Source organism: Schistocerca gregaria, chromosome 1 (assembly GCF_023897955.1).
Source record: "Schistocerca gregaria isolate iqSchGreg1 chromosome 1, iqSchGreg1.2, whole genome shotgun sequence".
NCBI lineage: Eukaryota > Metazoa > Arthropoda > Insecta > Orthoptera > Acrididae > Schistocerca > Schistocerca gregaria.
In genome coordinates this window covers 828,639,948-828,886,439 of record NC_064920.1, presented here as the reverse complement: position 1 = coordinate 828,886,439, position 246,492 = coordinate 828,639,948, and the positions used below count along the sequence as shown (strand labels likewise).

Here is a 246,492-nt window from a genome sequence, read left to right as displayed (position 1 = left end):
TTTGTTTGATTTATGCACAGTTGGTTAGCCTGACACCAGTAATTAGCCATTTGCATCATTTCTCTATTTTTGTCCAGTACACTCTGTAAGTTTTCTCCTGTACTTATTAATGTCATATCGTCAGCATATAATATGTTCTTACACGGTATGTATTTCGAGAAGTCATTGACATCGACAATGAACAGAAAAGGTCCAAGAACAGAGCCTTGGGGTATTCCTCTTTCTATAGGGAGTATTTCTGACCTCTGCCTATTTGCATATACAAGTTGTAACCTATTGCTTGGATAAGATCTGAATAGTCGGAGTGTGTCATCTTCAATGCCATAGTATTTTAATTTTTTGATGAGTATGTCATGTGACACCGAGTCAAAAGCTTTACTTAAGTCAATAAGTGTTCCAGACATTGATACCCTTTTTTCATACCCTTCATAAACATTGCTTACCAAAGCTTCTACTGCTTTTACAATTGATAGGTGTGACCTGAAGCCAAACTGTTGTTCATTTAAAATATTTTTGGTTTCAAAATACCTGTATATCTGCTTATGCACACAATTTTCTACTAACTTTGATATGATTGGTACTATTGAAATGGGTCTGTAGTTATTTGGGAGGTTTCTTTCACCTTTTTTATACACAGGCAATGTAACTGTGAGCTTAAGATAGTTGGGGAATATTCCTTCATCAAGTACTCTGTTTGACAGTGAGAGAAGTGGCATTTCAATTTCTTTTGCTAGACATTTAATGATGAGATTACTGAGTCCATAATAATCTTCTGTTTTGGAATTACTTAATTTGTTTATTGACATGAATATCATTTAATGTGATTCGGGTCCAAGTGAACTTCTCACTTCTTGTCTGTTTTACACAAGTGAGCAATGCTTCTGCATCAGAGGCAGAATTGATGGGTGGGGTGGTGATGCTATTTACAAAATATTCATTGAGAATATTACAGTCAATAGGGATACTCTTTTCTTTATTGGTATTATTCATTTCCCTTTTAATGACAGTACAGGCAGCTTTACATTTATTTTTAGAGTTTAAAATATATTCGTCATTTGCACAGCACTTAGCATTTTTTATTTCTAATCTGTAAAGGTTTCTCATTTTAGTGTAATTTTCCTTGTCCCTATAACTGTTATGAGATTTGTCTTTCATAATCATCAGTAGTATTTTGAGTTTGTTAAGTTGTGGGGCGTACCATTTGTTGGTATTTTGTTGCTTATGAGTAATATTACTCTGGTACCTTTTGGTTACCAAGGGGCATATCATTTCTACTATATGCTTGATCTCTGTCAGGAAAATGGAAAAACATTTATTAATCGTTTTCTTGTTATCCATTACATGAGTCCAATCCATTTCTTTTAACTGGTTTATCATTTTGTTTACATTGGACTCACCTAGAATTCTATATGTCACTTCTCTCTCTGTAGAACTGAAGGCTATCTTTTCTAATTGAAGCCATAGCCCTGCATGATCTGATATTCCTAATTCCATTACATCACATTGTATGGAGTCTCTTTGCACATTGCTAATTATGTTATCAAGGCATGCGTTCAGTCTAGTGGGTTTTTCATTGAGACAGTAATAGTTTAATGACTTCAGAGTGTTAATCATATGAATTACATTTTTTCTCTTTGCCCTTATATTTATGTTAAAATCACCTACAATTACAATTCTAGGTTATGAGTTCAGAGTGTTAATCATATGAATTACATTTTTTCTCTTTGCCCTTATATCTATGTTAATATCACCTACAATTACAATTCTATGCTGTTTGTATTTTGACAACAACAATATTAAAGTATAGTTTTTTCTATAAATACTATCTCATCAGAGCCAGGAATTCGATAGATTGAGACAATTACAGTTTTCTGTTCATGCATTACCACACCAGCTACTTCTATTGTAACTTCAAGGCATATTCTACTAAGGTCTATAACTGAGTAATGCAATTCAGGGTCCCTTTTGACATATATTGTGACCCCACCATGTGTAATACTTTTTCTGCAGTAGCTTGTAACTAACGAATATCCAAGAGGAACACACAAGTCTATTTCAGTGTCTTTCATCCAGTGTTCATTGATGCATAGAACACTGCAGTTGATTTTATCGAGCCAGTATTGTAATTCATTGATTTTACACCTAAGAGATTGTACATTTATATGAAGGAGGAGGAAACTGTCACTGCTACACAATGGTATTCTACTTTCACAGAACATTCTGTATTCATTTATTTTCGCTACATGATCTAGGATTTTCACAATTATCCGAAGGAATTAGATTCCTGCAGTTTCCACTTAATGTGGTTTCTAACTTTCCTTCGTCTGTAAAGTCGTTTAAAAAAAAAAAAAAAAAAAAAAAAAAGAGAGAGAGAGAGAGAGAGAGAGAGAGAGAGAGAGAGAGAGAGAGAGAGAGAGAGGAGGTGTACAGTCATTCTCTGTGGGAGTGGGACTGTCTTTTAAGACAAGTCTGCTGCGTACCCGTATTTCATTTACAACTTTGTTTATCTCCTGACACAAAAATGTTTCCCACAGTAATTTAGATGCTCACCATGTTCAGTGTGCAAATGTCTTTCAAGTCTACTAATATCCACTACATTACATTTAGCATAAATGGAACATAGTTCTTTGATTTTAATATTTGTTTTACGAATCTTTTTGTTAACACCTGAATTATATATCAAGTCATGTCTATGAGGTATCATCACAACAATAGTGTTTTCCACCTTACTTACATCTAAAAAAATTTCAAACCTATTATACACTTTTTGGCTTCATTATGTGCTACATCATTTGCACCAGTCACACAAACAACAAAGTCACTGTCCCTTGTTGTCTTCTTGTGTTCTGAGATGCCTTCAACAATATTTTCTGTCTTCGTGCCAGGTTTTACGATGCCAGTTGCACGAAGATCCGTATTCTCATCCTGTATAATATTTGCTAGCTTTCTTCCGTGGCTTTCCGCTAGAAAAAGCACATTATGTTTCTTTGTTCGCTGTTTCTGGCTGTTGGCGATGTTTTTGCAGCTCCTTGCAATGTTTTTTATCTTCACGCTGGGTGGCTTGTTCACTTTCAATGTTTATGGGGTTGCTGCTGCTTTCTGATAACACACTGAACTTGTTTGTGCACTCGAGATGAGGTTTATTCCATGTATTTTGTTGTGAGCAAGGCACTTTTTTAGTCACTTTGTTTGTCATTACACGAGTAATAGTTTTTGACTTGTTTACACACTTTAGGCCACTATTTTCACTTTGAAGGGCATTTGAGTTAGGCCTATTTACGCACTTTTGACCGTTACTTTCACTGGCATTTGAGTTCGGCCTCTTTACGCAATTTTGACCATTACTTTCACTGGAATGAGTGTTTAAGTTGTTTATGCTCTTTTGGCGTTTACTGCTCACAACCAATGTTTTTAACTCGCGGTTTTCGTTCTCAAGTTTAGTGATATCTCGTCTCAGTATATCAGCAAGTAGCTGAAGACTTTTTAATCGTTCATTTAACTTTTCGATTTCTCCTTTACCGTTACTACAAACAATATTTTTTACAACGTGGCTGTAGCTTTTTGTCTCGTTAATATTACTCACTTTTGCACTTGACGCGCTTTCCCTTAGATGTTGTACAGCTTCCCAATCTGTTGTAGTTCCTACCTCTTTCGTCAGCTGAACATGCAAGGCAGACTCGCATGCTTCACAACAAAACTTAATTCGCTCTTTCGAATTTCTCATGAGACGTATTTCACTGTTGCTTAGACCAACACAATCACTGTGAAACTGTTTTCTACACCATAATCCACAGATCACGAATATTTCCGTGGTTTTTATTAATTTATTGCACTTAAGACACAACTTACTCTTGTCACTAGCCGCCATCTTGGCAGACAGAAGTTTCATTATGCTGTTATTGATGGTTGGATAGTGGGGTGTATTTTTCCTTCTTTTCCTGCTGTTGTTTGTTTTGTAAGATTTGTGGTGTGTCTTGTACCAGCACTAGCGGGAAGTTGTGTCCCTGGCCGATATAACAGGGCAATATTTTGCTGACCCCAATATACTGCCAGATGAAAGTAGTATTACCTTTATTCTCTCTTCTCAGAGTAGTTTTTTGGTGATGCTTTCGCACCAATGGCCCTAGCAGTCTGGTCCCTTCAATCCCCACAATGCTTCCACAAGTTCTCTCTATTGTGCTGCTAAATAAATAGCCACACTTATCACAAACAGCATTTTGCCCAGCATTTTCACTATTACTTTTCACAACACAACTAACAATTGCTATAGTAATATCACTCTCTTGAATACATTCAAACATCTGTACATGCATACTGTAGGACCTGAGAGGGAAAAAAAAAACAAAAAAAAAAAAAAAAAAAAAAAAAACTACTACCACTCTTCAGTTATTCATCACAACCTTGTTGGTGTATCATTTATTCCATAGCTCTTGGATTCAGGCACTAGCTACTCCATGGCACAAATGACTCCTGACGACCAGTGATTGTAATACTAATTTAACTGGTCCCCTACTCGCTGACTCCACCACTGCTCCACAGTCACTGCATACAAGAAAGGAAAACACAGTTTCCCTTTTGGTGAGGTGAATGCGTGATTGTAGAAGTGACCATTGAACGTGGAATGACACTCACATCGGCACCAGTGTCCACTAAAAACCATTTCTGAGAAGCTATATCCTGGATATACAAACGTCCAAGGGAATAATTCGGAAGTACTAGCCTGTGATCTGTTAGGCGACTTGACATCACAGTGCGGACCGTTGCACCTATAGCAGCCCGCTGTGCGTGTTTGGGCGCATTGCACAGGGTGAGCAGCAATTCCTGGATGTATTACTGTAAACGGAGTGATACCAGCAGAGAGAATAAACTTGCTGATCCTGTGTTGTTACCAGGTGAAGGACGTCACTTGAAGCTGTGGTATGGGATGGTGAAGGACAGTGTGGAATCTGGTGCTCAGCCAGTGTGCTCTGTCTGTTGTTTTGGAAAGATCAGCCTCTGCCACGCGGGGGAGGCATAATATCAAGGGGGGCACATGTAGATAACTTTCTTCTGTTGATTATCTTATATGCGGTGTCGGCCAGCAATAATTTCACATGTAGAGGTTCCTGATCGTGTGATAGGAGCTGCAGTTGGATAGCTTGTGGCAGCTTTGCAACCCAGAAAGAAAGTAAAGCCTAATCCGGCATAGTTTTGCTATCTAAGACTGCTCTGATATGTTGCCACAGTTGTGAAGGAGTCGAGTCTTTGAGATGTACATCTTGCAGTATGTATACAACAGACTCCTGCGTAGTCTTAGCTAGACGTTCACAGATCTGTTGTTTTGCCAGTGTGTAACGATTTGCAGGGGCCACCAACAGCACTAAGTCCTGTACCCACTCAGCGTGGTCCTCTAGGTCATTAATAAGCACAATAAATTTAGCACTGTCTGAATCAATGTTTAGGGCAGTGAATATAGTCTCTGCCAAAATAAACCACGTATGCAGATTGTCCATTGTGAACCTTGGTAATTCAGGAATTTTCTCACTTTTGTGTTGTGGATGTAACAGATTTGATAGCACAGTGGACGGGAGTGGTGGAGTGTTTATGAAGCTGTCACTTGTGGTGTTCGCGGCAGCTGGTTTAAACACGGCTGGTGCAGGAGGCGCTGCAGGCGCAACTGGGACTGCGGAAACAATCGGGGCGGAACGACTGTGCAACAAGTAATTGTTGTCACTGAAATTTGTACCCATCTGTTTTTGTAGTGAGTCTTGTAGTGGGTGGGAAGAGAACTGATTTATCAGCAATATATGGGGAGCTCCAAGTGATCTGTGGGCTCGAAAAGTCTGCGAGGTTCATAGTGTTGGGGCACTGTTGCATACTACATGTCACAGGAGGTTGTGCATGTGACACACTGTGAGTCACAAATTTAGGCACAGCACTCATGATTGGTTTGCTATAGATGAACGTAGAAAAAGATTTCATAGTAGGTGACATGACTGATGATGTTGAAAGAGTCCACAACAGCATTGTTGATGACAGAGAAAACTCCACGGCGTTGTACGTATCTTCCAACTTTATTCCAGTTTTTGGTAGCATTGTGCATAGGAAACCGTGAAAAGGCAGTGTAGAGGCACCATTAGTATCATGTTGTAGTCCAAAAGAAGTGGAAGGTGAGCGATGTGGAGATGTTGAAATAAACTGGCACGCTGTCAAATCGGACGTATGTTGTGCGTCGGAGGTCACCAGTATGGTGAGTGTTATACTTATAATACGGAAAATACCATTTACTTTCACTGTGTAATATTTTTATTGGCACACGATGAATCAAAACACAAAGAAATAGTTTTCGACAATCACGGTAACAGTCATGACGAATGTCTCACACCAACTAATCAACAACCAAAGTAAGTAAAACGAAGTACAAAAAAGCAAAGATATTAATATTTCCTGGCAGTTCTGCCACAACATTACTCTTATCAAGAGGGAACCTACTTGTATAATTTAAAGATACTGAATCATGATCAGAATATGGAAATACTGTCACACAACATGATTCTTCTGTTGTTTTAAAATTTACAAAAATATTGTCAAGACATGAATGTTCTCTTGTTATTGACTGAATGTAAGTTGCATTGTCTTAGTAGGTTTTGGAGCTCAGTGACAGTTCATTTTTGTGTTGTAACATCGAAATCAGCATTCAAATCTCCACCTATCACAATATCATAATGTATCCATCTAGTATCTGTAAGTACATGTAACAGCTGGTCCAGTTTTTCTAAAAATGCATTGGTTATGCCCTTAGGTGACCTTTACAAGGAAATTACAACTAACTTAAAACTGTCTATTACTATATCAGCAGCTTCAAAGTTTTGTTCATCACACAGAAAGTCTAGATCTAATCTACTGACTGTGCCGCTAAGTGACTTGTTAACATAGAGTGCCACACCACCTCTTAAATGCAATTTTCTGCGGTAGCTACTGGCTAGATTATAATTATCAAATTTAATAAATGTAAGTTCACTCTCACTAGCCCAGTGTTCACTTAAACAAAAGATATAAAACTTATTTTCTAATCCAAAGTCATTGACAATAAATTATTTATCCCTTACTCCTTCAATGTTAAGATAACAGATTATAAAATCAAACCTGTCTTTCTTTACAGATGCACTATTTTGCTGAGAGGCTATTAAATCTCTGGCACTATTTATCTCATGGGCTTCTTCCCCTTGCTGCCTTCTACTAAAAAATCATTTAGATGTAATGGAGGTACAGTTTTCCATTTGCCCGCTACACTTGATACTGCTTCTACTCTTGGAGGTCTCTTCTCTTCTTCTTGTTCATGACATGATCTAAGTGGCTGGGTTCCCACTGTATGTAGTTCAAATGTTGCTGCAGAATGGACAGCTGGATCACCTGTTGGTACCCTTGTTGCTGAATATGCTGCCACCTTTGTCGTTTCTATTATCTTAGTTCCTGAATGGGTGTTCTGCCTGTTGTAACTGTAGTTACAGCTTCTTCTCTCCCCACACATTCTTTTGTAATCAGTGTTACCTGATGTTGTGTTACTGCTGCAACTGGAGTACATGGTAGGGAAGATGCTTTGCAGGTGTCCTTTACCAGTGGTAGTGGAATAGGATCACTTTTCTTACATCTGGGAGAAACACTATCCACTAACATTTTGATCTTTTGACTGAGCAACGATTTGCCCCATTTATTTAAATGCATTCCATGTGTTGTGAAGTCATACTCTGTCCCTCTGAACATTAATTAACCCCTGGTATAGATGTGTTAAGTATTACATGATTTAAGTTAGCATCTCACTTTTGTAGAGCAGAAATGGAGAAAGGAGGAGTTGCAACATTCACCAATAATTGTTATAAATTTAAGAAGATAGGGTAGTCAGCAAACCAAACAATGATTATTTTAGGACATTCATCAAAGACATGAAATGGAGTGATGTATATAATGCTCAAAGAATAAATGAAAAATACAACACTTCTATAAATAATGTCCTTATGTTATTTGAATACTGTTTTCCTGCGAAAAAGTAATACAGGTTAGACCAATCCTTTTCATAATATTTCTGATGCTCCAACTTGGACTTCCCACTGCCAGATTATGCCAAAGTTTAGAAAGAAGCCATAGGTTACTCAAGAAATACAGGTATTGTGTCAGACAAAAAGGAAACTATATCTGTCAGTCAAAAATGGATCTGATGATGATCATGCTGTAGCTCATTAAATGGCTTGCTGCAAAATATTAAAAATAGTAATACAGACATGCAAGCAAATGCATTACAAGGCATAGATAATCATATCACAAAACAAAATAAAGACAATATAGGATATAGCGAAGGAGGAGATTGGTAGATCCAGACACAAAGATGTGCAGTAGCATTAAGAGTAAATGATACATCAGTTACAGATTTTTGGTGTTTTGAAAAACTTTTTAACAAGCATTTCATAGCTGTTACTGAGAAGATGCGGTTGTCAAGTTCATTAGATGCTGCTATGGAATATCTCAGACCAGTCATTACAAATAATTTCATCAAAATATGAACCTCACTACATCAGTAGAAATAATGTCCACTTTAAAATCTTTAATATAAAATGCTGGACCTAAGCCTTTGTTTAAGAATGGATATAAAGAAATTCTGACAAATTTCCATACAATTTCACTATTGCCAGCATTCTAGAAAATGTAGTATACAAATAATAAAGGAAAGAAAACCACTCACCTACAGCTGACTAGTGCATAGCAAATAGAAACATGCAACAGAACACTATTTAGTCTAGCTTTCAAGCTCATGCTCTGTTATGTGGCCACATAGACACCCAAATGGACATGGCCACTGCAGGACTGACTGTTGGTTATTGATAGCAATTACAAGGGTAGAGGGAGTTGGAGGGGGCATGGAGAAGGATGCACAAAGCAAGAAAGGAGTAGTGGGATAGTGTCAGGCAGGTTTTTCCACAGATGCTTCAGTAGCTGTATGGCAAGGAAAAAAGTTCAGAGGGTGGATCATATAAGATGCAGGAGAGGGAGAGTGGAGAAGGGAGAAGAGGAAAGAAGAGGATGATGAAGATGATAAGGGTGGGGAGAGAGAAAGGGAGAGGGGTGGAAAAGAGAGCAGTGGGAGAGAGAGAAATGAGGATGAGGGAGAGAGAATGCTTGCATGGGAGTGTAGGGAGGAAGAGTGATGAGAGAAGGCATTACATGATCTGGATGCGGAAGGAGTAATGTGGACAGAAGAATAAGATAAGGTGAGGCAATGGGAAACAGGTTAGCAGAAGTTTAGGGCAGGGGGATTATTAGATCACTAGATATGTTGGAGAGACAATTCCCACATATGTAGTTCAGAGAAGCTAATGCCCTAGGGAGAATCCAAATAGTTTTCATTGTGAAGCAGCTGATGACGTCATTTGTGATGTGGTGATCAGCATTTTTGGCATGTGGGTGTCAAGGTTTAGTTTGCCACAATTGGGCAGTGGCCATTCATGCAAGTAGACAGTTGGTTACTTGTCAAGCCCACAAGGAATGCTGTACAATAATTGCAGCATAGCTGATATATAACATAGCTGCTTTCACATGTGGTGTTGCCATTTGCAGGGTGGGAAATGCCTGTGACTGGACTGCAATATGAGGTGGTGCGAGGCTGTATGTAACATATTTTGCATCTGGGCTGATCACAAGAGACTGACCCATGGGTTGCAGGAATGGGAACAGAATTGAGAAGGCAGCAGAACACGCCTTTGGGTGCTGTGGGTAGGCTTTCGAGTATGATATCCTACATTTAAGGCTACGATTAGAGGTAGTCGTAGCACTGCTGAAAGGATGTGGTTGACCTATCCAAGAAGAGAGCAAACCAGAAAGAGCTCAAAACATATTATAAACAGTTTTCTGTTGTGTGTTTATATGCTCTGCACTTCAGTCAGTTATAGGTGAGTGGTCTCTTTCCTTTATTTTAAGTATTATTTCACCAGGAATTTCCATTTTTGCTGTACACAGCGAATTTGGGTCTGTTCTGTATCATTACCTTTTACCTTTGTTATTGTCATTCTTTACTTATCTACAGCTACTTTATCCATTCCGTTCTGCTTAATATGTCTATAGTTTCCTCTTCTGTAGAACACCTCCTTCAAAACAGACTGCCCATTCTCTGTTGCACAATTTGAACACCCACTGTGGTAATGACCTACTAGGCTAATATGTGCTGTACTATAACTCCCTGCTTTTGTGGCGATGGCCCCTTTTAGAATGTTTCATCCCAGTGCTATTTTTAACACATTTCCCACCAGTGACTCATGCTTCCCAACTTGACTGTTAGCTGATTGCACATATTTATTTACTACCGCATTGCACCATTGAGCATAATTTTTTGTCACATATTTCAATCTGATATTGAATGTATTTATTTATTTACTTACACATCTAGTTCTGTAGGACCAAATTGACAAGCAAATCACCAAAGTCATGGAATGTGTCAGTACATGAAATTACTAGATAAAAGTAATAACAGATAAAATAAAATGTTTATGAACCCAAAAAAGTCAAGCCATAAGTTTATGTAAATGCAATCAACAAAATAACGTACAAATCAGTGTAACTTTTCAAGGAACTCCTCGACAGAATAGGAGTGACCTATGAGGAAACTCTTCAGTTTCAATTTGAAAGCGTGAGGATTACTGCTAAGATTTTTGAATTCTTGTGGTAACTTATTGAAAATGGATGCAGCAGTATAAAGCACACCTTTCTGCACAAGAGTTAAGGAAGTGTGATCCAATTGCAGATTTGCATTTCTGCCTCATATTAACTGAGTGAAAGCTGCTAATTCTAGGAAATAAGCTGATATTGTTAACAAGAAATGACAGTAAAGAATATATACACTGAGAGGCCAATGTCAGAATACCAGACTAGTGAACAGGGTTCAACAAGAGGTTCATGAACTTACACCACTTTTTGCCCGAACTGCCCATTTCTGAGCCAAAAATATCCTGTGACAATCAGAAGAGTTACCCTAAAATAAAATATCGTGTGACATAATCGAATAAAAATATCAAAGTAGACTAACTTTTGTGCTGCATGATCACTTACTCCAGATACCGCTCAAATAGTAAAAATGGCAGCATTAAGTATTTGAAAAAGATCCTGAATGTGGGATTTTCACGACAGTTTACTGTCTATCTAAACGCCTAGTAATTTGATCTGTTCAGTTTCACTAATAACATGCCCATTAGGGTGAAGCTAAAACATCAGGTTTTGTTGAATTGTGCATTAGAAACCTTAAAAACTGAGACTTACTGTGATTTAGTGTTACTTTATTTTCTACTAAACATGAACTTATGTCATCAACTGCCCTATTTGAAACATAGCCAGTGTTGCACACTATATCATTTACTACCAAGCTAATGTCATCAGCGGACAGAAGTATGTAATACTAGAGGGCATATCATTTATATAAATAAGGAATAAGATGGGTCCCAACACTGCCCCCCCCCCCCCTCCCCGTCCCCCATTTTACTGTACTTCACATCACAGCCATTCTCAACATTGTGAATAATGACCTTTTGCTATCTGTTGTTAAAGTAAGAGGTGAACCAATTGTGAGCTGCTCCCCATTTTTCATAATGGTCCAACATCTGGGGCAATATTTTGTGATCACCACAATCAAATGCCCTATTTAAATCAAAAAATATTCCTAGAATTTGAAACCTTTTGTTTAATCCATAAAAATCTCACAGAGAAAACAGAATGTAGCATTTTCATTTGTTAAACCACTTCGAGAGCCGAACTGTTCATTTGACAGCAAATTATGTGATATAAAATGATTAATTATCCTTATATAACAGCCTTTTCAATAACCTTAGCAAACACTGATGTCATAGAAATACTTCTAAAAATGTCTACATTACCTTTTCTCCTCTTTTATAAATCAGCTTTACTACTGAGTACTTTAATTGTTTAGGAAACTGGCCATTGTTAAAGAAAAAAATTACTAATATGACTAAGTACAGGGCTAACATTTGCACCACAGTACTTTCATATTCTGCTTGGTACTCCATCATATCCATGAGAGTCATTAGTCTTCAATGATTTAATAATTGACTCAATCTCCCCTTTGTCAGTATCACAGAATAGTATTTCAGACATCAATCTTGAGAAGGCATTTTCCAAGAGAGTTATATGATCCCTGTAGAAACAAAGTTTTCATTTAATTCACCAGCAGTGCTCAGAAAATGATTGTTAAATACTGTAAATATATCTGACTTATCAGTAACAGAAAACAAACTGACTTGATATCATCAACCTTATGCTTCCTTCACAACTAATTTTATCCTGTGAACTAGCTATTCTGTTTGCATACCACATGATCTTTGCCTTCCTAATAACATTTTTAAGCACCTTACAGTACTGTGTGTAATGGGCTACAGTAGCTTGGTTGTGACTACTTTTAACATTTTGATATATTCCCACTTTGTTCTACATGACATCCTTATCCCATTAGTCAGCCAGCCAGGCTGCCCTTTTACTGCTAGTACCCTGTTTATAATGTTCTAATGGAAAGCACTTCTCAAAGAGCACAAGCAATGTGTTAAGGAAAGCATTATATTTGTCATCTATCTTATCAGCGCTATAAACATCCTGCCACCCTTGTTCCTTAACAATGTTTAGATTAGCTTCCCTACATAGTTTGCAATTATATGTAACATCTGTTTGAGTACAAAAGCCTTTTAGTGTTAAAATTTGTGCATCATGCCCATTAACCCTTTTACTAACAGGACGCCCATCTTGTAATGAAGAATGAATAAAAATATTGTCTATGGCAATGCTACTCTTCCCCTGCTCCCTAGTCAGAAAAAAACATGGTCTGCACCAGATCATATGAATTTAGGAGATCTACCAACATCCTAATTCTTGCACAAGCATATACAAAATTAATATTGAAGTCACCACATAGAACTTATTTTTGGTACTTCCTATAAAGTGAACCAAAAACACTCTCTAGCTTGAGCAGAAATGCTCTTAAGTCAGAGTTAGGGGACCTATAAACAACAACAATCAGAAGTTCAGTTTCACTAAATTCAGCTGCCACTACAAAACATTCAAATATCTGTTCAGTGCAGCCGCTGTGATACATCTACGGACTCAAATGGAATACTGTTATTTAAGTAAATGGCCATTCCCCCATTCTGCAAGGAACTCCTTGAAAAACAAGCCAGCTAATCTGTATCCTGGTAAAGGAAGCCTCCGAATTGTACCTGACCTCCTCTGAAGGTGATTCATTTGTTAGAGGAACTTCCCTATTAGCTCACTTAAATCTACAAAAGTTGAAGCCCTAACATCAACTACTACAGGAATTTTTCCATTAGTGATCCCACCACCACCCACTACACTGCCACCTATAAGCATTTCCAGCTTCCCGTTCCCAAACCTATTGAGGTGCAGGCCATACCTAGTAAAACCCAATCTATTGATAAACCCAGCTGGCACTACTGCAGTGTGGGCCATGCCCTCTGCCATCAGAGCCTTCTCCACCTCATGTTAACACACCTAACAGCAGCATTAAGATGATGCCAATCATGATGCCGAAACAGTTGCACCAAGTGCACATTAGTGCCACCAGTTTGAGCAGCTATCTTTACCAGGTCATCACCTACATCATATTACCTGTCCCTCTCAATAATATTCCCTGCTTCACCCACAATCACTACCTGATCCTCTTTTGTAAAATTCCTACATAACTCCCCTATTCTGTCAGTCACCCGAGCCAACCCTGAGGTAGGCTTCACAATACTGGTGACCTGGTACTCACTCCCCAACACTTCCTGCAACTGCTGTCACACACCTCTACTGTGCGAATTACCTATCAGCAGAACCTTCTTCATTCTGTTAGGATTTGCGACTGACTTAGGCTTCCTAACTGCTGAGGACTGCTGCATGTTTCCTACAACTACAGCTACAAGAGGCTCCTCTCCACTCAACTCTAACAGTTGGTCAAATGTATTGCATATACACAATGTACAACTGTCTGAATACCTCCTCCTCCTAGCTGTCTTCTTACCAACTACCAGTTCCCATTCCCCAGCACCCTTCACCCTCCTCAACCTGCCTTGTTCCTCCTTTACATCTTTTAACTGTACCTGAAAAGGGTACAGATCTTACACTCCTGCTCCTCTATCAACTTACTTCTGCTACAGATTCTGCATTCCCAGGAGTGGAGCTCGCTATAATGCCCACTGGGTTCCCCACTGCATCCTCCCCCCCCCCCTCCCCCCCCCCCTCCCCGTGTTCAGTTACAGCAGCAGAATTATTTCAAGAACTAACAATAATGGTCTCAAAATTCTCTCTCTGTTAAGAAAGCAACAACTTTTACTAATACTACTAAACCACAATTAATACCAGTACCACCAAAACTCCACAAAATTTCTCAGCTAAAACCAAAAATTTGAGCATCCACTGGAACACTCAAAGAAGTTGAAACATTGAATGAAAATTTTACTGAAATATTTCACTAGAAACAATAAGAAATATCAGCTGCAAACTACTGCACCAAATTTACTAAATGACTTCAACACACAGACAACTTTGAAAAACACAGTAAGTGAACATTTCCAAAAGTTTATTAAACCATTATTTCACCACAAACAGCACAAGATACCATTGAAAACTACTAAATTTAATAATTGTATAACAGTGCACAAACAACTTTGTGAGATGTGAACTTAAGAACAGCTACAGCTGCAAATGCACACTGCAAAATGTTAACACTCTGCTAATATTTGGATGAACGATTGATTTGTATCTATTTACAAATGTGCCTATTACTTTCTGCTTCATTAAAATGTTTTCTGACCTCCTTGCTAACTTCCCACAAAGTTCTCTGTATAATAACTACCATTTATTTCAGTTATAACACCTCAAACATTTATTTTTATTTCCTTATTTTCAATCATTTTTAATTGTTTTCTCAGTCACTCCTTTTCTTACCCATCATCAAACCATGAATCCCAGTTCATTCTACCTCTGCTAGTTCTGAAATCTCTACTTTTTCCCAGCAAAATCCCAATCACACATCCTCTTTCTTGTCTCACACAGCATATCCCACCTAATGGGCATACCATTAAAACTGTCTTCTTGCGCTGTCACTCATCGTATAGCAAGAACCTTCACCTTCTCCAATTCCATCAGTCCCTAACACTCAAAACTCTGCTCCTGCATGTGGAAAATATTTCTTCAAAACTGCAAGAATAATGGAGAAACATAAGTGAATGTGATCTTCCTCCCACAGGCAAAAGAGTAGCTCTTTTTGGGATCTATGAAAAAAATATGCTTTTAGGAAATTCCTTGTGAGTATGATAAAAGGCACATGGTCAAACAATTCACAGTGTACAGGAATGTTGCATTGAACACCAGTGATATACATCTTCTACAGCCCAATAATGGATTATGGCCTTACTGGCCACAGTTTCATCCTACTGGGATTCAATAGTCAAGGAAGCTGTGGCAATGTAATTATGGGACAACCTGCTCAACAGAGATGAGGGTTTCCAGATCGACAAATCATTGCAATCGTTGATTTCCTGTCTGTGTTCTCCAAGCAAATATTGTTACAAGTCTTCACTGCCTGACATTCAAACATATACCATCTGTAACAATCAACCGCATAATTTGTAAGCACTGTAGATTTTCTGACTCTGCACTTCCTTTGTTTTGCTGTTAGATGCACTAAATTTTATCTATGACTGACCTTCTTGTTCCAACAATATTATCTCTGATGCAGATACATTTACTAAACAGTATCATGTAAAGTGACTTAAAAAGTCTTGCAAGTGACTCACTTTGAGAAGGTCTGTAAGGCTGACAGCTGAAATATCAGAACAAGAATTAATAATATCTCGGATGAACATGCAAAAAACGATGGAATATTTGATTTACCAGGAAAACTTAAAGAAACATAGAATTATTTCATTTGTCTTCTTTGTCGAACTGAAGATGTATTTCAGTCCTAACTTGTATTAAAACTTAGGTTCCTCCTGTCCTCCCTACTCTAAAGAAGGTGTTGCTGTAATACCCGTAACCACTCATATTTTATCACTCACGAAGGTTGCCTCCCCCCCCCCCAACCCTAAAATTTTCTGCTATTATTCCAGCTTGTTTATCCTTCTATTTACTGCTGAGGTGAAAGGCATGACTAGCATAATCCAATCTACTGTCAGAATCAACAGGAAACATGCCAATATGTAACCCTGCATCTGACATAGCAGGTGTTCCAACTCCAAATTAACTCTCCTGACACAAGATTTCAAATAAAGTCAGTCATGGCATGTCAGAACAGATTCAAACTCAATACTGGTGTGTATCAGTTATGATGCAGTCTTTATGGGGCCACACTCTCTATAACTATAACTATAATGCCTTCCTTGATGAAGTCTTTGCTAAGTAATCCTAAATCCCTTGCCTGAATTCCTGCTAGTTACACTTTTGTGCTCTGGTTCTGGACTAACCAGCTCACTTCTATTTTCATAATTACACATACTAGGTGACTGTTTCATATTTGTGAGATCTATCAGTGGAGCTTGAACTTCAAGAGTTAAAAACTATCTCACTACATGCGTAGGCACTTATCTGATCTGAGATGGTTCTCTCTGCCACGGTGATGCCATCAGTTGTAATGGAAGTCAACATTGAAGACTGCCCTGGAGTACTTGGACATGCTGCCATCGTACTGCTGTTGTATCTGCATCAGCCACTGGAGAAGTTGGCTGTTGTAAATGTTTCTGTTGCCGATTACCGTTTGTTCCAACCGTCTCTGATGCCGCTGTCTGTGAAAAGCACTAACCACTACTGTTCCCTGCACTCAATTTATTTTGACTCTAAGCCCCCACACAAATTGCCTTTAATGTGATAGATTATGACCTCTATTGATAGCATGTGTTAGTTGTGAAAATTACTGCATAATTTCACTATTTCCAGAAACCTATTTGTGGAAAGAAACGATCTCACACTGTGTTTTGTGAGAGGTTCACTCTACAGAAATCTCTACTGGTTTTGCAAAGGTTTTTACACTTTGCGTAGTATGCTGAATAACAGAGAGCAAATTAATTACCACTTTGGAGGGCAGAAATCCCAGACGAGCCCCCAATTGCGGGCTTTCAAACAAAAATGAGGGTGGTGTGATGTTAAAATATAAAAACTTTTGGCTGGTTTCATTGTCTAGGGCTGGGATATGTATTTGCCACACTACAGGCCAAATATTCCTGAGTCTACAGTATACAATATGAATATACACATGAATCAAATGGTCGAAGGTTCCTGCCACTCGGCAATTGCGAATTTTATAAATGAAATATTGCAGGTACTATATTAACGACTTTAAATGATGAATACAATAGTAGAAGTACTTTTGAGAATGCGGTATATTTTTGCAAAACATTTATTGGTGTGGATGGTCCATCAATTAAATAAAATTCATGTTCAATAACCAGGAAACAATAGATTTCTACTGCCAGTAATTAGTTATGAATGACAACATAGCTTGCAAGACATTCAGTTCTAAATGCATACTATGTCTTCACTGTAGAAATCTCAGAAGTCTCACAAGTTCACAAGTCGGCACTCTGAAGTATTTCTATTTCTCGCAACCACGCGCAAACCACTACACACTTACCAAGTCTCTCTCACGACTATGTGTCCATAGCCATACCATCCAGGACTCCATCCTGTGTTGTACTGTTCCCCCCTTCCACACAGTCTCTCCATTCTTCGGTAGACACCTTCTGTAGTAACAAGCGCTGCGACTGGCTAGAGCGCTCCCTCCTTGTCTCCAAGCCAACGCATAATCACAAACATATAAAAACACATACAAATGCTGGATTTACACTTAAACAACTTGAAATTAAATAAATATTCCGGCCTGACGTGATTAATAGTAATCGGCCACTTTGACCTCCAATAACTCATGTACTATTCAAGTTGCATACCTATAATTTATACCAATTTAGGTTTACACTAATAGCTTTCTAAAGACGTGTCAATTGACAAAATCAGATGAACCATTTAGATTTTGGAAATTCGTTGCTGGGTGTTACTTGTATAATTTATCATCAGATACTAAATTTTACACTAATGAAGATATTGAAAATCTGATTACACCATCAGAATTGTTGTGCAAATAATGGTAATGTAGATGTATCTTTCTTTGGGGTGTCTTGATTCATCTGGCTACTATTAATTTCTATATGAACTGTGAAATGTCTGCCATTAAGGTTGCACAAAGTCCGTCATCTTTGGCACTCCCTGCCTGTCTCCTTCTTCGACACAATGTCACCATGGAATTCCCAGCCACGGGGCTGCTGGACCCCGTTCGGCACCACATGTCCACCGATAAGCCAAGGCCTGCCACAACTCACCCGTTACCTTACACATCTCCACTTATTAACATTCTGGTTTACCAGAATGTTCAGAAGTAGCACCCTTCAGTTCATACAAGCACATATTAAACAAGTTTCAAAGAACAGAATTTAATGATTAAAATCCCTGGCGAATTGAGTCTACAAATTTTTTGTAGTAGTGCGGGAGCAGCATCACTTTTGAAATAAACTTAAACTAACACAAATTATGAATGAAAGAGCATATTAAATAAATGCATGCATTTCAGTCATGCATAAACAATTTTTTGGACAAGAAATAAAATTTTTAAATGTAGTTTTACTCATGTGCAATTTTGTAAGCACTTTTTGTGTCACCCACTAAGTGCTAAGGCTCCTTCATGCACTAATTTTTTCTGTTGCACTACATATACTCAGATGGATTTTAGCACTAAGTATTCATCAACTCACATCAGTTTTTTGACCAAGCGCCCTACAGAAATCGTATCTGCCTCTGAATTCCGAGCCCTCATTTATCATGACAAATCTGTCTACAACAAAAAACAAAAGCAGAAAACCGTTTCACAAAACCAACTAGGATTCTCACTAAAGATTCCCTCTAACGAAAAGTGATACTTTAGGAACAAAGTCACAAGGCAAATGACTGAATCACAGTAAGCTCAAATTCCCGTAAGTTCTATTTAATTGACTTTAATAAATCCTTCCTACCTCCCTACACACCAAAAAATGCATGCACATACAATTACAATTTAATTACCCTTCAAATTTACTGCTAAATTCTTTGCCATACTCTTATACAAAGCATGAATCAAAACATAGTTTACTTAAATCCACGAGATCACTGACCTCGATGCACCCTCAAGTGCCTAAACTTCCCCCTCTTGCACACATACAGAGCCACAATAAACTAACAAATTACCAATGAATCCCCAATTAAAACATTTAAAATGATCCCACCAAAATTACTACCACTAATTACAAATTAGAACTGCCCCTTCTCTATACACCCTTAGCAATTTTAAACGTCTCTTGTTTCCACATATACGGCCACAACAACTGTAATGTTCTACCATATCAACGCCAATCAGTCTTCCTATACTCACACTCCTCATCCATATACCAATTTGTACGAACTTCATTACACAAACTATCCCCATCCACACTATTTACTTCAGCCCTTTCTAAATTTTCTGTTAGATCTTCCACACATTTCACCAATTCACTACCCACAAGTGCACAACTTTACTGTTTTTCTCCTCCAAAATATCAACACTTGCAGCTTCAACAAAATCACACATCAATCCACTATTAAACCTATTATCTTCCGAAAATAATATATTGATGCCTAAGCCATCATCACCACAAATATTCATCTCAACAACCTTATCTGCTGATACTCCATTTAAATCTCTGCATAAATTCACATCAGAAACCTTACTTTCCTCCATCGATAAATTAACTTTACATGAATCGCACACAAGTTTATCCTCCATCGCTACATTGCCCAAATTGCTGCTACCTTGTCATACAATTTTGGGTCTTCCAGCCTTGCTACATTCTGCTGTGATCAGACAAAAATCAGCACACACTGCCGTTTCTACACCATTTTCATCCAGATTAACCCCCGATCTCACTTTACATACATTCTCACATTCATACTCTGACAAACATTTTAGATCCACATATTGGTAAATAAGTTTTGTTTCACCTTCATTTGTGACTAGAAACACATGAATTCCTTCTTCTGAAGTATCAATACCAGTAGCTTTTGCATCATTACATAAATTACCATTACTCTATTCCTTTAAACAGAAATCATCTACTTCCGCTGACACATTTTTAACTTCAACTGCTGGCAAGACCAATGCTAAGCCTCCCTTAGTAATATCGACACTTTCTGCTGAAGCACAATCACCCTCACTTGCAGCTGGCGAGACCAAAGCTACGTTGCCTTCACCAACATCAATGCTTTTCACTGACTCACAAACACTTGCTACTACAACAGCTTCCTTACTGCAATTGCTACTGTTTGCTAATACCTCTTCAGAACTCTCCACACAATTTGCTTTCACAAAATTGATCTCCTCTTTAACTTCTTTTTGAACCACTGAATCTTGCGATTTGTCACCATTCACACACTTATTCATTACACATTCGTAACTTACATCATTCCCAGCAAATTTATTCCCATTATTTTCACTTAAATCTCTCACAGATCTATGCTTCTGCCATTTGCGCCTGCATTTATTGAAAGAGCCACCTATATAGCCTTCCTCTTTAACATACTCCATATTACATATTTGTTGCCTTTCTCCAAACCTATCAACATTTCTACCATTACCATTATCTCCAGTCCCTTTCATCACCTGTTCAGATCGCCATCCCCAGACCTGAGATGTGGTGAATATCAGTTTCCCGACTGGTTGTTACGCAATTGCACTTCGCGAATTTCCCTCATCAAATCTGCATCCATTAGTTGGCTCCCGTTCACGGAACTTATAATTCCCATTCATTCTCTGACCATTCTGCTCATTCCAGCTACTATCTTTTTGAGAATTACTTTGATTTCTCTCACAATTATTACTTTGTTGATGATTATTTGGATTCCCATATTGATAACTACCACCCAGTTTGCTCTGAGATTTGAACATCAAAGCCCTCTCTAATTTTTCTACAAATTCGTCCGTGGAATCACATGGACCATGGACAATATCCCACTGCAAATTTTCAGGTAATCACCTTCTTAACATGGTGATTTCCATTAAAACCGAAACGGATGTTTCACATGCTTAAGCTTTCCAAGTTCCCGCTTGCAAAAATCTCCCATTGTCCCATTACCATACCTGTAACTCGCCTCGTTTAAAAATTCATTTTGGATCTGCGTCTGCTTTGCCTTGCTCCAAAATTTATTCAAAAAACACTTTTCAAACTCTTTGTATGACTTGCATGAACTACATTTAACATTTGCCCAAGAATGTGGGTCTTCCTCCAAATTCCATTTAACGTATTTTATTTTTCGCTTCGTCTGACATGCCATGAACAAAAGTGTCCCTACATGTAGCCAAGAAATTTACTTGGTGATATCTTCTGTCATCTGCGTAACATTTCATGGATCCGATATTTGCCCAAGGGATATTTGTAACCTGTGTGGCTTGTTGGGAGGCTAACGAATTTAAATCACTTTTTATCTGTTGCATTTGTTTTTTAAATTCATTTTCACTAGTAATATTGGACTCTATTTTATCTTTAATTTTGCCCACTTCTTTCTCTCCCTCATGTATACGATTGGCAATGTCACTAATAGCTTTTATACAGTCACTTAACTTGCCCCCAAACTCCATCTGTATCTTATCCATTTTTTCCTCAAGATCTTTTTCCACTGATTCGATTTTAGATTTTACTATTACAACTTCATCTGTAATTTTCCCCATATCCACTCAGACACATTTTAATTCATCATCAACTGCTTTTTCAAGGTTACCCATAAATTTTTCAACTTCCTCTTTTACAGTGGAACCTATTTCAGTTCGCATTGTAGCCATAACTGTTCGAATTGTACTGATATTATTTGGCATTCCCTGGCTAATTTGCACTAGCTGAGACATCATATCTCCCCCACATTCATTCCCCTTGCCTGAATTCCTACTAGTTACACTTTCACACTCTGATTCCGGACTAACCGGCTCACTTCTGTTTTCATAATTACACATACCAGGTGACTGTTTCATATTCATGAGATCTATAAGTGGAGCTTGAACTTCAGAGTTAAACACTGTCTCACTATTTGCACAGGCACTTATCTGATCTGAAATTGTTCCCTCTGTCATGGTGGTGCCATCAGTTGTAGTGGAAGTCAACACTGAAGACTGCCCTGGAGCACCCCAGCTACCATTAGACACCACGTGGCCGCCAACAAGCCGTGGCCCACTGAGAGGCCCCAGTGCGGCCATGCCAACTGCGAACTTAGAATATTTCCAGGGTGCCACAACTCACCCGTTACCTCACAATCCCATCTACATCTGCCTGAGGCTTGTCAATTTCTAACTGAAGGAACAGGTCAAACCTGTTTTTCACATTCACCACAAGCTGTCAGATGATGTTTTAAGCCATTTCTTTCTGTTAACTGTTGCCACCTTCCACCTTTCTTTACCCTTCTCCCCCTTTAACCTGGTCTCATGTTTCTTAGCCATGTCTAACTCAGCCTGAAGGGCAATAATTTTCCTCTCATATTGTATCTTCTTACAGCTACTACATATCCTCCAAAACTGCTGAAGAGTCACATTAACTGCCTCAAATCCCATGCCACTACGTCCACTCCAATGGAAAAAAAACCACAGCATCTATCACACCAAACCCCAGAACTAATTAATTCTATGGCAAGTCAGGCAGTTTTCACTAATGACAAAATAATTCTTTAGTAAGAATAAATCAATTAGATTACAACTTAACAAAATAATATGTTTACAAAAACTAAGCCCCTACACAGATGTATTTAAACAAACTATTAATGCAACATTTCTGAACCAAACAATGTAAAATTTATGCAACTTTCCAGAAATATAAACTAAACATTGAAGGGGTAAGCTCCATTTAATTTGGTGGAAAGAAGAAAAGAGAATTAAATGAGGCATGTAACAGTCTGGTTACACAACCTTTCTAGTCTATGTGGTGAGATGTTCAAAATATTGTTTACATGTTTTACATCACTGTCTTAAAGTGATACACTGCAGTTGTTTATTCAGTGTTCTGTTTCATATAACATTAGATGTCATCTATTTGGAAGTAGGTGTGTGCAGAGGATATGTACATTAACATTAATGGGTGATTACTTATTAGTCATGTAAGTAGGCTGTTTAGGTTTTTTTATTGGTAACGCCGCCGCCACGTAGCGCTCTGTATGAAAATCACTGGCTGTGCCGTGTGCAGTCTGTGGCTGGTTTGCATTGTTGTCTGCCATTGTAGTGTTGGGCAGCGGCAGCTGGATGCTAACAGCACGTAGCGTTGCACAGTTGGACGTGAGCTGCCAGCAGTGGTGGACGTGGGGAGAGAGATGGCGGAGTTTTGAAATTTGTAAGAACTGATGTCACGAACTGATATATATATTATGACTATTAAGGTAAATACATTGTTTGTTCTGTATCAAAATCTTTCATTTGCTAACTATGCCTGTCAGTAGTTAGTGCCTTCAGTAGTTTGAATCTTTTATTTAGCTGGCAGTAGTGGTGCTCGCTGTATTGCAGTAGCTTGAGTAACGAAGATTTTTGTGAGGTAAGTGATTTGTGAAATGTATAGGTTAATGTTAGTCAGGGCCATTTTTTGTAGAGATTTTTGAAAGTCAGATTGCGTTGTGCTAAAAACTATTGTGTGTCAATTTAAGCAAAGTCTTGTATAATTTTTCAAAGGGGACGTTTCATATGTCGACCCTTAGCCAAGGATACCTCACTGGAATCTTCTGATTTTTTCTTGTAGTTTGTGTAGTTAGTGTAGCCTTTGTTTATTGCTAGTGCGTAATCATAGAGAGAATTTCCTTTGTAGTTGCAGTCTTTCATTGTTGTACAGTAAAACAGTTGTGGCATGAATGTAGATTTGCACAAAGTATTTCGCAGTGCTATGTTAATGTGTTCTCTTATTTTTGCTCTACAAATTGTGCTTTTATGTGTTATCATGTGAAATATTGTGACAATAATGGCGTGTGAAAAACGTAACACTAGGCTCCAAAGTAAACTGAGAAATAATAGTGACGACGAGCGTCGCTTATCAGCACCACTGTGTAGTGAATTAACAGACATTCGAAGTAGTAATTTGGTAATTGTGCATAGGGAAATGGAGCGGGCGGCAAATAATGGTGTAGACAATGAAACAAGTAGTGAACAGGGAACAATTATCGATCGATCAGTCGGCAAAAGCTCGCCTCAGGTATCCGAAATGACAGAACACAATATTGCAAGTACTGTAGACTTAGGTTATGGGTCCTCACAGTTTTCTCAAATGAGTCAAGACACATTTTCTGCCTGTCAAAATGTAAATGTTGCCGGTGAAAATGCACTGCCAAAAAGCATAGAAAAACAGATTCCAGACACTAATACATTATTATTGCAATTAATGCAACAAGTGGAACAAAAACAGAAACAAATGGGACAAAAGCTTCAAAAGTTAGACACAACGGAACAAAATCAGAGACAAACACAGCAAAAGTTAGACACAATGGAGCAAAAGCTTCAAAAGTTAGACTCAGTGGAACATACGCTTGAACAAACACGTGAAGATTTAACTACTGAATTACATAAAATCGAATAGAAATGTCAAAAAGTCTGTAATGACGTAAAAACACAAATTTGTGAGCATTTCCAACCTATTTTTTCACGGCATGAAAATGCATTACAGAATCACAAAGCAGCCATAAAAGAACTGCAAACAATTGTTCATGAAAATCATGAGACCTTGCAAGTTAAAATTGACTCAGTTGCATCTACCGATTCGGTTACGCAACTTGCAAAAACTTAAGGGACACAGTAGATACTCTGAAAATTGGTTCAGAAAGACACATGGAGGACATTAGTTCATTATCAGAGAAAGTAGTTGAACTTTCGGATCAGCTAAATAATTTATCTATGAAGGTAGATGATAATCTGAATGACACAAAACCGGTAGTCTTTAATGACACAGAAGAGTTCGAACAAATTAGGAAATTCAAACAAAATCAAAATCAAATTAATACGCAACACCAAAGAGAAATCCGGGAAGTACAAGATCAGCTGACACAGGTAATACAAGAATTACGTATTTCAGAGGACTCTCGCACACCAATACGGGAAGAGGGACATAAAAATACAGAACCGCCACAAAATAATAACACAGGGCACTTTGGAGATTATGAAAGAAATTGGCAGAGTACACCGAATTTTGAGATGGAACCACCGAAACGACGTAACAATGACCGACATGCAACCCGCCGACACAATGATTTTGACTATAAGCTGTTCATTACTACACGTAAATTCAAAATATTCAGGAATTCTGGCAACGACATTCATCCACAAGCGTGGCTTCATCAATTCTCTCATTGTTTTCCTCCCAACTGGTCATTAGAAAACAGATTAGAATTTATGTGTGGCTACTTAGAAAATGAACCAGCTGTAAGAATGCGATCGGTCATTCACGATTGCCACAGTGAAGGAGAATTTTACCATGCCTTCCTCTCAGCATATTGGTCTCAAGCCACACAAGACCGAGTAAAACATGGCATCATAATGATGAAAAATTTCAAACAATCTGAATTTTCAAGTCTTGTGAAATATTTGGAAGACATGTTACATAAGAATCAGTATCTTTCAAACCCATACAGCCCGTCAGAGCTCATCTGCATTTGCTTAATCAAATTGCCTGAACATTTAAGGAATATTATTTTGGCAGGGCGTTGCAAAGACGACATTGAAGCTTTTCAGGGACTCTTACAAGAATTAGAAATTGACACATACATTCGCGGGATGCGAAAACAGGAAAACAATCACTACAGGTCACATCCGTCGCAATTCCGCGATGAAAGAAACAATAACTGGACACGACAAGGCCATTCTCACAACACAAATCGTGACCAAAACAGACACCACCCATATGACAACCACTGGCAGAGTAATAATTACAGAGAAAGATCGCATTTCCGTAGTAATGAATATCACAGAGACAATCAGAGAAACAGACAATACGGGAACCAAAATAATTATTATCAAGTGAGACGGAATAACTTCAGACGCAACGGTCCAGCGAGCAGTTACGATTCAGGGAGAAATTCTCCACCACGTGACCGACAAGAAATTAATTACAGAAATTACCGACATGATGACAGACGATATGATCGTAACGACAGACCTGAATTGCATCAGAACTGGCGGGATTCAAACAGAGCAGGGCCCTCTTGGCAAGGTGAATTTGTAGAAGTTAGGTCTCCTAATCCCAATAACGACGCGCGCCAACAAAGAGACAGACAATGACTCGCACTGCAGGCAGCCGCGTGCGCCGACTGGCTCAGAGAAAAATAACATAGACGGTAACCTTGAGAAAAATTCCAGTATTCTTTACTGACGTATACCACATGATAATTGCGTTCAAGTTGAAACTCTGTGTACTAGAAAGAGTAAAGGTTTACACCACATTTCACATGTAAAACCGTTTATTGAAATATAATCTGCTTTTTAACTTAGTCTCTGCCATAAAATTTTTCACTTCACGTTTCTAGTATGCTTTGTCAGTCTTAGAAACTGCTAACATGCCACAATGTTTTGAAGTTCACTATCCAATCTAGAACGTACGGAACATTTTTAAACAGAAATTATGAATGCATTGTTATAGTGAACAGACGACACAGTGTTGTTATTTGTACATTCTTGCTTGTTAGTTGCACGATTACATAACGACCATCAGACTTTCATACTTAGAACATATACTGGTACTGCTAATGAGATTTTAATGCAACATTTTGGTTTACTTGAAAATTCATTCTGGATTTAAAGTACTTTCTGCAAGATACCAGATGACACAGTGATTAGTTTATTTGACAGCTACACGATTATATCACGATGCTACTAACGAGTGACACAATTTATATTATTGCTTTTGCGCTGTATCTGTATCTGTTTTATATCTGCACAGTTTTTCTGAATTATTCTGGAAAGTAAAACATGTTTTTGTAGTAACTTTGTGGTATAGCTACAGTGAGACAGCTTTTTCTGTAGCACAACAGTACGTTACAGTACAGTACTTACTTCATCATGGCAATAAGCGTAATAACTAAGATATTTATACGCAAAGCAATTCACTTCCTTTATTATGAGGTAAGTACATTGACTTCAGCAGAACTTTGCTTACAGAGGACGATAACTACGACACTTCCACATAATTATCTTACAACAAGACGCACAGTTTATCGCTACAGTACACGTATTTGAGTGATTAATTTTGTACTTAAAACATTTATTTTTAAAGATATTTGAAGTACAATGATACAAAGGTTTTTGGTAATACATTTCATTCCATTGCTGTAATCTGTAACACCTGAGGATATAATCACATTAATCCTCAGGGGGGTACACGCTTACTTTGTGTACCATGTGTTTGGCAAGCAAAAGGAGCCCTATCTAATATGGTATTTACTTATACAATTTTACACATTGGTATCATATTTGTCTAACACATAAATTACACAGCTATCTGATAATTTAACTGAGAGACAAACTTTTTTTTACTACATCAGTGACAGATGTTTACGTAATTACACAGTTGGATAACTTCACACTTATGAAATTGTATTTTGTCTGTACTGTGTGAACCCTTCATATTTTTTTCGGAACCATTGTGATGCTATGAGAGCTTTGAATGATGTATTTGGTATGGGATCATGATGTTTAAAGTACGTTTGAGGTAGTTGACACTTTTGACATGAGCAGAGAATTTTTTTTAGGTTTTGAAATTATTGGAGGAAGCTACGACGATTTAGAGAGTTGACTGAGGTGTTATGATGTTATTATTACGACGACGATGTGAATTATGCTGCTGAAGTATGTTTAAGCTGATGCTATATGAGTTATTTGGTTATGCTACGTATCTGTTATGATGACATATTGAAGAAGTGTCGACGAATATACATATGTGTAATAAGGTAAGGAATAATGAGTAGTGGTTAGGGACTCTGGTTTGTGAAAAAGGATGTTGTAAACCAAGAATCGTACTTTAAGAGTTATGAAATGTGTGTATATGCATGAATGTATCACTATGGTGGCGAAAATGTTTTGGACACTATTATATTTATAGGATTTTATTTTCTACACATTTGTAACGCAAACTCTCAACCTGTGAAAATATTTTTATATGAGACTGACAGTGTAGCGGAAACTGGTGTCGTAAATATTTCGGTAAGACAATTAAGTGACCACCTGCACGTAATGCGTCGTGGGCACCCAGCTGCGCGACAACCACCTGACAAAAGAGAGCCATTACTGTGTGCCTTTCAGAGGCACAGGTAAAAAAAAGGGCCATTATCCTCGCTATTGACATTCCTTTGTAGAAAGCACCGCAAATACGACACACTCATTACTGAGAAAGATACTTACATCTGACACCTGATTATAACAAACGTCTTTCTACGTGAGTTGAGAGAATTCTACTAACTTATGAAATGTCACATGACTATTGAATGATATTTTTATGCTTTGTACATAGTTGCTTATTTCATTTGATATCTGTTTTCCAGCTGTGTTGCAGCATTGGTTTTATAAAATAAAATTAAATGCATTTGCTAATGTGAACACTTTCTGTCAACAGATCTATTAAATAATTATTTTATGATCCACATTCTTCGAAAAAGGAGCTCTTGGAATGGAAAGAGCAATAAGAAGCGACTAATAACAGTAACTGTATATATAATTTTCTTTTCAAGTACTTGGTAATTTGTTGTAGCATTAGTTTTTGTGGTGCACCACTTTAATTACATAGACATTAAGATGTGATTATAACTTTCCCTTATCTGCATTGTTGTCTTTAGTATACTATTTTTTCTGCTTGTGGGTTTGTCATGTTTAGATATAAGTTATTGCATTTACTGCTGCTTGCTTTGCAAATCTGCATTTTTTTGGATCATTGCTGTTTGTGTTAATTTGTTTTGTGCTGCTGCATTGCGTCGCCCCTTAGTTTAGCATCTGAGCTCAGTAGGTTTAAGTTAGCTTAAGATGGGATAGGCTATAAAAGAGAACGAGTTCTGATGAATTGGAAGAAATGCATTGAGAAGCTATATGAAAATGATTTGGCCAAAAAAGTAGTGTACAGTGGAGGAAAACTATTTTTGAAAGAGGATGTGAGCAAAATACAGAAAGCATGCTTGGATAGGATATTTTTGGTGGAAACAAATGTTGAGATAAGACAAAAGATCTACAGAGTGACGTTTTGGGTTGGATTGCAGTACCAAATGTTACACTGAAAACAAACCCTGTCCTTTCCTTGTGTTATCCCACTATGTGTTTGTGTACCCTTGTGTATTTATGTTCTTCCGGTCTTTCTATGTTTCTCTGATAAGACTTATGTTGCAGAATTTTTCTAATACTCAGTTACATGAACTATGATGAGGAGTACTATTATCCTCAAATATAATTTGCATTAATAATATGTTATTTACTTTGTAAAGATGTTTGCACGTTATTTATTCTGTTTTGTTCTAATGCTCATGTGTGAAATTGATGTTTCAAAAGTTATTCTGATCTTTTATGTATTTACTTATGTCATAATTCCTGTAACACTGATGTATATGTTATTTCGATTCTTTTGTAAAGCCTGTATTACTGCAAATGTTATCTGTACTATTATGTTCTTTAATGATATACTTTGTACCTTTGTTATTGTATTCTCATGTTATAAAATTGTAATTGACACCTGTTCATCAAATTAAGTAACTTGTAAGTTACATTTCACTGCACACATTTCTGTTGGTCATAGTATATGGACAATATGTGAGAAGTAGGGACTGATAGTGTTTGCACGTGTGTTAATAATTCAGTAAGGGACTGGATAACAGCATTGCTGGTTCTTAGGACATTTCAAAAACAATTTTTGTGAGTGCACAAGTGGTGGTTATGGACTTGCTATATTATCCGCAAGACTCTTCAATGGTGATCGTGCGCCTGCACAGTCAAACAGATGGCTGCTGGCCATCTCTACAAGGACTACAGTGAGTCTACACATTTGATGACCCACCAATACCGTTATTACTACAAGGACTGCAGTGGGACTGCACCTCTGGTGGCCCACCAATACCGTAATCTCTACCAGGACTACAATGGGTCTACTCTGTGATGACCTACCTACCAATATTCTTCAAAACTTCGACTGACTCTGCTGTGGGTTTGCTCTATTGTGGCCCATTACCCGTCTGCATGTCAAGAGTCAGCACTGTCTTTCCGTTGAAAGGACAACACTACTTCTTCAAGACCGCATGGAAATCCACTACTACCATGTGCATTTTCTTTTACTACTCAGACTTTGAGAAAAACACTGCAATTTTACTTTGATGAATGATCAGGACTGTCTTTATGGACTGTGAGAAAATTTTAGGTTTTGACCAACATTGTATCGATAAGTGTGTGCATTTCATTTCTTTGTCATTGTAATTATGAAAAAATTTTTCAAATCTGTATTGGCCACTGCCCAAAACAATTTGTAATTTTTTTTGTGGGGAGCATGGGGGCTATGTAAGTAGGCTGTTTAGGTTTTTTTATTGGTAACGCCGCCGCCACGTAGCGCTTTGTATGAAAATCACTGGCTGTGCCGTGTGCAGTCTGTGGCTGGTTTGCATTGTTGTCTGCCATTTTAGTGTTGGGCAGCTGCAGCTGGATGCTAACAGCGTGTAGCGTTGCGCAGTTGGAGGTGAGCCGCCAGCAGTTGTGGACGTGGGGAGAGAGATGGCGGAGTTTTGAAATTTGTAAGAACTGGTGTCACGAACTGATATATACACTCCTGGAAATTGAAATAAGAACACCGTGAATTCATTGTCCAAGGAAGGGGAAACTTTATTGACACATTCCTGGGATCAGATACATCACATGATCACACTGACAGAACCACACTCACATAGACACAGGCAACAGAGCATGCACAATGTCGGCACTAGTACAGTATATATCCACCTTTCGCAGCAATGCAGGCTGCTATTCTTCCATGGAGACGATCGTAGAGATGCTGGATGTAGTGTTGTGGAACAGCCTGCCATGCCATTTCCACCTGGCGCCTCAGTTGGACCAGCGTTCGTGCTGGACATGCAGACCGCGTGAGACGACACTTCATCCAGTCCCAAACATCCTCAATGGGGGACAGATCCGGAGATCTTGCTGGCCAGGGTAGTTGACTTACACCTTCTAGAGCACGTTGGGTGGCATGGGATACATGTGGACGTGCATTGTCCTGTTGGAACAGCAAGTTCCCTACCCGGTCAAAGAATGGTAGAACGATGGGTTCAATGACGGTTTGGATGTACCGTGCACTATTCAGTGTCCCGTCGATGATCACCAGAGGTGTACGGCCAGTGTAGGAGATCGCTCCCCACACCATGATGCCAGGTGTTGGCCCTGTGTGCCTCGGTCGTATGCAGTCCTGATTGTGGCGCTCACCTGCACGGCGCCAAACACGCATACGACCATCATTGGCACCAAGGCACAAGCGACTCTCATCGCTGAAGACGACACGTCTCCATTCGTCCCTCCATTCATGCCTGTCGCGACACCACTGTAGGCGGGCTGCACGATGTTGTGGCGTGAGCGGAAGACGGCCTAACGGTGTGCGGGACCGTAGCCCAGCTTCATGGAGACGGTTGCGAATGGTCCTCGCCGATGCCCCAGGAGCAACAGTGTCCCTAATTTGCTGGGAAGTGGCGGTGTGGTCCCCTACGGCACTGCGTAGGATCCTACGGTCTTGGCGTGCATCCGTGCGTTGCTGCGGTCCGGTCCCAGGTCGACGGGCACGTGCACCTTCCGCCAACCACTGGCGACAACATCGATGTACTGTGGAGACCTCACACCCCACGTGTTGAGCAATTCGGCGGTACGTCCACCCGGCCTCCCGCATGCCCTCTATACGCCCTCGCTCAAAGTCCATCAACTGCACATACGGTTCACGTCCACACTGTTGCGGAATGCTACCAGTGTTAAAGACTGCGATGGAGCTCCGTATGCCACGGCAAACTGGCTGACACTGACGGCGGCGGTGCACAAATGCTGTGCAGCTAGCGCCATTCGACGGCCAACACCGCGGTTCCTGGTGTGTCCACTGTGCTGTGCGTGTGATCATTGCTTGTACTGACCTCTCGCAGTGTCTGGAGCAAGTATGGTGGGTCTGACACACCGGTGTCAATGTGTTCTTTTTTCCATTTCCAGGAGAGTATATTATGACTATTAAGGTAAATACTTTGTTTGTTCTGTATTAAAATCTTTCATTTGCTAACTATGCCTGTCAGTAGTTAGTGCCTTCAGTAGTTTGAATCTTCTATTTAGCTGGCAGTAGTGGTGCTCGCTGTATTGCAGTAGCTTGAGTAACAAAGATTTTTGTGAGGTAAGTGATTTGTGAAACGTATAGGTTAATGTTAGTCAGGACCATTTTTTGTAGAGATTTTTGAAAGTCAGATTGCGTTGCGCTAAAAACTATTGTGTGTCAGTTTAAGCAAAGTCTTGTATAATTGTTCTAAGGGGAAGTTTCAGTCACGACAACAGAGAATAAAGATATCACATGGTGTAATTTACAGTTGGCACTCTTGACTAATGGTGTGTTCTGAGCATAGTTTAAAACAGCAAGCCTGACAGAAATACATCTACATCTATAGTGTTCAGTGGCAGGCAGCAGTGAGTAGTTGCTTCCTGGTCTCAATATCATTATGTAACAGTTGTAGGTATTATAGTATCTGGCTAGTATTGACTGGATGTATTGCAATAGTCCCATTTCGTATGTTTATTGTGGTATACAAATCATATTCACATTCAAGTCCATTAAAATTGTAGCTGATTTCATTAAACAGTTGCTTATGGTGGCTAGTATAGCTAGTTGCTGGTTAACATGGGTGGTAGAGCTGCTCATTCTTCCCAGATTGCTGTGTTTAGTTCTTCCCAGAGTGAAGTGTAGGTTGTTATGATCTTCTTATATCCTCCTTCAACTGTCTCAGTCACTGACCTAAAGTAGTCAGTAACTGTATCAGTTACTGTGATGAATAGTATCCAGCCTGTAACCACTAAGTTAAAATTATGTCGGTCTTTTTCTCTTCCAGTTGTATTCTGGGGACAACAGCAAACACTGTAATATATTGACTTTCCAAATATACCAGTGGTTGGATGCCTCTAAGCTGTGACTAACACCTAGCCATAATACATCACCTGTTCGAAGGAACTTTGAGCTACTTGGGCCATTGTTTGTCAGAACCAAGAGCTGGCTGAAACTTGAAGCAGAAACCACTGAAAAAATTAGTGGGACATGGAACATGTATTTAAACGATGGATTAGATGCCTTAGGAAGGGGTTTTTCATTACAGTTGACAAAAATATCATCTACCAAAGTCCAAATTGAGACTGATGGTGAAATTACCTGGATGGGTGTAACAAGTCTAGGTGAACTCAAGTTAATTACCACTTGTTTTTATTGGCCACCTGATTCTGCTGTGACAGTTTTAGAATCATTCAAGGAAAGCCTACACAAAGTAGTGTGGAGATACCCAGATAATGTAACATTTGTTGAAGGTGACTTTAACCTACAGTAAATGTCGTGTGACTGGGGCCTCCTGTCGGGTAGACCATTTGGTGGGTGTGTATAGAATGGGACATCTGTGGGTTCACTGCAGGTGGTATGGGCAGGCATTCTTGTAAAGTACTTTCAAACACATTTTCTGAAAACTGTCTTGAGCAGCTACTTTGACATACCCTATACAATGGAAATATTTTACATCCTGTAGCTTCAAGTTTATTGACAGTGTCAACATAGAAATGAATTATTAATCATGATGTCATCATAGCAACAATGGTTACTACAATTAATAAACCCACCAAGAAGGCTGGGGGAGTATTTGTGCTTGAAAGAGCATATAAAACTGTCGATAGCATCCTGATGATACAATGAACAAACACATTTAGTTCCGATATGATGGGTGTAGGGGTAGTGTATCTGATTAGTAATGAAAGCATCCTTGTTCCCGTGTTCAAACTCTACCTCTACTTAAATTTTGAATAAAAATCATCACAATGGTGGCCAGAAACTGCCTGTATAAGAGGTCACCCTCATTCTCCCATGGTCCTGTCAAAGAGGGTGAAGGAGTGGACAGAGGTCCGGAATACTCTCTCGCCCTTGGGGTGGGAAACTAACCTTAAAATGCATAAGAATCAGCTATCATCAACAGCACGAGAATGCAGAAGGCAATGGAAACCACTGCGTTACAGACACATAACGTATATCTGCAGAACATGTGATCTGTAATTGAAAGTGTCATGATGATGTCTCCTTTGGCAAAAGATTCCAGACTTCCAGACTAGTCCCCCATTTGGATTTCCGGGAGGGGCTACCAATAGGAAAGTGACCGTGACAAAAAGATTGAATAATCAGTGAACGGATAATGTTCTATGAGTCATTACATGGAATGTAAGAAGTTTGAACATGGTTGGTAAGCTAGAAAATCTGAAAAGAGAAATGCTAAGACTCAATCTAGATATAGAACCTAGATATAGTGGGCACCAGTGAAGTGGAATGGAAACAACACAAAGATTTTTGGTCAGATGAGTATAGGATAATATCAGCAACAGCTGAAAATGGCATAAGAGTAGGATTTGTAATGAATAGGAAAGTGGGACAGAGAGCAAGTTACTGTGAACAGTTAAATTACAGGGTTGTTCTCATCAGAATTGACAGGACACCAACATTGACACAATAGTTCAGGTATACATTTTGACAGTGCAAGCAGAAGATGAAGAGGTAGACAAGGTATATGAGGATATTGAACATGTAATTCATTATGTAAAGGGATATGAAAATCTAATAGTCATGAGGGATTGGAATGCAGTTGTAGAGGAAGGAACAGAAGGAAGGGTTATGGGGGAATGCAGGTTTGCCAGTAGGAATGAAAGGGGAGAAAGACAAAGTGAGTTCCAAAATAACTTTCAGATGGTAACAGCAGATACTCTGTTCAAGAATCACAGGAAGACAACATATACTTGGCAAAGGCCAGGTGATACAGGAAGACTTCATTAGATTACATCATGGTCAGGCAGAGATTCCGAAAGCAGATATTGGATTGTAAAGCATACCCAGGAAAAATACAGACTCAGATTACATTTTGGTTATGATGGAGAGAAGGTTGAATTTTAAGAGACTAGTCAGGAAAATCAATGTGCAAAGAAATAGGATAAAGAATGAAGAGATATGCTTGAAGTTCTCTCAGGCTATAGATTCTATGGCAGTGACTACCCCAGTAGACAGTTCAGCTGAAAAGGAATGGACATCTGTAAAAAGGACAATCATAAAAGTTGGAGAGAAAAACATAGGTACAAGGAATATAACTGTGAAGAAATCATGCATAACAGAAGACATATTTCAGCTGACCGAGAAAAGAAGTAAGTACACAAACATTCAGGGAAAATCAGGAATACAGAAATACAAGTAATTTAGGAATGAAATAGACAGGAAGTGCAAGGAAGCTAAGGCGAAATGGCTAACTCAGAAATGAAAACAAATAAAAAAAGAAATGAGTGGTGGAAGGACTGACTCAGCATATAGAAAAATCAAAACAGCCTTCAGTGAAATTAAAAGCACTGGTGGTAACATTAAGAATGCAATGGGAATTCCACTGTTAAATGCACAGGAGAGATCAGGCAGGTGGAAATAGTGCGTTGAGGATCTTTATGAGAGGGAGGACTTATCTGACGATGTGTTAGAAGAAAAATCAGGAGTCAGTAGGAAAGAGAAGGGATCCAGTATCAAAATCAGAATTTGGAAGTGCTTTGGAAGACTTAAAATCAAATAAGGCACAAGGGATAGATAACATTCTGTTGTAATTTCTAAAATCATTGGGGGAGCGATTATTCATGTTAGTGTGTAGAATGTATGAAATGGCGATATACCATCACACTTTCAGAAAAACATCATCTATACATTTCTCACGTCTGTAAGAGCCTAAAAGTGTGAGAATTATTGCACAATCAGCTTAACAGTTCATGCATCCAAATTGCTGGCAGAAATAATATATAAAGAATGGAAAAGAAACTTAAGGATGATGACCAGTTTGGCTTTGGGAAAGGTAAAAGCACTAGAGAAGCAATTCTGAAGTTGCATTTGATAATGGAAGCAAGACTGAAGAAAAATAAAGACATGTTCAAAGGATTTCTCTATCTGCAGAAAGCGTTTGACATTGTAAAATGGTGCAAGATGTTTGAAATTCTGAGAAAAGTAGGGGTAAGCTACAGGGAAAGATGAGTAATGTTTGTATATAAAAGGCATTGTCCCAACTGACTGACTCACTCTCTCACTGACTCCTTACCCAGCCCAAACCACTAAGGATATAAACTTTAAATCTGCAGAGGGTGTTGATCTTATATTATAGGCGTCGTTTAAGAGTGGTTTTTCGATATTCCATCCCTAAGGGGATAAAATAGGGGATGAAGGGTTTTATGCAAATTTGTTGCTAAAAAGACAATTTTGAAGCTAGAACAACAATAAATGATAAGTCAGATAATAAAAAAATGTGTGTCCAGCATTTTTGGAAATTAAAGCACTAACAGGGTAAAATAGTGGGTGAAAGTTTTTTGAAAATAAATCATTATTAAAGAACTACTAACTTATTTTTGGAGCTACATCTATGAAAATTGGTATTTGACTTCTCGGTTAGAAACAATTTTAAAAAAATTTAATTGATTTTGGAAATTCAACCCTTGGGGGGGGGGGGGGGGGTGGAATAGGGGATGAAAATTTTTTAAGAAAATATTTTGTTACATTAAAAAAATTTTAAAGTTAAATCTATGGAAACTAGTATTTCAGTTCTTGCTTGAACATAAAGAAATATGTGTCAGAGAATGAAAGTTCCTATGGAAATACCACACAAAAACACAAAAGACATGATCAACAAAAACCTGGAACTCTAGCTACCACAATCACTTTTTGGTCAGATGTACATTTGGAAAAGACTATGCTTCTATGGACTTAATTAGTGTGAAAAGTTTAGAAGGTTTTGCAATTTGTGAATGACATAAAGATTCAATTAAAAAAAAAAAAGAATCTGTGTAGGCCACAGAATCTATGCAGGTGAAGCAGCGGGCTTGCTAAGCTAGTATACAATATGTAGAAGAGCGAAGAGAGAACCATGAGTCAAAGACCCAGAACAAAGAGCCAGATTAAAAAGAGAGTAAGACAGGAATGTAGTCTTTTTCTCTTGCCATTCAGTCTACACAGTGAAGAAGCAATGACAGAAATGTAAGAAGGGTTCAAGAGTGTGATAAAAATAGAAGGTGGAAGAATATCAATGTTAAGATTTGCTATGTCACTGATATCCTCAGTGGAAGTGAAGAAGAATTACAGGATGTGTTGAATGGAACAACATTACCTTCTTTTGGTCAAGTTGTGCCACAAATTTTTTATTTCCCCATTCTACTCAGTACTTCCTCATTAATTACATGATCGATCCATCTAATGTTCAGCAGTCTTCTTAGCACCACATTTCGAAAGCCTCTATGCCCTTTTTATCTGAACTGTTTATCTTTCATGTTTGACTTCCATACATGGCTACACTCCAGACAAATACATTCAGAAAAGACTTCCTAATACTTAAATCTATGTTCGATATTAACAGATTTCCCTTCTTCAAAAATGCTTTTCTTGCCATTGCCCGTTTACATTTTACATCCTCTACTTTGGCCATTGTCAGCTATTTTGCTGCCCAAACAGCAACACTCATCTTCTACTTTAAGCATCTCGTTTCCTAATCTGATTCCCTTAGCATCAACTGACTTAATTCAACTAAATTCTATTATCCTTGTTTTGATTTTTTAACGTTCATCTTGTATTCTGCTTTCAAAATATTGTCCATTCCATTCAACTGCTCTTCCAAGACCTTTGCTCTCTCTGACAGAATTACAATGTTATCGGCAAACCTCAGATTTTTATGTCTTCTCCATGGACTTTGATTCCTATTTCAGATTTTTCTTTGGTTTCCTTTACTGCTTGTCCAGTATACAGATTGAATAACATTGGGGATAAGCTACAACTCTGCCTCACTCCCTTCTCAACCACTGCTTCCCTTTCATGGCCCTTGACTCTTATTACTGCTGTCTGGCTTCTATACAGGTTGTTAATAGCCTTTTTTCCCCTGTGTTTTACCACTGCTGCCTTCAGAATTTCAGAGTGTATTCCAGTCAACATTCTCAAAGCTTTCTCTAAGTCTAAAAATGCTATAAATGTAGGTTTGTCTTTCCTTAGTCTGTCTTCTAAGATGAGCCGTATGGTAAATACAGTCTTGCATGTTCCTACATTGCTCCAGAATCCAAACTGAACTACTCTGAGTTCTGTTTCTACCAGTTCTTGGAGAAGATCAGACAAGTGCCAGCAAAAAGAGCGTTCCTGGTCAAGATAAGTCTACTAGTGTTAAATACAGGTCTTAATTTGAGGAAGACATTTCAGAGAATTTGTGTTTGGAGCACAGCATTGTAAGGCAGTGAGACATGGACTGTGGGAAAACCAGAACAAAAGAGGACAGAAGCATTTGAGATGTGGTGCTACAGAAAAATGATGAACATTGGGAGGACTGATAAGGTAAGGAATGAGGTAGTTCTCCAGTGAATCACCAAGGAAAGGAATGTATGGAAAACACTGACAAGAAGAAGGGATAGGATGATAAGACATCTGTTAAGACATTAGGGAATATCTTCCATGGTACTAGAGAGAGCTGTAGAGGGTAAAAACTGCAGAGGAAAGTAGAGACGGATATGTCCAGTAAATAACTGAGGATGTAGGCTGCAAGTGCTACTTACAGAATAACAGATTGGCACAGGAGAGGAATGGATGGCAGACCACATCAAACCTTTCTGAAAACTGATGCAAAAAAAAAGATGGACATAAAACCGGTATGAACAAAGTTTAAACAGATTGCAAATCACATTCTGGAGAAGTGTGTGTCAAGCAAATGGATTAAAGAAAGAAATGAACCACAGTGGTTTAATAACAAAATTAGAAAATTGCTGGGGAAGCAGAGATTGTTGCTTTCTCCGTCCAAAAAAACACGCAGATGATGATGACATGAACGAGTTATTAGAAATGGGTGCATCTATAAAAAAGACCAATGAGCAAAACAGACAACTACTTCTGGTCATACCTCAGTGAAATAGCTTTTCGAAAACCTGGGAAAATTCTGTTCCTATGTAAAATTGCTAAGTGGGTCGAAGGCTTCTATCCAGTAACTCACTGACAAGTGTGGTATGGTAATAGAAGACAGCAAAAGGAATGCAAAAGTTTTAAATTTCACATTTAAGAAAACATTCACATAGGAGGATCATACTAATCTACCATTATTCGACTATTGTACAAACTCCTATATGAAAGATATAGTAACAGGCATCCCTGGTGTAGAGAAGCAATTGAAAGAGCTGGAAACAAATAAGTTATCAGATCCAGATGGAATCTCAGTTCGGTTTTACAGAGAATACCCTATTGCAATGGCTCCTTAGTTACTTAGCATTGGTGAAGAATCACTCACTCAGTGCAAACTCCCAACAAAATGGAAAGAAGTTGATGTGACTCCTGTATATAAGAAGGGTAGAAGAATGGACCTGCACAATTACAGACCAATATGTTTAACATGTTTGCTGCAGAATTCTTGAACGCATTCTGAGTCTGAACATAATACACTAATGGCCATTAAAATTGGTACACCAAGAAGAAATGCAGATAATAAATGGGTATTCATTGGACAAATATATTATACTAGAACTGACATGTGATTACATTTTCACACAATTTGGGTGCATACATCCTGAGAAATCAGTACCCAGAACAACCATCTCTGGCTGTAATAATGGCCTTGATAGTCTTATAGTCCTGCGTATTGTGTCAAACAGTGCTTGGATGGCGTGTACTGGTACAGCTGCCCATGCAGCTTCAACACGATACCACAGTTCATCAAGAGTAGTGACTGGCTTATTGTGATGAGCCAGTTGCTCGGCCACCATTGACCAGATGTTTTCAATTGGTGAGAGATCTGAAGAATGTGCTGGCCAGGGCAGCAGTCGAGCATTTTCTGTATCCATAAAGGCCTGTGCAGGACCTGCAACATGCAGTCATGCATTATCCTGCTGAAATGTAGGGTTTCGCAGGGATTGAATGAAGGGTAGAGCCACGGGTCTAACATATATGAAATGTAACATCCACTGTTCAAAGTGCCGTCAATGTGAACAAGAAGTGACAGAGATGTGTAACCAATGGCACCCCATACCATCACACCGGGTGATATTCCAGTATGGCGATGACGAATACACACTTCCAATGTGCGTTCATCGCAATGTCGCCAGACACGGATGTGACCATCATGATGCTGTAAACAGATCCTGGATTCATCTGAAAAAATGAAGTTTTGCCATTCGTACACCCAGGTTTGTCGTTGAGTACACCATCGCAGGCTCTCCTGTTTGTGATGCAGTATCAAGGGTAACCGCAGCCATGGTCTCGAGCTGACAGTCCATGGTCTCGAGCTGACAGTCCATGCTGCTGCAAATGTTGTCAAACTGTTCGTGCAGATGGTTGTCATCTTTCAAACGTCCCAATCTGTTGACTCAGGGAACGAGACGTGGCTGCACGATCCGTTACAGCCATGCAGATAAGATGCCTGTCATCTCTATTACCCTCCTGAACCCACCGATTCCATATTCCGCTAACAGTCATTGGATCTCGACAAACGCGAACGGCAGTGTCGCGATATGATAAACCGCAATCGCAATAGGCTACAATCTGACCTTTATCAAAGTTGGAAACATGATGGTACACATTTCTCCTCCTTACAAGCGGCATCACAACAATGTTTCACCAGGCAACACCGGTCAACTGCGGTTTGTGTGCAAGAAATCGGTTGGAAACTTTCCTAACATCAGCACGTTGTAGGTGCCTCCACCGGCGCCAACCTTGTGTGAATGCTCTGAAAAGCTAATCATTTGCATATCACAGCATCTTCTTCCTGTTGGTTAAATTTTGCGTCTGTAGCACATTATCTTTGTGGTGTAGCAATTTTAATGGCCAGTAGTGTAAATTCCTGAGAGACAGAATAGCTTCTGTCCACAAACCAGCGTGTATTTAGAAAGCATCACTTAAGTGAATCTCAGATTGCCCTTTTCTCACATTATCCTGCAAACTCTGGATGACGGGCAATAGGCAGAGTCCATATTCCTAGATTTGTGGAAAGCATTTGACATGGTGTCCCATTTGACACAATGCTCCACTGCAGACTGTTAACAAAGGTACAAACAACTGGGATGCGTTCCTAGACATGTCAGGGGTTAAAAGATTTCTTAAGTAATAGAACCCAGTATTTTGTCCATGATGGCGAGCATTCATCAGAGACAGGGGTATTGTCAGGAGTGCTCCATGGATTTGCAATAAAACAGCAGCTTGCTGAGAAATATGTAAGGTAATGCAGATGAGTAGGAAAAAACAATCCAGTAATACAGCATTAGTAGTGATCTGCTGATACAGTCACTTCCATTAAATATCTACGCACAATGCTCCAAAGCAATATGAAATGGCACGAGCACAGATGGAAGGCAAATGGTTCACTTTTAGGAAAGTGTGGTCACCTGTGAAGGAGAGTGTGTGTAGAACACTAGTGCAATCAATTCTTGGGTACTGCTCCAATTTTTGGGAATTCCATATCAGATTAAAGGAAGATGTCAAAGCAATTCAGAGGGTTGCTACTAGATTTATCACCAGTAGGTCTGACGAACACACATTAGTTTGCAGAACTCCATTAGGGAAATTTAGAGAACCGTTATTTGTAGGTGACCGCTGAACAATTACACTTACTGCAGTCAACATACATTCTGCATCAGAACCATGAAGACAAGATAAAAAAAATTAGAGCTTGTATCGAGGCATACAGGCAGTCATTTTTCCATTGCTCTGTTTGCAAGGGGAACAGGAAAGCAAGTGACTAGTAAGTATATAGTACCCTCCACCAAGGACCATATGATGGCTTGCGAAGCATGTCTTTAAATGTAAATGTTGTCAGCTCTCAAGCCGAAATCTACTATACGCAAATAATTTACACTCTTACAGACAGTGGAAAATATCTGTACATATGTTATGGTGTCACAGTTCAGTCCGGCAGTGGACGTGAGTTACGATGAGCTGCAGTCAGTAGATGGGATGCAGCCAAAGCTCATCATTATCCACTAGCATTAAATTATTGTTGTTATGGCCTTCTGTAAATGTAATTAAAGGAATTCTTAAACTGACTGGAATACTGGGTTTTATCTCAACAATTACATTAGGATGATGTATCCACTGCTACACTAGGTCTTCAATTTTCCTTTACTTACCTTACTGAACATTTTAGTCACACAAGAGAACCTTGGTTTCTGGAGTGAATTCAAGTTCTTTATTGTATCATAGTAGTTTCCGTACCTTATCTTATCTTATAGTTGTACCCTCCACATCAGTGATGTAATAGCTGCCATTTGTTTGTATGTTTGTGCATAGTCATTGTAGTTATGGCTGCAGCTCTGTTTTTTTGTAAAACCTTACTAAGATTGCATGCATTTTCAAAGCAGAACTCTTGCTGACAAATGCATTGTGCACGGAATCTCCTCTCATGTTTTATCTGTAGAATCTTAAACCTCAGGATTATGTTTGTGCAGCATGTTTACATCTACCTATATTCTGCAAGCCACCATGTGAAATGTGGTGGGATGTAACTTTTGCAGCTACTAGTCTTTTCCTTCCTGTTTCACTCTCAAACAGAACAAGTATAATTTACGTATTTCTCTCTCTTTCCCCTTTTTGTAACTAGCTTGCACTCTGGATGTTCACAATCAATAAAAATTTTAAAATCTGCTTCAATTTCATGTATTAATTTCATAGCTTCAGCAATATTTATATGCTACAACATAGTTTACACATGTTCTTGTTGTTTGATGCTGAAATTCTTGTCGTGAACTAAGATGGAGTGTAAAATTACATGCACTGCTTTTTCTTTATTTCATTCTATTTTTAAAACATATATTTTTTGTGTCATGGAAATATGAATATTTGCATCTATTCTCCTTTGCAGAGTGGATTTTTTGTTGTTGTTCATTTCTACAGACAAGGCAGCTACAGTATTAACACATAACTAAAAAAAATATTAGTCAGTGATTAATAAAAACTAAGATGTATGTTTATTAAGCTACTTCCTTACAAGATTGACAATTCACACTTAGTTTTAAATGAGTTCTACAAAGAGTCATGTTAAAAGCTTCATAGAGTGGAATTATAATGCAAGAAACCCTGGAGAACAAACATACTGCAACAGTTTTTGGAGGAATATTATTATGGTAGCAGTACAGTCAAGAGAAGATTTTCGTGAGATTATTTAGGATCATTAAGTCACATGAGAGGCAATGTTGACTGAGAAGGAACATATGAACCAAACTAGTTAAGATTTTCTTACTAGTTTCTGTTTGCAGTTTATACATGATGTCTATAATTAAAGTACCAGTATAGAAACTGGTATAGAAAGAGAACCTCTGCTCAGAATAATGTCAAATTTGAACAGCATATTATTCACACAGTGGAAATTTGACCAATAATTGACACTGTAAGCATTGGAATATGCAATGCAACACATGCATGGCACGTCTGTTCCTCAGTTTGTACCTGAGATGCACAACGACCATCTCTATGAAGAATCATGAACTGCTGGTAAAGCTCTTTTACAAGAACGGAGATGGTGCACCAGTAACCCTGCATAAGTTCCAGACACTCAAGGGTATGAGGAAAAGTAATAGTTTGATGTCTGCCAAGGGTCTGGAGAAAAGAGTTACAAAATTTGAAGAGACATGTTCTTTTGAAGTGCAATGCTGTAGAGGGAGGAAAGCATTTGACCCAACGTCTTGCCAAAAATGTAGCCGCAGCATTGCAGGGGGGTTGAGTGATGGTGAGCAAATATGCAGTGCACAGGGGTGCAAACACAGTGCCTAAAATCCGATGAAACAACCTGCATTGCTATCCATACACTATCACTGATGTTCAGGAGTTGTTTCCTGCTGACATGCCAGCTACACAAAATTCTACCTAGAATTTCTTGCTCGGGTGGGAGTGGACGGTGAATGGCTACGGAACACTCTGGACAGATGAAGCCCCATTTCTACCTCCACAGACATGATGATACACACAACTGCAGAATAAGGGCAACGAAAAATCCACATGTACATCAGCCGATACCACTATACAGAGCTGACTGTGTTGCAGGTTGACTTCATTGCTTCTCGGAGGGCCTTTTTTTTTTTTGCCCACCAATGTCATTGCAGCCCTTGAACAGCATAAATGTATTGGTACGATGATTTTTATGCAAAACAGCACTCCTATGCGCAATGCACAGCCAGTGAATTTAGGAAATGCAAGAATTATCAACCTGGCCATCCAGGTCACCTGATCATAATCCAAGTGATTTTTGGCTCTGAGGTTATCTGAAAGATAGTGTGTTCAGTGCTTCCATTATGAATGTAGCTGAATTGAAGGCACACATTGCACAACACATTCTGAACCTGACACCCCCTCCCCTGCTCAAGACACACCAATCTGTGTGAAAACAATGGACAGCACGTTGAAAATGTCTTACGTCAGTCTCATAACAATTGAAAACCAATGTCATTTTATTTCTTATGCAATTTTTAGCCCCAGAACAATTACAAATCAGTTTTTCCCATCCGATGTGGATATGACTTTGATGTGGTGTGCGAGCTTACTTAACTGTTTAAAAAGCCACAATTGTTAACTGCCGAACTTGTGCAGTCATGCACATTGAATGGTGATGATAGTGTAATGTGCAACACAGACCATACCCATCATATTTCAATTCATCTGTTGTTTGTAGCCAACCTCACATCACCGTCTATTGATAATCCCCCCCCCGCCCACACACACACCCACACCACCACCAACAGGCTGTTCAAGTTTTGTGTCTTTCTCTGCACTGGTTCTCTCTCTCTCTCTCTCTCTCTCTCTCTCTCTCTCTCTCTCTCTCTCTCTCTCTCTCTCTCTCTCCCCAGCATTCCAAAACCCTGTTTACTTTTACTCATTATCAGTATTTTCCCTGCCAAATAGAAAAACTATTACTATCTTTGAAGTCTCCTGTTCTAATTTAATTCACTCAACTGTTTTTTTTTTTCCTGCTTCCATCTTACAGTAAATAAGAGACATCAACAATTGTCATCTATGGTGCTTTGCATTCATCATTCCTTTTTAAATGTTTTGTTTGATTTCAACGTCTGGAGTTGAAAAATTTTCTTTTATTTGCATCAGTGCTCACACTTCCATTGGGCATAGTTCATACTTCGTAAAAGATGCCTTCATACAAATTTTAGATGGCTTCACTTGTCTTTCATTCACAATGTTAAAAGAATGCACATAAAAGTAAAGTAACTTGACATACAAAAATTTAGTGAATATACTGTGGGAAACTGGTACTAGGAAGATAAGAACACAACAGGAAACTGTTTTAGATACGTTTATTTTACAACTGTAATTACAACATTTAAACAAGTAGTCTACAAAAATAAAAATATTTTATGAAACTCAATCTGATGTTTTGAAGCAAGGGATTCAAATATAAATTGTCATTTTAAAATACTGATAATGGTACAGATCTACATCATATCGGAGACATTTCTGTGCTTATGGCCAAGTTACATCATGAAACAGGTGTGTGTGTGTGTGTGTGTGTGTGTGTGTGTGTGTGTGTGTGTGTGTGTGTGTGTGTGTGTAAACACTCAAAATACTATTGGAATACTCATTAGGAACTAAGCCTCCTTTTATTAATACTAGATCACATCTGTGTAATAAAATTTGAGCACCAAGTATTTACACCATGATCCACCAACACTCATTCGAACAAAGCAAGAAAAAATTAATTAGCAACAGCTTTCGAACTGAAGTACATGCACCGTGAAATCTTTTTGGCAACTTTTATGCTAGCTATAAAGTATCTCAAAATAAAAAATTGCTGAAATAAGTTTCATAAAAAAGTTAAATGGCAAGAACAGTAGAACAATTCAGATAAATTTTTATTTATAATTAAAAAATAATCGTTCCAAACAAACTGTAGAACAGCAGTTGAACTGCTTTGAATAGTGAAGTAACTTGGCCCATACTGTTATGTTGAAAGAAAGGGATGCCAGACTGATACTTTTAATGCAACCCAGCCTTTTGTATATACCCCAAATCCTGTTTCTTCTTCTTCTTCTTCTTCTCTAGCTGCAACAAGCCTGAGGAGTAGGATCCAGACCAGAGCGTTTTGTTATGTAGAGCCTTGTAAACTCTTCTGCAGTTGTTGGATGAATACCCACAGTGGTTACCAATTTATCCATAGTGAGACCACACCTGAAAAACAAACTCTGTTTCACAAAACAGGGTCAACTCTGCTCAGATGCTAGATTAGCAATTTCAAAATAAATTGCAACAGGTGGGGTTAGAGTTTGATACTTCAAGGTATTTAAAGCAAGAGAGGATGTATAAATCACACTAGTCTCAAAAAAAGTCAGTTTCATCTCATGTACTCTGCAACATATTGTACACTGGATGAAATAGGGTAATCTTATCGCATCAGCAACATTTTTCCTATTCCACTCAAGTAAAAAGTGAGCAAAAATGACTGTTTACAGGCCTCAGTACATGTCCAAAAAATCTCTTACCATATTCTCATGATCCTGATGTGAAATGCCAAAATGGTATAAATAGAGTTGCTGCAGAGTCCTCATGATATGCTTCTCTTAATACATCAAAAAACACTGTTTCACAAGGACACCATTCTTCCCAGTATTTCCACTGATAACATTATCGCTTCGCTCAGCTTTCTTGTGGCACAACAGATCTTACTTTGTTTTCTACTGAATGTAACCATCCTGCATAACTTAACAGGTTCTAGTAGTCAAAACTAATTTGAGCATGTAACGCACATGCTGTAACTCCTTAAGACTGTATCTTGGTTCTCAACAATAGGGTACAGTGTTTAACATATACCAAAGGTCCTGAAAGTTCATGTGCTGTATCGTTTGCAACATGAAGTGTGTTAAAAAGCAAACTGCGCATTCCAGTTGTTTTTCATGAATCTGTACTGATTCAGTGAGGGAACCTTCTCCTCCAGGAATGCCATTGCATATAATATAAAAGTAAGCTCCGGGGTCTTCATCTTTCTTAAAAACAAGTCATGTGCTACTAGTTGATGTGAAAAGATGTTCAGTATGAATGAAGCGAATACTGCAGAGTATTCAATACAAAGTCTACTTCTATCAGTGTATGACACATTGTTTGCCTTGAGTGCTCTTTTTTTCTTTTCTTCAGTACTAGGAGATCTTATTTCAAAACCACAAACTTGCAAGTTTATGCAGCAATCTAACAGTGGTATTGTAGTAGATACTTCTTACTTAATGAAATTTTAAAGCTTAGTATGTATTTACTGAGACTGTAATCTCTCTATACTTAGACCACAGAGTTTCATAGTTTGTTTTCTATTTCATACTTTAAGCACAGTGTTAGTGACTGTTTAACAGTCCCTCAAATCACAAAAATAAGTAGGTACACTTTATGCTTTTCATTCCATTTGGTTTTCTTTGCCTCTGTTGCCAACACTTAGCAAGTTAAGCAATACGAAAGCACAGCAGTCAATATATTTCAGAATTTTGAGTTTGTTTCAGTTACCAGAAATCAAATACTTAAAATGGTTTAGTATACAGTAAAATGCATTTCTAAATATGAAATATGCCATCAGTAGCAAATGTAGCCCTTACATTAGGTTAAATTTACATTACAGGCAAATGTTATTCATAAAAAATTACCTAATAAAAAATTACTTACTTTACTGCAGAGGCAAATCCTTGGATAACCTCACCAGCGTGGGGACCTACAAAATGCATTCCCAACACTTTCTGTGGTGATTCACGAAGGGAGACTACTTTGACGTAACAACGAGCAGGATTCCTTTGTGGTATGAAGAACTCTGTAGGCTTATAAAAAGCATGGAATACTTCAATCTTATCAGCACCAAATCTTTCTAAAGCTTTTTCCTCACTGAGACCCACTGTCCCATACTCAAGGGGTGTAAACACAGTTGTTGCCACATTTTCATAGTCCATTGTATGTGTGCTGTCAGTAAACAGCCGCTGTGCTAATAATTTACCAGCATGGATTGCCACTGGAGTGAGTTCTGGTTTCTCCTATATAAAGAAACAAACACAACTTATCAGGCCAACAGTAGTTAATTGAATGTAAATGGGACTGCTAAGTCCCTCATTTCTCTTATACATAGGGAGTACTGGCAGCTTCAATATTTGAATTACCATGTAAGTAGTTTTATCAAGATTAAGCTGTGCCATACAAAATATTGGACTCCCACAACCACAGCCCCAGTCACTCCAAAATTATTTTTATTCACACATATTCCTCATCTGGTAGAAATTAGTCAATGCTATGAAACAAAAGTTGTGTGAAGTTATTGGGGGACAGAAAAAGTCATTATCTGAATGTTGTTATGTCATAATCAATGTTAGCATGTAGCACATCTTTATTTATGTACAAAGTAAGAAGGAAAAAAGTGGGAAGTGTATGAAAGTAGATAAATACGATGTTATTTACAAACTTTCTCACAAGGTTTTTTGAAAACCTACCATTATTAGTCTTATTTAGTAATCTCTCAATTAACATGGGGTTACATGGACCCAAGACTGCACAGTGAACCAAAAACGTGGATTATCCGAAACACACATGGTTTTACTGAAAACTGCAAATGAGGACTCATCTAATAACGTGAAAATAACTTCACTGTATAAGAAAGTATTGAGTGAAGTTATTTTGGCCACTCACACAAGAGAACTGGGCAAGAAATGCTGGAGAGGTATAGTCTGTGAACTAAAAAGTCAGCAGTGCTCATTGTGGGGGAAGTTGCCTATCCTGGAAGAATGCTGCGGTACAGAATGACTGAGAATCTGTTTCCATCTGGCCGTATCTAACAGTTTGCAATGATTTACGTAGATTTTGTCAGTCTATGTTTCTTGCATTAGTATCTGTTTCCCACATAGTGCCAACACACTCTGTGAAAAATAAACACCCTCTCTGCATGTCTGAGTGGTGTCACCAGTGATTCACAAGGTGCACTGCAAAGAGTCAGTATTAAAATTGACACACTGTGGTTGCTACTTGTGACAGTGGGGAATCACCTGCTCACTTTTCAGTTTGCAAATCTATGAAGGACTGAAGTAAGTTTATGACCACAATCCAGCGACCTATCTTCCCTCACACTTCTACACTCCCTGTTACATACCCAGAGCACAATTTATCCATGAATGTGGCTTTACTGCACACAGACATGGTACACACATTTAATATTTGTTCCTAACCCACTTCATGTAACAGTGGACATTAATTTTAGCATTAAAACATTACCTTTAATAATCTGCACTTTTTCCATACCCTGCAATGCTGAAGTCGCCACTTCAGGGGAAGAAATGAACATATTTTTTGCTGGAAATTTAATGAAGTTTAACCTTCACTAGAAGGCATGATTCTCATGTTATTCAAGAAAAACAGCAACCTTCAAATGCCCCCCTCCCTCCTCCCATCCCACATGCTCGGGATTTTTAATATGTTTTACATGGCACTCCCTCCCACCACTGTACAAAATGTTTGTGACCATACAACTTTTCTGCTAATTTTCTTTTATTGTCTTTACCACAGGAGACAAACACACACACAGAAAATAAGCCACCAACATGTTACAAGGGAAGTGACCCCACATTTAATAAAATATGAAATCAGAAACAGAAAAATATTTGCGGGATGCCCAACAGTGGGACTAAAGCCCACATCAACCTCTGGTGCTATAACATGAGTCACATGCGTTATTGTGCACTCTGTGTGAAATATTTATTCTAATTTCAAAAGAATACTTCAAGGCTTCATTTTCTTAAAGTTACTGAGCTCTGCATGGACAATCTGGAAACCAGATGTTCTGCACCTGGATAATGAAGATCTCCCTGTATGTCAGATTTTTGCCAGTGCCCCGTTTTGTAAGAAATTTTCATACACTACAAGATGAACTGATTCCCACTGCTGTGGTGAGCGTAATTTTGTACAATTTCACACCAACAGACTGAATGTTGGTTTTGTACCTTATTTTAACAACATAGCAACTTTGAACTAACAGCATACCAGAGAAACATTCAAAGGACTACAATACACAAGTAGTTAATTCAATACTCACAAACTCTCAATGTTTGAGTACTTAAGCATATTCTTACATAATTTGACAATACATTAAAAGGGCTATTACAACCAACATGAATATTGGTTGATCAGAGCCTCTGAATGCTGGTTGTAGTTATGGTGAGATAAATGTACTAACTGATCTTCGATCATATGAAATGATCGATTCCCAAGTTGAAGATTCAAAACCCAGAAATCCACTACCATACAGCCACATGAAAATGTATAAATGTCAACACATATAAACACTTAATGTAATTAAGATGATTATTAGGGACTTCTTAAAAAGATATGCAATGATAAACAATTATTTGTACTTTATTTTTGAAGTGTACATTTCAAAGACTATTTTCACAAACAGATCTATGTAAATATATTTTCTCTGTTACATGTTGTTTGAGGTAGATCTTTGTCTATGAGCAGTTAGTAGTACTAGTATGAAGTACAAGGATGGAGTACAAGTTGTGTTAGCATGGAAAGTGTGTCAGTCACATCATATTCATCAAAAACTGTTACTTGTCAGCAGTGAAAAACTTGTACCACTGATTAAATTATTATCTCTCTCTCTCTCTCTCTCTCTCTCTCTCTCTCTCTCTCTCTCTCTCTCTCTCACACACACACACACACACACACACACACACAAAGCAGAAAATTAAAGAACATAAGGAAAGATGAAAACTATATGAATAAATACAGCACACTGAACAGGTACGTAAGGAGAGACATGGTGTCACATGTGAGTAATATTTTCAAGTGGACAACTCATACTGCTATGGAGACAAGGCCTAAGTGGACAAACACAAGGAAATGGCAAAGGTATATGAAGAAGAAGAAGAAGAAGAAAAAGAAAGGACTCCCAAAGGGGTGAAAGAATACAGTGAGTGGTCAGCATCTATACTGGATATTACTATCTATACTTAGGTTAGGGATTGAACCCTACGACAGTGTGACTACATAGAAAGAGCATGTCCAAATTATGATTGTGACATGATGCGTGTACTGTAAACCCAGAAATAAAATAAGGGTCATGGGAAGTACTAAACAACATGGAATGGGAATGGAGGGGGGGGGGGGGGGAGGGGGAGGAGGGGGAAGGTAGAGGAGGGGGGCAGCAGACCCTGATAAACTAAAAAAGGCTGTAGCAATACATATTTTTTTGCAAAAAGGTAATTAAAAATGTCACAAACTTATGGGGAGAATTCCAAATAGACCACTTAGCCATAACAAGTAAAAATACAAATGAAATTCTAAATGTGAGAAAACACAAAGGATTCTTTAAGTCCAACTGTCACCTGCTACAAGTAAAGATTAGGCCAATTCCAAGGAATAGAAAGACATCACAGAACAAAATTATAAGACCACATCCAGAATACATAAAGACAAAATTATTTAAGAAATTAATCAGAATACAACAGAGAATTTGACAGACCTGCCGAAGACAATGCGTTGGGGTCGCCTCCCAGGAAATTCAAACATATATGGTGGAAAGCAACTTGTGATCAGGCAGTTGAACAAAGAGTTAAGGCATGGAAGAAGTTTAGCAGCAACAGAACAATAGAAACATTGCAGGATTTCCACAAAGTCCAAAAACTATCCTCAAAAGATATTAGAGCAATGAAAAGGGCATACAACAAAAATAGACTAAATGAAATCGAGAAAGGCTTCAAGAAAAATAATGAGAAATTTCTCCAGAATATTCAGGGAAAATAAAAAGGGTTATCAGCCTCCAAACTAGAAACAAACACTACTGAAAATTGCAATATTCTTAAAGGATACTTTTACAAACTCCTCAACTGTGAGAAGCCCAAAGAAAAATTACACTTCACAAAAATACTATCAAACCCAGACTCGAAGCTGCCTACAATCACAGAGGTAGAGGACTACTAAACAACTGAATAACAGAGCCCCAGGGGAAGAAAGCATTAATGCCCAGATCTGAAAACTCACAGACCAAAATATTACAAAGAAAATTCATAAAATTCTCTTGGAAATATTGAGTACAGAGAAAATTACAAGGGGATGGAAATATGAACTGATTCACCCACTCCTCAAAATGAGAGACAGGAGAGACCCTAATAACTACACAAGGATCTCATTATTACCAGTCACTTAAATTTTGTCCAAGGTGTTGCTGAACACACCAGAACCACAAGTGGATACAAAGACAGGTGAGTAGCAGGCAGGGTTTAGAAAAGGAAGATCCAGTATTGAAAAAATTTGGAACCTGCGAACACATTTTAAGGTCAGACAGGCAAACAACAATGAAGTTACACTTTTAGACTTTAAGAAGGCCTATGACTCCATTGACAGGCAGACTCTCTTTGACACATCAGAAGAACTAGAGCACTGACAGAACAGATGCTCAAAGGCACCACATCCGGAATAAAATTTATAGGAGAAATTTCGGAGCCATTTGAGATACATACAGGGGTTGGACAAGGAGATGGTCTCTCACAACTTCTACTCAACATAATCCTGGACAACATTTTGAAGCAGTGGGAAGAAAAAAAAAGTGAATTAAGTTAGGAAGAACACGTGCAAACAAGACAATGCCTAGCATTTGCAGATGACTTGGCAACATTCGGCAACAAAAGAGAAGTAGTGCAAGAAGTCCTGGTATATTTACGTGAAGTCTCTGATAAACGGGGTTACAGATACGAGGGTAATGCCAAACGTAAGTGCTTCAATTTTTTATAAGTACATAGACCCGTTTATTTCTACATTGCTTTACATCAATTTACAGCTTTAACATTTAACTATATTTAACTATTTTTCGACATAATCACTATTTCTGTCGATGCATTGTTGTAGATGCTGTGGCAGTTTTTGTATGCCCATGTCATACCAGATCACCACCACACTGTTCAGAAAGTTATGAACTACTTCTTTCACCACGCTGTCAGAGCTGAATCACTTTCTGGCCAAATGCTCTTTTAACCTAAGGAACAGATGATAGTCACTAGTCACAAAGTCAGGACTATAGGGTGGGTGGGTGATTTTGTTCCACTGAAACTGTTGCAAGAGAGCAATGGTTTGCCAAGCAATGTGACAGTGAGCTTTGTCATGGAGAATGTGTACACTCTTGTTCAACATCTCTCTTCTATGGTTCTGAATTGCCCATTTGAGTTTTTTCAGAGTCTCTCAGTACCTGTCAGCGTTAATTGTGGTCCCAGCGATTCAGCTCCGACGACGAGGTGAAAGAAGAGATTCATAACTTTCTAAACAGCATGGCGGCAAGCTGGTATGACATGGGCATAAAAGAACTGCCACAGTGTCTAAAAAAATGCATCGACAGAAATGGTGATTATGTTGAAAAATAGCTAAATGTTCATGCTGTAAACTGATGTAAACCATTGTAGAAATAAACAGGTCTATGCACTTATAACAAAATAGGAGACCTTACTTTTGGGATTACCCTCGTATCATATGAGATAACACAAGATATGGAAAGAAAGAACAATACCCAAGTACTGATGGGATGGTGAGGCGCGGCGACTCGAGCGCACCGAGAATTTCTCGAGCCTCTAGTTCTCAAGCAATTCTCGAGAAGCTCACGAGAAATGGCTCGCCGGCGTGTGCCGCTGCACGCCAGTTGGCTGCGACAACATACTCCCCGCAGCTGTTTTATGAATTGAATGCCGTTGCTAAATAAACACGCTCGCTGCGCTCGTAACTAGTATGTCTCAGGTTTCATTCGAGTAAAGTTGTTATTCAAATCAATATGGACACTCGAAAACGAACGTCATGGTGCTGGCAATACTTTACGGAGGACGGAGATGAGGTTACTTGCAACATTTGTCGTAAAAATCTCTGTAATGTATCAAAAAATACAACGGGCATGATTAGACATTTTAAACTGCACAATTTATCAAGCAATAAAACAGCGACGTCCGTGGATACAGAGGCTCATTCTTCCAAAAGTGCGAGGCAGACAAAATATCCAGGCAGGTGTGATACAAAAGGTGAATTCCGTGCAAAAGTTCGGATAGTGTCCGAAGCGGTCCGCCACGCTAAACAAAATTGATTTTTTAATCTTACTCCGATAATCTACAACATACCCCAAAATCAAACCTATACTATCCTAGCTTTTGCATGATACGATATGTAATTTTATTGGACTAGTTGTCTAGCATAACGTATCCTCTTGCAGGAGCACTGATCTAAATCTTACGTTTCTCTTCACAGAGGGAAGTAAACAGGAACAACAGCTAGATGAAGCACTAGCGACCATGATGACAGACGATTTTCAACCGCTTTCAATCGTCGAGGACACTGGTTTTCGACGTTTTGTTTCACTGTTGGACCCACAATACTCGGTACCAAATGAAAAAAAGTTGCGCCTCATGATTGAGGACGATTTCCATAAACAGAAAGAGGCTGTAAACTTGGCCGTGGAAAACTCTACTTGTGTTTCTTTAACGACCGATATTTGGACCTCACTCAATAGTGAGGCATATATTGCTGTAACTGGTCATTTCATAAACACTAATTGGTGCCTGAAAGCTTTAGCTCTTGAGACATTCCGTTTCCCGGAAAAGCATACAGCGCTAAATATTAGTGAGGCGTTACGTAACGTGATTTCAAAATGGAACATTGAAAACAAAATTGTAAGCATCACAACTGACAACGCCAGTAACATGACGGCGGCCGTACAACTTATTCACAGTGGCAACATAGATATGCAACATGTGTCTTGTTTAGCACACACTATCAATTAAGTTGTGAAAAGTTCTTTGAACAGCAACAGTGAGCTCTGCATAATGCGGGAAAAGGCCAGAAAAATTGTTAGCTATTTTAAAACAACTTGCAATGCTAATGAAAAACTCCATGAGATCCAGGACCTAACGAAAAAACCTGTTCAAAATTGATTCAGGAAACTGAAACCCGATGGAACAGTACGTTTTATATGCTACAACGTCTAGTGGAGCAAAAGGAATGCATTGCAGCCTGTTTATCAACTTTGTATTCAGGTGTAGAGAACCTCACAGCTGATGAGTGGCGAATTTTGAGCGAATGTTTATGTGTACTAGAGCCATTCGAAGTGGTAACAAGTGAAATCTCAACTGAAAACTACACCTCTCTTTCGAAAGCTATTCCAATGATCAGACAGCTAATCATAACCGTATGCAATGGGAAGTGGGCTACCACGACAGCGCAAGAGCTACAGCAATGTCTGCACAACTCACTAATAGCCCGGCTAGGCTTAATAGAAACAAACAAAGCACATGCCGTTGCCACAGTTCTCGACCCAAGATTCAAAATATTACCATTTACGAATCCCATTCATTCAAAGCATGCCGTTGCAAGCCTAATTGCACAGTGCACTAACGTGGTAGAGACCGTACGATCTACTCATTCGGCTGCTAACGACACTATCCACGACTACCATGTCATACAAAATGCCAGTAGTTCCTTATGGGCTTTTTTCGATGAAGAGGTTTCCAATAAAAATCTAATGAAAAGCACTTGTGGTAGCACAGACCTGGAGGTACAACGACATTTGGAAGAGCCGTAGCTACAACGCACGGATAATCCTTTACACTACTGGAAAAAAAAAAATGAAAACAGTTACCCAGGTCTATCTGTCGTGGCAAAAAAATATCTTGCAATACCTGCAACTTCTGTTCCGAGTGAAAGAATATTTTTGAAAACAGGACTACTTATAAACAAACTAGGAATCAGACTAAAAGGCTAATTGGTTAATAAAATCATATTTCTAAGCAATGTGATGTAAAAATGCCTTCTGCTGAACAACTTTTGTTTCCTTTGCTTCTTCTATAAGTAAACATGTGTGCAGTTTCTGTATATAAAAGGTTATAGTACTTCTCTTTTGCGTTTAAGCATGCATGCATACATGCAGAATGTACAAGATAATTTATTTTGTACGAATAAAGCTTCTGTTTTATGCGAATCCTGTGCTTTGTTTTAAACAACAGTTCTATGATTTTTGTCTTATGAGACATATACTAATACTTCAGTAAACATTAATAACAGTAGTACAGTCGATATCAATCATAGAATTTCAAAGTTTTCCGAGCACGTACGTACGACTAGTACGACCGCTGCGGCTCAGTGCTTCGTGCACTGAAGGTTTGCGCAATTTCTCAGAGAGCGCAGCACAGTCAATTTCTCGAGCGTACCCGAGAAATTGCCTTCGTGGCACAGTTTCTCGAGCGCGATCATAGCCCATCCCTGTACCCAAGTCATGCACACAAAATATGGATTGGTTAACAGAGTGGAAAAATTAAAGTATCTTGGAGAATATGTATGAATAAGAGGTTCAAACAAGCCATCCAATATGGAAAAAACAGAAAATCTTTAGAAAGCTGCAAACTCACATGGATGCACTACAATAAAAGAAGCAAAGAAGCATATCTAGACAGGCAAAACTCAGGCACTACAATACAGTTTTACTGCCAGAAGCCCTCTATGCATCAGAAACTACCACAATCGGGGTATCAGGCATCACACAGAAAGAAAATATAGAATATAAAATACTTCCAAAAATTTTGGAGCGGTAAATAGAGGTGATATATGGATGAAGAGGCCAACCAGACAGACTCACAGCCATAATCAGAAAATGTCTTAACATTCTTTGGGCGCATACACAGAATTAACAACACCACACCCACAAAGAAGATTTATGATGTAGTCAACAGCACAATCAAAAAAACCAGCTGGTATCATGAAATAGAAGACAACCTGAAACAAACAGGGAAGAAAAAAACGATAGATGAAAGAGCAAAATTCAGAAACAAAATTATGAACAGGAAAATTTGAAGTAAAAGAAAGGAAGAGACCACGGAAAATATGGACAGAACAAAGGGAACACAAACACAGTCAAAGAATGAAGAGGTTATGGCAAGAGAGAAAGAAGAAGAAAATGAAAAAGGATAAATTGAATAATTGTGTAACATTCAAGTTCAATCACTGACTTAAAGGCAAAAATGTATTATAGTAGTAGTAGTAGTAGTAGTAACTATTGCCCAAATTTCTTTTCAATTATATTTTCAAAAATTCTTGAAAAGCTCGTGCACGGATTGATTGTCGATCTTCTCAACTGCCACAACATACTCAACAATAGTCAGTTTGGGTTTTGTGCTGGTTTTTGTACTGAACAGCAGTATTCTCTTAATCGTTTTGGACGCCATTAAAAAAAAAATTATCCAGCACGTGTTTTTTGTGTTAGCTCTAAAGACTTCAATTATGTAACCTGTCAAATTCTTTTGAAGAAGGCAGAATATTATGGTTTAGGTTGTGCTGTTGGTTCATGGCTTCAGCCATAGCTAAAAGACCAAAAGCAGACTGTAATGCTGAATGGCTCATCTAGAGAACCTGTCTCATCTCAGTGGGGGACTTCAAATGTGGTATGGCGAAAGGGATCTGTTTTAGGTCCACTGCTAGTTCTTATCTTCATTAACGACCTCCCTCTTTGTTACTTTCATAGATGATACTATAATTCTCACCTATTAATTGCCAAGCACCTATCCTCACCTATTAATTGCCAAGCAGCTATCTTGAACAAACTACAAACAAAGTTTCCACTGAAATTTTAAATTTGTTTTCTTCATATCGTATCTCACTCACTGCAAATAAAACTCATAAGAGGTACCAAACATCTACTGAGACAAAAACAAGATTTCTCTAGTGCCTTTCTTCAAATTTCTAAGATTTCCAGAACCTGTGGCAACACTGATTTTACTGATCCACCCCCAGTGTAACACAATTTTCTGTTGACTAGATGTATGCCCTTCACTCGAGATATTACTTAGAATGTATCTTTTATTTTATTTATGTAAGTTATATCTTAACTATGTACAATTTTACACATTCCATATCCTTACGATTCACTTGCTGTCCGGATCCACAGAACACGAACTTATCAAATGAACAAAATATAAAAGTCAGGGACTGGAATGGAATGGAGTACAAAGAAGCTGGAAGTTAAATGCTTAGTGGAGAAAAAGGCTGGAAAGATTGGAGGGCTTTGGTTTGTTATTGTCAATAGCATGGTCTGAGATAGCTAGATAGCCAGCAGTGCAACAAGGAGCACAAAATTATTAGACCATAACTGCTTAATAATAATAATAAATAGTTGACAGCAGGACCAGTATGATTAGTAAGACAATCATGAGGAGAAATTCTGCCCATTACAGCTGTTCTACAGTGACTTCTAGAGACTTTAGATGTATTCTTTACTAACAATCAATATGGATCTCTACGGCACCTGTTTGCACAATTACCAAGGAAAATAATAAGGCTACTACTATATGACCTCTATACTTTATAGTCAAGAAGAAATAAAAGCATAATAGTCATTTTAATGAAGAAAAGATCATGCAACTGCAACAGTCACTAGGTTACACATGGGGTCATGGTGAAATACTGCGTTAACATGCAATTTCCTTCTTCCCTTTCTGACAGTTTCCGCTATTACGTTCATTCACACAGTGACTGACAGATACATGGTCTCTCACACGCTCAGTAACAGGAGAGGAGAAATTTTTCAGAGTGTAAATTTCTAATAGATAGATAGAGTCAGCTTTCTACTTGGATTCAGTCTTACACCTTGTTTGGGATGAAACATTTTGGAGTTTGACAGACGAAACAAATTAATAGGGCAACATCTGGAAGTTGCATAGGACTGACAGGAGATTTATTTTTAATTTTTAAAAGTTTCAGTTCCTTCTGGTGCAATTATCAATATCAATGACACAATTAGGATTTTTATGTAATAAATTTGAAAGGTGTTTTGTCGAAAGATACCAAGAAAGTAAATTAAATATCAGAACCTAAGACAAAAGAAATGTGATGACCCAACATGCAATACAAAAGCAAGGAGTAGTAACACATTATCTCTCAGTTTAATGCCACAGTAAAAACAATTTGCAATCAATAAGTCTTACTTTATGAAGAGAATGTTCTAGAAGTTACTTATATTTACACCCCAGAAAATTATTTTCTGTTGTCCAGGGGCACTACTCATTTCTTGATACTAGTGCTATGACTGTGTACCCATGTAACTACCATATTTACCCGAGTATAAGACCAGCCTTAATATGACTCCAACTTTTTTTTTTTTAAATATGTTCCTTGAGAATTTTTTAAAAATATATTCTGTCTAATCAAACTTAAAAACTTACATTAACATATGGTATCAGCTTAAAAACTAACATTACGCCTTTTCTCAACTTAGGTCATTTATTCATTTTGATGATACAAAGCGTAATAAAATAGACAAAAAGAAATCTTTTACATTTTTTTACTTTTACTGGCTTTTCAGTTTATTTATCCTGTCGTCTGCTGTATCACTAAAACAACAACAACAATAATCATCATCATCAGCCTAACAGGACAGCTGTGAAACTTATATCTTCGTTGTCACAAATATTTGACTATTTCTTCTGAATATGTTGCAATTTCTGAGGTTGTGGTTGGGTGGGAAGTAAAAATACAAAACAATGCATTTCACTTCTATGCTGACTTGAGAACTGTTACCGTGTTTGTTGCTTCCAAACATATAGTCTACCCACCACTCTCTCATAGGCTTTGAAGAACCAGCAGCTCACACATCCCCCGTCATTCCCACCATACCACATGAAGAGCATTGACAATATTGCTGCATGAAATGCGGAAGTATGTCACTGGCCCCATCGTTAGCATCTCCTGCAGAATTGTATGCTATACTGAGCATATGTCAAATTTTAAAGTCAGTTCGATTCAGAGTATAAACAAATTCAGTCAAACTGCAGTTTCAACTTTGTACAAGTTCATAAAATGCCAAAGTATGCAGAACAGATTCCCATAGTTAGCAACATAATGAAATTTGCTGCCCTCTCACCACTCCCCACCCTGCAGTCCTCTTAGTTCTCAGCCAACCTTTCCATAGCACTGTGTTTGCACAATAGTGAAACACGGAGGGCAATATCTCTACAACAGGTCTTTTCACAGTAATTTATTCTTGTGATATCAAGTTCAGTCAGTTGAGTGTGATTTATTTCATCTGTTAGACATTTAATTCATGATTAGTTTTGTTTCTCATTTCATCTTATTTCATCATCCTGCTCTAAAGTCGATTAAAAGCTGATGATATTTTCCCCCAGTATTCTAACATGTGAACAATGACCAAATTTCTCATTTTCAACTCACTCACTCATTACACTTTCTCACAACCAAATAGAATACTGACTTGGATTCACAATCAAGTAAAAGTTTTTACAGGACAAGATTTTCGCTTTTGAATGTTACCTTACTGAAAAGTAGCAGAAATGAACAGTATGTATATGGTATCCATAAATGTTTGAGAACTTCCATTGCAGATCTGTTCAAATACAACAAAATTTTGTAAGTTAATAGCATTAAATTCTATTTTGTCCTGTGTTTCACAAAATCCTCAATTTTTAAGCAGAGTGTTAGATTGTTGTAGTGCCTAGCTCATAGTTTCTCACACATCCATCCATTGCACTAGCGCCGCAAGTTAAATGTCACATGATTGATTGATACTATATTGAGCATGTCTGCGTATTGGGAAATCTTGAGCCTAGGGCTGTGTTTCATCGCGACTAACTGCTTGGACAATTCAGTCATAGTCGCAGTCCAGGAAATCTCAGGTTCTTTTTGACTTTTTGATCGGCCTGTGATCTAGTGGCTTTTGTTGGTACTATCACAATGATCTGTCTTTGCGTTTTCAATGCACTGTGGATTTTAAGAATAAAAGTAACTGTGAAACAAAGACTGAAATATCTTCTATGGAGCACGTTACGCGTAACAATGGCAGCTAATAAATAAATAAAATATTACAAACATGACTGTAATTCCCAAGCTTTCGCTTGACACACACACACACACACACACACACACACACACACACACACACACACAAGGATTTAGCTACTTTCACAAGCTTTTGGAGCCAGTGGCTCCTTCTGGCAGAAGAGTTGAAAGGGAAGGAAGAGGGGTGAAGGAAAAGGACTGATAAGGTTTACAAGAGTACAGTTTAAAAAAGTCACCCACAACCCTAGGTCAGGGGCGACTTACTGGACAGGATGAGAAGGAAAGACTGTTAGTGATTGCACTGGATGAGATTTGAAAATCTGAGTGCTTAAAGGTGGAAGACAAGGCAATATGCAAGACAGATTACTACTAAAATGCCGGGGACGAGTTGTTAAGAGTGAAAAGCTAAGTGCATTAAACGTAACAAAGGTGGGCAGGTGGACAGCAAAATATAGACAACCCAGAAAATGAAAGACGGAGAAAACTGAAATAGTGTGAAGAAAGGGGTAGTTACGGAGAATAAATGCTGAGACAGATGAAATTAACACACATTAATGCCAGGTGAGTGGCAGGTTCCAATGACATGTTGTAGAGCTAGTTCCCACCTGCAGAGTTCTGAGAAAATAAGTGTCTGGGGGAAGAATCCAGATGGCGTGTGTGGTGAAACAGGCACCGAAGTTGGGGGTTGGGTTGTTTGGGGGGAAGAGACCAAACTGAGAGGTCATCGATCTCATTGAATTAGGGAAAGACGGGGAAGGAAGTCAGCCGTACCCTCTCAAAGGAACCATCCTGGAATTTGCTTGGAGCGATTTACAGAAATCATGGAAAACATAAATGAGGATGGTCGGACATGGGATTGAACCGACGTCCTCCAGAATATGAGTCCAGTGTGCTAACCACTGCACCACCTCACTCTGTGGGCACCGAGGTAATGACTATCATGTTGTACAGCATGCTCTGCAACAGGATGGTGTGTGCTGCCTGTATACACCCTCTGCCTATGCTCATTCATTCTGACTGATAACTGAGCTGTAGTCATGCTGATGTAAAAGGCTGAACAGTGGTATATGATGTGTCGTTTCACAGGTGGCTCGCCCTCTGATAGTACATGTTTTGCCAGTTATGGGCTGGAATATGTGGTGGTACGAGAGCGTATAGAGCACGTCTTGCACCAGGGAGTCACAGGGGTAGGAGCCATTGCGTAGGGAGAGGGGTGCTGAAGGAGCATAGGGTCTGATAAGGACAGGGCAGATATTGGGAGGGTGGTGAAAAGCTATTCTAGGTGTGGTGGGGAAAATGTCCGACAGAATTTCTAAACTGCACCCTTTCCCTAAACCTATCCAATCCTTTTCCTTCACCCCTATTCCTCTCCTGCAACTCTTCTGGCAGAAGGAGCCGAACCACTGGCTCTGAAAGCTTGTGAAAGTTATGTGTGTGTGTGTGTGTGTGTGTGTGTGTGTGTGTGTGTGTGTGTGTGTGTTTCCCCTGTTGTCACTGTGAGTAGATTTTTTTTTTATCTGTCCATTTACATTTATTATCAGTAATTGATTATTTTCATTATTACAACTGTTCATGAAGATAGAAAAAAGAAACTAATTTCTGAGCTTATTTTCCAGTGCATAAGAATAAAATTATTATTTTTTAATATCTTTTGTCAATTTTATTTGTACTTTGTACCACTGGTGAACTTTGCCTCTTGGAGGCCCTGAAGAGAGAAACTAAATGAGGCCGCCAGGCTGCTTAGAAATTGATGTATTTGTAGCGTACATTTTATAAAAATTGAATATTATACAAGTAATGATTAACAAAACAACCAAGAATTCATCATGTGTGTCCTCCACACTCTATTAATTGTAATGCACGTACTTGAAGATATAGATGAGAAAAATAGAATACAAATCGGCATTTAGCGCAGCAATCATAGGGTAGGGTGCAAAGAAATACAAAATAATAGACTAAGAAAATTAATAATTTTTTAAGTCTGGAAACAAATCTTGTACAATTATAATATCAGTTACTTTTGTAACCTTAGTATGAGATCGTAGTTATATTGATATTATTAAAGTATATGATTTCGTACCTTTATTTTGCTGAAGCTCTCAATAATGCCATGGAATCTATTTCACCTAAAACTTTTCTTTCACGTGATTAACTGGACAGATTGGCTAGTCATTCTTGATACATTGTAGAGTGAATATTTTTTTATTAGTTTCAGTTTAGAATTAGTTTCAGATTAGACAACTTCTCTCGCATGATGTGACTGACACAAATGGTTGAAGTGATGTACATGGTAACGATTCACGAAAGTCCTACTTAATCACAAATTTGAGGATGTCTTGGGCTGCCCATCTCGCAGGAACATCCGTACTTGTATCAGTGGCGTGTAGATGCCTCTGATATCTTTATTTCTTGCACACCTGCTCCTAATCAAACTAATATTGACTTTCTACCAGATTTTCTAGTGCTACAACCAGGGTCTTATAGGGAGCCTCAAGCATAAATTTTGTCTCACCACTTTGGAAAATTTAGCCGATTTCCTTCATGCTCATATATTATAACAATTATTTCATGAATCAGTCCATGAATTCGAACATTAACCGATGAACTACTACTTGAATCAATAATCCACTATCATAGCTAGTTACCCAGCATTGCTTTAATTATGCTCCTACTTCCTCCTCATCACCCAATTTTACTGTCCACATCACTGCAGTGCCTAGTGTTAAAAGTAAGAGCACTGCCTATAGCTGTAGTTCATTCCATCACTAAAAACTCATTCAGGATTTTAATTTGGTGAGTTCTTTATTCAAAGTCATTTTTGAAGATTGTAGATACTGGTGGACTAAATTTGCTTCCTTCAGGATCATGTGAAGAAAGTCTATTTAGATAAAAAACGGTAAAATGACATCACTGGAAGCTTACTGCAAATCTAGCAATGAGTTTTGATTTGGATGGATTTTGTATAACTTTAAAAATGCTAACAACTGGTTTCACATTTTCTTTTATGATTTTAACTGAATTGCAATAAGAACTCCAGCAAGTATCAGACAATTGTTTAAAACTTGTTCCTATTTCTTCTACAATTAATTCCCATCAATACTGGATGCAGAAGACAAAAATAATGAACTTCTCCACAGTTCCAATTCAGGTGACTCTATAGGGGACACATGAGAATGCCTTAACTCCACAGAAATGTAAGGAATTATTGGCACAGGGCATGAACATGGCTTTTGAACTGACTTCTCAAAATTTTACTTGTATTTCTCCCTATGCACCTCTCATTGATGCAGCAGTGTCATAACCTTGAGCCCTGCACAATGCAATATCCAGTCCATCTTTACCCCAGCTGCTGTTGTCTACCTTCTGACATATACTCTGCAGTACTTCCAGACCTAAAAGAACAAACTGAAGGAAGTGTGTAACTTTGACCATGCTATCTAACTATTTGGCTCGTCTGTTTAGTCTTGCTTTTATTAGGAGTGCTGTTAAAAATTATTCTGCAATATTTAGTTTTTTTATATCTGCGTTAATTTGTTCCTTAACATGTTCAGCCAAAATAAATAAATCCCTTTTGTAAAATAATAAGGCACTCCCTTTACCTACCAGTGGACTCTCAATAGTGGATCTCTTTCATCACGGATTGGATCAGTTCTAAGAAATTTCCTGTTTTCTGATGTGATGTTTGCCTGATGACTGTGGAAATCAAGGGCTAAAAATGCTGCAATACCTAAAAGGCAGTGCAAAATGTTTCCTTATTCCTTGGTCTCATCATTAACTCATGCACATATTTTTAAAATGTGTCTTATAGTAAATCTGTGTATGTGGCTTAGGTATCAAAAAACATTTCATGTACAATTATTGTGTCTAGCAGACAACTGGTTAGCATTTTAGAGTTTCATAGAGTTCTATGCAGTGTTTAACAAAAAAATTCTCAAACTTCTGAACACATCCAATATCAATTACCATGACCTGATTATAGATAAGTTTGTATGCAAGTTCATATTCTGCACACGTACAGGGTATTTAACTCCAACTTCCTCTTATTTATTCAACATATTCTGGCCTTATTTAGGATTTGATTAAAATTTGTCTAGTCCTAGAGGCCTCCAAATCTGAAAGCTCTCAAGATCACCTCCTATATGTACAACATAACTTGAAACTTTTCTGGGAGCAGATGACTGACACTAGTCCAGTACACATTCTTTCCACTCTATGCCAGCCTTAGCTAGGGAACAATACAGCACCAATAGCATGTAATAGATATTGTTAATACAATGTTCATTCCAGCATGCTGCTTACCATGTAACAAGATAGCAGTGCTTGTTTCCTCCATACACAACCTCCCCCCCCCCCCCCCCCTCCGCACCAGCCTATGTGCCAAGCAGCAATCGCATGCTTCTATTCCCAACATATTTCAGTTCTATTATGCTTCTATTGTATGGTGTATCATATCACAAATAAATCGTTAAGTCTCATTGCTGGTTCAAGGTCTATTCTTTACAGTAAAAAGAATTCTCAAAGTGGGCAACCTGTCCATATGTTGGTTGCAGTCTTCAATGGAGATTGATACAAAGGCAGAACTCAGATGCTGCATTATACAGTATAAGTTTACATTAAAGCACAATGTAATATAAATCCTAATGGCAAGAGAGAGAGAGAGAGAGAGAGAGAGAGAGAGAGAGAGAGAGAGAAAAAAAAAAAAAAAAAAAAAAAAAAAACTGGTCAACGGCCTATGTAAAATTCAATAAAATTGAGTTTTACACTCTTTCTTTTGGTGGTAACAAAATAGGCAGTATTTAAATGTGATGAGAGTAACAAATGAAGTGCACATATCACTTGATTTTGAGTGTAGGACTCAATCCGAGGCTTTGCACTGAATGAGGATGTGAATATGTTCAAAGCTACAAAAGCCTGGCTTTCAAAACTAGGAGTTCCTCCTTTCTTTTGCCAACCAGGTCACTAACATTAATGTATATTGTCCATATTGAACACACACACACACACACACACACACACACACACACACACACACACACACACACACACAGAGACAGAGACAGACCAGTTTGTCGACTTACATGCAAAACATCTCCAACTGCAAAAATGTGTGGTACATTAGTACACTCATCACAGACAGCAATCTTGCCAGATTCTGGAAGGGTTTTCACTCCTGCAGCACTCACAGCAAGCTCAGTTGTTAAAGCACGACGACCCACTGCAAACAACACTGTGTCGTACACATCCTGAAATGAAATATAAAAGCATACATTAGCTTTGATACACTGTGTGCGTTGGGCAAATACATGACCCAAAATTTCACGGATACGGGTGTGGAGGGCAGAGGTGGAGGAGGAGGAAGTCCATACAGCCTAAGAATAATTCCTATATTTTGATAGTGTTGATCATTCCTCAAGATATTACATTCAATGAAACATAATGGACTTCCTCACAACATAGTGATATGATCTGGCAGATAAATTCAAAATGATTTTGTGTGCATACATTGGTAACTTCATATATGTGGTTTGTATTCTCAGCCATATGGCAGCTTTGAAATTCCACAATGTTTCAACAATAATACTATCATCATTTGGAAAACTGAATAATTAGCATTTGCCTTTTTTCAATATATTTTAAAGGGAAAAGTGTTTTATCAGTAATTCAAGATAGAATGATTTATCATCACACAAAAGCTCTTTACATTCTGCAGATGACAATCAACTCCCCATCTAACAGTAAAGACAAAATCTCTCAAAGAATATGATCATGTCCCTGACGATCAACAGGAGCTGCGGATTTGAATAAATAAATACTTTCCTTCAGCATGCTGAATCAGGTAGTTAACACTGCATATTTTAAACTGCTTTCCAGAACAGTTTAGTATTGCCCTTGTCTGCAGCTAAAATAACAATATCTCGATTATCTGTAAGTGAACAGAAAGCAGCCACCTCTGCTGCTATTATATTACTATTGGGTGGACGTACCTCAGTCAATACATGACATGCCTTCCTCCTAGCATCCTCTGCAGGCTCAAGAGGTAGTTTAAAACCAGCCTGTTCAATAGAACTAATAAAACCAGCCAGTGGTGAACACTTTAGCATCGGTGCAAAATTTAAACCTTTCCCTAGCACAGATAAAGCTGCTTTGCCAAAACCTTTCTCTGTGAGATTTATCACATAATTGTAACATACAGCAATGGAAATGTTCGAACTTTGCCAAATGCCGGGCACTTACAAAATGAAATTCCCACTCAGACTGAACTGTGAAGCACTGTCTAGCCAATCCCTAGGAAAAGCATAAATGGAACCTAAACAATTCTCTGGAAACAAAATGCAGCTGTTGATGAATGTAATTGATCATTTCACATACAACAGCTAGGCAAGTATGTTGCTCAATGTGATTAGCGGCAGGAGAATTAACACGATGTAGAACTTTGACAAATGTTGGAACAATATTTTGAGAACGCACATTGCAATCTTACTCTACTGCTGCGAAGTTTATCCAATCAACACAAGCAACAATGCATTTTCTCCCTGTAGAAGCGAACAGTGAGGGTCGAGTATATCCGAGTGTATATATGTTCAAATAACTTGCGTAAATGCAGTCAGGTGACGTCGTCGACATCTGCGAATGTTTCAACAGGTGCACAACCTGTCAATTTTCAAAGCAATACTGTAGCAAGTGGACAGCAAAGGAATTTAAAGCCTCAGTTTTCACAGCATTTTTTTCTGAAAAGATAAACGCACGCGCGCACACACACACACACACACACACACACACACACACACACACACACACACACACACACAAAGGGGGGGGGGGGGGCGGGGGCACGGAAAGAAAGAAACCACTAATGGCACCACAAAAGCAAAGATGACCAACAACAGAAATTATCAATAGTGAAAATTACCAAATACGAGTACTGTAGCATGAACTCTGTCCCTCTGTTTTTTGACAATGGAGAGAGTAAGATTACATGCAGAATTTAAGCAACCCCCCCCCCCCCCCATCTCTATGAACAATGTTACTTGTTAATTTGATCTCAACTGCTTCCTTGCTTAAACTATACCAACAGCTGAAGTGTACGTCAGACACTCTGTTGTTATATTCCACGGGATGACCAGTGCCAGGACAATGTTCTGCAATAGCCAATTTGCTTGGCTGCTGTAAGCGTGTGTGGCGCTTATACTCAGTACATCATATACATTACATGCCACAACTGCAAGGAATACGATAGACACCTATCTTAGGCAAAATATGACCAGTCTTGTTGGAGATGCTCCTTACATAAGGCAGAAAGGCTGTAGACCCAGGTGCCAACTCTGTATTATCATCCCTCATCTGGTGCATGGTTGGTTGATAGTGCAACAGATGTCTGACCTGTCTTTCACTACATACATTCTGAGAGATGGGGACTTCACAATGTGCTAACTCAGATGACAAATGATAAAACACTCATGGTCTGAAATAATGGGGGCAATGTGAACCAAGGTAGAAAGTACCCCTTAATGCTGAGCTGGATGGTGATCATTATCAGCCTTTATCTACAAGTCAGCAGGAGTAGGCTTCCTATAAAAGGCATAAGCCAATGTACCATCATCATCCTTCCTCCTGACCAATACATTAAGGAAGGGAAGGCCGTCATCCTTTCCAATCTCCATCAAGAAATGGATATTCAGACGGATTGAATTAAAGTGTTCTGAAAGATCATTCAAATTCTCACTGCCATGAGGCCAAACAACAGAAGTATCACTTACACATCTGAAAAAAAACACATTGGATTCAAAGCCACAGACTTCAACGCACGTTCCTTGAAGTCTTCCGTATACAAATTTGCAAGAGTATGTGACAACAGGCTCCCCATTGCAACTTCATCTGCTTGCTAACAGTACTGGTCATTGAATAAAAAGTAACTGGAATTCAACAAGTCAAAATAGGTTTGTTAATTCTTCATCAAACCTAAACTTAATAAACCTTAATGAATCAGACAGAGGAACTTTAATGTAGATAAAGGCTATATCAAAAATTACTAGAATATCAGAGTCATTCAAATTTATTTCCTCTAATAGACATAATAAATCCACCAAATTCTTAATATGATGCTCACACTGACCAACTAGTGGGCTCAACAGAGTAGCAAGGTGTTTTGATTCACAATATGTTGCAGCACCAATATTCTTGACAATGTGAAGAACAGGAACCTCTATTTTGTGGAGCTTTGAGAAGTCACATACCCTAAGAGGGAACAGCACAATAAATATTGAGATTCTTGGTGATCTTCTGTGGCTTAGTTCAGTCCTAAAGTCAAGAAAAAAACTTTCAAGATGCTTTAGCATGTTTGAAAGCAATAAAAACCATCAATGATTTACTTGCTACTGGAGGTGAGGATGGGTGACACAGATACATTACAGGAAAACAGAGAAACCAAATTTGATTAATGGAATTAACATTATAAAATAGTGCAAAAGAAGAATACATTGCAAACTGAAACAAAAAATATTCACAATCACAGTTCAGTTATTGTCAGAAAGCTCTCCTAAAACCAAACAAAATCAATCAGAAATATTGAATCACATCTTCATTACTACTGAACAAATGCCACAAAAAATGCACTGAAATATTCAAACTGTATATAGACAAAATGTTGTGGGATAAGTAGTGTTAATTATTGCTGTAAGCCTATTTATTGATTAACAAATATAATATTGCACGCATTTGTATGCTGCTGTTTATGACATTCCATAAATGCGTTATTTAGCATTGATGTTTTGAGGTGTATTATTAGCCACAGAAGTTTAGGCACAAGTGATGAAATTGAAATCTGCATAGAAGATTTGGCAACATCACATATCCCTAGTTGGTTTTACTCCAGTTTGATATCCACCCAAAAGCCTGAAAGTGCCACATGTTTAGCTATATAAAGTGAGTGTCCACTGATCTTTTAATTACGACAACTGCAAGTTGTTCTTAACTAAAACTGCATAATGTAAATTTCTTTAACAGTAAGGATGCCCACTGATCTCTTGGCTATATGTAGTATAGGCACGACCGAGCACTTAAGTTTATTTCTTCCTCATCTAAAAACATTACAGCTTACACTTAGGTCACAAAAGTCATGGGATACCTCCTAAGATGTTTCAGACCACCTTTTACCCTGCATAGTGTAGCAACTCAACATCACATGGACACAACAAGTCTTTAGAAGACCCATGCAGAAATATTGAACTATGTTGCCTCTATAGCTTTCCATGATAGCTTAAGTGTTGTTGGTACTGGATTTTGCACACAAACTGATCTCTCGATTATGTCCCATAGGATATGATTCATGTCAGCAATCTGGGTGGCCAAATCATTTGCTCCAATGTCACCTCTGTCTGAGAACATCAAGTCCATGAACGGCTGCAAATGGTCTTCAAGTAGCCAAACACACCCATTTTCAGTGAATGATTGGTTCAATTGGACCAGGTGACCTAGTCCGTTCCACGTAAACATAGCCCACACCATTATGAGCCACCACAAACTTGCACAGTGCCTTGTTGACAACTTGGGTCCATGGCTTTGTGGGGTCTGTGCCACACTATCAGTTCTTGCCAACTGAAATCTGGACTCACTTGACCAGGGCACCATTTTCCAGTCATCTAGGGTCCAAGAGATATGGTCACGAGCCCAGGAGATTGATGCTGCAGGTGGTGATGCTGTTAGCAAAGTCACTAGTGTCAGTTGTCTGCTGTCATAGCTCATTAACACCAAATTTCACCATACTGTATTAACGGATACATTTGGCATATGTACCACATTGACTTCTGCTGTTATCTCAACCAGAGCTGCTTGTCTAGTAGCACTAACAACTTTATGCAAACACCACTATTCTTGGTCATTAAGTGAGGGCCATTGCCACTGCATTGTCAATTGCCTGAAATTTGGTATTCTCGGCACACTCTTGACACTGAATCTCAGAACATTGAATTTCCTAACGATTTCCAAAATGTAATGTCCCATGCGCCTGGCTCCAACTACCATTTCACATTCAAAGTCTGTTAATTTCCACTGTGTGGCCATAATCATGCCTGAAACAAATTCACATGAATCACCCGAGTTGCACCAACACATTGCTCTTTTATAGCTTGCGTATACGATACTACTGCCATCTGTATACGTGCACATCGCTATCCCAGGACTTTTTCCTCCTCAGTGTATAAAAAGTCCTCAAACGTCCCCAGCAACTTGCAAAGTCCAGAACAGGGGTGGAAAGTACCAAACCTTGCACTCTATATTATATTATTTTAACCAGTTCACATTTAGTTTTATTTCCAATGATACAATTTTGCTTATGTGACCCTCTATTTTTTAACCAGTTCAATTATGCACCTCTTTTAGATGAGATCACAACCCCAGGGTAGAAGCAAAACTTTGGGCCCCAATCCATCATAATTAAAAAGTTCTTGGCTGATGCATAACTTTAGTCTGGCCATTGTAGTGTAATTGCTGAATGTGTAATAATGTATGCAATTTGTTAAAAAATGGCCATTGATGTAATTGTCATTATAGTCTAATTTAAAGTAGTTGTCACTTGACAGGCAATGTGCTGCAGGGCTCCCATCACCAATAAACCAATGGCAGCCGACAGCACCGGCTGCCACTGTGTTGCCACTTCACTCTGCTGAGCTGACCGAGGCATTGTGCCAGCTAGTCCTCAGCGAGCCGTTGCAGACGTGCGGGTGAGAGATTTGAGTGACTTGTAGCTTCGCATGTTTACGATGTCTGATGAAAGCAGTCGCAAGAGAGGGAGGCGGAGGCTGCACACTCCTTGGAAACCTAAAAAAAGTGGTGGGCATGGCGTCGTTATATGCAGTCAGGCGCGTGAATACGTGTGTTCCTTAAGGGAGTATTTTGAGAGAGAGAGGGATGCAGGAGGGCCTCTCATTCCTTTGGATAAGGTGGTGGAGCGAACTGCATCTGCTCTGCAAGTTAGCGAACGATCAGTAATAAGAATCTGCAAGGAGAAATTCACGAAAGAAGGCTCAAGTGACTCATCTAAATTGGAGACACCTGGGAAAAAGAGGCGACTGGAGAAGAGGGTCACAAAACTTGACTCTTTTCAGGAATATGGCATTCGTTGTCAAATATATGCATTTTATTCGAGGAAGGAGTATCCAACACTCAAAAACCTACATGCTACCCCCACAGCGGCTGACCTGTTTCAGGGTAGTAAATCGTATTTGTTACAAGTCGCGAAAATGTTAGGATTCCGCTATAAATCCATCTCTAGCAGAAAGTTACTAATGGAACGCCAAGATATTGCAGCCTGGCGATGCCGCTTTCTTACAGAATTAGTGTGGACAAATTTTGATATCGTTTGGCTTGATGAAATGTTGATGAATGCAGGACACAGTTTAAAAAAGGCTGGACAGACGGTACCATCAGCGGAAGTATGGCAGCTCCGATTGGCAGAGGAAAAAGGATAATTGTAGTACATGCCGGAAATTCAAAAGGTTTCATTCCAAATTGTCTGCTGCTATTCAGTTCAAGTAAGACCTCCAACTACCACAAAGAGATGAACCGTAATACTTTTGTGAAATGGTTTGAAGACTGTGTGCTCCAGAACTTCACAAAAAAACTCTGTCATTGTTATGGATAACGCTCCTTATCATTCAGTAATACAAGACAAAGCACCCACAAAGCAACGAGGAAAAACGACATTATTAGCTGGTTACAGAAACATAAGGTGCAGTACGACAGTAATTTTACAAGGGCAGAATTATTAGAACTTTTATCGCAACACAAGCCAAAGAACCCGATTTACTTGTGGATGAAGTAGCAAAAAAAATATGGGCATAAAGTGCTCAGATTGCCTCCTTACCATTGCCATTTCAATGCCATAGAGCTGATTTGGGCTCAGGTTAAGCGGCATATTGCTGCAGAAAATAAGAAATTTACATTAACCGAAGTGGAACGCCTTTTGAAAGAGGCAGTTGAAATTTTGACATCGGAAGACTGGCAGAAGGTAGTACATCACGTGAAAGGAGTGATACAGGACGCATGGAACAATGAAGGTATCTTACAACAAAGTGTCGAATACTTGATTATATCTGTCAATACGAGCAGGGAGACTGATAGTTCCACTGACTCTGACTCTGAATTAAGCAGTGTTTTCACATTGTCTGATTAGTGTGTAGTGTACTTACTGCCATTAAATAGTGTGTTTGTGAATTTATTTCGATTAATTCTATATATGACCTAGTAGATAGTGTCGGAAGTTCCATGTGGCTTTTTGCGGATGATGCTGTAGTATACAGAGAAGTTGCTGCATTAGAAAATTGTAGCGAAATTCAGGAAGATCTGCAGCGCATAGGCACTTGGTGCATGGAGTGGCAACTGACCTTTAACATAGACAAATGTAATGTACTGCGAATACATAGAAAGAAGGATCCTTTATTGCATGATTATATGATAGCGGAACAAACACTGGTAGCAGTTACTTCTGTTAAATATGTGGGAGTATGCATGCGGAACGATTTGAAATGGAATGATCATATAAAATTAATTGTTGGTAAGGCGGGTACCAGGTTGAGATTCATCGGGAGAGTCCTTAGAAAATGTAGTCTATCAACAAAGGAGGTGGCTTACAAAACACTCGTTCGACCTATACTTGAGTATTGCTCATCAGTGTGGGATCCGTACCAAATCGGGTTGACGGAGGAGGTAGAGAAGATCCAAAGATGATCGGCGCGTTTCGTCACAGGGTTATTTGGTAACCGTGATAGCGTTACGGAGATGTTTAGCAAACTCAAGTGGCAGACTCTGCAAGAGAGGCGCTCTGCATCGCGGTGTAGCTTGCTCGCCAGGTTTTGAGAGGGTGCATTTCTGGATGAGGTATCGAATATACTGCTTCCCCTTACTTATACCTCCCGTGGAGATCACGAATGTAAAATTAGAGAGATTTGAGCGCGCACGGAGGCTTTCAGACAGTTGTTCTTCCCGCAAACCATACGTGACGAACAGAAAAGGGAGGTAATGACAGTGGCACGTAAAGTGTCCTCCACCACACACCGTTGGGTGGCTTGCGGAGTATGACTGTAGATTTAGATTCTTGTTGTGAGACTAAGAAATACTGTTTGACCAGCTCTCGTCATCTCCTTACAGTAAGTTAGACTGAATTTTAATTCTATTTCATTTTGTACATACACCAAGATGTTATTCAATGTGTGTAATAGTTTTCAAGATTTGCAATCTAAAGAAGCAAACTTTTCCGGGCGCGAAAATTTCTCACACTTTAATAGTTAATGTAACAACGGCCACAATTAAAATTAAGAAAAGATATTTGACTTGCTTATAGATACCACTGAGACCGATACTGTACGTAAATTTCAAAATATTTACATAATATTTATAGGAGATAGAGATTTTAAACGTTGTACTTGTTTCGAGTTCACTACTGATAGGATTGCTTAAAAATGCTGTTTTCAGAAATTTATATACAAGAAACGTGATGCACTATGAAAACTTTTAAGGATTCTTTGCTGAGTGCATTATTTTGTTAATGAATGGAAAAAAAATATTTTGCTGTGACACCAATAGTTTTTCAATAATGACGTGATAAGTTAGAAGCTGTTTGCGAAATCGAGAATTTAAATGGTTTCAAACAAATTAATGTAACTCTTGTCCTCATTAAAATTAAGAATAGATATTTGACAGATTGCGAGACATTGCAGAGATATACATCATATGTGGGTTTGAAATTTTTTACTTACTTTTTGTAGAAGATACAGGCTTTAAAACGATTTTCTATCGCTGGGGGTAGCGATGCGCTCAGGCGGCTGCCTCCAGCGAGTGCTGGACGTGACAATGCCGCAACTTCTTAGCGCAAACGTCAAGTGACAACTGCTTTAAATCAGACTATAAGCTATGGATCAATACCTTAAGAAGCTGAGATGATTATCTTTGCCTTGTTATGTTTATCTGCGCATCATCATCTTTGGGAATCAGTAATGTACTTGAAAATGGGCTTATAGTCCGAGACCTCAGTTGTGCAATAACAGTAATAATATATTGAAAAAGGCCAAAAACAGGGTTTGTTTAGTTAATTTACAATGTTTCACCAAGAACCCACAGTTGATTCAACTAAAACCTCTAGTTTTTGTTGTTAGGGTGTAACTTCAGCCATGGAAGGGGAATGCTATAAACAAAATAACATTTTATTATCCCTTTTAGAATTTTATGAGGTACACAACTGAACTCTTTGGCAAGGTCATAGAAAATGCCAACATGGTAAATTTTCTTGTAGCTTTCTATCAAAAGAAGAGTTTGTGAAATCATTTATTGCTTTCTGTGTAGGAAAGCATTCACAAAAAGGTAAGCTGAGCTGTGTTAAGAGATATTCTGAAAAGCAATTCAGTAACCTGTTATAACCTACTACCTTCAACTACTTTTGAAACTACTGGAAGGACGTATGACTCTATAGTTAGAAGTCATTTGCTTGTGTGTGCTTCTAAATAGCTGTTACCACTTTCAGAAGTATACCATGGTTCACTGAGTGATTACTGATTACACAGGCAACTAAAAGAGGGGGGAGGGTGCATTACCATGTCAACAAAAAATTTTTGTACTTTCGATTTCTAACTGCTTAACACAGCTGGAAGCCCAAGATGATTTATTACACATGTTTCAGACATTCCCTACAGGTATTCCATGCAGTTGCCACAAGTGGTGACATGGTGAACAATGCAGTATTCCAACTTTTAAAGACATAAATCAAGTGGTCAGATCAGTACCAGTCAATTAATGTACTAAGCTTTCCCCACTACAGTTCTATGCCCTGTGGCTTTGGAAGCAAGAACATACAACTACTGATGTAACATCATAAGTAGTGACCTGAAAAATTCACTTTTGTGATAAACAAGAACATGATGCAAATTTTGCCTCAAGACACGAAAATGTAAAATTATAAAATAAATTTTGGTGCTGGGTGAACTCTATCCAGATGAATACTTTATCAGAAATTTTTACAAACTGCCTTATTTTCTGCATATAAATATCAAATATGTAACCAGTTTTTGGCTACTGGTCTAGCAAATAATTTGGTGAATTCCAATTTGGAAAGACGGTGTGTGTAAAAACAAATTTGTAAAATAAAAAGCGCAAAGTAGTATTCACACCGTATAAATGGAACATTAGCATATGGTGTCTTAAAAAATAAATTAATTAATTAATTAAAAAAATGCTTAAATTTGGCAGCTATCTAAAAGTTCAAAGGTTGATATAATGCTGAAACTTTAATGTGGCTGTTTTAAGTGGCGGATGATTTGAATTGTGGTTGTGTCAAATACCAGTAGAGGTCTGGTCTGAGAACCTGGTTTCCAAATGCTTTGTGTTGTGTATTGCTGGCTTTTTTCTTATTTTGATATGTGCAAAGAAGTTAATCCTGGTACATCAGGGAGTTCGATTATGACCCTCACAACACCAGATGGGTTTGGTGTTCCTCTGAGGAAGTGTCAGTTCTTTTTTTGCAGAAATATCTAACAAGATTGTAGACTGGTCGTCCTGTGATAGAGTTAGTTTGTTTCTTTGGTTTTAGGGCGAAAAAACAATATGCGCCCATGTCAAAACTGTGAAATATGAAGACAAAGAGAGGAGTTAGAAATGACTACATGTCAACCCCAATTGAAGGAAGAGAAGACAGCTAAAAACAGTGATGCAGAGAAAGATCTATAAAATATGCCACAGAGGAATGGAGGTCCAGAACTAAAAATTACATGGCCTTCGCTATATTGTTACAATGGATAAAAAGTAAAACACAGTCAACAGCCCTTGTGTCATTCACTAAAACAGCCGATAACTCTCAGGGCAAACAAGCGGAAACTTAAAATGATTAAAAAATGGGCATTACATCAGGAAATGATGGATAGTTAAAAGCTGGGCAATGAGCACAAAGTGGTGGGCGAGTGCCACTAAACAAATGGCGATGGCCAAAAATGCAGTGCCCAATATGTAACCTAGTTAAAATGACCTCATATGTAACCTAGTTAAAATGACCTCATATGTAACCTAGTTAAAATGACCTCATATGTAACCTAGTTAAAATGACCTCATATGTAACCTAGTTAAAATGACCTTTTTGCTGGGGGAGGGCCAAGAGAACGTCATCCAAGCCACTGGAAGAAGCTTAATAATCTGGATCTTATTTCCATGAAGGGAGAACCAGTGACGATGCCAAAGTGACACCACCTCCTCGCAGACGGCTACACAGGGATGATCAGATGGAATGTAAGAACAAGTGGGCTGAGGAACTAGGACTGCAGCCTTGGCAGCAGCATCAGCAGCCTTGTTTCCTGTCAGACCGACATGATTAGGAACCCACATACACATCACAGTGGCTCCATCAAGCGTGAGGAAGTGACAGTTTCCTGGACCCATTGCATTAAGGGATGCGAGGTGTTCAGCGAAAAGAGATTTTGAATGGTTCTGAGAGAGTCTAAGCAGATGACACAGTTGAAAAGCCCATGTTGTCGGATGTACTCTGTGGCCTGATAAAGGGTGAAACACTCGGCTGTAAATACTGAACAGTGTGCCAGAAGCCGATACCGAAAAACATTGGCAGCATTGACAAAGGTGTGCCTGACATCACTGTCAGTCCGAGAGCCATCAGTGTACATGAATGTATAATCGCAAAGTCCCATGTGAAGGTCATGAAACTGAAGGAGATACAATGAGGCTGTAGTAGTGTCCTTAGTAAGCAAATGACGGCCAAGGTGAACACGAGCCACTGCATAAAGCCAAGGTGGTGAAGGATTCACACCCACTGGCAGAGTGGCAGGTAGCATGAAGTTAAGCTGCTGGAGCAAGGACTGAAAGCGAACTCCAGCAGGTAATAGAGAAGAGGGATGCGCCCCATACTGGCAATCAAAGAAGTCATCGAAGGAGGAGGCATAAGATGGGTGGCCATGAATTGCAGACAAACTGCATGCATAGCTGCTGACGAGAAAGTCATCTCGGTAGAACAGCAGTAGTCCAGCAGCTTCTGCATGCAGACTAACAACCGGGCTAGAGTAAAAGGCACCAGCTGCCAAATGGATGTCACAATGGCGGATAGCATTGAGACTGTGTAAGGAGGACGGATGTGCATACGCATAAACAAAGCATCCATAGTCTAGTTTCGAACAGACAAGGGACCGGTATAAATGGAGGAGGGTGGTTCGATCTGCACCACAGTAAGCACCTATTAGGACACGTACGACACTGACGGACCGTGCACAGCGGACTGCCAGGTAAGACATGGGAGGACTAAGAAAGTTTCCCATCGAGCATGAGCCCCAGAAATTTTGTAGTTTCTACAAATGGAAGAGCAACAACCTCAAGATGTAAAGTGGACACCACCAGAATTCATACAGACAGTTTTGCCAATGACAAAACGAAAGCTGAAGTTGAAAGAAGTATCAGCAGTCAGCAGCAACAAAAGTGAATACAATTGCCAAGCAGACTGCACAAGGAACAGCAAGCTGATGGAAAGTAGTGCACCCATCTTGTCTGAAAGAATTTTTAACACCACCACCCAACATAAGTGCAACATCTACACACAAGTGTATCTTTCATAAAAACATTAGGGGACTTAGTAGCAAAGAAAAATCAGCTATCAGTTAATATAAATGACATAAATTGTCTAAACAACGCTCAAATGTTACGCTTTACAGCTCATCATATCACAAATTGCATTAACTTATTACATTTAGATTCTAACTACGACATTGCAAGCTACAACTTTAGGGCAAAAAAGAAAGAGGTGGTGTAGCTGTTTTTGCTAAAAATAATGTCATATTTAGATCTACAGATGTAAGGAGATATTGTTTAGAAGTATTTGAAGCATAAGAAGTTACAGTTGACAGCTCCCCAGTAACAGTGGTGGAAATCTGCAGGGTACCTGGAACTAACCTTAGAGTCTTTTTGATTCAAATAGAATTATTGTTATCTGCTATTTTTCTAAGAGTAATGAAATTATCATTATGGGGGATTTTAATGTAGACTTTTCAACAACAAAGTAGAGCTCCAACATCTGATGAATTCATATACTCTTATTCCAGCAGTTGACTTTCCCAATTAGGTTCACACCTGAAAATCAGATTTTGATAGACAATAAATATATTTATAGGTTTAAGTAGGTACCAAAGCTTCACTGTCACCACACATTGAATGGACTGTGTGACCATGATGGACAATTCTTCACTCTGCATGACAATACACCTCTCAAAAAATTAGTCCTCATCTGGAAATCTATTAGGTCAATGACTAGTCATGCACCGGAAGTCTTTAAACACAAACTGCAACATATGGACTGGAGCCCAGTATACACGGTGGATGAGGTTAACACTACATTTAATATACTGATAAACGAGTTCTCAGCCATCTTTGAAAAGGTATTCTCAGGAAAGTTTGTTAGAAGCAATACTCTTACATAGCAAAACAAACTCTGAACAACAAAGGGAATTAAATAATCATGTGTAACAATGAAGAAAAGGACAACAACGAAAACTGGCCATTATAAAATGTAATGTAAGATACTAAAGAATATAATACAAAGATCAAAAGCATTATATTATGAGCAAGAAATTGATAATTCTCATAACAAAATGAAGACTATCTGGAATATTGTTAGAAAGGAGACAGGGAAAACAATAAGAACTTTTGAAGAACTCAAATTTCAACATTAAGGAAATTTAGTACACAATCCTTAAAGCATAGCCAATACTTCCAACAAACATTTCTTGTCAGTTTCAGAACAAATAGGCTGCAAGGGCTCTGTTGATGCAAGTTCCGAGTCATATGCAAAAGACTATGCCCACAAGTACAGGTTAAATTCATGTTTCACGTCACAGCATCATCTCTCTTAAGAATACATATTACACTGGGGTTGATAATATCTCTATTAATTTACTAAAACAGAGCTGTGCTTCTATTAGTGATGTACTTAGCCATATTTTCAATCCATCCTTAAAACAAGCTACTGTGCCCGACAGACTAATAGGCTGTTGTAAAACCCCCCCTTACAAGAAAGGTGGCAAAACTGGAGTCACAAATTACAGGCCAATTTCCCTTCTAACTGCTATGTCAAAGATTCTGGAAAAGCTTACGTATACGATAATTTTGCAATATCTAAATACAAGGGCCGTTCAAAAAAGAATGATCATAATTTTTATATTTCTCATGCTAAAATTTAATCTTATGACATTCTGTTAGCTTAATATGCAACAAACATGCTGTAGTAGTTTCATTGTTGGGACTCCCAGTTCCCGCATGTGAGAGGCAGGCAAAGTCAGACATGCAGTACAGCTGCAACGGAGGTAACATGCGAAGAACAATATGTGCCTTTGAAATTCTGCTTTTGTCTCAACAAATCTTCAGCTGAGGCCTATACAATGTTACAGGAGGCCTACGGAGAGTGTTCTTTACTACAGCACAGCTCAAAGATGGTTTAAAATGTTTAAAGTCGGAAGACAATCAATTTTAACAGAAGATGGAGTTGGTCTCCAGTTACTGCTCTTATGACAGAAAACATTAACACTGCTGCTATCATTGTGGGAGAAGATCGACGAATTATCTTCAGACCCCCCCCCCCCTCCCCCACACGTTAGTGACAGAAAAATTACATGACATTTGTTTGAATGTGGTGGGTTCCAAGACGGTTGATTCCTGAACAAAAGGACATTTGTTTGCAGGTCTGCACACAGTTAACGTTGATGTTAGAGGAAGATCCAGAGTTTCTTTCAAATGTAATCACTGCTGATGAAACTTTGCTACATCAGTTTGATCCAGAGATCAAACAGCAAAGCTCAGTGTGGAAATCTCCTTGATCACCAGCCCCCAAAAAAGCAAAAGTGGTTGCTTCTGCTGGGAAAGTTATGGCCATCTCATTCTTTGATACTCATGGAATGGTTTATCAGTATGTTGTACCTGCACACACACACACAACAGTAACTGGACTACAGGGATATCCTGAAAACATTGCAAGACAATTTCAGGCGCAAAAGAGCACATTTCCATGAAGCAGGCTGGATGCTGCACCATGATAATGCGTGGTCGCATATTGCCAAGGTTGTTGCTGAATATCAAGCAAAAGCAACATGAAGTGCATCCCTCACCCTGCCTATAGTCCAGATTTAGCCCCATGTGACCTTTTTCTACACTCTAACATGAAGAAACACCTTCATGGGAGGCATTGTCAGTCATCAGAAGCAGTGGTGAATGCTGCGGAGGTGATTTTGAATGACCTCTCAAAAAATGGTTTCCATCATGTAATTGGAAACTGGTAGAAATGCTGGGCCAAGTGCAATGCATTCATGGGAGACTACTTTGAGAAGGACCATTAAAATTATGAGGATTAGTGAAGGCATGCTGTAAAACAAACAAAAATTCTTTACTGGACAGCCCTCGTAAATATAATAATCTCAGGAAAACTCAGTTTGGGGTCTGAAAGGGTCTGTCAAGCAATCTATGCTTTCACAAATAAATTTCTGGATTTAACTAATGACAAAATGGTAACAATAGGATTATTTTGTGACTTGTCAAAAGCCTCTGAAACTGGGAACCACCAAGTCCTATTACAGAAAGCAGACCTAATAGGAATAAGCAGTGTAGCAAATAAGTGGTTAGAATCATACCTCAAAGATAGAAAGCAGGTAGTACTAGTAGATAGTACTGATGAGGTCCATCTAATTGGAGAACCATTAAATGTGGGAGAACCATCAAATGTGGAGTGCCCGAAGGATCTATTCTTGGTCTTCTACTGTTCCTTATATTTATAAATGACCTACCTCAACGTACAAAGCTACAATGGTTTTTTTTTTTTTTTTTTTTTTTTTTGCAGATGACAACATTCCGGCAGATTGTCATACATGTGAAGATCTTCTAGGATCTGTTAAGAATATTCTTATCGATCTAATGAAATGGTTTAGCACCGATGGTCTCTCACTGAACTTTAATACGACTATATTTAGTTCACTGCAACTGCTGAAACTTAAGACAAGTTAATTGTAATTTGTGGCACCGAGTCAATAGAACGAATTGAAACAACGAAGTTTTTAGGTATTGTAATCAACTCCAGAATAAATCGGCCTCACTATATATTAAATGTTCCAAAGAGACTCAGTTCATCGATTTTTTCCCTACGTGCTCTCTCAAGAGCAGAAATACAGAAACAATGAAAGTAGCACATTATGGATATTCCATTCTCTCATAACATATGGTATTATTGGCTCAAAAACAAGTTGTAACCACCCTCGGTGTAAAACCTGTCCCATGCACCCTCCCACCACCACCACCACCACCACAGTGTTACACCGTCTGGGTTATCTGGATACTTCCCACTAACACCAACCTGTCAGAACTCTGGAGATGGGAACTTGCCCTTTGGTATATCTTCTCTTCTCATTATCCACCAGGCCTCAACCTCCGCTAATGTCAAGTTGCCGCCGCTCATACCTTACCTGTTTTTCAACAATATCTTTGCCTCTGTACTTCCGCCTCTACTGACATCTCTGCCCAAACTCTTTGCCTTTACAAATGTGTGTGTGTGTGTGTGTGTGTGTGTGTGTGTGTGTGTGTGTGTGTGTGTGTGAGAGAGAGAGAGAGAGAGAGAGAGAGAGAGAGAGAGAGAGAGAGTATACCTGTCCTTTTTCTCCCCCTAAGGTAAGTCTTTCCGCTCCCGGGATTGGAATGACTCCTTACCCTCTCCCTTAAAACCGACATCCTTTCATCTTTCCATCTCCTTCCCTCTATTCTGATGAAGCAACAGTGGGTTGCGAAAGCTTGAATTTTGTGTGTATGTTTGTGTGTCTATCGACCTGCCAGCGCTTTCATTTGACAACAGCTTGTATAACATACATTTTGCTCATATGGAGGCACAGAGACAGCTGTGAAAATCATTTCAACAGCCACCTGCTGGCAAAACAGTTGCAGTAAGATAATCATGTGCAAGCAATACCAACAGAAAATAGTCTGGGACTCATCACTGGGCACCGTTCAAACATGCAAGTTCGTTTTGTCTTGCCTCAGTTGCATGTGTACAGCCATTCAAGATGAATTCAACAGTTACATCCACAATATTTTTGCGAGTAATGTTTTCTTACCTGATCTTCTGTGCTGTCCGTAACACTTTTCCAACGCACCAGAAGTCTGTTATCGGCCTGCTTCTCCACAGATAATGGTACACACTTATGTAAAAATTTCACGCCACGCTCAGCCATCTCATCTGCAACTAGGCCTGCCATTTGTTGGTCAAAGCCTCTGAGCACTACAGAACGTACCATTACCGTTGCATCATATCCCAAACCATTAAGAAAACCAGCACATTCTAGACCAATGTCTGAATTGAAAAGGTAAGGAAATTTAAGTTCAAAAGATATTTTAATAGATCATTTGTGTGAGTTAGTATGCAAAACTTAGAAAAGATAGTGAGAGAATGAATTGTAGAACCCGCCCCCACACACACCAGTAGGAAAAGAATAATGTTAAAAAACTATACGACAAAATAAGCTCCCTGGTGTGTTTTCCAAAATACATGAACCTAAACATATTAACAGGACCAAAATACAACACTATGGCTAAAAAAAACTAAGAGTGAATTTTGATCCTTTTAACAGCAAATATTAAACTCCTAAAAGTTTCACCTGAATTTTGTAGATTATTGTGTTTTCCTTGTACATATACCACACTGAAAGATTTGACAAGTGAAAACTTTATTTGCTGACACTAGCAAATTACATGTTTATGCAGATTCGACGGAAAAAGAAGGATACAGCCAGCACCAACAATCAGCGTCTTGCCAGGAGGGTTCTGGAGACTGAAGATGTCATCACTTGTAATGCCATACTCAATGGCACCTGGAATGTCAGGATACCTCGGTCGCCCTCCCACTGCTATCACAAATTTTGCTGCACTTATCTTGCGTTCCTTGCCATTTTTATCAACAGCGTTTATTTCATGTTCATTAATGAAGTATCCACGGGCATTGATGTAATCAATTTTCCTAAAAACAAATTTTAAGGCAATTCAGCAAATTAATAAACCAAAGTGGTTAACTCTAATGCACATGGCAATCACCATCAAACATTTCTTCATAGAAATATGCTTGTCAAGAAAGTGATTTTAACTTGCAGAGTTACACATTACCTTCATAGTTTTCCAAGTAGAAAATAATGTCACTCTCTACGTAAAAAGCACAAGAAGTTACAAACCATGCACTTCTCTCAGAAACAATAAAAAATCAAATAATGATTTAACAGTGAGAAGAAAGAAAGTTTAATTTGTTGAAACTTCAATTGTTACAAATTAACTACTGCCAAAGGCTGTAGAAGGATTCTATATTTCTCCAAATATCAAAAGAAGAACAGTTAAACTTGTTGTAATAATCTATTAAATGTAATATACAAGCTATTTTATTCAAAGAATAATTGACTAAAAGTTTAGTAGTTAAAATGCTTAGTTAATGTTGAAAGCAAACATGAACATGTCACATTGAGCTGGAAAATGTTTAAGTTTTACAGCCAAGAGAAGACTTGCTACAGAAAGTATGAAGTACCTCACACAGGATAGCTAAGATCCATGACACCACTAAGTGACAAAGTTAGAGAATAGCAAAAAGGAACATCAATGTTAACACCAAGCAAATTAGACAGAAAAAGTAGCTATTGACATGTTAGCAACACAATTTACTAGTGCCTGAAAGGGATGTGACAAACAAATCACAAATTCATTAACTAAAATTTTCTAAATACTGTGTTACAAACGTAGCACAATTTTACTTATTAATTATACAGAAAACTTTTATATATATCATAATGAGTTTTGTATGTCGTACATTGATATTTATTATAACCACCATACAGTAAAAACAACTTACTATACATTCCGCCTGTCAAGGTCTTTAATGTAAATGCTGCTTAATAAGCCTGAAACTTTTATCACAGTTCTTTATAACTTATCAGTTCATATACAGTTCAATGCATGACCCCATTTCCCAACAGGCAGGTTGGGAAAAGTGGCTTGTTAACAAAACTCTGATAAAAATGGCCAAGTATGTCTTCTACAAACAACTATTCTGCCATTCACTTACAGCAATTTAGAAAACATCTGTGCAATTACTCTGCAATTCACACTTAAGAGCCTGGCAGGGAGTCCATCCAACCACTTTCACTATGTCTCTACCATCCCACTAACAGAGCATGGAACAAATGAACACTTAAACCCAATAGTGCAAGCTCCAGCTCCTCTCATTTTATTACAATGATCACTTCTCTCTATATAGGTGGGTGTCAACAAAATATTCTTGCATTCAGAGGTGAATTTTGGAGATTGAAATTTTGTGAAAAGATCTCACTGCAATGAAAAAACTATCTGTTTTACTAACTTCCACTGCAACTCACATATCATATGCGTGACACACTCTTCCATATTTCATGATAATACAAAACAAGCCACCCATCTTCGAACTCTTTCTGCATCATACTGCAGAGCAATATTCTGTCGGGGGGCAGACAAGTGTAACATACAAAGTCTCTTCAGCAGATCTGTTGCCTCTTCTTTAAGAGTTCTGCCAATAAAACACAGGCTTTGGTTTGCCTATCCTATAACATTATCTTTGTAATCATACCAATTTAAATTGCTTGCAGTTGCAATTTTTAAGTATTAATTGAACTGACAGCCTTCAGATTTGTATTATTTATCATGTAACTGAAATTTTGTGAATTCCTTTTGGTACTCATGTAGAGGACCTCTCACATTATTTAGGATCAGTTGCCACATACAAAAGGATATTTTGATTGGATTCCTCACCCGAAAAAGCTATAGCAACCTGGAACGAACACATCACTGGTCTGCACATTGCTTTCAACATTTGAGTTATGAAGGAAGGAAAGAAAGAAAGAAAGAAAGTTAAAACATTAACTTGCCAAAACACTTGCGTATACACAATAATTTGCCAGATTAATAATTAAAAAGAGAATTGTGCCCAAAAGTACAGAAGAAAATAATCGTCAGAATTGTCCTGAGTAAGAGAATAAAATGAAAGCTACAGGGATGAGCCTGTTGCACAGGCATTTACATAATACCATCCTTACTACAAAGTAAGTTAATTTTGAAATATGAGTGAAGCACAAATACCACAGGCAGAGCGACTTTTAGGTCATGAGAACTATGCAAGACGAAAATTTGCTGGGGAAGTATACTTACACTTGGGACGATTCATGGGAACAGTGAATGGCACATACACACCCAATGAGCAACATTATGTAACTAAGGACTGGAAGGTAAGATCAAAACTGATATTGTTTGACCCAGTGAACCATAAACACACAACTAAAACTAGTGACAATTGAAGTTTGGAACAAGTTAAGGAGAAATTTGAATACTGAGTTCTTGGAAGAAATGACTAACTCTGTGAACCCCTTTCAACTGGGACGATTGTGTCAACAAGGTAATATCACATAAAACTGACCAAGGAACACTGGGTTCAATATTGCCAATGACTGGATAGACATTATCGTTTACAGAACTGCCCATGATTATGGCACTACAAAGCTAAGGCATACCTTTTACAGGAGACTGTGATAAATGTAAAGATCCTGCAGGATGCAAAAAGTGTGTCAGATATCCATACTTAAGAAAAGGAAACAACTTCAGCACTTCACTCCAAAGAAAAAAAAACAAGAACCCAATCAAGAGCTACAAATGGAAGATGATGGATCACTTCAGAAGCCAATGAAATGAAAGGTTGCACACAAAAGAAAAATGGCATTACAAACAGACCAACGTGGAGAAATGCTAATCAAGGTGACACACACTATATAATTATGTTTGGAAAAGCATGTACAGTGAACCAGAATGGATGTTAGATTCTGTAACATCAGTGTATATTATTAGAGATAAAACAGCTGTTTATGATGTTACCAATAAAACACATATGGGTACCTCAAATGAAATTTTCACTCTGCACCAGTGTGTGCACTGATGTCAAACTTCCTGGCAGATTAAAACTGCTTGCCAGGACAAGACTCGAACTCAGGACCTTTCGCAGGCAAGTGCACTATCATATATGGTTATATCAAAAGTGTATGATACCAAGTTACACTCTCAATTTGCAGGGCAAGTAGGTTCTTAAAATAAATTTAAAAGGAGAATTAAAGCATCATGGCCCAATGTTTACTGTAAACAAAATATGTTACAACAAACTTGTTACCTATAAGTGAAATAGTCAAGAAAGGCAATAGAGTTACCTTAGACATAAATGGGACACAAATAGTCAACCAATATGGTGAAAATGTAGTTACAGTGACAAATTAAAAGTAATTTTTGCACTAGACGCTACTAAAAAGGTAGATTAAGGTGTAAACCATTCTATGTACTCTGAGAATTTTTTTTTATTATTTTGCAGAAGGCTTGGACACCTAAACACAAAAGGGACATCATTATTAAAGGATACGGTAACAAGAATGGAAGACTGCAGTAAATGCAAGGAATCCTGTTAAGTATTTATACACAGGAAACAGATCAGATTACCCTTTATTTTCAGATATTATACATACAAGCGTTTGTGGATCAATGGAGTACAGAAGAAAGCTATTACATTCTTCCATTTATAGATGACTGCTCAAGATATAATAATTTTTATTTTTTTACATTCTGGAGATCAAGTGAGCGATATGTTTATAAACTTTAACAATATGGTAGAAAGAGGACTGGAGAAGATCAAAATTGTGAAATCTGATAGTGGGGTGGAGCATACCGACAAAAATTCAGGAAACATTTGAAGGAAGCAAGAATTAGACACCACACCACCATCAGATACAGTCCATCCCAGAATTAAGTAACAGAGAGCAAATAGGACTATTGTTTCAAAAGTGAGAAGAATGTTAACTGATTCTGTGTTACTTATACATTTACAGGCAGAGGCAGTGTCAACAGCCATGTATTTCATCAATCAATCATCTATGGGAGTGGTAGAAAATAGGATCCACTACAAAGTATGGACAGGAAAGAAGCCAAACCTAGAACCTAAAAAAATTGTGGTGAAAATGGGACTCAAGGCTAAGAAATGTAGTTTTGTAGATTATTCTACAAATAATAATGACCAGTAGCAGTGTCATATTCATTTAGATTGATAAAAAATAAAAAGTGTTTCAAGATCATACAATCAATTTATTAACTCCACAAAGTTTAAGAAATAGAAACTCTGGAAAAGATACAAAAACTGCAGAAGAGGTAGAAGATCATCAGGACCACATAGATACAGTGTACGAAGATGAAGTTCAAGAATATGAAGAACAGAAAGAAAATATTTTAAGATTCTTCTCACACACCAAAAACTGAGAATACCTTGGTTATGAATTGTACATAGCCGAATATTTTAATGGTGAACCTAAAACAGTTAAAGAGGCTGCGAGTGGTCCAAATTCTCAACAATGGAGAGAAAATAGGGAAAGTGAACTGTAGTAATTTTTGTCACAATAAAACTCCTGAAGTGTGGAAATTCCAGAAGTGGGAAACCATCAAAGGCACAATGGGTGTTGAACACACTAAATCCTAAGAGTGCAGCGCCAAAATACAAAGCACGGCTAATAGTCGTGTGTGTGTGTGTGTGTGTGTGTGTGTGTGTGTGTGTGTGTGTGTGCGCGCACGCGCGCACACACAATTCTACAGAGATTTTTGCCAGTTGTACCTTTTAGCCCTAGTAATAAGAGATTTACTAACATGGGGAATATGAGAGATTCCACTGGAAGCAGCTACAAAATCTCGTCTACAAACGAATAAGATTTGGTAATTGGAGAGAGGTATTTATGGATTTAAACAAATTGGTCATTGCTGGAGCAGATGGCTGCACAATCCTTGATAAAAGATGGGCATGAAACAATCTAATGCAGACCCCAGTATCTGTTGTTGAAGTAAAGACAAGGTCACAAAAATGGCTATATGGATTATTCTAAATAAAGTTGAAAAGCAGATGCACAATTTTAAGAGAATTCCAAAACAAGTTTACATGCTTGACTAAGTATGCATGTTGTGGTTGTCATTCTTTTAGAAAGAGAACATACACCAATTGTCTTACACAGGAATATTTTTTGGGGGGGTGCAGACGTTTACTGACAATCATTCTTACCATGCACCATTCATGAGTGGAAGAAGGGATAGAATGGTACCAGAAGTACCCTCCGCTACATATTTGTTAAGGTGTCTTGTGGAGTACAGATGTAGGTGTACATCATTCTGCTCAAGATACATCATAATGTGATTATATAACATGTTATAGAATTCTAGAACTGTTGGATGTTAATGAGATCAAATGGTAGGGTTGAAGACCACTTCTGCTGCCCTTACTGTAGATACGACTGACCTGTACTTCGTCCTGTCTACTATTCAAGGGATTTTCAGTGTATTCTGATTAACAAGAGTCAATTTAGCAGCAAATTCTGTGTAGAATCTCACAAGGATTCCTACAATTTCATCACAGTAACTATTACCAGTTTCAACACTGACATCCTCAAAGATGTCAGGTTGTTGCCATTAGGTGTAATACATTTCCATCATGAGTTGACTATCAGACCATCTGTTCTAGATAGTTTTCAGATAAGGCACTCAGCAAAGTTTTACATTATGTCTGGTCACATCCACCAGATACAAAACTATTTCACATGATAAAAATAACACAAGACAATTTTATTATTTCCACAACCAGTCTGTATTTACACACTTCTATCTAAGTCAAGAGAGCTTCAAAATCCATGTAAAAGCAAATTTATCTTGGTGACATAGCAAATACAAGTCTGCCATATCACAACATGAAAACGTGACATACAGTGCATATCAATATGAAACTGCTTAGTATGCCTGCTACAGATCTAGGGGATATATGTTTTAAGTAGAGTGGTTTTCAATGGGTGTTGCACACATTTGGGACATATTATTCAGATAGGTTAGTACGGCCAACACATTTGGGTGACACTGCATTCAGTCAGAACAGAGAGCAGAGGTCAGTGACAGTTCATATAAAGTAGGCCGAGATTTAATGCCTTTCATACTGACACAGTGTGACTATTGAGAACATTCTAGAAGGGAGAACACATTCATCTGTATGGCATCGTCTATCACATGCTACAACCTGGGACAGAATTATCAAACTATTGTTAAGAACCAACGATATGCAACCAGCCCCATTTAGGAAACACAGCAGCCTCTGTATCATCTACCTTCTGTCAGACTATGCACTGCCAGGATTCATGTTCAAAAATTCCAGATTCATTCCCTCTCATCCACAGAAATCACATTGTTTAGCATAAGGGATGTTTTGCGAGTGGATCCAGGTCAGTTGATGCTGTCATGGTCATGGACAAGTTGCAGTTTTAGTTGGAGCTATGAGCAGTGGTTCACTTTCAAAACTGTGAAACTCACTGTATTGAATAAATCCTCACAAGTTGTATGGTACGTGTTTTAGAGCTCACATTTACCACGACTTTTTGCCCCTAGTCTCATACTTTCAACTGTGTGCATTTACAGCATCAATTCTTTTGCTGCTGTGGCCATATACACATGTCTCGCTATGCTCTTTCCCATGTGCTTGGGACCTGTACATGTGCACCACTTGGGTTTTCCTACAACACTATGAATCTTTGTATGTGCCCTGAGCCACCGATGAGTTACTTCCACATCTCAACGAATAAAAAAATTTCTGAGTATTTACCACACAACTTATGTGCCTCTCTGTGTGGCATCATTACAACCTAAGACCACACCATTCACAATGCGGAAGGCCGTGAATTGGCATGTCACACAACCATAGGTCACATGTAAAACCCAATAACTCTAAAACAAAATGAGATATCTTGCGGTCTCAATTTTAAATAAAATTTCAATCCCTTATCTACATGTCATTCATTGAAAGGTATGAGCTACAAAAAGCAATCATATGCAAACTCTGCCCAATGGATTACTTTTAACTTTGAAACTAAAATTTTGTGCAGTGTTTTACTTAACTTGATGCAGCATGGAAAATATGACAATGGAAAGAAATTCAGTTCTTTATAGAGTGAACATATCAGTCTATAAGATGTGCAAAGAAATTTTTTTGAAATCTAATGATAAATATTTCATATTAGCTGGAATACCGTGTCTCAGCATCAGCATTCGGTGAGAAGTACAGCCACAACGAAAAATGCCCGCAGCACGGAATACAGAGCATGTCTGTAACAGTGAAAGGCTAAATATGGTACACCCTGCGTAATGGAAAGGTGATAGGGTTGTGCACATGTTGTCAGGGACAGCACCATGCTGGAGTATTCATTCTACTGCACTTGTTTCCTAAGGGTATTATTGCAGTTGGGCTGTATGAGGCTGAAACCCTGCACTGGTATGTGTGATGCTTTTGTACTGGATGAACACCTGAATCATGCAGAATAATGCAACGATTGAATTATCACACTGTCTGGGATTCACAGATTTTGAAATGTTTCCATTTAAATGTAGTCTGTATTAAAAGATCAAGGAAAAAGGCATAGATTCAACTAATGGTAATAACAATGATGTTCTGGCTTCTATTAGGCTACACCTGGATAGTGAGAAATAGAGAACTGACAACTGGCAAGGAGATTCCATATCACAAAAACTAGTGTCAGTTGTCTTAGAGGAAGTTCTCAAATCATCCAATTGGGAAAATAAAGAAGGAGTATAGGTTAAAGAAATGCAGATGGACCACCTTTATTTTGCTTTTATTGCAGATACCCTAAAACAAATAAAAGAACTTAACATAGCAAGTTTGAAAGTAGGTATGAAATTAATTACAGGAATATTAAAATTATTTATAATCAATGAATTAAAAGAAAGTACTACAATTTAACAATAAAGTCATGGAATGAAATAAAACAGAGTAAAAATGGCCCAAGATGTTACAGAACCATGCCTCTGATGTGTCGATCTGTATGCATCACTAGTTTTGACTTATTGCAGGAGACTGGCGCCCTTTCCAAAGTGAGAGCTGTGTAAAGACATTCCAATGACGTTATGGACAAAGGACTATGGTCAAACAACATAAAAATAATACTTCACTCCTCCACTACACACACACACACACACACACACACACACACACACACACAAACACACATACACACACAACTCCAGCACCTTGGGTCAGAATGCTATAAGTGAGTGTCTTTTAATCATGCCTGTCTGCAATTTGATGTGTCTTCTTTATGGTAATTAGCAATCTATCTTTTCCTACATTATAGATTACAAGCTCTGTCTGGCATGTAAAGCTGTACAATAACAAATGCTCTAAATGCAGCCAGTGCACTAGCATTTAACACCATACATAACATAATATCCAAATAGGTAACAATCTAAACACAAATTAGATTTGGTGAAATGCAGTTTTCACAACCACTGCTACAGGAGACAAAAATAGTTTTCTTTTGAAATTTCTTAAAATCGCTACCCTTTGCAATCTGCAGTCTTTTAGCAAAATTCTATATTTTCGTACCTATTACGATCTGGTCTGAGCAAAGGGTGATCTCATGACTGTAAAACCAAACTTAATTAAGTCAAATGATATACCTCCAGAAATCTGACCATTTAAAGAAATAGCTAGTTCACACCTCTAAAGGAAATGCACATCAGATTAGTGAATGTCAAAGGTTATGATTAAAATGTTAATCACCACTGACAGACCTCAATAAATGATCTTTTCTTCTGTCTGGATCTTTCCAACGCTCACGTGATCCTTCAAAACAGTCTCTTCTCTCCCTGTAATTGCAGAGGAGGCTACCATTATGAGACTAATGCAAACTATGTAATAACACCCTTCCAACAATTAAATTTGAATGCAAAAACAAACATTCACCCTCAATGATGCAGCATTATTTTAAACAGAAGGATAAGTTTTAGTTCAGTATGCATAGACATTACACTTCTTGTAAAAGCAATAATGTAAAAAGCAATTATGTCAACTCACTTTTCTCTTAACTGCACTCGTGTTACCCAGTTGACTGATTTTATGTGGTCTTGTACAGCATTTCTAAGAACTTCCCAATTATGTTTTACATCTTTTAATTCAGGAACTTCCCATCCATAAAACTTTGCATCCTACAAAAACATAAATAAAATAATTATTTTGTGTTTTTTCACAGACAGTGAAAGCAACTGCACCAAATTCTAGAAAGCTTTACAAAGTTTTGAGATACTTTATTTAATGAGGTATTAATAAAATACTTAAATATATAGGCCTACTGAATTTGTAATTTATGACTCAGTTATATTCTGCACCTACACACCTAGATGTGGCAAAATACTTCTATCAACTTTTGCAGTAGGGCATCAGATGGATCAATGTGAAAACATTCTGTAGAATATTGAACATGCCAAATACCACCCATTTGTTTGGCCCATAATGTTATAAAAAAATGGAAAAACTACTCATTAAAATTTGATATACGTAAAATATGTACTATAAGAGGAGTCACCTATTTATATTTGTTAGCTTTGCCAGGTCTCAGAGACTACAACCAGAACTTACATCCCCAACATACAGAAGCAAAATTAACACTGATAGTGTCCTGTTCCATATCACATGATGTCAATTTTCTGTGACTGGTCAAACCTGGCATTTGGTTTCTGAAGAATCAAAAGGCCCATTTCAGACTCATTAACAAATGTGAAAAAGTTAGTTCCAAAAATTTAACATAGTATACTATACTATCCTTGACCAATCTGGTAATATCAACAATTGTGAGAAGGATAGACTGCTACTCACCATAAAGATGACACTCTGAATTACATACAAATGTAAAGTGTCATCTTTATGGTGAGTAGCAACAGTAAAATTGTTACACATCGAGCTTTTGGTCAAAGCCTTCAGGGGAAAGCACACACAAACACACAAAAGCAGGCACACCTCACACATGACCACTTCGGTTGGACTGCAACTGTTGCACTGAACAAAAGCTCTGGCGTGGGGGCAGGGAAGTGGCAGGGCTAGCAAGATACAGGTGGGAGGAGAGAAGAGCACTGTCTGACAAGAGTATTCAGGGACTAGAAGGCAGCAGAACAAAGCCATCAGGCGTGTTGAAGACCGTGAAGGGGGTGAAGAGGGGAACAAGGAGCTGCAAAGGAGAGGAGCAGAGGAGGGGAAAGACTGGTAGGTGCATTGGCAGGTGTTGGCTGGAGGCTGTGGAACAATAAGTTATTGTAGGCTCAGACTGGGATGATTTCTGGAGCAGAGTGTGTGTTGTAAGGATAACTCTTAACTACCCAGTTCGCAAAAGCTGTGGTGCACGGGAGGATTCAGATGGGTTGGGTTTTGAAGCAGCCATTGAAATCAAGCATATTATGTTCCGCTGAATGTTGTGCCACAGGGTGGCCTACTTTACTCTCAGTCACAATTTGGCAATGGCCATTCATCCTGGTGGACAGTTGGTTTTCAATTGGTACAACCACCAACCAGTTGTCCTCCAGGATGAATGGTCACTGCCAAACTGTAGCCAAGAACATAGTGGATCACCCTGTGGCACAAAACTCAGCTGCACATAACATTCTTGATTTCAATGGCTGCTTCACAACCCAGGCCATCTGCATCCTCCCATACACCAAACATTTTCTGAACTGTGCAGATGGGAGTTATTGCTACAACACATTCTCCATTACTGAAATTATCCCGGTCTCAGCATACAATAATCTACTGTCCCCACATCCTCTACCCAACAATTTCCAACCCCTCCATGCTATTATCTTCTTCCAACTCATGCCACCCCCCCTCCTCCCCTCCCTCCCCTTCAGTCTCCCAAAGAACCTCGCAGTCTTGTACTGCCAGCTTCTTGTCCTTACAGATTCTGCCCGACATGGCCCACATCCCCCCCCTCCCCCCCACTCCAGATTGCTGGTATCATTCAGTGCAATAGTTGAATAGTTGCAGCCTGGCTAGAGAGTGCAGTCGTGTCTGTTAGGTGGCTTGCTTGTGTGAATGTGTGTGTTTTCCTTTCTTTTCTGAAGAAGGCTTTGGCCCAAACCTCAATCTGTAACAGTCTTTTTGTGGTGCCTGTCTTGCAACTCAATGTTTCATCTTTACAGTGAATAGCAATCTATCCTTTTCATAGCTGTTGATATTCCAACCTGGACTTTCCAATGTTCAAGTCTGGTAAGCCATTCTTACGAAGTTGCTGTGATTAACTAAAATATAGCAACATCTGCACTGAGGAAACAACCCTTCATTCTTAGTACACATTACAGTGTTCGGTTACTTAGAAAGAAAGAAAAGCTTTCCAGTATAAGCTACTAGTAAAACAGAAGAAGAGCCTTTAAAACACTAAGTGCTGTTGCCACCTATTAATTATGGATCACAAAATACGGGTGGTGGTGTTTTAGTTTAAGTGGCGGCAAACAGGAGCCCTCTATATAGCTGCAGCAAAAAAGAGGTTGCCACAGAGTAGTTTGAAATTTTGTTACATGATTTGTTGTTGTGGATGCACGAAGCATCCATGTCAAGTCCATTTTAGCTCTAAAGACTTTTCTTTTGTCATAGACCTAAAGCATTCCCCTCTTACCAAAGGAGTCTTTAATTTACTCCAAGATTGTTGTTTATACATTTGTCAATAATTGTAGCTGTGTCACTATTTCATTGTCTCCAATAACATGTGATTAGAAGGTGATGTATCTGCTCAGCAATAAATCCCTGACTTCAATATCAGCATATTTGGATTTATTTTATATATTTATTTATTTCATGTTCTGTAGATCTTGTATTGTGAGCACGTCACATGAGATGTGGAACGTGTCAAACATACAAAACAACAAACATACAAAAAGATACAAAACAGTCTTCATTAAATATATAAAAAATTTCTACATAACTGCATATAGTTAATACAAAGTTTAGGGGAAAAACAGATATTGTACATATAACAGCAGATTTCTTTGAGTGTTAATACAAAATGTCATGTTTTAATTTGGAGCAAAATTGCAAGCACATTTCTTTGTTAAAAGAAGATGGATAATTCTATCTAAATGCTATTTCCCTTTTTGCATCATAAAACTCTTCTAATGTATAAACAGACATATTTAACAAATATTCCTTTAGTTTTGCTTTAAAAAGAGATTCATTTTCTCTTAAACATTTTATCTGGTCAGGGAGACGGTTAAAAATTTTTGTCCCTGACCATTTGACACCTCTCTCTGAACAACTGTCAGGTTCTTATGTTCACAATGAGGATTTTCTTTCCCTCTTGTATTACATTTGTGATAGTTCTTATTTGATGGAAATTGTGCAGGGTTCTTAATTACAAAACACATCAGCGAATATATGTACTGCGATACAGTGGTAATTATTTGCAGCTTTTTGAAAAGGTTACAGCATGAAGTACTAGGGAGTACTCTGCACATAATTCTAATAGCCCCTTTATGGGTCACAAAAATTCTCTTTGCCAAAGCTAAATTTACCCAGAAGATAATTCTGTAACACATAACGGAGTGAAAATAATCATAGTATGCGGACTTCCTAGTGGTTAAATCTCCAATCGAAGACATAATTCTGATAGCATACATAGCCGAGCTCAGTTTTTTTACGGTCTGTTGTATATGGAAGGACCAGTTCATTTTGCTATCAATATGTACTCCAAGAAATTTAGACACATCCATTCATTCTATTGGTTGACTTCCACATGTTACATTTATTTCTCACTTTTTTTGTTTTTGTATGGAACTGGATAAAATTTGTCTTACTCGAGTTTAGAGAGAGACCATTAACACTGAACCAGTTAATCACGTCAGAGAGTATGTTGTTAACTGACTCCTCAAAATTAACGTCTGATTTTCCATTCGTGAAGATGGTGGTATCGTCAGCAAAAAGAGTAAATTTGCAAGGCAGGCTTGCACACAATGGCAAGTCATTTATAAACATCAAAAACAACAGTGGCCCCAGAATTGAGCCTTGAGGCACACCACAACTAATAGAAGTCCATTCAGACTGAGCGGAGGTATCCCTCGACTCATCTGAGCTGTTTAAAATTACTTTCCGTTTTCTTTCCTGAAGATAAGATTGCAGCCATTTACCTGAGACACCCCTTATTCCAAGTAGTTTGGCTTTCTGAATGAGAATGTGGTGATCTACACAATCAAATGCCTTTGATAAGCCGCAGAAAACACCAATTCCTATCATTTTTTGATTTGGACATTCAAGTACTTCATTTGTAAGTGCGTACACTGCATCCTCATTTGAACAGCCCCTTTGAAAGCCAAACTGGCTCCTGTTAAGTCTGTTCATTATGAGGTGTTCAGTAATTTTATTGTGCATTGATTTTTCTAGAATTTTAGAGAAGGCTATTAACAGTGAAATAGGGCGGTAGTTAGTGAGTTCAGCTCTATCACCCTTCTTGTGTAGGGGCTTCAGAATGGCATACTTGAGTCTTTCAGGAAAAATGCCTTGTTGAAACGAAGCATCAAAAATATGGAACAGAATATCACTAATCCACATTCTGTTACTATTGTCATTTATTATAATTCTGAAACTATCCTCTATCTGGAAGAGCTTGAAAACATTTTTTTTTGAAACATTACTTCAAATGCCCTATAATAACTCCAACTATTTCATATGTGCAGAAGGGCAGAGTTTCAAGATAATGTTGCATTACACACATGTGGATGCAGCACTTTTATGTGACCCACTCATTGTTCCTCCAAACACCATTATTGCCTGCAATGGTATAAACACCAATAATACCCACTGCGATAATTACCACTACACAACATAACTTCTCTAGTCTCTCGATACATTTTATCTGAGGAAAGTCATAAGGACGATTACCTTTATTTCTAGATGTACTATCACCAAATGTGATTCGCAACTGAAGCTATATGATCCTAAAATTGTTCCACTTAGTAATTTATTAATTCACAAGTAGGAAATTCAGAAATTATTAAACATATGAAGCTGTGTGTAAACAAGTATTGCTTCACTATCGATCGCTCACTCGTTCACTCACTCACATGTTCAGCAATATGTCGTTTTTGCCCATAAAACTTTCAACCCTGTTCCCTTTAAAACCAATCACACAGGCACACTTACTGGGGCAACTTCTGCTAGTGACAAAATACCATAACTTAGTTACAAATGTATGTAACATGCCTGTACTATCATCTGTTTGCATTTTTACGCAAAAGAATGCAATCATCAGACAACAGTGTGTAAGGAAGTGATCTGATGTGCAATACTGGTATAGTTTTATCAAACAGGTAGCACCTCATTTAAAACGAACGTATTTCATAATATAATATACTTTAATTAATCTTTGCTTAACTAGATGATAATGATATGTCCTTAGACTGATACTGTCAGTTAAAAAAATTGCTGCTATTGCTTACATGTACTGCTTCACCAAGTAGGGCCGCTTGATGCATCAATTTCTTTGGTATACATCCAACATTTACACAGGTCCCTCCAAGACCCCACTTTGATCCTCTGGGAGATGGTGTGACGTAGTCCAAAACAGCCACTTTTGTTCCGTACTGGACAGCTTCCTTCGCACATGCTAAGCCACCTGATCCGCCTCCGATGACCACCAGATCATATTCGAAATTACTAGGTGTTACCGCCGCTGCAAAAAAGTATAGTAACGCATTGCGTTTAGAGGTCATATAATCACAGATTTCAACGCATCAAAAACTTACTGGCAGTGCTGGTAATTGATCTCAACGAATACCATACAAGACCCTGAAAACTGAATTTATTTTTCGTTACTGTAACACATTTCAGCTGAGATGCACGCAAAGACAGTAGCCGCGTGCTAATCCCAGTAACCGCCATTCTGCGTCTGCTACCAACTAGTCACGTTTCTCGTCCGCGAAACAGAGAAATATTTTCAGTTACTAACGTAGACAACACACACATTACATTCGTCATGAAATCTATTCTGATAACTGGCTGCAATAGAGGTTTAGGTTTGGGTCTCGTCAATAAATTAGTGCAAAGAAATTCTTTGAAAAACCTGATAGCGACTTGCCGGAATCCACAAACTGCTAAGGTGAGTGAAAAATTTGATAAATATATCGTTATTTAGTCCTTGTATACTTACTTGGTGCCATGACGTTAATTCGATACCACAGTAATCTATGCCCTCCAGAAAACTCAATATGTGTGTGTGTATATACAAATCCCAAACACTTCAGATCACGAATGACGAAAGGCTACGAAACGCTTTGCGGATTCATTCAAAGATATTCCTGCGTTACCTAATCCGATAGGTTCACCGTGACAGGGAAAAAGAACCTTCTGCGTGATCATTAGTTTTTTACGGAAACAGGAAACTGGTTACCTCATGTCATTAGTTCTATGAAATGTGTATATTGCACAACTGATACATATAAATTACAGTGGGATTCCTTATTCTTAATAACTGATATATCTGGTTTAGTACCTGATTAACTTGCAGAAATTACTCAATTTTATTTTATTAGCCTTCAGACTGGAATACAGTACCAGAAGAGATTTCCCAGTCATCCTTCGTGTAGAAAATTCCTTAATTCGTAGAACTGAAAGTACAATGAGAAAAATACCTCTGAGTGTTTCACTGAAAAACCTGAGAGACGAACTAAATTAAAGAAATTTGATACACGACTGTATTCATGCAGTACTTCATTATAACCCAATATGCTGGAGTTTCGAGAAAGTTTTTAACACGAGAGAGTAATTAACCCTGAAATAGGTGTAACTTACCGACGACTTTCTTTAATATGCCGACAATTTAAAACACATATGACTTACAAAGAATCGTGAAATCACTTTGTTTTAAGTTTCATTTGGTAGTACTTTGATTTAGTATACCGTCTTCAGTCAGAATGTTTCCGTTGCGCAGTACGATGTGTACCTAATAGTTTATGTGATTCGATATATCCAGCTGAACAGTTTGCACCTTACTAATGTTGTGCAGATACATTTACAATACTAAAGCACTAAATTCGGTGATTCTATTCATATCAATTAGGACAGCAAGTGAAACCTTATTTAAATACAACTGTATACAGTAAAAATTGAATATAGGAAAAGGAGACCACAGTAAAAAAATAAGAAATATTAACTGTGGTAAACAGTAGTAATTTAAAGAACGTTTACTGAGTGAGTGAATTGGCATTATGGTTGTGAAAGTTAGTATACTATAAACAACCCTGAACAAGATGGGATGCTGTGATGACAATTGGGTCCCTGTTGAAAAACACTGAAACACTTACTAACATCTACCTCTTTGGTCAAGACAATTAATGTTAACTAATAGTAATGATAGCACTCTAATGTTCATGTAACATGTTTTGATCACAATATTATTTGTCACAGAACCATAGGGTCTGCAAGTGGGGACAAGAGGAAGAAATCCTCCTCCCTCAACCCTTTAATCTGGATTGCCTCATACACTTGAAGAATATGTAGACAACCACCAGTTCTCTGGGACCTTTTGTGTCAGATATAAAATTTACATCTGCATCTATACTCTGCATGCCACTGTGAAGTGTATGGCAGAGAGTACATCCCATTGAACCAATTATTAGGGCTTTCCTGTTCCACCAACAAATGAAGTACAGGAAGGATGATTGCTTAAATGCCTCTGTGGTTGTTGTAATTAGTCTAACCTTGCACTATATCTGTTGGTGTGATACATAGGGGGTTGTAGTATATTAATATTTTCATTATTTAAATGGGTTCAAAAAACTTTATAAATGGGTTTTCACAGGATAGTTCGCATCTATCATCAAGCTTCTACAAGTTCAGTTCTTTCAGCATCTTTGTGACTCTCTCCCAGTGGTCAAACAAACCTATTACCATTGATGCTTCTCTTCTTTGTGTACATTCAGTGTCTACTGTCAGTCATATTTGGTATGGGTCTCACATACTTGAACAGTATTCTGGAATGGATACACAAGTGTTTTGTATGCAGTCTCCTGTGTAGACTGAGTGTGCTTCCCTAGTATTCTACCAATGGGCTGCAGTCTTCCACTTGCTTTATGTATGATCCAGCCTGTGTGATCATTCCATTTCATATCCCTACTAAGTGTTGCACCCAGGTGTTTGTTTGAGTTGACTGATTCTTACTGTGACTCGTTGATGCTATAATTATAAGATACTACATTTTTCCATTTTATGAAGAGCACAATTTTACATTTCTGAACATTTAAAGCAAGTTGCCAATCTTTTCGCTATTTTTAAATCTTATCAACATCTGACTGACTATTTGTATACAATATGAACAGCAAAAACTCCAACACTTGCCTGGGGAACACCTGAAGTTACTTCCAGGCCTGTCAGTGACACTCTATTCAATAATTCAACATAATTTGCTCCATCACTCCTGACAAAGGTTCCTCAGCCCAGTCACAAATTTTGTTTGATGCCCCATATGACCATACTTTTTGATAATAGGTGTGACTGTGGTAAAGAGTCAAATACTTTTTGGCAATCAAGAAATGCTACATCTAACTGTCCATCTTGATCCAAGGATTTCAAAATGTCATGTGAGAAAAGTGTGAGTTGGATTTCACTTTATCAATGTTTTTTTTTAGAATCCAAGCTAGTTGGTATTGAGGATGTCATTCTGTTCGAGATACCTCAGTATATTTGAGCTTAGAATACGGGTATGTTCTAAGATTCAGAAAAAAAAAAAAAAAAAAAAAAATTGATGACAAGAATATTGAATGAAGTTTTGTGAATCACTTATGCTATCCTTCTTGTTGATGGATGTGATCTGTGCTTTCTTCTCACTCCCGGGCATGGTTTTATGTTCAAGGGCTCAGTGATAGAGAACAGTTAAATGAGGGGCTAAGTCAGCTGCAAATTCAGTATAGAACCTGAGAGGGATTCTATTGAGTCATGGAGCTCTTTTCAATTTTACTGATTTCAGCTGCTTTTCAATGCCACTAACGCCAAAATCTGTTTGAGCCATTTTTTTTTTTTTTTTTTAGCAATATGAGAATTCAATTGCAGCAATACTCATTGCTTTTTCTTTTTAAAGGAACATTTGAAAATGGAATTCAACATTTCTGCCTTTGCTTTGCTTCCCTCAGTTTTGGTTCCTTTCTCATCGGTGATTGACTGTACACTAACTTTTGTGTCACTAACAGCCTTTACAGATAACTAGAATTTTTTTGAGTTTTGTGAAAGATCTTTTGTGAATAATCTGCTATGATAGTCACTGAAGACTTCACACATTTTTTCATTTACAGCCAAACGTTTCGTTCAACATCCCTCTATCTGTAGCTCTATGCTTTGTTTTTCATCTATTGTGCAGTAGTCTTTATAGTGACTCAATACCATCTAGGGAGCCTTTCATTGTGAACAGTTCTACTGCGTACGTATCTGTCTAGTGTATGGTCAACTGTTGTTCTAATCTTGAGCCATAGTTCTTCATCATTCTCCTATCCCGAGCTCAAAGTGTGAAGATCTTCATTGAGGTTTGACAGTACAGCCTTTTCTCCATTTCAGTGAACAAGTAATCATTCTACTTGTTTTAGTTGCCCTTTGTACTTTGGGAATAATTATTGTTGCAACTTCCTATCAGCAACCCTATTTTGGACATCTTCAAAGAGGTCAGTGTTATCTGTTACCATGAGATCCAGTATACTCATTTCTCCATCATGTGTGAGGTTCCTGACAGGAGGCTGTCATACTTAATTTTCAGAGGAGGCATTTACTAATGTTTCACAGGATGTCTTTCGTTAGGCCCACCACAAACAAAACTGTAATTATCCCAATTAATTATTTCATTGTTAATGTGTCCTCTGATTATTGCAGTGTGATTGGGTTCTTGGTTCTAGCAAAATGAAGTTTCTGTCAAAGTTTTTGATTATGCCAGGAGGTGCGTGTGGAGATCAATAGAAGGATCCAGTTGTAATATTATCCTTATCCCTGATATTGAGTATTGGCCAAACAATGTCACATGCAGCTTCATGCTAAATTGGAGCTAGAGTTGAGTTTCTTGTCTACTGTGACAGATACAGCACCTCCAATTCCCACTAGCCTAGCCTTTTGATATAATCGTAAGTTTCTGCCAAAAAGCTCACTGCTGTCAACTTCAAGTTTTAATCATCTTTCTGTATCTGGTACTATGTGAGCCTCTCTACTTTTTAGGAAATTCTGGTGCTTGTTATCTGGACTGAATGGAGAGTCATCTAAAAAGAAAAAAATAGAAGAGAGAGAAAAGAAAAGAAAGAAAGAAAACTGCCACAGTGTGCACCCCCCCCCCCCCTCCCCCCCACAAATGTAGCACACACCTGACCCATTTAGGGGGACCCTACAGATCTAAACCCTGTGGCACAAGTCTAGGAAGTGAAAGCCTAGCTTGTCACAGAACATTCCCAGTCTCTGGTCTGAGCCTTGTACTCAACTCAGAACCAGCCACAATCTGCTTTGGAGACAATGCTGCAGATTGTGTGTTTCGTTGAAATTCCGTGAATAAGAATGCAGTTCTCGACTTTCTCTGCCAGTCACTGGAATGGCCAAGTATGACTCTGGAGCGCAGATGACAGACATTGTCTGAATGTGTGCCACAATCTGCAGTTGGTTAACCCTATTTTCTCAATGGATACTGAAATAGCCTCATCATCAATTAAATTCAATATCTCTTGTGTTATCCAAGGATATCTACCAACTCTCATCTTTTTACCTACTTTGTCCTCTGCTGCCTTCACTATTTCAGCTGTCAAAGCTACCAGTTCTTCTTCTACTGTATTCCTTTTTCCTGTTCATGTCAATCATTTCCCAATTATTCCTCTGAAACACTCTACAACCTCTGGTATTTCAGTTCATCCAGGTTCCTTCTCCTTAAATTCCTATCTTTTTGCAGTTTCTTCAGTTGTAATCTACAGTTAATAAGCAATAAATTGTGGTCAGAGTTCTCATTTGCCCCTGGAGATATGTTACAATTTAAAACCTGGTTCCTAAATCTCTGTCCTACCATAATATAATCAATCTGAAATCTTCCAGTGTCTCCAGGTCACTTCCACTTTTACAACCTTCCTTCATGATTCTTAAACCAAGTGTTAGGTTTGATTAAGTTATGCTCTGGTCAAAAGTCTACCAGGTGGCTTCCTCTTTCATTTCTTATCTCCAGTCCATATTTATCTACTATTTATCCTTCTCTTTCTTTTCCTACTATCAAATTCCAGTCCCCCATGACTACTAAATTTTTGTCTCCCTCAACTATCTGAATAATTTCTTTTATCCCATCATATATTTCTTCAGTCTCTTCATCATCTGTGGAACTGGTTGGTGTATGAACTTCTGCTACTGTGGTAGGTGTGAGCTTCATGTCTGTCTTGGCTACAATAATGCATTCACTATGCTGTTTGTGGTAGATTACCTGTATTCCCATTTTTTTATTCATTAGTAAAGCTACTTCTGCATTACCCTTATTTGTTTTTTATTTATAACCCTGTATTACCTGACCAGAAGTCCAGTTTCTCCTGCCAGCGAACTTCACTAATTCCTATTATATCTGTCACCTATCCATTTCCCTTTTTAAATTTTCTGACCTACTTGCCCAATTAAAGAATCTGACATTTCACACTCCGACCCATAGGATGCCCATTTTGTTTTTCCCAACAACAATGTTGTCCTGAGTAGTCCGCGCCTAGAGACCCAAATGGGGGTCTATTTTACCTTTGGAATATTTTGCCCAAGAAGATGCCATCATCATTTAACCATACAGTAAAGCTGCATGGCCTCAGGAAAAATTGTGGCTGCAGCTTCCCCTTGCTTTCCGTTTGCAGTTCCGACACTGCAATGCTGTTTTGTTTGATGTTACAAGGCCAGTTCAACCAATCATCCAGACTGTTGCCCCTGCAACTACTGAAAAGACTGGTGCCCTCTTCAGGAACCACACATTTGTCTGGCCTCTCAACAGATACACCTCCATTGTGGTTGCACCTATGGTACAGCTATCTGTATCACTGAGGCAAGCAAGCCTCCCCACCAGTGCCAAGGTCCTTGGCTCATGGGGAGAGGGGAGGCTTTCCCTGCTAAACATGACATTATACAATGGAGATCCAATAAGTAATGCAACACATTTTTTCTCAGCCAGTTGGAGTTGAAAAAGTGAGAAATATGTTGCAGGATATCAGGGGATGTTCCTGCTTCAGCTCCTGTGTTTTCATGAAGTTCCGATAGGCGCAAACTATACATAGCCCTCAAGATGGCTTCTTTAATGAAGGTGCATTTCAATCAGAGAGCTGTGATTGGGTTTCTTTTGGCAGAAAACCAGAGTGCCACAGATATTCATAGGCATGTGGAGAATGCCTGTTGAGACCAGGCAGTGAAGAAAAGCTTGGTAAGACATCTGTCATCATAACGACAAGGCTGCAAAAACCTGTCCGATCACCCACATGCCAGCGGGCAGCACACAACTGTGACACCTGTAACGTTGGACCTCTTATTCAAGGTAATCAGTGGATTACAATCAAACATCTCACTGCATAACTGGACATCTTGGAAGTGCTGACACAATCATCCACCAATTGGGGTACTCAAAGGTAAGTGCCCGTTGGGTTCCTTGCCGCCTAGCAGAAGACCATAAAGAGCAGTGGAGGACCATCTGTGTGGAATTGCTTGCATATTATGTGGCTGATTGTGACAGTTTTTTCTTGAATACCATCAAATGCAATGAAACAATCTGTGGTGTGGCATCCAACTACCTCTCCTCTGAAGAAGAAGATGTTAAAAGCTGCATCTTCTGATTTAGGTTTTGTGTGATTTCCCTAATTCGCGTCAGGCAAATGCTAAGAGAGACCCTTTGAGAGGGCATGGCCAACTTCCTCCACAGTCCTTCCCTAACCTGATGGGACCGATGACCTTGCTGTTTGGTCCCATCCTCCAAATCAACCAACCAACCACCAGCCCAGGTCTTACACCTTCTGACTTCCATCTGTTTGCTCCAATGAAGGATGTACTTCTTGGGAAGCCATATGTGGATGATGGGGAGGTTATTGATGTAGCAAGACGGTTGTTTGTTTGAATGGGAGCACGGACCAAACAGTGAGGTCATCAGTTCCATGATCTAAGGTGGCAGAAACCATGGGAGGAACAACACAAACAGCACAGTCCAGTCAAGGGGAAGGGGAAATGAGCAAAGAGGTAAAGGGAATGCTGGGGCAGCAGGCAGATGAAAGAACAGGAGGGGGGGAGGGGGGGGAATGGGGAGAGCAGGGGTGCCCCAGAAACACTACGCCCATTGGGGCACCTGTATCACCACTGACCCATCCTGATCCCAACACTTGATCATGACACAATGAGGACAAGACCAGGGGAAGAAGACACAAGAAAAGGGGAAACAAAACTGCACAAAAGATCAGACAAAACATAGGGAAAAAAGCAGGGAGAAACTGGCTGGTGTGGAGGCAAGGCCGAGGCCACCATAACCAATGCCAATGCTAATTGAGGAACTCCATTTCCAAAGGAAAATTCAAGAACATAAACCTGACGACCTTGGAGTGTTTGGAGTGTAGCCCACTTTTGCGATAAAGACAGACAAACCTAGGGAGGAGATAAAGCATTCCTAACACACCCACATTCTCTGTTTTTTTGGTCACTGGCATGAAGACGTTTAAAAATAATAAGACCGGTGGAGGACTAGTGCTGCCTTAGATGTTGCAAAGTGTGATGATTACAGATGGTAGTTGCAGTGGCTGTGCTTCACCATGGAACTGGCTGATGGCAAACGGGGCCCATCGAGTGGGGAATGGTAATGCTGGCAGTGCAAATTACCTTATTGGACAGATCATAATGACTTCATCAATACAACCTGACAATGAAGGTTTAAATATGACATGGGAGGAATATAGAGGCCAATCAGCATGATGGAAAACCCAGCGGGGTAACCTTACCATGGGAAGTTGGGAAGGGAATGACAGCATCAATGGGAAGTTGTCACTATTGCAGAGGTCATTGTGTGGCAACCAGTATATGGAAGGAAGAAGGGGAGGGAAGTGAGGAAAAGATAAATGGCAGGGAAAGTGCCTTTTTTGGCAAACCATAGTTAAGAAGGCACAGGTTGTGGTCTGCAAAAAATTGGCCAATGAGGAGCCCTGACTCGATGAAAAAGCACTGAAGCACTGCTCCAAGAAGCCTGATGGGCATTAAAATCCCCAAGGAGGAGGTAGGGAGAGGGCACTTGTTGAAAGAGGGCAGCAGGTGTAGATGGCTAGTCAGAATGGAGATGGGGGACTGCAAACTGTGATCACACAGTCCAAGTGAAACTGGATGGTAACTGCTTCCAATGTGGTATGAATGTGAGTCTATTACTAACAATGTCCATATGGACCAAGATCCAAATGCCTCCAGAAGACCTGAAAGGGCCAACCTGGTTCTGACAGAAAGCATAGTACCCACAAATGGTCAGTGAGATTCATGGAGAATGACACAAGCTGCCAAGAAAAAAAAGTTAGAGATTGCAACTCTGGGAGCTGACAGTAATATCAGTAATATCCATTACAGTTCTATTGAATAAACATGGAATAGGGATCAAAATGGGAAGCAAAACAGGCTGGAACCAATCACACTGCTGGGCCACCATCTGTCAGCAACAAGTGTGGGGTGACATGCATAAAAAGGTCAGACTCAGGTTGCGAGGGAGGAGTTGGCACCTCTGGCAGCATCAGAGGGGTCTTGGTCTGGGAGTTATGTTTCTTCATCTCCCCTGTCATTGGTCAGGGATGGCAAGGCATGGAGGGAGAGCAGGCTTCTGCAAGGTTTATAAATGAAAGAGAATAAGTAGGACAAATGATTAAGGGACTTATAGTCCTGTATATTCTTTTCCTATTAAAAACCAGGCAGCCTGGTGAGCATGGAGAGTGACAGTTATAACAATTAATACAAATGGGCAGCGGGACACAAGGGCTCCCCTTGTGGAGTGGATGTCCACGTCCATTGCATAGATGGTCCACCGTACAGTGGGAATGTAAGTGCCAAAAACACCTCATCGGTGGCAGGACATATGGCTTCACATCACTCCAAAACACACAACCTTGACCTTATCCTGGAGGGCACCTCTCAAATTCTGGAATAAAGGTGCTGGTATCAGTGTGATTGTTCTTCTGACCTTTTTGGAAACTCAGAACAAAATGAATACCCCATTGTTCCAAATTGGCCCAGAGCTCCTCATCAGATTGAAGGATGAGGTCCCTATGAAAAATGATTCCCTGAACCATACTGAAGGACTGGTGAGGAGTAATGAACACTGGGGCACCACTGAGATGGTCACAAGCATGAAGGGCTGAAGTTTGGACAGCAGAAGACGTTTTGATCAACAGCAAATCCGACGGCATCTTACTGAGAGACCCCACTTCCACTAAACTCGTCTTTAATATTTTCCACAAAAAATAATGGCTTGGTGGTGGTGAACATGTCCCCGTTAGTCCTAGTGCAAGCCTGTGAGTTTGACCCTCCTCCCAGGTTGTAGCCAGGGGAGGTAAGGTCACAGGGTCATAAGAAGCAGCATTAAATGATCCGTTACCAACTGAAGAGATGGCTGTCAAAAAATGGCCAATTTTTTGGGGGGGCTTCATATGTTTGATAGGCAAAGCATTCACCCAGATACCACCCACTCTGATCATGGGCTCTCCCATGAGCACCACCCAGCCACAGTAGAGGCTGTCTGGCATGGCGGCCAGTGCTAAGACTTGTACTTCCCCAGAGCGACAAGCAGTCACTACTTAGCATAGGTGGGGAGGCAACAACTCAGTTATCAAAAGTGTGATCCCTGTGTTGTTAGGGGGATAAGTTAGATGGGTGCATAACAGCCACACCACACAACCTGGCTACATGTGGTGGTGAGCTAGTGGGGCAAGGTGGACCTACAGTGGAAAAAGGAAGAGAGGAGGAAGAGGTATCCATACCGTAGATGCTAGAGAGGGAGTTCATCCCCAAATCCCTCACACCGTAGAAAGAAAAATTAGGAGCTGAGGTCAAATTCCAAAGAGGTACCAAAAATGCCAAAAAGGATGGATGAAAAGGAAAAGGCAAGGAGAACCAAAACTGGAAGGAATACTAGAAACCAGGTGCGTAGCAAGGCTGACAGAATTAAGAACACTGAGAGAGGAGAAGGAGGGGTAGAAGGGAAGCAATGAGGATAGGGAGGGAGAGGCATCACGAAGAAAATGCAGCACGGAAATGAACAATGGATCATAATAGCTGGGAGCCCTGTGCGTGCCACATGTGAACTCACAGTAGAGCAGTACCATGCAAGCATACAGGCCCTCCCAGTTAGGTGGTGTAAGGTCATCACACTGAACAGGGATTATGATTAAAAATAGGGTTTGTAGCCAGAAGAATGGGGAATAATATGTTGTATTGGAATCCTGAATGAAATCAATATGCTGTAAGAACAAAAAGTGTTGCATTGCTTAATGAATGCCCCTTATAACTGGACGTCATCACTGGGAACATCCATGAGTTTTAACTTAGCTTTGTTAGCTTTGGCACTTGCGGAATGGCATCAACCTTCTCTGTCAATGGCAGGGAACCTGCATCTGGTATCCAGTGGCTTAGGGATATAACTTCAGGTTACCCACACCATAGTGTTCCAAACATTTTAATACCTCTCTAAGGTGCATGGTGTTCATTTAATGCAATTAGCTAATTCTGATCAAAACTTGAAAGTGAACTCCAAGTGATATTGCAAAATTCTTCACCCTTTCATCAAAGAAGTAATGACCATCCACTATGAAAAATAAATAAATAAAATAAAAAAATTAAAATTACAAGAACAGAGCAAAGACAATCTGAAGACTTATTAGATGTGAAATAAATAAAACTGGTATGGAAAACGATGGGTACAGATGATGTAAAATTTTAAGTCATTGGGCACTAAGCTTATTTAATTCATTATGTCAATAGCTGATAACACGAGGAGACAAAAATACGTAATTGAAACCAGTTTATTTAGATTTGCTTGGACACATATAACATAGTTCACCAGTACACATAAGTTATCCCAATAAATTGCTAAAGAGATCACAAAAATAATTGTGTCTCATAAAAGAAGGGACTCTTCTAGTTATGATGATATTCCAAACAAAATTGTCATTGCTTGGTAGAACTCCCCTCGAGTTACTTTTGTAAACAATCAATGGGTTGAGCAATACTTCCTGAAACACTGATGTATGCAATAACAACTCCTTTATCTCCTTTATGTAAAAGTGAAGAAAATCAAGGAACTTGTAACTATAGACTTACCTCCCTCTTTTCTGTGAGCTCAGAAATGTTTGTGAAGGTAGCTTATAATAGAATGCTACACCACCTTTCTGACAATAACCTTTTTACAGTAGCTTAATTTGGATTTTGAAAAAGCATCTCTACAAAAAAAAAGCAATATAAGCCCTCACAAATATAGTCCTGGTAGAAATAAATAAAAAAGGGCATTTTCAATTTGACACAGAGAATAGAAGGTGTTTGGCACAAGTTATTCAACTTTGAAGCTGATGGATTATAGGTTCCTCCCTTGATTTCAGTACTTAACAGTGTTCAGTTCATGAAGCAAGTCCAATGGGTACCAGAAGATCAAACAATATTGTCTTGAAATTGATATGGCATAAATGAGATAAACATCAAAATAAAATAAAAAATACTGCTACAAGAAAACTGACTTTCATTGGAATAAATAAATAACATCTAATGGTCCTATGGATGTTGGGTAAGTAGCCATCACCATGAAAAAGAAGCCTTACTTGTGGTTCACAGAAAACAGTTTAACTCATAATCTTATAAAAACAAATATTATGCAATCTGAAATAAATAAATATAACTCATAAGTATCAAAAGAAGAGGTCGGTTGCCACATACTACACTCATGCTCGTAAATGAAGGATAATTTCAGAATGTGATGCCACGCAACATGGCACTACACAAAACTGGCACTAATAGCATGGGCACATAGGGAACACACAAGCAAAAATTAAATGATTCTCAGCCACAGACATTTCTTTCATCTGTGCCACATTTTCTTGTTGTTTCTCGGTCGGACGAAGGTTAAGACTTCTCCACAGTTAACCCTTTCATTATTCAGAAAAGTGTCGATGGAGTCCTGTATAGTCTTGTTCCTGTTTACGAAATGACACCTTGTTGTTAGAAACAGTCAGTGCCCTCTAAGCACAAAAATTGCTGCAAACTTCACTGCTACATACCTTCCCTGTCCGGGTGGAAGCACACCACACTTTAAATTCATCACGCAGGGTGGTTTATACATGCTCACTTGCCGGATTGTTCAACAGGGAAATTCAAAACTACCTTTCTGACCAGGGCATAATGGCTGTTCATTGAGTCATGAAAAGGGTTGACTAGGACTTCGTACCAACCCATACTATCTTTTTGACATTTGACAGAGTTCAACTTCCATCGAACATTAAAGCAGGCTATGAAATCATTTCAGTTCGCCCTTACATCCCCAACCCTACGCGTTGCTATCGGTGTCAGCAGTTTAATTATACCAGCCAGTCGTGTTCTAATCTGGCCAAATGCGTTACGTGTGGCAAGGATGCCCATGAGGGTGCTTGTCCACCTCCATCCCCTCGTTGCATCAACTGTATGGTTGACCATGCTGCTTCCTCTAGAGATTGCCCCATTTTCAAAGATGAACAGCTTATTCACGAAATCAGAGTGTAGGAAAAGGTGTCTACCTTTGCTGCTTGTAAGTTTTTTGCCAGTCGAAAGTCCACGGTGCCTCCAGCAGGTAGATATAGCACTGTCCTTGCCTACTAAGGAGGCAGCCACGCAGACTTATGATCTCACCTTTAGTGCCACAGCTGTCAGACCGCCCACCACAAAGATCGCCCGTTCAACCTCCCCCACTATCACCTGCTCACCCTACGGCTCACCCCTCATCGGCTTCTGCTAAATCACAAGACCCAAAATCAGACACCCAGACTTCCAAAAAAGAGCCTACTTGTGAAGATTTTCTATGTACCTCAGCTTCACAATCATTGTTTCCTCCCTCATCTCAACATCCTGTTTCCAAGAAGGCTCATAAGAAACCAAGTTCCTCTCCTTCTCTGCCACGGTGTGTCTCATCTACAGCGCCACCTGGTGGTAACCACCTTCGACCGTCTTCAATGTCGCCAAGGTGCACTGCTGGCAGCCGATCAACCGGCCAGTCGCTGGTGGCAGGAGCTGCCCCCAAACAACCTATGGATCAAGATCTTCTGCCTTTGGCTGAATGCTGCTCCACACTGTCGGCCGCCAGCTCTCAGCAGTCGTTGAGTTGAGAGCAACCATGGTAAGATTCTTCCCTTTTCTGTCCACCCTACGTCAATTATCCATTGGAATATCTGAGGCATTATAGCCAATCAGGATGAATTGTTGATCCTCTTATGATCCTTCTCGCCAATCATCTTCTGTCTTCAGGAAACAAAGCTGCATCCCCATGATCGCTTTGTTTTCCTTCGTTTTCAGTCAGTCCGGTTTGATCTCCCCTCTGTTGAAGACACTTCAGCACACGGAGGACTTATGATTCTTCTCCATGATACTGTCTATTACCACCCAATCCCCTTAAACAGTTCCTTTCAAGCTGTTGCTGTCAGTCTTTCCCATTCTGGATACACCTTCTCTCTTTGTACCGTATACATTCCATCGCCCACACTGATGGCAAGAGCTGATCACCTTCATCTCCTTGGTCAGCTCCCGCCCCCTCTATTTGCTGGTTAGGGCCTTCAGTGCCCACTACCCACTTTGGGGATCTCTGTGTCCTTGTCTGCGAGGCTCCCTATTCATTGACATCTTCCACCAAGTGGATCTTGTTTGCCTCAACACTGGAGAACCTACATTTTTGTGTGCCTCCATGACTAATTTCTCTCATTTGGACCTTTCGGTCAGCACTGTTCAGCTAGCTCTGCACTTTGAATGGTTTGCTCTTGCTGATACACACTCGAGTGACCATTTTCCATGTGTCCTTCGATTGCAGCCACAACTACCATCTCTGCGCCCGAGATGCTGGAAGTTTGCCCAAGCCGATTGGACACTTTTTTCATCTCTAGCGACATTCGATGACCGTCACTTTGCTAGCGTTGACAATCAGGTCACTCATGTTACAGAAGTTATTCTTACAGCCGCAGAATGTTCAATACCTTGCACCTCCGATTTTCCCTGCCCCCCCCCCCCCCCCCCCATTTCCTTGGTGGAACGAGGCATGCCATGACGCAGTACGTGAATGGCGACGCGCTCTTCACGTTTTCCACCACCATCCTACTTTGGACAACTGTATCCACTATAAGCAGTTACATGCATGATGCCGTCGCATCATCCGCGACAGCAAGAAGGCAAGCTGGGACTTCTTTACTTGCTCTATTAACACCTTCACTCCCTTCTCAAAAGTGTGAAGTCGAATTCGATGGTTATCTGGCACGCCTACTTTCTCCCCGATCTCTGGGCTCACTGTAACGCATGATACCTTAGTAGACCCTGTCGTAATTTCTAACTCATTGGGTCAACACTTTGCTGAGATTTCGAGCTCTTCAAATTACATGCCAGCCTTTCTCCCAAAGAAACGTGCAGCGGAAGTGCGACCTCTTGCTTTCTCCTCTCAAAATAGCGAAACCTATAATACTGTTTTCTCCATGCGGGATCTCCAACATGCACTCTCTTCTTCTCGCTCTTCCACCCCATCATTGGATGGTATCCACATCCAAATGTTGCTGCATTTATCACACCATAGTCTGTTTTACCTCCTTCGCCTTTATAATCGAATTTGGACCGACAGTACTTTTCCCAGAGGATGGCAGGAAGCTATCATCATTCCTGTTCCGAAACCTGGAAAGGACAAACATCTTCCCTCTAGCTATCGCCCCATTTCTCTCATGAGTAGTGTATGTAAGGTTTTGGAGCGTATGGTGAATTTCCGTTGAGCTTGGTGGCTGGAGTCATGAAGCCTTTTAACATCTGCCCAATGTGGTTTCCGAAAGCATCGTTCTGCAGTTGACCATCTTGTTGCTCTCTCCATTTACATCATGAACAATTTTCTCAGGAAACGCCAAACAGTAGCAATACTTTTTGATCTGGAGAGAGCATACAATACCTGTTGGAAGACAGGCATCCTCCGCGTACTGTTCTCTTGGGGCTTTCGAGGCCAGCTGCCTGTTTTTATTTGTGAATTTATGGCAGAGCACACATTTAAAGTGCGGGTGAACACTACTCTCTCCCGTAATTTCTCCCAATAAAACGGGGTACCCCAGGGCTCAGTGCTATGTGTTGTACTGTTTGCCATAGCTATAAATCCAATTATGGATTGTCTCCTTCTTGATGTCTTGGGCTCCCTATTTGTGGATGATTTTGCGATCTACTACAGCTCTCAATGGACCACCCTCCTTGAACAACGTCTTCAAGGATGTCTTGATCGCCTTCACTCTGGGAGCATCGAAATTGTCTTCTGCTTTTCTCCCAGTAAGACCATTTGTGTCAATTTTTGGTCTTGTACAGAGTTTCTTCTGCCTTCCCTACATCTAGGACCTGTTGACCTTCAATTTGTGGATGTCGCTAAATCCTTGGGACTTATGTTTGACAGAAAACTGTGCTGGTTCCTCCCATGTTTCCTATCTTTCAGCTCACTGTCTGTGATTTGTGAACACCCTCTGTGTTCTGAATAGTACCTCCTGGGGAGTGGACTGAGTGGTCCTTCTCCGCCTCTATCGTGTCTTAGTGCGCTCGAAATTGCACTATGGAATCATAGTTTACTCCTCTGCTCGGCCGTCTATTCTTTGGCGTCTCGACTTTGTCCACCACCGTGGACTGCGTTTAGCATCTGGAGATTTTTACACTAGCCCTGTGGAAAGCCTTTATGCTGAGACTGCTGAACCTCCGCTTTCCAATCGGCGAGCTGTCCTTCTGAGTCATTATGCTAGCCATCTGTCTTCCATACCTGCTAATCTGGCCCATGACCTTTTTTTTTTTGGACGCCTCCTTGGATTTAGGGTATGCAGGCGGCCCTTCCTCTCCACTACCACTGGGAGTCCACATCCATCAACTCCTATGTTCTCTTTCGTTCCACTTTCCTAAACCTTTCTTGACAACTGGGGGTACTGGGGCTCATAAATGAACCAAAAATATTGGCATCTTAACTAAAAAAGCCAAAATTATAAATACATAAAACATAAAATAATAAGAACCAGCCTTGTCTCTGCCCCTGGACCTGCCTGCTTCGTGACCTTTGTTAGCTTTCCAAGGATGGTACTCCTTCTCTCATTTATCGTCGGGCATTGCTGCTCTATGCGCACAAATGAAGGATGCCACATTTATTTACACTGACGGCTGAAAAACATAATTTAGTGTTGGGAGTGCCTACATTGTTGGTGACACCCCTAATCGATTTTAGCTTCCCGACCATTGTTTGGTTTCTACTGCGGAGCTTTACGCTGTTCTCCAGGCTGTCCAATATATCCACAGCCATCAGCAGATACAGTATATTATACACTCAGATTCGCTCAGCTCTCTCCTCAGTCTCCAAGCTCTTTACCCTGTCCACCCTCTGGTCCACCAGATTCAGGACTGCCTCCACTTGCTCCACTTAGGGGACGTCTCTGTGGCATTCCTCTGGATCCCAGGACACGGTATCTGTGAAATGAGGTGGCCAATAAATCAGCCGAGGCTACAGTCTCTCTTCTTCAGCCCGCGGTTTGCATAGTTCTCTTTGCAGATCTACAGAGTGTTATATGTCATCATGTTGCTCTTTTACGGCATGCACATTGGTCTACACTTCCCGATAATAAATTGCGAGATGTGGAAGCTCTTCCCTGTGCTTGGACCTCTTCTTCCCGAACTCGTCTTCGGAGGGAGGTAATTTTAACTATACTTTGGATAGGACACTGTCTTTTTAGCCATCGACATGACATCTTTTAGTGGCGATCCTCCCCCGGTTTGTCCCCACTGGTCTCAACTGTGGACAGTGAGACACCTTTTACTTCATTGCCCCTATTTTACTCCACTACGTGCTCATCTACAGCTGTCACCTGATGTATCTTCCGTTGAAGCAGATGACGCGCACTCAGCCGATCGCGTCCTCAAGTTTATTAGTGTCAGTGAAATGACGTCGGTCATTTGAAGCTCTTTTTGAGGAAAACAACCCCCCCTCCCCTTCTGTAGTAGTTTTCTAAGCTTTCCTTCTGTTATTTAGTTTCCCCACCTTTTGAGTTTCGCTCCCATTGCTGCTGATTTCCAATTTGTTTTTTTTTACCTTTCCCTAAGCCACAGACCGGAGCGCTAATGACCGTAGCAGTTTTGCTAGGTGGGGAAAGGGGGGGGGGGGAGGGACGTGACACAGATCTGTAAGTCCACAGTATTGGTGATAAGTTGAGAAAACCATCCCAAAACACATGTGCTACAAAATGCCACTGTTTCGTGCACATGTAACCCAACATCAATATGGGATATGATCACCATGCACACATAGATAGGCCACACAATGGGTTGAAATACTCTGGATCAAGTGTTCAAGCAGCTGCTGGGGTACAGCCTTCCATTCTTGAACCATTGCCTGTCAGAGCTCCTGAAGTGTCCTAGGGGTTTGAAGACGTGCAGTGATACGTTGACCAAGACCATGCCAGATGAGCTCGGTGGGGTTTAGGTCTGGAGAACAGGCAGGCTATTCCATATGCCTGATATCTTTTGTTTCAAGGTACTCCTCCATGATGGCACTTTGGTGGAGCTGTGTGTTATCATCTATCAGGAGGAAGGTAGGAACCCACTGCATCCCTGAAAAGGTGGACATACTGGTGCAAAATGACATTCTGATACACCTGACCTATTACAGTTCCTCTGTCAAAAACATGCAGGGGTTTACGTGCACCAATCATAACCCTACCCCACACCATCAAACCACGACCTCCATACAGGTCCCTTTCAAGGACATTAAGGGGTTGGTATCTGGTTCCTGGTTCACGCCAGATCAAAACGTGGCGAGAATCACTGTTCATACTATACCTGGACTCGTCCGTGAACATAACCTGGGACCACTGTTCCAATGATCATAGACTGTGTTCTTGGCACCAGGCTTTACAGGCTCTCCTGTGACCACGGGTCAGTGGAATGTACCTTGCAGGTCTCTGGGCAAATAAACCATGTCTGTTCAGTTGTCTGTAGACTGTGTGTCTGGAGACAGCTGTTCCGATGGCTGCAGTAAGGTACTGAGCAGAGCTACCTGCGGTACTTTGTAGCCATCTGTGGGCACAGATGGTGAGACATTGGTCTTCTTGTGGTGTTGTACACTGTGGACATCCCGCACTGTAGCATCTGGATGCGTTTCCTGTGTGCTGGGGAATCGTTGCCACAATCTTGAAATCACACTTTGTGGCACACGGAGGGCCCGTGCTACGACCTGCTGTGTTTGACCTAGTATTCTACCCCTCATAACATCATCAATATGTGTTCTTTGAGCCATTTTCAACACACAGTCACCGTTAGCATGTCTGTAAACATTTGCACACATACTCGCTGCACCGTACTCTGACATGTACCAACACACCTCTGTGTATGTGGACTGCTGCCAGTGCCACAGTGCAAAGACAGCAGGTAAAATGCACTGCATGGTCGTACCCCAAGGTGATTTAAACCCGCAAACTGCCACCAGAGTCTTGTTTCAACATGTATCTGCATTATCCTTATTTTACGAGCATGAGTGTAAATATAACTCCATGTGTGAGTACCTTGTCATCCAGTTGAGTAATAAAAAGAAACTTAGGTGGAACTAGAACATGGATAAGTTAACCAGCGAGCTCATTTCTGCCTGTCTTAAATTTAGAAATCTCTCTCACTTCTATGACCTGTGGATAGGATCGCTAGCACACTTTCCCTCATCACTCTCTTGTGGCATGATCTCCTGGGACAATTTGCTAATGTCAAGGAAGTATTTATTCTAAAAAATATGTCAATTAAGAATGGAATATGAAGGTGATAGCCAAATATCTTGCAGAAGCTTTGTCAGAGATCTTGGGAGTTTTACTCTTGTTGGTTGGTCAGTTGATTTGGGAGAGAGGACCAAACAGCGAAGTCATCGGTCCCATCGGATTAGGAAAGGAAGTCGTCTATACCCTTTCAAAGGAACCATCTCAGAATTTGCATGAAGAGATTTAGGGAAATCATGGAAAACCTAAATCAAGATGGCCAGTTGAGGGTTTGAACCATTGTCCTCCTGAATGCAAGTTCAGTGTGGTAACAACTGTGCCACTTTGCTGAGTTTTACACTTGTGTCAGTACATTAACTGTGAAGTTTTTAGTTATTAGTAAGAGTGAAGTTAAGATGAACTTTGAACTTCACAACTGCAATACTAAAAGTAAAAATAATTTGTGTATAGTTTACTCATCCCTCTTCAGAGTTCAGAATTGAGTTTTCTAGTCTACATCTACATCTACATCTACATCTACATCCATACTCCGCAAGCCACCTGATGGTGTGTGGCGGAGGGTACCCTGAGTACCTCTATCGGTTCTCCCTTCTATTCCAGTCTCGTACTGTACGCGGAAAGAAGGATTGTCGGTATGCTTCTGTGTGGGCTCTAATCTCTCTGATTTTATCCTCATGGTCTCTTCGCGAGATATACGTAGGAGGGAGCAATATACTGCTTGACTCTTCGGTGAAGGTATGTTCTCGAAACTTTAACAAAAGCCCGTACCGAGCTACTGAGCGTCTCTCCTGCAGAGTCTTCCACTGGAGTTTATCTATCATCTCCGTAACGCTTTCGCAATTACTAAATGATCCTGTAACGAAGCGCGCTGCTCTCTGTTGGATCTTCTCTATCTCTTCTATCAACCCTACCTGGTGCGGACCCCACACTACTGAGCAGTATTCAAGCATTGGGCGAACAAGCGTACTGTAACCTACTTCCTTTGTTGTCAGATTGCATTTCCTTAGGATTCTTCCAATGAATCTCAGTCTGGCATCTGCTTTACCGACGATCAACTTTATATGATCATTCCATTTTAAATCACTCCTAATGCGTACTCCCAGATAATTTATGGAATTAACTGCTTCCAGTTGCTGACCTGCTATTTTGTAGCTAAATGATAAGGGACCTATCTTTCTATGTATTCGCATCACATTACACTTTTCTACATTGAGATTCAATTGCCATTCCGTGCACCATGCGTCAATTCGCTGCAGATCCTCCTGCATTTCAGTACAATTTGCCATTGTTGCAACCTCTCGATACACCACAGCATCATCTGCACAAAGCCTCAGTGAACTTCCGATGTCATCCACCAGGTCATTTATATATATTGTGAACAGCAACGGTCCTATGACACTCCCCTGCGGCACACCTGAAATCACTCTTACTTCGGAAGACTTCTCTCCATTAAGAGTGACATGCTGCGTTCTGTTATCTAGGAACTCCTCAATCCAATCACACAATTGATCTGATAGTCCGTATGCTCTTACTTTGTTCATTAAACGACTGTGGGGAACTGTGTCAAACGCCTTGCGGAAGTCAAGAAACACGGCATCTACCTGTGAACCCGTGTCTAAGGCCCTCTGAGTCTCGTGGACGAATAGTGCGAGCTGGGTTTCACACGACCGTCTTTTTCGAAACCCATGCTGATTCCTACAGAGTTGATTTCTAGTCTCCAGAAAAGACATTATACTCGAACATAATACGCGTTCCAAAATTCTACAACTGATCGACATTAGAGATATAGGTCTATAGTTCTGCACATCTGTTCGACGTCCCTTCTTGAAAACGGGGATGACCTGTGCCCTTTTCCAATCCTTTGGAACGCTTCGCTCTTCTAGGATTGGAAAAGGGCACAGGTCATCCCCGTTTTCAAGAAGGGACGTCGAACAGATGTGCAGAACTATAGACCTATATCTCTAACGTCGATCAGTTGTAGAATTTTGGAACACGTATTATGTTTGAGTATAATGTCTTTTCTGGAGACTAGAAATCTACTCTGTAGGAATCAGCATGGGTTTCGAAAAAGATGGTCGTGTGAAACCCAGCTCGCGCTATTCGTCCACGAGACTCAGAGGGCCTTAGACACAGGTTCACAGGTAGATGCCGTGTTTCTTGACTTCCGCAAGGCATTTGACACAGTTCCCCACAGTCGTTTAATGAACAATGCAAAAGTCTGTAACACATTAGTAGAAGGTATCAGACGGGAAACTGGAAGACCCCAAATAGTCAAGAACAATGTAAAGAAGTATGTCATTTGCCACTCCTATAATTTATCAGTTTGTTTGGAGTTAGGGATGTAAATTGCTGGTTAATATCAATGTTCACACAAAACAATAAATAGACAGCTGATAGTGGTATCTGAAATCATTGCGTAGATGTTTTGTATGAAGTAGCAGGCAGAAACAGCAGCTAAATAGGGTAAGAACAAAAGCATTTCCCTTCTTTTTCAAATTAACTGCTATTTTCTTAATATTGCGTATATGTAGTGTCTGTATGCTATCTAATCAGAAATATCTGAACACCCCTATGTAATGCAGAATTGATGACTAGATGCCACAAGAGTGAGTCCTGCCACTACAGAAGGGGACAGGAAGTAACCCACACAAACGCAATGGGCGGCTACCGCGGCAGACTTAAGCGGCACCTGCAACTTAGTACCAGTGCGTTCCGCCAGCTGGTGCTAGAGGCATTCCTGCCAAACATTTAATCAGCCGTGAACTACTCACACACTTGAACCTTTTCCTGGCGTGGATGGTCACACTATGATATCACCACCACCAGTCAGGGATTGACAATAGCCACCAATCATCAATCCGTAATCAGCAGAGGAAGACTGGAGCTGCCATATTAAATAGCCAGAAGAAAGGGAAACAGGCATCTTTTGACCCGCCGTGGACTGCTGCCCGGAAGATACTTCGACACAGCCGAAATGTTGAGGTGCCATGTCTTCGCTACGCCAGCCATCGGCCGTGGACTCTGTCTATTTCCTCAGCATCTGCCAGATAGTGTCTAAATTCAGTTCAGTTGCTAATATTTCAATTCCACAAGGTGGATTATGCTTTGGCTTGTTATAAACTTTTGGTAGGAGAAGAAGCCTTTTCGTTTTCGAAGAAAGTTTATCTTTTTGTAAATTTAAGAGGTGGCCTTGCTCCACCAAATAAAAATTTTTGTTCGTATATGGGTGGTAATCTGTGGATATAACAGTGGCCTAATCATGGAATATCATCTAATTGGAACAAGTCCATGAGAGGCATTTCAAACCTTGTAAACCCTTAGACCAGATAGATTTCATTTACTGACACAAAGGTACTGTCAAATTTTGTGGATAGCAGTTGTAAAAAGCCATATGAAATCTGTGGAAGGAATCACCTATGAGTTCCAAAGTGGCACCAGCAGTCCAGGTAGTACAATGACTGTGCATAGGGAGAAAAAAAATGGGATACAGTGGTTGAGCAGCTGCTCTTAGGCTAGACATTTCTGTTTTCAGTGGCATGACACTTGAGGTGGTGTAAAGAGCAATGGTACTGTACAATGGAGGATTGGAAACAAGTTATTTGGAGTGATGAATCATGTTGTACTCTGTGGAAATCTGATGGAAGTGTTTGTGTTTGGCAAATGCCTGAAGAATGTTACCTGCCATCATGCATAGTGCCAGCAATGCAGTATGCTTATCATGGTTATGGTGTGGTCCTCTTGTTATGCACGGGAAAATGCTAAATATGAAAGGATATGAACACAATTTACAGCATTGTATACTGTGTACAATAGAGGAACTGCTCAGCGGTGACGATTATTTGTATCAGCATGACAGTGCTCTATGATGTAATGCAATGCATGTGAGACAGTGGTTTGTAGTTAATAATATTCCTGAAGTGGAGTTGCCTGTCTAGAGTCCTAATATGAACCGAGCGGAACATCTTTCGAATGAGTTAGAATGTCAACTTCACTCCATACCCCATTGTAGAACATTACTACCATCTATGGTTTCAGCTCTTGAGGAAGGATGGGCTGACATTCCATGATAGACATCTAGATACCTCACTAAAAGTGTTCCCAGCAGAGTTGAAGTAGTCATACAGTTGTAGAATGAACACTCTCCATGTTAATGTCCACTAATAGATGTCCAGATACTTTTGATCCAATAATGCATAAAGTAGTGTAGAAATAGCTAATTATAATTACTGATGTGAGTAGATTAACGGTAGTCATTATTTGTTGTTAGTGTACTCTATGGAAGTTACCTGAAGTGGCTGGCTGATTTTTAATGTATAACTTGACTCTGAAAGTTCTCTTTCATGTTGAGATTTAAATAGCATGCTGTGTGAATGAATTATGATTTACTTTCGTGTATAGTTGCAGCAGTGAGGCATCAGTAGTCTTCTGTTATGACAATACCTGATAAATATTAGAAAGTATTAAAGGTCTTGTAATTCGTACTATATAAATGATGTCTGGGTTTAAATATATAAGACTATATAAAATTTGGCTGAGCAAACATTTTATTTGAAGGAGTACCTATCATTTGTAAAGAAGAGTAATTGATTAACTTTTAATAGTAAGCCAAAATGCCAAATTAATAATCATTCACAACAGTTTAAGTCATAATTCTGGTGGTAGAATTATGTAGTTACTCAACACTTATACAATTTATTATGATGTAATGGTATGAATGTTACTGCACACTTACGCACTTTGTTATGATGCAGTGGTTTGGAGATACTTCATCTGTTGGCACATTTCTCATTTGAACATGAAAAGACACAGCTTCTTGCAGCCATGCCCAGAACTTCCAAAGATGTTCTGTTGTTCGGAATGCTTCCTACTGTTAACTAATTGCATGCTTGCCATGTGCTTAATTGAGAAAGTGTGCAAGAGAATTTTTCTATCTTTATCAATATTAGTAGACAGTAAAATAATAAATTTAAAAATATTAATTATTGTGTTTCTCTAAAAAAAATTCCTGTTTCAGGATCTTAATAAAATTGCAAGCTGCCATAAAAATGTTCACATACTAAAATTTGGTGAGTAAAATGTTTTGGTTCTTTTGGTTTTCAATTCAATTTACTTTAGTTGTTTGCTGAAAGATCTGTTTCTGTTTGCTATATCTATCTACCTTAAAATAGTATCAGCAAGAAATAAATTACTGTGAGCTACCTATAGAACAGCTCATATCAGTAGAAGGGGAAAAAAGTGGCAAAGAACCGTAATAACACTTTTAGAGTAAGAATTAACATTTATTTCGTCACTGAACAGAGCAAATACAGAAATGGATGTTGAACATGGCGCGAACGAGCAAAAAATTCAAGACAAAACCAAAGAGCAAACAACAGGCGTAGGCGGCATCCGGCGCACAAAGTGTGCTGTTCAGGTGTGTTGTCGTCATGGTCTCATGTGGTGGACAGTTGCGCAGGTGGTAGCAAGGCAAAGGGGGGCCTCAACCGCGGTGGACGAGGTGTCAGCGGAGGCAGGTCGGCAGGGTGCGACAAGGAGTGGCTCTGGGAGGGACCACACAGGCTTTACTCATTGAACAGAAACTGTACTCACTCGTAGCAATTTCGAAGCATTAAGACGTCGAGCTTTATGATGCATGGGCGGGCCATCCATGGTGCAGATTTGGTGACCAGTGCCATTGCTGACTGCTGAGATTCGCGTGAAGGGGCGAGGGGGAGGGGGGGGGGCGGGGGTGTGCGCCAGACAGGATATTGTGTGCAGAGCATTGGCATGCAGGCAATGACTGAGGATGCAGCATGGTAGCCACGAAATGCGAGGGATCCCGCGAAGCAAGAAGAGCATCTGTGCCAAGCCGTAGTTAACTGGGTGGGGCATCAGCGGCAGATGACGATGAAGGGTGTGGCGCAGCGGCCACGTTATGCGAAAGGTCCCACAAAGCGAGAACAGGAGTGGCCTGCCAGTCCAACTGTGTTGGCATGGAACCAGGAGCAGGGAAAGTACAGCTCGACACAGGAGTGAAGCAGAGTGAAGACAAAGCAGGAAAGGGAGGCAGCATCGAAAGAAGTGGCTCTGCAGAGAGGCTGCATAAGGTACTGTGTGCATGAGCCAATTCAGGAGAGGTGGTAGCAATGCGCGAACGTAACTTTCCATTATGTGTGCCATACTGCCTTTGAGCTGAGATACACATGTGGAAAGCATAGCCAAGGAGGCGGAGAGCAGAGACATACTGAGTTCATTCAAGCACGGAATGGTAGAACCAGACACGTGGCGGAGCGTAGCTGCCTGCAGGTGTGGCAAAAGCTCGTAATGGTGTAGAAAGATACCCCAAGCACAGGCTCATCAACATCAACGATGTGGAAGGTCCAAGGACGTGTCGACATTTTGATGGAGCCGAAGACCGCAAGAGGAGAGTGATTTGCAGTGATCAAATCGAGGTTAGCAGCAGAAAGCATGCTGCCTGCGTCCTTGGCCTGGATAACGCTGACGTCGGCATTGGTGTGATGAGAAAGTGAGTGCCCGATGACAAGTCAGTGACAGAGAGGCGTTGCACCACCGGAGCAAGTGGTGTGGCATCAGACAGTAGGCACCATGAAGAACTGTGGCGGGACATGGTGCCTAAGTGTGCCCGCCGGTCTCTGTTGGAAAAGGTGCAGGCGTGCGACAGTTGTGGGTGGCTTCCCCATAAGTAGCGTGGAACCAGCACAGTGCAGCTCACTGCGTCGGGGCAGGAAGCCGATCAGGCTGCTGCAAGGGTGAGGTTAGTGGCTGTCGGGGGGCCGCAGGCAGTACCTCCTGTAGGCTGATAGGTGGCAGCTCCTGACAGGTAGCTAAGGTGCCGAGGTGAGCACGCTGGTCTCTGTGAGCGGAGCACAGAACCAAAGGTACAAGCGTATCAACTGGTGGTGGTGTGGATGTCATCTCAGACAGTGACAAATGACTGTGTATGCCAGATCGGCCATGCGTAGGTGAACCTCGAGAGGGTTGGTGACATGAGATCCAGGGGAAGTTGCAGGTCCGACAGTGGTTTGACCAACCACAAAGTCCAAAGCACCGCGTCTGGTAGTGTTTGATCATCAATTAATGCACGAAAGTGCCGCCAAAGCTGCAGAGGTGTGCAGTCGTCGAGGTGCTCATCATGGATGATGTGGTGGATAGCCTCTGCTGAAGAGCAAGAAGGGTGTTTGATAAGTAATGTTTTTGCCATTAAATACTTGGGCAAGATGGGCAGTGGGAGTAGCTCTCTGATGAGGTCTGGATGGGTGTGGAGGTAGCACATCAGGCAGACGAAATGTGTGTTGTCATCCAAAATTCCATAGATACCCAGTAGATGGTCCACCAGTGTGAACCAAGTCCTGGGGTTGCCCTTTTGCATCACAAGCAGCTTTGGAAATCTGCCGAGTAACACGTGTTGATGCATCACTGGTATGCAAAGATCTGTGTTGGCGGTGGAGGGGGGCACCCAAAGCCGGGAGTGCAGTAGGGGTGAATGGTGCGTCGCCTGAGATATGCGTTGGGGAGGGGGGGACGGGGGGCGGCCACAAGTAGCACATGATGTGCTGGTGTAACTGAAAGCACAATGTGTTCCAGCTGCAGGCCCAGAGGCTGACACAGTGTGGGTGTAACGGCCGGGACTGATGCAACAGCAGGTGGAAGGCACTTGTGAAGCAGCCAAGAGGGGACTGATGTGGAAGCAGGCATGGAAGAAGTGGCCGGTGCCATTACAGGCATGGGCGAAAGGTGATCGTGGTGATACCACAGAGCGACGACCGCGGAAACTGACACGGCTGAGATGACCGGTGCCGCCGAGACAGCGTGTGAGGGGGTGGAGGGTGGGAGAGGGTGGGTGCACTGACGTCAGGCATATAAGAATGTGCAACCCCGTGTGCGTGAACATTTGAAGTATAGTTCTCAAACTGCATCTGCACATCAAACCAACCAGAAGGCAACTGCTTAACTGGAGGGTGAAACACAACGTCCTTCACACAATTATCGTTCACAATGTCGCTAAGTGGCATGCCCTGTCCAGGCAGCAGCCATTGCTGCATAGTAGCATCTGACAGTGGCCATGCTGGGCTGGTAACTGTTAAGTGGCCACTGCCATGGCAGGGACCAGGTAATTGTTAACTTTTAGCCAACTGTACATTAGGAACACTTGTGTAAACGCAAGCACAGTTAAAAGTGTGTATGGCACTAGAACAAAATGACTCTGGTAGATCCATTGTTCCGAAGACAACAAAGTTTGTTAATAATGAAACTAAGCAGAAAATAATTTCCAAATGCACAGCGTTGAAGTCGAGGTCACCACTGTGGGTATTACATGGCGTACAACCATAATAACACACTTTTTGAGTAAGAATTAACATTTATTTTGACACTCAACAGAGCAAATACAGGAATGGATGTTGAACATGGTTTGAGCGAACAAAACACTCAAGACAAAATCAAAGAGCATAAACAAAGAAGTGTCACTTCATGCCAGAGACACCACATAAATATAAATTCCATTTCTAGTTTCATAGTAATGGTAATTAATGTTCAAAGAAAAGAACTGGGGATGGGATTTCAAAAATGACTGCATGTGAATGCATAATACGCATGCATTACTGTTTCTTCACCCCTGGAGTTTTTGAGCCATCCAAATATGTAACGACATTTACTTAATTTTTTATTGAGCCACTCTATATATTTATCCCATTTCAGATAGCTCATCTAATCAAATTCCTAAAAAAATTAGTATTGGAGTATTTTCTGTTTACATTACTTCACTATTATATTAGGATTTATTTGATGTTTGCCTGAAATTGATCCATAATGGTTTCTTCTCTGTTATCTCTAAACCATTTAGCTGCTTCTTCAGTTGTTATTTCTATTTTTTTTATTTTTTTTTTTTAAGTCAGTCACATTCTGAGCTTTAACAAAAAGACTGCTATCATCAGCAAACAGTACAACATCAGCCTGTGTTAAATAACTTTGTAAGTCATTTATGAATGTCAAGAGCAAGAGGGGTCCAAACAATCATCTTTGGTGGACTCCATGAGCAACTTTCTCGTATCCATAAAAGTAGGATTTACCTTCATGAACCATTTCTGCTTTCTGGTATCTATCACATAAGTATGATTTAAACCCCTTAATGAGCAGTGCTGTGGACTTGATAGCAGTATAGTGTTTAGTTTGTCAATCTATATTTTATGATCAATAACATCAAATACCTTAGATAAATCTAAAAAAAAATCCTCAGTTTACTTCAGTTTGATCAATGGAATTTCGAATAAGTTTTAGGAAGTTATATATGGCAGTTTCCATAGATCTATCTTTTATAAAACCATTTTGTTCATTGGTAAATATTCCACTTTTGTATTTTTTTTTTAAAAAAAAGAGAGAGAGAGTCTTTTGTACATTATTTATACAATTGTTTAATGTTGATAGCATAAGTTCTCAAGGGAAAGCACAACTGTTGAAAGAAGCATTAATTCTATCAACAAGCAGAGGAGCAATATATTTGCTGTGTTTAATTATGCTATCTGGAATGCCATCTATACCACAGGAAGTTTTTTTTTAGTTTTCTGATCGCATTCTCTATCTTTTGTACTGTTGTGGGATACAATGACATAGTTTCGGGATTTACAGAAATGTTATGATTAGCCTTCATGTGACTTTTTTTATAAGATTTTGTACTATATTGTATATTGACTAATGAATACATTGGCAATATGTAAAGGATCATTTATAGTTTTGATCTCACTTTTAATAACAATGCTGATGCTATTTGCTTAGATTGTGCCTAAGTTTGTGTTTATCTCATTCTAAGCTGATTTCATTGTTTAGTTACCCTTGTTTTTATTGATGTATGAATCATTGCTTAATTTTCTTACTGTTCTAATGACTTCCTTATATGTTCCTGTAACAGTTTGCACACTGTTTGAGAACTTGCTTTTGCCTAGCTGATTAAATTAAATTTTGAAGGATTTTATATAGCTGATGTAATTAACCTTCTAAGTTGCTCTGAAGATTTTCTTGTCCTCTGTGTTATCAAGGGTTAGTTCTGGTTAGTTATGTGTGTAACAAGCTAAAAATGACACAAACTTCATATATGCATTTTCACATTTATCCAAACCCCAGTTTGAACTTTTTTACAAAGTATTAAAAATCCTAATGTTGTCCTCATTTATGCATCTTCTGTAGATGTGCTGAGGACATTATTTACACTAACTTTTATTGCTTCATGATCTTAGAATCCAGTGACAATCACTTCTATATTAGCATTAAGTGTTTGCAAGTCTAAAAAATTTGATCAATTGTAGTTTTAGAGGTCTGGTGATAAATTGTGTGAGTATAACAAATTATTCAGCTTAGACATGTTTTGACAGGTTGTTTTAAAGTTTACATTGAAATATCCAACTACAAAATATTTTCCTTAAAATTCCTTAATTCACTAATGAGTCCTTCTACACTGTCCAAGAACTTCATTAAGTTGCCTAATGGGAAACAGTATGTGCATAAAGTGATTATTTTGGAGTCTTTCAGTTTGCAAACACAGTATTCAAACACTTTTTCAATATTATTTATGTTACTGATATTAATTCCTTTATGTTCAGTTCCTTGCTTAACATATGTGCATCTTCCTCCACGTATAAAAGTCTCTCTACAGAACCTACTAACCATTTAAAATCTTGTATACTAGCAATACAAGCTTGGTTTTCCTTCAACCATTGTTCACTCATACATAAAACTGAAACATCTTTCAGTTGTTCGAGCAAAAGTACTTCTAATTTAGCAGTCTTTGGGTTTGCTGCTGGATCCTAAAATTAACTTGACTCGATATTTCGGTGATCCAACTGTTCGCCATCTTCAGGAAAATGCTCATCAGCATAAGCAGCATTTTCCTGAAGATGGCGAACAGTTGGATCACCGAAATATCGAGTCAAGTTGATTTTAGGATCCAGCAGCAAACCCAAAGAGACTTTCAAGACGTATCCTGAACATTCTGGTAAAAAATTACTAGTGATTTATTGTCCTTGGTAACTGTCGCACTGCTCATTTCAATTTTAGTGGTGATGCTCTTCTTTTGCTTGCGTGCAGGTGGTTCTTATTTCTTCAGGTTAGCTGATACTGTTTGTGGTGTCCGTGATGAAAGCTGTCCTGTTGCTTCTGAAGATGATGAGTACTGTCCAGTGGTGCATCTCTCCTTGCATCTGTTGAACGAATTATGATGTCTCAGATTTTGTGGTATTGTAGTGTCTTTCCCTTCATATTTATATGTAGACCATGTTGTGTAAAGTATTCTCTCTCAAGCGAATCTACGGATAAGAAATGTGACTTTTGGAATGCTTTGCAAAACTTTTCAGACTGTATTGGCCTTGATGATTTACTCATTCACAATAGAAGTATTTATGAGGTCATGTCTCTGAGGAATCCCAACAACACTTACTGGTGTTCTCCTACTATAGTTCAGAATTTCTTTCAAATTGTTAGTGTCATTGAATAATTCATTGTCGTAAACATCATTAGTGCCCACAAATTGCTGTATGTTGTAACAAACTAGAGAGATTTTCAGCATTAATGTTTCTTGTGATTTCTACCAAAGATACCCCATGTTTCACAATGGAAGAAGAATTTACATGAAGATCGTCATGTACGATTACAGCAAGGCCATGTCCGTGGCTATCAGAGTACATCCTTACATTAAATCTGGAAATTTACAAATTGAAATTTGTGCTTATCTACAAATGTTTGTTTGTAAAGTTTACTGTACCTGAAGATAGTTGTCTTCTACGCACTCCGTGTATTGAACATTGTATTTTTAAGCACATGATTGTATGTAGGACTACTGTGTTCAGTAGGTATTTTGGATTTCCCTGTTCTCATTTCAGCCTTAATTGCATGACTGTTTAGTGCTGAATGACATACATTTTCACACTATTTATGTTGCACTAACTTCATTGACCTAACATATTCACAACTGTTGTCATGATTAATATTTTCTAAATTGCTGTTGAGGCTTTGCATCATTAAATTATTGTTTACTGCTGAAAGACATGTGTTTTCACTCTCAATCTTTGTGTTTATTGACCTAACATGTTCACAACTGTTGTCATTAGTAGTACTGTCTAAACTGCTGTGAAGGCTTTGTAGCATTTTTTAAACATTTCAGAATACTGTTCACATACTTCCACAACTCATTTTGGAGAAGTCAATACACTTTCTGTTTGTCCATTGGTGAACATTTCAGTTACAGACTGATGACTCCTCCTCTCGGAGTAGTAGTAGTTACGTGTAAGGCTGTAGTGTGTTACAAAATTATGAGAAGGAAAGTTCCCAGAATGAACTTTTCACTCTGCAATGGAGTGTGTGTTGATATGAAACTTCATGGAAGATTAAAACTGTGCGCCAGACCGAGACTCGAACTCGGGACCTTTGCATTTCGCGGGCAAGTGCTCTACCAACAGAGCTACCCAAGCATGACTCACAACCCATCCTCACAGCTAAGCACAAGGAAAAGACTCTCACAATTAAAGCTTTTGGCCATTAAGGCCTTCGTCAACAATGCAGTGTCAGGCAACTGAAACCACACTGTGAACAGCAGCACCAATGCATGATAGGAGTGGCGACTGCTTGGGATAAGGAGTAGGGTGGGGGCAGGGAGGAGGAGGGATATTATGGTGGGGGCGGCAGACAGTGAAGTGCTGTAGGATAAACGGAGGGTAGGGGAGATATGGGAGAGGGGAGGAGGGAGAGTAGTGGAAAAGGAGAGAAATAAAAAAAGACTGGGTCTGGTGGTGGAATGGCAGCAGTGAGTGCTGGAATGGAAACAGGGAAGGGGCTGGATGGGTGAGGACACTGACTAACGAAGGTTGAGACCAGGAGGGCTATGGGAAAGTAAGATGTTTTGCAGAAAAAGTTCCCAGCTGTGGAATTCAGAAAAGCTGGTTTTGGTGGGAAGGATCTATATGGCATAGGCTGTGAAGCAGTCATCGAAATGAAGGCTATCATGTTTGGCAGCGTGTTCAGCAACAGGATGGTCCACTTGTTTCCTGGCCACAGTTTTCGGTGGCCATTCATGTGGATAGACAACTTGTTGGTTGTCATGCTTACATAGAATGCATCACAGTGGTTCAGCTTAGCTTGTAAATCACATGACTGGTTTCACAGGTAGCCCTGCCTTTGATGGGATAGGTGATGTTAGTGGCTGGACTGGAGTAGGTGGTGGTGGGAGGATGTATGGGACAGATCTTGCATCTAGGTCTCTTACAGGGGCATGAGCCATGAGATAAGGGATTGGTAGCACGGGTTGTATAAGGATGATTGAGTATATTGTGTAGGTTCGGCGGGTGATGGAGTACCACTGTGGGAGGGGTGGAAAGGATAGTGGGCAGAACATTTCTCATTTCAGGGCACAATAAGAGGTAATCAAAACCCTGGCGGAGAAATTTAATTCAGTTGCTCCACTCCTATGTGGTTCTAAGTTATGAAGAGAATGCTCCTCTGTGGCCAAACTGTGGGACTTTGGGAGGTGGTGGGAGACTGGAAAGTAAGGCATGGGAGCTTTGTTTTTGTACAAGGTTGGGAGGATAATTAGTGTGTTAGGTGTTTAAAGAATGAGATGATGGATTTGGAGTCAATAAGATGTTGGAAGAAGTCATACTCAATAGTGAGAAGACCATAGACAGGGTGATAGGAAGACGGAATCAGCAGTGTCAAGTAGTTATCCAGGTAGTAATGGTTGTGAGTTGGTGAAGGAAATGGTTTGTGTCTTTGATATTGGATTGTTTGGAGGTGTTGGTTAACAAGAGCTGATATTATTTTGTTGAGAGCACAATATCAATGAGAATGGGGAGGCCAGGTTGTTGCTGTCTTCTTCTCAAGGGAGCATGTAGAAGGTAGGAATGAGGGTGTAGTTGTGGTGAGGAGGGAGATGGATTTGGGCGAGATATTTTGAGACGGGTCTAAGGATTTGAGTAGAGATTGGAGGTTATGCTAGACTTCTCAAACTGAATCATTATGGCTTGTAGATGGAGGAGTCAGACTATTGGTGGATGCCTTCTCTCTGGTAACCACTGCCGTTCATCACAACAGTGGTGGAGCCATTGTCTACAGGGATAGTGATTACGTATCTCGAACTTGTGGATGGCTGTTTTTTCCTCCCCTGAGAGGTTTGTTTCTTGGAGGGGATGTAGAAAAGGAGAGTCAGGCCAAGGTAGAAGTAAGGAATTCCTTAAAGGTAACTAGGGTTACATTAAGTAGGAGTGAGAGAGGGTCACGGTGCGATGTAAGTATGAAGTGAGAGAGGCGAGGCTCAATGTTGAATTTTGCCTGGCTTTGGTTGGAGGGGTTGGTGGAAAAAAAGTGTTTCCACTGTAGGGAACGAGAAATGAATGTAGATCTTTGATTAGGTCAGTGAAAATTTTGAATGTTGTGGCTGAAGAAGGGACCCTTGGATAGGACTGAATCTTCTGTAGCACTGAGGTTTTTGGTACTCAGGTTGGCAACAGCATCTTGGTTGAGTTTGAGTCCTGGGTGGTGTGGGATGCTGCAAGGAGGAGAGGGATTTTGGGGGATGTTACAGACGAAAAAGATCTGCATGCCAGAGAAATGGTGTATGGAGTACTTTTCCAGGTGTAGGAGGACAAGGATTTCAGTTTGGAAGATAGGATGTATGTAATTGGGATTGCACATTGACAGTATATTACAGAGTGAACAGAATAGGTTCAGGAATGCCTGTACTCAGGAGATTTGTTTCTCAAATGTTATATAGGATAGGAATTGACAAAATATGAGGATTTGAATGTCATTGAAAAGGGAGGGGTGGTATCCAGAAAGGGGAATTTTAGTTATGTCATGGGAATGGGTGAATTTAAGTGGTTAGGTGGAATTTGAAGAGTAGAAGATGAGAATGTGTTATAGCTAGGGATGGGGATACTTTTCCAAACTGACAAAGGTAGGCGGAACAGTGATCCACTTGGGATGGGATGTAGCTACAGGGGAAGGCAGAGAAATGTGAATGGCATCAGAGAGTGATAAGTGTGTGTACAGTGCAGGGGAATATTGGTGGTAAAACTGGGTGGTATACACTAGATGAAAAAATAAAACTGTTGGGTAAACATACGAAATAGGTGCAGCATTTGGACAAATGAACAGCCTGTAAAGGGATCTGTGGAAAATAATTTGAATGTTTGGGAAATACAAATGTGAGAGGAAATTTTACTGCAGAATGTAGGGTGTTTCCATTGTGTCATGATAGTTATTTATGCATTTATGATTATTATCATGTTCTATGGTATCTTACCCCAAGAAAAACCTTCAAATGCTGTGTATGCAGTGGATGTGTAGGTCACTGAAAAGCAAGATACCACTGTTTTGGTGGATGTAACTGTCTGATTAATATCTTTCCTGCTGAAAATTTGGGAAGCCAAATTTAGTACCAAAGTATGTTTAATATTTTGAGAATCCATTGGAATTGGAGAGCAGTTATTCAGAATAGAGTTTGGCACCACTCATAATTTGTTTTTAGAATACTTTACAGAAGTAGCTTACAGTGTCTGCATTTGCTGGTTAATATGTAATTTGACTCATCGCACATCTCCTTCATATTGGAATTTATGGAACATGGTATTTGAATGAGTAAATGGATGAATCAATGAATCTAAATTCTGGTCTGTATCCAACATAAATCAGTTAAAAGAAAAAAAGGGAATCAATGATGAGGGTAGAAAATACACAGGGCAGCAGTTCAAAAAAAGTTCTTACCATTTCATAGTCCATATATTCTTTAAAAATTTACTTATAATTAAACAGTGGAAAATCTATGACGGAATAAAGACAATGTTATGAAAGTGATACATTGCTACTCACAACTTACACACATAGCCACTTCCACTGGTTGCTGAGGATGGACAATTACAATTTTTGGTGCTAATGGCACTAAACTGCACAGCAAACTACATATCTCTGTGTATGTGGTGTAATGACATCATATAATGTTTCGATTTTTTCACATAGATCATTGATTGTAAATTGTTTATGTTGATACATGTTTCTCTTGTTGATCCCACATAGCCAGAGGTCCGTAATTGTGAAATCAAGAGCATGAGGTGAGTACTGTATACGATCTATTTGACCTACACCCTGTCCAGGTAGAGTGTCAGCCAGGTACAGCCTGACATCTTGATCATAGTGAGGTAGAGTTTCATCTTGCTTCGTGTAAATAGCTTCTTTTTTATAGAGGGTTTGGACTGCAGGGAAAATACTTGTCTGAATCATATTACAACAGACCTGATCAGTCATGATACCCTTGAAGAGTAAGAAGAAGAAGGAAGAAGGAGAAGAAGAAAAAGAAAATGCCAGTCAAAATTGTGCAGTAACATACTATACCACAGTTTAAGGCCCAGTAGATTCACTGTCTTGTCCATGTGAAAGTGAGCATTTTAGGAAACATTAAGTTTAATTGTGCTTCATCATACACAAAACATTTTGCTGTAAAACCCTCATATCCATGAACAATGTGTTCAAATTACTGGTAATATTCAGTCCTTCAAGCTGAGTCTTTCTTGTTGAACGTGTATGGTAATGTTGGAATGTATATCTTAAACTTTGCACAGTATGAAATGTGTTTCACACTTGATTGGCTTGCCCCTTTCGCACATTCTGTGAGTCACTGATTCTTCTGGTGATTGGATAAAATGTTGCAACATTGCATAACTGGATGCTGGACTTGTAGCTACTCAAGGTCACATGGATCTTGGCTCTGCACATCTTTAACAGTTCCACTGGCATCAAATTTACCACAAATATGGGCATTTGTCTGACGTGTTGGTATCCATGATCCAAACTTTTTCTACCACAGCAATTGTACTTAATGAATATTCTTATACTTCCAGTATTAGTTCAATATGACCTTGCATTCCACAAATGACTACCTCATCTCAGGTATAGTCGCTGTACAACTCTTTTTCACTATACCAGTATTGACTTGCTGTGCCATTCCCATCATCAACAAATGTTTGATGTAAATTGCCAGTGTCACCTACCCATGCCTCCCTATGACAAATTGAACAGCTAGGTACACTTCTGAATAACATTAGTAACTTTAAATATTTTTGTTTTTGTCAGTATGCTCTTGGGATCCGTCACTCCCTTTGTAAATATGTAGCAAATATTGCTGTTTCTCTAAATATTGTCTGTATAGCATGGATTACTGAAAACCAATTGCAATAATGTTGAGCCATTTGCTTAGTTAGGACAATTAAATTGAAATATTTGTTTCAAAAACCATGTGTGCATCCCAAAAGCATACTGCATTCATGAATGACAAAGTTGATCTGAACACCACAATACTTTCTTCCTAGACATGGTCCTATTAGATGTAGTATGTTATTGTAGTTACTCACTTTACCCTCTACGCAACATGGATAAACAGTAAAGTCATAACCCACACAGCTGTTCTGGGATTCTCTCTCTCTCTCTCTCTCTCTCTCTCTCTCTCTCTCTCTCTCTCTCTCTCCTTCCCTCCCCTCCCCTCTCCCTTTCCCTCCCTCCCTCCCTCCCTCCCTCCCTCCCTCCCTCCCTCCCTCCTTCTCCCATTGACTTGACTTCTCACACTATTGTTCTGTGATGAACAATAAAGTCTCCTCACCGTCACCATTTCCTGACTAAAGAAATGGTTTAGTTCTCCCACGCCACAAGTCTCTGGTGAGCTACATTGTTTCCATACACAAAGAATTGTTGTCTGATGTAATTCACCTTAAGTTCTGGAAGAAAATCCTAAGATATACCAGGAATAAGGCTCAGAACTATTTGTAATTATTCATTGTTCTACTAAGCCGCTTTATGAAGTTTATTTAAAATCATTTCTTACTCAAGTTGTGTTCTAAAATGTTAATTTACATAAAATTTACTTTATTATGTCATGTTAAAAGCATCTGCAATGGTCTTTCAGGATTCCAAAAATTCTCAAGACCTGTTTTTCTGTTTGTAATCAATACTCTATTGCCCTTTACAACATCTTCAGTCATTTAAAGTAAGACCATCATTCCAGTATACACCTCTTTGGAAGAAGAGACAGTCTTGTGGTGATACATAAATGTGCATTCAATTATTATGTGATAATCAGTACTGATATGATTAGCATCATAATTTCATCAAATTTCATATTATAAATTATGCTTTTAGGTTTTTACTGCAGATTTGTTCATTCCTGTCACTAGTCACAGACTTACTTGACCACTCCTATGTTCACCTCATCCTCTAGCTACATATTTTGAAATTGCATTTTCTAAAAAAATTTTAAGAATGTTATGTTATTTAAATCTCTCATTTCTACATCTACCCAATATTCCTCAAGCCACCTTACAATGTGTGGCATTCTTTCTTCTTATTTTTATTTTGTCATTGTGTTCTCCAGGTCCACTGATGATCTTTTTAATCTTAAATTCTTTTAATTATTTTAAACATTTTTATTTCTCCTAGTAGCTACTGTCTGCTTCTTCTTCTTTTTCATTAATTGTTTCCCACTTCTTAATTAATGTGACTCCAAGCAGCCTCCAATAATTTATCAAGAGCTGCTTTGTTTTACTGTCTGCTTGGAGTATGTAACTTGTTCTGACTGATATCAATGTTCAAATGATTTATCACTTTTTTACTGCATCACTCAACTAACTAGATATTTCCCTATTGTCCTATTTCCTACTTGCATCTAGATTAAGACTGTCTTGATTCTGAAAGCTAGAGATCCTGTTAAATATTTTATAATATTATCAACTGATCCCCATGTCATTTTGGTGAGTACAACTGGTTCAATTAGCTTTCATTTTTGGATATGTATAACTACTTGAACTTTATCCTTTTTTTCCAGATGTGAAGGATTTTAACACCTATGGTGAATTCAGCAAATCTGTAGCAGATATTGTTGGTGAGGAAGGACTAAATGTACTAATTAATAATGCTGGTGTATCATCAAAATTCACTAGGGTAAACCTAGTGAAATATGAACAGATGATGGAAAACTTTACAGTTAACACTGTGGCTCCTCTAATGCTAACAAAGGTATTAATAAAATCTTCATGTATGAATGTAGTGAAACTATGCATTTAAATGTAATGTAAATATAAATACATTCATGATTAATTATTGGGCTTGTATTTACTAGCCAGATGCTGCCTATAAGACTGTGCAAGGAGTGACCTATGATTGTGGGGCATGTGATCAGCATGTTGCCATTCCCTCCAGCTGTTATTGCCATTAGATGGCCTATTCATATCTTTTCTGGAATTCTAACTTTTAAGAGACAATGGGTGTTTCTTTAACTCTCCACTGCCTAACTTATCTAATTCTCCTTGGCTATTAATTTTGCTGTTAATGGCATATTAAACAGTAACAAACAAAGGAAAAACAAGTTGTGGTCAAATGTTTAAAAAACCTCAGAGCTCTGAAGAAAAGTTGAGGATGATGTGAGAAGTACCAAGGAAGGAAGCAGGTGGCATTACCTAGGGAGGAAGCAGGTGACATGAGATGAAGTGAGAAAAATGGTGGTAAATGGTTAAAAGGAGCCAAGAAGCCTTATAGTTGGTGACAGGAGGAAACAATGTTAGATGATCATTTCAATGTACCAGGAAGATACTGCGCAAAGGGAAGGAAACTGACTACAGGTGAAACACGGCTACATTACGGGGATGACACTATGGGGAATAATTCAGGGATGCCAATCATAGCAGAAATAAAGAAAATAGAGAATGGGAGAGGGAAGAATTAAGAAGAAATAGTGGAAGAAATGAACAGAAGAAAGGTTAGGCAAAATAGTAATCTAAAAGGCTGCTGAGCAGAGAGAGAGAGAGAGAGCAAGGAGAGCATCACAAGATATAAATTGATATAAAGAACTAAAACAAAAAGAAAGAATGTGATCAAATTGATGATAAAGCATATAAATAATCATCAAAAACATGAGAGTCAGGGAATGGGCACTCTGGAGAAATAAGTTTCAGCTCTCCAATTTCAAAAAGATGATGCCTTTGGGTGGAGGTTAAAAAGGAGTGATGGTTCAGATAGTTTAAGTAAAAACAAGTGTTGCACTTAACGGCACATTTCACTTATTGCTGCCTCTGCATCAAGTTGAGGATGGGGTTCTACCACACCATAATATATAATAATAACAGTAATAATAATAATAATAATAATAATAATAATAATAACAATAATAGGGCAAAACATAGAATAAAGTAACTGAAATAATTCTTTATTTTATGTGTTTTCCAATAAAGCTCTCACTGTCTATAGTTCTGACAGCCTGACTTAAGAATTGCAAGTGCTATGTACAGTCTTCAGACCCAATGGCTGTTGTGGGATAATATTATGAGAACATGGAACAAGATTGATAACCATTAGGAGGCACAACAGTGGCACATTGTCCTCCTCCCCCTCCCTCCCCCCACTTCCTAATATATGTGCAAGGGGTCAGCAGATGGAAGGGGGACATTATCCACTGAGTAGGCATCACATCAGTGAGCCACAGGATTGCACTTTTTTTACTCCATGGAATAATTCAAATTCAATACATGAACATGTCAGGAACAAATGAGGTAAGCTTTGAGAGTAGATTGGTGAACACCAATTAAGTATAACGATTTATTAACACATGTGCAATGGATCATAGGTGTCATTCAACTGAAGCAGAATTAGAAGTTGGCAGTGGCAGAACATTGAGATAAGTATAGTAGGTAAATACATTTCTAAAAATTAAAAGAAGGGACACAATTAAAATATTAACAGAATCTTCTGTCAGTTCTTGGTAGAACAACATTATAATAAATGAAAAGCACCAGTTTGCTCTTGTTCTACAATGTCTGAAGATGGCCTTGTAAGCCGAAAATCGGTTAGTAATAAAAGTAATATTGTAGAACAAAAGCAAACTGGTGCTTTTCATTTATTACAATTAAAATAGTTTGAAACTAGATAACATGAGCTGGTATGGCCAATAGAAGTATTTGTTTTGATTTGTTGCAACAATAACCATTCTTTTGGCAAACAATATTATTGATACTTACCCGTAAAGTACCTTTATACATCACAGTTTAAAATAAATAATATGCTGACTATCTCAATTGATACTGACTACACTACATCAACTGGATTTGTCCCAACTGCCTTGGAAATATGATATTAAGATTGCCATTAATAAATCACTTCTGCTGCAACTCATTTTCTGCCATCACCCAGAGGCAGTTCAAGATCCTTGCTGTCCTATCATGTGGTAAAAATGGCAGAGGAATGATGTTTAATATGGAGCTCTATATTGGCACATACAAAATTAAATGCAGTTGTCATTATGTAACAGTTAGCTTTCCACGCAAATCACAGTAGCATCCATCAAACTCAGCAGTTAGCTGAACACCTAAGGTGCTAGTGAAAATGTATCATTATATAGGAGCAAGCTTTTTAGTGGCCTATGTGATTATGCATTTTTGTAGATGCTGTGACAGTTTTTGTATGCCCATGTCATAACAGCTCGCCACCATGCTGTTCAGAAAGTTATGAACTTCCTCTTTCACCTCGTCGTCAGAGCTGAATCACTTTCTGACCAAATGTTCTTTTAACCTAGGGAATAGGTGATAGTCACTGGGTGCCAAGTCAGGACTGTAGGATGGGTGGGTGATTATGTTCCACTGAAACTGTTGCAGGAGAGCAACGGTTTGACGAGCGATGTGTGGGTGAGCGTTGTCATGGAGAATGTGTACACCCTTGCCCAACATTCATCTTCTCCAGTTCTGAATTGCCCATTTGAGTGTTTTCAGAGTCTCACAGTACCTGGTAGCGTTAATTGTGGTTCTAGTGGGCATAAAGTTGACCAACAATACCCCTTTCCGATCCCAAAAAATCTGTTGTCGTGACCAGCTGCAAACTCTCTACAGCACTTACGAACATTTTTGACATCCATGCATGACTTGTCATACACTTCCATCAATTGGCGATGGATTTCAATCAGCACAGTACCCTTTGTGTTCAAAAACCGAATAACTGCACGCAATTCGCACTTGGTGGTAACATCTAACAGGAGCTCCGTTCTCAATGGCAGCCAAGCCAAGACTGAGCACCTCAGCATGGCATGCACATGTTTACACACAGTTCATGAAGCACTCTTCATAACAGTGTGACCAACTGCCACACAAACAGAGTTCTGTACTTATAAAAAGATAAGAAATCTTACTTTTGTGATTACCCTCGTACAAACTCCCATCTACTGCTCCTCATGAATTTCTCATGAGTCTTGAATTCCTAACAGTATCATAAAAACACAGAAAATTCTCTGTAACTGTAATCTCTGTACATGGTTCAGCAACCACTCTTTGCCTTGGCAGTGCAATGCTGTATATCACAAGGAGTGAGGGTCTTAGCTTAACTGCCTGGTTCATGGGGAAGCTACAATCCACTATAAAAAGGTCCCAAAACATGAGTTGTGCTGTGTGCCAATGGGGTGGATGACTGTTGAGGCAGTTCAGTGGGCAACCTTTGGGGCACGTGCTGCATCCCAGTTGTATAAGGCTTACTCAGACATGTCAGGGTGGACCCTTATTTCCCTATCTTATTATGGGGCATCAGTGTTTCATATAACAACCATAAACTCTCCCAGTGACTATTAGCAACCTTCCAGAATAAAGGCTCAAGGAGGCTAGTCATTCTGATGGTCTAAATGAAATGAGGGTAAAGAGGTTCAACTCAAGAGTCAGTATGTCTTTCTTGTTAAAAGGATATAGGTGATATTTGGAAATGCTTATTCCTTTTATGTTCATTAGGATTTGGATGACTTTGCTGTTACTCTAAGCTATGAATATTGGTCCTCAACTAGGACCCTGTCAGTTCTCACCAAGTGGACCTACTAAGTAAATTGGAAGAACTGGGTGAATTTACATTCTTCACAAGCATTGTTAAGGATATCCATTTGTTCCACGTAATTTAAATCTGAACTGACTCTTGACTTCTCCTTTCCAATCTGTTGCAAGTTTGCTTCTTCAACAACAGATATTTTTATTAAGTATAACTTCTTTAGAATTAAATCACAGAAAGTAATGGTTTCTGATTCTCCAAAAAATACACAAAACAGAAGATGTCGTGGCATGAATGTGCATGGCCACTTCGGCACTATGAAAATTTGTTGAATAAGTTACACATCTATGTTGGAGAATGCCATTTGTAGATTTTACTGGGAAACACTTGGAGACCAACCATGGTCTCGGTGCACCCATATGTCATTAGTTAGTTACTGAAATTCAATGGTTGGTAGAACAGTGATTGACTATAGTCCAGTATTAGGCAGACAGGGAAATTTGCACACTAACCAAACATAATCAGTATTTAACAACAAAGTCCACACCACAACCCAGAAGAAAACCACATAGTGCAGGATCATCACCAATAGATACATCAGAGAGCTTGCTGTAAACTAAAGCTGGATGACAAATGAGAATGTGTCAGTATGTGGCAGCCCTTAAATCTGCTGTGGATACTTTGCCATATGAGCTGGCACCAGCACACGTATCCTCCTGCACCATGCCTACCGACTTTATTGAATGTATGCATAATTAAATTGAGTGATCCAGTGATATGTCCAGTGGGATAACAATCATTTTCTCCTGTACATGGGTGGACACTGCTACTGCTGCTACTACTACTACTACTACTACTACTACTACTACTACACTCTACTGAGCGATACTCATGCTAGATGGCTCCCACTTATCAGTCTGTATAAATTAATTGCTCTTGTTAGCTGTCAATCAAATACTTCCAGAACCAGTCCCATTTATTGCTGTATCATATTGGATCCAGTAATTCTATTGTTAGTTTCTGATGCTCTCCTTCAGACCAATAATTCTCTTTAAATTGCTCCCCAAAATCTTTCCTGTTCCTTTGCATTAAAGACTCCGCATTCTCCAGCTTCAGCTTTTAGTTATCCTGTTAAAAATTTGATTCTCTTTTTATCCTTTGACATAGGTGGCAAAGCATCCTCATAAGTTACACTCTCTACCCATCTAAATGATGAACGATGATCATGATATTTAATATTTTTTTATTAACAGTTAAGTTTCAGACAGCATTTTGTAGCAGAAATGCTTTGTTATTATGACAGGTAAAATGAGGTACATGGACTCAGCATGTCTGGAAGACTGGATGGTGAGTTTAGTGTCTCCACCTGCTGTGGGCTACTTGTTCGTAGATGTCACGGCCTGGAGTTGTGTTGCAGCCATGGAATAATGGTATTCACAATAACAACAGTAGCAATGTAGAAGCAAAACAAAAAGATTAAACTGATGTTCTGATGTCCATTCTCTGGTGTTTGAGCTGTCAAAATGTATTCATGTTGTAAAGTCTAATGAGACAAAACGTTATGTAATCAATCAGACAACTGTAATATATGTATGTTACACTTATATGATGGGAGTTACCTTTAAATGTAGAAAGAAGCCTTAATACATTAGTATTAAAAGAAGAAATTTTCTTTTCAGTATGTAGATTTAACAAGGATTACAGCTCTCAAGTCCGTGAAGTAGAACAAAAGCATGGTTACTTGGACTGATTAGCTGGTCTGAATTATAATTAACTCACTACATAGGTGACTGGAAGTTATATTATGTACCATTTACTGATCAACTAAATAGGCAGATACATATCAGTCTTCAAGTATGGAATCTTATTTGACAGCTGACTTACACTTACCTGGCAGAACTCTTCCCACCACTCATTCACATCTCCTGAATGATGGCACATTAATTTCTATAAATCCTCTATATTTTTAGATTGTTCAAGTTACTTCTTTAAATGAATGGGGTAAGGTCTGTAATCTCTATTAAAACAGTCCTCACAGTACTTTTAACATAGGTCTGATAACCAATCTCTGCTACCTTTCTTGTTATTTCCTTTAAACTGCTCTTGGTACATTCTATTCTGTGTTCACATTCTACAGGTACAATGCACTATCCCTACTTCCCTAGCCAGATTTTGTTGGAATGTTTCTTTCAGTTTGGTAAACAAGGGACTGTTAATGTCCATATTATTCTTTGCAGTTTTGTATTCTTGCCATGTTACCATAAGCTCTGGGCATGTTTCAGTGATCACAGTATGGTGTAGAAGTGGTTTAACAGACTATGGGGACCTTGGCTTGACTGCCAGATCATGAGGATGGTAAAAACCTATATATATATATATATATATATATATATATATATATATATATATATATATATATATATATATATACTCAATTTCAAGGTGTGCTGCATGCCGACGAGATGCATGACTGTTGCAGGGGAACAATCACTAGTGTGCAATCTCTGGTGAACCTGCCACACCTCCGTTGTGTAAGGCTTTCTTAGACATTCTGGGGCTCTGTTTGAGTGGACCCTTATTTCCCTAGCTGCTTGTGGGACTGGAATTGAACTCTCAAACTTTTCTCCTTCTCTTTCCATTGGAATGGTAGACCACTGGCAGGTACCAACACTCAATCAAATAAGAGATATCACATAGACAGCCCTCTAGATTCAGGGATTACACAGAATTTGTCATTGAATAGTAACAGAATGCATGCTGCAGGTCAGTATGTCTTTCTGATTGTGAAATGAAATGAAGGCAGTTTTCAGAAGATTTCACATTGTTATATTCAAAAAGGTTTGGAAGACATCACAGCTATACTGAAATCCATCAAGCAATTGTGTAATGGTACACTCTTGGTTGAAACTGCTAGTTTCCAACAAGTAACAAATCTATTTAAAGCTAAATGTGTTGGGAAATATGTCACAGAAATGGAACTCCACAACACCTTGAGCTACATCTGCACCTATATGGATACTCAGCAAATCACATTTAAGTGCTTGGCAGAGGGTTCATCGATCCACCTTCACAATTCTCTATTATTCCAATCTCGTATAGCGCACAGAAAGAATGAACACCTTTATCTTTCTGTATGAATTCTGATTTCCCTTATTTTATGGTGGTGATCATTTCTCCCTATGTAGGTTGGTGTCAATAAAATATTTTTGCATTCGGAGGAGAAAGTTGGTGATTGGAATTTCATGAGAAGATTCCATCACTACAAAAAATGCTTTTGTTTTAATGATGTTCATCACAGACCCTGTATCATTTCAGTGACACTCTCTCCAATATTTCGCGATAATACAAAACCTGCTACCTTTCTTTGAAATTCTTTGATGTACTCTGTCAATCCTATCTGGTAAGGCTCCCATACTGCGCAGCAGTATTCTAAAAGAGGATTGACAAGTGTAGTGAAGGCACTCTTCGTAGTAGATCTGTTATATTTTCTAAGTCTCCTGCCAATAAAACGCAGTCTTTGGTTAGCCTTCCTCACAACATTTTCTATATGTTCCTTCCAATTTAAATTGTGTGTAATTATAATTATTAGGTATTTAGTTGACTTTTCAGCCTCTAGATTTGCTTGATTTATTGTGTTACCAAAATTTAACATATTCCTTTTAGCACTCATTTGGATGACCTCACACTTTTCATTATTCAGGGTCAACTGCCAATTTTTGTACCATACAGATATATGATCATTTTGCAATTTTTTTCTATCTTCTGATGACTTTATTAGTCAATAAACGATGATAAAAGTGTTGTGTCACATAGAGATCTGGTAGATATTCCCAAGGAGGAACTGAAAGATGAGTGGTTGGGGGGTCAAGTCAAGAAGGGATTGTCCATGTGCAAAATATATTGAAAAGGGTGGATGGGGACATAGTATTATCCAACCCCTTTATCCTAATCTTCAGTAGCACAAAACTCTCGGAGCATATCAAGGCAGGTTTTCTTAGTGTACAGTCTATTTTGTCAACCCGATGCACTGTTTTAAATGCCAGTGCTTTGGGCATACCATCTTAGGATGTAAGGGTGAAGCCACTTGGGGCAAATGAGGCAAGGTCGCCCGTGACAGAGTTGATTGGTCCTTGCCTCCAAAGTGTGTAAATTGCACTGGGGATCGTGCTGTCTGGAGTAGGGACTGCAGTATCTTCCTTGAAGAAAGGAAGATACAGGAAACTAAAACACTGGAAGGCATCTTGTATGGTGAGGCCAACAAGATGTATAAGGCCATGCAACCTCCTTCACTCACTACATCTTTAGCTTTGGCTCTTAAGAAGCCTATTTCAACAGTGAATGCATCTACACAAATGGAGAACGGAGATTGTCATCAGTATCACCCCCCCTCCAGAGAAAGCCACAATTGCCACCACTGTGGAGCTCCCAGTACCTCTAGAGGAAGAGTCTTGTAAAAAATGCTAGCACTGCCACTTCTGCCGCTGCAGAAGTTCCCACAAAGCCCTCTCAGGCCAAGAAAACAGATGGGAAACTTCCACCACAGGTGAAGACAGGCAGTAGACCATCAGACCATGTCAATGTCATTTGACATGATGGTTCTGCTGCCCTACTACAAAGACGATGGAATTCAATGTCAGCCTAGGCAACCATCTTGCCCCAAGGTTGAACTTCCACCCATTGTGGGCTCCCCAACCTGGCGGAAATATGGGATAAAAGTGCAACTGCTCTGATAAATGGCTCCAATATTACGGTGGAACAAGAAGGGGTTCAGGACTCATGTAGGTGAACTTAAACTCATGGCACAGGTACAACCCCTGTGCTTGTGTTTACAGGAAACACATTTCAAAGCCACTGTGCTACCTGGCTATACCCTCCATCAAATGGATGACCTGACTGGGGAAAGAGCCAAGGTAGGTGCTGAGTTTATCAATAACACACACCATTCTTTTGCTCTCTCCTTGGGTACTGACCTACAATCAGTAGCCATTGGAGTTCATGTGGGTCACTTCTAACAGAATACACAGTGCTGGTCAGAATGTGTTTTTGATTGTAAAATGGAAAGAGGGCAATTTTCAGAAGGTTTCACATTTTTATATTCATAAAGGTTTAGAAGGCACTGCAGATACACTGAAATCCACTGCTCCCTGTACTTACCTCCAAAGGATGCGATTGACTCTGAGACTCTCACAGGCCTTATTGAACAACTCCCCCACTCTTTCTCCTACTGCATGATTTCGGTGCTCTTAATGTATTATGCAACTGAAACTATACTTGCCCCAGGGGTCAAGTCTTTGAGAACACCATGATTTCTCAGGAGATTTGCATCCTCAACACGGACAGTCCCAATCATTTCTCAGATCTACCGAGTTGTCCTCAGCCATTGACCTCTTTTTCCGTTCTCCAGCCCTTGCAGACTCAGCACATTGTGAAGCAACTGATGGCCATCATTCCAGTGACCATTTCCCACTGTGGATCCACCAACTGGATGGAAGATTGCTTGAACAGAAGCCTCTGAAATGGATGATCACTAGGGCTGACTGGACACTGTTCAGCCAGCTGGCTGTGTTTGAACACCATGTCCAGGAATGAGTGGACTACATCACACAAGTGATATATCATACTGCTGACCTATTGATCCCAGAGCCCTCAGGTCATCTTAGGAGTAGACCTGTACCTTGTTGGACAGATGTGTGGTGTTCAGAAATCTGGGACAGGCATGTGGCTCTTTGATGTTTTAAATGCCGCTCAGTAGCAGACAACCTCACAGCCTTCTGAGTTGTGAGTATCAAGGCTTGATGCAAAATTGAGGAGAGCAAGAAAAAGGTCACAGCAAGTGTTCCCAGACTTAATCAACTGTTCCATTGTTCCACTGTTCTATAAAAGTATGATAAGCCATCCTGCGTATTTCTGATACCATTTTTCTATAAACATATGGTAAGCCATCCTGTGGATTCCAGATAAACACAGTCATTTACCAATAACAGCAGTGCTGATCAGGGGTGTCTCCAAAGAATGCCCAGAGACATTACTGAAATGATTGTGGAGCATTTGGCAGCAACTACAGCCAATGCCAACCAGGATCTGGCATTTCACTACTACCATGCGACTGCAGCGAGGGCCAAGTTGGACTTTGGATAAAATTCTGTGTCTTACAACTACCCTTCCTCCATGTGGGAGCTGGAATCATCACTGTCTGGGACTTGCGATAGTGCACGCAATCATGACCAAATCTGGTATCATAGGCTTTGATATTTGCCAGCAGCATCAAAGGAAATCCTCCTCAGCGATTTTAATCTTATATGGCAGACAGGCAACTTTCCCAGCTCGTGGGGAGAGGCAGTTCTGATACCTCTCCTCAAACCAAGAAAGGACCACACATGTCCCAATAGTTACATGAGCATTGCCTTAATGAGCCATGTAGGAAAGATCCTGGAATGCATTGTTAGCCATCACCTGGTCTGGTTGTCAGAGATCAGGCAACTCCTTAGCCACTTTCAGTGTGGATTCTGGAGATTTCAGTCCACTACTGACAACCTGAGCCTACTAGAAGAGGATATTCAGCAGGTTCTTCTATGTAAACATCACTGTTTTGATATATTATTTAATATCAGTAAGGCATACAACACTACTTGGAGACACAGTGTTCTTGTGTAACTCCATCAATGAGGCTTTTGTGGCCACCTCCACATTTTCATATGGTCCTTCCTGTCTAAGTGCATTTTTAGGTCTTGAGTCAGTGATGTGCTGTGAGACTGTATTGAGCAGGAGAATGGTGTTCCTCAGGGAAGTGTTTTAAGTGTTGCCCTCTTTGCCATATCCTGAACAGTTATATGTATTTATTAACTGTACACTTCACTTTATGGCACTGATACTTTATTTCCTCGATTGTCTACATTACAAGCTGATTGACAACAGTATTAACACGGTTACTACAGGTAGCATGCTTCCGACAACTGCACACACTCTGATGCTTGCACCAAGGTAGGTAGAGGCCGACTGATCACTGGAGAGCACGGTCTTCTGTCATTGGCCATTCGCGACATTGCTGACTGGTTTGTGTGGAGCGACCACTGAGCTGGGGTCCTACACCACACCCCCACAAGGGAGAAAAAAAAGATAAAGAGGAAAGAAAAAAAATGTTGTTACTGACTTGAACTGTGAATGTCCATTAGGTCCAAATGGAACCACACTTTTCATCTGTATCATGTTTACATTGTGGCTGGACATTGGTGGGTTGGCTGTAGTTTTGGAGTAACTGCTGCATCTGGATGGCCGGTAGCTGGTTGGTTTCTGGGTGGGCAGGGCTGCTCAGTGAGATGTTGCTCTGCCATTGGCTGTGGTTCTACAGGTGCCCTGTGACAGGTGGTGGCCTGCATTTCGGCGGCATCTTCTAAACTTAGGTAAGCTGGCTTGCACCTGCCGATGGACAATACTGTGTCTACCCCTTTAATGCAGAGAGTGAGGGTTCTGTCATTCTGTCCCATGGCTGCGTATGGGCCTTGGTAGGACAGTTCCAGTGCCCTGCGCAGTGGGCCACGTCGGAGGAAAACGTGCTTTGTCATTGCCAAATCTTTGAACACGAAGGTAGCCTGTTTTCCATGCCGTGAAGTTTCATTTGGTCGCACAGCCTCGATTTGCCTGCAGGGTTCTATGAGGAAGTCCTGAGTAGAGTGCAGGGGTCCAGTTTGTTGTGTGAAAAACTCTCCTGGTAGATGCCGGAGTTCACCATGCACTAGTTCCCCTGGAGATGCCAGTAGATATTCTTTTAGTGCACTGCACAGTCCAAATAGTACTACGTCAATCCACAAATCTGCCATGTGGCACATTATAGTGGCCTTCAAGGGATGGTGCAGATGCTCCACAATACCATTTGAAGCTGCGTGGTATGGTGAAGTCCTTGTCAGGACCATTGCACGGAAGATGTCCACTTCTCACTTCTGACCCTGGTCGGATCTTAATTGTCGGGGACAGCCAAAACGTGAAACACAACCACCGGTGAAGGCGCACGGCACTTTCTGGGCTGTCAGTGTTTCCAGTAGGAATACTTCTGGCCACCTGCTATACCTGTCGATTGCTGTGAGGCAGTACTGGTAGTTATCGGTGTCTGGGAGTGGTCCTACCAAGTCCAGGTGGATGTATGAGAACCGAGCCTCTGGGGTATCAAATATTCCTAGGAGGCTAAACGAGTTCCTGTCGGGAACTCATTTAGCAGTTGCGCTAATGGCGCTGGCGCCACAAGGAAATGTACCGACGACTCACTGCACTGCGTGGGCTGGCATGCCAACATCGACGACGTAACACAGTCCAAAAGGGAAGCATTCCTTACATCCAGTATGAGGCCAGAATAGGACAGGAAATCCATCCCGATTATAGCGTGGGTCACATCTGCAACTATAAATCGCCACTTGAATGACCTTTCTAACCCAATGTTCAGATTTAAAGTCACAAGGCCATATGTACATATGACCGAACCATTTGCAGCTGCTAAGTCGTAATTTTCACATGGTCGCAGTTGCCACAACAGGCAATTATTAAATACACATATGTCCGAGCCGGTATCCACTAAAAACTGCAACTTAGTTGTCCTGTCTGTTACCACTAAAAATGCAATGGTTGCCCGGGCTGGTGCTGCTGGCAGACCTGTCCGCCGGGCGTGCGGCACTGCTGTTTGCATTTCCCACCCAGGAACATGGCGACCTGCACCTGCGTGCTCTATTGCTGAAACAACGGTGGTGAAAGTACTCATTCCGGTCCAGTAAGGGTGAGGAGCACGTGCTGCGTCGTCCGCGTGATGGCGTGTGATCTCGCTGTTTGTATATGCCGAGAGCTGCGACCTGCCACGCCAACTCATCAAGGCACGAAGCGATGACATCCAGCCTGCCTTTGGTGGGTGTTGTAGTGAAAACCTGCAGAACTGCGGCCTTGGTTACTGTGTCCACAATCTCTGCCAGCTTGCTCAAGTTCTCCTCTTGTGTCACTGTGAGCAGGGTGCGATGCATTTCCAGCAAGTATGACATCTATATGGATAGTAGCAGAGGGTCCGGGATGTCCGGTCCAACCAAGGTGTAGAGTTGTCGCAGGAACTGTGACTGTTTCCTATCCCCGATTTCCTCCCTATGCAACAACTGTCTTAAGTGTTAGAGAGGGAGAGATGCCGAATGAGCTCGCCTTTCAGAATTTTGTACTTCCCAGAAACTGGTGGGATGGTGATCACATCACTGACCTCACTGATGGAGCGGCTGCCCAGTAGTGCCACCACATGTGCATATTTTGTGGCATCTTGCATTATCCCGTCAGTGACGAAATGGCTTTTGATGTGTCTGAACCAGAGGGCTGGTCCTTTGAAAACCATGCATTTCACTTGAGCAGCTAGGGCTGTCCTGGGGGGGTGACGATGGGTAGAAGGACCCGGCGACCTTGGGGCTGCAGGAGGTAATGGGGCAGTCCCGCCCAAGATGCAGATACAACTGCTGTTCGCCATAAGCAGGGGGGCGGCGGGGGTGCCAGGAGGCCAGACATGCGCTTTGCTGGCAGCGCGCATCCACCCGCTCTTGTTGTTCACCTCTGCCCGCTCTTGCTGTTCCATGGTAGGTGGTCCCCTTTCTTCCAGCCGTGTTCGAAGCTGCTCCTCATGTCACTGTTGTAGCGCAGTCATCTCTTCCATGTGTTAGCGCTGCTGATTGCACAGTAGCTGCTGCTGTTGTTGTATACGTTGTTCCTAGTGACGTAATTATTGCTGCAAGTGCTTCATATCTTCTTGTTGCTGTTGTTGTAACTGTTCCATGATACTTTCATCAGGGTCACCACTTTTTAGGTATTTATTGACTGTACACTTCACTTTACTGCACTGATACTTTATTTCCTTGTTTGTCTACAATACAAGCTGATCGACAACAATATTAATATGGTTACTACAGGTAGCATTGCTTCTGACAACTGCACACACTCCAATGCTCATGCCGTGGTAGATAGAGGCTGACTGGCCACTAGAGAGTGCGGTCTTCTGGCTTTGGCCATTCACAGCATTGCTGACTTATTAGTGTGGAGCGACCAGTGAGCTGGGGTTGCTACACTGTATTATGTCTACGGTAAGGAGTCCTGTACAGTGCTCTCTATTTGTGAATGTTTTGCATTTTTCTATCCCTCCTCCAGTGTTGCAGCAGTGAACCATCAGTTGCAACTTACAATGCTGAGGTTAGAGGACTGATCTGTAAAGACAGGTGTTCAGTTTTCTGCAGATAAATGTGTGTGTATGTGTTCATTTCAATTTTTTCTTGTCATATTTTTAATTTACCTGACTTGCATATGATGGTCACTATTCTACATTTTAAAGACTCAGTGATGTTTCTGACTCTTATTTTTTACTCCAAACTATTGTGGTTACTACACCTAACAGGCCTGAAAGCCAGAACCCAATACATCATGCTGAATATCATAAAGTGCCTTAGCATCAAGTATTGAGGAGCAGACCAAGTGCGTCTACTCTAGTTCTATTGGGCTTTTGTGCATTCACAGCTAGACTATGGATGCACTGTGTATGGATCAGTGAGACATCCTTACCTGGAGATTATTGATGCTATATGTAATTTTAGATTTGGTGAGGTACAGGAGAGATTGCATTCTTGCATCTGTTTTTAATGCAACATTTTCTGACATTTTAAATAAGCACCTCAGCTATGTAGCTGTCTTTATGGATGGGTTTAAACAGGGTGACTCTATCTGTTGCTCTGTTGTTTTCCCAGCTTATGTCCGACTGCCTCGAGACTTTACTGTCTCCAATGTGAAATTATATGCAATCTTGCAGGCACTGGAGCAGGTGAGGTGTTCTTCGAGTGCTAAATTCCTTGTCTCTTTGGATTCCCTGAGTGCCCTTCACTCTCAGCAATATTTGTACTCAGCAGATAAGTAGTCCAGAATACCCAAGACACCCTACTCCAGCTACAATGGCTTGGGAAGGAGGAGCATTTCTGCTGTGTACCAGGGCACAAAGTTATTGCAGGGAAGTGAAGGGTGGCTCTACCAGCCAAGGAGCATGTCACGATCCTTAGTTATTTCAGTGCACCATCCCTCTCCATGCTATAGTGTCCTTGTTGAGGTACTGAGTCTTGCATCAATGGGAGGATGAGTGGCAGGAAGTGACGTACAGTAAGCTCCATCTATTATAGCCCACAACATGGCCATGGCGTACCTCTTTCCAGGCTTGTTGACAGGATGAGATCCTCCATATTGTCTTCATATAGACCACAGCCCTATGATGCATGGCTTCTTGCTCCAGTCCGATAACCCCCCAATGTGTGGCACATTTTACTAGATTGTGTTTTATTTTCAGACCAGAGGGCAGTGGGAGATCTGCCAGCAGACCTGACCTCTATTATAAGTGACATTGAAATGAATGTGGTCCAAGTTGAAGGTTTTGTGAACTGTCCAACTTGTATCTGCAAATTTTTGGGAGAGGGGGGAATAATGTGTTACTCCCATACATAGCACCTTTCATCCTTGCCTGTTATATTAAGGCCTGTGAGATACAGTGACTGAGTAGGTTAATGTGAATGAGGTGGGAGTGCCATTTTATAGGTTTCCTCCTTAGTGTGCGTGTCAACAATTTTAGTCATTTTACCCACTTTTTTAAAAATATGTTTAAAGGTGCAACACTTTGGATTCCTGCCATTGTTACAGTCCACATGTTTCTTTAGAATCTTGAATTCCAGGCAGTTTTTCCTTCAGTTATTACAAGCAAGAAATCCTTTTCCCTTAACTTTTTGTGGGTGTTAATTTCAGATGAATCCTCCTGCACAATTTCTATCACTTCAGGATGCAATATTCTATATTCTTGTTAAACTCCTCTTTCTATTTGTGATAAGATTTACTTCTAAGGTTAAATTAAAATCTTTTGACTGATCATTAATTACATTAATATCTAATTTTTACTGTGCCTTCTCTAGTCTTAACTCTACAATATAATCTTTCAAACATTTTCTTTAAGTTAACATTTACTTCATCAAATCTGTCTTTAATATGTTGGTTACAATCTACAGATTTGTTTGCAATATTTGTCCCTGAAGCTTTAACCCAAAGGTAGTCTACGTTGTGAGTTATTAGCTCCAGTATCTATCAAGCTCTGGCACAGAGAAAAAACCTTATTAGCTTATCTGGTTTGGAGGCTGAATGGTGCAGATTATTTCATCAAAGTTATACTTGATTTCATCTGTTGGTGTTGGCCACTTCCATGATTTCTCAGACTATTTCATTGAATTTGTTGTCACTCCATCATCACTAACATTGGTAATTAATCTAGGAAAACGCTCCCTTTCATATTTGAAGATCACATATGGCCCACAGTGTGAACAACTTCACCAAATTCTGGACCCCTCATCTTTGGGCTGGCTGCTAATAGGGTGACGTCCACTTCAAATGCTACAGATGATGGTGACCTGATCTGAGAGCTCAGATAACTCTGATTTTCAGAAGAATCTGTAAGAGAGACAGTTTCAGAATCTTCCTCTGAACTAGTTTCTTGATTTTTTTGACTTCTGTGTTTCTTCATAATTTTTTTTCTGTATCACTGCTACACTTTTACCAGGTGTCACTGCAATCTTCCTTCTTCCTCTGTTACTGGCAACACCAGTAGTCCATTCAACTCCCTCCTTTTGAAGGGTTTCAAAGAAAGAGTCTTTTACTGCATCTTTGTCACAAGTCCATGAAGGAAGATGACAAAGAATTTCATTATTTTATTGGGCTACCATTTTCAGTGATTTATTATGCCATCTTCAGGCCACCTGACAGATGTGCAGGAATATTCCAATGCTTGTTCTGGTAGATTTCTGCTTGATACAGCAACCACTTCAAATATCATCTGCTGACTGTAAGGATCTGTTTCCAGGCTGCTTTCATGGATTCAAAGAAAGCAACATCCAAAGGCTGTGTAGTGTGGGTATTGTTTGCTTGTATATAGATAAATGAAATGTTATTCTCACCAGAGAGCTCTAGAACATAGCTTGTGAAATGTGAGGACAAATTATCATAGATTACTTACTGCCTTCTTTCCTTCCAGCTTTTGCAGTCTCGGTAGGATCAACTTGGTGAACCACTCACAAAATGTGTTACAGTCAAACCACCCACTAGAGCTATGTGAGTAAAGTCATCCCCTGGGATCATTTTCTGTCCATGTAGACCATAGATGTACTGGTTTGTAAACAAAGAATGGAGACAAAATTTCACGCTTAGCATTGCCAGAAAACATTTTAGAAATGCTGCTCTTGGAGGAGTTACAAATGTTTTATGAATATTTTGAACCTCTTTTTGTGAGAACTTTCTTTTTCCCAGGACTGTTGATGAGATTGGTGTAATTAAGGTTCCATATATATCTTGCTCATTAATCTTTCCGTGAAACATGCTCATCAACCTATACTCCTTTTAATGTTGGTTGCAAAGTGTTCAGAAAGTTCAGGGTGCTGTTTGATGGAACCCAAGAGCCTGGACAATTGTCTTTGAATCCAGAAACTATACATTCCTGTCTGGAGAGGTATGACTTCATTTGGAGTTCCATTGGAGTGACAGGAAACCCAAAGTCACTCAACTTCAAAGCATGTTCTACAAACTGTACTTTTTCTTCATTGGTAAACATATGAGGGAAACCTGGACATGAATTAATTCCTTCCTTTGACTTCAGTTTATTAATTATGGTTCTTCTTGGGATATTAAAAAGTTTTTCAGCCTTCCTGTGTGATATCACCTTTCTCCTAATGGCCTGTAGGCATTTCTCTAGAGTTTATGGGCTGTAATCACAGTATTGCCTACTTCCAACAATTCTCTTGTACTTCTATTTCATTTCATTTATCTGAAAGAGATTACCAATATTGTTCATTACCAAGAGCACACTACAGTGGTAAACTAAGACTGAAATGTTTTTAGATATGTAAGAAGTGCACCTGGGACTACTTTGCTCCACTTCTGTTGTGCTGTTTCCCCAAAAACAAGAAATTTCACAACCTACAAAAGTAAACTGTGAAAGAGATAGATTTTTCAAGTTTGATTTTTTACACACTTTTACTATTTTTTGTACCTTTACTATGTGCATTAACATTTAAAAATATTTCTCAATGTTAAAAGCTTAATAGTCATTATTTATCAATAAACTGTGCTGTAGATCAATAGTGCTAATGGCTGTGCTATCATAATGAAATAAAACTTCAGACAAAGAAGATTCATTTCAGTGACATATAAACTCAATTTTTCAAATATTAATTTAACAACATAATACAGTTTTTTACAGACATCTGTGTTACCAGACATCAATCACACCTGATCAGTACAACAGTTCAAACAAGAAGGATTATTCTAGGAGAATCATAGATAATAAAAGATTGAGATTTTCATTATCTTTTTCCATGGGTATTGTCTGAGATATAATTTCTTACAGACTATTAAATTATGTCATTGACAATAATTATTTATTATTTTTCTATTGATGAAGTCCTTTCTATTAATATCATGAGAATGTTCATTCACACTCTACACTCAATGCTGTCACAAATATGATTCTGAATAAAATATAGGCATGGATATTACAAGCGTAACACAAGCACCAAAAAACAACCATGTCTGACACAGACCTTGTGTGCATTATGTACCCTTATATGGTGAAAGATAGGAACACACAATTCACTTAGGATCAATGTCAAACGTGGCAATTTTTGTGGTTCAAATGTTATAACATGAGGGTGCCTAATATTGACTTGGCATACTGACCTCCAAATCTTTGAACATGATATACTCACCAGTTGACACTGTACTGCTGTCCCATGGGCTTTTTTTTTCAGGGGTGCATTTGGCCCTGAATCCATTTTTATGACCGAGCGAGGTGGCGCAGTGGTTAGCACACTGGACTCGCATTCGGGAGGACGACGGTTCAATCCCGTCTCCGGCCATCTTGATTTAGGTTTTTCGTGATTTCCCTAAATCGCTTCAGGCAAATGCCGGGATGGTTCCTTTGAAAGGGCATGGCCGATTTCCTTCCCCATCCTTCCCTCACCCGAGCTTGTGCTCCGTCTCTAACGACCTCGTTGTCGACGGGACGTTAAACACTAAGATCCTCCTCCTCCATTTTTATGGATGACATTGCATGACTGCACCCAACTGCACAGGTGGAAGAGCTCTTGGAGTGAAAGAATGTTCAACAAACTGATTGGCTTGCCCATTCCCCCAATTTAAATGTCATCAAGCACATGTGGTATGCATTGGGGAGATACATTGCAGCAAATCCATGTACAGTAATGACCATCCACCAATTGTCAACTGTGCTGGTGGAGAAATGGAATGACCTACCACAATAACTCCTTACCTACATTTTGGCAACCATTGGAGGATGTTGCAGCCTTTCCTTAAACTATACTGATTACATAGAATTATAACATAAAATACAGAAGAAATTTACAGACACAGACCAGCATGCAGGTCAGAAAATAAAACGCATCAATTTCAATTATGGTGCATCAGCATCCCTGTTCAGTAAGTTTCACACAGTGGTGGGTCCTGTATAGGAGAAAACTACATCTCACTGGACTATGACTCTCTTATTTCCCTGTAAGGGACACTTCTGCTTATGACTGCCAGAAGGAAGTAAACCATTGTTGCACAGTAGATTGCACTGATCCTAGCTTATTACCCCTCACTTCCAGCCATTGGTTTGATTTGGAACAGATGAGAAATTTCTTGCCCAGTGTTGTCTCATATGTTTCAGTGCCTTCAAGAGAGCAGACAGTTCTGTATAGTAGATAGAAAACTGTTCAGGAAGTCTTATCCTGAAGACACATTTGCGGAAGATGACTAAGCAATCCATTAGCTACCTATATCCTGGTTGTAGATGGCCTTAATACTCTTACAAAATTCAGACATTGTCGGGGTAATGGTGTATGGTGTTATTACAAAATGATGTTACAAATTGATCTTATAAGCTGCTATTGACAATGATGAGTGCTACCTTGATGTCCTTCTAAATGCTTTTCATAGACGTGAATGTACTGATGGAGTAACAGAACCACTGCCACGACAACTTCTTTCTCTGCTCAACTTAGTCATCATCATCAAAAATGATAAAGGATGTGAGGTTTTTGTCCATGGGTACTTCTTCAACATTCGCTCATCTACCTGCCTGTTTCTGAGAGCAGAAGTATACCATACTCAAGTGTTTTCTAATGACTTTGGAATGAGCGCATTAACAGAATGGTGGGTCATACCTGAGATGTGGACACAAACTCTTTGAAAACAACCAGTTGGCTGTAAGGCATTTAGTTGGCCTTTCTCCCATTCCTCCTATAGATGATATATTTGTATATCCATGATATCCTTGCATAACACAACCCCTTTGTTAAAATATAGTGTGTTGTGCAGCTTGGTCACAACTGGATAGTCCCTAAGGTCTTGGTGTTTAGTAGTGATGTTGCCTGACATGAGATGGAGGTCTCTACTAGCAATGTTCTCTTTCTGAGCATTTTCACTGTTTTCATGTTCCCAGTCATTAGGCTGAAACCTGTTCATTTTCTCTCCATCAGCATCAATTTTTATTTAATGATGAGAAATCACATTTTATTAGAATTTGCTGTGAAGTCATTAAAGGATACACAAGTGGCACTACTATAGGCAAAAAATCTACCATTTGTCACTAGTTAAGAGGGGCATTTTCATGTCTTATAACAAACCAAACAGTTTTAGATGAGCAGTGATTGAGGTTTTCTTGACTTATTAATTGTCCAAATGGTTCTCACGCTTAATTCCAGATATTGCCATAGTAAAAGCACAATATTTATGCAATACAGCTGCTCATAACATTCAAGTTCTGGTGCAGCTTCTACACCGTCAAACCTCTCTATACCTAAAAATTAATATTGATAATTATAAAGTTTATTTCAAACTTCACCTTCCCTTTAGCGAATTGGTTTGACTCAATGTTCTTTAGCTGCTTAAAAAGTTGAGGAGAAGAGGCGACAGAATGTGAATTTTAATTAACAATGTAAACAGTTAACGTATCTTGCTTGAATACATCATTTTAGCTCCTTAGTCTCAGCATAGTATCTAGAAGTAAATTATTTCTGGATGATGGAATCATTGTTGTTGGTTGTTGGAATCATTCTATCCAATGTGTTATTTTGAATGAGGAGTAGCAGACGTTTATATAAATTCTTCAACAGTTTAATTTCCTTGTTCCAAATGATACAGTTTGAGAAAAAAGCCTCAGTGAAACTGCAACACATGTAATTCTTAGTACAACACAAAAACAGTGGCTTCCATAACATACCTCCAACCAAATTCTGACTAGTCAAGAGGGACAAAGGTAAAGTGTTCACCAAATAAAGTTTCTTATATAACAAGTGAGTTACTTATCAATAATGTTTTCTGAATTTAGTTTGAGAGTTTTTTAATTAACAATTCCACTGTCAATAATTTATAGTGTAATTATATCGAAGAACAATTTTTTTCTTATTTTTTATTGTAATTTGTATTATAAATTCAATACATGAAAAACCACTCAGGTTTTTTAAAAAATAAATAAACTTACAATTATATTATATTTATTATGTCCCTGTTCAAATGTACATTCTGTATCTAAGTGCACATAACTATTTTATTTATGTCATTCAAACTCTAAGAAATGTGAAATTCTCAATTCAGCTTTATTGGATCATATCATGAATTTATGGCACTTGTAGAGCTCTTCATTAAATGGTGAAAGTGAACCACTGACTAGTTCCATTACAAACTCTAGGGAACTGTTGTAGTAAGCCAATTGCTAGAAAAAGTGCTGGCACCGAAGGAAAAAGTAACATCATTGCAGGGTAAGTTGCCATCCAGAGCCACTATGTGTCGATAGAACCTTTAGTAGCTTAGAAATCTTTCGGTGTGCTTACTTATTCAGAGAACTGATTTTAATTTCATTTTGACTAGGAAGGAAGGAAGTAAGTTTAGGGTTTAACACTTGATTGACATTGAGGTCATTAGAGGTGGAACACAAACTCAGATTGTTTCAAGGTTGGGGAACGAAACTGGCCTTGCTCTTTTGAAGAAATCATCCCAGCATTTTCCTGGAGCAAGTTAGGGAAATCATGCTAGACCTAAATCTTGATGGCCGAGCATGAATTTGAACATTGCCTTCCCAAATGCAAGTCCATTGTGTTAATCAATGTATGACCTTGCTCGGTTTGTTTTGAATAAGTTCCCATTAGATGCTTTGATGAAGTTTGAGAATTTATTTACCACACTGAGTCACTGACATGTAGACTATCGCCCATTACCCTTATTCTTGAATATCACATCCCTGATAAGAACATGATAAATAAAAGAATGAAGGGGTATTTTAAGTATTTTACCTTCCATGCCAGGTAATAAGATATTGACTGCTGTACAGACACATAAGAAATTAGCTAAGATATGATATAAACATTGCATTACTTACTGAGTAAGGGTAACTGAATTTTGGGAATGAGTATTTTGGGAAGTACAGTATGTATCCTTTCCAGCTGTTGAAATATTGTGCAGAAAAAAATGCATGCCAAGATTTTTTTTGTACATTGTGTCCCAGGATGTGTTCCAGAACATGACAACACTGATCATGTGAAGTAAAAAATGCCCATGCAGAGATATGTTGTGTTTTGAATGATTGCTGACGTAACTGATAGTACAGGGTCCAGCAGGGAGATGTTAACACTTTTCAAAACATTCTAATACATTTATTTTTTTAAATAGATTTCAACTTTTATCTTTCTCAAAGATTACAAATACAATGTCATTTAATAAACATAAAGCACAAAGAAGAATGCATTGCAATTCAGGTGTGGAAAATGGCATCATCCAAGTGGCAGCTATTCTTGTCCAGGTATTGTTGCAGGTGAAATGAAAAACTGCCCATACACCTTTCAAGCACAGCAAGGGGAATTTCTCAAGTAATGACTTCTGAAAGAGTTTTACAATGTAAACCTGAGTTTTCAGGCAGCCTCATGAGAAATAACAGAGAAAGATCTGGTGATCGAGGAGGCCACTTCACATACCTGTGCAGAGAAATTAGGTGACGTGGAAAATGTTCCTCTATAAAAGCCATGAATGGTCTTGAATATGGAAAGTAGTCCCATACTATTGACACCAAATATTATCAAGATCAATCTGTTGTCTTCTCAGTTCTGGCATAAAAAATACTTGCAACACTGTGAGGTGATGCTGTGAGTTGACAGCCACATTTCATCAATTTTCTCAGAAAAAGTAGGGCCCAGTCATGCCAGATCAGGCTAGTTCACACCACTCACATACTTTATTACTATGTCTCAGGGATATTTTCCAACAATTATTGGCAGTTTTGTTTATTCACAGTGCCTGATAAGTGAAAATGAGCCTCATTACTCATTATCAAAATACTTCCATTTTACAATGTTTCCAGCATTCTTTCTGCAAGCATATGCCTCCATACATAGTCATTGTGCTTCAGTTGTTGAACCATCATGATTTTAAAAGGATGAAAGCAGAAATCAAAGTGCAAAATTCTGCATACTGACCTGTTTGAGATGCATGAAGTGCAAGGTTGTCATACCGCTGAATACCGAGGGCTGGCCTTCACACTTACTGAACTTTCTTAATGTTTTCTGCTGTTCTAACTGTCTGAACACCTCCATGAGCTGTTCTAGCTCTCACCATTCCTCTCAATCTGAAATTGTTGAACCACTTTATTATTGTTGAGTAAGATGGGTCAGTACCATGTTAACAAGCATTGAACTGACTGAAATCTTTGCTGCATCTGCACTTCTGAGTGGTCAGTTGCAACAAAGGTGTCATAAACAAAGATGCATTGTTCAACTGACCAAGGCTCCATGGCTAATGAAATAGCAACTAATAATCAATGTATATCAACCACTGCTCATGCAGTATTCCCCCCACCACTTGAGTTATGGCAGACTCTAAAATGTAACACCTCCCTGACAGACTCTGTATAAATTTATTAGTATTATGAAATGGTTTTATTTTGAATTTATTCAGTATTTTTTCAAGTAAAATGTTAACAATAATGATGAGGTGCTCACAGGTTTTCGACTGCGTCAAGGCACCATTCTGTAGCAACATTTATTCAGGCCTGAAGATGAAAAGTAGGAAACTTGTTGAAATGTTGCCTACTCCATCAATTATATGCAATTTTATGTTCTCGGATAAATTTGGAGAGTGCTTATAAAAAACAAAAAGTTTTATGAATTTCACTACATTATTCCAAAGCTCTGCAATATTATTTCAGAAAACACAGCTATATACATTAATAAACTGCTTGTGAGTGGCTGTTCAAAATCTCTGCTGCAATCAGCATATGCTCCCACGTGTAAGTTATGTACCACCAACTCTGTTTCTTTACTTGTAAGTGAGCAGGCACATTAATTATCTTTGTTCTCGATGAAGTCAAACCGTTTGATTAACATCTTCAGGCTTACAGGCTTAGTGTTCCATGAACAGGCATAATGGATTTTATTTGCTGTAAATAAAAAAACCAGTCATAAGTTTCAATACTCTTCATAATTGTTACTAGCTTGTAGCTTCACATAGTTATCACAGCTGTAAAAATGCAACACAAGTGTTAACATCATTCAATACCGATGCATGAGGAGCATTTATATGACATGTCTGCCTCCTGGTACATCACATCAGCTTCTGCATTTCCTGACTTTTAATGCTAAACTTGATGCATTTGCTCCAAGGTCACTAGAACTATTACATTTTTATCTCTTTATGTAGATCACTAGTAAATATTCAGATTTATCTTAAATACAACACAGATGTTTAAATTCTGGATACAATATTTTTTACCTCTTCATAATGATCAACAACTGTATAAGATTTTATTAAATACATTAGAAGCATTAGGAATAAGAGGGGTAGCTAATGACTGTTTCAGTCATACCTAGCAGATAGGGAACAAAGAGTAGAGATAACACAAACTTCAAATAGGTCCAACCATTTAGTAAAACACTTATGAGGTCCAAAATACATTAATATAGGGGTTCTGCAAGGTAGCATATTGGGACCAATACTATACCTGGTATACATCAGTGACTTTCCCAGTAGTGTCACGCATGGTGAAAAAGTTCTCTTCAGTGATGACAGCAATATTATAGCCACTGAGAAAACAGAGAACTCCTTGCAGAGAAAGCAAATGAAGCTCTCAAGAAAGTTTATGATTGGTCTATAAGCAATAAAGTGACACTGAACATAGAGAAAAATAATTCCCTGAATTTCAGTTTGAAGAGGGAAATGATAATGTTAAATTAAATGTAGGTGGCACCTCTATAGACTGTATAACAAATGCAAAATTTCTGTGAATGAATATTAATTCTCAGTTGAAGTGGTGTGAACACACAAAGGTACTTGCAAACAGAATGCCATCAGCATGTTATGCCCTTAGAATCCTGTCATCAGTGTGTAACATGCAGTGTCTTTTAGTTACATACTATTAATATGTACACTTAATTCTTACGTATGGCATTCTTTTTTGAGGAACAAATGCACAAAATATGGACACAATTTTAAAACGCCAGAAAAGAGCCATAAGAATCATAACCAAAAATGGTAGTCGAGCCCATTGTAAAGATCTGTTCAAAACACTAGGGATTTTAACTGCTCCATGTGAATAGAAGGGACCAGTTGGTAGGACATGTTCTGAGGCATCAAGGGATCACAAATTTAGCATTGGAGGGCAGCGTGGAGGGTAAAAATCATAGAGGGAGACCAAGAGATGAATACGCTAAACAGATTCAGAATGATGTAGGTTGCAGTAGGTACTGGGAGATGAAGAAGCTTGCACAGGATAGAGTAGCATGCAGAGCTGCATCAAACCAGTCTTAGGACTGAAGACCACAACAACAACATGTGAATACATTTACCAGTCAGTTGTACACATCAAAATTAACATTGGTAATTACTGCACAAACAATGCTGTCCATGACCATGGAACAAGAGCTAGACTCAACTTACATTTGCCAAGAAAAAAATAAACATAAAACTCAAAACAAAATTTTCTACCAAGGAATAAAACTCTACAATAATTACCAAAAGAGATAAAAGAAATTCAAAAATATACTTATTTAAAAAGGCAGCTAAAAAGTACCTGCTATGCAATAAATTTATACATTGAAGGTTTACTTAGATAAAACAGAGTAGGGGTGTGGTAAAAAAAATGTTATACAAATAAATAATAATAGTAATAATGATTATAAAACATTCAACATTCCACATAACACCTTCACACTATGTTTTCTTCCTTCTTTTTCTAGAAAAACTTACCCCTAAGCTGTGCATTGCACAATACTAACACCTTGAGGAGGAAGTTCAGGTCGGTTACACCAAAGAACACTCCCATTTTACAGTAGTTCGTTTATTCACCTAAATACATCAAAGGCTTACAAAGAACTGACATGGCAGAACTGCACAAAGATAATGTTTAGCTTAGTTCAAAGACGATACTGAGATCGATGTTGGTGTCGACCTCATCGGCGCCACATTGTGCCCCCCCCCCCCCCCCATGCGGAGTACTCATGGAAGGCAAGGGGGGGGGGGGGGGGTTGACTATGGCATCAGAGCAGGGGTGGTCCGTGGGAGCCAGACCATGACCACGGTCAGCTCGACAGCGTCTTCAGGGAGCTGTGTGGGTAGATGTCGTGAATAAGGTTCGGCAACCGAACCTGGAAGTCGTTGAAGCGAGCCGGGCATCGTACTGGGCATGCTGGACGTGCTGGTTGTGAAGTGACAGGTAGGCCGGCGGTTTGTGGGAGGAACAGAACGACGATGACGATGTCTCCGGTGGGCGTGGTGAACACACAAAGCATGTCCAGGTCGACATTAGGCAAGAGGGGAACACATTTCACCAGGTGGCAGGGAATGGCGGAGGTTGTGTCATGAGCACCAGATGTAGGGAAACACACGACGAACAGTGTATCATCGTGCAGTATTAATGAGATGTCGTGGATTATGTCCGGGGGGCAGGCACAAATACCTCGAACAAAGGCACCTTCAAGATGGGAGAGCGTGAGAAACTTTGACAGGGCGAAGCAGGCGAGGCGTGGTCATGGTGTTCGGAGCCACTCGGTGGACCCGACAGGAGCTGAGGCGGCAAAGTGTCCCAGGAGTCAATGCGTCAAGATGGCCGCCGGCCCGAAGCAGTCGCATCGTGGTCTGGTGAGCTCGGTAGAGCTCGGGAGCCGTTAGTAAGTCCATTGTCCGAGGGTGCGGCTTGTGGCAGCATGGTCACGGGTGAGACACTTGGCGTGAGTGCACTGTTTGTGTTGTCAGCAGCAGTCAGGAGCCGAAGTTGCATAGTTTGAGGTGCTGTCCGCGATGTGTGGGGTAGGAGCCTTCAGTTCAGAAACACGTGATGCTTGTCGCGCATGCGCGCTTGTGTCCGGCCGAGTGTCAAACGCTGTCATGTTAGGAGGGTGTTGCCCTGCAGAGCTGTCAGTAGTGGGAGGTAAACACACGGAGGCTCGATTGCTGGGATTGCAAGCAGATTTGGTGCACTTACTGACATTGCTTTGTCCTTGCTGTAGTGTCTGTAATTCCTTTGCTGCATCGGAGAGCTGGAGCTGTGTTTTGTGGAGCCGGAGGGAGAGCTTAAAGTTTTCCTTGCATAGGCGAGTGATGTGTTCGAGCTCAACAAGGCATTTATGCATGGTTTCTTGTAATTTCGTCGACAGAGTCGAGCATGTATGGATGAGATGAGCCCGGATTGGTTTGTCACGGGGGGGGGGGGGGGGGGGGGGGGGGGTGCTGTTCGACAATTTCGCGCACACTTAAAAAGTCCACTCGAGTTTGCAGTTTGTGGAGAGTGAGACGACATGTGAAGTTGAACCCGAGCATTGTAGTTTAGTTGAATTCATAGCTTGCAGTGAAGTATGATGAGGGCAGATATTCAACGATGCTAAGGAAATGGGCAGCAGTGAAACATCGGCACCTGTGTCCACTAGGAAAAGGTATCCCAATGAAATGTCTTTAATGTAAAGTCATCCACAATTACCCCAGTCGTTCCTAGAGAGAATGTAGCACTGGGGGGGGAGGGGGGGGGGGTGCTTGTCATGTTGTGTTCTGGAGGCGTTTGGGAAGTAGCAGGGTGGTCTGCAGTTCCGTGGTGCCTCACCAAACCATGTGTGGAAGTAACAATACGAGTGGTGCGGTTGCATTTCCTGTGGAACGTTCGTTGCCAGTGGTGGTGGCCGAGGTTTGGAGGCCGCAGCAGGCTCATTTGCAGGAGGGGGCATGACCGTGGGTGGAGCTGGTGACATCGCAGTAGCTTGTTTACTGCTTCCCAGAGTGAGCGGAACGGTTGGCACAGTGCGTCCCCGGCCATGTCCGTCCACGGGACGAGGAGCCTGAACCTGAGACTTGCCAGGTAGGCAGTGGCTGGCGAAATAGGGCAGTGATGCATTGTGTGGCTTGTCAGCGATTGTCATTGTTTGCTCGAGAGGTTCGGGAGACCTGTGAACCAGAGCAAAGCGGATGTGAGGAGATAGTTTATCTGACCAGATGGTGAGGAGAGCTGTGTCAGAGAGTAGATTGGCGCTGACCTGGGCACGTAGCCATCTCCAGAGCTGGGAAAGTTTGTGGTTGCCTAGTTGCTCGACATGTAGCACTTGCCGTATTGCTGCCTTAGTTGAGCATGCAAGCCGACATAGAACTGTTTTTTTGGCTAGAGTGTACCGAGTAGATGAGTCCCGGGCGTCGACCAGGTCAGCAATCGAGTCCTTCTGGTTGTGCAGGTGGGTGATGAGGCTCAGAAACTTGGCTGACTCATCGAGTTTGTAATGATCGAACACTTTGTCTGCAATTTTGAACCTGGTTGTAGCTCTGTTGGGATTAAATGGCGTCAGCGTCGGTAAGCATTGTAGAATGTTCGGAAGAACAGGTTGAGTTGAGTTCGTCGGGGCATTGCCTGAAACGAGCTGTTATTGCTGTAGTATTTCAGGAGAGTGTGCCTCCAGGGGATGTGGCAACGATGGCTGTTTGGATGGCAGTGTGAAGGTGACACGTTGTGGTTGACCACGATCCGTCGCGATGCGTAAGGCCGACATGGGTGAGACATCGTTATGTGTCGATTGCAGTTGCTCCACATGTTGCGGGTGTGTTCGGATTGAAGCGTCACGGAGGACTGATGTGGATGAGGCACCAAGATGTGCCAAGAACAGTAGCGGAAGCTTGACTGGAGCCGGCATGGGGGAGACAGAAAAGTTCAAAATTTGAGAACGCGTGTTAGTCCGCGGAAAGCTCGACATATGATCAAAGCCAGGGCCACCTGTGTTGCAAGGAGGTTGCGGAGGTGTGGGCTGTCCAGCAGCACAGTGTGGGAAATGATGTCAAACGTGGGACGGAATGTGTGAATGTTTACTGTTCATAGTCACTCCACTCAAAACAGTGTGCGGATAAGGGGAATGTTGTGGCACAAAACACTGAGGCATAGCAGTGGGATGGAGGTGGAGATCAGGCACAGATAACAAGTTATTGTTCGTGTTGCAGGCCAATGTATCGAAGTAGGAAGGCATGTGCTGATGCTGAACTGAGGCAGGCGCAGACGTGGCCGGATGCAAAGGAGGTTGACCTGTGAATGAAGCAGTTCCGGCCACGTGGCAGGTATCCGCATGGTACTGCACGGATTGTCGCTTGGCAAATCATTGTCTTGGTGATGGTAGGTTGTCCAATAAAGCATTTGCAGAAATCGGCGTTGGTCCCGCACTGCACAGAGATCCGTAAGAGGTAACTGCACAGTCGATAAGGGAGGGCACATGTGATGGGAACAAAGGCATTTGATAGTTGGAGTCATGCACACTCCTAACCTCACTTATTGTTGCAGGCTTGAAAGCGTCCGGTGAAATCGGCGTAATCGTCGAGTGAGAGGCATTGTGTTGCAGTCCTGGCGGGTGAACATCGCCCGCAACATGATGCATGTCGATCACAAAATTCGGCGTTAGACGTTGGGCTGAAGTCATTTTTCAAATGCTGTGTTGATGTAATGCAGAAAATAACCAATGCAGAGGTCATGGACACAGTAAAACAGCAAAAACACAATACGTTACAACTCGGGGTCACCAGTGAGGAGGAAGTTCGGGTCGGTTACACCAAACACCACTCCCATTTTGCAGTAGTTCGTTTATTCACCTAAACACATCAAAGGCTTACAAAGAACTGACATGGTGGAACTGCACAAAGATAATGTTAAGCTTAATTCAAAATGATACTCAGATCAATGCTGGTGTCGACCTCATCGGCGCCATAACCTCTTTCACTTTCTGACGTTAACGTCTCACTCATTATAGAGGGATCCTGACTCAGTTTTTCAGGATAGCAAATGGGAAGTTGTGGTACAGAAAATGGTCCAGAGATCACGTGTGTGTGTGTGTGTGTGTGTGTGTGTGTGTGTGTGTGTGTGTGAAAAAAGTATTGTATACAAGGAGTAAATCTAATGATTGTTTCTAACTACAAGTCTATAAATGTATATGAATTAGCTTATTTTAAATTGGTCTAAACTTGTAAATACTTTGACATGTCCTATATCCTTGTAAAAAGAGATCTACAGATGAATAAAGTTACTAGTACTAGTAGTATAATACTAAATATTGTTTATCATTTCTGTTTTTAACAGTGCAAGGAAGCTGATTTTGGCACTTGTTTTGGTTTTTATAAATACCGAGAATGATTTTTCCAGTTTTGTACATTGCTTCAGTGTTACAAAATTTTAAAAAGGGTATAGTGTTAGTATTAGTGAGAATTAAGCGTGTTTTAGGATTTCTATTTAAGATGCAATTTATAAATTTAATATTTGGATTCAAACCAACACAATAGTTTCAATAAGAATTAAAGAGTGCTGTATTTACTCTACCTTATAAGCTCTCAAGTGAGCTATAAATTACCAAAATGTAGTGACATTTTACAAATATGTAACTTGTAAAGCTGAATGTTTCGTTAGTTGGGAACTGATCCCATAGCAGTTGGCTGTTCAGTTTCTTATACAAGATGTTGTTATTATCAAATTAAACCAAGGACCAGTCACTACTAATTTATTTCTCAAAATATTATCTTTAGATATATGCCTGTCACAAACATGGTTGTAATTACATCTCATCAGAAACATTTCTTTTCTTTATTAGCTCATGAGAATGTAAACAGAAAATTATGTAATAGTAGATGCCAAAGATAATATGTCAATGCATATTTCTTAGTTTATGGGTTTTATATGTTAACATTTGACCATGTAAATTTCTACTGAAGTACCCTATACTTGGCAGATAGCATATTAGTATCTGGTACATGACCTGCTTCAGTATTGTAGTACCCAATACACAGTCTAAAATGTTATATGCGTCACCAATATCCAGTAACACTGTAAATATGCTTTGTTTCTTTATCACTGTGTGTCACGAACAATAGTAGGCACATATTGTGAGATATGTTACACTTTTTCAGGCCTTGTTACCTCTGCTCAAACAAGCTGCACAAAAAAACTCAGCTGAAACATTTGGTGTAAAGAAGGCAGCAGTTATTAACATGAGTTCTGTCCTTGGCTCCATTGCAGATAATAGACAAGGAGGATTTTATCCCTACAGGTCTAGTAAGGTATGACGCCACATTAATTCAGTTCAATCATGTGTACCTGATACATATGTCATTTATAGATATTTATTTATCAGCTCAGTTGGATGATGTCCCTCAGATTTCTTTACACATATCTTTATAGCCTATTTAGCATTCTCAGTTAAAATAATAAAGATTGCTATACTTTTAAGGCTTTATTCTTTAATGGATAAAGATGGGGAAAGAGGGAAGAAGAAATAAAAATAGAGCATATCTTGCTAAAGTAAAAATAAAATAGTAAAAACAATTGTTTACATGTCAGTAAAACAAGATCAAATTTTAGAATCTGGACAGTTGTTAATGTCCTGTAAAAGGGAATAAATATACCTAGTAAGCAAATATTTGGCAATTAGATGTTAAGACATTTTACATAAAATAAGATGAGGATGAATGAAGCATATATTCAATAAATGAAAGGGCACTTCAAAAGTTAGATGTTCATTATAATGAAGGTCAAATATCTTTTGTTGAACGGTGCACTACACTTCACAGTGACCCAGTACATGACACTATTTCTCATGACAATCACCAAGTCTCTGCAAACAGTGCTCTACCAGTTGTTCAGTTCCTTGACGGTAGAGATACATTCCTTGGTCAGAGAGCCATTTGAGAACTGCTGTATGAATGTCCTCATTGTTACAAAATCTCACCTTGCCCTCCCCCAGATGCTGCTTCCGCTTGCTGAGAAGAACTGAGTGGGATGGTGCAGTGGTTAGCACACTGGATTCACATTCGGGAGGAAGACGGATCAAATCCGTGTTCAGCCATCCAGATTTAGGTTTTCCATGATTTCCCTGAACTGCTCCAGGCCAATTTTGGGATGGTTCCTTTGAAAAGGGCATGCCCATTTCCTTCCCCATCCTTCATCCTTGGCACCATCTGAGTTTGTGCTCCACGTCTAATGACCTCAATGTCAACAGGACGTTAAACCCAATCTTCCTTCCTTCTTTGCTTCCATGCTGAAAAGATGGAAAATGCATGGTACAAGATCTGGACTTCATGATCAGCATCACCCATAATGAATTTTCAATCTACAGCAGAGTGTCCACTAGTTTGAAACTTCCTAGCAGATTTAAACTGTATGCTGGACTGATTTGAGTGTGGGACCTTCACCTGTAACAGGCAAGTGCTTTCCTGACTGAGCTGCCAAAGTACAATTCATAATCTGCCCTCACAATTTTACTTCTGCCAGTGCCTCATCTCCTCCCTCCAAAATTTCACAGACGTTCTTGAGTATAGCTACAGGACCAGTGCTCCTGGAAGAAATGACATTGTGATGGCAGGGCTTGCCCTCAGAATGAATTTTTGCTCTGCTATGGAATGTGCACTTCAGAGAAAAAATTCATTCTGGATACATTCCCATAGGCTGCAGATAAACCATGTCTTCATGATATAATTTATTCCAGGAGTGCTAGTCCTGCAAGGTATTCAGAAGAAATTTGGAATCTAGGAAATTATGTGTTAATCTGTGTCATATAAATAAGGTGACAATTATTGAACTACATGAAATAAAATCATCATAACTTCTGAGTAGTTTGAATCAGGATGCTCACAATGCCTTTTCATGTGAATGGGTTCATCAATATGCAAAATTGACACATTTAGGGGACTAAGAACCACATTTCATGATAGAGAAGTCTCTTCACTCTAAATGTGTGACTGTGCAGTGTGCAATGTCCAGTCACGGAATAATCAGCACGATATTCCTTGATGGCACAGTGACTACCGAATGGTACATAAAGATTTGGGAATATGATTTCATCCCCTTTATCCATAGTGACCCTGATTTTGACAAGATGTGGTTCATGCAAGATGGAGCTCAACGTCGTTGAAGCAGGAGAGTGTTTTTTATCTTGGAGCAGCACTTTGGCGATCGCCACTGGCATGGGCCTCAATTGGTCACCATATTCTCCAGATCTGAACACGTGCGACTCTTTTTGTGGGGCTATATTAAAGACAAGGTGTACAGCAATAACCCCAAAACCATTGCTGAGCTGAAAACAGCTATTCAGGAGGTCTTAGACAGCACTGATTTTCCAACGCTTCAAAGGGTCATGCAGAAATTTGCTATTCGTCTGCGCCACATCATCACCAATGAAGGCAGGCATATCGAACGTATCACAATCTAAATACGAATATCTGTAGTGACATTTACATGTTGAATAAAATGTGCCACATCATAGTTCGCAATTAATTTACTTTTTTTTCATATAGTTCAATAATTCTCACCCCATACCTTAATCTGTATACTAATTCCTTGGATTAGCTGCAACAGGAAACACATATGTTCTGTGCACTACTTGCTTGTTGCTCTTGAGTGTTTGTTAAGAGTTATTTTTATCACCTTCAGTCCTTGAAATTAAGAAAATGATTATATTAACCTGGTAAATATTCACTTGGACATTTGTCAGTACAAAGCACTCATCACATACTATTCACTGGTAGATTAATGTATTTGCAGTTATTCCTTAATGATTCAATTATCATATCTCTAAAAATTTATTCATGATATTCACAGATTGTCATTGGAGCAGAAAGAGCATTATTTACGTCAATACTATACTACATTAATTTAGAATAATTAATGTTTAACGATAGTTACAAAAAATAGCTCACAAATTATCATATCTCTTCTTTTACAGGCTGCTCTAAATGCAATCACACGTTCACTGTGTTTTGATCTAGCTGCAGATAACATTCTCGTAGTGAGCATGCATCCTGGTTGGGTCAAAACAGATATGGGAGGTACAAATGCTCCCTTAACTGTGGAACAGAGTGTAGGAAATATTGTGGAAACTCTTCTCAAACTTGATAAGTCACACAATGGCTGTTTCATACAGTATGATGGAAAACAACTGCCATGGTAACTCCATCTACTTAATCTCTGACAATGTCACTAGTGCTGCATTTAGCTGATAAACCGCTCAGGTACTCTCAAGCTTGAGGACAAACAGTGCTACTCTCATCCTAAATTGCACTGAAATTCTGGAGTCACAGTTTCTTTAAAAATTGTTTATGAGTGTATAAAATGGGGTTGTGTGCCTTAAAACCTACACTGGTTATATATGAATTCTAATATGTCATAATTATAAAACACTGACAGATCCAGCACTTCAATATTTCATATATTCTTGGAAAATTGCATTCCTGATGTTGTATATAATCCATCCACATCTCAGTTTTGTATGATATACAGTGTAACACTTTGCTACAGAAAAATGAAAATAACCTTGATAGACATAGGTTTATATACACTAAAATTTGCCAGAAGAATGATATTCCATGAAGAGTAAAGTATCTATATAATAATATCATCTTGGTAAAACTGTGCTGCTTAACTATATATTGATCTGTTCTTTTATGTCAACAAGATTTATCCATGTCATCTTCTAATGTCAAAGAAAAATTGTTATATATATTTCTTGAAATTTGTACATATTTCATAAATGTATCTGTTAAAGTATCAAAGACAACTTCATGATGTTCAGTGTACTTCTCCGTCAAATAAATGTTCTTTTTAAATGAATGAGAATATTGAGAATATTCGACATATTTTTGTGAGTATAAGAATGATAAACAGTAATTTACTGGTATGAATATTCGTCTGGCATTAGCTTTGCAAATTCATCATCAAGTGATTCACCGAATGATGGTCTTGCAAGTTGAGAGGTTACTGGAAGATTAAGTTTAATGGTTATTATTCTTAAATATGAATTTTTAACTGTTGTCGAATCACAGGAGAATACATTACCGTTGTTTTGCAATATTAAAGTGTTCAGTGCTTTCCTTTGCTAGTATCCCACATGTTGTATTCACAAATATACTGTTTTCGAACTGTAGCTTAAAGGGATTGCTTTACTAGTGGCTGGATGATAAGTTCCATTCTTATCTTTTATTGTTATATATGCTATATATATTCTGGGACCTAAACCTACAATTGCATGATAACTTTTTCTTATAAAGCTGCAGTTAGATGGTTAGACAACAGGAGACAAAAACAGGATTGCATTTGTTTCTATCAATTTGGGCTGAACATCTGATGAACAGTTTGTACTGTGTTTATTTTTAAAAAAGAAAGGTATTTTTCTATGTAATATCATTTTTGTAGGTTTTAACATAAATATTTATGCTTTTAGTTCATATTAGTTTGAAACATAAATATTGTACTGTTATTACTCTCTATCTTCTTAGTTATTTATGTTGTTTTTTGTGCGAAATCTGCTCTTAGGAACTGTAGAGTGACATTATCATATATTTACAAAGACTGATTAAAGATGGTCATCTTTTACTCTCTTAATACTGTATTTTAGTGGGTTTTAATTTTCCTTTATCACTTTCACATAAATTTTCTTTCCATGTATTTTGTTCCAGATATACCCATCAGCTTCTGTATGATGAAATCAGGCTGAAATTTATCTTTAACTTTGTTGCCATCCCTCCCCTCATGAACCATGGACCTTGCCGTTGGTGGGGAGGCTTGTGTGCCTCAATGACACAGATAGCCGTACCGTATGTGCAACCACAACGGAGTGGTATCTGTTGAGAGGCCAGACAAACATGTGGTTCCTGAAGAGGGGCAGCAGCCTTTTCAGTAGCTGTAGGGGCAACAGTCTGGATGATTGACTGATCTGGCCCTGTAACACTAACCAAAACGGCCTTGCTGTTGTGGTAGTGCAAACAGCTGAAAGCAAGGGGAAACTACAGCCGTAACATTTCTTAAGGGCATGCAGCTTTACTGTATGATTAAATGATGATGGCATCCTCTTGGGTAAAATATTCCGAAGGTAAAATAGTCCCCCATTTGGATCTCCGGGCAGGGACTACTCAAGAGGATGTCATTATCAGGAGAAAGAAAACTGGTGTTCTACGGATTGGAGTGTGGAATGTCAGATCCCTTAATCGGGCAGGTAGGTTAGAAAATTTAAAAAGGCAAATGGATAGGTTAAAGTTAGATATAGTGGGAATTAGTGAAGTTCGGTGGCAGGAGGAACAAGACTTTTGGTCAAGTGAATACAGGGTTATAAATACAAGATCAAATAGGGGTAATGCAGGAGTAGGTTTAATAATGAATAATAAAAAAAAAAATAGGAGCGCGGGTAAGCTACTACAAACAGCATAGTGAACGCATTATTGTGGCCAAGATAGACACGAAGCTCATGCATACTACAGTAGTACAAGTTTATATGCCAACTAGCTCTGCAGATGAAGAAATTGATGTAATGTATGATGAGATAAAATAAATAATTCAGGTAGTGAAGGGAGATGAAACTTTAGTAGTCATGGGTGACAGTAGGAAAAGGAAGAGAAGGAAACATAGTAGGTGAATATGGGTTGGGGGTAAGAAATGAAAGAGAAAGTTGCCTGGTATAATTTTGCACAAAGCATAACTTGATCATAGCTAACACTTGGTTCAAGAATCATGAAAGAAGGTAGTATACATGGAAGAACCCTGGAGATACTAGAAGGTTTCAGATAGATTATATAATGGAAAGACAGAGATTTAGGAACCAGGTTCTAAATTGTAAGACATTTCCAGGGGCAGATGTGGACTCTGACCACAATCTATTGGTTATGAACTGTAGATTAAAACTGAAGAAACTGCAAAAAGGTGGGAATTTAAGGAGATGAGACCTGGATAAACTGAAAGAACCAGAGGTTGTACTGAGTTTCAGGGAGAGCATAAAGGACCAATTGACAGGAATTGGGGAAAGAAATACAATAGAAGAAGAATGGGTAGCTTTGAGAAATGAAATAGTGAAGGCATCAGAGGATCAAGTAGGTAAAAAGACGAGGGCTAGTAGAAATCCTTGGGTAACAGAAGAGATACTGAATTAAATTGCTGAAAGGAGAACATACAAAAATGCAGTAAGTGAAGCAGGCAAAAAGGAATACAAACGTCTCAGAAATCAGATCGACAGAAAGTGCAAAATGGCCAAGCAGGGATGGCTAGAGGACAAATGTAAGGATGTAGAGGCTTATCTCACTAGGGGTAAGTTAGATACTGCCTACAGGAAAATTAAAGAGACCTTTGGAGAAAAGAGGAACACTTGCATGAATATCAAGAGGTCAGATGGAAACCCAGTTCTAAGCAAAGATGGAAAAGCAGAAAGGTGGAAGGAGTATACAGAGAGTCTATACGGGGACGATGCTCTTGAGGACAATATTATGGAAGTGGAAGAGGATGTAGATGAAGATGAAATGGGCGATATGACACTGCGTGAAGAGTTTGACAGAGCACTGAAGGACGTAAGTTGAAACAAGGCCCATGGAGTAGACAACATTCAATTAAAACTACTGACAGTCTTGGGAGAGCCAGTCCTGACAAAACTCTACCATCTGGTGAGCAACATGTCTGGGACAGGCGAAATTCTCTCAGACTTCAAGAAGAATATAATAATTCCAATCCCAAAGAAAGCAAGTGTTGACAGATGTGAAAATTACCCAACTATCAGTTTAATAAGTCACAGCTGCAAAATACTAACGCGAATTCTTTACAGACGAATGGAAAAACTGGTAGAAGCCGACCTCGGGGAAGATCAGTTTGGATTCCGTAGAAATGTTGGAACACATGAGGCAATACTGACCATATGACTTATCTTAGAAGAAAGATTAAGGAAAGGCAAACCTATGTTTCTAGCATTTGTAGACTTAGAGAAAGCTTTTGACAATGTTGAGTGGAATACTCTCTTTCAATTCCTGAAGGTGGCAGGGGTAAAATACAGAGAGTGAAAGGCTATTTACAATTTGTACAGAAAGCAGATGGCAGTTATAAGAGTTGAGGGACATGAAAGGGAAGCAGTGGTTGGGAAGGGAGTGAGACAGTGTTGGAGCCTCTCCCCGATGCTATTCAATCTGAATATTGAGCAAGCATTAAAGGAAAGAAAAGTTTGGATTAGGTATTAAAATCCATGGAGAAGAAATAAAAACTTTGAGGTTCACCGATGTCATTGTAATTCTGTCAGAGACAGAAAAGGACTTGGAAGAGCAGTTGAACCTAATGGACAGTGTCTTGAAAGGAGGGTATAAGATGAACATCAACAAAAGCAAAATGAGGATAATAGAATGTAGTCGAATGAAGTCGGGTGATGCTGAAGGAATTAGATTAGGAAATGAGACACTTAAAGTAGTAAAGGAGTTTTGCTATTTGGTGAGCAAAATAACTGATGATGGTCGAAGTAGAGAGGATATAAAATGTAGATTGGCAATGGCAAGGAAAGCGTTTGTGAAGAAGAGAAATTTGTTAACATTGAGTATAGATTCAAGTGTGAGGAAGTCATTTCTGAAAGTATTTGTATGGAGTGTAGCCATGTATGGAAATGAAAAAAGGACGATAACTACTTTGGGAAAGAAGAGAATAGAAGGTTTCGAAATGTGGTGCTACAGAAGAATGCTGAAGATTAGATGGGTAGATCACATAACTAATGAGGAGGTATTGAATAGAATTGGGTAGAAGAGGAGTTTGTGGCACAACTTGACTAGAAGAAGGGATTGGTTGGTAGGACATGTTCTGAGACATAAAGGGATCATCAATTTAGTACTGGACGGCAGTGTGGAGGGTAAAAATTGTAGAGGGAGATCAAGAGATGAATACACTAAGCAGATTCAGAAGGATGTAGGCTGCGTAGGTACTGGGAGATGATGAAGCTTGCACAGGATAGAGTAGCATCGAGAGCTGCATCAAGCCAGTCTCTGGACTGAAGACCACAACAACAACAACAACAACAACAACAACAACATTGTTGCCATCTGCAGTTTACAAGGGCAGACTAAAAAATTTATGCCTCCATATTTTTTAGGTGGAAACTCTTAAAACTTCTTAAGTAAAACAAATCTTGTTAACATTCTGCATCTTTATTCCTCATGTCGACATATTTATTTATCAACTTAATCACTCTGGCAACAAACTTGTAGTTGACACCTCATGTAAAATGCTTCACTTTGTTGGTGGCATACTGACCATAGCTTTGTTAGAACCACCCACATGACATGCTACAGTTCAGAGCTCCCTAGTGGCAAAGTCAGGGATAAATAAATGTGAATTTGAACTGGACCAGGTGAGCTGCTCATATGTGAACTGCTGGGCATGATGAACATATAACTGCAATAGTGACACAGCTGATTCTTAGGAGTGGCAGTTGGAAGGTGTGCCATAGGCAGGAGACAGGGTGGAAGGAGTCAGAGATAGTGGCTCTCCTGGTGTTGACATGGCACCGTCTGAAGTTGGCAGTAAAATCCATGTGGACTTAACCCACTAAATGGCAACTATTATGCAGATGCTGCTTTGGACAATATACATCATGTGTTCTCACACCTTAGAACTGGTAAGGATGTGGAGTAGAGAGATTGTAATGACGAATGGACAAGATCGATGTGAAGCATGATGTGAGAGTATATATGTACACTACGTGATCAAAAGTATCTGGACACCCCCAAAAACATATGTTTTTCATATTAGGTGTATCTTGCTACCACCTATTGCCAGGTACTCCATATCAGTGACTTCAGTAGTCACTAGACACAATGAGCGAGCATAACTGGCTGCTCTGTGTAACTTGTGGATTTCGAATGAGGTCAGGTGATGGCTGTCACATGTGTCGTACATCTGCAAGTGACATTTCCACACTCCTAAACATCCCTAGGTCCACTGTTTCCAATGTGATAGTGAAGTAGAAATGTGAAGGGACAATTACAGCACAAAAATGTACAGGCCAACCTCAACTGTTGACTGACAGAGACAGTCGACAGTTGAAGAGGGCCATAATGTGTAATAGACAGACATCTATCCGGACCATCAAACAGGAATTCCAAACTGCACCAGGATCCACTGCAATTACTATGACAGGTAGGCAGGAGGTGACAAAACTTGGATTTCATGGTTGAGGGGCTGCTCATAAGTCACGCATCATGCCGGTGAGTGCCATATAATGCCTAGCTTGGTGTAAGGAGCGTAAAAAATGGGAAATTGAACAGTGGTAAAACGTTGTGTGGAGCTATGAATTATGGTACACAATGTGGCAATCCAATGGCAGGGTTTGGGTATGGCGAATGACTGGTGAACCTCATCTACCAGCTGTGTAGTGTCAACAGTAAAATTCAGAGGCAGTGGTGTTATAGTGTGGTCATGTTTTTCATGGAGGAGGCTTGCAAACCTTGTTGTTTTGCATGGCACTATCACAGCACAGGCCTACAGTGATGTTTTAATCACCTTCTTCCTTCCCATTGTTGAAGAGCAATTCAGGGATGGCGACTGCATCTTTCAACACGATCGAGTACCTGTTCATAATGTAGGGCCTGTGGTTGTGTGGTTACATGACAATAACGTCCCTGTAATAGTCTGGCCCACACAGAGTCCTGACCTGAATCTTAGAGAATACCTTTGGGATGTTTTGGAATGCCGACTTCATGCCAGGCCTCACTGACCGACATTGATACCTCTCCTCAGTGCAGCACTCTGTGAAGAATGGACTGCCATTCCCCAAGAAACCTTCCAGCACCTGATAGTTCATATGCCTGTGAGAGTGGAAGCTATCATCCAGGGTAAGGGTGGGCCAACACCATACTGGATTCCAGCATTACTGATGGAGGGCACCATCAGCCAGGTGTCCAGATACTTTTGATCACATACAAATGACAGAGAGGCTTCATCCCACCATAGCCCTCAGTGGTTCACAATCACACAACAGGCCACAGCAGTCCAACCACTCCACCGCCACCCCACACCGAACCCAGGGTTATTGTGTGGTTTGGCCCTCAGTGGACCTCCCCGGAAATGTCTCATACCAAATGGGTGTAACCCCAAATGTTGGCATAGTAGAATAATTATGGTGTATGTGTACATGGAAATAGTGTTTGTGCAGCAATCACCGACACAGTGTAACTGGTGGAATAAGGGTAACCAGCCCATTTCACCGAGGTAGTTGGAAAACCACCCACTAGCCAGCACTCTGGACCTTGAGACTAATCCTCTGGGCAGTTTCGCACTGGGGACCAGCATGCCTTCCCGCTCAAGAAGGTGCGCATTAGACTATGCAGCTAGCTGGGCGGCCAATGGGAGAATTGTCTGATGGCACCTTATGCATGAAAACTGGATGAGATTCATGGCACAATACAGGAGGACAATGTGTTGACTCTACATGATCCCGTAGTTTGTCTACCAGACTGGGAAGCTGTGACTTATCTGGCAGTGGTGAGGGGGTGAATAAGTCTGCTATGATCCACAGATGTTGCCATAGGAATTGAGTCAATTTTCAAGGCTCTTCATGCTCCGAGCATAATCAGACGCAACATGAGGCCAAGCATTGTTGTGGTACACTAGGGTGGCCTTTAAAGTGCAGTGTCATTTCTCAACCAGGCCATTGCTTGAAATGTGGTAGCTTATTGTATGAAAGCTGCACAATTTTGACTATTCATTGAAAAGTTTGGAATATAATCATCAACCTTGATCTGCAGCGATATGGAGAGGATAGCCAAAATGTGCCACCTAGGTCTTGATGAATATCCTAGCAGTCATCTCAGCATATATGCCTTTGATTGGAAAAGCCTCTGTCCACTATGTGCATCAGTCCACCACCATGATATACATCTGTAGCCTTGAGATGAGGGAAGAGTGCCAACCAAGGCAATGCACATGTGCCTAAATCTTGCCGTTGGTGCCAGACAGTCTCCCACATCTGTGTGCACCTGATGTCCAATTTTGCTGTATTGGCACTGTGTGCATGCATGATCCCAGGTGCATGATTCTTTCATGATTGAAGCCCACATGAGTTAATCAATCATTTGTTTGACTGTGGTATTTGCTCTGGGTTTTGGATGATTCAAAACCTGTCTGTCGAAACAAAGACATCATGTAACACCTCCATTTTTTCCTAGATGCATTGCATTATGTACTTACCATGCCACCAGGTACATGCAACAGTTGGAGGCATAAGCTACTGGAGTAATCATTCAATACCAGTTGAAGATGTTGATCTGAAGACTGACCAGTGGTGAGGCCATTGTAGTTCACAATAGATGTTAGGCTGCTGATACAAGAAGAGTAGTCAGCTATGATGTTATTGGCACCATGAATATGGCAGATGACCATTGTAAATTGGCAGACATATTCAATATGTCTGAACTGGCGTCAGAGCACCTGTCATTGCTCTTTTGGAATGCTCACACAGTGGGTTTGTCATCATTTTAAATGGTAACAGGTTGGGCCTCGAGAGGTGAGCGGAAATATTGGATGCTCTTTTAGATTGATTAAAGCTCCCTATCATAAGGACTCCAATGCGTTTGGCTGGGCTGCAGTGTTTGGGGAAAGAAACTTGGAGATGTACACCAGAGGTGGCAATTGTCTCTTCTGTTGTGGCCTGCCAGTGGGTTTCTAAAAGACATTTGTGATATGGCAGTTCCTGGGAGGTGATGATGATAAAAATTAATCGTGCCAAGGATACACCTCAGCTGTTGATAATTGTGTGACTACAGGCTGACACATTGTAGCTGATGTAGGTTACCACAGGAATGTAGCTGTTGACATTGAGTATAGTTCCTTTGTCAGTTAACCTCTGTCACTTTGATCTTAAGTAGGCATTTTTAGAAAACACTAGTATTTCATTGAGGTAAGTGAAGCAAAATGGAAAGCCCCTTAAAACCCCATCCAAAGAACACTGTCACATCTGGGCCACTTTTTGCAGCCTGAAAGACATAACCAAAAACTCAAACAGTCAAAATGGCATTATCACTACAATTTTAGGTATGTCATTGGTTTCCTTTGGAATCTGATTATATGCTTTTCAGGAATCTGACAAACTAAGAATGGTTGCATGTTCCAGAGCTCTGGTGAAATCCTGGATTTTTTTGTAGTGGGCATCTATCTGCGATTGTTCAGGTGTTAATTCACAGTAATCATTAAAAGATGTTATTAAACATGTTTCCTGCTTACTAGATGGAGTGGGGAGGACCAAGGACTGTTTGAATGACATGTGACTGCCCTGAAGCATCTGTTCTAAATAACTTCGATCTCAACAGTTCTGGTGTGATCCAGTGGGCATGTAACAAAATGGGTGGTTTGTGTGACCTTGGCCCATGGCTCTATGGTCTGCTGTATTTCCAAGAATACACTGTGAAGGTCTCTTAAGCATCTCCGTTATTTTGCAGACTGCTTGCAGTTCACATTATTTGACCTTCAGAGTGTCTTCTAACACACTGTTTTAAGTACATAAACTGACAGTTTTGTGCTTGACTGTTATGTAATCATCTTCAGTGGTATGAAGCTCAGGAAACAAGTTGTATAGTAGGACTCCCACTGACCCTTACCTCATCTCAGAGAGAAGTACACTCTACTCTCACCAATCCAGTTGTTAGCAATCAGGCCTCTCAGTAATCTGACCTACAACCAGCCTCTAGTCGCTCAAGCAGAAATGACATATACAATAATGAATTCCAACATGCAACAATGTTATTAGTCAATTACAGTGTGAAACAATTCTATAAATGTATGAAATCATGTCTTTCTTTATGGCTCAGTATCACGGCTTATAAAAGGAAACACGTTATGCTAGGTCTCAAGCAGAAATTCTAAATTAGAGACAAGTTGAACTCAGGTTCCTCCCAGATAGCCATTGCTGCTGAGTACAATGTTGGTTGAGCAACTATTTATCACAAAAGTTTAACAGACTTAAAGATAATCAACTGCATACAGGAAAGTTATGAACAAAAGGACATAGGAGAAGAGACTATGAAGATATCTCTCAATGCCAGTACTGAAGCTACAGACATTATGCAACAATCAGAAACATGCAGGCTGATGTAATGCTTATAAGACCAGTGGTGGGCATAAGATAATATCTAATACCAAATAAGTCACTTCTCTGATTGAGGTCACTGATGAATAAAGTGATTTGTTCAAGGTCATCACAGATTTGTTGTCAGGTAAAAATGATTTCCGTGATTGCAAACCATATGTCTGATTGGTTGGGTGCAAATGTAACCATAAATGCAGTTAGGAGGACTGTGAGAGCAGATGGGTGGAAGGTCTGCTGCTCTTGTATGCAGTACCAATGTTGGTGGATGGACCAGTGCTGGTAGCGTGTTCATGTTGGGTTTAATGTCACTTAATACTGCAGCATGACTGTAAATCATTGTTCTGTGGTTGCATCAGTGTAACTGGCAATGGCATGACCATCACAGATGTTAAGATATTGTCCTATGGGTGGCATGTGGCACAGATCCAGTAGTTGAAATACAGGAGATGGGCATTGCAAAATCTCAATCTCATGTTTAATTTTCAGGACGACACTTGCTGCATTTCAGTAACTATTTGCATCACCCATAATCAAATGTATCCATGTGAATTATGGCAAATAATCTATCTGTAATAACAGATTTTCATCTTCAGTCACCAATTATGCAGGAATGCTACCATCTACATATAAAACACATACCTGAATTATTGATATGATAATATTCACTTTTCTTACACACAGCTAAACATCATAAAGTGAACACATCAGCAAGGTGGCAAAAATACATCTCAAACTTAAATAAACACTGCGCTTGTCACATGCTGATTAGTTGATTATGTCACTACCTTCTTTTTCAGTGCCCTATATCCAGCCAGTGCCTTTCCAGGACTGGTATGGGAGTTCTCCAGTTTCGCAGAGGAACTAACCATACTTGTAAATAGGCTATTATTGTGATAGGGTTTGCCACTCTCAAAGGCATTTTAAATATGCTACCAGTTCCCTCCCTATCTCCCCCCCCCCCCTCCCTCCCATGCAGTCCATCCCCAGGAGGAGTGTCCCTTCTGTTTGTGAGTTTTTCATTGCCTTTGTGTATGGTTAATTGAAGCAGGACTTGAGAACCACCCCTGTATTATCACTGCAATTTCAGGTATGTAATTGGTTGCCATTGGAATCTGATTATACAAGTTTCGGCAATCTAACAAACTAAAACTGGTTGCACCATCCCCACTTGTTAATCCAAGGGCAGATTCAATCTGTGGCCAGTGTGCCTGGCTGAGTCCCGGAAGTGTACATTTCAATATCCTCATCTATCTGGGAGTATAGGGTCTGAAAGATTAGCTATGAAAAATGAAATATACATGTGTACATCTCACTTTTTGTTTCCCTCTTCTACTTTTCAATTTTTAACTGCACTTCTCAATTGACTTCTCATGTCTCATCCTCTATCCATCTTCCATTTCAAATTTTGATTTTATATCATCTCTCGACTGAACCTGGCATGCTCCTTACCAACACAATCTGAGCCAGCCAAGACAGACCACTCAAACTGTATATCAAGGTGTGGTTTTTGTTGAGTTTTAGCAGATAATGTGGCAGATTTCAGCAAGCCCTTCATTCTTTCAACAGGTGCTTCAAATTTTGCTGCTGGTAATGTTTTAGCTCAAGAAATTGATGGTCATGAACACCCAATATCATTTCTTTACTGACATTAAAACTAAGGAGAATGTAATTATACTACCAAAGAAAAGGAGGTTTTTGCTTTGGTTATTGGTTTAACACATAACAGATGCTTCTAACGAGAAGACATTAACAATCATTACAGACCATGCTGCACTAAAATGGTTATTGAGCTTAAAGGAGCCAAGTTCCAGATAAACAATGTTTGTCTGTCACTTAGGGCACAGGCTGGGAAATATAAATCAAAGATGCTTACATCACATGGAGACAGAGTGAAGCCATATGCCTGAAAATGTACAGGAATGTGAAAATGTATGTGGCACTTAATGTGGAATGTGTTGTAAAACTGTCAATGTCTCTTGTTCACAATTAGCAAATGTGGACTCCACCTACATTTTGGCAGTGGCCCATGTGTTATACCAAGACATTCCTAAACCATAGTGTTACCTTTGAATGAACAAATTAAATAAATTTGGTTCTTAACAGAATTGAATTGTTGTTGAATCTTACTCAAACTGTATTTACATACAAGTTTAGAATTATTTGTTGAAACAGTCATGTATGATCATGGTTCAAACAACATACCTGTTTTCTATGGTACTATTACTGTAGAATTAATGGAATACATTGTCATAGCAAAATTTAGAACTCTGTTAACATGGTCAATTAGTTCTAAATAATAGGGTTCAACAGTGAATGTAATACAGTTACATCTCTTCTAGTACCCTCTGGAAAAAGCATTAGTTACATTTGCATACTTATGTAATAGCTACTACATACATATGCACAACACATTTGCATGCACATGCACATGCAGAAAATGAAACACACCCCTTGCAGTCACTCATACTACAAACGTCTACAAAGACTGTAGTGGTGTCATGGACTGGACCACTTGACTTATGGTGATACCTTGACCTCAAAGTCTGAACTGCAACCTGAAGCTGCTCGCTTTCTGGATTTAAGAACAGTCTACCCTCAGCCAGTCCTCATCACTGTCTTGTGGCGTTAAAGGAGGCCTACACAGAAATGGCATTACATGATCAACATGAACAACTACTTACTGAAAAGGCATTTGGAGCTTAAGAGTGGCTGGTGACAAAACCTCCGAGATTGGGTATGGTCCCTTCTAAAACTTCTTTAACTTTTTGACATGACTCTTTTTTGACACTACATTGCTCATGTAGACAAGATCTTCAGCCCAATACTGTCATGCAACTGGTTGGTGATCATGTTGTTTCACATGCTGGAGAATGGATTGATGATTTTACTGTTTCTTTCCCTTCCATGCCTCCTTAAGCTTGCATGCTGATTTTCTCACACATTAATTGCCAGATCCAGTGGTCAAATGGGCAAGGTCCAAAGGTGTATGAATCCTCATTCCATACATATTTGTATGGATTTAGTCCAGTCACTGTGTTCATTTTTGTGTTGTAGGCGCTTGCAGATATATCAGGCACAAACATCTCAGTTTTGCTTTTGTAGTGGTGTTAATGATTGTCCTGTGGACTTGCTCAGTTTGCCCATTTCCTTCAAGTTGTGCTGGTGTAGTTCTTGTCTGTGTTATTTGTGTCAGATTATAAGCATGTTTGAGGGAAATTAGAATGGAAAAAAAATTCAATTTTCTGATTTTTATCTCATTATAAAATTCACAATTTTCCGATTAAAATGATATATATATATCACATATAAACTCCGGGAAGTATTTTGTTTAATTTTTTAAATATAAAATACACTGGTTGAAAATGTTGAAAATTTTATGTGCATTACTTCAAGATCTAATTAAATTGGTAATTTTTTTTATATAGAAGGCTGCGGATTGCTAAGGTTAAATTATTTATTTGTATTGGTAGCACTGTCAAAATCAGTATTGTATCATTTTGTAGTATAAACATATGTCGTATGTTGAATGCTAATGTTGTCCCAAGGAAAAGAGATGAATAGATTGGTAAATCTGTTAAAAAGTAAAGTATGATGCCAAAATTAAGTGTTCTTAAGAAACATGGGTTTCATGGTTATAGGTTTTCGAGTAAAGGGAGACATTGTGTTCAACATGTGGCGTGTGAAGTTGCAGACAATGAAATACAGGCAAACTGGGTCTAATGAAGCAGGGGATACAACCCGTCGGCTTTGACCAATGGCATCGCACATTACTCATAGATAATAATGTCTTCACTTTCAGCCATAGATAATAAAAAAGTTCTGTGTTCCGGATAAGCACTATCATTGTACATTAAAATAATTGAATTTGATTTTAAAAGGGATCGCTACATATTGTTCAAAATATTCTTTGTGTGCATTTATTTAAATAATTGGTTGTTTGCAGTTCATTCACAACTTAATTTAGTTCTTAGTGATATTGAGATAATTTAGACTATTAATTTCTTATTTTAGGACAATATTTAGTATCTCATTTTTGTTTGTAGGTATGGATTTATCTGTTCTGATAACCCTGGATGATTTGAGAGACTCTATGGGCATAGACATGTTGGCCACTATTGTTTTTTACAAATGTGTGGTCTCATTGTCAAGTATGTTCGATGTTGTGAGTGCGGTGAACATATGCACTTCACAAGTGTATCTCATTGTTGTACTCATGACTTATTCGTACGGCGCTGCAGCAAAGATCGACTGTGGTGATCCATTAGACAAGGGATGTGGTTCAAAAAATCTAAGCTCGCCCTGAGAGACATTATGAAAATCATGTACTGTTAGTGTTTGAGATATCCTGTGTGGCTGTGAGTCCATGGATGTTGTGTGAATAAGCGTACAGTTGTGGGCTGCTACTTTTTTAAGGGAAGCTTGTGGGGAGTACATGAAATAAAGGGGGCTGGGTGTTATGATCAAAATTTACGAGTCGCATTTTGGTAAAAGGAAGTACACCAGGGAGGAACGTCCGGTGGGATTATGTGTTTGGGTGGCTGTAGTTTCATGTACAGAGTGTGATGATGTAGTGTTTAAAATAGTACCCAATGGAAGGAAGGAAGTTTTGGTCAGCTTAATTGAAGATCACATTGCACATGGTTCCATTGTAATTTCAGATGATTTTTCTTCATATAGGGATTTAGGGAAAAGGGGTTATCAGTACCTCATAGTTAATCACAATATTGAGCTCAGATCATTATCTGCAGTGGTTTGCACATATAGCATAGAGGATTATTGGTCAGCTGTGAAATCTCTTGTAGGGAAGGGGAATCGCTGGATTTCCACACTTCAAAGTCACTGAAACCTCCCCCTCACTTATCGGCCTTAATGACAGTGAAAAATTATCCGCATGTACCTAATGGAAATTTGGGAAAAGCAGTCATCACTGAAGTTAATCTGTCAGTAAAGAGGGAGGAAAGGATTACATCTTAATGAAAGGAAAAATGCAAAGGAAACTGGTGGAAATTAATTTTGAAAATGGGTAAAGTTAATAAAGAAAGTAAATGTGCGGCCGTTACGTTAACAATTAACTAGCGGTTATTAGATATTTGAGATTTGGGGGAAATTACGGTCTCCAGTCCTATGGAAAATTACTACAGTAACTGAAAAAGAAAGGTTATTACACATATAATTAGCACTAGAAGCGTGGCAACTTAAGGTTGACAAGTGTAGTGTGAAAACTGAAAGTTTGTCAGAAGTAATAAATTTTGCTACACTCTGACTTAATTTAGAAAAGAATTAATAAAACCGGAAAATTGAAAGTTAATTTAGTGACTGAAATTAATAGTGAGATTTGTTTCTGAAGCGCATTGAAATTCAGTAAAATACGGTTAGTCTTGGGCTACCTCAACAATCATTTCAAAAGCTACTTGAATCTACACAATTTATAAATAAGAGGTTTAACTTTGAACTTGGATTAAATGATTCTGAATAATTAACAATAGTAAAATTTAGTTCATACCAAGCTGAGCTGCAGTCACAGGTAAGCTCAAATACGGTAACAAAACTCGCACTCTTAATTTGTGCTTGTGTAATCTAAATATTGTAGCCAGCTATGAATACCTTAACTGAACTTTAAAATTAAAGCAGTGAAATCAAATGATATTACTTTAATGCTGGCGTTTGAATTCCAACGACACTCGGGTTCATTCCAGAAAAGGAAGGGACCCTGCTTGGTAATGCAATTGGGACAATGAGCAGCAAAGGTTCATAATATGTTGCTGTAATTTAGTGAGAAAAATTTAACAGTTTGAAAAGCTGAGGTCCGTCATACAGTTCTAAAACTTTACATGCTACCAGTCTTCCTTGTTGGTTGATTGAAGGATTGAAGTCGTCGATTGAGGAGTTGGTGACAGTCACTCATTGTCGGCCATCGCTGTTGCAGAAGCTGGATGTTGGAGCGCCTTCTTCTCGACACGGTCTCCAGCCGAAACGGGCTCTTGATGTGTACCAGCTAACGCTTCCCATCCGCTACATCGTGTCATTAACTATCTTAGCAAGTCGAGTGCAATTACATGCTGCCAAACCCCGAAAGTGCGGCAACTCACGGGAGCGTCACACAACACACCTGCTCAACCGCACTACTCCAGCCAGACTCTCCTCTGCCCACACTCCACGCAGCCGAGTTGACACTACCAAAGATCCTAAACACTTTGGTTCTCCACATGACCTATCAATGTATTCGTTTGATAGCATAGTTTTCCCTAGGCAAGACCCAGCGTAAAAATACAAATAGTATTTACAAAACAAAACAATTATACATCGACATAAATGCATGTATATACAAATAGTAAAACAATTAAAATATACAAAGACACAGAAATGTCATATCTTCAGGTAACAAAATAAGGAAAAAAATTTATAGTACAATAGATGGAAATAGGAGGATATGCATTTCCGGCGTTACATCACTTAGACAAATATCCGTGGAGGTGTACTATTCCCCAACATATTGTCCATTTAAATGTTTTGTTAAACATGTTGGGCAAATGTACCATCTGAAATATGTTAGCTAATTTCACATTAGGATTGGGGGGGGGGGGGGGGGGGGGTTGAAAGAGAGAGAGAGAGAGAGAGAGAGAGAGAGAGAGAGAGAGTGTGTATGAGTGTGTGTGTGTGTGTGTGTGTGTGTGTGTGTGTGTGTGTTTGCGTAATGTTTTGTTTGTTGTGTATGTGGGTATGTGATTTTTGTTGATGTCTTTCTAGGCGAGCTTCGGTTTTTTTAAGAAGTTTCCATGTGGTAAGTTCAGTTTTACATTTTTTTTTCTTTTACTGCATTTGACTATTTTGACGTATTTCATTGTTGTATTACACCATTACATATGTTTTTGTGTACTCCAGTACGTAATAGAAATTTTGCAGCTGCCGTTCTTTCATTTCCCAGCACTAGTATCAGTACGATTTTCTCAAATCTTTAGTAGCAATATTAAAGGCAAAATGCCCAACACAACTAAAATTTGTATCCCGTTCTTCAGTTGACCTTCACACTGACACTACCTATTCGAAAAGAACAACATATATAACATCGATGAGATTTACCTATACACGTCAACTGGAGAGCAATATACAAATGTCCTGTATAGCTATATAGCTCAACTAAAGAATGGGATACTGTTGTCACTGCTGTGACAAAACAATAACTTTCAGTCGATACTATTAGCATTGAAAGTGGAAAAAAAAGACTTGTACGCCATAGTGAAATATGGGATATAAATTATATATATGTCGTCTTATTGCCTCTTCATGTAGTTCAACTGATCTATGTAGTTCAACTGAAAAACAGTATATTAATGCTAATGAAAATGAAGAAATCGACATATGCTAAACTTGTATCCCATACTGCGGTTAACCAATACAGTTTGAATGATGTTTGAGATACAACCCACATATATGTGAAGTGAGGTATTCTATGCTACCAATATTTCCATCCATTTTTTCCCCTTCTTCCACAGAAATAATATGATACACGCAATATCCTTAGCATGAAAATATTGATATATGTCAATTATATTTTTCATCTTTCGTACTCCTTTGTTTCTTGTTTCAGTCTTGTTAGCTATTTCATCTGCGTAATAAATGCTCTCTGGCCAATTCTGACGTCATTGGTCAAAGCTGATGGGTTGTACCCCTATCTTCACTAGACCCAGCAAACTCATCAGTATCTAGAGAAACACCCATTAGTGCTTTGAAGATTAAAATAAAACGTGATAAACATTTTTCTCAAAACGAAATTGATGTAAATGGTAGGTTATGTTATATTCTGATAGATTTACTCATCCTAACAAGGGTATTAGGTGAATGTATGTGTTGTAAAATATGTGGAGGGTCAGTTAGTTTACATGAAGACAGTGAGGTATCAAATGGACTAGCCAGAAAACTTATCATAAACTGTGCCAGTTGTAAATATACTTGGCAGAAGCGCAGCTACAGTTATAAGAATTCTGTTGCTACGGTGACCAGTGTGGATACGGGAAAGGTAATAGATTTCCAGATTTTTAACCAAACATTGTTATAAGTGTAAATCAGGGAATGAAGAAGGCATATCTGTGACAGAAATTATGAAGGAACATGAGATGGTATGGAGGCCTCTGCAGCTACTGAAATTTTTGGTCGATCTGTAAATGAGAGGGGACTGTGTTACACTAAGTTTTTAGATGATGGAGACTCAAAAGCATATAACAGTGTAGTGGCTGCTCAGCCTTATGGTGAGAAGATTATCACAAAACTGGAATGTGTTCGTCATGTCCAGAAGAGGATGGGAGTCTGGTTGAGGAAGTTGAAACAAAGTTTGAGAGACAAAAGACTTCCTGATCGTAAAACCATAAGAGGCAGGCTGACAGACAAAATGATTGATGAACTACAGCAGTATTATGGGATGGCCATTAGAAATAATACTGAGGATTTGTTGAAAATGAAGCAGGCACAGACTGTCAACTGATGAAAAACCAGTACACCACCTTTGCCCTCCTGGACCTGATTCATGATGCATTACTGCAATACCCAGTACTCAAACAGTTCATAGAGCCATAAAGATTTCATCCCAGCAGCAGTCATGGATATCATAAAACTCATTTACAGAGATCTGGCAAATCCTGAATTACTGAAGAAGTTTGTGCATGGTCAGCCTCAAAACCCCAATGAGTTGTTCACTAATATTATATGGACTTGCTTACCAAAAAATGTTTTTGTTGGAATGAAAACAGTGAATTGGGGGTCAGTGGTGCTGTTATTGCTTTTAATGATGGAAACATTGGTAAGGTGAAAGTGCTACAGCATATGAGAATTGATCCTGGAGCAAATTGCATCAGAGAACTTGAATGGATGGACAAGGTTCACACATTAATAAAGCAGAGTATGCAGCACAGTTGGTCACTAAGGAGTCCAGAAAGAAGAAATGAAGAAAAAACTTGGAAAAAGATCAAGATGATGATATACAGTATGGTGCAGGGTGCATCTGAGTGACTAAAAATAAAAAATTAGCATATACTGAATTACAGTCTTTTGAAACGTCAGAAGCCATTCCTGAAAATTTACCTTTTCTGTTGCATTTTTCCCTAAATCTCAGAAACCACTTTGAGTAGAGTATTTAAATTTTCGGGGTGTAATAACATACATATCCTGAGTCTACTGAACTGAAAGAAGAACATGATGTTATGTATAATTAAAATTATTTAGGATAACATACAAAATAAGTTCATAAAATTTTAACCATGTAATTAAAAGATTGTATTTCTGAATGCAGTGGCTGAAATGCAATTATTGTAGTTATGTAGACTCAGAAAATACAGTTTAATGTCCTGTAAAAGTTTCATGTCAATGGCTTCAGTGGTTCCTGAAATACAGGGAAGCCAAGTCAATAAATTTAACATTGTTGGGATAGGGTGTTCCAACCCCTTCTTAAGCAATTCACTCATGAAATTCGTTGATTAATGACTGATTATGCTTAATGGTGATCAAAATAATAGAATACAGACTTTTACAAAAGCTTTAGCCATCATCTAAGCTCTCTGATCAGATTTTGGTATCAAGAGAAGATACCTGGATAAATGACCCAACGTGGTCAATATATATTTATTCCCGTCTTTAGTCTTATGTAACAATCCAACAACATTCAGTCCTACTCTTTTGAATGAGTCACTATTCTCCATCAATTCTCAAATTGGTGCCTTAGTTTGTCCCAAATCATTCCATCCTTTACATGAATAACATTGTGAAACAAACTAAAAATTGTCAACTTTATGAACTGGCCACCATTTTCATGTTTTCTTATGACAGTGGCCAGAAAATAAATAATCATGGTTTTTTTCTCTCATGTTTCTTGAAATAACTACATGGTTTCCTTTACTAGTGATTTTGTACATCATTCCATCAATTTCGACAAAATGTTAATCATTTTTTCCATATTTTGCATCATAGATCCTCCTCTTGGGTTGCATTTATCTATTCCTTGTGACTTATTCTATCACAAACATAAGCATTTTGGCCCATTGTGTCAACATTCAAAAGTTGTTTACCAGGTCTATGAGTAACCTTAAGCTAGAACTAGCCCAGTCTTAACGCCCACCTTGTTAAACTGGAGCTTGGGTCCTTTAAGCTTAATAACCATTTTAGTGCAGCATGGTGTGTAATAACTATAAATTCTCTTTTTTTCAAGAAACAACTGTTATGTATTACAGAAAATTTCCAAGTACAAACCATCTTTCCTGTGATAGTGTAATCACATTCTGCTTTCTTAAATTGTCAGTAAGCAAATGATATTGGGTGTTCATGACCATCAAACGTGACATGTTCCACATCCATGAAGATCTCCTCAACACAGATCTATGGAATGAAAAGATAATCTAATCTAATCTAAAATCTCTTGAGACAAAATAGAACCAGCAGCAAGACTGATGCATCTGCTGAGAGAATGAAGGGCTTGCTGAAATCTGGATAGACTAGTACTGGAGCTGTTGTTAGACTGGTTTTAACTTTTCCCATTGCCTGTTTTGTGTTTAGTTGAGCAACTAAATGTGGTTCCATTTTCAGTACGTACATCACTGGATGTGCTATATTTGCATAACTGGCTAGGAAATATCTGTAGAAATTTGCTAACCCCAAGAATTATTATAGTTAATTTAAATTCCATGATTCAGGAAAATTTCCAATAGCTTCAATTAATTTTAGACCAGTGTAGAGGCCTTCATTGGTTATAACATGTCTAAGGGTCCAAGGTAGTTCACACTTCATGCAAAATGACATTTATCTACTGATAAAGACAGATTTGTGTTTCTCATGTGCTTGAAAACTGCTTGAAATCTCTTGGTGTGCTGCTTCATATTGTCCTCAAATATTATTACAGCATTGAGGTACCCAGACAAGGTAAATTTCTTCAACGGTGAGCAATTTAATGGTGGATTATTCAGTACATTTACCAAAACTACTATAAAAGGTATAGAAAATGTGATACTATCACTAAAAAGTAAAACATCAGCAGGATGGGATGGGATACCAACAAAAGTGTTAAAAACAGTCTGTAACATAATTGCACAGCCACTAACCTCAATAGTTGAAAGTAACAGTACTGATCAAATTCCACAAACTGTATTAAATACCTTAGAAAAATTAGATATCTGGTTTGATTTAAATAGGTTAAATTGAAACATGGGAAAGACTCAGTTATGCAGTTTAAAACAAAACAAACAAAATTAAATGATATTCAGGTCAGTCACAGAAACCATGATTTACAGGAAGCTAGCTGTGTGAAATTCCTAGGAATGCAACTAGATAAAAATCTATCATGGGGATCACGTAAACAGTACCTTACAAATAAATTAAATAGCCTAGCATTTGCAATGAAAATATTGTACAATGCTACCAGTATGGACATAAGGAAAGTAGTATATCACAGCTATTTTGAGTCAGTAATAAGGTATGGAACTGTATTTTGGGGTAACTCAAACCATATGGGTCAAATACTAAAACTACAATGTTCAGTCCCTAAGCAATAAAGTAGAGGAACTAAATATTTTATTAATGCGTGAACTAGAGGATATTTCCGTAATGTGTCTTTCAGAACACTGGCTTGATGAGAACTTAATTAAATCTGTCTGCCTGCACAATTTCACTCTGGCTGAGTACTATTCTAGACCTAGTGCTCATTATTTATTTTATTTATTTATTTCGTGTTCTGGTGATCCATGTTGTGAATACATCACAGGATATGGAACGTGTCAGTTTTACAAACTTTTTATGGTATTTTGTAAGTATTGCTATTATTCATATTAAAATTATATGGCTTAGATTAACATTACAAATTAAAATCACAAAAAAATAAATGTTACAAAGTTAAGTATTACAGACTCTATACACGTACATACAGAAAATATACTACTGAAAACTTAAGATGTTTACAAGTAATAGATATACAGGATCACAAATGAAGAGTGGGAAATGTATCTGAGACTTATCCGTACAGGTACTAGGGTACTATTCATCGTGGTTCAGGAACTCTTCTATAGTATAAAATGACCCTTGCAATAGGAACTGCCTTAAGCTTTTCTTAAACGAGAACTCATCATCTACTAGACACTTAATTTGTGAAGGGAGGGCATAAATCTTACAACCACTGAAGTGGACCCCCTTCTGTACCTTACTCAGGTTTGCATGCTCATAGTGGATATCATCTTTTCTTCTAGTATCATGATTATGACAAACACTATTAGGTTTGAAGAGGGGCTTTTTTTTCCTTATGAAACACATCAAGGAGAATATATATTGTGCAATGGATGTGAAGATTTGAAGTTCTTTAAAAATATTTCTGCATGTGACTCTAGGGTGGGCTCCACTCATGATTCTTATGGCTCTTTTCTGTGCAGATAGCACTTTCCTAGCAAGTGGCTGATTTCCCCAGAATATGATTCCATATGCCATAATGGCATGAAAATAACCATAATAAGCTGATTTACTGGTTTCCGTATTTCTGTAAGAGCAGATAATGCGTAAAGCATAAGTTGCCGAATTCAGCCTTTTGCAGAGATCCAAGATGTGGTTTGACCAGTTTAGTTTGCTATCTATATGTAAGCCAAGGTACTTTGTACTATCGACCTTAGCTATCTGCATGTCACCTAGTTTTTGTTCGTGTTCATCTTCTTTAGAGACTGTCTGAAACTGGACATAGTTTGTTTTACTGTGATTAATAGAAAGACCATTTACATTAAACCAGTTAACAATATCACTAAAAACCTTATTAGCTGTCACCTCAAGTTCATCCACTGAGTTATCAACCAGTAGCGTAGTGTCATCAGCAAAGATGGTGAATTTACAAAAATCTGTACATAGAGGAAGATCATTAATAAAAATAATAAAAAGTAGGGGGCCCAGAATGGAGCCCTGAGGCACTCCACAGGTGATTGTTCCCCATTCTGACGATGCTGATGCTCCTTCTTGACTATCCAGTACAACTTTCTGTTTTCTGTTTGAAAGATAAGAATGGAGCCACTTCCCTGCTGCCCCACTTATGCCTAGATATGAAGCTTTATACAAAAGTATTTGGTGACTGACACAGTCAAATGCTTTTGAGAGGTCACAAAATATTCCAACTATCTTCATCTTTTTGTTGATGGACTCCAAAACATTGGCAGCAAATGCAAATATTGCATCTTTTGTTGATAACCCCTTCTGAAATCCAAACTGACTTTTACTGATGATCTTATATTCAATGAGGTGATTAACAATCCTGGCACGCATTAGTTTCTCTAAAACCTTAGAAAAACTCATCAGTAGTGAGATTGGCTGATAATTAGCAGTATCTGCCTTATCTCCCTTTTTATACAGAGGTTTCACAACTGCATACTTAAGGCTTTCGGGCACTATTCCTTGCTTAAGTGACGCATCAAAAATGTGGCAAAGGATTCTACTTAATTGGCCACAGCAGTATTTTAATAATTTGCTAGATATGTTGTCAACTCCAGTGGAGTTTTTACTTTTCAGGGATCTAATTATTCTTTCAATTTCTGGAATAGTGACTGTTGGTATTTTGATTTGTGGTACTGTGCCAGGTACGCTGGCTTGCAGAAAACTAATGGCTTGATTTATGGAGCCTTGCGATCCAGTTTGTTCTGTTACTGTTAAAAAATGTTTGTTGAACATATCAGCAACTGTTTTTGGATCACTAACAATATGATCCTGATTTTTTATTTGAATATTTTCACTGTGAACTGCACTTTTCCCTGTTTCCTTCTTTACAAAATTCTAAATAGTTTTTACTTTATTGTTTGAGTTATCAATTTCTGCCTTTAAGAACATGTTCTTCGATGCCTGTATGGTTTTGTTTAGAATTTTACTGCACAATTTGTAATGCTTAATCTTATGTGAATCATCTGATGTCTTGGCTCCTGCATAAAGCTCCCTTTTTGTTCTACAGGAAATTTTGATGCCCTTAGTAATCCAAGGCCTGTGATCTGATTTATGCAGATTTTCTCTAATTAACTTTTTAGGAAATGTTTCTTCAAAAATACTTGTAATCTCGTTGATAAATCTATTAAATTTGGAGTTTACATAAATAGCAGCATACACAGAAGACCAGTCCATGTGCTGTAGTTTATGTTTAAAGTTTTCCATGTTGTGTGTGTTTGTAATCCTAATGTTTTTCCAAATGAAATTTACTCTCCTTTGTACATTTATTTGGTTTATGGTGAGGAACTGTCCATCGTGATCAGATAGGCCATTTGTAACATTTTTTACACTTAAATTATTATATGCATCCCTATCTATAAATATATTATCTATTAATGTACTAGAACTGGCTGTTACTCTAGTTGGACTGTTTACCACTGACACTAAATTGTAAAAGCACATCAGGTGTTCAAGATCTGTTCTATTCCTGTTTTCTGTTAAAAAGTCCACAATAAAGTCACCCATTACAATGACTGATTTAGTTTTTACTAGACAGGCGGGACAAGAGCGATTCAATATTTCCCATAAAAACGTTCAGATATCCAGCAGGAGCCCTGTAAATTGACAGCACAATAACTGTTGCACTGTCTGTTGTTATCTCAATACCACACACCTCAAAGTGCTGTTCCACACAAAATTTGCTTAAATCTAGAGATTTATACACTACCAATCTGTAACATGATGATTCCGTCTGAGATATGATGTTCAGAGAAACAATATATCAGGTTCACAGCCACACTCTTCATCACTTAGGTGAATTAGCAGTTGGTCTATTTTATTTTTCAGACCTCTTATATTTTGATGAAATACAGACAAAGTTTGAGACTTGCTCACCTTTACATTTGTATATTTGTTTGTGGTATTTTTTCCCAGTAGACTAGTTAGTTCTGCTTGTGCCGCTGGAGTCACATGTTTAATGCAGGAGAGAGATGTTTCACATGATTTTGACTGTTTTTCTCTCGTGTCACTCAACATAAAAAACGCTGAGTTACCTTTCTGTTTCGTGTAGGACGAGCTGCTGCTTCCACTGTGTGTGGTTCAGCTGCTAGTTCTCGTACTGAAGGCACTGCTATTTCAGATGATGATGCTGTTTCAGTTGATGATGATGTCGGTTCCACACAATGGGATATGTGGTTTGGCGATAAAAAGTTTTTGCAATTAAACATGCTACACTCATTTGCATTTTCAGTATGTTTTACGCTGTATTTGTCTTTGGGTACAATGTTTTTCTCACTGATGTTTGGTTCTCTATAACTGAGTGGTATTATGGGCCCACTTAGTGCTTTTTCTTTCATTACAGTCTCTAATATGAAATTTGTGATTTCTGTCCTCCCAAGATTGTTTAGGTGAAACCCGTTTCGTGTATAAAACTTTCTGTGAAATTCGCTTGCTTTAATTATTGTAATATTTGTGAATTTTGAGCACACTTTGTAGATCTGCAAATTTACGCTGGTTACTTCTGTTTTACACATGACCAGTTTGGAAGATCATGTCTGAAAGGCACATCCACTAAAAACACTTTCTTCGATACAATGCACGGTAATTTGGCTTTTAAAGTTTTTATTAGATGTTGGCTGTTGTTGGAAGCAACATCGTTTGTTCCTGTTGCAATTACCACAATGTCAGAGGTGCAAGTTTTGGGGGTGTTTTGGTTAACGTTTTTGAGCACGAAACTTGCATTGGCTTGAGGGTAAACGTAGCCTAAACATTCAATCTGAGCGTTTTCATTTAAAAGTTTAGATAAATTGCGTCCTTGGCTGTCACCTAAGATAACAGCCTTGAGCTTTTCGCCATATGATTTTTGTTTTTCATCAGATTTCGTGTTTACTTCCGCTTTGTTTTGGGAAGTACTAATAAGTAACTTTGGGTTTGTGGGCGGTGGTTGCGACATTTTTGGTTGAATATTAGTTTTAGATGACAATAGACATGGTTGCACTTTACCGTTTGGGGTGGTACACATATTTTTCCTGGAATTCTTATTTGCAGCATGAGAATGATGGTCCTGGTTTACAGTAACATGCTTGTTATTACTGGGATTCCTAGCCATACGTGGATAACATGAACACAATACACTGTCTTTGCGGCCATCACTTTCACTTTCGGGCAGTTTCTTCTCTACTTGTACGCATTTTTCCATGTGGTCTTCGTATTCCGAACGTGTTGCAGCCAGATCTTGTTTCAGTACACTAATTTCCTTCTTCTGTGCCGCCAAAATAACTACGAGATTGTTTACTTCTAAGCACTCAGCAGATAATTTTCCCGTCACTATTTTGTGATTCTTCAGGAGTTCTTCGTGCTTACAACGTAATGCAGCTAGTTCTTCTTTCACTGTATTGAATTCCTTTTCCTGTAGTGTTAGGGAGTCCTTTAATTTATTTTCTGCTCACTATGGAGGTGTAGCCATATATGTAAAAGGTAATATAGAGGTTACTAAAATAGATAATGTCACCTCCCTGAGTTGTGAAAAAGACTTTGAGATGACAGTGATAAAAATTCCAAAATTAGGTTTGATCATAGCTACAGTGTACCGCTCTCCAACAGGAAATTTGAGGTATTTTTAGAGAAAACGGAAATTTTCTTAAATAAGCTGCATAAAACAAGGTGTGATGTTGTAGTATGTGGTGAATTTAACATAGATTTTCTTAGTAAATGTAAACAGAAAAGCACCTTTGGCAATCTCATTAAAACACATAACTTTACAGCCTCAGTTAAAGTTGCAATGAGAATAACACCAACCAGCCAGACAGGTTTAGATCAAATCCTGATTGATAAAGAGAAATTGTAGTGGTCAGTAAAAGTGTTTAACACAGGATACAGTGACCACAAAGCTCAAATACTTACCACCAGAAAGGAAGGAAGACCAGTTAAGAATAACTTAGTAAAAGTCAAGAGAAGGATCTACAGGCAGAAAAGCATTGACCACTTTAACTCACTATTACATACTGAAGACTGGTCTGATGTCTATGAAAAGCAAAATCTGAATTCAAAATTCAATATTTTTCTATAAAAAATGGTAAAGCATTTTGATACAGCCTTCCCTCAAAAAATGGTAAATATAAGAGAGAAGACAAGAGGAAAGGGTTGGATTACTAAGGGAGTCAGAACTTCTTGCCAGAAAAAAAAGGGAGCTCCACAGAATCTGCAAAGAAAATAATGCCACTGAGGAAATGCATACTCACTACAAAACATACACTAAAATCTTACAAAAGGCCATTAAACAGGCAAAAAGAATGTACAATGATTACTACATAAATAATTTTACAAATAAAGTGAAAGCTATGTGGGACATCATTAAAAAAGAAACTGGCAAAAATAAGAGAACTGAGGAGAACATTGTCTTGATACACAACAATAAAAAGATTTTACAGCCTAGAGAAACAGCATACATATCCAACAAATACTTCACTGGGATAGCTGAAAACTGAATAAAAACTAATTTGAGTTCAACTCAGCATCAAGTGGTAAACAAGTGCAACAGTAATAAATTTTCACTGTTTGTGGAACAAGTAAGCTGGGAGGAGACATTGAGGGCTGTCAGAGAACTAAAGACAACATGCTCAGCAGGAATTGATGGTATACCGAACAGAATCCTAAAACTCTGTATCCTAAATATAATTGACCCCCTTACTCACTTATGCAACTGTTCCCTAGAGTCAGGCATCTTTCCAGATCAACTAAAATCATCAAAAGTCATCCCTATTTTCAAAGCTGGTGACAAAGATGAAGTAATAAAGTATCGTCCCATTACATTAACAGCCTGTTTCTCAAAAGTAATAGAAAAAAGTTATGTGTAGTAAGCTGTTAAAGTTTATAAACAAAAATAGTGTGCTATCTAATACTCAGCATGGCTTTAGGAGCAAGAAATCAATGGAGACAGCAATCTATGATTGCATATCTACTGTATTAAAAACAATAGATGAAGAACAACAAACAACAGGTATATTTTTGTACCTAACCAAAGCCTTTGATTTGGTAAACCACAAAACCCTATTGAAGAAGCTAGAGCACTATGGAATTAAGGGGTAGGCAAATGATTGGATTCGTTCATTTCTCAGCGACCATAAACAAAAAGTATCCATCAGACATATAGATGATAAAGCACAAATAATCACAGAATATGTGCCATCAGAAAGCCCAATCACTTATGGGGTGCCGCAAGGGTCGGTAATGGGACCCCTACTTTTCTTGTTATATATCAATGATTTGGATATGCATATTGATTCCCACAAAGTAACACTGTTTGCTGACGACACAACAATACTGGTAAAAGCAGCAAAAAATGAAAATATACAAGAAGAAGTAAACGTAGTTACAAAACATCTAAGTAATTGGACAGCAGAAAATCAGTTGATGATAAACTACAACAAAACAGTAGCCTTAAATTTCCATAACCACCAAAACACAACATTGATATATCCAGAGATAAAAATCAATCAACACCCAATTGCAAATGATGAGGCTACAAAATTTCTTGGCATCTGGATACAAAGAGACTTAAAATGGAACAAACACATAGAACAAATTAATGCCAAGCTGAGCACAGGCTGTTATCTTCTTAGGGTTCTCAAACGATGCATAAATGAACAGGCACTATTGTGTGCCTATTATGCATACTTCAATGCCCATCTCAAGTATGGACTCATATTCTGGGGAAATTCCTCAGCAGCTCAAGGGACTTTCAGAATACATAAAAGAGCCATTTGGATTATGACAGGGAGTGGTGCTCGACAGTCCTGCAAACCAATATTTAAAGCACTGAATATACTACCTCTACTGTGTATGTTTATTGTTGACAGCCGGCCGCGGTGGTCTCGCGGTTCTAGGCGCGCAGTCCGGAACCGTGGGACTGCTACGGTCGTAGGTTCGAATCCTACCTCGGGCATGGATGTGTGTGATGTCCTTAGGTTAGTTAGGTTTAAGTAGTTCTAAGTTCTAGGGGACTAATGACCACAGCAGTTGAGTCCCATAGTGCTCAGAGCCATTTGAACCATTTTTTTATTGTTGACACGCCAATGTACGTAAAATAGTATATGATTGGAAATGATGACAATACTTTAAAAAACAAAGATGTACATGATTATAATACTCGAATAAAATATAACTTGCATGTACCCCCAGCCAGTACCAGTTTGTATCAGAAAGGTACATGCTATCTGGGTATTAAACTCTATAATAGACTATCAAATAGTATAAAATGTTTACAAAATATTAGCACTTTTGGAAGATCTGTCAGAGAATATCTACAGTACCACTGTTTCTACTCAGTAAAAGAATACTTGGACCAGAATAACTCTTAAGAACTAAAGCTACTGTAATTTGTAACATTGTATCATTGTAAGAACTACAACTATTGAAATTGGTAGCATGTTGAAAAATGATTATTTAAATATGTATCATTTTGAACTTAGTAATAAGTCCAATATCATCCTGTACACTGTACTACATATGATAAAAAAAAAAAAGAAAAAAAATTTAAAAAATCATTTTTCCCACCCTTTAAAAATCTATGTATATTAAGTGTTCCCTCTCTATACATATATGAGCTGATTGTCTTTGTACAGAGCAACCCTGATTTATTTATAGCAAATAATTTTCAACATGATTATAACATCAGAAATCAAAATAATTTTATGCTTGAAACTTTATGCTCAAACTCTACATTATATAGGTATGAAAATTTATAACAAAGTGAATGGAAGAGAATTGTTCAGCATAAATTTAGAAACACTGAAAAAATCCTTTTATGAGAAACTAGTGCAGACATGTTACTATTCAGTAGAAGAAGTCATAAATGACAACCTGAAAATCTGAGTAGGAAAGAGCAAGTACTTAGGACTGTTAAACCTAAAATCTGTTACTTTTGAAGAAAAATTATTAATTGCATAATTAAGTAATTATTCATGAATATAATAGAGGGAAACATTCCACGTGGGAAAAATTTATCTAAAAACGAAGTTGATGTGACTTACCAAACAAAAGCGCTGGCAGGTCGATAGATACACAAACAAACACAAATATATACACAAAATTCAAGCTTTCGCAACCAACAGTTGCTTCTTCAGGAAAGAGGGAAGGAGAGGGAAAGACGAAAGGATGTGGGTTTTAAGGGAGAGGGTAAGGAGTCATTCCAATCCCGGGAGCGGAAAGACTTACCTTAAGGGGAAAAAAGGACAGGTATACACTCGCACACACACACATATCCATCCACACATACACAGACACAAGCAGACATTTGTAAAGGCATAGAGTTTGGGCAGAGATGTCAGTCGAGGCGGAAGTACACAGGCAAAGATGTTGTTGAAAGACAGGTGAGGTATGAGTGGCGGCAACTTGAAATTAGCGGAGGTTGAGTACTTTCTGTTATATTCTGGTATTATAAGGAAAATTGTAAACCAGTTTTTGTGTTTTGATGAGTCTCCTGTACTTTAAGTCAATGGCTTGAAATTTTGTTATGAGACAATAAAATTCCACTTCTACTTCTGTAAGAGTTTGTATCAGTGTGGGCTCTTGTAAAACTGAATCCATTAGGTGCTCAAAGGTAGTTGGCACATTGTGACACTCCTGTTGCAGTAACAAATGAAATTTTTGCTTCATCATTTGGATACCCTGTCAGCTTCACTTGTTAGATCACAAACCAAAAAAATTCAGCAACTGCCCAAGTAATCCAGTTTTTCCACGAATGTTGCTAAGGGGCAAATGTTTGTTATGGTTACTGGCATTCAGAGCTCAGTAACTGGTGCAAAAACAAAACAGTGGTGCCCCAGAAATAGATTTCTTCTTAACACTAACTATTGGCATGGACCATGGAGGATCTGCAGGATCTCTTGGTTTTATAATTCCAGCTTACAGATGTTCTTTAACCATTTTTTTCTACCAAGTCTCTTTGACAGAATGATATTTGGTGAGGTTCCTGTGTAATCAGTGCTGCATTTTGTAGTGCCCCCAGAATTTTACGAAAGTCTGGAGTCTCTTGTGTTCCAGCCACTTCGAACACATGTTATTTTGTAGTGGGTTGTTGCATAAACAAATACACACTGCCGCAGAACGTTATTTGTGCAGGCTAACCGAGAAAGAAGAGCAAAACTGGGCCAACAAGTGATGCGCACGGTTGCAGTAAAGAGAAAAGAAAAACTTCTGGCCCAGAATTCCATGGGCGAATTTCATGCACGAAAAACATTGGTGATTGTTGTGTGTTGTGGAGAGACAACGGAAGGAAAAAAAAGATTATTATTAATAGTGACTTGGTCTCGAGCAGACAGACATGTATATTAGTATTGTATCATTAAGAAAAAATGTTTTTTAATTTGGTTGAATTAAGTAACGTGCGAGTGCCCTAAGAAAGTTTGGGCTTACTGTTTAACGTGGCAGTGAAATCGTGTATTGATTTTGAATATAGAATATGTTAACAGCAACTGAATTTTGAGAGAGTCTTTATTTGGAGTAGATAATAGGGTTTTGGAATAGTAGATGAATTTTCACCTTCTTCAAAATATAGAATCTTTGGAGAAGAGTCTGATGCAAGCAGAAGACGCCGGAGCTGCGGGGAAGCTGAGCCTGTATCAGGCATTGAAGTAAGTTCACACCGTTAGTCCAAGGAGTGCGGCTCTAAGTTTTAAAGAAGATACAATGGGGCATCACAATTTCCAGTGTGTAGGTGATGCTGGAGCAAGTGAATGGCAGGTAAATTTGTATGGTTTCAGAAAAGATCTGCATGTTCCAACAGAACAGGTGCGAAAAACTTCTGCTCATCAACTGTCAAATGTTCTATCTTCTGTCAAATCTTGTTCTTTAGTTTATTATTAGCTTTGACATCTTGTTACAATTTTTCAGTAACCCTACAAAAATCTGTCTTCATAACTGCAATATTTGATACCTCACCTGGAATCTCTGTTACATCACTTTTACTGATGCCTGAAACTTCAGAAACCTTCAATTCTTGTGGCAATACAATGACTTTTTTGATGTTTTTTTTATTGTTATTGGTATTCTCACTATATTCTGTCTCACTACTGTGGCAATAGCAGTTGAAATCTGTGTCCAACCGTCCTGATTTAGGTTACCCTCAATTTCCCTAAATCATTTCAGGCAAATGCCATGATGGTTTCTTTGAAAGGGCACAGCTGACTTCCTTTCCCATCCTTCCCTTATCTGATGGGACCAATGACCTCACTGTTTGGTCCTCTTTCCTAAATCGACCATCCAACCTACCAATCGTTGTAGCAACACCTACACTTCTGGTCACATAACAATGTATCTTCTCTGTTAACTCACATTTCTCCAATCTCTCAGTCCACAGAGCTCCTTCTCTGCATTGTGCATTGGGGAGGGAGGTGCCAGTGGGGGATGTTGGGGGTTGTAAGGAGGAGGTCAGCTTGACTTCAATGATGTACATTTTGTACATCAACTCAGAAAATTTGAACTGATGTGTTGGTTGAGTCATCTAATCCTACAATGTCAATGTTGTTACTCCTTTGAGTTCAATCTGAATAACAGTTTCTTAGGCTGCAGTTACTAAGACCTACTCTGGTGTTTCTATCTGTGACAAAATCTCTGCCCCTATTAGCATACAGGACATCAAATCCAAGTACATCATTGTAGCACGTAGCAATATTTTACCCTACTTGTTACTGTGTGTTTTTGTTGGCCTAAACATAAATGTACATCAACCTTTCAATGGTTACATAGCTTCCTGCCATTTATCCCCTGCACATTTATCTGTGGTGATCTTAACCTTTTGTCAGTGCAACAGCACGTTAATGAGGTTTGTGCCCTGGTGTCAATAAGTAGCTTGATTTTTCTTCTGTGTCGTACAACACATGTCATAAAGTCATTTTTGATTTGATTTTTGATGGAGCAAACAGTAATCACTGTCTCCAGCAGGGTGGTGGACAGTGTGATGCCACATACATACCCGTACTCATTTAATGGCCTGCCAAGATGTATATTGCTGTCATTAATTTTTCATTTATTGCTACATTCTCTTGATACATCATCCTGTATTCCATATTTGTAACAGATTCATTTCTGTTTACAGTCCTTATGCTTGAAAATGGGCTTCTTACCTCTCTACCATTCTACATTTGTGTTGAACACATGATGACTTTCTCTATTCATTCAGCCACCTTAATGCTTCCATGAAGCCAACAGTTGCCTCTACTGCTTCCTGAAAGGTCTGCTTCCTGAAAGATCTGCTTCCTGAAAGGTCTTACATCATGCCAATCTGACTGCTTCATTTACTTTCTCTCCATACAGCGCTTGAATGAATGTGTCCAAAGCTCTCTGATTGGCTTCAAACAACTGAATGTGATTCTCATACTCATCTTCAGCCATCTCATATGTTTGAGCATTAGTTTTGAATGCTCTTCTCAAATTTATTGGTAGATTTGTCTCACTTCCTCTACACAGTATGAAGTTGCTCTCTGTAGAATGCAACAGCACTTCTGCATTTGAAATTTAAGCAGACCAAACTGAATTCCAGCATTGGATGCCCTCCCATTGTTGGATTGTGTCCATGCCGCTGCTGCTTCACCATGGAGAGATGACAGGAACTCAGGAATTCCTGGAAGTTCACACATCACTGCACCTCCTCAGGACTGAAGGCATTCCAAAACTGATCCCCATGCTGACACCACTTCTATAAACAGGCTCTCCTCAGCTGAGGAAGCTGTGTGCTATTTGTCAGGGTATGTAGGCACCTCCCCCCTGTGGGTTCGGGGGTAAGAATAGGCCCACGGTATTCCTGCCTGTCGTAAGAGGCGACTAAAAGGAGTCTCAAACGTTTTGGCCTTGTGAGATGGTCCCCTAACGGGTTTGACCTCCATCCTTCTAAATTTTCCGAAGAGCGAGCCGATTGGGGAAGGGCGCCTTACAAGGAGCGATGTGTCCATCATGCATTACCATCTCTAGCCAGGTTTGTCGTCATCGCTTAGCAGTCCCGCTCACCTACCATCTCTTGGGCATGGATTTGTTCTTGGGTGCAGTTTATTGCAGTCTGCTATGCTGTGTCGCTTTATGCGCCAATGACGATATTGGACTACATCACCTGAAATCCAGCACGGTAGCCAGTCCGTTGTGGTGGGGCCGCCATGTACCCTGTTGGTTGTAGCCCCCTGACTACACAGGGATCGCTCTGCTGATGCCAGCGCCGTTAACTCCCCACGTATGCCAAGGAGTAGATGCCTATCTCCTTGGGGCATTGGGACTCCCGGCAATGGCCATCCTGCCAGGTGGTCGTTGCTGAGTCTGCGTGGCGCCCGTGGGGAGGGCCCTTGGTCGGAGTAGGTGGCATCAGGGCGGATGACCCGCAATGAAGCGTGGTACATCATCTCTTGCTGGCGGCCAGCCGCCAGCAGTCTCTAAGCATTCCAGGGCTCAATACAACGCAACTACATATGACCCCAAATCGTTCCCCTCCCTGGCTACACCATGGGAGGAACGAAAGACTAAGGATGCCAGCGCACCATACTGGCCCCGCTACCTGGTGTGTACGAGAGCTGATGGTGAATCCTTTACATCCATGAAGCCTCAGTTCTTCGTCGAGCACTTAGAGGACAAGTTCGGGGAGGTGGAGGGCTTGTCCAAAATGCGCTCGGGCTCGGTTTTGATCAAATCGGCGTCCTCCGCCCAGTCCCGCCAGTTACTCGATTGTAACAAGCTGGGGGATGTTCCGGTTACAATCACGCCCCATAAGAGTCTTAATATGGTCCAGGGCATAATATTCCATCGGGACCTTCTCTTGCAGTCCGATGACGAGCTTCGCGCCAATTTAGAGCGGCGAGATGTTCACTTCGTCCGGCGCGTACATCGTGGTCCAAGGGATAAGCAGGTTGCCACCAGTGCCTTCATCTTGGCCTTCGAGGGTGATACTTTACCTGAGAAGGTCAAGGTGATGGTCTATCGTTGTGATGTCAAGCCATATATCCCTCCCCCGATGCGGTGCTTTAAGTGCTGGAAGTTCGGGCATATGTCTTCCCGCTGTACTTCCGGCCTCACATGTCGAGATTGTGGATGCCCATCACATCCCGATACTCCATGTGCTCCGCCTCCCATCTGTGTAAACTGCGGAGAGCACCACTCGCCTTGCTCGCCGGACTACAGGATCTTCCAGAAAGAGCGCAAGATCATGGAGTATAAGACCCTGGACCGCCTGACATACACTGAGGCCAGGCAGAAGTTCGAACGCCTCCATCCTGTTCGAATGACTGCCTCTTACGCCGCGGCTACTACTGTTATGGCCCCATTAGCTCTCCCTCAGACTGCCACCTCTCAGAGCCGGAATGCTACACCTGCCCCCTTGATGGTGGGGGGCACTTCACTCCCTGCTGCTCCTGCACTATCTGCCTCAGGAGCAGCAACCCCCCAACCATCGGGGACATCAGTCCCCACTTCTAAGCTGGGGAAGCCTCAAACTTCCCCGGCTCGAATAGCACGGAAAGGGTCCCTTGGGTCCCTTCCTTCCCAGGTTTCCGCCTCTGGGAAGGGTGACGTCAGCCAATGGAAGAAAAGCAGACCAGCAGCTGGTCGCAGGGCTTCCCGCTCCTCCTCCGTCCCGGAGACTGACTCGCTGGAGCCCTCCCAGCCAATGAAACCCAAGGACCAGAGAGACAAGACGAAGAAGAAGACCTCTAAGGCCAGGGAACAAGCGGTGGCATCCACCCCACTGCTCCCTACAGGCTCTGCGTCCGAGGATAAGGTGGAGATCCGGGCGTCCGCTGAGGACCTGGATCTCGCCGGACCCTCAGACACCATGGAAGCAGATTGTACTGGTCCTCCATCGGTGGCAGCAGGTGACCCAGTGGCGTGATCTGCCTCCTCGGCCCCTTCACGCCTTTTTCGGACATGGACAAAGCGATACTCCAGTGGAACTGCAGCGCTTTTTTCCACCACCTTGCTGAGCTTCGCCAACTCATCAGCAGTCACCCTTTCCTCTGCATTGCCCTACAGGAAACTTGGTTTCCGGCAATGCGGACCCCTGCCCTACGTGGGTATCGGGGTTATTACAAGAACCGGGCAGCTTATGAGAGGGTATCTGGTGGAGTCTGCGTCTACATCCTTAACTCTGTCTACAGCGAATGTGTACCTCTTCATACACCTTTAGAGGCTGTCGCTGTAAGGATGTGGACGCCTCAGCCTATTACTGTCTGCAGTTTGTATCTTCCGCCAGATGTGTTGGCTGCATTGATAGCACAACTGCCTCCTCCTTTTGTGTTACTGGGCGACTTTAACGCCCATAACCCCCTGTGGGGTAGCGCCGCGATTACTGGCCGGGGTAGAGATGTCGAGACTCTTCTCTCGCAGCTTGACCTCTGCCTCTTAAACACGGGAGAGCCGACACATTTCAGCGTCGTCCATGGCACATTTTCGGCCATCGACCTTTCTATCTGCAGCCCCGGACTTTCACCATCCATCCACTGGAGTGTCCATGACGACTTATGTGGTAGTGACCATTTCCCCATCTTTCTGTCGCTACCACAGCGTCACTCTTCTGAACGCCCCTCCAGATGGGCTCTGAATAAGGCTGATCGGGGCTTGTTCTCCTCTCTCGCCACTATCGCACCTCCTTCCCCTGACACCATTGATGTGGTGGTTCAGTCGGTCACCACTGGCATCGTTTCTGCGGTGGCATCTACGATTCCCTGTTCATCCGGGTCCCCTCGGCGGAGGACTGTGCCTTGGTGGGCGCCCGAGATCACAGAGGCGATTAGAGATCGCCGGCGGGCTCTTCAATGCCATAAGCGGCACCCGTTCTTGGAGAGCCTCATCGTTTTTAAACAGCTCCGTGCCCGTGCCCGACGCCTTATTCGCCAACGGAAGCAGGAGTGCTGGGAACGGTATGTTTCCACCATTGGCGTCCGTACCTCTGCATCGCAGGTTTGGGCTAAGATTAGGCGACTCCATGGCTATTGGCCGCCTGTCTCTGTCCCTGGGCTTTCGCTGAATGGAGTGGTGTGTACTGACTCCGACACGATTGCGGTTAGCTGCGCATTTTGCTCAGTGTTCCGCATCTATGAATTACCCACTGGCCTTCCGCTCCCGGAAAGAGCGGTTGGAAAGTTGGAGGCTTTCCTTTCACACGTGCCACGCGGAGTCGTACAATGCTCCTTTCAGTGACTGGGAATTCCAGAGTGCCCTATCTGCTTGCCCTGATACGGCTCCTGGGCCAGACCGCATCCACAACCAGATGCTGAAACACCTCTCTGTGAATTGCCAGCGACACCTCCTAGATGTTTTCAACCACATCTGGGTTGAGGGTGTGTTCCCGTCTCAATGGCGAGAAAGCATCGTCCTCCCCGTGTTGAAACCTGGCAAGAACCCGCTGGAGGTGGACAGCTACCGCCCCATAAGCCTCACCAACGTTCTTTGCAAGTTGCTAGAACGTATGGTGAGCCGGAGGTTGAGTTGGCTCCTCGAGTCTCGAGGCCTTCTGGCTCCGTCTCAGGGTGGGTTCCGTAAAGGCCGCTCTGCCGTCGATAATCTGGTCTCCCTAGAGTCTGCCGTCCATACAGCCTTTGCACGCCGCCAACATCTGGTTGCCGTCTTCTTCGATATGCGGAAGGCGTACGATACGACTTGGCGATATCACATCCTGGCCACACTTCATGGGTGGGGTCTTAGGGGCCCGCTCCCGATTTTTATTCAGAATTTTCTGTCGTCTCGTTCCTTCCACGTGCAAGTTGCTGCGTCCCATAGTTCCTCCCGGGTCCAGGAGAACGGGGTCCCACAGGGGTCTGTCCTCAGTGTCTCCCTGTTTTTAATTGCGATCAATGGGCTCGCTGAGGCGGTGGGATCGTCCGTCGCAGCTTCGTTGTATGCAGACGACTTCTGCCTCTCCTACAGCTCCGCTGGCATTGCAGTTGCTGAGTGCCAGCTGCAGGGCGCTATCCGCAAGGCGCAGTCATGGGCTGTAGTGCACGGCTTCCAGTTTTCGGCCGCTAAGACCTGCGTTATGCATTTCTGCCGGCGTCGCACGGTTCACCCTGAGCCACGCCTTTACCTTGACGGTGAACCTCTTGCTGTGGTAGAGACGCATCGGTTCTTGGGACTGGTATTTGATGCCCGGTTGACTTAGCTGCCTCATATTAGGCAGCTTAAACAAACATGCTGGCGGCATTTAAACGCTCTCCGTTGCCTTAGCCACACCGGATGGGGTGCCGATCGGTCCACCCTTCTCTGGCTGTATCAAGCGCTGATCCAGTCCCGCCTTGATTATGGGTGTGTGGCTTATGGTTCGGCATCGCCATCAGCGTTGCAATTGCTGGATCCCATCCATCACTGCGGGATCTGACTCGCCACAGGAGCATTTCGGACAAGCCCTGTTGACAGCTTACTTGTGGAGGCTGGTGTTCCTCCATTGCGGATCCGGCGCGACCGACTTCTGGCCGCTTATGCTGCCCACGTTTGTAGCTTGCCAGGGCATCCCAACTACCGTCTCCTGTTCCAGCACTCGATCGTCCATCTTCCAGACAGGCGGCCCCAGTCAGGGTGTACGATCGCGGTTCGCATCCTCTCCCGCCTGTTTTCCGGGCCAATCTCTGTCTGCCCCCTTTGTGTGTGCATCGACCATGCATTCGGCTGGATTTGGCACAGGGTCCGAAAGACTCGGTCCCTCCTCCGGCCCTCCGCCGCTGCTTTGTTTCTCTCCTTGCCGAATTTCCCGGATCTGTCGTGGCCTATACCGACGTTTCGATGGTCTCTGGTCGCACTGGTTACGCTCTTACTCTAGAGGATCATTGTGAGCAACGGTCGCTGGCACCCGGGAACAGTGTATACACTGCCGAGTTGGTTGCCATCTATCGCGCCCTAGAGTATATCCGCTCCCGCTCAGGTGAGTCCTTCGTCATCTGTAGTGACTCCCTGAGTGGTTTACGAGCTCTTGACCAGTGCTTTCCTCGTTCCCGTCTGGTGATGGCCATCCACGAGTCACTCCATGCTCTTGCCCGTTGCGGCCGCTCCGTGGTCTTTGTTTGGACCCCAGGTCATGTCGGCATTCCAGGCAATGAGCGGGTTGACACGCTGGCTAAACAGGCAGTGAGTTCACCGGCTCTGGAACTCGGCCTTATGGAGTGTGATCTCCTGTTGCTTTTGCGCCAGAAAGTGCTTGGTGCCTGGGGTGACGAGTGGCGCACCCTGCCCATGCCCAACAAACTTCGGGCGGTGAAGGAGACGACCGGTGTGTGGCGCTCCTCCATGCGGGCCTCTCGGAAGGACTCTGTCGTCCTCTGCTGGCTGCGCGTTGGCCACACGTGGCTGACGCACGGCCATTTGTTGCGCCGGGAGGCCCCACCGCTATGTCGCTGTGGGGCAGCTCTGACGGTGGTCCACATTTTGGTGGACTGCCCGCTTTTAACAGACGTTTGCGCTGCCTGCTACCCTCCCTGCCCTTTTATGTGATGACATTGCTATGGCGGACCTCGTGTTGAGTTTTATTCGGGCAGGGGGTTTTTATCGTATGATTTGAGTGTTTGTCCTTTTATTTCCTGTACTGATTTGGGCCTTTGGCCTGTGGTTTTAAACTGTGGGTTTTAATGTCATTTGGTGGTTGGCTTTTCCTTATTTTCATGGTCGGCCAACCACCTTCACACTCGGTGTGATTTTAGTTCCGTTTGTCTGGTCTTTGTCTGTCTTTCTTGTATTGTGTCGTCCCTTGTCTCAGTTCTCCGTTTTTAATGACTGACAGTTTTTATTTCATGTGATTTTATCGTGGAACAAGGGACCGATGACCTTAGCAGTCTGGTCCCTTCAATCCCACACCCAACCTATGTAGGCACTGGGACTGTGAGATACAAAAATACAAGCAGTTAACAGGTCACTGAGGGTGAGCAATAAGCATTCAACATTCACAAGTTAGCACATCAACTACTTTATCGCTACTTTGTACACATCTCATGGCTTGCTGACCAGAATACAGTACATCCACTGAAGTAAACCAAAGATCTCTCTTTATCCTTCACCTTGCTCAGGAAAAACCCATGCTTTGCCTTTTTGTCAATCCTTTAGAGATGAAATTTCTTTTGCTATGGAATGTTTGTTTTGGCACGTTGCCACATAACCTCTTCCTTGCAGAGTGGAACAAAATGCAAACAAGAATTGTTGAGGAGGAGACAAAACATGAGCAGTCAATATGAACACACACAAAGAGTTTAATACATAGTTGGCAAAGTAAGGAAGAAAAACATGACACTACCTAAAACAAACTGAAAAGGATACCTTTGTACACATGTAGGCACTTCCTAACATTTGAGAAACTATCACTGTACTTGTTACACTAAACTAAACACAGGTATCTGGTTCCACTAAAGACAGAAAAATGCCACACCTACACATAAAAATACTGCAGATGGGCTGGAGGCCCGTGCCAATGATCGTATTGAGACTACTAAGCAGCTTCCCTTGTAGCTATAGGGGTGTAGTTGGCAATGGTCTCTGGTGTGAGGTGATGGTGTCCTCCTCCCTATTATCTTGCAGAACTTGCATCTCCATAGCTTGTTGTGGATCCTGGTCTGTCATACCATCTCGCAGGGCCCACACTGGCTTCAGCCAATGAATGGAAATGGTGGTCTGCTTTTTGTGAAGTGAAATATCAAGTGTTTCCAGGTCAGCACTGCACTCTCTGTGGTCCAGAGTATGGCTTTTGAGGTGAGTGGCGAAATGTATCACCTCTTAACATAAAAAATTTGCACTTCTTAAAATCATTATGTACAAAGGCCTTGGGAAACCCATGAATGCAAGGTGAGGGTGTGAATCTGAGACACTTTATTTTTTTTTTTTTTTTTTTTCGCCCACCGTAAGTACAAAATCAGGTAGAAGCAATGGGTCATTTACTTCTGCTGGTTTGACAGATCCAGCCAGTAGTGCGAGGTGTTGCCTGCACACAATCCCTACCAGTGAAACTTACAAATCCTCTTTTAAAGCATATCTTACTTCCAATAAGACCCAAGTCAGTGAATCTATCCAATATTCATTGTTACACACTGAGGCTGTCTTCAATGTACGATGCCACCACTATACCAGTCCCTTGCTTTGGGGGTGGTAGGTAGCTGTGCAGAAGCATTTCATGTTGCATAATTTGCAGAGGCTTGTAAACAAAGCCCATTTGAACTGACAGCCTTGGGCAGTAGTAATAGCTGCTGGGGACCCACATCATCTAAGCCACATACCAATAAAAACTTTAGCAGTGGACCCTGCAGTGGTATCTACCAAAGGTAGCACCTCTACCCAACTGGACACCCTATCAATAACTGACAGTAGGTATATGAATCCCCCTGAATCAGGAAAAGAGACCACCAAGTCGAGATGAACATGTTGTAGTTGGCCTGAAGTAAATCAAATTGCACTAATGCTGGGCACACATGTAATCCGGCCTTACTTCTTTGGCAATTGACACAATCCTGAGTCCATAATCTACAATCCTCTTTAATATTTGGCCATGTTTGATAGATGGGCAAATTCTGGGGTTGGTTACATGTGTAAGTGCATGAAAATAGTTCTTCTGTAACCCTTAGGTCCAAACAGTCTGATGCATTTTTGCGAAGTGTCACACCAACTGTAAGTCCCCGAGTGGACTACATCTTTGTGCTCCAATGTTAGGCTGGTAGCAATTTCTGGAGCTCCTCATCTGCATTGTGCTGTAGCTAGATTCTGGATGTTGAGGCCAAGAGTTAAGGAACTGACCCTGGAGAAGTAATAAGTCTAAGTGCTGAAAGTACTGAGGGGGCATCCCTTGCTAGGGTTCTTGATAGAGTCCACCAGAGGTCAATATGGTCTGTGAGTATTGTAAATTCATGATATTCAGCATCCACTCTGAACTAATGGATAGCTTCATGAACTACCAGCAATTCACAGTCAAATGATGACAATTTTTGCTGAGAAGCAGTGAGCTTTCTTGAGAGAAAATGTAGGGGGTATTGTCGTCCATCAATTTGCTGGTGCAAAACAGCACCAATTGCTAAATCACTTATGTCCACTGTGACAAATAGAGGTGCACCCTCAACAGGATGAGCTAATGTAACTGCTTGTTCTAAACTGTAATACTGTCAAAAGCGTGTTGCATTTCAGGAGTCCACTTCAGAGTATGTTTGCCATGATTGTTTTTGCCCCATCAGTGCATCTATCAATGGAGCTTCTAACTGTGCTGCTAGCAGTATATGCTGTCTATGAAAATTAATGGTACCAAGAAATCTTCATAGCCCTTGAAGGTTGTTGGCCTTGTAACAGATGTGATTGCCCCAATCTTCATAGCAACAGATCTAACTCCCAACTTGTCCACAAAATGTGCTGAATATGTCACCTCTTTCTTCCTGAGTTGGCACTTAATCTTCATTTATAGCTACAAAATGATCTTAAAGAGATCTCATAATTAAATCTAAATGTCTATCATGTTCTACAAGAGATTTTGAAAAGAGAAGAATATCATTCAAGAAACAAAAACAAAAAGAGAACTGCCATGAAAGTAGAATCAGTAAATCTCAGTCATGTGTCAGCAAACTTTTTGAGTCTGTAAGGCATTTTCACAAACTCCATAACTGCAAAAGGAGCAGTAACAGTGTGTGAGAGAAATTTTGTAAGTTAGGAATAGTTTGCCTGTCAGGAATGGTACACGAATTAAGTGTGCAATAATCACTGGATAAACAAAGGATTTGTTCTTTTCTGGCACTAAACGTAGAGAGGATGCTCAGTTATTGGCTGAAGGCCTCACTAGCCCAGTTTGTAAAAGGTCAACTATAATTTCTTCAGAGCCTGATGTCCGTCTGGTGCCAATTTTTTCGTTTTCATGTAAATGGAAGGGGGGGGGGGACATAGTTGGTAAATAGTGACAGATGCCATCCACAACTCCACTTAAGGTGCTGCATCTCTCTGTGTCCTTTGTGTTGAATTTTTTGCAGCTGAGGACCTGTATTAGTGGAATGTGTTGATCTGGAGTACCTACAGTTGGTGCTGTTGTCTGGAGAGGCTATTGGTCCTGCTGCTGACGCTCCAAAATTCTTCAATGCACCACAGACAACTCCGCTTGGTGATAATGTAACTTGTTTCTTAATTCCAATTTTTCTTGAGCTAACACAGGTTTATGTTGCCCTACCTCTGACAATTTGATGTTTGCGATATTGATGGCACTTCTTAAAGCACCGATTTGAACCAAAATGTCCTATCTTCTACTGAGCTGTGCTGTCAAATAAGCAGTCTCTTTTATGTGAGAGTTCTGTTTTGGGTGGTCCAGTCCAAATTTACTGAGCACCCTTGTAACCAAACATACTAATAGCTGATGATCATGTAGAAACTTAGCACCAATATCCAGCACTGGCATTTTCACCATTACAAAATCCATTCAAAAACAGATCCTGATCCTAGATCCACAATTAAATGTGTAATCCACAGTTCTGTAATAGCATGTCATTAATTGCCTTAGGAAAACCCTTTCTTTTGCAGATGACACAATTTTTCCATTGGAATCATACTGACAGATGATCCCAAAAGAATTAGGAATTGATGCTGTGACAACTTTTCATACACAAACATCTTGGGTCTGTGTCTGTCCTCTATTACAAAGTACATAACTTCCTCATGTCAGTCTTTCTATTTTTCAAATCCCCAATGGTGGTGGTGCTGCATTGGAATCTGAAAGAGCATGGAGAAATGTTTTTCCTCATTATCCTGCAAACCTTGTATGATACCTACATATCTACTCAAGTGTGGAGGTACCTGCACACTGCTAGCAACTTGTGTACCTCGTGAAGTCATGGCCTTGGGAGCAATGACATCACATCGTGTTAAGTCGGCAGCATTCATTGCATATCAGCTAGCTAACAGGCTGCTACAGTGACATGGGTTTGATGCCAAGCACTCCATGAAGTTGCCTGCACTATAGTCTGTAAGAGCTTGTACTTTTCCAGAACCACACCCAAACTGCTGGCACATGATGGCAGCCTCCACAGGGAGAGGAAGATGGTGGTCATCTGCTGCATAACATTATCCAACTACAAAATAGCTTAGAAACTATCAGCAAATTGTAGTGACTGTTGATAAAAAAAATGCATCTCTATAAGAAACGTGGTAGTTTTAACTTTCAAATAAAGTGTAGCCGGGAAATTAAGTACACTATGAAAATGCCACCACAATTGCAATGGATTTCTATCTTACAGCACTTCTTCATAAAGCACCTAGAGCATTTGTTGCTCCAATATTTGAGCCACACATCACAATAAAAGTAGTTTAATAGTCTCAAACTTGTTTGAGGCTGGTGGTGAAACAATTAAGTCACTTACGAGATATGAATGTTTACTTAAGTTGTTGAGAACAGTAACAAACTTGATCATATCATCTTGAATACAGTAGAGCTCGTTCTATGATATTAAACCAATTCTGAGGTTGATCCTGTTGGAATGTTGGAAATTTAGGGATCATTTCCACTTTAATTGTCTGATCACTTTGCACTTATTGAATTTGATAGGTTCACCCATTATGTGCAGTGAGTGTTCTGGGCATAAACCTGGTGCAGATGAGTGCCCAGTTTGTATAATATGGGATGTGCTGCAAAAACTGGTGTGATAGCAAGGTTGAGGCACATGGCATTTGTATACCAAGGCCACATTAACAGTTTGCTCAACTGGGGTGATTGAGAGGTTGTGTGCTGGTGCAGAAGCAAAACTGTTGAACATGGTACTCAGTTCCTGTGGGCGATCTCTAGTAAGTACGGCAGGCATGAACAATGGGTTGTAGATCAGCACAATGGAGAAATCAGTATTGACAATGTCTGGGTTCAATGGCGGAATGGCAGTTGGCGGGAACACAAGGTTACGCAACAGTTCAGTAGCACTCATCACAATGGGGTCTGAACATTTTCGTCTATCTTTTGTAGATGATATGAAGACTGAATGAAGTTCAATATCAGCTGCTTCATCATGGATGGAACAGCTTGATTGCTTATATTGAAGCAAGTTCACCACAGTATGTTCATTGTATTAGCACATGGTGGTGCCCATCTTGAACGAACTAATAATCCACTATTTTCCGAGTCACCATTGTATTTAACAGGTCATTAAGGGTGGCAATAAGCAGTCAAGACAGATTTGTAAAACATTGTTTTTACGAAACACAATAGTTATTTACTCACACAAAGTGTTGAGTGCTATTGACAAGTGATTTCAAATTGATTCCATAGCTCTAGATTTATAGAAGGCTTTTGACGTACTTCACAACTGACCTCTAATCAAATTGCGTGCTTATGGAATATCGCCTCATTTATGTGATTGGATTTGTGATTTTCTGTCACAGAGGTCACAGTTCGTAGTAGTAGTAGTAGTAGTAGTTGTTGTTGTTGTTGTGGTCTTCAGTCCTGAGACTGGTTTGACGCAGCTCTCCATGCTACTCTATCCTGTGCAAGCTTCTTCATCTCCCAGTACCTACTGCAACCTACATCCTTTTGAATCTGCTTAGTGTATTCATCTCTTGGTCTCCCTCTAAATTTTTACCCTCCACGCTGCCGTCCAGTACTAAATTGGTGATCCCTCAGAATATGTCCCATCAACCAATCGCTTCTTCTAGTCAAGTTGTGCCACAAACTTCTCTTCTTCCCAATCCTATTCAATACCTCCTCATTAGTTATGTGATCTACCCATCTAATCTTCAGCATTCTTCTGTAGCACCACATTTCGAAACCTTCTATTCTCTTCTTGTCCAAATTATTTATCGTCCATGTTTCACTTCCATACAGGGCTACACTCCATACATATACTTTCAAAAATGACTTCCTGGCACTTAAATCTATACTCGATGTTAACAAATTTCTCTTCTTCAGAAACGCTTTCCTTGCCATTGCCAGTCTGCATTTTATATCCTCTCTACTTTGACCATCATCAATTATTTTGCTCCCCAAGTAGCAAAACTCCTTTACTACTTTAAGTGTCTCATTTCCTAATCTAATTCCTTCAGCATCACCCGACTTAATTCAATTACATTCCATTATCCTCGTTTTCCTTTTGTTGATGTTCATCTTATACCCTCCTTTCAAGACACTGTCCATTCCGTTCAACTGCTCTTCCAAGTCCTTTGCTGTCTCTGACAGAATTACAATGTCATTGGCGAACCTCAAAGTTTTTATTTCTTCTCCATGGATTTCAATACCTACTCCGAATTTTTCTTTTGTTTCCTTCACTGCTTGCTCAATATACAGATTGAATAATATTGACAAAAAGTCATTGAGTAGAACGGAAGTGATTTCTGGCATTCCCCAATGTAGTGTTATATGCCATCTGCTGTTCCCTATCTATATAAACAATTTAGGAGGAAATCTGAGCTGCCATCATCTGCAGATGATGTTGTCGTTTATCACATAGTCAAGTCATCAGAAGACCAAAGAAATTGCAAACCATTTAGAAAAGATATCTATGTCATGCAAAAATTGGCAATTGACCCTAAAGTATTCAGCCATTCACATAAGTGGTAAAAGGAATTTGTTAAACTTCAGCAACATTATAAATCAATCAAATCTAAAGGCAGTAAATTCAACTAAATACTGAAGGGTTAAAATTATGAGCGCCTTAAATCAGAAAGAACACATAGAAAATGTTTTGGAGAAGGCGAACCAAAGACCATGATTTATTAGCAGAACGCTTAGAAGATGCAACACATCTACTAAAAAGACTGCGTCACTATGCTTGTTCACCCTCATTTGGAATACTGTTGTGCAGTGTGCATCATGTTACCAAATAGGATTAAGGGAGTTTGTCAAGGAAGTTGAAAGAAGAGCACACGTTTTGTGTTATCAAGAAATAATGGAAGGGGGGTGGGGGGGTGGGGGGGGGGGGGGGGGGTGGGGAGAGACACAGTTGTGATGCTGGATTTGTGGGAGACATCATTTAAACAAAGGCGGTTTTCACTGCGGAGGGATCTTCTCATGAAATTTGAATCATCAGCTTTCTCCTCTGAATGCGAAAATATTTTGTTGATCTGACCTACATAGGGAGAAACGATCATCACAATAAAATAAGGGAAATCAGAGCACACATGAAAATATTTAGGCATTCGTTTTTCCCATGCACTGTTTGGGAGTGGAATAATATAGAATTATTGTGTAGGTGGTTGGATGAACCCTCTACCAGGCACTTAAAGGTAGACATAGGGCAAAATTAAGAACAAATTCGAATTTTTTATTGTGAAATTAATTTGTTGATTCTTTAAGAATAACATCGCAAAGTTTCATAATGAATTCTGGCTAGAAATATGATTTACAAAAGTTTGTTTGGGCGTCTGCACCTGCCATGCCCCCCCTTTCTATGCTGTGATCCATTCCTTCTCTATGCCACAAATTTTTTTTGCAGTAAGTTTTCGCTCACACAATTGAAACAAACTGCAGATGAGTCTAGAATGCTATAAGAAAGGTTAACTTTGTTTGTTCCTTTGTTTCCAATGTGTTTTTTCTTAATAGTAGCTGCTACAAAGTTATTTCAGTTTTTGCTTCTGTCAACCTGTTTTGCTCAAAACAGTGGACGCAAATTCCAAAAAGTGAGGAAATGTCGAATTTCACTTCTAAAAGATTGAGGAAATTTAAATAATTGTGTTACAGGTGCTGCTCCTAATGTTAAGAACAATTTTTGACAAAGTCACTGAGTTCACTGAAGAAGAAGGTTAGTGAAGGAATTGATGATGCTGTGTATAGTGAGCATAAATTGGAAATTGTCCGACACATGTGTACTGCACAGCAAACGGAGTCTTGTTGCCCATTATTTCAGAAACTGCAAATCCTAACTGTTCCCTCCATATATATTTATGAAATTATAATCTTCCTACACAGCAGACAAAAATTATTTAAGGAGAATAATTTTAACCATACATATGAGCAGTGCTTTTTTTCTGGAAAAAGGTTTGAGGGTACTCTGACAATGTATAAAATGCAGCGAAAATTACTTATTACTAAAGCATGGGATACCACCCGTCTGCTTTTAGCCATGACGACATCAACATGTCGAACTAGAAAAGGTATTGCACTCTTCCGTTGAATCCAGCTCAAATGAAGCAAGCGATACAGAGAAACACCCAAACATACAAGAGAATGTGGTATTGAACACTTCAGTTTACATCACCTCAAATGAAGCACGCAATCCCATCAACCCCTGAACAATAAAAGAAAATGGTATCGTACACTTCAAGTGACCTATAATACACCTTAGATGAAACAGGTGAGTCCAATCAACCCTCCAGTCAATGACATCACATTTCCCACCAAAAACTATACTGGTATCGTTCATATTGCAATTACCAAAACGAAAAAATTAATAAAAAATTTATGTCCATGAAATAAATCTTTGGCACTCTTCCAAGTTCTCAACATCATAAAAAAATTACTTTGTCGATGAAAAAGCTTAGGGCTACACATCCCCCAGTGTTCCCCCAGAAAAACAGCACTGCACATGAGGCATGTTCTTTAAGTAAGTACCGGTTTGAAATTATAAAAAGACGTGCTAAGATATCTCAATAATTTAATTTTTTCATGAAAGCCTGTACCTTAATCTACTCTTCTACATAATTTCTGTCAGTATTGAGGCACTCATCATAACGATGTACCAGTTTTTGAATATCCTCCTCATAGAAGTCTGCTGCTTTACTTGTTAACCACGGCAGCACCACTGTTTTCACTTTGTCATTGTCTTGAAGACGCTGACCACTCAGGTATTTCTTCAAGTGCAGGAACAGATGGTAGTCACTGGGTGCAAGATCAGGGCTGTACAGAGGATGATCCAGAGTTTCCCATCAAAAAGATCGGATGAAATCTTTGGTCTGATTCGCCACATGCGGACAGGCATTGTCTTGCAGCAAAATGATGCCCTTGGTCAACTTGCCACATCTTTTGTTCTGAATTGAATGGTGCAGACTGATCAATGTCTTACAGTAAGCTGGTGCATTGATTGTCTCATTATGAGGCAGAAATTCCACAAGCAATACTTCTTTTCTGTCCCAAAAAACTGTGCACGCGATTTTCCGGGCAGAAATTGTTTGCTTAAACTTCACTTTTCTGGCTGAATCTGAATGCTGCCATTCCATGGACTGTTGCTTTGATTCTGGTGTGACATAGGCCACCCATGTTTCATCGCCTGTAACAGTTTGGCTTAAGAAATCATCACCATCATTGTCGTACTGCTCAAGGAAAGTCAATGCACTGTCTAAAGCAGGTCTTAACAACTGGCCAGTTTTGAGCATGAGTACTCGCGTCTGCTCAGGCACTTGCTCAAGAGCAGGTGCAAGGTCACGGAGTGGGGAGGGAGGGGAGGGAGGGGAAATGCATGTGCATGTTTGATAGGGCCACAGCGTGCCTTTTGAATTCGCGCCGACTGTGTAACGTTTAAAGTACTACAAGCAGCTCTAACAGTCCCTTCGCTGGTTAGGAATCATGTCAAGTCACCATTGTGTAACCCCAACCATGGTTTCGCAGTTCAACCTCCATTGGGAGGAATTGTATCTATTCACAGAAAAAGATGGTGTTGCAAAATGTTTAGTATGTCACAAAACGCTGAATTCTTTTAGGAAATTTAATTTGCAGTGACATTATATGTCGTACCACGCAAAAGACTACGGAAGTGGAAAATATGATGGACCAGATCATGCACAGGAAGTTACTAAACTTAAAAGGAAGCTATCCAAAGAAGATCTGGAATGAGTTACAAAGTTGCTTTGCTTTTAGCAAAATCCCTGCACCCCTTCACTGATGGCGATTTAATAAAAGAACGTTTGGTATTTGCAGTGGAACATTTGTGTCCATCTCAAGTTGAACAGTTTTGGATTGTGCCATTATCTAACATGACCATTATGCATCGCATACAGGACATGGCAGATGATGTCCAGAGCCAGCTTGCAAATATCTATAGATTTTATGGCATATTCTCTAGCTCTGGACGAAAGTGTTGATATCACTGGAACAGCACAGCTTGCCTTATTTATTAGAGGTGTTAATAGAAATCTTCAGGTGAGGGAGGAGCTCCTTGATGTAGTAGCCACGAAGAATACTACAACCGGAGGTGATATTTTAAGTGGTGTTGAAGAAAGTGTTGAAAATATAGGATTGTCATGGAATTCTTTAGTTTCAGTGTCTACTGACAGTGCACCCGTGATGACAGGGAAAAAAATCAGGTTTCGTTGCACTGTTGAAGGAGAAAATGCAAAAACTGACTGTGTTGAATGAAATAAGGGGCGTTCACTGTGTGATCCACCAGGAAAACTTATGTGCAAATACTATCACTCTAAAAAATGTGATGAGTGTTGTTGCTCATACAACCAATTATATAAGGAAGCATGGACTACAACACAGGCAATTTAAAAGCTTTCTTGAGGATGTAGAAAGCCAGTATGGTAGCCTGCCTTATTACAGCAAAGTCCGCAGGCTTAGTCGTGGCGAATTATTAAATCGATTTTTTTGCCTATTAGATGAGATAAATATGTTCATGGAAATAAATAACATGTGTGTTCCTGAATTGAAAGAGCCTTCATGGAAATGTGATCTCACATTCTTAGCAGATTTAACTGGCCATCTGAATGCTTTGAACATTTCACTACAAGGTAAAGATCTGCTAATTACTCATTTCATAGATCAAATACAAGATTTAAAAATGAAATTGACACTTTAGGTGAGTCAGATAGAAACAGGAAATCTAGCTCATTTTCCTAAATTATCATCCATGCAAGGTGTTCACAAAGACTGTGAACATTATTCACATAGTTTAGTTGCCCTTAAGGAAGAATTTGATCAACGCGTTCAAGATCTGACAGCACTAGACAGTGATTTTGATCTGTTCTCCTCTCCATATTCAGCGAATATTGAAGAGATTCATCCTGAGCTGCAACTAGAAATTATTGACCTGCAGTATGACAGAGAATACAGAGACAAACTTCAGAACAAGAAAAACATTTTGGAATTTTACAGACTCTTCCCTCAGGATAGATTTCCTTGTTTGTACAAACTGGCAGCTACAACAATATCAATGTTTGGTTCCTCGTATGTTTGTGAACAACTGTTCTCTGCAACGAAATGTAACAAGACACGCCTGAGAAATGTGTTGTCTGATCGAAATTTAAACTGCACACTGCGCCTACAATGCACAAGAACAATTACACCGAACATAGACGCAATTGTAAAGGGCAAAAAGTACAAGATAACCAAGAATCCCACACTTCAGTGACAGCTTTTATTGTGTAACAGTTCACAAATTAATACAAATGTAGAGGCATACACGAAGCTAATAAAATTATGTGGCATGTGTACATTCTCCTTTATTTGTTACACTTTTCGCAGTAATAATTCATGATTGATATCCCTGCAGGTGGCCGCAGATTTACATTGACTGGCGGCAGCTGTTGTGTGCCCCACGTGACTCCCCCCCACTCTCCGCTCTGGTCCAGTAGTGGGGGTAGCGTGCTCGCGCTGCTCTGTGCTCGCGCCTTGCTGCTCACAGCTTGCTCCGCAAGCACATATGTAGTGAAGTCCGGGTCTAGAGGTTTCATTTTGTGCACATCGTCAACATTTTCGGTACGCAATGTGCACACAATTTTTGGTAATTCAAGTGCTCGGTCAAAATGCCATACAAAACACTACAAGAAACATTAGGAAAGTCATCCCGCAAGGAGGAAATCATAAAGCATCTGCTTTCTTTCACCTTATTGTCCACTTCTTGCACCAAACTGTCATTAATGACCGAAGGATGCCCACTCCGTTGTTCATCACGCACATTCGTGCAACCACCTTTAAATTCTCTCACCCACTTTCTTACCAATCCATCACTCATAATGTTTTCTCCATAAACTGCACAGATCTCATGATGAATATTGCGAAGATATCTTATAACAGCCCGTACTTCACAATCGGCGGGACTCACAATTATCAGAGGCATCTTAAACACTCAGCACACAACGTAAACAAGGAAGAATCAGACTGTATTGGCGTCAGTGCATAGATAATAGATCTACATACCCAGTGTGCATGCGCTGAATGCCGACCGCAGCATTGTGGCCGCGGTGTGGCAAAATGGTACTTACCTAAAAAAACATGCCTCGTATAACACAAGAAATAAAAGTAATTTTATGCTACCCACACACCAATTGAAAATATATGTGCAGATGCCACAGTATGTGGGGATGACAATATACAGCAAGTTAATGGGCAAAAACATATTTGATATAATGCCAGAAATTTTTAAAAAAGAGGCTACAGCAGATTCTGTTGGAGAAATGCTACTGTTCAGTAGAAGAATTCATAGAGGATGAAATGATCATTTGAGCAAGGAGTTATTAAGTGTTAGATTTTATTAAGTGTATGTATGACAAAATTGTATTATTATTATTATTATTATTATTATTATTATTACACTGTCTGTTAACATCAGCTGTTCTTTGTATGTGGTGAAATTTTACCAGAATTGGGTGTCTCCTGTACCTGAATCAAATGATTTTTATTATTTATGTCATGAGACAAATAATCCACAATTCACATAAACAGCTGGTCAAGGGTTGCTGAGAGACTGGCATGTTATTTCTCACTAGCCACTACATATCAAATGATGTACCCATATCTGCAGTATAAGCTCAGTTTCACGTGATCTACACTCACCTTATATGGATGCTTTGTTCAAAAACAGTATTTGTATCCTCAGTTGTTGTGAAGATAGCTGCATGTGATGCATGTGTAGTGTTCAGTTGTGGAAATGTAGGTAGGAGTAAGTGTCTGCAGAGACTAAGTTCCATCTAGGAACATTCACACTGAAGGTAATCAGAAGCATCGATGAAGCATAAGAGGACAAAGCTCAGCCAGCAGACAAAAAAAATGCAAAAGTTGGCAGGGAAAGAGATTACTCCAGGAAGATGAGGAAGAGAATAAAGATTATGGTTATGGGCAGCATAATAGTCTCAAGTTTTACTATTTTTGCTGTAATATTTTTGGAAATATGTATGTTTAAGTACAAGAATGTATTTTACCCCAAGTATGCCCTTAAGTGTGATTTGCAGATTATCCAAGTAGATGTAGATGCTCACAATTCAGCACATCAACTACTTTATTGCTACTTTTTGCACATCACATAACTTGGCCTGTTCACCAGAATATAGTAAATTCACTCGAGTAAACCAAGGAGCTCTTCTCGTGCCTCACCTTGGTCAGGAAGAACCTACAATTTCCCTTTTTGTTAGTCTGTTAGGGATTGATTTTTTTTATGGCATGTTTGTTTCAGCATGTTGTCACATATGCAACACGGAGCAGGCAATATTCACCAGTTTATTCCCCCCCCCCCCCCCCCCCCCAAAAAAAAAAGATATAGACTCCTGGAAATTGAAATAAGAACACCGTGAATTCATTGTCCCCGGAAGGGGAAACTTTATTGACACATTCCTTGGGTCAGATACATCACATGATCCCACAGACAGAACCACAGGCACATAGACACAGGCAACAGAGCATGCACTAGTACAGTGTATATCCACCTTTCGCAGCAATGCAGGCTGCTATTCTCCCATGGAGACGATCGTAGAGATGCTGGATGTAGTCCTGTGAAACGGCTTGCCATTCCATTTCCACCTGGCGCCTCAGTTGGACCAGCGTTCGTGCTGGAAGTGCAGACCGCGTGAGATGACGCTTCATCCAGTCCCAAACATGCTCAATGGGGGACAGATTCGGAGATCTTGCTGGCCAGGGTAGTTGACTTACACCTTCTAGAGCACGTTGGGTGGCACGGGATACATGCAGACGTGCATTGTCCTGTTGGAACAGCAAGTTCCCTTGCCGGTCTAGGAATGGTAGAACGATGGGTTCGATGACGGTTTGGATGTACCGTGCACCATTCAGTGTCCCCTCAACGATCACCAGAGGTGTACGGCCAGTGTAGGACATTGCTTCCCACACCATGATGCCGGGTGTTGGCCCTGTGTGCCTCGGTCGTATGCAGTCCTGATTGTGGCGCTCACCTGCACGGCGCCAAACACGCATATGACCATCATTGGCACCAAGGCAGAAGCGACTCTCATCGCTGAAGACGACACGTGTCCATTTGTCCCTGCATTCAAGCCTGTCGCGACACCACTGGAGACGGGCTGCACGATGTGGGGGCGTGAGCGGAAGACGGCCTAACGGTGTGCGGGACCGTAGCCCAGCTTCATGGAGACGGTTGCGAATGGTCCTTGCCGATACCCCAGGAGCAACAGTGTCCCTAATTTGCTGGGAAGTGGCGGTGTGGTCCCCTACGGCACTGCGTAGGATCCTACGGTCTTGGCGTGCATCCGTGCGTCGCTGCGGTCCAGTCCCAGGTCGACGGGCACGTGCACCTTCCGCCGACCACTGGCGACAACATCGATGTACTGTGGAGACCTCACGCCCCACGTGTTGAGCAATTCGGCGGTACGTCCACCCGGCCTCCCGCATGCCCACTATATGCCCTCGCTCAAAGTCCGTCAACTACACATACGGTTCACGTCCACGCTGTCGCGGCATGCTACCAGTGTTAAAGACTGCGATTGAGCTCCATATGCCACGCAAACTGGCTGACACTGACGGCGGCGGTGCACAAATGCTGCACATCTAGCGCCATTCGACGGCCAACACCGCAGTTCCTGGTGTGTCCGCTGTGCCGTGCGTGTGATCATTGCTTGTACAGCCCTCTTGCAGTGTCCGGAGCAAGTATGGTGGGTCTGACACACCGGCGTCAATGTGTTCTTTTTTCCATTTCCAGGAGTGTAGTAACGTACATGCTACAGTGATCTGTCACCACCGTGCCTGTCACCATAGCACTGGATTCTTATAGACTTATTGAGGCTCCATTGTGAGCCAATAAAGACAGTTATTTAGTGTCTATGCTCACTAGTTAACACAGGCTCTGCTGTGTGCAGGCAGTCAGCAGCTCAACTGAGCATGTGGAGGTGCTCTGTGACTGGCGTGTACTGTCACCAGTCGTTTCTCAGTAATCAAAGATAGTGACAGCTTGTGCCCATATACGCACGAGAAGGCTGCATGTAAGAATCAAGCCCTTAAAATTGAAAATGTAATGAATCTGTGACATGCAAACTACTCTGAAATCATTCATTGTAAAGTCATTAGCCAGAAGACAAAAATCCTACAGGTTCTCTCTCTCTCTCTCTCTCTCTCTCTCTCTCTCTCTCTCTCTCTCTCTCTCTCTCTGTGTGTGTGTGTGTGTGTGTGTGTGTGTGTGTGTGTGTGTGTGTGTGTGTGTGTGTCTCTGTCTCTTTCTGTCTCTCCTTCAATCCAGCTGTTTGATTATTTTCTACTTGTTATATATCCAGTAATGTTGTGGGAACTTGGACAAGAAAAGCTCTAAAAATACATCACAATATCTGAAAACCTGAAAAAGGAAAAAATAAATATACAAGAAATAAAGAAGACAGTGGTGTACTCACTAATCTGGTATTTTCTGGGACACTTTGAAAGGTGGTGGGTTGTTGTCAAACCATTTGCAATGCCATGCCATGAAAGCAAAAATTTACTAGAACAGACTCGGCCATATGATAAAAATGATGGATAAAACCAAAACACAGTAACAAGTGTAAAATATATAAAGAAATAAGTACATCTGTGCATTGACACAAGTCACAAAGAGACGAAATGGCTCTCATTTTGCTCTTCAAAGCTAAGAGGCTAGTTTTTCTCAGGTATCAAATTCAAATTATTATGATGTCTACAAAATGCCTATATCAAATACACAGAACTTATGAAGGGAATCTGTCTGTACTAATGATGTAATGACATTCTAAATGTTCAGCGCACTTATGGACAAACCCATGCCATCCGAATATCACATGACCAAGATATCAATGTATGTTGACAACACAAAATTCGTTCTGCACATCAGAATGCTCACTCAGGAGATATTTCTACTCTATGGTTCATCTTGACATCCCACAAACAAGTGATTTGTGAAGCAGTTTCAACCAATATTATGAACACCATTATGTTGAGAAGTTCTGCCATGATAAATGAATTGCTGTGTTTTGTAGCTGATTTCTGTATCCCCAAGAATACTTGCAAAAAATAAATTTAAAATGAATGAGAATTATAATTTATCAAATTGTTTTGAAACACATTTCTTGAGCACTGTATTCTAGCTTACAACTTACAATACATTTTTCACTGATGGGATGTGGATTGTGTACATCTTTCCAGTGTGGTCATACAACTCATTTTTCATTTATTAGTCCTTAATTTCTTTTTTTATTCATTTGTCTTATAGTTTAACTGCAATTATTTACACAGTTTGTTGGTACAAGTAGTGGGTATAGAGAGGCTGTAGACAGCACCACTACTGATTACCATAATTCTTCTTATAAACTGTATGAGCTAGAGTTAGATTATATGAAATGACAAGGTACTTGAGTATAGCCTTGTAACATATTTCCCCTGAACATTTAAATTTTAATGTCCTTGTGCACATAGTTATTTTATAAATAACTCAAAATCATCAGATGGTGCATATTGTATTGTGACTATTACTATGAACTTCTCATCAGTTCTACATCTACAGAGCAAGCTTCAAAATGCTAATCACTGCAAAATCAGGGGGTGTATTTTATATTATTTCTTGATATAAATGGCACTTCTCAGAGTAGTTCATTATCCCTAAAACCTATGCACTCCAACATACAGTTCTCACTCAATGTGAGCAAAACAAAACAAAACAAAACAAAATTGCACAACCACACTTAATAATTAGAGAAACAAGTTGCAGCAATATTACCACACATTGCTGCTAAACAGCCTGGCAGTATTGAAGCATGAATTGTGTGTGATCCATCAGAGTGGCAGGGATTTCCATGTGATTAGTGGTCTATCGCTGTGATTTACCCAAACATGTCATCTACGAAGCAATCGGTTGTGGATGATATCACTGCAATCTCTCACATGCCTCGACCCCTCCACACATGACTGATTTGGTAAAAAATCTCTACCACAAAGCCCTGAATAATAAGAGTGCCACCAATTCGATGGCAGCCGCCATTTTGGATCCAAAATATAAAGCATATAAAACGATGACTTTCATATGTCTGTCACTGAAACCATTGCATGTTATTCTCCTCCTAAGATGAGAAAATTTTCTTTGCACTTACTTTTGTGAAAAGTAGCATATGCTCTACATGTAATATCATTAAATATTATGTTCATTGAATTTATTTGAGGGAGGTATTTGTGAACTGCCAACACTTTTGAAACATGACTGAATACTTCTTCTACATGTTAATGTCTTTAATGTTTATGATTGTTTCACAGATTATAGCTCTTTTTATGTTTATGTAATTTTTGTCTGGTGCCTGTGTCTTAAAATAATCGTACCACATTTCTAATCCTATACTTTAACTACAGATTTTGCAGTGGTGTCCCTCTCTGCCTGGTGATTATACTTCCTTGAAAGAATATAATATACACTTTTGTCAAAAATATATGTAGAGTACCTTCATGACTGTATGGCAAGATAAAATACTATGAGGGAGTTTCTTGGCTGCTTTGCATGCATCTCCCTCCAGTACTTGAAGAAACAACTCTGTTTCCAAAATTTATTTTCCATTGAAACAGAAAACCTTTTGTGCCATTTGAATCATGTTTAATGCTGCTGCAGATACACATCCTAAGCTGTTGTCGGTCATGTAATTTTGAGTTTGATTAATCTATGAACCTTTTCTTATTCTGACTATTCACTTGCTAGAAGTATTGCACAATACACATCAAACACATGTTTCTGCTTAACTCATTTTACAGTTCTCTTTGCTAAATAATTCAGAAACTGTGTTTCCTCCTGTGCAATCTTATATCTGTGGCTGTTCTCTAAATTTATACTTAGAGGCATGGCTGCATCATTGTTGCTTTGTGACTCATCACAAGGACACCTATGTTCTAGTTAGTTGATGAAGAATCAACCATTTTTATGCCCGAGAACTGATGTGGCAGCAGGAACAAAAATACTGTACGCAGTTTTTGCAGGGCATCTTGTGAACATTTGCACAATAAAGCACAGTGGGAACCTTTTTCATTGAGAAGTTAATTTTGATTGTAAACTTCTATCATTATTACCAGAACTACTACTGTTTTCCAGTTTTTCTTTCCTTTTATCCAAACAGCGTAATAATATTCATAGCGAACTGCAGAGCACATCATTGTCTTTTCCTTCAACTGCTTTACACATTGTGGTTTTTCTCTTCCTCCAAATCATTGATTTAATCCACAGGAAAATTATGTCTATAAAATATGCAACTGACACAGCAGAATATTATACATTTTTCTGCTGCTTATTTAACTGCTGCTGAAGCATCATGATTTAAATGCTTAATCAGGACTAACTTTCATTTTATTGTAATGCCCTGGATTATTGTGTTTTCTCATAGTTTTTTTATGGTTTTAGGGCATGAAACTGATGTCTCATAGGCTGCAAATAATGTTCTGGTTTTTTGTCTTGTCCAGAATCACACGTCTTTACAACAGGCTCAATAGAGACAATTGGAAATGGGAAGTTATTGTCTTCAGTCACTTGTTGCAAAGAATAATGGTGAGAAGTTATTAAAGATTTCTCATATTTGTCAGAAAAAGGGCTTCATCAGGCATAAAACACAGTTTCTTTAACACCATTCTTGTGATTCATCTTAGATTGATCAGATGTGAAATGAAGCTAATAAATGAAAATATTAATATGTAATATGATACTCAATTTAAAGCTCTTTGATAACTGTATTATTAATAAGGTAATCTTAGGAAAGCAGAAGGAAAAAAAACTTGCACTAAGTGAGGATCGATATTGTATCTGTAAATCAGCTTGCTACATTTAAACTACTCGTGATACCAGTGTGTACATGCTAAATAATGTGATATATAATTTAATTGTTAAGTACTGTATAATGTGAGAACTGTTTATTTATTTCACAAACTCTAGCAAGCTCAAATGGAGATGTATCTTCTCTTCCAATTCGATGCAGCCATATTTTTCATCTTTTTTTGCACTCCTTTAGCCTTATGGAATTCAAAAAAACCTGCTACCACCCCCTGCCCTTGAGTAGCATTTTATTGCACAATAATGCAGAATTCTTTACCACAAAAAATTTGATACATTTTGTTAGACTCTCAATTTAACACAAAATGATACACTCCTCTATAGGTAATAAGATAACCACTAATTAGATCAATTCTCCCACTTAGCTACTCTAATGTGCTACTTGGGTCCAAAATGGCTGTCTTGTACCACATGATGTTCAGCTGACCGATGACAGCACTTAGCTGTTGGCAATCCATGTATAAAAGAAAGTACCTTTCTTAATTCAGGGCTTTATTCAACCAGTGTTACAAGCACGACAGTGTGGTGAGATTGTGCAATGGAAACTGAGCTGCTTGCTCAGTGCCGGCTGTAGTTTTTCTGCATGAGTCTACTAGTACTACTTGTAAAGGAGAAACTATCTCGAAAAGTGGTTTTAAAGAAATAAAAGCTATCTCATACTATTTCATGAAAGGAATTATGATATCATCCAAATGACTGGCATAATCACAAGTGTATGACTGAAAGCACTTACCTAGAGTTACTAAAAATTCTTACATCAGCATATGGAAAAGTGACACAAATATGTGGCAGTTAGTATCAGACCAACAGTGCCTCACAGCATCTTTCAAAATTATTAGCAATTGGGAATCTTATGAAGACCTTTTTTGATAGTGATATCACCACAATCCTTAAAGAAAATTATTCTAGCAGCATGTGCAGCCATTTGCCAAACTCTAAAGTATTGTAATAAGGTAATGGACATAACGGAATATTTCTATTCAACAAATTTTTATTGTTAAAATGTACAGTTTAAAATCAAATATTATTCAGATGAATCAAAGGTATAAAAAAAGTTCTATAATATCTGTATCTGTTGTTATTGGCACCAGTATTTCATTATTAATAATTTGAGAACTGTTTGTTTTAAGTGGGGAATTACAGCAAAAATTCCTAGTCTCTTCCTGAAATAGGGCTTCATTTATGAGGCTTTCAACATATAATCGCTGGATGTTGAGCATGTTTCCTATCTTGCAGCCAATGTTTTGACCAAATACATCAGCATAATCATCTTAATGGATTTTGCCCAAAACTTCTGTGATTGCCTCAGTGGCTTGCTGCAGTCACCCTCTTCCTTTTAAATGAGCTGCTACAGTCCTGGCTAGGAGTGGCCTCCTACCTCTTCTGGTTCGTCATCATCTTCCCCCTCAAACGGTGTCCATTGTTGCTGTGTACTGTCTTGCTTCTCCTCAAACATGCAATAAAAACACTTTGCTGTTTCTGTTGCAGTTCCCATCTATAGAACAAGAATGGAAAGAAATCAGAAAGGAGCTCAAAAATAGATGGGATTTCTGTAATTATCTGCGAACAGCCAATAGAAAACACTTGCCAATTGTGCCTCCACCTGAAGTGGGATCTTAATTTTTCAATTACAAGCACTTTTACAGTGAGTAGTTTCACCACTAATGCAAAGCATGATCTTATTTACTTTCATTATGGCACAAAGGGACATGTTTTTGATGGTGGCACAGTGAAAAATATAGGTTTCTGTAGAAAATTTACCAATGGCACTGTAAGTAGTTTCCATCATATATGATAGTGAAATGTACCAATAATGGGATATATGGATATAAAGCTTGTATTAAAAAATGACATAGTACACTGCATACACCTAGTAATATATTCTAGAGTGAACAGCCTGTCACAGTCACAAACATTCTATCTTTCTGCACGAGAATGCTGGTCAGCAATCCTATTTGTGGTGATGTCCCACACAACCCCCCTCCCCACCCATTCCCCAGAGTGCAGAGCAGTGGTGAGCACCACTGGTACTCTTTGATGGCTGTCACTTGGATATAAAGTGCAGATGATACAGAGCAAACTGTGTTGGGAGGCGATGGTGTTGAGTGTAGAATAACATGCTAGGGGTTGGAGTCGATTCTGCACCTGCGACCACCGATGGTAGTGGACTGCTTATGAGCAGCAGTGGTAGTGGTGGTGTAGCCAGGGGAGGCAAGAGATGCAAAGAGTTAGCCAGCAGGGTGATAGTAATCTTTCCTGCTGGAGAAAGCCAGGAGAACACAGCAGCAAAATACGCAGTTGGCAGTATATGGATGTTGTGGATGGTTCGAGTAGCAATTGGCATGCATGGAGAGTTCGGAGTCACACGACTAACTTTAGCCAAAAGTTCCATGTTGGCTAGTTTGACTTCAGCTTAGAAAAGTAACAGTCACTGGTTCAGCAGGTTGTGAAACTGGTTGGAGTTGAGTCACCACAAGTGTTCTACAGTGCATGGTGGAGGGTACCCTGTACCATTTCTTGTAATTTCCCTTCCTGATCCACTGGCAAATAGAGCAAGGGAAAAACAAGTGTCTATGCTTCTGTATGAGCCCTAACTGCTTGTACCTTATCTTCATGTTCCTTATGCAGAATGTATGTTGGCGACAGTAGAATTGTTCTGCAGTCAGCAGCAAGTGCTGGTTCCCTTAATTTTTTCAGTAGTGTTCTGGGAAAAGAATGTCATCTTCCTTACAGAGATTTCCATTTGAGATCCTGAAACACTTCCATTATTCTTGCACATTGTTTGAACATATTGGTAACAAATCTAGCAGCATGACTCTGAATTGCTTTGGTGTCTTCCTTTAATCAGCCTGGTGGTGACCCCAAACACTCGAGCAGTACTCAAGAATAGGTCGCTTTAGCATCCTATGTGTGCTCTCCTTTACAGATGAACAACACATTCCCAAAATTCTCCCAATAAACCAAAGCCAATCATTCACCATCCCCAACAAAATCCTCACATGCTTGTACCATTTCATATTGCTTTGCAATGTTATGCCCAGTTATTTAAACAATGTGACTGTGTCAGGCAGCACACTACTAATGCTGTATTCAGACATTATGTTTCCCCGCCCCCCCCTATTCATCAACATTAACCCACATATTTATGCATTTCAATTTAACTGCCATTCATCACAACAATTAGAAATTTTGTACTCCTGAAGAGCAGTTGGGTCATCAATTGTGTGGAAGATCCAACAAATACTGTTTAGACTGATGTTAAACTTGTGACTATCCCATTTCAACACATGGAATGGCCTGGTAGAGTGCACTTCCAAGTGCACTGTATGGTATCCTCAAAGAGCATGATGTATGAACAGTCTGTGAACTTCTTTCGGATGAATGGCACTGAGACACTAATGAATTACAGATATGATTTTTGACATGCTTCTGACATTAGTTCTGCTGAGATGGGTGTAGAAGTTCGTAGAGCAAATTGCACCAGCAATGTGAGGTTCTCACTGAAGAACATTTCTGCAAGTGAGGTATGTAAGTCATCTTTGAACCCATACAGACTGTAAATCCTCAGTCTATGAGACCCCATGGCACATGAGTGCTGTCTTCATTGTGTGGTGCCATTCTTCCACAACAACATTGTCCTGGGGATAGTACACTGTGGTACAATGGCGAGTGATGACTCAGAAGGTACAGAGGGTGCTGAAGAGTAATGATTCAACTGACGACCCTGACCGATGGTGATGGTACCCGAGCAACTGAAACAGAATACCCAAGCCATGTCAAAGGCTCAGGCCATAGATTCCACCGTGATGTCTTTGACCAACCCAGCTTCCACCCAGCACAAAACTTGATCAGTCATGGAGAGTAGATACCTATACCTATCTGATCCTGGCAGGAATCCAGGAAGGTCCAAGTGTACGTGACAGAAGTGCCCACACAGTATTTCGAAGCTGCCAAGGGGCATTTGCATGTGATGGCTCACCCTTCTATGATGACTCTGGAGCATACTCACATCTTTGCATGGCAGTCATGTCTCATGCCTGGCCAAACAAAGCACTCGATGACATGCTGCATCATCAGTCAAGCTTCCAGATGAGCAAGGTTGTTGAGACTATTGAAGATTGGTTGTTGCATCAGGGGGGGTGGGCAGGAATGGTCAAAGCCTGTGCTTTCACACATCACAAAGGATGCTGGCAGCCAAACTGAGAATTGATCAACACTGATTTTTTAGACTGGCAGAATTGTCATTGAGTAAGGAAAGAACTGTTGGGTTCTGCTCCTGTTCCTCAGTTAACTGGATGCTATCATGTGTTCACAAGTGCACATATGTGCACACATGATAGGTAATTAGCGACAATGTTCCCATTGAATATTGCTTGTTGCATCAGTGTGGGCAGGAATGGTCAAAGCCTGTGCTGTCACACATCACAAATAATGCTAGCAGCCAAACTGGGAATTGATCAACACTGATTTTTTAGATTGGCAGAATTGTCGTACTGTTGAAGACTGACTATGACCAGACGATCAGTCAGCTTTTAGAGGATCCTGCTTACAGTTCACTAGAAAACGCCCCCCCCCCCCCCCCATAGAGTGGACAGGAAAACCAGAGCTTTGCTCAAGAAAATAGGATGGCCTGAGAAGGTTGTTAAGCAACTGAAAGCTAAGACACCAGCACCACCTAGATTGTATGGATTGCCCAAGGTCCATAAAGAGGGAATACTGCTGCGTCCTATCGTAAGCAATATTGGTGCAGCCACCTATCCTGCAGCCACCTACCTTAAGAAGATGTTAGCACCGTATGTGGGAAAGTGTGTCCACCACATCCGCACCTCATCAGACTTAATGGAATGTCTCAAAAACCTAGGAATCTATAACAAAGACATCATGGTCAGCTTCAATGTTGTGTCTCTGTTCACTAGGATACCACTTCAGGACTAACTTGATTTAATCAGTGAAAAATTTGGTGGAGCTGTGTTGGACCTTTTCAAGCATATCTTAGCATCAACATATTTCCTATGTGGAAGCCAATTTTATGAACAGACTGAAGGAGTGGCAATGGGTGGTCCCTTATCTCTAGTAGTGGCAAATATGTTTATGGAGAGATTCAAGGATGAGGCACTTACAACCGCTGCCTACAAGACAACCTGTTTCTATACGTACATTGATGAGATGTTTGTCATCTGGCCACATGATCGAGAAAAACTGCACGAGACACCCCAACATTAAGTTCACAATGGAACTAGAAAATAATGGTCAACTTCCTTTCCTGGATGTCCTGGTGAAATGGAAGACACACACTAACTTATATCTACAGGCTGACAGCTGCCATCATCCAGCACAGAAGAATGGGGTGCTGAGAACACTTTTTCATTGAGCCTAAACACTGTCCTACTCAGACAGCTTGGCAGCAGAGTTAGAACACCTACAGCAAGTGTATGCAGACAACGGATACTCAACAAGGGACATACGCAAGGTGCTACATCCCTCCAGATGACCTTTTACTGAGGGAGAAGAACAAGAAGAAGAGACCAGGAGGGTAGCCTTTCTAACGTACGCACGACCTATATCTGCTAAGATCACCATAATATTGAAAAAGCACAATATCAAGAGTGTGTTCTGCCCACCAAACAAGATCAGGGCACTTCTTGGAATGGTTAAGGATGATCTGGGATTGAGAAAACCTGGTATCTACCATATACCATGTGAATGCAGTATGTCTTACATTGACCAGACCACCAGAACCATGGACATAAGATGTAAAGAGCACCAAAGGCATACCAGGCTATGACAAGCCACTAAATCAGCAATAGCAGAACATTGCTTGGAACTTGAACACACAATGAATTATGATAAAACCAGGATCTTATCTCAGACCCCCCCAACTTTGGGACAGCATCAGCACTGTATCACAAACTGCGACATTGTCATGAATAAAACAGTGACCCGTATATACAATCACTTTCCTTTAATTTACGTCTATGGTAACAAACTTTTTGTTAACAGATTACTGGTTTCAGTCCATAATGGCCGTCATAAGATCTGTAGCAAAAAATGGGAAGAAACATAAATACACTCACAGACTGTCTACAGCTTAAAAACAATACATAGACCATAATGAAAAGTACTACTGACAAATATATACATTTGTGCGCTTTAAGTATGAAGAGGGATACCTGTTTTATAAAAATGAAGTCCTAATGTACTGCAGCCATAGTGGCATCATCAAATGTTAAATGCAGAATCAGCACCAACATCGTCAAATATATATAAATAATATCATACGCACAAAACATGTTGTCAGTAGCACCACTGTTCAAAACAAGCTGCCGTACTGTAGCCATAAGCTGCTTGTGTTATAAGTTCACCAGATGTCACTAATGTCGGCATACACTAGTTTTCAATAATTAATTGAAAAGCGAAAATAAAGGGGGATACAATAGTTGACGTCTGTAATGACCTTATAATGTGTAAAAGGCATTACAGTAATAAAAAGCAATGAAAAAGAACACAACAAAAGTAAGAGTGTTAAAAAGAGGAAGGGTTAACAAACAATAGTTGACATATGCCAATATTCTAGATAATGACATAAATAATAAACACCTTTGATAGTGCACTGGATAATATTAAACAACCACAAAATAAATCGCTAAAGAAGCCACAATGAAAGAAAACATAGTGCTGCACATAATCAGCTTGGGATGGGTAATAGCCTAGCTGGTACTTTAGCAGATATTTTTATCAATGATTTAGAATGTAAATATTTTGCCAAGTATCCACAGCTAAAAGATAAAACAATTTATTACAAATGGTATGTTGATGACATTTTATTACTTATAGAAGGTCACACCAGTGAGGTCAACACATCTGCCCAAGCAATAGGTAACATGCACCCAAAAATAACTTTTACCATTGAAATAGAAGAAGATGGCTCCATTAACTACCTTGGCCGTACTACTAGAAAAGTTAACAACAAACATAAGTTTTTGATTTTTAGAAAACCAACTTGTACAGATAGTGTCATCAATGACAGTTCATGCCAACCTCTCCAATACAAAAAAGCTTTCTTCACTTCCTTTTAATGGCAAAATGTCCCTGCAAATAGAAAAATGTTTTAAAAAGTCTGATGTCAGATATGGCTTTAGGTTAACAACACACTAAAACTGTGAATAAAACATAAACTGAAAGGGAAGTATGACAAATTTGATGGCTCTGGATTATACAGGATTGACTGCAGTAACTGTGACAAATATTATATTGGTCAAACAGGCCGCTCTTTTAAATTAAGGTTTAAAGAACACACACAGCCATGGAACAAAACTGCTTTGGGACAGCATTTATCTGAAACTGGTCATTCCATAGGGAGCATTGAGAATTGTATGCATATTCTTCACAGAGTGGAAAAAGGGCATGCTCTTAATTTGTTAGAGGATCTTGAAATTTATATAGCAAAAAATAAAGAACCAGCAAAACTGCTTAACTGGCAGAGTGACTTTGTGCCCAACGCCTACTTTGCTTTATTTTACAATGTTTTACTCTAAAGTTTGTTGATATTTCACCTAGTATTGAGTGTCTCATATATTTACTTTGTTTTTGTATGTTTTACACACGACTCTAGTATTTTCTTGTTCCTTCTCTGTTCCTTTCATAGACTGCATTAACCAGATAGGTTGGGTCATGGACTGTTATTGAATTTTATCATTCTTTTCTTACAACAGACTGTCGCAGGGTATTGGGGACCTCTGGTGGTCATGTTCCTCCAACCACTTCCCGCTTATGTGGAATTCTGCTGTTAGTGCCAACAGAGGGCACTGATAATGTGCAGCACTATGTTTTCTTTCATTGTGGCTTCTTTAGTGATTTGCTTTATGGTTGTTTATTATTTATGTCATTATCTAGAATATTGGCACTAGAGCATATGTCAACTACTGTTTCTTAACTCTTCAACTTTTTAACAATCTTACTTTTGCCGTGTTCTTTTTCATTGCTTTTTATTACTGTAATGCCTTTTACACATTATAAGGTCATTACAGACTTCAACTACTGTATTCCCCTTTATTTTCCCTGTTCAATTAATTATTGAAAATTAGTGTATGCCGCCATTAGCGACATCTGGTGAACTTACAACACAAGCAGCTTATGGCTACAGTACGGCAGCTCGTTTTGAAAAGTAGTGCTACTGACAACATGACTTGTGCATATTATGTTAATTATATATATTTGATGATTCTGGTGCTGATTCTGCATTTAACATTTGATTATGGCACTATGGCTGCAGTACATTAGGACTTCGTTTTTATAAAACAGGTATGCCTCTTCATACTTAAAGTGCACAAATGCATATATTTGTCAGTAGCACTTTTCATTACGGTCTATGTATTGTTTTTAAACTGTAGACAATCTGCGAGTGTATTTATGTTTTTCCCCATTTTTTGCTGCAGATCTGATATGGTCATAATAGACAGAAACCGGTAATCTACTAACAAAAAGTTTGTGACCATAGATGTAAATTAAAGGCAACTTACAACTGTATCAATTGAAATGAAGATGACAGAGAACTTGATAAACCAGGAAGCTGGATACCAACTCAGCACAGCGTGGAATCCGGCTTTGGACCTATTACATAAACAACACAAGAAAACACAAGACCAGGAGAATGACAGGGCACTGGAGAAAGTTGGAATGGTCACCAACAGCAAACACAGCCTGTCGACAGTGCTAGGAATGTGCCTGGCGGGTGCGGACCTAGTAGGGTACGCCATGAAATGGCTGACACTGGGGAAAACAGCAGAAGCAGGCGCGGACGGAAGACAGAACATCTGATGATCAACTGACATGGTTGCAGTGGGAGTGGACAGCATAGGCAATGCCAGACACCATCCAGACATAAACAGGAATGCCAGACACCATCCAGACATAAATATGGGACATGGTCAGCCTGTCATTCAGTCACAGGAAACACCTGATTAAGACATCAAGGTACAACATTGAAATATTGTGTTAGATAAATGCTGACCACTGGCAGTACACCCGATTCAATGAGATGTCAGCAACGATGTTGTTCACTTCATGGAGATGACAGACATTGGTGGAGAACTGGACAATAAGATTGAGATGGCAAAATTGTCATGGGTTGACAGTTGTCAATGGGTGCGTACGGCATCCACCAGCAGTTAGCGATCAGTGTAGATGATGACATAGCAATCTTTGATGTCTTCCCAAAAGTAGCACACAGCCTTGTACATGGCGAACAACTCATGATCATGTGCAGATCATTTTATTTAAGAGACCATGGGTTCCTTAGAGAAGAAACAGAGGAGTTGTGTGTAACCTGCCACCTCTTGCTGGAGGACTGTGCTGATGGCCAAATCATTCACATCTGTGGTAATGGTAAGCTGGGATTCATGCATAGGGTGTCCCAGGAAACAACTGCTATGAGACACTCCTTGGAGTGGTCAGATGCTGTTTGCATCTCTGTAGTATAGAGAAGTTTCCATTTCCCCTATATGTATGGGCCCACAAGGGCATTGGTCAAGGCCACCTGAAACTCTGCAGTGTATGGTAAGTGTCACTGGTAGAAACTGAAATGTCCAGCAACTGGCAAAAGTTGTGATCGGTATAAGGCTGTGGCAGCTGGTGAACGAGTTTGGCTTGGTCTAGTATTGGTTTGATCTCGTTAATGTTAAGGGTACATCTGAGAAATGTTGCCTCCGGCTTTCGCAATTGAAATTATTCTTTGTTGATGGTCATGTATCAGAGAGTGCAGCAAGAACTAGCTTGAGGTGTCATTCATGGCTTTGAGAGTTGGTGGAGAAAATTAAGATATGTATATAGGTACGTTTAACAGCAATCGAGGTTGTAAAGCACCCTGTCAATAAATTGTTGCCATGTTTGAGCTGCATTCTCCACTCCATAGAGCATGACAAGGACCTTGAACAGGCCAAAGGGTGTAATAATAGCCATCTGGTGACAATATCCTAATGCAGGCAGATCTGATAATAGGCCATGTGGCAATCGATCACACTAAGAACAGTAGCCTCCGCAAGTGAATGTGGGAAGTCTTGGGTGTTCAGCACTGGATAGCTGTCATGAATCAGGCAGGAGTTAAGAGTCCTGCAGTCACTACAGAGGCTAACAGGACTGTCTGTCTTAGGAACCAACTTTATGGGAGAGTCCCAAGCATTGTCCAAAGGAAGAATGATACCAATTTGCAACAGTTTGTCTATCACTTAGCTATATGGAGTGCAGGTGTCAGTTACTATGCTTTGTGGTGAATGGGCAGGCCCAGGGTTGCACTGCTATGATGTGTTGTACCACTCGTGACAGCCTAACCTGTGGTGTGTCACGTGGGAGATTGGAATGCATTTGTGGAAGTGGGAAGGATAACACAGAAAGCTCTGTACTGAACTGTGACAGGTGTCACTGCTGTTTGTCCTCTGGGGTGGCTTCATTGGGCTGCAGTGGGGGTGCACACAAATAGTGAGAGCATGCTTGCATTGTCTGAGGTAGCCACAGCATATGGTACGAGTTGTAGTTGCTTGTGTGCTGCACGAGTGCAAGAGCCTTACCTTGACGTCATTGTCCTGGTGCATAGGGGTTTGGAAATCAGTCTCAATAAAACAGTAACCCCCTCAAGCAAATGTGTTAAGTGTCAGTGCAGATCAATGTCGGTGGAGCATAGCAGCTATGGGTCATGAAGAGAGTTTCCTGGACAGCGGTGATAGCTCCCAAAGATGTAAAGCACTAAAAGAATTGAAGAATAGTCAGTGTCAGTATTACTGTAGGTCATGGATGGGCGTGAGCATTGGTTCCGAATGCAAATTCATTAATAATCGCTCTGTTGATGGGCATTGTAGTGTCATACTCACTGCCTCTTGTGGAGCTACATCCTGGTTAGCTGAAGACCAGGCTATTGAAGGCAATGAGAAAAGGCTGCTGAAGACAATGAAAACATTAAGCATGGCATGTCCTGATGAAAAAGAGCAGTAGAGCCACGTGGGACAGGTTTGATGTCCAATGGCTGCATTGCTAATATGCATTAAGGTGACTTGGGATGACATTTCTTGGTTATCATGGTGTTCATCGTAGTCTCTGTCACCAATGTAGGTAGTTTCCCTCATATATAATAAGGGAATGTACCAGCAATACATTGAGCAGTACATTCAGATATATTGACACAATACAATGTGTACACCTTGTAATGTTGTAGAGTGAACTGCCTCTCACAGTCACAGAAATTCAACTTTTCCATGAGAATACTGGTCAGCAACCCTATTTGCGATGGTGGCCCCACAGGGCTTTGCTATTACCCCCATTATCTGTGATGAATGGAGATACACTTCCTGTATATTTGTTGGAGACAAGGGATTCTCATTACATAAACAGTTAATGACACCATTTAACAAGAATTAGTTGCAAAGAGATTGGAGGATTTGCAACTACTGAGCTCCAAGAGCCAGAATATTTTGGGATAATGATTGAAAGACTTAGAGTTCTGAGGACTCAGATCAGTGTCAATCTAGAAAACATCTGTACATTAGTAATGGCTTGTTCCACACTCCATAATTTCTTAAGTCAAAACAGTCAACATACATATTCATGAAAAGCACCAGTTTGCTTTTGTTCTACAATATTACTTTTATTGCTAATCGGTTTTCAGCTTACAAGGCCATCTTCAGACATTTATCTAACATCAGCAATAAAAGTAATATTGTAGAGCAAATGAAATGATAATTAAATGAACACTCTAGCTGCAAACAGGCGTTGATGTACTTCATTAGGGACATGATGAAAATGTGTGCCCCTGACCGGGACTCGAACCCGGGATCTCCTGCTTACATGGCAGACGCTCTATCCATCTGAGCCACCGAGGGCACAGACGATAGTGCGAGTAATGAGTATGATGGGCAAACTTCTCTTAGGCGCACTACGAATGTAGTGGTGTGGACATGTTGGGAATGTGGGTCTCACGGGGAGCATGCAAAGGATAAGTCCCTGCAGTCGTGCTATCCTCTGTGCCCTCGATGGCTCAGATGGATAGAGCGTCTGCCATGTAAGCAGGAGATCCCGGGTTGGAGTCCCAGTCAGGGCACACATTTTCAACATCTCCCTAATGAAGTACATCAATGCCTGTTTGCAGCTAGGGTGTCCATTTAATTATCATTTCATTTCTAGCAAAGCTGCATGGTCATCTGCGGTAACTGTTCTTTCGGGAACAGATACTATCGTCATGTCTAATAGTAGAACAAATTCAAACTGCTGCTTTTCATTTATTATAATGTTGTTCTACCAAGGACTGACAGAAGATTCTGTTAATATGATACATATTCATCATTAGCAGAAAAGCTTTGACAAGGAATGTCACAGGAGTGACAGAAATGGGATGTCACTGTGACTTGTTGGGGCTGCAAAGAAGTATAAATGTATCAAATGTTTCAGTTCAGCAAGTTTGAGAACTATAGCCTATGTGAAATATTTCTGTGATGGCGATACAGTGCCATGGCAGAAAAACTTTGTCTTGTGTTAAATGGATATATATGTAATAGCTATCATTCTTCTGGTTTTCCATTTTATTTCATTGTGCTGAAATTAACGTAATCGATATTTTTAAACACAACAGTAATAAATTCTTATTCATATGGTTGAAATAATTTGATTAAGAAAATACTTTAACCACATCAAATACGAATTAATTCATGATTTACTCACCTCACTAATGGAACTGGCTGTTGATGAGGAAGCATATGTGTTACACTTCAGAAAGATTTGGTTTTTGCTGTATCTCAGCAGTCATGTAGAATCTCAATGGAGAAATACCACAGCCAACTGGTTGCAAATAATTTTAATGCATTGACCTAGGTTTCAACGCCTGTAGAGATGTCTACATCAGAATGAAATTTTAACAAATGTAAAGTTACGCTGTGAGCAGACAGAAGTGCAAATTATGAGCAGATGTGCCCAAGTCATGTCTGCTCATACTTTTGAGTATTACCTGCTTGCAATGTAACTTTACAGTTGTTGAAATTTCCTTCTGATGAAGATGTCTTTAGAAGTGTCAAAACCTAGGTCAATGTATTAAAAATTATATGCAACTGGTTGGCTGTCGTATTCCCAAGTTCAAACTTATATATGGTTGCTGTGAGACATCCATGTTCAAACTGTAGTAATGTAGAAATTTCTTCTGTGCCACTACTTGACACATAAGATTGAATCACCTTTCGGTGTTCTTTCTTGACCAGTATACACAGCTTATAGTAGTATGTCGAGTGTAGTTCCAGAAAGATCTGCTAGTGATATTTTCATGGATATTAATAAATGGTTTAAAGCCAACTCACTGACATTAAACTTCGAAAAGTCTCACTATATGCAATTCAAAATCTGTATGAGGTTTCCACCCAGCATATGCATAAAGTAAGAAGAAGAGCAGATAGAAGAGGTTGACAGTCTTAAATTCCTGGGATTACAACTTGATAGTAAATTCAGTTTGGAGGAGCACACCACAGAACTGCAGAAACGCCTTAACAAATCTGTATTTGCAATTTGAGTGTTAGCAGACATAGGTGACATAAAAATAAAAAAGCTTGCATACTTTGCCTACTTTCATTCCATAATGTCATATGGTATAATATTTTGGGGTATCTCTTCAAGTCAAACAAAAGTTTTCAGAGTCCAAAAGCATGTAATACGTATTATTTGTGGAGTAAACTCATGGACGTCTTGTAGAAACTTATTCAATGAACTGGGTATACTAACTAATGCCTCTCAGTATATTTACTCCTTAATGAAATTTGTCCTAAATAATATATCTCTTTTTCCAACAAACAGCTCAGTTCATACATTCAATATCAGGAACAAAAATGATCTGCACAAGGATTTAAAAGAGCACTTCCTTTAGTTCAAAAAGGGGTCCACTACTCAGGAACACTCATCTTCAATAATTTGCCAGCAAACATAAAAAATTTAGTTACAAATAGAGATCAGTTTAAAAGGAGCCTGAAAGACTTACTAGTGGCCAACTCCTTCTACTCCACTGATGAATTTTTAATAGAAACAAATGATGTGTTGTATATATTCATACTATTAGCATTGTTATTTCAGATTTTAAAAAAAAGTGACATGTTCCACATCCACAAGGATCTCCTCAACACGGATCTGTGGAACGAAAAACTAATCTAATCTAGTCTAATCGTTATGTAGTTTTAGCTAACAGAATCCTTTGTGGTTGCTGTATACAGGCATCTACAGCCAGCACATTTGGCCATGCTGGACCACCAAAAGCACTGATAGATGTCTCTGTTGTCAAGGCATGGTGATTTGCTGTAGCGATTGTAGCAGGCAAGTTAAAGCAGCAACCATTATATTTTCAATAGGTACGTTGATAATAATTTCAGAAGCTGTTGTTACCTTTTTGTTCTTCGAAACTGAGAACCAGTCAAATTCATATGCATTATTTACATATATATTATGAAAAAGTACAACAAGCTCTTACAATGAGTATAAATTAGTATGGTACCTTTTTATGTTCAGAAATGTGTTGCATTGTCATCTCCCCCAGCACTATCTGACTACATTGGCTAGCGTATTCCATAGTGCTAGTTCATTTGTTGCCATTCACCTTGTTGCATCGACTAGTAGGGGCACTCTTCGATGCTTCCATCCATACCTGTTTGACTCTATAGTTTATTGTATCTTTGAGACCGCATGCATTTGTGTGTGTTTGTGTGTGTGTGTGTGTTCATTGTCACCTCACTTTGTGCATCACTGACAATGTCTCTGCCTCCATCTTGTAATGTTATGGCTACCTATAGTCACTACTGAGGAAAGGTGAATTTTCTTGTTTGGCTGAGTGCATGTTGGTGGGATGAGGTGCTCACTTAGGAGGACAGGCACTGCATCAGAAATGATGGAGTGTTAGACAGTCTGAAATAAGGCTACTTCCATCTCTTAGAAAATTTATGATAAATCATAGTTACATAATAAAGCAAATCTAAATACATCAGCAATCTCAGAAAAATGAGGCTCATTCAGCAAGACAATAATATTTTCAACACTTTTAAAATGACAATAGTTAATAATTTACAGTGACTAAGTATTTTCACAATGAACAATAGAATTAAAAACTGTAGACACATCATGCAATTTCAGAAAATGATATCTTGAATGATAGCATTGCACTATAGCTATATTATGTATCTGTACCTTTTTCTTTATGCAAATACCTGTCAAACCCATGTACTCTCCACAATAACACAGCAACTGAATGCAGCATGTATACCTCAAGCCTTGCGATGCTTGTGTAGTTATTTAAGGAATATGCTACTACTTTGCTAATAGTGTTATTTAAATGTTGATTACAACTGATATTGAAAATCATGGTAATTTAAAAGTGGTCTACTACATGTGTTAGCTGACACCACCATTGAAAATAGATCCAAAGACACTTCTGTCAAGCCAACATAAATCATCATTTATACAATATTTAATGACAATCTTTTGTCATTAAATGTGAGTGCGCTTGTGCAAGAATACTAACTTATTTTTGTATGAATGAACTATTATTTACATTTATGGTAAATGATACGAGCATTACCGAATATTTATAACATTTCTTTATTTAAATGTTGTTTTAATATATTGTATCTAAAAACAAAGATGATGTGACTGACCAAACGAAAGCACTGGCCGGTTGATAGACACACAAACAAACACAAACATAGACACAAAATTCAAGCTTTCGCAACCAACGGTTGCTTCATCAGGAAAGAGGGAAGCAGAGGGAAAGACGAAAGGATGTGGGTTTTAAGGGAGAGGGTAAGGAGTCATTCCAATCCTGGGAGGGGAAAGACTTACCTTAGGGGGAAAAAAGGACAGGTATACACACGCACACACACACACACATATCCATCCGCACATACACAGACACAAGCAGACCAAATGTCTGCTTGGGGAATATGAGGTGACCACAGACAGACAGGCAAGGAAGTTACTAGTTGATGGGTGATGGTTGGTTGACGTCATTGATGGTGGAGGCAGGGATGACAACGGTGGCAGTGGTGGCGATAGTGTTGGCGACAGCAGCAGCAGTGAAGGAGACAATCGCAAGATTGTGACATTAGCTAACTAACAGTTATTCTGCTCTGTAGTTACTCTCTAATCAGCATTCCATATGAGCAAACCAATTGTGACTTTACCTGGTGTTGCCTGAACCTCAGATAATTGAGTTATGTGTGGCTCTGTTTAAAAATAACAGCTTGATGATGTTGTAGGATTGAGTCACACATGTCTGCTTCCAAGCCCAGCACCTAACCCGCTGCAAATAATAACCCTGTGACCCTACTGTCAAATAGTCTATGCATTGACTAGAGTTGCTAATTAATAAAGTAAACATAAATATAAAATAAAAGGTAAATGAATTATTTAGTAAAAGTGGTTCTATGCTAATGTAATTGATGTAGACAGCAGAGAATTATGTTGAATAATGTTTATTCATGAAAGTATATCTCAACTAAACAA

The 246,492-nt window shown here is 39.8% G+C and overlaps 2 protein-coding genes and 1 non-coding gene across 7 annotated transcripts; 1 reads left to right on the top strand and 2 right to left on the bottom strand.

Moving 5' to 3' along the window:
* Positions 1 to 45,593: 45,593 nt before the first annotated feature.
* On the bottom strand, positions 45,594 to 99,447 carry LOC126271953 (thioredoxin reductase 1, mitochondrial). 4 transcript variants are annotated; one of them, XM_049974388.1, is made up of 9 exons: positions 98,811 to 99,441; positions 98,505 to 98,737; positions 93,109 to 93,239; positions 92,826 to 92,900; positions 83,912 to 84,141; positions 83,243 to 83,478; positions 66,206 to 66,370; positions 47,952 to 48,310; positions 45,594 to 46,478 (listed from the first exon to the last, which is right to left on the bottom strand). In XM_049974388.1, the coding sequence occupies exons 1-9, from the start codon at positions 98,944 to 98,946 to the stop codon at positions 46,349 to 46,351; spliced, it is 1,695 nt and encodes a 564-aa protein (XP_049830345.1). In that variant the 5' UTR covers positions 98,947 to 99,441; the 3' UTR covers positions 45,594 to 46,348. The 4 variants fall into 4 exon arrangements, with proteins under 4 accessions (XP_049830345.1, XP_049830365.1, XP_049830375.1 ...); XM_049974408.1 differs by having other exon boundaries at positions 99,215 to 99,389; XM_049974418.1 differs by lacking the exon at positions 92,826 to 92,900 and having other exon boundaries at positions 99,215 to 99,447.
* Positions 98,951 to 171,963, top strand: LOC126271967 (C-factor-like). Of its 2 annotated transcripts, none has more exons than XM_049974430.1 (5): positions 98,951 to 99,163; positions 123,013 to 123,064; positions 136,843 to 137,033; positions 168,270 to 168,419; positions 171,080 to 171,963. In XM_049974430.1, exons 1-5 carry the CDS (start codon positions 99,041 to 99,043, stop codon positions 171,302 to 171,304), a joined length of 741 nt encoding a protein of 246 aa, XP_049830387.1. In that variant the 5' UTR covers positions 98,951 to 99,040; the 3' UTR covers positions 171,305 to 171,963. The 2 variants fall into 2 exon arrangements, with proteins under 2 accessions (XP_049830387.1, XP_049830395.1); XM_049974438.1 differs by lacking the exon at positions 98,951 to 99,163 and adding an exon at positions 112,194 to 112,387.
* Positions 171,964 to 241,778: 69,815 nt separating this feature from the next.
* Trnat-ugu (transfer RNA threonine (anticodon UGU)) lies at positions 241,779 to 241,854 on the bottom strand. The gene has a single exon. It is a non-coding gene; the product is annotated as a tRNA-Thr (tRNA).
* Between the last annotated feature and the right edge of the window lie 4,638 nt (positions 241,855 to 246,492).

What these genes read in the sequence shown, in the direction of transcription:
- LOC126271953 (XM_049974388.1), bottom strand. Translation starts at nt 98,946, where the DNA reads ATGGCGGTTACTGGGATTAGCACGCGGCTACTGTCTTTGCGTGCATCT. An exon ending in GCTGATTGTTGGTGCTGGCT is followed by an intron (nt 83,479 to 83,911) that starts GTATCCTTCTTT and finishes TTTTCAATTCAG; the next exon opens with ACATTGGTCTAGAATGTGCT. An exon ending in CAGTTGGAGATGTTTTGCAT is followed by an intron (nt 48,311 to 66,205) that starts GTAAGTCGACAA and finishes TTCTTTATATAG; the next exon opens with GAGAAACCAGAACTCACTCC.
- LOC126271967 (XM_049974430.1), top strand. Translation starts at nt 99,041, where the DNA reads ATGAAATCTATTCTGATAACTGGCTGCAATAGAGGTTTAGGTTTGGGT. An exon ending in GGAATCCACAAACTGCTAAG is followed by an intron (nt 99,164 to 123,012) that starts GTGAGTGAAAAA and finishes TTCCTGTTTCAG; the next exon opens with GATCTTAATAAAATTGCAAG. An exon ending in CTCCTCTAATGCTAACAAAG is followed by an intron (nt 137,034 to 168,269) that starts GTATTAATAAAA and finishes ACACTTTTTCAG; the next exon opens with GCCTTGTTACCTCTGCTCAA.